Source organism: Lithobates pipiens, unplaced genomic scaffold (assembly GCF_037356315.1).
Source record: "Lithobates pipiens isolate NorthernLeopardFrog02 unplaced genomic scaffold, aLitPip1_a1.2 Scaffold_19, whole genome shotgun sequence".
In the NCBI taxonomy this organism is placed as follows: domain Eukaryota; kingdom Metazoa; phylum Chordata; class Amphibia; order Anura; family Ranidae; genus Lithobates; species Lithobates pipiens.
This window is the reverse complement of record NW_027507764.1, coordinates 361,764,658-362,004,993: the sequence shown is the minus strand read 5'-3', so window position 1 is coordinate 362,004,993 and position 240,336 is coordinate 361,764,658. Positions and strand designations below refer to the sequence as shown.

General features: G+C 43.3%; 2 protein-coding genes across 4 annotated transcripts; one reads left to right on the top strand and one right to left on the bottom strand.

The window, feature by feature from the left end:
* Nucleotides 1-21,768: 21,768 nt before the first annotated feature.
* NUP153 (nucleoporin 153) lies at nt 21,769-165,561 on the top strand. Of its 3 annotated transcripts, none has more exons than XM_077492242.1 (23): nt 21,769-22,178; nt 55,801-56,020; nt 68,063-68,287; nt 76,167-76,306; nt 82,570-82,671; nt 84,605-84,718; nt 92,957-92,998; nt 100,974-101,021; nt 104,665-104,811; nt 105,324-105,367; nt 105,892-105,997; nt 106,087-106,212; nt 108,050-108,082; nt 108,196-108,285; nt 115,849-115,927; nt 124,721-124,858; nt 129,805-130,389; nt 139,613-139,681; nt 141,447-142,169; nt 144,021-144,719; nt 145,719-145,988; nt 157,468-157,636; nt 164,502-165,561. In XM_077492242.1, exons 1-23 carry the CDS (start codon nt 22,059-22,061, stop codon nt 164,569-164,571), a joined length of 4,359 nt encoding a protein of 1,452 aa, XP_077348368.1. In that variant the 5' UTR covers nt 21,769-22,058; the 3' UTR covers nt 164,572-165,561. The 3 variants fall into 3 exon arrangements, with proteins under 3 accessions (XP_077348368.1, XP_077348369.1, XP_077348367.1); XM_077492241.1 differs by having other exon boundaries at nt 21,771-22,178; nt 144,015-144,719; XM_077492243.1 differs by lacking the exon at nt 68,063-68,287 and having other exon boundaries at nt 144,015-144,719.
* Nucleotides 165,562-192,985: 27,424 nt separating this feature from the next.
* On the bottom strand, nt 192,986-213,106 carry FAM8A1 (family with sequence similarity 8 member A1). Its single transcript, XM_077492240.1, has 5 exons — nt 212,761-213,106; nt 202,604-202,724; nt 199,297-199,420; nt 197,872-198,011; nt 192,986-197,149 (listed from the first exon to the last, which is right to left on the bottom strand). The coding sequence occupies exons 1-5, from the start codon at nt 213,059-213,061 to the stop codon at nt 197,008-197,010; spliced, it is 828 nt and encodes a 275-aa protein (XP_077348366.1). The 5' UTR covers nt 213,062-213,106; the 3' UTR covers nt 192,986-197,007.
* Between the last annotated feature and the right edge of the window lie 27,230 nt (nt 213,107-240,336).

Sequence of the window (240,336 nt, the reverse complement as noted above, 5' to 3'; positions counted from 1 at the left end):
TTATCTGCCGTGTGCTCTTCTGTTGTTCCGTTACCGACTTTGGCATGTCTTTGACTATCCCCGTTTGCCTGTGATCCTGACCTTTTGGCGTGTCCCTGACTATTTCTGTCTGCTTGTGGCCCTGACCTTTGCTTTGTCCCTCACCATCCCTATCCTCCTGTTGCCTACTGTGGGTGTGAGCTGGGGGACCCTGGGGGTCGCAACCTGGAGCCAGTTGCAGCCAAGTCCATCCTCACCACTCGAGGCTCTGGTGAACACCTGCTGGCTCTTAGACTCCGCGCCCCAGGGAATCTTACGATCTAACCCTGGTGGGACCTGTCTCCTGTCCGCAGCAGTCAGCCATAGGGTCCACAACCTTGCGGTGCACTCCTGATCCCTACGGTGTGCATCTGTCACCTCGCCTCAAGGTGACCTGACATCAGGGAGCTGCCCTGCCTGTGGCAGATTAACAACCCCTTTTATAATGACTGAAGAAAGAGGAAGGCAGCACTGGAGAAACTTCTTGCTTTGGTGCAGATCATGGTCCCCACGGCAGACATGACCTATAAGATGGCCAAAATTGGTGCCACGAAGAGTACATATCTCAGGGAGCGAAAGAAGCACCAGAATTCCCTGAGATCAGGAGATCCAGATGTCATTTATTACCCCAGGATGGTGTACTACGAGAGGCTGTATTTTCTGGTAGACCAGAGGGAACCCAGGCCACCACTCGACCGTCTTCCTTTAAGGCTTCCTTCACCCCCAGCTGAGGCTTCCGATGTCCAACATGTGGAGGGGTCCAGCTTGAGACAGGTATAGCATTGTTGAACATATTTCTTGTCGTACATTTAATGATGTTAAATAGATGTTATTATTGATCAGTAAGTTGTGATTTAACAAAGTGGTTTACATCTCAATAGACAGTAGTGACCAAAAATGATTGGGACAAGAATGAAAAATGGTGGGCTCAGAATGATAGTCTGTTCTATTTGGTAACATTCAATTTGCAACAGTCATGAGCACAAAGGGTGATTGATGAGCAAAAAACTAAAACTATGTCCCATTTTCATACACAGGAAGACCTCAGCCGGGGGGAGGCTGTGGCAAGTGGCAGCCAGGAGGTCGACCATCGCCCTCCTTCTCCTCCTCCTGCCACAACTACAGGAGCCGAGCCACAGCCTGGAAGGAAGCCTGGAGGGAAGTGCCCAAGGAAGACCAGAGAGTGATGGCCTGGGTTCAGTCTGGTCTGATGCAGCCTCTTGTAGAACCACAGCCTGGGGACATAGATGGCATCTGCTCTTCCTGATCTCTAGGACTTCTGGACCAGACTTCTCTCTCTGAGATATGTATTCCTCAGGCCACCAATTTTGCACTTTCAAATTAGTTCATGTCTGCCCTGGGGGCCAAAGGCTGCGCCAAATTGACCAGTTTCTCCAGCGCTGCCTCCCTCTTTATTTTTTTTGCCACCTAAATAAAGGTTTTTTTTGGTTGAAGAAATACTTGCGTATGTGTTTTACTTCAAAAAGGACAGTTTATTTGTGAGCAGACAGGTACATTTCAAAAATACAAAGTGAAATTAATAACAAGGGGCACCAACACCAAACAACCTCCCGTAGATTAAAAAAAATAAAAACTAAATTAAAAAGATAATAATGGTGTTGTGGTAAGTTGACACACAAAACACACCCAAAAAATGCAAAGATGAGCAAACTGTCAAAAAAGGAGATGTTGATTAAAAAAAAAGAAAAAAAAAAAAAAATAAGAAAAAGATTGGGTAGATGTGACAATTTAAAATATTGTATTGCTGAAATGAGTAAAAAGAATAAAGAAATAAGTTCGGGAGAAGTGTGTGTGAATATGAGCATCAAAACAAGTTCATTCTTGCAGCATTGTAAAGAACAAGAGAATGCGCTGCATGAAAGAATTTTTAACATTGCAGCGTGACGAATGTGCTATATCGCTTACGAGCGGTAGTTTTACCTGAGCGAGTGCTTCCGTGTCTGAATTTGATTGTGAGCATGCGTGGCGCCTTGTCCGTCGGACTAGGCTACACATGATTGGACTATGTCCGATTGGAGCATGTTGTCGGAAAATGTTATGGCCAAGTTGGAAAACTTGCGAAAGAGGGAAGGGGGCTCTCAATGGATCAATACTAGTCTGGGACAAAGACACACAAACCAATGACAGGCATTTGTATGTAATGGTCCCAATACATCTATCTTTGATTTAATACCTCAGAATTATCAACTTGCCACCCAACTTTTTGCTCTTCACCCCTGAGGAAAGTTTTCAGCAACAAGAAACACGTCGGGTGTGGGGTCATCAGCTTAGAGTATGATTAATATTTATTGGTTGTTTTTTTTTATGTAATTATGTATTTATAACATTTTGCTACATCATTGGGACACTGTTTGCCTAGTAGTCCCTCTGGTTTTAATGTATTTATGTGTATCTTTTGTTCTGTATTTGTTAATAAAATATTCATGTTTTTGATTTGTGTGTGGTGTTGGTGGTCACTTATAATCCCATTTATATAGGGGAATTTTTGTTTAAAAAAGTTGGAAAACTTGGTCCGTCGGATACTCCGACGGAAACAGTCCGATGGAGCCCACACACTGTCGGATTATCCGACAACACAGTCCTATCGGACATTGTCCATCGGAATGTCTGACCGTGTGTACAAGGGCTAAGGGGTATAGGGGGGCGCACGCTCCTGCCGCGGTACTAGGGAGCTGATGCACAAGTCTGGCAGCTGCAATGTCCGCCGGGCACATGGGTTCACTCCTGACAGAGCCAGAACAAGGATCTGTGTATGTAAACACAAATCCCCTTTCTGACAGGGGAGAGGAGACAGATCATGTGTTCCTAGTATATAGGAACACTAATCAGTCTCCTCCCCCAGGCAGTCCCATCCCCCCCACAATTAGAACACTGAGGGAACACATTTAACCCCTTGATCGCCTCCTAGTGTTACCTCCCTGCCAGTCACATTTATACAGTAATCAGTGGCTATTTTTATCTCTGATCGCTGTATAAATACCAGTGGTCCCAAAAAAGTGTCAAAAATGTCCAATCTGTCCACCGCAATGTCACAGTGACAATAAAAATTGCAGATCGCCGCCATTACTAGTAAAAAAAAAAAATAATAATAAAAATGTCATAAATCTATCCCCTATTTTGTAGATGCTATAACTTTTGCGCAAATCAATCAATATACACTTATTGTAATTTTTTTTTTTTTTTACCAAAAACATGTAGAAGGTTAAATATCGGCCTAAACTGAGGAAAATGTTTATTTTTTTAAATTTGGGGATATATTGTGTTTTTTTTTTTCAAAATTGTTGCTCTTTATTGTTTATAGCACAAAAAAATAAAGAATGCAGAAGTGATCAAATACCACCACAAGAAAGTTTTATTTGTGGGGAAAAAAGGACGTCAATTTTGTTTGGGTACAGAATCACACGACCACGCAATTGTCAGTTAAAGTGACACAGTGCTGTATCGCAAAAAATGGAACGGTCGGGAAGGGGGTAAATCCTTCTGGGGCTGAAGTGGTTAAACAGTAATATCATCACACATGCACAGACACATACACATCCCACAATGTAGAGCTGTACAATTAATCTTTAAAAAATCGTGATCTTGATTCACCCCCACTGACGATCTCTCCTGCAGAGGTTGCCGATTCTTTCATATAAACAAGTGGAGAGACTATCTGCTCACTCAGCTGTCAAAAGAAAACATCCCGGCAGTCTGCCAAGTTTTTTTAACTTGCAACATTGTAACTAAGCTTCCTTCTTAGATCAAAGGGATAGAATTTTTGTGTAAATAAATAATCGGGTAGACTGACAAGTTTTCAACAACCTGTAAATGCTTTTTTGCTAGAAAATTACTTGGAACCCCCAACATTATATAGATTTTAGCAGAGATCCTAGGGAATAAAATGGCAATTGCTGCAATATTTTATGTCACACTGTATTTGCCCAGCGGTCTTTCAAATGCATTTTTTTGGGGAAAAAAATTCACTTCAATGAATAAAAAAAGAACTAAACAGTAAAGTTAACCCAATTTTTTTTGTTTTAATATGAAAGATGATGTTACGCCGCGAGAAATGTGAGAGAATCGTGATCTAACTTTTAAGCAAAAAAATTGTGATTCTCATTTTAGCCAGAATTGTGCAGCTCTACCACAATGGTTCCATAACGAGGTAAAATGGACACACTACTAATCACATCTCCAAGAGGATTAGCAGATAGAAACAATAGATGACTCAATTAAGAATGGGAATTCACACTTAGGAGGCATACAATGAGGGAATTGTACAATGAAAGAAAGACACCTTAAAGTGGTTTTAAAGGCAGAAGGTTTTTTCATCTTAAAGTATCTATTCATTAAGATAAAAAAAAACATTCTGTGTGCAGTAGCCCCCCTCATACTTACCTGAGCCCCATCTTGATCCAGCGATGTTGCACAAGAGACTCGGCTGTTTGGGACTCTCCCTCACGATTGGCTGAGGCACACATCAGGTGCCATTGGCTCCCACTTCTATCAGTCAGTGAGCCAATGAGGAGATAGAGGGGATGGGACTGAGACACGACTCCACGTCTGAATGGACACACAAAGCAGCAGCTTGGCTTGGGTGCCCCCATAGCAAGCTGCTTGCTGTGGGGGCATTCGGCAGGAGGGAGGGTCCAAGAGCTCCTGCAAGGGACCTGAGAAGAGGAGAATCTGGTCTGCTTTGTGCAAAACCACTGCACAGAGTAGGTAAGTATAACATGTTTGTTATTTTAAAAGACAAGACTTTAATATCACAAAGCAGCAGGAGACACCAACATCAGGTTGTTTGAACTGATTATAATCTTCTGCTGTGAGACTCCTAGTCTATAAGCGGGGTGAAGCAGTCAAGACTGGCTTGGACTGCTGATTCCATACCCCAAAAAAACACAGGGGCCCCAAATCTGTATCCAGGTCCTAGGTTGTCAGAGTCTGTGTGTTTCGGGGGACCCGAATCTGAAGCAAAACCACTCCATGGGTCCTCTAGGGATACATCTCCCAAAGAATAGAGCCCCCTCAAAAGCCAGGGCCCATAGTCAGTAAGCAAGAGGCCACCCTGCAGTGCCCTCCAAAAGCCCCTGTCCCGGTTGGGTCTGCCACACACTCCTGTTACTCAAAATAGAAGTATGACCAAAAAATCTTTGGCCTTATTTCTTTTTTAATTTCAGTACCTGTTCTGATTTTGATCTTTGAAGACTGCTCTTTGTGAAGTACTGGCTGACAGAATTGTAGATATGTGCTACTTGGATAATCCACCTACACACGGTGAGAATCTGCAGGATTTGTGTTGGTAGTGGAGACAACAGGCTTTTTGTTTTCTCAGATTTGCACAAGTTTGGGTCCTTAAAGTGGTTGTAAAGCCACTTTTTTTCTTGCTGTAATCCCTGTGTTAGATTACATTATGTGCCCCAGTGTGTTATTTATAAAACATTTGTAGCTGTATACCTTATTTCAGAACGCCTCTCAGCGCTCATGTGCTTGCCCACCGCTGTCTTCCTGGATCCAACAACTACTGAGAGTCGCCCGCTGATGTCAGCTGGGAGGAGGGAAGAACGGCGGGCGGTCACGTGAACGGCAAGCGCCGCTCTGAAACTATGTATACAGCTACATATTTTTTTATAAAGAATATAAATTGGGGCACATAATGTAATGTAACACAGCGGATTATAGTAACAAATCACAATCATTTTAGCAGCAGGAGGAGAGGGACGGGCGCTGACAGGGAGGAAGGGGGAAGAGAGGACAGAGGTGAAACAGCAGATGACAGAGGCACATAAACTGATCACAGTATCAGGAGCTCAGCGGCCATGATAAATGTGGTCAGTTTACAGAGGGGAGGGAAGCACCAGGCAGGATCAGCCGGGTATTTTATATGATAAGTGAGGTTACTAAACTCATTTCTAACACCCACCTAACCACCTGTCCCCTGTACCCAGTTCCCACATCTTCAATCTCTCCATTTCTTCTGACATGCACTAGTCAACCCCATACTTAAAAAGACTTCCTTGGACCCCACCAATCCTAACCTACACCCCATCTCATTGCTTCCCTTTTCCTACAAACAAAGTGACCACCTCATTAAGAATAACCCTCTTGTTCCCCTTCAGTCTGGATTTTGCCCTCAACACTCCACAGAAATTGTTCTCCTAAAACTCACAAATGACTTACAACAAAAACAAATGGACACGATTCTGTACTATTACTTCTGGACCTTTTGGCTGCCTTTGATATGGATGACCACCCACTCCTCCTCAAAAAAACATTACTCATTTGGTCTCCATGACTGTGCTCTGTGTTGACTCTCATTCTACCTATCCCACCGCACCTTCAGTGTCACTTATAATTCTACTTCTTCCTCTCTTCTTCCTTTCTCAGTCGGAGTCTACCAAGGTTCTGCTCGTGGACCTCTCCTATTCAATACCTCCTCCCTGGGTCTGCTGATAGCCACCCATGGCTTTCAATATCATTTATACACGGACAACTCACTCCATTAGTCTCCACACGCATCACTGATTTACTAACAGACACACCGTATCAGGCTGCATGTCACACCACTTCCTCAAACTCAACCTGTCCAAAACCAAGTGTAGCACCCTCCTAGGTAGGTGCTAGAAGAGAGTATAGTTTGTGGTCTTTTTGCTTACCAGAAAGATGGTCAGGTAAAACTCAGTAATCTTTGCCTACCAGGGAGCAAGATCTATTGGTTAGGTCTGTTCGTTGTGCTCAGGTGCAGCTTAGCTTGTCTGACTGTTCTACACTGGTCCAATAGGGAGGCAGATTGGACAGTGGGAGGGGACCTGACAGGTGAGTGCACGGGTTTTGTTACAGTAGGCAATTGGCAGAGGAAAAGTGCTGCATTGCATGTTGGGATACTGTGCCAAACCCCAGGGCACATGTGCTCAGGGTAAGTTGAGTCAGGGAGCAAAGTCCAGGAGGGAGGGGGAGGCTGCTCTCTCCTTCATTGAGGCTGTCGTGCGGCCCTGGGTGGTCAACCCAAGGGCCTAAAGAGTCAGAGTGGCCTAAGAAGTCAACACTCAGTAAGCCCTATGGGGACAGTGCTACGCAAGCTCATAATATTTCCTCCCCCACGTGCCTCTTCTAACTTCTTTGTCAAGATCAATAGCACAACCATCAACCCATCCCCACATGCCAGGGTGCTGGGTGTAGTCCTAGACTCTGAACTCTCCTTTCAGCCCCACATTTAATCACTTTCCAAAGCTTGCCTCCTTAACCCCGGCAACATCTCCAAAACACTCCCCTTACTAACCAATAGGCATGAGCCGAACACCCCCCGGTTCGGTTCGCACCAGAACTTGCGAACGACCCCCGCGTTCGGTACGAACGTTAGAACCCCATTGAAGTCTATGGGACTCGAACGTTCGAATTGGAAAGTGCTAATTTTAACGGCTAATATGCAAGATAGTGTGCTAAAAAGGGTTTGGCGACCTGCCTCCTGCCTCAGGGGACATGGGTCACTGCAAAAAAAAGTTTTAAAAACTACCGTTTTGGCGGGAGCAGTGATTTTAATGACGATTAAAGTGAAAAAAAAAAGTGAAATATTCCTTTAAATATGGTGCCTGGGGGGTGTCTATAGTATGCCTGTGAAGTGCCACGTGTTTCCCGTGTTTAGAACAGTCCCTGCACAAAATGACATTAAACGGAAATAACACCATTTAAAACTGCTTGCGGTTTTAATGTTATATCTGGTTCCTGCAATATGGTTGAAAATCATTCAGAAAAATGGCATGGGTAGCCCTCCCTGCCCATTACCAGCCTATTTGGGTCTTGTACGCATATTAAGGGGAACCCCGTACCCATATTAAAAAAAGGAAATGCGTGTGGCCCCCAGGCCCTATATACTCAGAACAGCAGTATACAGGCGGTGCAAACAAGACAGGGACTGTGTAGATTTGTTGTGTTAAGTTGAATCTGTTTGTCATTTTAAACCGGTACATTTTTAAAGTGTAGCTCCAGTCAAAAAAAATATCTTTAAGCTTTTTGGAAAACATAGGGAAGGGTTATCACCCCTGTATAATTTGTTTTGTCGTCCATCTTTTTTCATCTCACTTGCTGCTGTCTCCTTGCGTTTGCAAGTAGGAGATGTTTGTAAGTTGGATGTTTGAAAGTAGGGGCCTGCCCTATATTATAGCGGTATGTACTGGGTACAGAGCACGCAGACAGCACGCACTATCTCCTAACACTACTGACTGCAAGCTCTATTATTAACCACTTGTTAGCCCAATGTTTGCATAAAGTGAAAGATGAAGTTATGCTGAGTAAATAGATATCAAACATGTCACTCTTCAAAATTGCACATGCCCGTGGAATGGCGCCAAACGTCGCTACTTAAAAAATCCCCATAGGCGACGCTTTAAATATTTTTTTACTGGTTACATGTTTTGAGTTGCAGAGGAGGTCTAGGACTAGAATTATTGCTCTCGCTCTAACATTCTCGGCGATACCTCACATGTGTGGCACATGCGAGCACATGGGGACATGGGCGCTTTAATTTTTATTTTATTTTTTTATTGTTCATTTTACTTTATTTTAGTTTGACATTTTTTTTCCCAAAAATATATTTTTGATCACTTTTATTCCTATTACAAGAAATGTAAACATCCCTTGTAATAGGAATATGGGATGACAGGTCCTCTTTACAGTGAAATCTGGGGGGTCAATATGACCCCACATCTCACCTCTAGGCTGGGAAGTCTGAAATAAAAAATTAAAAAAAAGATTCTGGCTTTGATCGTACTGGCGAGTTGGTAGAAGCACCAGAGGGCGGTGAGGGGTGGGGGGCGTCTATGGCTGGGTACTTCAGGGTATCACCGAGTATGGCTGGGTATCTCTGAGTATGGCTGGGTATGGCAATTTATGGCAGGGTATTACAGAGTATTGGCGGGGTACTACAGAGTAATAGCAGGGTACTGCAGAGTATTGGGGGTACTGCAGAGTAATGGGGGTTACTGCAGAGTAATGGGGGGTACTGCAGAGTAATGGCGGGGTACTGCAGAGTAATGGCAGGGTACTGCAGAGTATTGGGGGGTACTGCAGAGTAATGGGGGTTACTGCAGAGTAATGGGGGGTACTGAAGAGTAATGGCAGGGTACTGCAGAGTAATGGCAGGGTACTGCACTGCAGAGTAATGGCAGGGTACTGCACTGCAGAGTAATGGCGGGGTACTGCACTGCAGAGTAATGGCGGGGTACTGCACTGCAGAGTAATGGCGGGGTACTGCACTGCAGAGTAATGGCGGGGTACTGCACTGCAGAGTAATGGCAGGGTACTGCACTGCAGAGTAATGGCGGGGTACTGCAGAGTAATGGCGGGGTACTGCAGAGTAATGTCAGGGTACTGCACTGCAGAGTAATGGCAGGGTACTGCACTGCAGAGTAATGGCGGGGTACTGCACTGCAGAGTAATGGCGGGGTACTGCACTGCAGAGTAATGGCGGGGTACTGCACTGCAGAGTAATGGCGGGGTACTGCACTGCAGAGTAATGGCGGGGTACTGCACTGCAGAGTAATGGCGGGGTACTGCAGAGTATGCACTGGTATTGCAGAGTATTGGCAGGGAATTGAGGGGTTAAATTCGGTGAGCAGCGATGTGGGCACTGCAGATGCAGCCCACATCGCTGCTGACACCGATCTCTTTCCCCTCCGCTGTACCGATCGGTACAGAAAGGGGAGGGAGGAACAGGCGTCATAACATGACGCCGGTTTGTTTCCAAGTGATCACTCCGTCATTTGACGGAGCAATCACGTGGTAAACGGCCGCTATGAGCGGCCGTTTACCGTGATGCGCCGGGTCCTATGGACCCGGCGGTCACGGATGCTCTCGAGTGCGCACACCTCGGGGCACGCGAGAGCAGAATTCTGGGAGGCCGTTAATTAACGGCCTCTCTGAGTTAAACAACCGCCCTGAAGCCGTTAATCGGCAATGGGCAGTTGTTAAGTGGTTAAAGCTAGATCACTAGCTATATAGGTGAGGTGAATATAGTGGTGTATACTGCAGTCAGGGCACAGACAACAACCACTACACAGCAGCAAGATAGGAAATCAGCCAAAAACGATTGGTGTGTACTGTGTTGAAGGTACACAGAACACCCACTGCTTCAGATGCAAAGTAACACACTACAGGAGGCCGCCTTAAAGGCGGCCTTATATAGTGTGGGGCGTGCACTACACAGTCTGAGCTATGATTGGCCACAGGCAGGATGCCTGTGGCCAATCATGGCTCTCCTCGCTGCCGGCGCTGCGATTGGCCAAGCATGCGGGGTCACAGTGCATGCTTGGCCAATCATCGGACAGCAATGCACTGCGCCAACGCAGTGCATTGTGGTCCGCGCGCGCGTCACTCGAATTTTGACGCGAACGGCCAAAACGTTCGGAATTCGCCGAACGCACGAACAGCCAATGTTCGAGTCGAACGTACGTTCGACTCGAACACGAAGCTCATCCCTACTAACCAACGTGAAGAAAATGTAATCAGCACACCAGGGATTCCTCAAAAGGGTCTAACGCTTTATTCCCTGGTCACATAATAAATATACAGCAACGTTTCGGAGCCACACAGCTTCCCTTCATCGGGCAAGTGTTCACTTTGATCATCATTTCCATCATATGGTCATTACAGCACCACTGAACAGCCAGTTTCTTGAATCTGTACATGGGGAACATTGGCTTCCTAACAAATAACACCACAAAACTACTAATTCACTCCCTGGGTGTTTCTTGCCTCGACTACTCCAACTCCTTCTTAATTGGATTACCTTTACATATGTTATCCCTTCTTTAGTTCATCATAAATGCTGCTGTCAGACTCATCCATAGTGATGGACGAACTTCCAACGGGACGTTTCGCGAACGCGGACCGCGAACGCGGCCGATAGTTCGCGAACCGGAACGTTCGCGGCGGGCCCCATTGACTTCAATGGGAGGCGAACTTTACAAACCTACAGGTCAAATTTGCAGCCACAAAATAATTAATAGCTGTGCAAACATAGTCCCACCACATGGCCAATGACATAACACATGTATGAGGTGAATCTGGGATCGACAACTACAAGCATTCTTTTTTTATATGGGAAATTGTTGTGACAATTCAGGACTGTGGAGCGCATGAAGGCAATGGAGGAGAGGGAAGGTCAGGGTAGGCAAAGAAGAGGGTGCAGGAGATGATCACCAGCAGCGTGACATACAGCAATGACACCTGCACCGTGATGGAGTAATCTGACACCAGAACCGTGATAGAGAGCACTGACATCAGCAGCGTGACATACAGCAATGACACCTGCACCGTGATAGAGTGATCTGACACCAGCACCATGATAGAGAGCACTGACATCAGCAGCGTGACATAAAGCACTAACACCAGCACCGTGATATACAGCACTGTGATAGAGAGCACTGACATCAGCAGCGTGACATACAGCAATGACACCTGCACCGTGATAGAGTGATCTGACAACAGCACCGTGATAGAGAGCACTGACATCAGCAGCGTGACATACAGCAATGACACCCGCACCGTGATAGAGTGATCTGACAACAGCACCGTGATAGAGAGCACTGACATCAGCAGCGTGACATACAGCAATGACACCTGCACCGTGATAGAGTGATCTGACACCAGCACCATGATAGAGAGCACTGACATCAGCAGCGTGACATAAAGCACTAACACCGTGATATACAGCACTGACAGCAGCACCGTGATAGAGAGTACTGACACCAGCACCGTGATATACAGCACTGACACCTGCACCGTAAGCAGCCCCAGGAGGAAGTCAGCATAGCACAGGGATGGTGGGAGCCCCTCATAATGAGCATAGCACAGGGATGGTGGGAGTCCCTCATAATGAGCATAGCACAGGGATGGTGGGAGCCCCTCATAATGAGCATAGCACAGGGATGGTGGGAGCCCCTCATAATAAGAAGCCCCAGGAGGATGTCAGCATAGCACAGGGATGGTGGGAGCCCCTCATAATAAGCAGCCCCAGGAGGATGTCAGCATAACACAGGGATGGTGGGAGCCCCTCATAATAAGCAGCCCCAGGAGGAAGTCAGCACAGCACAGGGATGGTGGGAGCCCCTCATAATAAGCAGCCCCAGGAGGAAGTCAGCACAGCACAGGGATGGTGGGAGCCCCTCATAATTAGCATAGCACAAGGATGGTGGGAGCCCCTCATAATATGCACAGCAGAGGTACAGCCCCAGGAGGAAGTCAGCACAGCACAGGGATGCTGGGAGCCCCTCATAATAAGCAGCCCCAGGAGGAAGTCAGCACAGCACAGGGATGGTGGGAGCCCCTCATAATAAGCAGCCCCAGTAGAAATATGACACCGCTCAACCTCTTCAAACAGGAGGGTACGGGCATATAGAACGGTGTGCTTTTTTGGGACAAGGAAGTGAGCCAAATGAAGAAAGAAGGTCTGTGTGCTCGATTTTAAAAATTGTTTATAGACATATACATGGTCTACTGGTCACGTGTTGAATTCCTACGAGATCCATGCCTCATTCATTTTTAGAAATGTGAGGTAGTTAACACTGTCGTGAGCTAGGCGAGTACGCTTATCGGTCACGATCCCCCCTGCTGCGCTGAACGTCCTTTCGGACAGGACACTGGACGAGGGGCAAGCCAACAGTTCGATTGCAAATTGGGCAAGCTCTGGCCAGAGGTCAAGCCTGCCCACCCAGTAGTCCAGGGGTTCATCACTCCTCAGAGCGTCCACATCGGCCGTTAACCCGATGTAGTCGGACACCTGACGGTCTAGGCGTTCCCTGATGCTGGATCCGGATGACACCTGTCGATGTGTCGGCTGAAAGAATGACCTCATATCCGAAGTCACCAACACATCTTCAAACCGGCCTCTTCTTGCAGGCGCTGTTGGATTGGTACCCGCAACTCCTTCTCTGGGAGTGGGAATTGCTCCTCTGCCAGGGCACGCAAAAGCAGAATGCAGCATTTCTCGAAGCAAGGCCTGGAAGTGCTGTATTCTGACAGCCCTCTGTGACGGCGGTAGCATTTGCGCCATTTTGTGTTTGTACCGGGGGTCTAAGTATGTTGCCACCCAGTACTGGTCCTTGACCCTTATGCTTTTTATACGGGGTCCCTATTAAAACACTGGAGCATGAAGGCCCCCATTTGCACTAAACTGGAAGCGGTGTGGTGGCCTGGCTCCTGCTCATCATCCAGGATAATGTCGTCCTCTTCATTCTCCTCTCCCCATCCACGCACAACAGGGGTCCCAGAAAGGTTTAAAGCATGCTCTTCTTGCTCCTCCTCATCCGCCCCGGCACCATCCTCCTGACTCCTCTTCAGACTCCTGTTGTTGACTTATCTCAGATAGAGTAGCCCCCCCTGGGAATTCATCCAACATTGCGACTTCCTCATCTTCCCGCTCCTGCTCCTCCACAGCTTGATCAATGACACGCCGCAATGCACGCTCCATAAAGAAGGCATAAGGTACCATGTCACTGATGGCGCCATGGCTGCGACTGACCAGTTTGGTGATCTCCTCAAATGGCCGCAGAAGTCTGCATGCGTCGCGCATGAGCAGCCACTGGCACGGTGAAAAAAAAACCAGCTCCCCAGAACCTGTTCTGCCGCAGAGTTCATACAGGTAGACGTTAACTGCACGTTTCTGCTGGAGCAGCCTATCAAGCATATAGAAGGTTGAGTTCCATCGCGTCGGGCAATCACAAATAAGACGTCTGACCGGCAGATGGTGTCGCTGCTGAATGTCAGCAAGGCGAGCCATGGCCGTGTAAGATCTTCTGAAATGGGCCGAGATTTTCCTTGCCTGCCGCAAGATGTCCTGGACCCCAGGGTATTGGACAACGAATCACTGCACGACCAAGTTTAAGACGTGTGCCATGCATGGCACGTGCGTGATTTTGCCCTGTTTCAATGCGCTAAGCAGATTGGCACCGTTGTCACACACCACTTTACCAACTGTCAAATTGAGCGGTGTTAGCCACTGATCTGCCTGTGAACGCAAAGCTGAAAGGAGTGCCGGGCCATTGTGGCTCTTGGCTTCCAGGCACAACAGACGCAGCACGGCATGGCAACGTCTCACCTGGCATGTCGGATAGGTTCTGGGGAGCTTGGGCGGCGCAGCGGAAGAGACGCTAGCAGCGGAAAAGGGGGAGTCAGCCGAGGAGGAGAGGGAGGAGGATGGAGTAGGAGGAGGAGAAGAAGAGCCAGGCCTGCATGCAATCCGTGGCGGTAAAACCAAATCTACACGGGTGCCACAGGTTGCATGCTTGACGGCCGTCAGAAGGTTCACCCAGTGGGCAGTAAAAGTGATATACCTTCCCTGCCCGTGTTTGCTAGACCACGTGTCTGTGGTCAGATGTATCTTGGCACCGACACTGTGTGCCAGAGATACATTCACTTGCCGCTGAACATGGCCATATAGCTCTGGAATGCCCTTCTGTGAGAAATACTTCCTTCCTGGGACCTTCCATTGTGGTGTTCCAATGGCCACAAATTTTCAAAAGGCCTCTGAGTCCACCAGTTTATATGGCAGTAGTTGGCGGGCTATCAGTTCTGACAAGCCAGCCGTCAACCGTTGGGCAAGAGGGTTATCCGGCGTCATCATTTTTTTACGCTCGAACATTAGGCCCACGGAAGCCTGCCTTTTTGCAGAAAAACGTGAGCTTGGCATGATGGAAGGTGGAGTGGAGGACAATTGTGAGGATAGAGGAGAAGGAGAAGACGAGGCTGAACGGTGAGAGCCTGGAGTGTGGCTTTGTGTGTTCCGTTGCTCCCACTGGGCTCGGTGATGGCTGCTCATGTGCCTTCTTAAGGCAGTCGTCCCTAGGTGAGTGTTGGGCTTACCGCGACTAATGCGTTGACTGCAAAGATTGCAGATGGCAACGCTATTGTCAGCAGCGGACACGTTAAAAAAAGCCCACACTGCGGAGCCATGTGCCGGTGTCCTGGGAGTGCCAGATGTGACCGTACATGGTCGATGACTCGCTCCTGATACATTTGCAGTCTGCTTTGTCCCTCCTGTGCAATGTAAGTTATTCCTGCTTCTCCTCCCTATCTGCTGGTCCATATCTCCCTCTGAACTCCCCTCCTCTTCCTCTCTTGTGGGCACCCACGTGACATCACTAGACACGTCATCATCGACGTCACCTTCCCCACCGCTATAAGTAGAGATCTCGGAGTAGGCAGCAACACCGGGGACCAACCTCCTCCTTGGGCTGATCTGGGTACTGTCGTCAGACTGCTGAGTAGCGGTTGTTGCTACCTCCTCTTCCTGATCCAATACCAAGAGTGGCTGCGCATCAGAAATGTCTTGATATGGATCGGAAAATAATTCCTGTGACTCAAGTGGAAGGTATGTGGTGGTGGTGGTGTTGCAGGTGGTAGTGTCTTTGGGGGTGCACATAGCAGAGAGTGAAGAAGAGGGTGCAGATCGAGAGGATGAGGAGGGTGCAGAAGAGTAAGGCTGAGTGAGCCACTCAACCAAGTCTGGTGCATCCTTTAAATGAATTGAACGCACCTTCTGCAACTTCCCACTTTGGCTCAAGCCTGTTGCTCCTGCCCTACCCCTACGGAAGGGCCTGCCTCTTCCTCTGCCTGTAATTTTTTAAATGACCCTGTGACAAAACTCTTGATGAGTTTTAGAGAGCACTCTTGATCTCCCTATACTGATGAAGGACTGCTGCAGTATAGGGCAACGGTCAGCAGTAGTGCACCTCAACCCTATGTATTGTGGACCTATACCAGTCCTTACAGAATAGCAGACTGTACCTCACTTAACCCTATGTACTGTAGCACCTTACACCAGGTTACCAGTCCTTATAAGGACCTTTGTGGAACTAGTAGGTTGTGTGTGACTGATTAGCAGACTGTACGTCAGTCCCTATACTGATGAAGGACTGCTGCAGTATAGGGCAGCGGTCAGCAGTAGTGCACCTCAACCCTATGTATTGTGGACCTATACCAGTCCTTACAGAATAGCAGACTGTACCTCACTCAACCCTATGTACTGTAGCACCCTACACCAGGTTACCAGTCCTTATAAGGACCTTTGTGGAACTAGTAGGTTGTGTGTGACTGATTAGCAGACTGTACGTCAGCCCCTATACTGATGAAGGACTGCTGCAGTATAGGGCAGTGGTCAGCAGTAGTGCACCTCAACCCTATGTATTGTGGACCTATACCAGTCCTTACAGAATAGCAGACTGTACCTCACTCAACCCTATGTACTGTAGCACCCTACACCAGTCCTTATAAGGACCTTTGTGGAACTAGTAGGTTGTGTGTGACTGATTAGCAGACTGTACGTCAGCCCCTATACTGATGAAGGACTGCTGCAGTATAGGGCAGCGGTCAGCAGTAGTGCACCTCAACCCTATGTATTGTGGACCTATACCAGTCCTTATAGAATAGCAGACTGTACCTCACTCAACCCTATGTACTGTAGCACCCTACACCAGGTTACCAGTCCTTATAAGGACCTTTGTGGAACAAGTAGGTTGTGTGTGACCGATTAGCAGACTGTACGTCAGTCCCTATACTGATGATGAAGGACTGCTGCAGTATAGGGCAGCGGTCAGCAGTAGTGCACCTCAACCCTATGTATTGTGGACCTATACCAGTCCTTATAGAATAGCAGACTGTACCTCACTCAACCCTATGTACTGTAGCACCCTACACCAGGTTACCAGTCCTTATAAGGACCTTTGTGGAACAAGTAGGTTGTGTGTGACCGATTAGCAGACTGTACGTCAGTCCCTATACTGATGAAGGACTGCTGCAGTATAGGGCAGCGGTCAGCAGTAGTGCACCTCAACCCTATGTATTGCATTTTAAAGACCGCTGCGCAAATACAGTGTGACATAAAATATTGCAACAACCACCATTTTATTCTCTAGGGCAGTGAAGGCGAACCTTGGCACCCCTGATGTTTTGGAACTACATTACCCATGATGCTCAAGCACTCTGCAGTGTAGTTGAGCATCATGGTAAATGTAGTTTCAAAACATCTGGGGTGCCAAGGTTCGCCATTACTGCTCTAGGGTGTCTACAAAAAAAAAAAAAAATATATATATATATATATATATATATATATATATATATATATATAATGTTTGGGGGTTATAAGTAATTTTCTAGCCAAAAAAAAAAAAAAAGATTTTATCTTGAAACCAACAAATGTCAAAAAAAGGTTTAGTGTTTAAGTGGTTAAACTTTTTTCATTTACACACAAAGTCTATTCCATTGACACATTGTTACAATGTTTATACTTAAAGAGGAAGTAAACCCTGCTGGGTTTACTTCCTCTTTCATTCCCTGCAAAGGCAAAGCATAATGGACTACTATGCATCGCATAGTAGCCCATTATGTGTCACTTACCTGACACAGGAGCCAGCGAAGTCGCCGCTGTCCCCTGTAGTCCGCCGCATCCATCTTGTTGGTGGGGTCTCGCAGCTCCGCCGCTGTCATTCAGCGAAGCCGCGATGTCGTCATTCACGCGCATGGGAGTCGACACGCGCGGCAGTTCCATTCTTGGAAATGCTGCGCTCAGTGCGCCTGTGCGCCGCTGTCTACGGCACATGCACCGTAGACAGAGGTGCCCGTTTTTGGGCAAATATCTCCTAAACCATATAGGTTTAGGAGATATTGCTTGGACCTACAGGTAAGCCTTAATCTAGGCTTACCTGTAGGTCAAAGTGGTTTGTAAGGGTTTACAACCACTTTAAGTTCAGCTAATAAAGAATGTTTTAATTCTTGGCAGACTGCCCAGTTTTTCTCTTCCTTTCTTTTGAGGCTGTAGCTTCAGAAGAGCAGAAATAATTCTTTGCATAGAAAGAATTGTGAAACACTTTAGTCAAGATCGCAATAACGATTCTTGACGCTTAATCGTGCAGCTCTACTAGAAGGTGACCTAGGGTATGAATATAGTGTACCTTTGTGTATATGACATTATTCATTGTTCAACCATTGTTGTTTGGGAGGAGTCTGTTTGCTGTTTGGCGCTGTCATCACAGCTCAGCGGATTTACTCCTTTCTTCGTACAATAACTTTTCCTATTTGATTCAAGTAAAATATTTCAGTGCCTTATACTATTAAGTTGCTTGATCCTTTCTTTATAGTATTAACAGGATGTCTGAACCCAGAGTGTTAGATGGGTTGGAAGGTTCACTTGGTCATGGCCGTACAGATGAGCAGGTAATTATTAGCAGTCCTCATAGGGGCAGTGCTACATACTCTATCCACTTTTAGGCAATCCCTGAAAACCCTCCCTTTTAGATTGTAAGCTCTAACGAGCAGGGCCCTCTGATTCCTCCTGTATTGAATTATATTCTAACTGTACTGTTGCAGTAAACTGTTGGTGCTATATAAATCCTGTATAATAATAATAATAATATCCATGGTCCTGCTACCTCCTGGGATACTTATGTCATGTCTCCCAGGAGGTCACGGGGAACTGGCTGTCTGAACCTGAAAGGGACAGTCAGCTGAACTGGACCAAAATGGCAGTACAGGACCCGAACAGCAGATTGCAGAGAGGCAACACTGGATTTGCTGTACGAGTATAGAAGTTGCAGATCAAACGGAAACAGCTTTTTTGGTTGTAAAGAATAGGAAGGTATAATTATGCTTTAAGACAATCAGCAGATCAGCATCTACAAATTTGTCAGTGCCTAAAAATAGAGAGCAAATTAGTATGTGCAGAGCAGGGTGAGACAGTGTATTACTGGATTTTAATTATTTTTTTAATGTGAATGTTTTACATAGCTATATCTGCAAAAGAGGCAAGCCTGAAGTGATCTAACAGGACTTAAAGGGGTTGTAAAGACAATTTTTTTTGTTTTTCTTTTTAAATAACAAACATGTTATACTTGCCTCCACTGTGCAGCTAGTTTTGCACAGCGTGGCCCCAAACTTGGTCTTCTGGGGTCCCTCGGCAGCTGTCTCAGCTCCTCCCTGCAAGAACTCACCACCTTCATGCGAGCTCTCTCGCATGGTGGTTAGTTATTGTGGGCACGCTTCTGTGATACGGCCGGCAGCTATAGCCGCTCACTGTATCACTCGGCCCTGCCCCCCCCCCCCCCCCCACGTCATTGGATGTGATTAACAGCAGCACGAGCTAATGGCTGCACTGCTTTCAATCCATCCACTCTAACCAATCAACGTCAGGCTGAGTGGTGAAGAGGACATCAGGGTGAGCGCAGCAGGTGAACGGGCTCAGGTAAGTAAAACGGGGGGCTGGTATTGTCGGATGTTTTTTCACCTTAATGCATAAGATGCATTAAGGTGAAAAAACGCGAACCTTTACAACCCCTTTCGTTTTCTGACTAAAGTTCCACTTTAACCACTTGTCAACCATGCTATAGCTGTATGATGGCTACAGCATGGTCATCTAGTTTTGGGACCCTGTCATATGGCGGCGTCTCTGCAGGGCGTGGGCGGCACGCTCTGTAATTACAGTGTCCTCCAGACACTGCTGATCTAAGATTGAGGTATAGAGCCAATCAGTTGCTTGTTACTTTGTAATCAGCCGAGTCCAATCACATTTGATCACGGAGGTAAACAGATGCCGGTCATCAGCACTACTATCCTTAAGCCTCATACACACGATCGGACTTTGTACAAACTTTCCCGTGGACTTTTGTACAAAGGGCATTGGCTGTAAGTTTGTATTGCATACACACAATAGGACTTTTTAGGCAACAAACACCAACGAAGTGACGTTTCAACATACTGAGGACACTTCAAAAGAGGACGTTCAATTACTTACGCGCCACCCTTTGGTCAACTTCTGTATTGTTGTCTGATCTTTTGCACTGGTTCTGAGCATGCGTGTTTGTACAAAAGTCCAATGGTTTTGTGTACACATGATCGGACTTTGCTCCATCGGACTTATGTTGTCAAAAAGTTTGCTCGCACAGCCAACAAAAGTCAGATGAAAACCAAAAAAGTTTGTCTAATGGAGCGTACACACGGTTGGATGTTGCCTTAAAACAGCTAATTTGCATGTTTGTTGTCAAAAAGTCAGATCGTGTGTACGGGCCTTTTTGCTGTCAGCATGAGGATCGTATAAGAGAGACGATAACCGACATCTCTCAAAGGGACATGTACACTGATGATCAGGGCACTGATGATCAGTGAAGTCCCACCAGTGCTGCTAATCTGTGCCCAAAAGTACCTCTTCATCAGTGCAGCCTTATCAGCACAAATCAGAGCAGCCCATCAGTGTCCATCAATGACGCCACATCAGTGCCACCTATCTGTGCCCATCAGTGCAGCCTCGTCAGTACAAATCAGAGCAGTCCATCAGTGCCCATCAATGACGCCTCATCAGTGCCACATATCTGTGCCCATCAGTGCAGCCTCATCAGCGCAAATCAGTGAAAGAGAAAAATTAGCTGTTTGCAAAATTTTAGAACAAACTATGAAAAAGGTTTTTTGTTTTTTTTTTTCAAAATTGTCTGTCTTTTTTTGTTTATTGTGCAAAAATTAAAAAAACCCAGTGATGATTACCGCTTCCTGACTGCCTCATGCAGATATACTTTGGTAGAAGTGCACGTACAGGTATTTTAACGTACCTGTACATGGCCCTTTAAGAGGCAGCTTAGGGGCACGGCCCGTCGGGAGTTCCGTGATCGCGACTCGGTGTCTGTGGAGACACCCGCGAGCGTCTCACGGTGAGGAAGAATGGGGAAGTGCTGATGTAAACAAGCATTTCTGCCTAATGACACTGATCCCGATTACAGGGAGCTGTGATCAGTGATGTGCAACACACAGCCCCCCCCCCCCCACAGTTAGAATCACTCCCTAGGACACACTTAACCCCTACAGCGCCACCTAGTGGTTAACCCATTCCCTGCCAGTCACATTTACACATTAATCGATGCATTTTTAATTGCACTGATCGCTGTATAAATGTGAATGGTCCCAAAATCGCGCCAAAATTGTCCGTGTCCACCATAATGTCGCAGTCATGATAAAAATCGCTGACATTACTGGTAAAAAAAAAAAATGCCATAAAAATGTCCCCTGTTTTGTAGATGCTATAACTTTTGCGCAAACCAATCAATAAACGCTTATTGCGATTTTTTTAAACAAAAATATGTAGAAGAATACGTATCGGCCTAAATTTTTTATATATATTTTTGGGGGATATTTATTATAGCAAATAATGCATTTTTTTCAAAATTGTCGGTCTTTTTTTGTTTAAAGCGCAAAAATAAAAACCGCAGAGATTATTAAATACCACCAAAAGAAAGCTCTATTTGCGGGGAAAAAAGAACGTCAATTTGGTTTGTGAGCCAAGCGCGCAATTGTCAGTTAAAGCGACGCAGTGCCGAATCACAAAAAGTGCTCTGGTCTTTGGCCAGCAAAATGGTCTGGGGCTGAAGTGGCTAATAATCACATTGACTTGTGCCTATCTCTCCACGTAACATCTGCTCTTCCATACTCTCATTGGAATTGTCCAGGTTTATAGTAGTTCCGCTCTTCTGGACTGCACTCTACAGACTTCACCATTGCTCTTAGCAGAGCACACTGCCAATAAACTCCCTCCTGGAAAATAATCGTAAAACAGGAATTGCACAATACCCTCAAAGCCCATGCCCATTTTCTCAGGCCCCGCCCGCACGATCCACCAATCACTGGCCCGGCGCGGAAGACGCACGCGGCCGATTACGCAACCTCACGTCACGATTTCGCTGTGGAACGCCTCGCAATTACTTCTTTCCTTTCTCCATTCGAACGAGGGGACTACGCTTCCCGTCAGCCAGCGCGGCGCCGGGACGTCATTGCGTCACACAGGAATTGCACGAGCGCAGTTCCAGGCAGGCGGTAAACCGAGAGGAGTGGAGGGCCCGTGTTCGTGGGTAGACCGAGCAGTGAGTTCGGCGGGTGCCAGACTTAAAGGCCAAACTGTCCCGCTTCTCCAGACTCGGGGAAGAGCGCCTCTGCTGACTACCTTGTCTACGGACCTGTACAGAGCGACGGAAGAGCCTCGGGCCGGAGTGACCCGAGGAGGAGTCGGCCGGATGGCGGCAGCCGGAGGTGGAGGAGGAGGGTTAGGCACGGGAGGCAAAATCCGGAGCCGGCGGTACCACCTGAGTTCTGGAAGGACCCCGTACACCAAGAGCCGTCAGCAGAACCAGCAGGTGTGTGTGCGCGCCTAATGTACATGTGTGTGTGTCCTGCCGGACATGTGACTTGTGCCGGCCCCCCCGGGCCTACTCAGAATGGACACTTCCGCTCCAACTTCTCATAAAGCATGTATTACATTTCAGGTACCCAGCATAAGCAACGGCTGACTTTCTCCAGTTCAGGTCTTAGTTTTCAGGACTGGCCCCCCATCTTTGAAAAACTGTTTCTGATACTAACATGTAGGAGAAAAAGACATGCTTACCTTACTGCTGTCTTTTTCATTGCAGGGCGCCATGTCACTACCCTTCCGGCGAGATTCCTGCTCCCCCAAATCCCAGAAGCCAGTATAAGAGCACGTTCTTACCAAATTCAGGCTGCTCTGCCATCTGCGGGATCTCGCCAGAACGAGCGTGACAAAACTAGGTGCAAAACAGGTAAGGTACAAGTATATACTCCGCAATTCATAAAGACTGGCACAGATTTTGCAAAAGTGTCTCGCGTGCATTCTAAAAGTGGCGTGTGCAAGTTCATGTACCGCTCTAGAACTTGGCTTTGGTGCAGGCTGCGTCATCACTTTTAGCACTCACTTTAGCGAAATCTGTCTCTGTAAGCCGAAAGAGTCGATCTTGGCTCTATTTTTATAAGAATTGGTATTTTATTTTGGTGTTTGGCGCAGGTATTGCGCCAAAATGTAAATGTGGAGTACTTTTGGCGCATGAGCTGCTGTCAGAACCAGAACGGTCACAGGTGTTTTTTGAATTGGGGTGCAACACATTCACTAGAGCAGTTAAAGGGGTGCTCCAGTCTGGGCAATAAAAAAAGTAACTCAGCAGCTACAAAATACTGTAGCTGTTGACTTTTAATGTATAGACACCTGTCGAAGGATCCAGCAATGTTGGCACCCCAAGCTGATTCGTCAATCAGTTTCAGGTGCAGGCACTGGCATTTTCACTAAGGGAAACCGGGAGTGAAGCATTCAGACTTCACAGTCAGTTTCCTACTGCACAAATCGTGCTGTGCTTTCTGAATGGTCCCTTCCATTTTCTGTGACCTGTGGGTAGCCCAGAAGACAGCAGGGGGAAGGAGGCGGGGGGGGGGGGGGGGGGGCAGAAATACAGATTGCTGCAGCAATCTTACCTGGGAGCGGGTACCTGTCAAAACCAGGAACCTCCACACACACACGCAAATATGGCAGAGAGTGCGAACAAGCAGAGTTTGCAGAGTTTACCCCTTTTGGGTGGAGCTCTGCTTTAAAGTGTTACTAAACCCACAACAGTAAAATCAGTTTGTATATGCAGTAAAGCATGCTTGTTATACTTACTGTGAAACCCTAGGGGTTAATCATGTGCATTGTGTAAAAAGGTGCTTTGATCCTGTCTTCTCTGATCCTTCCATTCATCCACAATCCATCTGCTGGTAGTACAGAGCCTTGGATGCACTCTGCATATGCTTAGTTTGGTGTGTATTGCTAGAGTGTGTGTGTGTGTATATATATTTATTTTTTTGGAAGGGGGCATGTGATCAGCACAGTCTAAACAGGGGGTCAGGGGTCATGCAGCCTCATAGGATAGTCAGATTGATAACTTCCACAAGCTTTTAACACCACTTTAAAGTTCAGCTTGTTTGCTTCATACTCACCCCCCCCCCCCCCATTCCTTTTGGGGGGAGCAGGTACCTGTTTTTGAGAGGGAGACCTCGCCGTGGTGAGATTCCTCCAAGTTCTGCCTCTGCACTTTGCACATGCACAGTAGGGAGACGGTTGTGAAGCGAAAGGCTTCACTGCCAGTTTCTTTTACCACGGGTGACAGCACTCAAGAGCAGATGGGAAAATCGGCTGGGGTGCCCACATCATGGGATCCCTGGACAGGCAAGTGTCCTATATTAAAAGTCAGCCGCTACAGTATTTGTAGCGGCTGACTTTTAATTTTTGGGGGGTGGGGCGGGACTCCTTTTTAACATCAGAAAAGTGGAGCATCAATTTTTATTTTATTTTTTTATTCCCTATATCTGTTTTTTCCGAAGAGAATTATGGCTGTCAAAAAAACAAAATGTGTTCTCACCTAGGTAGATGGAACATCCTTTAACCACTTGCCTACTGGGCACTTAAACACCCCTCCTGCCCAGACCAATTTTCAGATTTTGGTGCTCTCACACTTTGACAATTACTCAGTCATGCAACACTGTACCCAAATGAATTTTTTGTCCTCCTTTTTTTTTTCCCCCACAAATAGAGCTTTCTTTTGGTGGTATTTGATCAACTCTGGGGTTTTTATTTTTTGCGCTATAAATGAAAAACCAAAAGACCAAAGATTTTGAAAAAAAAACACACATTTCTTTGTTTCTGTGACAAAATTATGCAAATTATTAATTTTTCGTCATAAATTTTGGCCACTATTTATACTGCTACATATCTTTGGAAAAAATAACCCAAATTTGTGGATATTATTTGGTCTTTGAGAAAGTTAGAGAGTCTACAAGCTGTGGTGCGAATTGCACAAAATTGATCACACCTGATGTACTGGTGGCCTATCTCATTTCTTGCGACCCGAACAAGTCGGGAAAGTACAAATACCCCCCAAATGACCCCTTTTTGGAAAGTAGACATTCCAAGGTATTTAGTAAGAGGCATGGTGAGCTTTTTGATGTCATTTTTTCCCCACTATTCTTTGCAAAATTGATTTTTTTTTTTTTTTTTTCCCACAAAATTGTCATTGTAATAGGTTGGCATGTGTATACCACAAATGACACCCCCAAAAAAATTCTGCTACTCCTGAGTATTACGATGCCACATGTGTGGGACTTTTTCACAGCCTGGCCACATAGAGAGGCCCAACATGCAGGGAGCGCCGTTCTAGGAGCATAAATTACACATCTAACTTGTTGACTACCTATTACACTTTTGAAGGCCCTGAAGCACCAGGACAATGACACATGGCACTAATACAAGGCACTGATGACAAATGGCATGATACATGGCACTATGTGGCACTGATGGCACTGGGGACAAATGGCACTGACAGGTGGCACTGGGGACAAATGGCACTAACAGGTGGCACTGGGGACAGATAGCACTAACAGGTGGCACTGGGGGCGAGGATGGCACTTTTTTTTTTTTTTTTTTTTCCTTGCAGCCGCTGATCTCTCCCTTCTCACACGCTGTCTGTGTGAGGAGGGAGAGCGGCGCTGAGAGATGATCTCATATGTTTACATATGAGATCATCTCACATTGGACACGCCGATCGCGCTGTAAACGGCCGCTGTGATTGGCCGTTTACAGCGATCTGTGTCTGAGGGACACGGCCAGCACAGAACTTCCCCGATGCACGCTCGCAGGAGTGCGCATTGCGGAAGTAAACAGGAGGCCGTTCAGGAACGACCTCCCGGCAGTGTCCGCTCTGCAGCCGTATTTCGGCTATAGGGCGGGCGCGAAACGGTTAAACACAGCTGATCTCTCTGTTCTCTCTTCTGCTCTGAGCAGAGAGCTGTGACCATCAGTCAGCAGCTTACTGGGCTTTGGAGGGATTGGCTCAGGCTCTTGGCGGATCGCTAAGTGGCTGAGCCAAGTGTCGATCCAGGCTTCTGGGTGGATTCCAACCATATGGTCGGGAACTGTCCCATGACTAGACTGGCTCGGTGATGCCCGATGTCGCCTGAAAATGGATCACAGGCGTACAGAACCAACTGCACTCTGGTGACCCACAGGAGAAGTATAACCAAAAAAAGCTCTGGCTGTCCTTTAGCAGCTACACTTTTTATGTACTATAAAGCTAGCTATAGATGGATCGAAATTTGTCCGGTCCCTGCTAAACCGGCTGAATTTTGATCCATCTATGGTTGTTCTCGCAGAGAAGTTGCTCTTGTGATCAGCTTCATTTGAATGGGGATGCTGGAAAATTTCCACTTGATCAGCACATGCAGTCACTTGGCTGCAGCGCTGATAAGTGTATTTTGACAACAAAGGAGTCCCTTCTGTCAGAATTCAATAGCAGAGGGAGAGGCTTTTCATCCACATTAAATTGCACCTTAGCTGGTAATTACGGTATCTCACAAAAATGAGTACACCCCTCAAGTTTTTGTAAATATTCTATTTTATCTTTTCATGTGACAACATTGAAGAAATTACACTTTGCTACCATGTAAAGTAGTGAATGTTCAGCTTGTATAACAGTGTAAATTTGCTGTCCCTGCAAAATTGCTCACTTTTGTTGCCAGCAGTTTAGATGTTATTTGCTGTGTGAGTTATTTTGAGGGGACAGCAAATTTACTGTTCTACAAGCTGTACGCTCACTACTTTACATTGTAGCAAAGTGTAATTTCTTCAGTGTTACGTGTAAAGATATAATACATTTACAAAAATATAAAGGATGTACACACTTTTGTTAGATACTGTATCTATGGCCAGCTTTACTCAACAGACATAGGGCTCGTTCACACTAGTGAAAGTTCTTGCTGTCCCTCTGAAAAATGATCTGTGGTGGATAACTTCCCAGAGGGTAGTTAACTATCAAACACATGGGGGGTAAAAATGTTAACGTTAAGCAAAGCATTATTGCCACATGTGTACATGCATGTGTACAACCCCCTCTGGCTGTTATTTTTGGTTGGGGGGGGGGGGGGGGGGTAAACCACAGCCCAACTTCCTATTTCCATATAGCTGTGGTGCGATGCAGAGAAATGTGGACCTACTGCATGTTTCCGCACAGAAATGCACTGCACCTGCCATCTGAATTCTAGTATGAACAAGGCCCTTGGAAACAATTGTTTGCGTCGACCTGTGTTCTATTGCAGATGGTGAACCTTATAGGGGCAGGGAATCCAAACCTTATAGGCGGAGCTCTCATTTTACTGCACTGCATGTTGTTTTAAATGACCTAGGAAAATTGCAGCCCCTGGGCCACCCTACCTGCCCTGTGATGCCTCTCTCGGCATACTTCCCTGCCCCTGTCAGCTTCCTCACTGAACTCATTGGGCGCTGCTCATCAAACACTCCCCCAAAATCTACCTTGTATCTTAGTGCAGACTTCTCGGAAAATCAGTAAGCCAATCACAGTAAGAAAATTGCCTTTCTGGAGGGGCATTCCATACACCATCTGTGTACAGAATGCTTCCAGGTAGCCATATTGCATTGCATTTTACAGAAAATTATGGTGCTGCAGATTGAAAAGGAAAGACAATGTTTAATAACATTCAATTACAATATGACTTGTGTAACAATTGTATACGCTACACCCCCCCGGTGTCACACTTGGCACCCTTCGGGGGGGGGGGGGGGAGCAGCTCCTGCCTAATACAGGTATTTTGCTCCCACTTCCGGGCTTAGATAGCCGAGCCACCTGCGAGTATCTGCGCCCCTTCTGACGCCCTCTCCGTCCCCCCTGCTGTCTTCTGGGAGACACGCAGGGACCAGTAGGATTGCGCAGCATGACACGTGCCTGTGCGGTAGGGAACCAGGAAGTGAAGCCGCAATCACTGTTACCCTTTCACGGTCAGAGCAGTTTTTGGCACCCATTTAAAAAAATAATTTTAGGTCTGAAGATTACATAAAACCCCTAAACAGGATATATTTTCTGATAGTAGGTACCCTAGAGTATAAATAGTGGTCGTTTCAAAGGCCAAAGTTGCACTGAGTAAATAGATACCAAAGATGTCAAACCTTAAAGGAGTTGTAAAGGCAGCAGGTGTTTCTCTTGTTTTTTGTTTTTTTTGTTTTTTTTTATCATAATGCATTAAGAACAAAACCTTTTGTGTAGCACCCCCCCCCCCCTACTTTTTACCTACCTGAGCCCCTTCTCTCTCTCTCTAGTGATGCCCACATTCCCCTCAGCAATCCAGGACACTGCTCCTGATTGGCTGAGACAGCAGCGGAGCCATTGGCTTCCGCGGCTGTCAGTCAGTTGGCCAATCAGGGGAGAAGGGGGTGGGTCCAGGTCGGTGCTCCGTGTCTGAATGAACACAGAGCTCTCACTACGCTTGGGTACCCCCTGTAGCAAGCTGCTGGCTGAGGGGCACTCAAAAGAGGGAGGGACCCGAGAGGAGGAGGAGGATCCGGGCTGCTCTGTGCAAAACCAACTGCACAGAAGTATAACATGTTTGTTATTTAAAAATAAGAGAGCCTTATAATCGCTTTAAAGTGGTTCTGAAGGCAGAAGGTTTATCTTAACCACTACAATACAGGGCACTTTCGCCCCCTTCCTTCCCAGCCCAATTTTCAGCTTTCATCGCTCTAGCGCTTTCAGTGACAATTGCGCGGTCATGCTACGCTGTACCCAAATTAAATTTTTATCATTTTGTTCGCACAAATAGAGATTTATTTTGGTGGTATTTATTCACGACTCCGTTTTTTATTTTTGCGATATAAGCGCAAAAAAAGCGGAAATTTGGAATAAAAACAATATTTTCTTTTTTCTATTTGAAAAGAAATCCAATAAAATCAAATTTTGTCATAAATTTAAGCCAAAATGTATTCTGCTACATGTTTTTGGTAAAAAAAAATTCCGTTAAGTGTATAATAATTGGTTTGTGTGATCACGGACATATGTACGCAAATGATCATGTACATATGTGTGCAGGTGATCACGTACATATGTGTGCACATAATCATTGGGACATGTGATTTTAGTGGGACATATGTGGGGGACATGTTTTTATTTTTTGGGGACATGTGTGTTATGGGGACATATGTGGGGACTGTTTACACTGTGTGGTGTGTTGTGTGTTTACACTAGACTGAAGATCAGTGAGTAAAAAGCTGTAAAAAACAGCTCATACTCACTGATCATCAGCCGGCTGCAGCAATCTGCTCTCCTCTCCTCAGCAATGACTTCTGTGTGAGGAGAGGAGGAGCCGATTGCCTAGCAACCGGCTGTTTGTTTACATCACATGACGGCCGTGATTGGACACGGCCGTCATGTGATCAGGAGGGCCAATCACAGAGCCCTCCTGCCGATCTGAGATGCGCCGTGTCCCGGTGACACGGGCGCATCGGGATCGCGCCGCTGCGCGGGCACGATCCCGCTCCTCCTGATGGACGTTCCTGAACGTCCTATCAGGAGTAGACGGCTCCCACCCGGCCGTATATGTGCATTGGCCGGGTGGGAAGTGGTTAATGCATTCTATGCATTAAGATAAAAAAAACCTGTGTGCAGAAACCCCTTTTATACTTATCTGTGCCCTTCTCGATCCAGCGATGTTGAACGAGAATCTCTGCTGCCTGGGACTTTCCCTCCTCATTGGCTGGGACGGCAGGGGGCGCTATTGGCTCCTGCTGCTGTTAGTCAGTGAGCCAATGAGGAGAGAGTGGGTGGGGCCGAACCACGGCTCCATTTCTGACGGGACACAGAGCATCGCATACCACAGGCTGTTGAAGTGATTCAATGCATTTACCGCTCAAATCACACTTACAGGAAAGCCAATAGCCCACATAGAAAAAAGTATACATACACCCGGAGTCAATTTTACATGCAAGTACTGCTATCCTTTATGGTGATGGCCACAAAGGGGTTAAAGGAAATGAAAGCGGATCTGTGCCAACATCGCTGGACTCCAGGACAGGTAAGTGTCCTATTAAAAGTCAGCAGCTGCAGTATGTGCAACTGCTGGCTATTTTTGCAGCCTTCGCTTTAAGTTAGAAAATGCAGATTGTGCAGTGAACACAGATATAAATTACAGGAAGCAAGTAAACTGATCAGTAGTGCTAAATACTTATCTTCTCTTGCTTTAATGTGGAGTAGATTATGTAAATAGTTTAAATTTATTCATACTTTCTTTATAAAACAGAGAAATGTAGCAGTGCTAAATAAGGGAATAAGTGAATACCCCAAGTGCTAAAAAAAACTGGATTATTCCAAAGGTGTAATAACACAAAATTATAAATAATGAAGTAATCAACTGGTGAATATATCAATAAATCAATCCATAGCTAAATTAAATAAATGAATTGAAAAGGTCCATATAAATCATGCAAAAAAGTCCATGGATGAAAGGGTATAAATTCCACCATCCTTGACAACCAATATGTGAAACAAATAATCAATTGGATTAAAGTGAGGTGAAAAGTGTCCCAAAAAATAAAGTAGTATTCCGTGACAAATCCACCACCGTATCCAGGATGTGACACCAGATATAATGCAAGCTTACAGACTAGCAAGCTCCGGAGGATCCACACTCCAACAGATAATGACAGCTAAGCAGAATCGTCAGGACTGAGAGGCTCCTAAAGGAAGTGATATGAAACCCAGAAAAACAAGGGGACTCACCATAGCATAATACCATTGCACACAGCCGACCGGTGGGTGCAACAAGATTTTCGCTTGTTACACCCACTGGTCGGCTGTGTGCGACGGTATTATGCTATGGTGAGTCCCCTTATTTTTCCGGGTTTCGTATCACTTCCTTTTGGAGTATCTCGGTCCTGACAAGTCCGCTTAGCTGTCATCTGGTGGAGTGTGGATCCTCCGGAGCCATTTGCCTTGTCTCCAGCATATGAGCTCGGGACTGGAGATTTTTGGTTCCCCTCTGACTTGACCGGGTTGCAGGTCACAAGCTTTTTCAGCTTGCTAGTCAGTAAGCTTGCATTTTATCTGGTATCACATCCTGGATACGGTGGTGGATTTATCACGGAATACTACTTTATTTTTTGGGACACTTTTTTTTCACTTTACTTTAATCCAATTGATTCACATATTGGTTGGTGTCAAGGAGGGTGGAATTAATTTATACCCTTTCATTCATGGACTTTTTTGCATAATTTATATGGACCATTTCAAATTTCATTTAATCTTATTTAGCTAGTGATTGATTTGATTATATTCACCAGTTGATTATTTCATTTATATTTTTGTTTTATTGCACCTTTTGGAATAGGTCTAGTTTTTTTTTAGCACTTGGGGTATTCACTTATTCCCTTATTTAGCATGGCTACATTTCTTTCTGTTCATTGTGTGTATCTCACTTTTAGCAGCTGTTTTTAATTTAGTTTAGGAAATATCATTTTATTTTGGTACAGCGCAGTATTTTACATTTTCCATTTATACTTTATAAGCTGCCCACTTCTGAATTCAAGTTTTCTGGATTTATTGAACATACACACAAAATTGTACATTTTGTATTAATTTCCTTTTTCTTTTGTTCAAAAATTGTGTGTGGTGCTGCAACTATATTCTTCCCACTCATTTGTGTTGTGCAGTAAAATTGTAAGGACTTGGTGGGTGTGTGCTCTCAGCAGACACGTGCAGTAGAATTGTAAGGACTTGGTGGGGGTGTGTTCCAGCAGACACGTGCTTATTTCCTCTACATGTGCACATTTGTCTCATACTATACCAGACGGCACACATGCAAGGCCAAATGACAGTAATGTTTAGTTTTTCTAAATGACAATATTTAGATTTAATATTTTTTTGTGAGGAATCTTCTGTTAGAGCTGCATGATTCTAGCCAAAATGAGAATCATGATTTTTTTTTATTTTTTTTGCTTAGAATAAAAAGATGATTCTCTCACGATTCTGGCAACCTAAAATCTTTCATTTTATTAAAAAAAGGTGCTAACGTTAGTGGTGCGTTTTTTTTTTTTTTTTTCATTAAAGTAATAAAAAAAAAAAAAAAAAAAATTGCATTTGAAAGACTGCTGCACAAATACAGTGTGACATAAAATATTGCAACAACCACCATTTTTTTTCTCTAGGGTGTCTACCAAAAAAATATATTTATATTTTGGTAGACGCCCTAGAGAATAAAATGGTGGTGGTTCCAATAATTTGTCACACTGTATTTGCACAGCTATCTTTTGAATGCAATGTAAAAATAAAAAATAAATTGCTTTAATGCAGGGCTTGACAAACCCTGGGTGCCAGGTCGCATTTGCGACTAGAATTTGTGTCCTGGTGCCTGGGGCGACACAGCTGGGGTATCCTGTCTGTGTGGACCCCGACCAGGCCATGCGAGTAATTGAGGCTGCGGCTTTGCGGCCTTCTGAAGTCCTTCTGTTATCTGGCACCATCTTGTAGTGGATGTTGATATTACAACACATCCAATGCTAATGGAGCTTCAAAGCCCTGCCTGTTTTCACTGCCTGCCCATCTCCTTCCCAAAGTAGAGAAGAGAAGTGATTGCGGGCATCATCTGGCGCATTTTGCCTAACGGTGACTGTGGTGGCTGGCTTAAATAGCTTCATATAGCTTTTTTTTTAAGTAAAAAAACTGTTCATTTTAATTAAGTGGGGATATTGGCTGTAAATAAGCAGGAATATGGCAGAAATAAAAGCAGTCACATTCTTTAGTTAACCAGCATTAAACACTTGGTGTCACATCAGAATATATAAATTACCTACACAAGTTAAATGCCTATATATAATGTTTGGTTCTAGTTGTCTTTCTGTGTTAAATTAAAGATTGGTTAATTTTTATATTGAAAATAAAGCTTTGTCGGTCGTTTAAAAAAAAAACTGTCTCCTAACTTTATCTGGCTCCTAGATTTCAAACAAATTTGTCAACCCCTGCTTTAATGAATAAATAAAAAAAAAAAAACGGGGTTCTAAGTAATTTTCTAGCAAAAAAGTTAGTGTTACACACACACACACACACACACACACACACACACACACACACACACACACACACACACACACACACACACACACACACACACACTTCCATTGACAAATTGTTACAATGTTTACACTTAAGTTCAACTGATAAAGAATGTTTTGATTCTTGGCAGACTGCCCAGTTTTTCTCTTCCTTTCTTTTGAGGGCTGTGGCTTCAGAAGAGCAGAGAGAATTCTTTGCATATAAAGAATTGTGAAACAATTTAGTCAAGATCGCAATAACGATTCTTGACTATTAATCTGTTATTTGTAGCATATATGTAGAATTGAATTAATAACTACAATGGCGATTGTTGAATTCTGTTTAACTCTGGGCGAAACAAGTCTGTTTTTGAAAGCCATCTCGTGACTTACCTAAAACTTTTTCTCTTCTCTATCAGCACTGTATAGCGCTCCATCTTTCTCTTTCAATGAAGAATCTATGGCAAACTATCTTAAAGCGGAGTTCCACCCAAAAACTGAACTTCTGCTCATTTGACTCCTCCCCCCGGTGCCACAATTGGCACCTTTCATGGGGGGCAGGCGCAGGAGAATTCCTGTTATCTTGTTCCCGCTTCCGGAAGCCACAGCTGTGGATGTTGACGGCTCAGCTCCCTCCTCTACCCCTGTCGCTGGGCCAATAGGAGAGAAGAGCTGAGCACATGCGCAGTTGGGTTCCCGGCGTGAAGCCGTAAGGCTACACTGCTAGGTTCCCTTAACTGCAATGGTGGCGGCAGCACCAGACAGCTGATGGGAAATATCAGCTGCAGTTCTGACATCACTGGACTCCAGGACAGGTAAGTGTCCTATTGTTAAAAGCCAGTAGCAGACTTCTGCCTTAAACTCTTTGGCTCAGACCTGTACACCACTTATGGACCAGAGCAGTGTTTACATTTCTGATATACAAAGAAGGGGCCTTCGCGCTACTACGTGGAAGATATAAATAGGGTATATAAATACCTCTTCAATTAATCAATATATAATAAAAAGTAATAAATAATCACAAGGTGCACGTGCGAAAAAAAAAGGTGCAAAAAATGCAGCAAGACAAGATGGTGAACACAAACTACCATATAAAGTAATAAACGAAAAAAAGTCCTGTGCAAAATATGCCAAAATTGTATAGTCCTGAAATTGCTAAGTGCAAGAAACCGTGTAAATTAAGTCAATATAGGTGTAAATAAAAAGTCCATATAATCGTAAACACCAACGATGAAAGATAAATTGATGAACAGACGGTGATAAAAAATCCCAGAAGTAAGGGCTCTCAGAACTCTCACCTTAAAGACCAGGCTCATCACAAAATCAGGAGGTATCCCTGGTTTGTAAGCGTTTACAACCACTTTAATATTGCTAGAAAATTACTCACACATTTATCATCTGTGATCTTTCTCCCATGTTGTTCAGGTAGATCTCCACAATTTTAAGGTTGCCTACCCCTGATTTGGTGTCAATTTAAAGTGATATTAACCACTTCAGCCCTGAAAGTCTTTAGGGGTCTTCCCCCGGAGACAGGCAAACACAGATCGCTGTAAACGGCCAATCACAGCGGCCGTTTACAGCGCGATCGGCCTATCCAATGAGAGATGATCTTGTATGTAAACATAGATCATCTCTCAGCGCTGCTCTCCCTCCTCACACAGACAGCGTGTGAGAAGGGAGAGATGAACGGCTGTAAGTGGGGAAAAAAAAAAAAAGTATCATCCTCCCCCAGTGCCATCTGTTAGTGCTATCAGTGCCATTTGTCGTCGGTGTCACGTGTCATTGTCCTGGTGCTCCAGAGCCTTCAAAAGTGTAATAGGTAGTCAACAAGTTAGATGTGTACCGTATATACTCGAGTATAAGCCGAGATTTTCAGCCTCTTTTTTGAGGCTGAAAGTGCCCCCCTCGGCTTATACTCGAGTCATCGCTGTCTGCCCGCTCGATCAGCGTGTCGAGCAGACAGACAGCGGCCATTCTATTCAAAAGCCGCGCCTCCGGCTCCGCCTTCGCCTGTGATAGGCGGAACACTGAATTTCCCAGCAGCCTGTGTTCCGCCTATCACGGACATCGTATCATCCTCGTACTACGGACGAGGATGATACGACGTCTGTGATAGGCGGAACACAGGCTGCTGGGAAATTCAGTGTTCCGCCTATCACAGGCGAAGGCGGCGGCGCAGCTTTTGAATTTTACAATGGCCGCCGACGAAGAGGGCACGGGACGGAGGCAAGGCACGGCACGGGACGGGACGGGGGCAAGGCAAGGCACGACACGGGACGGATGCAAGGCACGGCACGGGAAGGAGGCAAGGCACGGGACGGAGGCTCGGGACAAAGGTAGGCTGGACACACACACACACACACACACACACACACACACACACACACACACACACACACACACACACACACACACACACACACACGGATGGAGACACACACACACAGGGATGGATGGATGGAGACACACACACACAGGGATGGATGGATGGATGGATGGAGACACACACACACAGGGATGGATGGATGGATGGACACACACACACACAGGGATGGATGGATGGATGGACACACACACACACAGGGATGGATGGACGGACACACACACACAGGGATGGACAGGCATGTCTCACCCTCGGCTTATACACGAGTCAATAAGTTTGCCAGTTTTTTTGGGGGTAAATTGGGGGCCTCGGCTTATATTCGGGTCGGCCTATACTCGAGTATATACGGTAATTTATGCTCCTAGAACATGTGATAGCGCTCTCTGCATGTTGGGCCTCTCTAAGTGGCCAGGCTGTGAAAGTCCCACACATGTGGTATTGTAATACTCAGTAGGAGTAGCATAATTTTTTTGGGGGTGTCATTTGTGGTATACACATGCCATGTGAGAAAAATAACCTATTACAATGACAATTTTGTGGGGAAAAAAAAAAAAAAAAAAAATCTTAATTTTGCAAAGAATTGTGGGGAAAAAAAATGACAACATCAAAAAGCTCACCATTCCTCTTACTAAATACCTTGGAATGTCTACTTTCCAAAAAGGGGTCATTTGGGGGGTATTTGTACTTTTCTGACTTGTTCGGGTCGCAAGAAGTGAGATAGGCCACCAGTACATCAGATGTGATCAATTTTGTGAGCTTGTAGACTCTCTAACTTTCACAAAGACCAAATAATATCCACTAATTTGGGTTTTTACCAAAGATATGCAGCAGTATAAATTGTGGCCAAAATGTATGAAGAAAAATAATTTGCATAATTTTGTCACAGAAACCAAGAAATATGCGTTTTTTTTTTCAAAATTTTCGGTCTTTTTTAATTTATAGCGCAAAAAAATAAAAACCCCAGAGTTGATCAAATGCCACCAAAAGAAAGCTCTATTTGTGGGGAAAAAAAGACAAAAAAATCATTTGAGTACAGTGTTGCATGACTGAGTAATTGTCAAAGTGTGAGAGCACCGAAAGCTGAAAATTGGTCTGGGCAGGAAGGGTGTTTAAGTGCCCAGTAAGCAAGTGGTTAAAAAAAAAAAAAATTGTATTACTTTATCTAAACCTGATTTTGTTTGGTAATATTGTATCGCAAACCTTTTTATATTTTGATTTAATCAATAGACAAAATAGTAACAACAAGTAAAAAACAAAAGTAGTGAATTTTATTTATTTTTCTTTTGCCAGTGTTTAAAAAAAAAAAAAAAAAGCACTGTAGATAAAGAATAAAATGTGTATTTTTTTTATTTGTCATTGGTAATGTAGATTAAGAATATACATTTTATTTTGTCCTAATAAAATGACATGCGTGACATTTGAGCTGGGCACATATATCTGCAGTGTCTTATCTCTCTTCAAAGCCCTATGTCCTATGGCTTTCTCCTGCTCAATTCTTCTGTTATCAGCCTGACAACTTCTGACAAGTTCTTGGTCAACTGTGGAAAAAAAAAACAGGCTGAGTTTTTTGTCTGCGTGGGTGCTATAAATTAGCGCAAAGCTGGTTTATTCACAGCACAGCTCTGCATTTTCTTCCATTGTGGAGGGGGGTTTGCCTTTCCTCCAATCATCTATCTCAGTGTATAGCAAGAATCCACACCCACAGGTGAATCGGGAAGAGAAAATTCTAACTGTACGTGTACTTTCTAAACCGTACATAAAGCTGAGGACAGCAGATATATATGTAAGATGTATGTATGTGGATTTTTCATCTGTGTATCATCTGAGACTGTTCACTTCACTGGGTATATGTGAGGGTTTACATCCACTTTAAGTTATGATTCTGGTTGAAAGCGTTGCATGAATATTTACAAATTAAACTCTTGCTGACCAGCTGACGCAGTTGTACTGCGGCAGGTTGGCTTGGCTGTGCGAATCACTGCCATTGTACATCTGGCGCATCCATGGCGGTCTTTGTGCAAGCTGCTTGCTGTGGGGGCACTCAAAAGGGAGGGGGCCAGAAGCACCGAACAGGGACCCAAGTAGAGGGACATCCAGGCTGCTCTGTGCAAATACACGGCACAGAGCAGGTAAGTATAACAAGTTTGTAAAGTCTTTTTTTAGCGAAATCACTTCAAAGCGAATGGCTTAAAAAATATAAATCTATTCAAGTGTGTATTCATAACTCGGTGTGTATTATGTATGTTCTCTGTACTGTATTTAAGAACATGGCAACAGTCCCATGCTTCCGAAATGGGCAACTTGCATAGAACACTGCACATGACCAAAACTAACATGCATTGCCTGTTCCAAACTGAAGTGAGTGAAAGAAGAGGATCTGGAGCTCACAAAAGCTGTAAAAAGAGGCAAACCACTGTAAGAACCAATTTCATGATGTATTACAGGGCCATAAAGTAGGTGCATGTAGATGACTTGCGAGGACTAAGTATATCATTTAGTGCGGGGAGTATGCAACCTGTAGCTCACAATCTACCAGTAGATTGTGGACAGGTGAATGGTAGCTCTCCAGTCTGGGCTTGCTGACCCACCATCCAAAAGCCTCAGAGTGCAATGCAGAGGGACTCCAGAGTGGTGCCAGCAGCAGGAAAGAGCTCTTCAGATTGCGACATGGTAGTAGGGCAATTAGAGGTTTAAATCGGGTGTGAGGAGGCAACATTGTGCTCTGTGATCTTTCTCCCATGTTCAGGTAGATCTCCACATTTTTAAGGTTGCCTACCCCTGATTTGGTGTCAATTTAAAGTGATATTAACCACTTCAGCCCTGAAAGTCTTTACCTCCTATCTGACCAGTGCGTTTTTTGCGATTCGACACCCCGTTGCTTTAACTGACAATTATACAGTTGTGCGACGGCTCCCAAACAAAATTGACGTGCTTTTTTTTTTTTTTTTCTCCACAAATGGCTTTCTTTTGGTGGTATTCGATCACCTGCGGTTTTTATTTTTTGCACCATAAACAAAAAGCAACAATTTTGAAAAAAACCCGCATTTTTTGCTATTATATCCCCCCAAAAATATATATAAAAATTTTTTTTTCCTCAGTTTAGGCCGATATGTATTCTTCTACATATTTTTGGTAAAAGAAAATTGCAATAAGCGTATGGTTTGCGCAAAAGTTATAGCGTCTACAAAATGGGGGATAGTTTTGTGGCATTTTTATTTATTTTTTGCTAGTAATGGCGGCGATCAGCAATTTTATTTTTTTATCGTGACTGCGACATTATGGCAGACGCATTGGACAATTTTGACACATTTTTGGTACCATTGGCATTAATACAGCGATCAATGCTATAAAATTGCATTGATTACTGTAAAAATGTCACTGGCAGTGAAGGGGTTAACCACTAGGGACAGAGAAGGGTTAAGTGTATCCTGGGGGAGTGGCTGTATGTGACACCACACGGATCACTGCTCCCGATGATGGAGCAGACTATCAGTGTACTTTCATTAGGCAGAACGGGGAGATGCGGCATCTCCCCGTTCTTGAGCGATTGCAGGTATCCCCAGAGCGATCGAGTCTGAAGGACTCGCGGGCACGGAGCTCGGCGCGGGTACGGCGGGAAATTCAAAGTAACGTATGGGTACGTTACTTTGCCCAGCCATGCCATTCTGCCATGGCATGGCAATGGTATTTATTTTTTGTTTAAAAGTAACAAACATCTTGTTTACCAGCTTTGGCTAATGGTTTTGCACAGAGCAGCCCAGATTCCTCTTCTCGGGTCCCTTGCTGGCACTCCTAGCCCCTCCCTCCTGTCCCATTGAAAGCAGTGTGCTATGGGGCACCCGAGCCAGGTGGCTGCTGTGTCCATTCAGACCTGGAGCCATGGTTCAGTTTCGCCCCCCTCTCCTCATTGGTTTGCTGACTTTAACAGCAGCGGGAGCCAATGTCGCCATTCTGCTGTCTCGGGCCAATGAGGGAGAGTCCAAGACAGCCGAGGCTCTCGTGCAACATCACTGGCTTGAGATGGGGCTCGGGTAAGTATTAGTGGTGCTGCAGCACACGTTTTTTTTTTTTATTTATTTTTTATCTTCATGCATAGAATGTAGAGTTGTTATATCAAAGGGTTGAACCTCTGTCTGTAGATGAGGGAAGTTTAACCACTTAAAGATTAAATCTTTTTCTGACACTTGCTGCTTACAAGTTGAAATTAAAGAGGAAGTAAACCCTGATGGGTTTACTTCCTCTTTCATTCCCTGCAAAGGTAAAGCATAATGGACTACTATGCATCGCATAGTAGTCCATTATGTGTCGCTTACCTGACACAGGAGCCAGCGAAGTCACCGCTGTCCCCTGTAGTCCGGAGCATCCATCTTCTCGGTGGGTCTCGCTGCTCCGCCGCTGTCATTCAGTGAAACCGCGATGACTTCACTCCCGCACATGTGTACGGGAGCCGCCACTCGCGGCATATCGCCGTTGACAGGGGCGCGCTCAGTGCGCCTGCGCGCCGCTATCTACGGCGCATGCGCCATAGACAGCGGTGCCTGTCTTTCAGCAAATATCTCCTAAATCGTGTAGGTTTAGGAGATATTTCTTGGACCTACAGGTAAGTCTTAATCTAGCCTTAATCTAGGCTTACCTGTAGGTCAAAGTGGTTTGTAAGGGTTTACAACCACTTTAATATTGCTAGAAAATTACTCACACGTTTATTTAATTTTTAGCAGAGACCGTAGAGCAGGGATATGCAATTAGCGGACCTCCAGCTGTTGCAGAACTAAAAGTCCCATCATGCCTCTGGGTGCTGTGCTTGTGGCTGTCAGTCTTGCTATGCCTCATGGGACTTGTAGTTCTGCAACAGCTGGAGGTCCGCTAATTGCATATCTCTGCCCTAGAGAATAAAATGGTGGTTGTTGAAATATTTTGTCACACTGTATTTGTGTAGCGGTCTTTCAAGTGCAATTTTTTTTTTTTGTGAAATAAAAAAAAGTATAGTTGGCCTAATATTTTTTTTCTTATAATGTGAAAGATGCGTTGTGAGAATCGTGATTCTCATTTTAGCCAAAATTGTGCAGCTATAATAGAATGCGTTAAGATAAAAAAATATGTAGTGTGGGATCTAAGGCACTGTGCCTCTGGATGCTAGTCTTGAGCCGACCATAGTCAGAGCGATTTTCTGTCCTACAACCACAGGCCAGTTTTGATGGGGGATTGTAAAGACTTTACATTTGCTGATCTATAGGGGGTTGAATGGACCATCCAATCGGGTTCCCCTGAAGAACTGTCAGGCAGACACTTCGGACCCTTTGTGTGAAAGGGGCCTTAGTTTGAACTTTTAACACTTGGTGCTCAAATTCAACCATTTAGTGCTTGGTCTCAAGTGGATGACTAGGTGCTACATCACACCATAGATTGCACACTTTACCACCACTTCCGCTTAAAGCCCCTTATATGGTACTCGGGCGCTTCCTTCCACCATTTTGCCATGAGCACTTTGCTTCAGGATGGCTTGCACCTAAGTTGCTGGTTACTCTAACTCAGCCACACTTTTCCACACCCTACTCTGTAGGTATCCCACAGGGAAGTATCCCCACCTGTTGCAATGGTGGAAACCAGGCTAAAGGGAGCCATCGCAAAATCTCAGGCAAACATTCACTCTGCCAAAGGCCTGAACACAACTCAATTTTGTAATGACGAAGCTTCTAATTTTAGTACCGGTCTCCGCATCCAATTCCAGTTCTGTCTCGGGCATGCGCCAAGCAGCCTACCTTACTAATGCTGGCCATATACTATACGAAAAATCCTCTGAACCCATTTTTGAAAAACAAACATTTGGCCGTGAGCACAAATCGTTCAGTGGACATAAATTAATGCACTAAGGCAGGGGTTGACAAATTTGCTTGGAATCTAGGAGCCAGCTTAAAAAGTTAGGAGCCAGGTCCGTGACGACGATCCGGACCTGTCCCTGGCCTGACATGGAGACGAGTGAGGGGAAGATAGCAGCGCCGTCGCCGCCCCCCCCGTCTCCAAGTCATTGCCCATAGCTCTTAGAGGGACATTTTATTTTTTTTCAAATGACAATTTTTTTTTCAATTGCATTTTAGTGTAAATATGAGATGTGAGGTCTCTCTGACCCCAGATCTCATATTTAAGAGGACCTGTCATGCTTTTTCTATTACAAGGGATTTTTACATTCCTTGTAATAAGAATAAAAGTGACACAACATTTTTTTTAAAAGAACAGTGGAAAAAAAAAAAGTTAAAATAAAGCAGAAAAAATAATTTTTAAACGCGCCCTGTCCTGCCCGCATATAAAAATCGGTGTTCGAACCACACATAGGAGGTAGCGCCGTGATCGGTAGAGCGAGAGCAATAATTCTACCCCAGACCTCCTCTGTAACTCAAAACGTGCAACCTGTAGAATTTTTTTAAACGTCGCCTATGGAGATTTTAAAGGGTAAAAGTTTGTCGCCATTCCATGAGCGGGTGCAATTTTGAAGCGTGACATGTTGGGTATCAATTTACTCGGCGTAACATTATCTTTCACAATATAAAAAATAATTGGGCTAACTTTACTGTTGTCTTATTTTTTTATTAACTAAATTATTTTTCCCAATAAAAGTGCGCTTGTAAGTCCGCTGCACAAATACGGTGTGACAGACAGTATTGCAACAACCACCATTTTATTCTCTAGGGTGTTAGAATAAAAAATATATATAATGTTTAGGGGGTTCTAAATAAAGGGAAGAAGAGGCAGGTAATATAATACAGGCAGAGGAATCTTCATTAACATTGCTGGTTTGTCATACCAACGGCGACCACAAGAGGGCGCCAGATTCCATAAGGAATCATAGGACCGCAGAAGGCCTCAAAGCCGCGGCCTAAATTTTCGGCCGCCGGCGGAACGGCCCGACGCGATCACGCTGGGGGGGTCCACAGACACAGGATACCCCCAGCTGTGCTGCCCCAGGCGCGAGGTCGCTATTTCTAGTCGCCAATGCGACCTGGCGCCCGGGTTTTGTCGAGCCCTGCACTAAGGGGAATGAACATTGAACTAGATGTGAATTGCTTCATTACGACTACTAATTAAAGTGGTTGTAAACCCTTACAAACCACTTTGACCTACAGGTAAGCCTAGATTAAGGCTTACCTGTAGGTCCAAGCAATATCTCCTAAACCTATATGGTTTAGGAGATATTTGCCCGAAAACGGGCACCGCTGTCTACGGCGCATGCGCCGTAGACAGCGGCGCGCAGGCGCACTGAACGCGGCAGTTCCAAGAATGGAGCTGCCGCATTTGTCGACTCCCGTGCGCATGCGCGGGAGTGACGTCATCGCGGCTTCGCCGAATGACAGCGGCGGAGCTGCGAGACGCCACCAGCAAGATGGATGCGGCGGACTACAGGGGACAGCGCGACTTCGCTGGCTCCTGTGTCAGGTAAGTGACACATAATGGGCTACTATGCGATGCATAGTAGTCCATTATGCTTTACCTTTGCAGGGAAAAAAAGAGGAAGTAAACTCATCAGGGTTTACTTCCTCTTTAAGTGTAGTGATTAACAGTATGAAGTATTTGTATGAGTGACTGTTTACGAGAGACGGACCTTATTTTTAATTTTCATATTCAGATTTTATTTGGGTTTTTTTTTTTTTTTTTCTCTATCTCAGCCAGAGGGCTCATGGGAAAGGGTGAGCAAATATTGCTATCCTTTGTCCTCTTAAGCATTTTAATGTGTACACATCGGATACTGGGGCATGGGTTGGTTTTTGTTTTCACATTTGAGCCCATTGTAATAGTGTGTCATGGTTGCTATCTGGACGCTGTGAGCCGAATGGGCGTTACCTAGGCGACTCCACCTTCCATGCTTTCATTGGTTGATAGGAGTGGAATTGTTTATAATATCAGCTCGTCGCGTCGTAAGGCCACACCCTTGGATGTCAGTATGACGAAATGTGTCAGTGTTGGACCTAGCGACTACTAGTAAAGTGATGTCATCACGCCGATCAAAGTAGGAAGTAGGAAACAGGAACCCACAAGTGTCGAGTATAGTGAGGTGTAGTAGACGCGGACTGGTAACCCCTCCCGTTCGGACGTGTATGGATGTTAAATTGCCTATATTGTGCTCACACCGTGAGTGCATTTCTTAAAAGGGGGGCTCGTTTTTGGATTAAAGCATTTTACAACGGTATCGTGCTTTGGATTTTATTTCTTTTACTTGAGAGCAACAGTGTGATATCCAGCCCCCATGTACGAGAGTGTCGGTGAGGACATTGTCTACAAAATATCAGTGGTCGCTGTTTGAAACGTGTTATCCAGTGTAATCTGGTAAGTGCATTTATTATAGGGGAGGCTCACCCCCCCTCCCCCCCCCTTGCGTTTCTCACGAGTGGAGTTGGTGGTGAACTGCTGCGGATAACGGCTAGAGAAATATCTGTAACTAGATGCAACCCATTCATTTTATATTTGACTGTGGGACTAATCGCTTGTTTTTCAAATACCCATTGCTGATTGCACTGCATTAACACTGTGTTCCATTGTTTTAGCGCTGCCTTGGTTGTGTATTGATGTAATGCTTTTTTTTTTTTTTTTTTTTTCCCTTTCATATACCTAGTGCAGACAGTTCAGACGGGAAACACATTAACCTTTCAGTTTATCGTTCGGCAGAAAGTCCCAAACTTTTTCTTGGTGTTCATTTTTTGGGCCAAAAAAAAAAAGTCTAAATGACTGAAATTTCAGGTGATTTTTTTTATCGCATATGGCTAGCATTAGGCAAACTTTCTGCAACTATGTCACAATTCTTTGGACAGCTAATGAAAGGCAGTTATTCCAGGGAATGAAAAGGAACCAGATTAGAAGAGGTTGTGGATAATTTCTCACCCCAGACTCCTATGTGTGTGTATATATATATATATATATCTATATATAGCAGGCCTTGTCAAACCCCAGGCGCCAGGTCGCCAATGCGACCAGAAATCGCAACCTGGCGCCTAAGCTGCCACCAGCCCACTCACTATTGATGCCCCAGACATGCAGCAGCATTAACACTGACTGCCGTCGTCCTCCCTCCTCCACACTCTGTGTGTGAAACTGACAAGCAAGGGAGAGAGGGGAGAGAGGAGGATCTGTCAGATTTCAGCTTGATGTCGGGTTGGGCGGGACCCAGCAGCTATCAAACACCAGCCAATGGGATCTGGGCGGGCTGCTATGTGTATGTGGCCCGCCCCTTTTCTTAAACAGCCCAATCGTTGGCTGGTGTTTGATAGCTGCTGAGTCCCGCCCACTCAGCCGGGCCCCGCCCACTCCAACATTAAGCTCAATTCTGACAGCTCCTTTTACATTTAAGTAAGAGTGCTCCGTGTGCAACCTGCCAGCACCAACCGGTGCCACCGCCAATCGGTGCCAACCAGTGCCACCGCCAATCAATACAACCTGCAACCACTGCCCCCGCCAATCAGTGCCACGTTCCCCCGCCAATCAGTGCCACGTGCCCCCGCCAGTTCCAAACCAGTGTCACCTGCCAGTGCCAGCCAGTTCCATCTGTTGTCAGCCCATAACCCTGATGTAACAGCGTTTCATTGGAGTTATTGACTGGGTGCTCCATTGTGAGTTAGGGATAGGGTGAAAATGAGTGGCCTTACCCCGGGAGCTGACAATCCATACCACTCCAAAAAAAAAAAAAAAAACTGTCTCCTAACTTTTTTAACTGGCTCCTAAATTCAAAGCAAATTTGTGTATGTGTATGTGTATGTATGTATGTATGTATGTATGTATGTATGTATGTATGTATGTATGTATGTATGTATGTATGTATGTATGTATGTATGTATGTATGTATGTATGTATGTATGTATGTATGTATGTATGTATGTATGTATGTATGTATGTATGTATGTATGTATGTATGTATGTATGTATGTATGTGTGTATGTGTGTGTGTATGTATGTGTGTATGTATGTGTGTATGTATGTGTATATATATATATATATATATATATATATATATATATATATATATAAATATAATATTTCTGCATTCAGTATGCTTGCCAACATAGATATGCTCATTTCTGCTGTGCATAAAAAGCCTCTACAGTGTCGCACTTTAATCATCTCCATCTCGTAATGTACAAAGACCATCAAAACTGAATTTGTTCTGATTTATGAACAAATAGGATAATTTATGATTGAATCAATTCAGAAAAGTATTTCCCTCTATCCAGCATTAAAAAGTGGTCTGCTCCTATAGAACACCATGCTGCCTATCTTTTACAAACATTTCACTGCTCCAATTAAAGGTGTTCCTTCATTAAAAGATTCTGAAAGTGGGAAGTTTGAAAAGCTCTCTTTACACTTGCAGGCCCAGCTCTGTAATCGGCTATCGCTGCACATACTATCTACCAAGCTGCAGCTAAGTGGACTAGCACAATAAACAACCAACATGAGCCCGTAGTCCTGGATAGCAGTTTAGCTCTGCTCAGTGGCGTAACTATCTGAGTGGCATAGGTCACACTTGCGATTTGGTGCTGTTATTCAACCACTGTCAGGAAGGCCCCAGCAGGGTTGCTGGCTGCAGGGCTCTGAGCTGAAAGCATCTCTCTCCTACAGCCCAGAGCCTGCACTGACAGTTCACCCTCCCTTGTACAGAGAGGAGAAAGCTGACTGATCTGCTCCTTCTCCTCTCACCCCTCTCCTCCTGTGTGCACTGCGGGAAATGTTAACCTAAGCAGCTGAATTTAATTACTGATGGGTGCCACTGATAATCCGGGCACTCAGCTCACTCTTTGTTGTGCTTCATGGAGCTCGCGCGGATGCCCCATTGCAAGGCGTTTACTTTGAGTGCACTTGGGACCCCAGAAGAGGATGATTGGTCACTGTTGTGTGCAGAAGCATTGCAAAGAAAAGGGGGATTGACATGTTTTAAAATGAAAAAAGTCTGAAGTCGCTTTTAATGGTCCAGTAGTTTTTTACAGGTGCTTGCTTTGTCCTTTTACTTCCTGGCTACTTATTAGACATGTGCGATTCGTTTCGTACGAATCTCAAATTCGTACGAATTTCCCAAAATTCGTATGTCCGGGAGGATCCGAAATACGAATTGCCATGTGTCCGAATTTTGTACGCAATACGAACTTTTGTTTACGGATTTCGGATCAGTTGTCGTCACATCGACGACTCAGTCATTATGCTTATTATGAGGGGCTCCCACCATCCCTGTGCTATGCTGACTTCCTCCTGGGGCTGTACCTCTGCTGTGCATATTATGAGGGGCTCCCACCATCCCTGTGCTGTGCTGACTTCCTCCTGGGGCTGTACCTCTGCTGTGCATATGAGGGGCTCCCACCATCCCTGTGCTATGCTGACTTCCTCCTGGGGCTGTACCTCTGCTGTGCTCATTGAGGGGTTTCCACCATTCCTGTGCTGTACTGACATACTGAGCACAGCAGGGGTACAGCCCCAGGAGGAAGTCAGCATAGCACAGGGATGGTGGGAGCCCCTCATAATATGCACAACAGAGGTACAGCCCCAGGAGGAAGTCAGCACAGGGATGGTGGGAGCCCCTCATAATATGGACAGCAGAGGTACAGCCCCAGGAGGAAGTCAGCATAGCACAGGGATGGTGGGAGCCCCTCATAATAAGCAGCCCCAGGAGGAAGTCAGCACAGCACAGGGATGGTGGGAGCCCCTCATAATCAGCCCCAGGAGGAAGTCAGCACAGCACAGGGATGGTGGGAGCCCCTCATAATATGCACAGCAGAGGTACAGCCCCAGGAGGAAGTCAGCACAGGGATGGTGGGAGCCCCTCATAATAAGCAGCCCCAGGAGGAAGTCGGTACAGCACAGGGATGGTGGGAGCCCCTCATAATAAGCAGCCCCAGGAGGAAGTCAGCACAGGGATGGTAGGAGCCCCTCATAATATGCACAGCAGAGCTACAGCCCCAGGAGGAAGTCTGCATAGCACAGGGATGGTGGGAGCCCCTCATAATAAGCAGCCCCAGGAGGAGCAGGCGAAAACTGGACCAGCGGTGCATGGCAGACAATCCGCTTCTCTTTCTCATCTGAAAATTCGTATTTCGGATAGTAAATTCTTCAACGGAATTTCGTATTTTGGATAAAAACCAAACTTCCATCAGCATCAACTGTCATATTGAGGTATATTTTTGCCTTTTAAATTCATCGTAACGAACGTTCGTACAAGTTAACGAACCTAACGACAATTCGTATTTCAAACTAAACGGAATTTCGGACAAGAAGTACGAATTAATTTTAATACGAACCGTAACGGAACAGAACGAAATGAATTTATTGACAGCGCCCATGTCTAGAACCTCTTCCCATTTTTGCAGGAGATTTACTCAGCTGCACTGGTGAGTAGGGTTTTGTTTAGTCCTGGTTCAAATTAATGAAATTAATGATTGTAATAGTTACATATTTGCTCTAATTTGTATACATCTTCTTGAAATGGGAATTTTAGATATTCAACTCTTATTTTTCTGCCTGTCTTTATGTATACTGCTTTCCTCTGAAAAGCTTCTTTGCTCTGCTGGTCACAGCGGAGCTTTGAAAACAAGTAGTATTTATTTGTTGCATGATGTTTGCAGCTGTTCAATGCTAAAAAAGTATCCCATTTGTGCATTCTCTGGTCTATGGTTCTATTGAGGGTCCTTTTTGAAAGTGTTACTTTTAAAGAGGAAGTAAACCCTGATGGGTTTACTTCCTTTGTCTCCCTGCAAAAGTAAAGCATAATGGGCTACTATGCATCGCATAGTAGCCCATTATGTGTCAAAATGAACCAAAATTAGCGCTGTCCCCACTTGTCCATATAAATATAAGGTGATCTGAGTACTTGTACATTCATTCCGCTCTGGGTGTTGCAGCTCTCATATAAGTCCACTGGGTGGCAGACTTGTATCTATAAAGTATAAAGCTAGAGAGAGCGCACGTCAGCCCTGGTGTATTAACATTTTATTAAAAAGATTCAATTGATAAAAAAGCAACAGTTGCACTCACGGATTACTGGTGTATAAACAGAATAACTCATTCCACATATGGCCTCCTCTCCTGGTCTGTATGATCTTGAACGGACTTGCAGGAAGGTAAACAAAAAGGAAGCTGCAGGCATAAACCACCTGCTTTCCACTACTGCACACTGCTCTCTATCTAGCACGGACCAGCCGGCTATCCCAGGGGGAAAGGAAGAGTATACTGTGATCACGCTCACTGCTCAAATTACTAAAAACCATTACTATGACATGTTTCGGAGGTGTGGCCTCCTTCAGGTCCTGAAGGAGGCCATGCCTCCGAAACATGTTGTAGTAATGGTTTTTAGTCATTTGAGCAGTGAGCGCAATCCGTGTACTTACTTCTTCCCCCTGTACACATAAGGCCTGTACACAACCGATCGTCTGCAAATCTTACCATTAGTACGGTGCTTTCAACAGATGATTTCACTTTCGTAAGACAAAAGCCGGATGTGCAGGCTATAATCTTTTTTCTTTTTTTTTTTTTTTTTTTTTTTTTTTTTTTTGGCCGTGAACTGTGTCTGATTTTTCTTTTCGTTAGTATGGGTTTTCGTATGAAAACCAATCGTAAGAGCAAGACTACTCATGCTCAATGGAAAGAATACATACAAAACTATTCAACACGTTACGACACTTCTGATGTTGTATTCTGTCATTCTGCCAGGTTCAACAACAAGCTACAGCAGTTTGTGTGCTCTGATAGTTCCATGGAGCCAGTACTCCCTGGTTTATGCTTTCCCTCTGATCCTTCTCCTTCCACGTTTGTTGCGTGGGATTCGGAGAGAGGAGATTCCAGTCATTCTGGTGGCACCAGCCTGGCCCAGAAGGTTCCCAGAGATTGTAAAACAGACAATAGACAGGCCATGGATGCTTCCACCTCGCCCCGATCTCTGTCGCAAGGTCCTATATTCCATCCCAATTTACAGTCTCTAAATTTGACGCCATGGCTATTGAAGCCATTGTGTTAAAGGACCGTGGCATCTTGGAACCTGTGGTGTCAACTCTAGTGAATGCTAGAAAAGCTGTCACTAGGAAGATTTATCATAAGGTCTGGAAGACGCTTTGTTGCTTGCTGTGAAGCCAGAAAATGGCATCCTCGGAAATATGCGATTGGAAGAATTCTCTTTTCTACAGTCAGCTGTGGAAATCAAATTTTGGCTTTTGAGTACAATAAGGGCCAAAAAAACTTTACCTCTATCAGCATTCTTCCAAAGTCCTTTTAGTCTCTCATTCACTGATCCAAACCTTTTATGCGAGGGGCAACTCGCTTTCTCCCCCCATTAGGTCATCTGTGTCCTTGGGACTTCAACTTAGTGCTGTCTGTGTTACAGAAACAACCATTTTAAACCTAATAAGGAAATTCCATTAGACTTGCTGTCATGCAAGCTAGCCTTCCTGATGGCTATGACCTTGGCTAGAAGGGTGTCAGAGTTGGCGGTCCTTTCATGCAGGGAACTCTACTTGATCCTTCACCATGACAGTTATGTTACGACCTGTTCCATCCTTTTTGCCAAAAGTGGTGTCGGCATTTGATTTAAGTCAGGATATTATTTTGCCTTCTATATTGTTCTCTCAGCCTCGTTCAGCGGAAGAGACGACTGCATTCTTTGGACGTTGTCTGGGGGGGTGTTTTTGTTTTCCAACTGTGTGTGTTTTGGGTAAAAAAAAAAAAAACCAAACCATAAAAACCACAGAGGTGATCAAAGATGCAAATTTAGTTTGGGCACAGCATTGCATGACTGCGCCGTTGTCAGTTAAAGCGGCGCATTGCCAAATTGTAAAGTGCTCTGGTCAGGAAGGGGGTAAAATCTTCTGGGGCTGAAGTGGTTAAAGTACATTGTGTGGAGTTGGGCAGCCCATTGAAAATGATTGCGTTCTAATGCATTTCAATACAGAACAATGTCAGTTCTGCTGTAATTTTATACTTTTTACATACAATGAATTGAGACCGCCAGTAAGAGAAGCCATATTGTTGGTATCCATAAAAGTAATTACAAGTAGTGGTTGCAATAATTACTCCCAGCACTGCTGTCCCTGGACTCAAATCATGACAGCACTGAGCGTCTGTGTTGGAGACACAGTAATAAACAATTGCACACACATCAGTGTGTGTAGTATCAGAAGGGAAAACATGCTGTCAGACAGTTCTGTAAAATGTAAAAAAAATATATATATTTTTTTGTCGGCCAACAGAAACAGGCTTTGTCTTCAAATTCAGGTCAAACAAAACAAAACGGTTGCAGCTTCCCATCTATGCATTGCACAGTCCTCTTACATAAGTTCTAGTGTGCTTAGCTTCAGCACACACAGTATTCAAAGTCCCTCTGACAGTCTAGTCTTTCCAGGCTTGCATGCAGGTCTGTAGACCCCAGACCAGCTGAATAATAAGCAGATCTGAAGGGTAAGTTCCTGGCCTTTGCAAGTAACCCCTCTTGACCCTGCCCCAGACTGACTCTCTACAGTGTATATGTGTAATATTATGTTTACCTTGCTAGTTTTAAAGTGTACTGTGGTTTGCCCACTTGCAACAAAGCACAGGATTACCCAAGCCATGATGCATGCCAAGATCAAAGCCACCCTATAAGATGAGATTCCAAAATACATTAAAATATGGCAACCTTGACTTGACCACTTCTGTCCACCCAGTTTGGATGCATTTCTAGTTGTACCTTGAGTTCACCTAGAGCAACGAACCCTTTATGAAACCCTATCCACCCTATTTTCCTATTTCCTCTATTGGTACCCCCTATCGGGAGTTTATTTTTTTATTTTTTTTGTTATGGTGCCGCACTAGTGAGATTCACCCTGTCTAGACTTATTACTGAGGGTAAAATGCTAAATATTCTAGAAGGTGACTCTTCTAGTGACAACTATCAGAAGACATTTTCCTCAAATTTTAGAGATTGAACGTAGGAAGAGAAGTCTTAATAGAATACATACCCCCACCCCACTGCTACTGCCATAACACACAGTGGTGGCAGTAAGAGGGTTAAAGTGACACTATATGCTATTCCTATTCTTTAAGAATCATCCATACAAATTCATTACACAATGGCCCTTTAATCCCTTTTTCATGATGTTTGTTTTTACTGGTTTCTGCCACCTTGTAACGTCCTCCATGAACTAATTTCAGGGGCTAGTAAGAGGGGGTGGCTATGTTCCTACTTAGTGGAGCCATAGAGAACGAATGTAGGCACCCTCTAACAGCCTGATTACAGCAGTATAGAATATTTGCTTGAACAATTTTTTTCTTTTACAAAAGGTTTATTGAAAAAAATTCACATCAGTGAGAAAATACAGGAATGGCATGGATCTGCCAAAAACACATCAAAAACCTGTGAAGAGTTACATATAGACATAACAATGTTGGACTTGTGTCCGGCCCATAATAATCATGTAGGACAGGGGTTGACAAATTTGCTTTGAATTTAGGAGCCAGTTGTTTTTTTTCAGCTCCCGGGGTAAGGCCACTCATTTTCACCCCCTATCCCTAACTCACAATGGAGCAACCAGTCAATAACTCCATTGAAACGCTGTTACATCAGGGGTATGGGCTGACCAGAGAGTAAGGCTGGCAACATGGAACTGGCTGGCACTGGCAGGTGGCACTGGTTGCCACTGGAAGGCACGTGGAACTGCCAGATGGCATTGGCAGGTGACACTGGTTGGCACTGGCAGGTGGCCCTGGTTGGCAGGTGGCCCTGGTTTGGCACTGGCAGGTGGCCCTGGTTTGGCACTGGCAGGTGGCCCTGGTTTGGCACTGGCAGGTGGCCCTGGTTTGGCACGTGGCCCTGGTTGGCACTGGGTGGCAGGTGGCACTGGGTGGTGGTGGCACTGGTTGGTGCCAATGATAGGCGGTGGCACTGGCTGGTGGCACTGGTTGGTGGTGGCAGGTGGTATTGATTGGCGGTGGCACTGGTTGGCACTAGCAGGTGGCACTGATTGGCGGTGGCACTGGTTGGCGGTGGCAGGTGGTATTGATTGGAGTTGGCACTAGCAGGTGGCACTGGTTGGCACTGGCAGGTTTCACACGGAGCACTCTGTTACTGAAATGTAACAGAGGAGCTGTCAGAATTGAGCTTAGTCGGAATGGGCAGGGCCCGGCCGGGGTGGGCGGGACTCAGTAGCTATCAAACACCAGCCAACGATTGGGCTGCTTAAGAAAAGGGGCGGGCCACATACACGTAGCGGCCCGCCCAGATCCCATTGGCTGGTGTTTGATAGCTGCCGGGTCCCGCCCCCACCCCGGCCGGGTCCCGCCCCCACAGACATCAAGCTGACAGATCCTCCTCTCTCCATTTGCTTGTCAGTTTCACACACTCAGCGCGGCGCTGCTGAGTGTGGAGGAGGGAGGAGGACGGCAGTCAGTGTTAATGCTGCTGCATGTCTGGGGCATCGATAGTGAGTGGGCTGGTGGCAGCTTAGGCACCAGGTCGTGACTTCTGGTCGCATTGGCGACCTGGTGCCTGGGGTTTGTCGAGCCCTGATGTAGGAGTATCCAAGGCTGGCCGCAACTCGCAGCTGCACGCCATAGAGCAGAACTAACGGGCCGTAGGGGCGGACAGAGTTCATTTGTTCGATGGGGTACCAATGTCAGATAACCACACAGCAGATAGAAAGTCAAGCTTGAACAATTTTTTTAACCACTTCAGCCCCAGAAGGTTTCACCCCCTTAATGAATGACCAAGCCATTTTTTGCTCTATGCACTGCGTTACTTTGACAATTGCAGTCATGTGAAACTACACACACACACACACACACACACGTATGTTGGTGGTATTTGATCACCTCTTTCTTGCGGTGAAAACAAAAAAAAACTACAATTTTGAAGAGAAATATTTTTTAAAGACCATCTGTCTTGCAGCGGCTCCTCCTTTGACCTGCTGTTGATTTGCCGACAGTCCCATTCACTTTAATAGAATGGCTGGTGATGTATCAGTGACACAACAAGTGAGGCGAGGGATGTGGCGGCAGCAGGTGAGTGGATGCCCCAAAAACAGGCACTGCCATGATGGATCTGAAATGATGGGTGTTCTTTAAATGTAAGGACTTGTTCTTGCTGGTAGTTATAATCTTTAATATTTCCAAAGGTTTCCTATTTAGAATAAGTTGTCAGGTTAGTAAAACGGTGATATCAGAACCAATTCACTCATACAGTTTGTAGTATACATAGCTTTGCAAAACTATAGGAAAGAGGAATAATCCTGAACTTTTTTATCTCATGGTTACAGTGAAATTGTGATTGCATTAATGCAGTGCGTGTTATCGTAGCTTGCAGAGTTTGGATTCATTGAATGAGTTTACCATGTTACCACCAGTTTAAAGCGGTAGTAAACCCGCAATGTTTTTTTTTTTTAACCTGCAAAGCAAAAGGCATAATGAGCTAGTATGCACCGCATACTAGCTCATTATGAAATACTTACCTTAGAACGAGGCCCCGACATCTGGCCCGATCCACGCCGAGGGAGCCGACATGCTCCCTCGGCGTCTCTTCCGGTTATCGCGGCTCCGGCGCTGTGAGTGGCCGGAGCCGCGATATCGTCACTCCCGCGCATGCGCGCGGGAGATTTCAGTCCGGCCGCACGAGCGCTGCCGGATTTTCACGGAGAGAACCCCCTTGTGCGCATGCGCCGCTGCAGTCAGCGGCGCATACCGAGGGGAATATCTCCTAAACCGTACAGGTTTAGGAGATATTTTTTTTACCTACAGGTAAGCCTTATTATAGGCTTTCCTGTAGGTAAAAGTTAAAAAAATGACCATACTACCACTTTAAATGTAAATATTGCAGAAAATATGCACTATACCAGGGGTTGACAAATTTGCTTGGAATCTAGGAGCCAGCTTAAAAAGTTAGGAGCCAGGTCCGTGACGGCGATCCGGACCTGTCCCTGGCCTGACATGGAGACGAGTGAGGGGAAGATGGCAGCGCCGTCGCCGCGCCCCCCCCCCCGTCTCCAAGTCATTGCCCATAGCTCTTAGAGGGACATTTTATTTATTTATTTTTTTCAAATGACAATTTTTTTTTCAATTGCATTTTAGTGTAAATATGAGATGTGAGGTCTCTCTGACCCCAGATCTCATATTTAAGAGGACCTGTCATGCTTTTTCTATTACAAGGGATTTTTACATTCCTTGTAATAAGAATAAAAGTGACACATTTTTTTTAAAAGAACAGTGGAAAAAAAAAAAGTTAAAATAAGCAGAAAAAATAATAATTTTTAAACGCGCCCTGTCCTGCTCGCATATAAAATCGGTGTTCGAACCACACATAGGAGGTAGCGGCGCGATCGGTAGAGCGAGAGCAATAATTCTAGCCCCAGACCTCCTCTGTAACTCAAAACGTGCAACCTGTAGAATTTTTTTAAACGTCGCCTATGGGGATTTTAAAGGGTAAAAGTTTGTTGCCATTCCATGAGCGGGTGCAATTTTGAAGCGTGACATGTTGGGTATCAATTTACTCGGCGTAACATTATCTTTCACAATATAAAAAATAATTGGGCTAACTTTACTGTTGTCTTATTTTTTTATTAACTAAATTATTTTTCCCAACAAAAGTACGCTTGTAAGTCCGCTGCACAAATACGGTGTGACAGACAGTATTGCAACAACCACCATTTTATTCTCTAGGGTGTTAGAATAAAAAATATATATAATGTTTAGGGGGTTCTAAATAAAGGGAAGAAGAGGCAGGTAATATAAAACAGGCAGAGGAAACTTTGCAGAGGAAATTAGCATTGCTGGTTTGTCATACCAACAGCGACCACAAGAGGGCGCCACATTCCATAAGGAATCATAGGACCGCAGAAGGCCTCAAAGCCGCGGCCTAAATTTTCGGCCGCCGGCGGAACGGCCCGACGCGATCACGCTGGGGGGGTCCACAGAGACAGGATACCCCCAGCTGTGCTGCCCCAGGCGCGAGGTCGCTATTTCTAGTCGCCAATGCGACCTGGCGCCCGGGTTTTGTCGAGCCCTGCACTATACACACTAAGCTCCGTTTCATGCTGAATAAATGAATTTTTTTACTCCAAAAGCGTTTTTTTTTTTTTTTTTTTTTTTATCCACTCTGGGTATAGACATGACTGACAGCCCCCCCCCCCCCCCCCTCTTTTTTTATCATCACATTTTGTTGCCTTTCAGCCTGAAATCAAGACAGGTTTTTGCTTTAGCCAGCTGTAACTTATAACGCCCATACATACACACACACACACCCGTCTTTCAGTGGGGTGACATTTCCTGCATTTTTCCTTACCTGCGACAAGTTGGGAAGTGAGAATCTCTCCAAACAGGAAATATCCTATTCCTAGAATATGTTTTCCTGTTAGTTTCTCCTCCATATTTTTTTTAGTTGGCATTGGACAAATGCTGTGAGACCAAAATAATTTTTTATTTTTGGTTGAAGGAACTCTTCATGAGACAGATGTTTAAAAATATCCAGATCGTTATTTGGTGATCAATGGAATTTTATCAGTTTCTGGATTTAGTACTAATAAGTTCTGCTTTATATTAGTGGAATGGCTTGCAGAAATGATCTAGTGGAACTTTTTGTTCATAGTAACTGTATGTTTTGTTTTCTAATGCGTGTCTGCAATTATATTATATGAACATAACCTGTATTTGGTAAAGGATATAAACTGAAGATTTAATTTTCTTTCTTTTTTTTTTTTTTTCCTCTCCCAATCTACAGGGTATCATTAGCCGAGTTAAAGACACAGTAAAGAGCATAGTTCCAAGTTGGTTACAAAAATATTTTAACAGCGTGGAAGAGTCGCAAGAGGTTACTCGGCAAACAATTGAACAAGAGGAGCATGTGGAAACACAGAATGATGTTGAAAATGACCATTTTGAAGATGAGAATCTCCCTATTTTTGGCAGTTCTGCCCCAGAACCTGTCAGGATCCAGTGTGGTGAGTCTGCAAGACATATACAATGTTTCTATATTCTCCAAGGGGTGCTGTCACTAGGGCTTTTACAATCGCCTGAAATAACTGTGATAAGGAGTTACCACAACTGGCTTTCTGGCAACTCGACCATGGAGCTGATTTTGTTTTCATGTATTGTTGTGTTGTGTTCTCCTTTTAAAAACCATCTTTGTCCAGAGCAGCCTGTATTTCTGAGGTTACCTGTTAGTTTTTCTTTGTATTTCGAACAATTTTTCTGGGAGTTGTGGCCTCAATCTTTCTTGGTCTCAGACCATGGCTTGGTATCGGAAGATCCCACAAATTTTCCTCTTAATAAACGAACAGTATTGACTGGCATATTAAAGGTTTTGGATATCATCTTTTTATATCTTTTCCATTAGAGGCTCTTTACCTAGATCGGATTTGTGGTGTGTCAGTGACCTACCACACCACTGATTGTTGCATGCCCCCGGCTTATCCTGCATATGGCGTCCAGTCAGGATAATGCAAACCACTGCTCGGTCATCATTCTGCTATAGGCCGGGCGGGAAGTGGTTGACCTGTGCATATCACCATGTGTGTATGTACCAAGGCCAAACATTCCAGGGGATGGAAAGTTTTGCTCAGGGCCATTTGGTTGCTTTCTGTTGCTATATTTTAAAAAGGAGTCCAACGGCTATGTTATATCTAGGAATGCGCTCGGGCGTTTTCAGAATTCCACCTGCCCGATCCCACCAGGAAGCAGACCTTCCTAATCACATTTCACGGTCCACGGCTGCACCGATTGGGAAATGTCTCACTGCCTCTGATTAGCCGTGTGTAGTAGAGGTTGCCTGATGTGGGTTTTTCTCTGGCCGATATTTAGAAATTGCAGCAGCCGATATCAGATTTATGATTAATTTTTTTGTTGGGCCGATTTTTTTTATTTATTTATTTTTTCCTTTCTTTCTTTTTCTTCTCCCCATCATCTCATAAAATCTAAGTAATACAGAAAATGTCTTAAATTAAACGTTAAACACAACAGGCCTCCAATCAGTGCACTTGTATGTGTAATTTAGATTACCTGTTTTTGTGTAAAAATTTTTGATTTAAAAAAAAAAAACTTTTGGATGAAAAAAATGGGCTAACTTTACTGTTTTTTTTCTTATTTATTTTTATTAAAGTGTATTTTTTCCCAAAAAATTGCATTTGAAAGACTGCGGTGCTAATACCGTGTGACTTTTTTTTGGCATGATCAGTCATAATTTCAGTATTTAATGCTAAAATGTCATGATTTCTGTCAGGGTATGCAAACCTCCCTCTGTTTTGTACCTAATATCGCCTAAACTTGTAGTTTAGGAGATATTTACTGTGCACTGCGCGGATTATATCGGCGCATGTGTTCTGAAGGAACGGCTGCAGGTGCAGTTTCTTCAAAATCCTGTGCTGTGACTGGTGTCGCCCGCGTGCATGCGAGGGAGTGGCATCATGCGGCTCTGGCCAGTCACACAGTCGAAGACCGTGGACCTGTAAGAAACACGGGCGAAGATGGCTGCGGCCTCCAGCAGGGCCCACGAAGACTTCATTTGCAGGCAAGTGTCACATAATGTGCTAATAATTGCAGCGGAGTTCCACCAACTTTTAGAACCATTTGTTAAAATCATTATTGCAGCAGATCAAGCGATGGAATTTTTATTTTTTTCCGGCTGTGCTGTCTCCTGGGAGCAATGTGTCTTATTTGCCAGCAGTCAGTGTGGATGGCCGCCACATGGGTTGCCATCACGATGGGGCGGGCACTTACGGTGCCGCTCGCTGTGAAGTTTCCAGCGTTGCAATCATTTCCTGCAGTGCATGCTGGTCATTCAGCTGCACCGTATCCCGAAAGACAATGCTTGTGGGCTTCACATGCCAACAAGCAAAAACTTACAACAGTGCAATAAAATTTATTTTCTCTATCGTTCATTGACGGACACAGCATCTTCATCTTGACGTTAGTTATATCGCCCCTTTAGGAGAAGACTATGCAGAAAGTTAAAAACAGCAACACTTGCACAGTACCGCCCAGGGGGCGATCCTACTGGCTATAACCCCTCACACTGCATCCAGCAGCTCAGTTTTTTTCTGCCTAGTGTAGAATGACCTGTCTCCCAGTGGGACCATTGGTCCTCGGAATGTTTTTTATTTTTTCTGCATTTTTGATTCCTGTAATCTACAATCAACAGCCGGGCTGGGTGACAGCAGGTCATGCATGGGCGGCCGGTGAGCTATATGCTCCAGGGCACACACATGACTGGGCTACTGCTGTCTGTGTCACAGTGGGCCGTGGCCGACAGCCATCCCGTACTGCTTGGGTGATGGGTCTCTCTCTCTCTCTCTCTCTCTCTCTCTCTCTCTCTCTCTCTCTCTCTCTCTCTCTCTCTCTCTCTCTCTCTCGTCCCTCCTCCCGTCCCTCCTCCCCATGCTGGGGGTGCGGTGCACATACCTGGCTGGGGGTTTGCTCATCCTCTTCAGCAGCCGTTTTCTCTCTGCCATCAAACGTTTTTGCTGAGACGGCCGGTGGCCATTTTCTATTAGCCTCAGGTAGTTTTGCCTCTAGTGCTGGGTGCTTGTTTCCTTCTAGAACAGCATGCTTTCCACAGTCACCTCATGGATGACACGGGAGAGCGGACAGCAGCACAGCGCAGTACCTACGTCTGGGTGGTGAGTCCTGCGGGGGGGTTCCTCAGTCTGTGGCAGCTAGGAGGGTGGACATTTTGTGTGACTTGCCTTAGGCGACAGGTGACATGCGAGTGTGGGTCAGCAGGGTGTCGGAAGCTGGCACTTTTTCCCCAGACATCCCTGTTATTGCAACTGGTTTCCCTGCACCTGTGGTGCCCATGGATGCTCTGGAGGTCTTTGTTGCCAGGGTGAAAGCAGGGGTGGGAGGGCTAATAAAAAAAACGCCCCCTCCCCCCACAGTCTTCTGAGGAAAGAGACTTCTGAGACTCGGGCCTCGCTGTGACACGTTGCTCCTTTGCCTAAGGTGGGGCACGCCATATGTGGATCTCCTGGCTTTCCGACTCAATCGGAAGGTACAGAGGTTTGTGGCCAGGTCAAAGTATCCCTGGGTGGACGAGTTGGTGGCTCCATGGCAGCATTATCAGCTGATTTATGCTAACCCCCCCCCCCATCAAACTTCTACCACGTCTGCTTCGCAGAGGGGATTCCAGTGATTTTGATTGCCCCAGATTAGCCTCGGCGTCCGTTGTACGCCGACATAGTACGAATGGTGGCGCATGTTCCTAGGTGACTGCCGATGCGAGAGGTCCTTCTGTCACAAGGTCCAATAATTCATCCTGCTTTACTGTCACTGGCTTTAACGGCATGGCTGTTTTGAAAGCGAGGTGCTAAGGGACCGAGGTCTGTCAGATTCGGTAATATCCCCAATGCTGAGGGCACAAAAGCCATCTTCTCTGAAGATTTATCATCCTACGTGGAAGGCCTCCATGTGTGAGGAGATGGGGTGGCGTCCACTAGAGATCGGCCGATATTTGCAGTTTTTTAATTCATCGGCTGATTGTGCTGATAAAAAGGCAGATTTAGAACTACAGCGCGACTTGCAAATTCTGTAATAGTCAGTGCAAGTTGCCTGAGTCTTCATAGAAGCGACTTGTTTCCTCTTTGGGCAGTCTGCCAAGAAAAGAGCAAAGAGAAACAATGTTTATGCTTGAATGAATGAACTCAACTCAATGTGTAGAGTTCTCAGTTTAACCATTTAACCACTTCAGCCCCGGACCAATTGTCACCTAAGGACCAGAGGTCTTTTTACAATTTTGCACTGCTTTAACTGGCAATTGCGCGGTCATGCAATGTTGTACCCAAACTAAATTTGCGTCCTTTTCTTCCCACAAATAGAGCTTTCTTTTGATGGTATTTGATTGCCTCTGCGATTTTTTATTTTTTGCGATATAAATGAAAAAAGACCGAAAATTTTGAGGAAAAAAATATATTTTCTACTTTTTGTTATAAGAAAAATCAAATAAACTCAATTTTAGTCATACATTTAGGGCAAAGTGTATTCAGCCACATGTCTTTAGTAAAAAAAAGTCAATAAGCGTATATTTATTGGTTTGCACAAAAGTTATAGCGTCTACAAACTAGAGTACATTTTCTGGAATTTACACAGCTTTTAATTTGACTGCCTCATTTCTTGAGGCGCTAAAATGGCAGGGCAGTGCAACCCCCCCCCCCCCCCCCAATGACCCCATTTTGGAAAGTGGACACCCCAAGGAAATTGATGAGGGGTATGTTGAGCCCATTGAATATTTTTTTTTGTCCCAAATGATTGAATAATGACACCAAAAAAAAAAGTTTACCAAAAGTTGTCACTAAATGATATATTGCTCACACATGCCATAGTTATATGTGGAATTGCACCCCAAAATATATTCCGCTGCTTCTCCTGAGTACGGGGATACCACATATGTGGGACTTTTTGGGAGTCGGCCACATACGGCACCCCGAAAACCAATCACTACCTTCAGGATTTCTAAGGGTGCAAATTTTTGATTTCACTCCTCACTACCTATCAGTTTGGAAGGCCATAAAATGCCAAAATATCACAACCCCCCCCCCCCCCAAATGACCCCATTTTGGAAAGTAGACACCCCAAGCTATTTACTGAGAGGCATGTTGAGTCCATGAAATATTTTATATTTTGCCACAAGTTGCAGGAATATTAAAAAAAATTTTTTTTTTTTTTTTTGCACAAAGTTGTCACTAAATGATATATTGCTCACACATGCTATGGGCATAAGTAAAAATAAAACCCCAAAATAAATTCTGCTGCTTCAGCCAGAGTACGGTGAATACCACATGTGGGGGACTTTTTGGGAGCCTAGCCATGTACGGGACCCCGAAAACCAAGCACTGCCTCCTGGATTTCAATATAAAATGCTACCAAAAAAAACTGTTAGCGATCGCAGGGATCAGGCCTGACTCTGCGAACGCTGCAGTTATGTGTTTAGTGTTTTGTAAGTGACAGTGATCGATACTGCACTTGGGTGGGCTGGGCGGAGGGGCAAAACGCAGGTGCCAGCAGGTATCTGGGCTGATCCCGCTAACAATGCGTTTTTTTTGGAACCCTAAACTGCTGGGGACACTAGTATAGATCTGATCAGATCAGATATTGATCTGTTCATATTCTATACCACTACGGGAGGTTTATGCTTTGCGCGTGGGTGTTAGCGGTACTGCACTAACCTAGCGCTGCCTGGGGCGACGCAGACCCTGACCCTAAAACCTAATTGATATCACCCGCCGGGTGATCAGGGGGGTTATAAATGGTGGGTCCCCTGATGCTATAAAAAGCAAACTAACCAGAGTCACCCGTAACACTTATATGGTGATCACTGGTGAAAGGGTTAACTAGGGGCAATCAGGGGGTTAAAATCTTAGGTAGTATATGGGGGTCCCTGGCGCTATATAAAAACCTGACAGGGAACCTAAATAACTGGCTAACCAGCGTCACCAGTGGCACTTATACGGTGATTGGTGAAAGGTTTAACTAGGGGCAATTGGGGTTAAAACTAGGGATGCACCGAAATTTCGGCCGCCGAAACATATCGGCAGAAAATGGCCCTTTCGGCAAAAAGCCGAAAGAGAATTTCCGCCGATACTGGTGCCGAAAATGGGGCGGGGCTTGGCCCCGCCCCCGGTGCCGCCCATCACGGGGGGGTGTCCTCCTATCTTTAGCTCTCCTGCTCCCCTCCCTCCTCACCTATGCTGCAGTCAGCCTGTGGGGTCTCGCTCTAAAGTCCCCCTCTCCACAGCGGTGGCTGCATATGTCTCCTCAGCCGATGTGTAAATCGCCTGTGCAGGAGCTGGGCACGATGTTCACTGTGAAAGTGAAACCAAAGCAGAGGCGTCTAGCAGTGTGTGCTGTGCTCTCTGCCTCCCCCTAGAGTGCAGTACCCAGCATGGAGATTAATGAAGAGCTGCAGCTGCCAATTTAAAAAAAAGACTGTCTATATATGTTTGTATGTGTGTGTGTGTGTGTATATGTATATGTATATATATATATATATATGTATATATATATATATATATATATGTATGTGCATGTTTATATGTATGCATGTATGTTAAGTGTGTATGTGCGCATGTATGTGTTATATGTGTGTTGTATGTTTTTATATATGTGTGTGTGTGCGCACGCGTTTTTATATGTGTATGTTTATATGCACTGGTGAGGCACAGGCAGGCTACATGGCGGGCACTGGTAGGCTGCTGGCACAGTGAGGCTGCATTGATCTCCTGTAGCATGTCCGCAACCTCTGACCAGCTCCTGTAGCATGCCTGCAGTCTCTGACCAGCTCCTGTAGCATGCCTGCAGTCTCTGACCAGCTCCTGTAGCATGCCTGCAGTCTCTGACCAGCTCCTGTACCATGCCTGCAGTCTCTGACCAGCTCCTGTACCATGCCTGCAGTCTCTGACCAGCTCCTGTACCATGCCTGCAGTCTCTGACCAGCTCCTGTACCATGCCTGCAGTCTCTGACCAGCTCCTGTACCATGCCTGCAGTCTCTGACCAGCTCCTGTACCATGCCTGCAGTCTCTGACCAGCTCCTGTACCATGCCTGCAGTCTCTGACCAGCTCCTGTACCATGCCTGCAGTCTCTGACCAGCTCCTGTACCATGCCTGCAGTCTCTGACCAGCTCCTGTACCATGCCTGCAGTCTCTGACCAGCTCCTGTACCATGCCTGCAGTCTCTGACCAGCTCCTGTACCATGTCTGCAGTCTCTGACCAGCTCCTGTACCATGTCTGCAGTCTCTGACCAGCTCCTGTACCATGTCTGCAGTCTCTGACCAGCTCCTGTACCATGTCTGCAGTCTCTGACCAGCTCCTGTACCATGTCTGCAGTCTCTGACCAGCTCCTGTACCATGTCTGCAGTCTCTGACCAGCTCCTGTACCATGTCTGCAGTCTCTGACCAGCTCCTGTACCATGTCTGCAGTCTCTGACCAGCTCCTGTACCATGTCTGCAGTCTCTGACCAGCTCCTGTACCATGTCTGCAGTCTCTGACCAGCTCCTGTACCATGTCTGCAGTCTCTGACCAGCTCCTGTACCATGTCTGCAGTCTCTGACCAGCTCCTGTACCATGTCTGCAGTCTCTGACCAGCTCCTGTACCATGTCTGCAGTCTCTGACCAGCTCCTGTACCATGTCTGCAGTCTCTGACCAGCTCCTGTACCATGTCTGCAGTCTCTGACCAGCTCCTGTACCATGTCTGCAGTCTCTGACCAGCTCCTGTACCATGCCTGCAGTCTCTGACCAGCTCCTGTACCATGCCTGCAGTCTCTGACCAGCTCCTGTACCATGCCTGCAGTCTCTGACCAGCTCCTGTACCATGCCTGCAGTCTCTGACCAGCTCCTGTACCATGCCTGCAGTCTCTGACCAGCTCCTGTACCATGCCTGCAGTCTCTGACCAGCTCCTGTACCATGCCTGCAGTCTCTGACCAGCTCCTGTACCATGCCTGCAGTCTCTGACCAGCTCCTGTACCATGCCTGCAGTCTCTGACCAGCTCCTGTACCATGCCTGCAGTCTCTGACCAGCTCCTGTACCATGCCTGCAGTCTCTGACCAGCTCCTGTACCATGCCTGCAGTCTGACCAGCTCCTGTACCATGCCTGCAGTCTCTGACCAGCTCCTGTACCATGCCTGCAGTCTCTGGCCAGCTCCTGTACCATGCCTGCAGTCTCTGGCCAGCTCCTGTACCATGCCTGCAGTCTCTGGCCAGCTCCTGTACCATGCCTGCAGTCTCTGGCCAGCTCCTGTACCATGCCTGCAGTCTCTGGCCAGCTCCTGTACCATGCCTGCAGTCTCTGGCCAGCTCCTGTACCATGCCTGCAGTCTCTGACCAGCTCCTGTACCATGCCTGCAGTCTCTGACCAGCTCCTGTACCATGCCTGCAGTCTCTGACCAGCTCCTGTACCATGCCTGCAGTCTCTGACCAGCTCCTGTACCATGCCTGCAGTCTCTGACCAGCTCCTGTACCATGCCTGCAGTCTCTGACCAGCTCCTGTACCATGCCTGCAGTCTCTGACCAGCTCCTGTACCATGCCTGCAGTCTCTGACCAGCTCCTGTACCATGCCTGCAGTCTCTGACCAGCTCCTGTACCATGCCTGCAGTCTCTGACCAGCTCCTGTACCATGCCTGCAGTCTCTGACCAGCTCCTGTACCATGCCTGCAGTCTCTGACCAGCTCCTGTACCATGCCTGCAGTCTCTGACCAGCTCCTGTACCATGCCTGCAGTCTCTGACCAGCTCCTGTACCATGCCTGCAGTCTCTGACCAGCTCCTGTACCATGCCTGCAGTCTCTGACCAGCTCCTGTACCATGCCTGCAGTCTCTGACCAGCTCCTGTACCATGCCTGCAGTCTCTGACCAGCTCCTGTACCATGCCTGCAGTCTCTGACCATCTGATGTATGAAAATATTTTTTAAAAACAGTCATTTTCGGTATCGGTGCTGTTTCGGTATCGGTTTCGGTTTTCGGCCTAGTGTATTTTTCATTTTCGGTATCGGTTTCGCCACCAAAAAACCCATTCGGTGCATCCCTAGTTAAAACCATTATTGGGTAGTATATTGGGGTACCTAGCGCTCAAAAACCTGGCGGTGAACCTAAAAAAATAACTAGCTACTTAGCGGCACCAGTGACACTAATGCAGCGATCAGAAAAACGATCGCTTAGTGACACTGGCAAAAGGGGGTGAAAGGGTTAACTCTAGGGGCAATCAGGGGGTTAAACCTTTATGGGGGGGTAGGGGGCTACCCTGGACCTACCTGCCCTGACACTTTTTACTGTCACAACTGACACTAAATGCAGTGATCAGTAAAATAAATGATCACTGCAATCAGTGACACTTTGACTGGGGGGGGATTTGTGTGCCTATGTGCACCTACATGTCGGTGTAGTGTTGGTGCACACTTACTTTCTCTGTTCTCCTCACAGTCCGGTCAAAAAGACTGCCCCGAGGAGAATGACATCACTTCCTCCCTGCCTGTGCTTACTATACACAGCGGGGGAAGCTTCTCATTCGCCAGGAGCGATCGAGAGGGGTTGGCCAGAAACCAACAGCCATCCCCTCATCCCGGATCGCTCCTGAAGCGAAACGGATCGCCGCAGCCAGCGGGAGGGGGTCCGATCGGACCCCCCCCCACCCGCTGGAAGGCAAGCATGTACATGTACGAGCTTGTGCCTGTCAGTGCCATTGCGCCGACGTACATTGCCATGCAGCGGTCCTTAAGTGGTTAAAGACTAAATCTTTTCTGACACTTGTTGCTTACAAGTAAAAATCCTGTATTTTCTGCCCCCCCCCCCCCCCAAATTATATATATAATATAACATATTAGAACATATTTTAGCAGAGATCCTAGGGATTAAAATAGCGGTTGTTGCAATATTTTATGTCGCACAGCATTTGCGCAGAGGTCTTTCAAATGCATTTTTTTTAGGAACAAAAAATACACAAATGCCAGCGCATTGCCTCAGTGTGACAGCACTCTGTCTTTCACACAGACTGCAGGGGAGCCGTTATGCAGGCGATATTTTTAGCCCAAAAGCGCCTGAAAAATGCCCCAGTGGGAAAGGTGTCTGTTAGATTTTATGAGATGAAGGGGGATAAAAGGAAAAAATTATTTAAAAAAAAAAAATCGGCATCATATATTGGCCGCCATGATTTCTAAATATCTGCATGGTCATCGACCAGAGAAAAACCCATATCGGTTGACCTCTAGCGTACATGTTCAGTTTCCAGGATCCTGCTGGTTTTTGCAGCGAGGAGTGGATCAGAAACTTGCCTTAAGCACCATCAAGGGGCAGATATCAGATTTTTTGGGCGACTCACTCATTGGTGAGTACGTTTTGTTTAGGGGGTTCAACATGTGGCCCCTCCTGTTCGATCACCGCTACCTCCTGTGGGATTTGAATCAAGGCTTGCGTTCTGGCCTGTATAACACGAAAGCGAGGGAGCAGCCTTCTGGCTGCTTTCAGGCCTGGGCTTTATTACAGGGGTGCGAACCTGGAACCCTGGGTATTTAGGTAGCTTTTATGCTCCACCGTACCCTCAGCATCAAGTATCCAAGGATACAAATTGACTAAACATCAGCAACACTAGCTTTGTTTAGTTAAATGAGGGACTCGTTTACCTATTTTGGGGTGTTTGGTTTGAACTGTTGCTCTTTTTTTTTTTTTTTTTTTTTTTTTTTTTTTCTGTTGAGCTCTTAAAAGTTTAGAGTTGCATCTTGTGGTCCTGGTTTTTGGCATGGATGCCCCTGTCCTCCCAGCACCAGGTTGCATTGCTTCTGCTAGGGGTAACGATCAAAGCAGAATGACTGCCGTTTCACACTGAAGTCGTACAGGATTGCAGTCTGCATTCCTGTGATTGTGCGATGCCGTTTTCAGCCCTTTTTGTTTGAATAGTGCAGGGATATGCAATTAGTGGACCTCCAGCTGTTGCAAAACTACAAGTCCCATCATGCCTCTGGGTGTCATGCTTGTTGCTGTCAGTCTTGCTATGCCTCATGGGACTTGTAGTTCTGCAACAGCTGGAGGTCCGCTAATTGCATATCCCTGGAATGGGGTGACATCACACTACACTGCACCAAGAGTAATACCTGCACTACTTTTAAAAATGCAATAACTAGATTGTATGATACTGTGGTACCATGCAATCCAGGCAAAAACACTGTTTGCAATCTGCACTTGGGCTGTCGTTAGGATTTCACTGACCTCTGCAGCAGATTGCACACCCAGTGCGTTTTGAATGTGGTGTGGAAAACGCACACAAAATGTGTGTTTTTCACACCGTATTCTGATGTGAATGGACCCTTATTGCCAACTTGTGTGTGTTTGTTTTATTTTTTTATTTTTTCCACCTACTTTTGTGCTGCCTGCTTCCACTCCCTCCCTCCCTCTCATTTCAATAAGGACTGTGGAAACCGTGGAATTAGAATGTTGATTCTTTCAGTGAGCATAATTAAAAAAGGGGAAATAGGACAAGGACTTCAATGTTTTCACTTTCTTTAGCTTGTGTAGACAACCTTTTGTAGCTAGAGTTAACATGCTGCAAAACAAAAGCATCGGGGGTGCAGCTTATGTGTGCAGTCATGTCTGTAATGTTAGAATTCCAGTGAGTTGCCTGGGGCGGTAAAACCATAGCTCAGCTGCTTGTTTTTACTGTCCACCTGTGTAGAAAGCACCCTTCAGGTCTTTTTTTTTTTTTTTTTCTCTCCTGTCCACAATATGCTCACAGAATCCTGTAAAATAGTTTTTCGACTAAGTGTTCCAGAGTAAATGGGAGTCTCCAAGCTTGGCAAAGGGCAGTTTTACTGTCCTTCAGGCTTTAGGGAACTGGACTGTGGCTAGTGGGTGTAGAAAATGCCCCAGGATCAGTCTCCCATCATTTGTTTTAAAAGTAAAAATGATGCCCCATTGAGAGTGTCAATGGAGGGGAATGGTGCCCCATCATTGGTGTTGGTGGAATATTGCCCCAAGGGCCAGATAAAGGCAAGCGAACGGCCAGTTTGGAGACCACTGTTGTACATGGTGTATTTAGATGCATTTTTTGCTTCAGTATATCAAGCCCCTGTGCCTGAATTATTCATAGATTCAGTAGTGATTTTAGACTTTAAACCAGTTGAACAAGTTCTTGAATCATTTTGATGCACGAATGGCTGAGATTGTAAGAGATCCAGTGTAAGAACTGGAGCAGCGAAGGTTCTCAGTACGTTCAACTAAATATGGAATCTTTTTGTCTGTGAACAATATCTCAAGTAAGCAGGATTTTTTTTTTTTTTTTGCCCAGTTATTTTTGGCCATTTTTATATAGATCTGGTTTACTAATATTGGTTAAATAAAGTCCGCAATAAAACCAGTTTAAATCAATCAAAATAGTTTTTTTATTATATTTGAAGCATTTCATAGTATAGAATCGCTTTTTTTGCATAAAATGGGATAATGCCAAAGAAAATTCTACAGTATATAGAAAAGGAGTTTGATATTAATGGTGTTTTTTTTTCTTTCTTCCAGACCCACCCCCAAATCCTTTGTTAAATACTCCTGATGTACTAACAAGACCTTCATTGCATCGGCCGCCCAATCTAAACATTCCTATTTTTGACTCTCCGGCACTTAATTGCCAGCCTTCTACTTCTGGCTTTTCACTAGTTAAAGAAATCAAGGACTCTGCCTCTTTACATGATGACGACAACATTTCCACAACCAGTGGTTTTTCTTCTCGGGCATCTGATAAAGGTAAGTTGTTGCACTATTTCAGAAATGTCTAGAATTATAAGTTCTCCAATAGCTATCAGCTGGTGAAGGATTCATTTTTCTCAGCTCAAGGGTCTTTTTATAAGTGAAGCTTTAGAAAATACTAAGCATATACTAGTGCAGGGGTTCTTAACCTTTTGAAGAGCGAAGGCCACTTAAGTGATTTTAGTCACAGCCACTATGAAATGAAATCAGAATCTCGGTTTTATTTGAATAGCGTAATGAAGATTTTAAATAATCAGGATCATCTATTTTCTGTGGAATCAAGAAAAAATTTGTCCACCGTTTTAATCACAAAGAGTGGATGACACTAGTGTGAACCCTGACATTACATTTTACAAGGACTCTGTTCCAACAGTTGCAGGAGGAAAATGGAGAGAATTTGTTTCCTGTATATGCTGCCCCTCTTGTCTAAAGGGGAAAAAAGGAATGTGACAGGGAGGCCGCATGGGCCCACTGAAGCATGCTACACACCAGTGGTTGGGAGGGGGGGGGTGTGTCTCAACTATATGGGGTTTTACTGCTGCGTGACCTGGAACACGCATTCTCCTTCTCCCTACCTACCCATGCTCTAGCCAAGCAAGGAATTCCCTAGTTTGGATTTCCAGCACAGACTTAACAATGAAAATCTTCCCTTCATTATCACCTAAAAGTTATAAGAGATGCCAGTCATTTGGGCTGGGGAGTGTTCCATTCCCTCACAGTCCAAGGAGCATGGTCATCAGTGGAAGCCAAGTTCCACATCCTGGAGCTTGGAGCATTATCAATGGCTCTGCAGCTTTGTACCCCCTTGCTTATTCTGCAAAAGTGCAGTTAGTGCCACAGTGGGCCTACTTCAACCACAAAAGGGGGTGACGAGTCATGCAGCTTTTGACAGAAGTAAACCTGATCCTCTCATGAATGGAGACCTGTTCAGCGATCTCTCCAGTTGTCCACTACTGGGATGTGGACAGCCAAGGGGATTACCTAGGGTCCCACTGCCTGGATCAAGGGGAATGGGCCTCTCAGCCCTTCATTTTCCACTTGATATGTCAGAAATGCCTGGTCCCTAGAGTCGACGACAAGCTACATCTGTTTGTGGCCAGGATCAAGGATCCTCAAGCCCTTTCATCAAATTCCCTGATAATCCTCTGGTCTCCTAGCTTGATTTCTACTTTGCACCATCATTGGGTCAAGAAAAGAAGCTGATTATTCTCATTGCTCCAAACCGGCCCAGGAGAACCTGGTACACTCAAAATTCCAGACTACTAGATGACCTCTGGCTTCCCTAACAGGTCAGACCAACTGGTTTAAGACACTCTATTCCATCCTTCTTGGTCAATAGCTTTACAGTTATGGCTGTTTAAGCCCAGGTCTTAAGAGACTGAGGGGTCTCTAAGCAAGAAAATACACTTTTCTGGAGGATCTATTCTCCTCTTGCCTGGTGTGAACACAAGCACTTCAATCCCAGATATTTTTCTGTCCTTACTACAATCAGGACTTGAGCAGAACATGGCCTTAAGTACTCTGAAAGGACAGGTTTGGGTTTTACAACACCCTGTACTTCCTTGGGACCTCAAATAGGTTTTTCCTTCTCTTGTATTTTCTGTTTCCCAGGGGATGGAGTCTTTCTCTTAAGTGTTCTGGAAACGGTTATGACCTTTTTCAGTAGGTTAGTGTGCATGAACTACTGTTGAAAATCTTCAGCTGGATCCTGATAAATCCCTTACTAATGCAAGGTAAAGCAATAAGTTGAACAGGTAGAACTCCAGCCTATGGGATGATTCTATTTTAAAGTTGTATTTTTGTTTTACTGAACTGAAGAAAAAATCCAAATGGAAGATCTATTGGTGGATTTGGGCGCACAGTTCGCCCATTAACTAATGTAAGAATTGTCTTTTGGTGGAATTTGATCACCTCTGGGGTGTGTTTTTTTATTTTTTTGTTTTGCACTATAAACAAAAAAAACACAATTTTGTAGTTTTTGCTATACGGTAATAAATATCCCACATTAACAAAAACGTGTTTTTTTTTAAATATATATTTAAACACTAGCCACCTCAGTTCTACTGCAGCAGGTTTGCTTGGCAAATCACCTCGGCTGTACGTCACTCCTTTAAGATGTGACAGCAGTCATCTGGTGCGGGTCCCCGGCAGGCCCGATGACCTCCGGGCACCCACAATCGCTTGTGACAGAGGGAGAACGGGGATCTGTGTGCAAACACAGATCCTGGTTCTCAGGGGAGAGGCGAAAGATCATGTGCTCATACCAAGTATGAACAAGGATCTCTCTCCTCTCCTGGTTAGTCCCATCCCCCTACAGTTAGAACACACCCATGGAACACGGTTAGCCCCTTGATCGCCCCCTATTGTTAACCCCTTCCCATGTAATTTATACAGTAATCAATGGCTCCGATCACTGTATAAATATCAATTGTCCCAAAATAGTGTCAAATGCATCTGATCTGACCTTTGCAATATCACAGTCCCGATAAAAATCGCAGATCGCCATTACTAGTGAAATAAAATAAAAATGACAAATCTGTCCCCTATTTTCTAGACGCTTTAACTTTTGGGCAAACCAATCAATATACGCTTATAGCGATGTGTTTTTTTTTTGTTTTTTTTTTTAACCAAAAATATGTAGAATACGTATCGGTCTAAACTGATTGAGGAAAAAAAAATTCTAGTTTCAGTTTTGCTGTAGCAGATTCTATACAATGTACAGATGTGCCACTTTACAGGCGGACTAAGGGGACCCCCAGGCACTATATTTAAAGGAATTTTTCCTTTTTGTTTCACTTTAGGCATCCTTATACAAAATCACTGCTCCTGTAAAAACGATTTTGCATTGACGCATGTCCCCCAGGGCAGTACCTGGACCGCCATACCCTTTTTCATGGGCAATAACTAGCATATAAGCCTTCAAAATGGGGGCATTTGATTTTTAAAGTTCGGGTACCACAGAATTGAATAGGGTTCACGTCATAACGTTTTACATATTTGGGAATTCTGGGAGGGAAGGCTGTTCGACACAGCTCTATTGGGTGCTAACGTACTTATTTAGAGTTGTTCAATGCAATTGGATCACTTACTCAGAATTGCTCAAATAGAACAAGATTGGAATAGCCTATTAGGATCCAGTCTACCCATTATTATGTAATATGATGTAGTTTAATCGACAGACCTTTTTAATGCTATCATTCATAATGTTAAATGTGCAACAATGCTTTGTGTGTGTGTGTGCAGGTTTGTTTTTTTAGATTAGGCAATATGCATTTTTCACTACCATTATTGTATTTTATTTAAGTTTTTTTTATTTTTATTTTATTTTTATTTTTTTTATACAAAAGATTTCTTTATACAAATATTTTATGGTTTTCACAACGTGAGTATGTTGTGTACAAATTTTAAATAAAATACTGCTAAAGTTTGTTGAATTACGGCCTGTTTTAACATTACTTCCTAATTTTGTCTTTCATACATAATTGCACCCCATTTGTCAGAATAGTGTGAATAGATTTAGATTGTTCGATACACTAAAAGACCATATCACACTATCCACTTTCCCTACAATCAGATTTTCCATTCAGACCAATCAGAATAATTTTAATGCAATCTATGTTGCTTGAAATCAATAGTTCTTAGATTTAAATATATGAAGCGTGGGTTGTGCTAACTTAGCTTTTTTGTTCAACAAAAGTGCCGTGCTTAAATGAAAACATCTTTAACAACGGAAAAGGACTATCGCAATAGTGAATATTACAAAAGTGCTATATAGTAATGGAAATAAAAATAAAAAAGTCAAAATTATTAAATGTTAATACCTCTGCAGAGCTAACCACCTAGCCAGTTACCCGGGCTGGTCACCCCTGCAGTGGTATCAAATTAAAATACCTTACAGTGCCTATAAAATATGAAGCCAATTTCAATATACTATGAATGTCCCAAGTGAGTGATCACCTGGGACATCCCTGCAGTAATAGCAAATAATTAAAGTGCCTTAAACCACAAACTATTAAACCAATTGCAATATGCTATGAATGTCCCAAGTGAGTGATCACTCCTGTTAAAACATTTTTTTTTTTTTTTTTTTAAAGTGCATGTATGAATGAACAAACACTCAAGTGCTGACTGATTCTTCTTATTTCAAAAGTGCTTCTTTTCAGATATAAAGTGCTTCTTATAATCACCAGCCAAGTGACTTCACCACCACCAAATGAAATGGCCACTCACCAGATCTAATCTGTATATGCGCCTTTAGTTTATTTAGGATAACCACTACTTTTAGGGATCTCATCAACAGCCTCTCCAAACAGGAAATATAAACCTCTTGTGCTATTTGATATATATATAGAGATATAGAGGTTATCTATTCTCTCCATATATCATATATCTATTCTCTCCATATATCGTATAGCTATATCTATTCTCTCCATATATCGTATAGCTATATCTATTCTCTCCATATATCGTATAGCTATATCTATTCTCTCCATATATCGTATAGCTATATCTATTCTCTCCATATATCGTATAGCTATATCTATTCTCTCCATATATCGTATAGCTATATCTATTCTCTCCATATATCGTATAGCTATATCTATTCTCTCCATATATCGTATAGCTATATCTATTCTCTCCATATATCGTATAGCTATATCTATTCTCTCCATATATCGTATAGCTATATCTATTCTCTCCATATATCGTATCGCTATATCTATTCTCTCCATATATCGTATCGCTATATCTATTCTCTCCATATATCGTATCGCTATATCTATTCTCTCCATATATCGTATCGCTATATCTATTCTCTCCATATATCGTATCGCTATATCTATTCTCTCCATATATCGTATCGCTATATCTATTCTCTCCATATATCGTATCGCTATATCTATTCTCTCCATATATCGTATCGCTATATCTATTCTCTCCATATATCGTATCGCTATATCTATTCTCTCCATATATCGTATAGCTATATCTATTCTCTCCATATATCGTATAGCTATATCTATTCTCTCCATATATCGTATCGCTATATCTATTCTCTCCATATATCGTATCGCTATATCTATTCTCTCCATATATCGTATCGCTATATCTATTCTCTCCATATATCGTATCGCTATATCTATTCTCTCCATATATCGTATCGCTATATCTATTCTCTCCATATATCGTATCGCTATATCTATTCTCTCCATATATCGTATCGCTATATCTATTCTCTCCATATATCGTATCGCTATATCTATTCTCTCCATATATCGTATCGCTATATCTATTCTCTCCATATATCGTATCGCTATATCTATTCTCTCCATATATCGTATCGCTATATCTATTCTCTCCATATATCGTATCGCTATATCTATTCTCTCCATATATCGTATCGCTATATCTATTCTCTCCATATATCGTATCGCTATATCTATTCTCTCCATATATCGTATCGCTATATCTATTCTCTCCATATATCGTATCGCTATATCTATTCTCTCCATATATCGTATCGCTATATCTATTCTCTCCATATCCCATATCTCTATATCTATTCTCTCCATATCCATCATAGTGCAGTATACCAAAACAAATTTAAGTTTTAAAACAAAGTTCACTCTCACCTATGCCTGAGCTGGCACCAAGCATGTCCAGCCATGTACGTGGGAGTATGGATTTAATCTGCCTCTCTGTGCTCAAAGCCCTCGGCAGCGGTCCGCAATTTTTTTTTAAATACGTTCCAAGCCTCTTCCTCATACACCGAACCTAACCAACGGAGGTCCCGACAGCCACTACGCGCTTTGCAAAGATGATTATTGCGTCAGAGGTTTTCATTTAAGCACGTTAGCGCAACCCATGCTTCATATATATATATATATTTTAATTAGATTGCCTCACAGAGTGACACTAGGTTGCAGCAAACAAAAATACAGATTGGTAGCTCATTTTGCGCCGGTAGTCCATTTTTTTTTATTTTTTTTCAGTTCTTAGATTCAATCACATTATCTGTTTCAGTGAAAAAAAATGTATTTGTGTGTGTGGCCACCATTTAGTCTGATTTTGCTGAATGCTGTGAATTTCTTGCAGTGGGAATTAGAAGCTGCAGCATGTCAGAACTCCTCTCCTCTCCTTTTCTGGATGGAAGTCTATTGTTTAGCCATTTCTTCCCCAGTCTGCCCCTGGCTTTGCCAGTTTTTACCTTCATTGGATTTCAGCTGAGTCCGAGAGGCTCCACGTTTTTGTAGGTGTTACCTAGGGAGGTCTACATAGGAGCGTTCACTCCTCCAGACTATTACCCACCCATGAAGGCACTATATTTACATAACTCCTTGCAAGATCCAGCCTGTTGCTTGCGGCAGGAAAAAAAAAAAACCTATAGAGGAGTGCCAAGTCAGTTTAAAGCATTAATTTATTAAACAGATAAGTCTCGCTTGCATGAAAAAAATTGAAAGCTGTGTGAGTATACCGTCTGAAAAAGACATTTAAAACGGTGAAATTAATAAGACATTTAAAACGACATTAAAATGTATTTTTATATTTGAATCAATTGTCTCGCCGCCATTAGGAATTCTGAACGATGCATACAATGGGTTAAACGCATTGCGTGCTTAGTCTTTTTTTATTTAAATGCCGTTCACAATACTTCCCTGCACACCCACACTTGACAAAGGAGCGAGCAGGTCTGTTTGTGACTTGGCGCATGCTCAGAAACGCGTTGTGTCCTCGGTGTTTCCCTCTGACGTCACTCGCTGCTGCGTCCCCACACGCCATCCCCACTTGCTGGATTGTGTCTCTACGGATTGTGAAACACAGCTGATTTTGTTTACCAGCGCCTCGCCGCTGATATCGCTGACATTTCCATCCACAGCCCTGCCTGACAATGGGATTAAAATCGGACAGTATACTCGCACAGCTTTCAATTTTTTTTTATGTAAGTGAGACTTTTATCTGTTTATTAAATAAATGCTTTAAACTGACTTGGCGCTCCTCTGTTTCTTTCTGCACATGAGCTGCTTCACTCCAAGAGCTGCCGCCAGTAATATTGCAGAGACTATGGGTTTTCTATCTGCCACAACCAACAAGTGATTCCCTCTGGATTTACCATACCATTTAAAGTACTTTTATATTTCTTATATCTTTGCATGAACTCTTTATCAGACTGGTCTAATTGGGCATCTATGGTCTTAAAGCACCAGCACCTTGCTTTGTTGCTTGCTGCAGGGCTGAGGACTCTTGAGAGGCAGTAATGAGACAGGGTGCTATGATTTCAGGAAGCTGTTAGCACTTGAATGCCCTCTACCAACTATGATCTGCCTACATTTAACATATAGACCCAGTGATGTCATACATTCTAAAATAAGGTATATAATTACTGTTTTAATATTTCGTTTGCCTATCCTTTGGACTGAAACTTGACCTTGTCATTTTATGGTTGCACTGTTAAGTTAATGGTGATCATGTCTTGGTGTCTGACATTTGGTTTTATGAAAGTATTTTCTTTATCATCCATTGTAGGAAATTGGGCATCTGGTTCTGAAAACTGGATTAGAAGCTGCTACCTACAGGAGATTTGAACAATGGCAAAAAAAATAAAAAATTTAAAGCCTACTCCCGTATAACTCCACCACTAACCACCATGTTTTATCCCCCCCCCCCCCGCATGATGACCGAAGGTGGGGTTATGCAGAGGCTAACCTTTTTTGTAAATTTTTTTTATTTTTTTCAGTGTCTACATCTCCTCCTGTAGGCAGCCACATGTAACCAGAAATCCTGAATTTGTGTCCTGTAATAGACTTCCAAGAAAAATTTCATGGAAAGTACAAAAAGCATATATATATATATATTTTTTTTTTTTCCCCTCCTACAGATGTTGCAGTTACAAAAACTGGGACTGTTCCATTACTGTGGTCTCCTGAAGCAGATCGAACACACAATGTTTCACAAAACTCATCATTAAATTCTAAGAAACCTGCATTTAATCCATCTGCTTTTTCCTCATTTTTACCCGTAAGTACTTTACTACTTTTTAAGTGTAAAGAAACATTCTTGTGGGGTTGGTGTATTTTACTTTGACCCAATAATTGCTGTAATACATTTCACCTTCTCAGTCCTCAGATGTGGTGGCTTAATTTGTCTTTTTCTTCCCCTTCTGCTCTTCATGCTCAACTGGTGAAACCCACCATACTTACTGGAGTGACAACGCTCATTTATCACACCATCATTGTAGTAGCAGCAGTGTTGTCAACCTTGGAAAAGCTGGGGAGATCTGTAGTTCAGAGAACAATGTTGGAGTTTTAAAGTGTGTATATATATATATATATATATATATATATATATATATATATATATATATATATATATATATACACACACACACACACACACACACACACACACACACACACACACACACACACACACACACACACACACACACACACACACACACACACACTTACACTTACACTTACACTTTTTTCCCCAGCGGGTGAGGTGCACAGCAGTGCAAGCAATCTGTCCTTCCCAAGGGCCAAGATATAAAAAATGTGATTGCTGCACAAAAATGTTTTTAAAAATTACATCAAACAGCATGGTATACATGGTGACGTTTCGGGCTAACACCTATAACTCCCTTCTTCATGACCACATACATGGAACTGCACCCCCTACAGTGCTCCTAATACACGCAGCAGAATGGGTGCACCACCCTTTGCTCATTCTCAGCCTTCTTTTGCACCGGCTGTCCATGGTTGCTCTAGAGTGTTCACTAAACGTTTGACCAATTGCTTTCTCTCTAGCAAATATAAGGTAGTTGCATATGCCAAGTGTGTTTTCTGTGTCAGGTGGAGCACATGTCCCATCAGTAGCTGTCAGCAGTAGATATGAATCTGTGTCCCGCTGGTTTCTACCCTACTAATCTGAGGATTGCATGTGATAAAGGCACCCTCCCTGCCACTATGTTCTGGGCAGCTGCCCCTCCTGCCCACCCCTGTCTCAGCCTTGCCCTTTTTGATTGGTAAAACTTGAAAGACGAGGTTGAACTGTGTAGGTACCAAACATGTCAAGCCTTAAAATTGTGCACGGCAGTGAACCAATGACAAACGGTGTTACCCAAATTTGTCAATAGGTGATGCTTTTAAAGCCCTTACAGGTCATCCGTTCCCAACCTGGCCTACGAGTAACCCCAGGGGGGTACATGGCAATGCATTTAAAGGTACTTTAAACATTTTTTTTTTTTTTTGTCCGAAAAACTGTGGTATTGGGGAGCCGAGGACTGAAAAGTAATTCCACAGCTGTGTTTTCCAATTGTGTGTGGTTTTTTTCTTTTTCTTTTTCTTTTTTTTTTTTTTTTGTATCTGGCACAATCAGTCCCCAGTGGAGTGATATGACCTCTCCGTCTTGAGATTACTGCCTTTTGCAGTGGGGCATAAAAAGGATGAAGTGATCCTAAGTGAAGCTGCAAACACTTTTTTAATCGGATATGCATTTAAAAAAAAAAAAGTTCTCTTATTTTGGGACAAAGGATAAATGCTGACCTTGGTAGCATTGTAAATGGTTTGTCTCAGCCCTCTAACTTCCACTTTTGCTGCACAATTTGGCCTGTTAAAGGAAGTTGAAATCCGCAGGAAAAGCAAGTAAAAAAACTAGGTCAGTAAAACTACTTTGTTAATAACGACAGACTGCATCATACATGTCATATTTTTGTTTTTAGCCTGTAAGACAAGCTTGTGTGTTTTTTTTTTTTCTTCCCATAAGTGATGGTAACAAAAAAGGGGGGCGCCCAGAACATAGTGGTAGGGAGGGTATCTCTAATCTGAGGATTGCATGTAATAGGGTAGCGACTATCGGGACACAGATTCATATCTACTACTGACGGCTACTGATGTGACATGTGCTCCACCTGAAAATAGAGGAGGAGATTAATGAGGAGACAAAACATCAGATGAGAGCCTAACTTGGCTCAAATATAGATTGGCTACTTGTGTGTAGTATTGGATGTAGTGCGACAAAATCACACCCCCCCCCCAAATGGAACGATTTGTATATTTCTGCCACATATCCTAGTCAGCATGATTAGGGTTCAAGGAATACCTGTAGACTTTGGTATTTAACACTATTAGGACAATTGTCCGTAAATGGAAGATCCATTCCTTTTCCTTCTGCAGAAGGACTGTATCATAAGCTCCTCTGCGACTTGGCAAAGAACAAAAAAGCCCTTATCTTTAATCCATTAACAGAGGAATTGTGGAACTTTTGAAAATGTTGTGCAATGGGGCCCCATTTCGGTTATCCTTATCCTTGCTTTTTTGAATTTCCCTGATACTACACAGGTGTTCACCGATGCGTAACTGTTGTTTCATCTTACCAACGTGTATTTTTTGGCATTGACATTGTAGAATATACAATACCTTTTCAGTACTACAGTTAATAAATTGTTGGATCGTATAGACTTTTATTATCCTTCGCATCAGTGAAACTTATCTGTGCGTTCATCGTGTTGACAAATGTGGCAGCGGCTGCATGGACATGTACCCTTAGAATGAGGCATGTTCATCGCTGTTGGATGTATTACAAGAGAATTCTGAATGTACAAGGTTATCTTTGAGGTTCTCGGCTCTCCTAGAGACTAGCAATGGTTGTGGGCCCACAATACTGCTAAGGTCAGGAGATCTTGTCAAGATTGACCAATGCTTGTCCAAAATTGACCTAACCTTCTCCCATTGGGCACCATAGCGGGTAATGATTCTCACTGGGCAGGATTGGGGCATGACAGATTTGGCATGCAAATTGGGAACAAGAAGGTCCCCTCATTTGGTTGCCCCTTGTACGCCTGCTGATCGTGACCCATTCAAGTGAATGTGGTTGCTTGTGCGAGTTAAAGCGGGTGATGAGGCGGTGATACAATGCATCCTTACTGCCTGTCAAATGCTCTCTGATGAGCAATCCAAACATGGATGGCTGTTCAGAGAGCATTGCACATGTGAAGTCATTATGGTGACACAATGATGTTTTGTGCTGTACAGGAACACTAACTGATGTGGCATTTATCAGGGATAGTGTAACTGGTATGGCAGAGATCAGGCACAACATGATTGTGCGATGGTGGTCAGGGACACTGATAATAGTATATGTAAAAAAAATAAAAATAATAATAATAAAAAAAAATGCACACAGCAATTTGTGTGTCACCAACATAAGGGAAATACAAAAGGGTCAACTTCCCTAAACTTTGAACCTTGCTAGAAGATGTAAATTGGGATAAAATCTTAGGAACAAAGGAGGAGAGATGGGTTCGCTTTAAAGCATATTAAATAAGGGCTTTAGCCAGTGCATCCCATTGGGTACTAAATTTAAGAGCGACCAAAAGTCCTGGATGGCTTAACGCCAATGTAAAAATGCATATACAGCAAATGCAAAAGAGAAGGCCTTCAAAAAATACAAGGTTATGGGATCATCCGCATTCAAACTTTATAAAGAATGCAACGAGAAATGTAAGGGTGCAATTAGGGCGGCTAAGATAAAACACGAAATACACATAGCGGAGGAGAGCCAAAAAAAAATCCCAAGAAATTCTTTAACCACTTTCAGACCAGACCATTTTGCTGGCTTAAGACCAGACCACCTTTTGCAATTAGGCACTGCGTCGCTTTAACTGACAATTGAGCGGTTGTGCGACGTGGCTCCCAAACAAAATTGACGTCCTTCCCCCCCCCCCCCCCCCCCCCCCACAAATAGAGCTTTCTTTTGGTGGTATTTGATCACCCCTGCGGTTTTTATTTTTTGCGCTATAAAGAAAAATAAAGCGACAATTTTGAAGAAAAACGCAAATTTTTTTTTGCTATAATAATTAAAAACGTTTCCCTCAGTTTAGCCCGATATGTATTCTACATATTTTTGGTAAAAAAAAAAATCGCAATAAGCGATTGGTTTGCGCAAAATTTATAGTGTTTACAAAATAGGGGATAGTTTTATGGCATTTTTATCAATTTTTGTGACTGTGACATTATGGCGGACTGATTCCCGTGTAAATGACACTAGCAGTGAAGGTGTTTACCAGGGGGTAGCAGTGTAGGGGGTAAAGTGTGTCCTAGGGGCGTGTTCCTGCCTGTGCCATTCTGCTGACGTACATTGTCGTGCGCCGGTCGGGAAGTAAACAGTAAAAAAGGAAGACGGACCATATTGGCCCCATAAAGAATGAAGGACATCTAGTTACAAAGGATAGGGAGATGGCAAAGGTATTGAATTTATTCTTCTCTTCAGTCTTCACAAGGAAATGGAGGGGGCTTCAGTATCCAAAACTGCAGTGTTTATCCTTGTTACACATTACAGGAAGCACCCTCATGGCTAACAGAGGACAGAGTTAGACTTGGGAAACTTAGTAGTAGTCCTAGTAGGCTCAGCAATGGCATTCAATGCCAAGCTGCTGCTAACAAATCAAACAGAATATTGGCATCTCCCACTCTACAAGACTCTGGTCTGGCTGCACCTGGAGTATGCTGTCCAGTTCTAGGCACCAGTCCTCAGGAAGGATGTACTGGAAATGGAGCAAGTAAAAAAAGAAAAGGCAACAAAGCTAATAAAGCGTCTGGAGGATCTTGGTTATGAGGAAGGTTGTGAGCACTGAACTTATTCTCTCTGGAGAAGACTCTTGAGAGGGGATATGATTTCAATTTACAAATGCCATACTGGTGACCCCACAATAGGGATAAAACTTTTTTGTGGGGAATTTAACAAGACGCGTGGCCACTCATTAAAATTAGAACTACATAGAGGGTTCTTTATTGTAAGAGCAACAAGGATGTGGACTTCTCTTCCACAGGCGGTGGTCTCAGCGGGGAGCATCGATGGTTTCAAAAAACTACTAGATAAGCACCTGAACGACCGCAACATACAGGAATATACAATGTATTACTGACATCACAAACATAGGTTGGACCTGTGTCCTTTTTTTTTTTTTCCCCCCAACCTCGCCTACTAGAACTATGTAGGACTGGTGGATGAATGAAAGGTCTGCCTCCTCCATTCATAGACCACTATCCGTTGCAAGAAGTGATAGTACAGCTTTTTTTTTTTTTCAATGGAGCAGAGGAGTGGCAAGTGTTTGTATGTTGACATATCCACTTTGCTCTGCTTTCTGGCTAATTTTATATTGTTTTACAAATAAACATTGAGTACTGCATTTTGCAAAAGTTTCCCAGCATTATGAGGTAGTCAAACAGGCATCCCATCATAATGCATGAATAACAAAAATAAAGTATGTTTGATAGTGGCTAAGACTTCTATCCTTTTTGCTACTTACGATTTATAAAATCTTCTTCTGACCGTTGCCATGATTGTGGGCATGTGAAGCCCAATCGCATCCTCTTCTTGGATTAGTGATGGAGAGGTTCATGCTGGGTAACCAGCATAAACCTCTCAAACTCGTGCATGTGCGCGATGCGCCAGCTGGGCTGTTGGGCCCATTGTTTACCAAGTTGCCATAATGGCTGGGACGGAGGATGGTCCCGCCCTGTTATGGCAATCTAGATAGATCCGTCTTAAATCGCGTCATTTCCAGTCAGGGAATAATGCAATTTTTTTATACACACTCCTGCCCACTGACTCCTGGGAAATGAAACTGACTCCCATTTCCCAGAAGCACAGGTGAAGGAGGAAGTGATTCTGAGCTCCCTGAACCCGGAAGTGGCAGATTAGTAGCCACCACATAGCAACAGGGCATTTCTGGTGAGGTGTAAAAAATTTTTTCAATCCAAATGTTTTTTATTACTAGTAAAGGACTGTGAAAATTTAAAAAAAAAAAGTTTTTCGAGGGGCATCTCCGCTTTAAAGACGTGTTGTGTGTGTTTTTTTTTTTTTCCCTACAGGAGTTTGCAGGATCAAAAATTCAGTAAAAAGCCACGTTTTTGCATGCGTATTAATGCGTGTTCCTTCTTCAGCAGTTAATACTTTGTATTGAACATAATTCTGGCCATTGGAATGTATTACTTCCTGACTACATAATGTTCATGTGCAATAAATCCACTTTACCTGACTAAATTATTTTTTTAAGTTGGTGCATAGTAAAGAAAATATCTACAAAGCCTAATCCTAGGTTTCCTTTATAAAGGAAAAAAACATGAGATCTACAGTTTTAAACGGTTATACTAGACATTTGGGAAGGTGTCTGAAACACTAGCTTTCATTGTTCTTTATGTAGTATTGTTATTTTGAGTTTCATATTTGAACTATTGTTTATTTAATTTATCTTTTACTTCAAATTTCTTGACAAGAATTCAAGTCGACTTGGAGATTCTCCCTTTTATCCGGGCAAGACAACTTATGGAGGTGCAGCTGCAGCTTGTCAATCCAGGGCCCGCAGCACTCCATATCGGGTAATTGTGGATTTTATGTTTTGCTATTATTGTTGGAGTTGACTTTATATACTTAATGGTGTGTTTATTAAAAAAAAAATTGCAGAGCTATCCATTTATTGAAGCTCTGAATTTGTGCGAATGCGGCACAGTTGAATGTTCTCAAGTTATACTCTGCTTTTTCAATCTGTAAATGCAGAAAAAAAAATCTCATTATGGCCACAAGATGGCGATATAGAAAATCTGCTCCATCTAGTGGCCATAGTGTGTTTTTATTTTTTTTCAAAATTCTGCATTCAACCAGTCAGTGTTCAGGGCCATGTGTTCACAGGAGCAATTACATGTAAATGGGTGCAAATAGCTGGGGGCGGTGTCAGGATTAAATTGCTTTGTTCGACATCCCACTTAAAGCTAATCGCTGGGAACCTGTGGATAATTACAAACTGCACCATTCGCAAGTGTGACTGGAGACTTAAGTCTACAGGTTTAATTGCTTGCATCTTGTTCCTTAGCAGGTGCATTTCCACTGATGCGTTGGTGCGAACGGGGAGATGCTTGTAAAATGATCAGCATCTCTTGTGTGGCCGTTTTAAATTCTGTACTAAGGGCTTGTTTAGCATAGTGGTTGGGTGGTGGTTAAACCACACAGTAGAACTTCCCAACAGCTCCCCCTTTTTGGTGCAAAGGCTGCAGGTGGAGCTGTACACATTCCATGGCTGAATGTGACCAATTTTAGTGTGCTAGCGTGGGCTTCAAGGGGTTACAGCAGGCGATGAGAAGGCAATCTAATACCACCTCACTGCCTGTCAAATGCTCACTGAAGTATGGGTGGTCTGAATGAGGATCGCTCCATCAGAAAGCAATGCTGGCATAAATGAGCCCTAAGGGCCAGTTCACACTTGTGCGATGCGAGAATCCAGCAAATCCACTGCAGGTTCCCGCATCTCACCCGACGTGTATGGCAGTTCACACTGCCATATGCGAACTGCTGGGCAGTGTCATATGTTAACGACACCCCCATTTCAGCTAGCGTATCACACTGCCAACTGAGAGTTTGGACATTTATCGGATTGCATATGTATGAACATATGCGATCTGATTCTGGTCTAAACAGAAAAAAGGGTCTTGTGCGTGTTTGGACCAAATGCGGTGTGAAATCAGCCATACTATATCTGTATGGCTGATATCGCACCGCACAGACATTGCATGTAATCTGAACAGCAGTGCGCTGCGAATTACATGCTGTGTCTGTCATTGAACAAGACATCATCGTTTTCTTAATGATTTAGTGTGACATATCGGGTATTCACCTGTTGTCTGTGTTGGCATGGTGTGTTTTGTGAACATAATTTTACACAACAGCTGAAATTTGCACTAGAACTTGTATGTCTGCAATATTTCAGAATAAGTATGTCTGTCTAATCAAACTCTCATGGACTGCGTTCAGTCTAGCTGATTCACACAGCACAGTAGTTTACAAATTGGTTTATAATGAGTAAAACTTAATAAAAGATTAAATTATACCTGCTTCTAAGCTTGCATTTTTTTGGCTCAGGTCCCATTTTAAAAGCGGAGTTTCTCCCAGAAATGGAACTTCCGCTGATCCGGTCCACACCACCCCCTCCAGTGTCGCATTTGGCACCTTTCAGGGGGGAAACGGATACCTTTCTAATCCAGGTATTTTCTCCCACTTTGGGCAAAAGATTGCCGCAGAACCTGCGATGAACTACAACTACGCCATGTCCACATTTTTATTGTGGTTTACAGTTTTAAGTTGGATGCTTTGCGTTTTGGCGCAGGTATTTTTTTCATTTAAGTTAAAATGCTTGCTTGCCCAGTAAAATCTGCATGTCTATGCACAGATTTTCTTTTGCCTGTAGCTAGTTTTGGAATAACAAAATAAAGTGTATTCAAAAGAGCCTTTTCTATAATTTTTTCATTTTTTTTTATGTAGGTGCCAGTGAAAAAACAAGTTGTGGCAAAACCTGCCCATGTTACATATGGTGTAACAAGTCTAGCTGCCCGCCGCATACTACAATCCTTAGAGAAAATGTCAAGCCCATTGGCGGTGAGTATCCTAATTATTTTTAACTACTTTTTTTTTTTTCTTGGGGAGACTAGAATGTGGTCTTCCCAACAGTTCGATTTTTAATAAATTTGCCCCACAAGGGTCAAGTGGGAATACAGGAAGAAAAGAGCAAGGTAAAATATATAATGGAGGGAGGGAGTAGGATAGAAGTGTCGGGTAATAATGTGGAGTAGACCTAAGGGGAAGGCAAAACCCATAGTTGGTACAGTGCAAGATACAGGCTGAGTATTCATAGACCCTGTGATTTTAGGTTGGTACCTTCAGGTGATTGGACACTGGCACGCTTTTGTGGAAATCGTAACTGCAATTCCCTTTTGCCTTGTGTGAACACCGGCACTTCAATCAGATTCATTCTGTTCTTCCTACAATCAGGACTTATTTTATTTCAGGTACTTGTATATTGATGTCAATTTATGCAGCGCTTTACATTTACTTTGTACAGTCACATCAGTCCCTACCCTCAAAGAGCTTACAATCTTGGATCCCCCAACTCGCATCCATACATACTAGGCCAATTTAGACTGGATCCAAATAACCTACCACCATGTCTTTGGAGTGTGGGAGGAAACTAAGTACCCAGAGTAAATCCACATAGGCACAGGGAGAACATGCAAACGCCAGGCATATAGTTTTAGGCTTTAAACTAGCGACGCTTTTGCTGCTTGGCGGAAGTGCGAACCAAAACACCACTGTGCCGCCCACTGACTTGATCAGAATTTGGCCTTAAAGCGGAACTTGAGTCCCCGTTCCCCCCCAACATTCCATCTATTAAGTCTTCTACCCTTGTTTTAACTTTGGATAGTAAAACATTTTTTTCTGCCTGTAAATGCCTTTAACGTCAATTTGTCAGGGCAATGGTTGGTGTTAACTCTTCAATCATCCCAGCACCATGGTTGATATGGTGTCAGGGTGGTTGAAGTGCATTATTTCTATTACATTGTAAATTGAAATGGTTCAACTCGCCATAATGCTGAATCGGTGGGAGCCCTGAGCGTGGCACTTGCAGCATTGCCTGCCACCAGATACGGATTGTCACTTACCACGTCACCTACAAGTGCCACCAGATGTGGATAATCCTTGCACCAGTGGCAGCACTGGTCCATTTGGCACAGAGGCAGGCCTCAAGTGAGGGCAGGAGAGTGGTAGGGCGGGCGGTGAGAGATGTCATCTCTCTCCATTCCCCGATGCACCTCTGACATTGAGAAGCCTGCGCTGTGAGGGCGGAAGAGCGCTGATGCGGGCGGAGTGTTGTCATCTTTGCATGCCAACCCACCCGTGTCTCTCGCCGTCCGTCTGGCGCTCTCATGCCGCCCATCCATCTGTCTCTCTCATGCTGCCAGCCTGCTGCACCTGCGGTCCAATGGTTGGGGACCCCTGTTCTATAGGGGCAAAACTTCATTTTTACGTGCCCACGCCACCAGGTCAGTGGGTGTTTTTGGCAGTTTGCTTACCTAGTTGCCCTTTTTTCACATGCATTGCTTGGGAACTACCCAAGTCTATAAATACAAAGCCTGTGTGCTGTACTGTCTAAGATGAGAGGAAATGTGACTTGCCTGTAAATTTTATATCTTGGAGTATTGTACAGGACACATTGCTACAGAACTAAGGATTTGAAGAGTGGAGTAGGGGACTATAAGCGAGCTGCTCAGGAAGCATGTCCTCAACAGCTTTGCCAGTCTCCTGTCCACCAGAGGGTTCAAACTTATAACACAGGGTCTATAAATACCCAGCTTGTGTGCTGTAATATACAGCAGTCAAATTTTTTATTTGTTTGAAGGAGACAGGAATTTATGGTGGATTATATGGTTATACTGCCCCTACAGGAGGTTAGTGTACTCCCTATAGGAGTTTAGGATGCTGGAAAGCAAAAAGTTATAAGCTACACCCTTTTGCCTAGTGTACTTTCTCTCTTTTTTTTTAGTGTTCTAGGGGGTCTAATATTTTTACTAGTCTTCTATCCTTTGTGACGTTAATGCTCTGTTCTCCAATGCTGGCATTTTTATACCTCCCATGTCTTTAAGATTCTTTGCTGAGATTCTTGTCTCTACGTAGCAGCTATTTGGTTAGGCGGCTTCTCAGCAATAGCTTTGGAAGCCATACTTGGGCACTATGGGACAAGACATGTGAGGCTAGCCAGGAATGTTCTCCAAGCACTGGATTCTGCATTGTGATGCTTTCCAGACCTGAGTGGATGTATACAGTGCCTTGAAAAAGTATTCATACCCCTTGACATTTTCTACATTTTGTCATCTTACAACCAAAAACGTAAATGTATTGGGATTTTATGTGATCGACTAACACAAAGAGGCACATAATTGTGAAGTGGAAGGAAAATTAGGAAATGTTTTTTATAATTTACAAATATGTGAAGTGTGGCGTCCATTTGTGTTCAACCCCCTTTACTCTGATACCCTTATTTAAATTCTAGGGCGGCAACTAACGGTTATTTTCATAATCGATTAGTTGGCCAATTATTGTTTAGATTAATCGGTTAATAACCTTTAAAAAAAACAAAAGGGAATTTGGCTGCGATTTGCATTTTTTAGATATTTTTTTGGGCAGATTAAAAGACACAAATTGTGTTATTGCATGCTTTTATGCAGCTTCTCCATTGAAGTATATTGAACCAAAAAAACAAAATAGCACCATTTTGCGTAAAAAAAAAAAAAAAAAAGTCTTTTTTCCAAATATGCAGCAGCTGAAAAAATCATGGATGTGAACGTGTCCCATAGGAAACCATGTAAATGAACTGTAGTGTGTTTCTGCAAAAAGCACCAAAAAACAGAGGTGTGACCCAGGCTTGAGATGAAAGAACAAATAATCGCTACTGTAAGGGGTTCATTTTTTACCATGGGACAGTGAAAGTAATATTTACAGTAGTGATTTGCTCTTTTTGTACTATAAAGGGCTAATTTTAGTTGTTGTTTTTTAACCCCATTATGTTAGTGGCCGATTAATCGATTACTAATTTCATAATCTGTCGATTAATCGATTAGTTGTTTCGGCCCTACTAAATTCTAGTGGAACCAATTGCCTTCAGAAGTCACCTAATTAGTAAATGGAGTCCACCAGTATAAACACAGCTGTTCTTTGAAGCCCTCAGAAGTATGTTGGAGAACCTTAGTGAACAAACAGCATCATGAAGGCCAGAGAACACACCAGTCAGGTCAGGGATAAAGTTGTGGTGAAGTTTAAAGCAGGGTTAGGTTATAAAAAAAATTCCCAAGCTTTGAACGTTTCACTGAGCACTGTTCAATCCGTTATCCAAAAATGGAAAGAGTATGGCACAACTACAAACCTACCAAGACCTGGCCGCATACCTAAACTGACAGGCCTGGCAAGGAGAGCATTGGAAGCATCCAAGAGGCCCATGGTAACTCAATGCAATGAGATCCACAGCTCAGGTGGGAGAATCAATCCACAGGACAACTATTAGTTGTGCACTCCACAAATCAGGCCTTTATGGAAGAGTGGCAAGAAGAAAGCTATTGTTGAAAGAAAGCCATAAGAAGTCTTGTTTGCGAGAAGCCATGTGGGGGACACAGCAAACATGTAGAAGAGGGTGCTTTGGTCAGATGAAGTGAATTAGATTTTTGCTTTTAGGCCAAAAAGTTCATCTGTGATGGAAAACTAACACTGCACATCACCCTGAACACACCATCCCCACCATGAAACATGGTGGTGGCAGCATCATGTTGTGGATGCTTTTCTTCAGCAGGGCCAGGGAAGCTGGACAGAGTTGATGGGAAGATGCATAGAGCCAAATACAGGGCAATCTTAGAAACATGCCTTTTAGTTTGCAAAAGACTTGAGACTGGGGCAATGGTTCACCTTCCAATGACCCTAAACACAGCCAGCGCTACAATGGATTAGTTTAGATCAAAGCATATCCATATGTTAGCATGGCCCTGTGAAAGTCCAGACCTAAATCCAATTGACAGTCTGTGGCAAGACTTAAATTGCTATTCAGACGCACTCCATCCCATTTGAAAGAGCTTGAGCTATTTTGCACAAATGTCACTCTGGATGTGCAAAGCTGGTAGAGACATTCCACTTCACAATGCCCTTTTGTTGGTCTATCATCTAAAATCCCAATAAAATGTAAGTTTTGGTTGTAACGTGACAAGGGGTATGAAGAAATTTTCAGGGCACTTTGTAACTAAAGTTCTTTCAAGGTCCAGAGCCAAGGCATCGCTCCAGGTTTGACCCTGTTTCTGAAGACTGTAAGGCAGGGGCAGTAATAACCACCACCATGTTGGGTGTCCTTTTTAAAATTTTTGGCCACCACTGGATTCACACTATGGGTTAAAGTGGATTGTTATCAAACCATTAACCATAAAATGTATTATAAACTAATGGCACGGTATTGGTGCGCACACACACACACACACACACACACACACACACACACACACACACACACACACACACACACACACACACACACACACACACACACACACACTGCAAAACTCTAGAATCGGTGGATCTCTTGGCTGGAGATCGGTGGGTGGAGTCATGTCAGACTCTCTGCCCACCTCTACACTCCTACTCTTTCTGCTGGCTCTGGGAGCTGACTGCACCATGAATATCCTTTAGTCACACTGATCTGATCTCAGATCACTCTTCACGGTGAGTAACATCCAGTCAAAACTCGGGATAGGAACCACATTACTTCAGCATGCCCAATCATGCTGAGGTGTGAAGCAGCCAATCCTTGGGAGAGCTGTAGAAGAGCTATGTGAAGCTGGAATGATAAAACTCTCTGCTCTCTTGCTAGGTAATGAGAAAAATTGGATGTCAGTCACAGCATAGGGGGATGTGGCACACTTATCTGTTTTTTATCTTACTAAGAGGATTGCTCAGCTGGATTAACTTTGTGGCAAGACTGGGCACATAAGACTTGACAGCCTCTACTGTACCAGGTAGAAGTTGTCTTCATTAAAAAAAATAAAAATTCGGGTTTACATCCACTTTAAGGCTTTGATTCAAACCTTGATCTCTTGGCTTAAATTCCTGCCATGCTGTGGTCTTTTCCTGTCTTTCATTCTGGAGGAAGCATCAGCCTGCTGCTGCTCCTGCTCTTAAAGCACTACATAGATCTTTTTCCATGGTCAATTTCCAGTGCCTGCCAACAGTGACTTTAACTTTGTCCACTTGAAACCCTCAACACTTGCTGTTTGTGAGTATTAAGGGCTTGCTTCACTTTGGGCCCAGAGTCATTACTAATTTTAGAATGAAACATATATATTTTTTTTTTTGCTAAGACCTCAGTGCACAGTCTGCTACCAGGGGGCACCTCATCCCATACTCTCCCAGTGACCCTGGGGGAGCTCCTCAAATGAAATGGACACCTGCAATCTAGAACCTGAGATCTCTATCATTAAGTAGAACATCACTCTGTCAATTTTTAATCCTAATGTTGCTAGCATTCGTAATTGGATATAGATTATGCTTATTTCTGTTAATTTTTTTTTTTTTTTGTTCACTCATTTCCTGGTTTCTAGGCCTAGGCAAATGTCGTCATGCATCCCAGATGTCTCCAGGAGATGTTTTCTTGGCTAAGCACACCCTCCTGCCTGCGTACCTGAGCTAAGGGCAGACTGATTCCAGGGAGTAAATGCTACATGAATTATCTGCCCTTACTCAAGATGGCCATGGCCAGAAATGCTAAGTGGCGTTTTTCAAAGCAAAATAAAGCATGGAAACGTGGATGGATACACGAGTTTGCGTTGAATTTTTAAAAATGAATTAAATAGTGTTTTGTGATGCTCAGGTGCAGTGTAGTTCTGTTTTTAAGTCCTTTCCCTCAGGGTCTCCTGCATTTTTAGGCAGGATCAAGGCTGTCCCCTTGTCAATAGGGCACTCCCAGGTTCACTTTGAACTTCCTGTTTGTGTCCAGTTACTAGAACAATCTGCCTGCGTTTGCTCTAAGTGCACCCTGTACTATCTTCGGCAAAGTCTGCCTCTGATCGTCCTGAGCCCACACATCAAGGCAAGCTTGAGGGCCTAGTTTCAACTGTCTATTGAGTCTGATCCCCAACAGTCCTCCTCTGAAGGGGCTGATAATGAGCCACCTTCTGATCACTCAGATTTAAGAGAATTTATGGTAAACCAGACTGATGCAGTGTGCACTGCTCTTGTGGAGGCTCATCTTGCTGTTCTAGGCCTATAATCTTTTTGAGGTTCTGCAGCTGCTAAGACCTTCCTACTTTTACCCTCTAAAGTTTTCTGCTACGGTCTTAAAACATCCTGAAGGGTTCTGGGCCCATCCATGAAATGGTGTCGGTGCTCTTCACTTTTGAGAGGGAGCTTGTAAATTGGTCGGCTCTTCCCACTATAGATGTACCTATTATTATCCTGAATTAATAGGTACACCGCGCCGATTTTAGAGGATGATTTCACCTTTCTGGAATTGTCTGACCGCTAAATTTCCTCACCAGGGAATTTCTTGCAGTGGCTCTCCAACCTATTTTGGCAATGACCTTAATTGCCAAACCATGTCTATATGGATAGACTCCCTAAAAGGGGGACCCATTCATTGCTTATGGCAAGCTCTTGGGTTTTTGCAATTGAAACAAATGTCCGGAGCATTGTGCTTCAGTTATGGCTTGTTGCAAACATCAAAATTAGTCTTGCATGAGACTTAGTGGTTGTAAAGTCATTTTTTATTTGTATCTTAATGTATTCTATGCATATAAGATAAAAAGCCTTCTGTATGCAGCAGCCACTCCTAATACTTACCTGAGGTCCATCTAGATCCAGCGATGTTGCATGAGAGACTCGACTGTCCGGGACTCCCCTCCTCATTGGCTCCCACTGCTGTCAAAGTCAGTAAGCCAACGAGGAGAGAAAGGGGACGGCTCTTTTAATGGACATAGGGAGCTGCTGCTTGGTTCGGGTGCCCACGTTGCAAGCTGCTTACTGTGGGGACACTCAACAGGAGGGAGGGGCCTGGAGCACCGAAGGGGGACTGAAGGAGGAGGATCTGGGCTGTTGTGTGCAAAACCACTAGGCGGAGCAGGTAAGTATGACATGTTTGTTATTTTTAACAAAAAAGAGACTTTAGTATTTAAGTCTATATAGATATTTGGGGCTATTTGGCTGCATGCTTTAGGCACAGATGATTTCTCAAAGAACATTGGACTCTGTTCCCCTTCAAGTGACAACGTTTCCTCTGACCTTCTTTTGACATTCTTATAACCAACATCACTGGTAGCCGGGGGCACACTTTTGTCCCGATGCAGCAGGTTTGTGGAAAGGTTGGAGGAACCTTGCCATTCTCCATATTCTGCTACAGCACATGCTTCTCACTTAGCCTGCAGGGCTTGCATCTAGACATCTTCAAGGTAATCTTTCATCATGAAGGTGAACCTCCATTTCATTTGGGAGGGGCATGTTTGTTAATCCATCTGAGTGCCACTGCTGTATGCCTCTCCAGTGGTTTGGATGCTCAGGTCACCCTTTGTAGCAATCAAACTAAACAACTGAGAATTAACTCTTTTCATCTGTTCCTAATTGGTCTTCTGATGGGACTATTTCCAAGGGAGTATCCAGGGTTTGAATCCCCAGCACTCTTGATTATTTTGGTTCTTTCCTTGACAGGAATTTACCTTCAAGAGGGGTGCCCCATTGTACATGCACTTTTTTTTTTCTTTTTAAGGAGTATATTTGCATACTGTTGATTCCATTGCGGTATTGGCTCCCTATCAGTCATCCTATCTCACTTTTTCAAGGGATCTCCTGACTCACAAGTTTGAAAAGAATTGGCTATAGATTCTTCTTGATTGGGCCTTTACACCTGGAGGCCTTGCTTGGTTATGGCTTCTCCTGGTGGATTTGCTTTACCAGTGGGTGAAGGGGTTCAACTTGGGGCTCTCCTAAAGATGTCTCCTTCCAGTGGACTTTTGACCTTCCTTAACGAACATGTAAATATTTCCTCCTTTTTAGAGTTGTCCTAGGAAACTCCTCCCAGGGTGTCTGGCCTCTAAAAGTTGCATCTAGATGAGCTCTTTAAGTGGGGAAAGGTCCTGAATGTTATATGGTTTAAAGTAGATTGTTTGCCAGTGTCCCAGCCTCCTGTAGGTGGGCGTATACCTGAACTGTAATAGAATGCTTGTATCTCGCCATGAACTGTAATAATTACAGAAAGTATTACAATCTTATTTTGGGAACAACATCTGCTTAACAATTTTTTTTTTCAATTTCTCATTTAAGGATGCGAAGAGAATACCGTCTGTGTCTTCTGTTTCACCATTGGTAAGTAATTTGAGGGTGTTTTTTATTTTTTATTTTTTCCTTGCTATCATAACTGTATTGATATTCGTAACTACTATTGGCATTTTTGTTAAATATGTGGCATACTTCAGCTTGCCACATATTTAAGTGTGGTTGAACTGGATGGACTTATGTCTTTTTTTTTTTTTTTTTTTTTTTTCAACCTAACTATGTAGCTTACTGTGATCACATTAATTCCATAGAGATATAGCAGTTGGGATGTTGAGTTTTCTTTTGCTTAGTTTATGCTTAAGTACAGGTAGTAATTTGTATTTATTTTTTATTTTTTTTTATATATATATATATATATATATATAAACAACTTTGGGATTGTTTTGAAGGCAAAAACTCTATGCACGCAGGATTTTGCTCGTTCCTAGTGATTCACGAGCTAACGTTTAAAGTCTTTACTTTGGTTACCTGCAACTTTACACAATTCATATGGCTTACTTGGATAAAGCAGTTTTCTCTAGTTTTAGTAATGCTTTCAATATTGCAGCTGAATGACAATATCTTTGCTTATGGCTCACTAGTTAAGGAATGTTAGTCTTCTTAAAGCGGTTGTATACTCTTTCCCTGACACTTGTAGGTTTTAAGTTAAAAAAAAATTTCGCTAGAAAAGTACTTGGAACCCCCAAAATTTTTTTTTTTTGTAGAGGCCCTAAAGAATAAAATGGTGGTTGCTGCAATATTTTGTCACTCTATTTGCGCAGAGGTCTTTCAAGTGCAATTTAGAAAAAAACAAAAAAACACTAATGAATTTAAAAATAAAAAACGGATGGGACGTGGCTTGGACATGGCGGAGTAAAGACGTGCATTGCATCGCCACCTGGCACCTCGAACAGCCAGGGGATTCCCACCCACCCCTCAAGGGACGAGGATTACATCAGGACACTACTGAGGGCTCTCCCTACCAAATCGGACTTGGAAGCCATGGTGTTGCGGGTGGACAAGCCACACCACCGAGGCTTCCAACGAGTGAGCGGAGGTCAACGGTCTCAATGTTAGACTAACCAGCGGTGAGGCGGACCTGAGTGCCCTAGAGACTCGTATCACCCAACTGGAGCGGGCACAGTTGCAAAGCAAAGACCAGCTGGTGGCGGTGCAGCTCCACGAGGAAGACCTGGAGAACCGGAGCCGCAGGAATAACCTGGCGTTTCCACACATGGGTTGAGCTCCTCCTTACTGTATATCAATAGTCTGCCAGATTGCACAAGAGGGATCTGCCCCTAATCAGAAGGTTAACTACTTCTGGCAGGGGGCGGGGTTCTGGGGATTAGCGGTGCATAAGCTGGATAACACTAAATTCAAGCACCATACTGTCACTCCGTACAAAAAACTTAGCATGGTGGGACAATTATGTACGGGATCACTAGCTTTTTGAATCCTGCAAAACAATCTTGACCTATTGCAATGATGGCATGATAGTAGGGGGGAAATGCATACTGTATTATGTGTGTGGGGGGGGTACGCCTTGTACTCTCTCCTGGGCGGGCTGGTGCAACGCTCAGTGGTGGTCGTCCAGAGTGAGGGCGGTGGGACACTCGGGTCGCTGTATTGCCTGTCTCGGGGGAGGAGGGTTTGATGTGTCCATGAGCTGCTGGCCCTCCCCCTTTCCCCCCCTCTTGGAATGGGGGGGCAGCGCAGGGGGCGGGTGGGGGATATAGATCTTCCTAGGGATTTCTTGCAGGAGGGTAATACCCCCCACTTTATCAGTATATCCCTCTTCCTAAGGTTTGCGGAGAAGGGATTTCTGAGTGTTTTCTCAGGTTTTATGGAATCAGTGTTGCGGCTTTCAGCGATGCAAGTTTGAGCATCCAGACAGGGCCGCGTTCTGCACAGGCAGTTAATATGGGTCGCAGTGACGACGTGGCCGGGCATGTCAGCCATTTAGAAGTATTTTGAACCTTGTTTCATGTTTACTTTTAATATGCTTGGGTTTAAAAAAAAAACTGTTACTTTTGGTCAGGACAGGGAGCTCCGGGTCCCTGCCAGATACATCCACATCCCCCACATAGGGCTGCACCCATCAGTGGCTCATATTGGGGACTACTGGGGTGCCTTGAGATTTAATCTCCTCACACCTCTGGTGTGCTGAAACTTTCAGTGCTTTCCTTCTCTCCACCTCCTTTCCTCTTTACTTTCCTCCCCTTTCTTACTACCCCCCCCCCCCCCTTTTATTTTATTTTTTAATAGCACCCTGCCCCCACCCCCAGCAGCTTCTGCAATGGCCACAGGTAAACCAGAGCCTCTTTGCTTCGTCTATCAATGTGAAAGGGCTAAATACCCCAGAAAAACGATCAATGGGGCTTTCAAACTTGAAACATATGAAAGCTCATGTGTGCTTCCTGCAGGAGACTCGTTTCTGTGCCGATGGCCCACCAAGACTCTGGGACCGCTTCTTCCCGATTGCCTACCATGGTTGCTCCCCTAACTCAAAGTCAAAGGGGGTGAGTGTACTGATCCACAGCTAAACCCGTGGCTGCTGCGAGATCAGTGGAGGGAGCGGCTCTATTTGTGAAGGGCACCTTGGGCAATTTGTCGGTTACCTTGCTAAACCTGTACCTCCCAATGAATCAGATCGCTTACCTGGAGCCTATCCTGACAAAGCTAGGAGACTTTGCTGAAGGAGCAGTGATCCTGGGAGGAGATATGAACTTTGTCATGGACCTGACCATAGACTCTTCCAGGAGAGGCTCCCAAATCTCTTATGCGGCGCTGAAGCTCCTCAAGAAAAGTTTATACTTTCCATCTAGTAGATGTCTGGAGGGTGTTAAACTCGAACCACAGAGATTATACATTCTACTCACATCCACACGACTCCTACACCAGAACTGATCTTTTCATGATGCCCCGGGTGGTCTCGGCATCGATCAAATCCATCACCTTCTCAGACCATGCTCCGGTTTTCATGGAGATAGATCTGTTACCACCCATTCCCAGGCAGTGGATGTGGAAGCTAAACGAGTCCCTGATCCAGACCCCAGAGGTCATAGAAGAAATGACCAGAGAGACGAGAAACAACTTCTCAGTAAACGTAACCACAGACAGTGCCCCTTTTTATTGTCTGGGAGGCTCGCAAGAGCTACATTAGGGGAGTCTTGATTTAAAATAAGCTCCCGGCTTAAGAAAAAAGTCTGCAAACTATTGATCATCTGGACAAGATCAGATCCCTAGAGGCAACTCATAAAAGATCACTTGCTGTCCAGGCACTAACAGAACTTGCAAAATTGAGGAGCCAGATGCGCTCTCTGGCCTTGGTGCGAGCTAAAGCCATGATTGCTAAATGCAAAACGCACTTTCTAGGAGCACAGCAATAAATGTGGCAAATTTCTAGCGAGGGCCTTGAGAGCCCAGCGGGCTCAAGCATTTATTCCTGAACTCTTTAGTGATAACAATGCAAAGGTCCATGCTACGGAAGAAATTGCGGTACAGTTCCGCAAATACTACATTTCTCTTTACAATCTCCCACACCCAACCTCCTGATAGGGACAAATCCGTAGAACGAAAAGCCATACGAGAATACCTACAAAAATCCAAGTGGCCTCGGTTGACTGAGGAGGTCTTGGCAGCCCTGGAGACCCCTCTCCAGTGAGGAGGTGGCCCTGGCTCGGATGCAACCCGGACCCAGATGGATACTCCCTCCTCTATTACAAGATCTTTGGAGAGCTTCTGATCCTACACTTTAAGGCCTACAACTAGTCCATTCAGATGAAGCGGGGTTCATCCCCACGAGACAACACTACCAAGGCAATGAATGAGATACACACAGGATGCTGAAGATTCCCATGTTGCTACTTTCGACTGACACCGGAAAGGCATTTGACAGGGTGAATTGGCCCTTCCCGTTGGAGGCTCCACCACGTGGGGCTTGGTCAAAGGATGTTGAATTGGGTTCAAACCATTTACTCCCGCCCCTCAGCCCAAGTTAAGGTAATGGCCACCTGTCCAAGCCCTTTAAAATAGCCAAGGGGACAAGACGGGGATTCCCTCTGTCCCCTTTAATTTATATCCTAACCCTGGAACCTTTCCTACCTTCAGTTGGGGACAATCCCGACATAAAAGGCCTCCGCATTGACAACACCCTTTCCCCGAAAATCGCAGTGTTCGCAGATGACCTGCTATTCTTTATAACTAACACCCTGGTATCTGTCCCTAATTTGCTCCGAGAACTGAAGACTTATGGGGCATTATCCTGTTTCAAAATCAATCTCCAGAAATCGGAGGCGCTGAATGTGTCCATGCCAACCCCACTGGCCACCCTACTGCATTCAGACTTCCCACTTAAATGGGCAACGTCACATTAAATATCTGGCCATCTTTCTGCCCAGTAAGACATTCTCCCTTAACTTTCCTCCTTGGCTGTCAGCGATTATAGAGACCTTAATTCTTGGCAGCAGGGACTCTTCATGGTTTGGATGCTGTGGGATTGTTAAAATGAATATTATGCCCTGGATATTGTTCCACCTACAAGCTCTTCCTATCCAGATTCTAGAGTCTTTTCTCAGAGCAGTGAACCGTACTATAACTTCCTATGGGGGCCAGAAAGCTCAGATTGGCCCTGTCTATTCTGCCACTGCCAAAATTAATGGGAGGCATGGCTGCACCGGACGCCAACCTTTATCTTATGGCGTGCCACTTGAAAATTCTGGACTGGTGTCGCCACAGCTCCCTGAAACAGTGGGTACAGCTGGAGGGACTCCTCGCTGGAACCCATCTGGATGCCTTGCGCCCCACAGTGGGAGAAACGTGGCGGATAGCTCAAAAAGCCTTTCGAGACTATTCCCGGGAGCACCCACCCCCCTCGCGAATTAACCACATTGTGGGGAACTTTGCCTTCAGTCCGGGACTAAGCGACCCTAGATTTCGGGAACTAAAGGAGGACGTATCAGTTATTGATAACACCAACCCCGAATTTCAGACCTCTCTATATACTTAAGTTACTTAGGTATATACTTAGGTGGTAACAAGACTTGGGAATCCAGTTCACGGACAGACAGGTATGCCTCTTCATGGGTAAAACATCTGCGTGTGCTTCCTGACCAGGAAGCCGGTTACAAGATACTGGACGAGGTGGTGGCATAAGCCCACAGAGGATCCACAGGATGTTCCCTCAAAGCTCAGAACTATGCTGGAAATGCGGGGAGGAATCGGGATCTCCCCTACACATTTTCTGGTCCTGCCACCTCCTGTGTCCTTTCTGAACTGAGGTTTACCATATAGTCCAGAAATTTTCAGACCGCAAACTACCTTCGACTCCTACGTTCTTCCTCCTGCATCACAATGAGATCCCAAGCAAGATATATAGGAAATCCATTCTGCCTCTTCTGCTCACAGCGGCGAAGAGTTGCATATCGCTGTGCTGAAAGCAGACAGCCGTCATGGCAACATGGCTGAAATCTATGCAATGGAGGATCTGGTGGCCGAGGAAAGGAGCCTCAAGGAGACAGGTTCCCCCGGTATGCGGATTGCAGGACTGGCCGATGGTGATCATGAGGCCTTAAAGACTCTTAAAGATAAATTGTGGGTTGTTCTTTTGTGGAAGGGTACCAACAAATATGTCCAACACTTTTTTTTTTTTTTTTTTTTTAGGAAGCTGCGAGATTCCATTCTCTCCTAATTACTACTTGTCAGTTCCTCCCACCAACAGCACTATTATAAGGGGTTACTCCTGACCCCTCTACTGTGGGTGGGTGGTCATTAGCACAGGCCCCCTGCAGTAAAACAAGAAGTTGCCTCGAGTACATTGCAAAAGGGTCTAACCCTCTCACTCACTGCAGGAGTAGTGACGTCACACGGTCAGCAGAGGTGGTTATCCCCACCTCTGCTGACCGTGCCCCTGCATCCTGGTAATCTGGCTGACACACCCTGTCTCCCTGCATGCCTAGTTATGGCACTTGTCTCTGGCAAGCCCTTCTGGAAAGACTAGCGCTGTCAGTCCAAATTTATTAGCTTTTTGTCTCCTTGAAAGCAGTGTGGTTCAACAGTGGTTGGAGAAGGAGGTGCATGCTGTCCCCACACTAACAGCAGTCATACCACATGGGACAAAGTGGTATATGCACTTTGTATCCCGTGGGACCGGAAGAACTAAAGACAAGTTTTTAAAGCGGTAATAAACCCGCTGAAATTTGTTTCATACCTGCAAGGGAAAAGGCATAATGAGCTAGTATGCACCGCATACTAGCTCATTATGAAATACTTACCTTAGCATGAGGCCCCGAAATCTCGCCCGATACACACCGAGGGAGCTGACATGTTCCCTTGGCCTGTGTTCCGGATATCGTGGCTCCGGTGCTGAGTGGGCGCAGCGGCGATATCGTCACTCCCGCGTATGCCGATTTCTTTCCGGCAGGGTCCGGCGTCTGCCGGGCTTCCAGCCGAGAAACCCCTGTGCGCATGCGCCACTGCAATCAGTGGCTCATTGCTAGGAGAACATCTCCAAAACCATACAGGTTTAGGAGATTTTTTTTTTTTTTTTTTTTTTAACCTACAGGTAAGCCTTATTATAGGCTTGCCTGTAAGTAAAAGTGAAAAAAAAAAAAAGGTTTAGTCTTTTTAAGTGGTTAAATTTCCCTCATTTACAGACTGATTTTTAGTCCTTTGATCTAAAGAACAAAACGGTACAATGTTTATGTTTAGCTCAGGGCTGAGGAATGTTGTGATACTTGGCAGACTGCCTGTTGGCTTCAGCAGAGAATCAGGTAAATGCTTTAAGATCACGAGGGGGGAAAATTGCGATCTCGATTCTTCATGATTAATTGTGCAGCTCTAATGCACACATGACATTTTTCCTGCTGCTTCTAGCGGCGCGTGGTTGTGTATTTTTTTTTCTGCCAAATGCTGCTGCCAGGAGAAAAGGCTTCTAGGAGAGTTTGCAAAACAACCTGTATGCATGAGGTATAACGTGACAAAAGTAACTGGGATCCATCATTCTATATTTAATAACCATTACTTTTTTTTATTCTAATCAGTGGAACATATTAAAGGGGCAGGGTTTCCCTCTCCGCTACAGCGACTGCCACATTTGAATGTAGCTTGTTCATTTGTGGAGATCTGTGAATGAATACACTTCGAGTCCCTTCTGCCACTGCGGCAGATGGGCTTGTAGTTTCATTGGACTGTGAGTGTGCTCGTCGTCCATTCACAAGTCCTTTAACTTTCAAACAGAAAATAGCCCTGCTTTACAGGGATAAGAAATGGAGAGATTGTTCCCTCTGTACAGAGCTCTGTGTTGACCCATCAGAGCTCATTTCATCAGGGCTGTTGGTGTCTCCCCCGCTTTTTTTAGTCTCAAGCTTTTGTATCTCAGATTTTCAAGGCTGCCACCTGGTCCTCCGTTTATATATTGTCCTAAGTCCTATCAGGTGGATATTGAGGTCTCTTCTGGTACTAACATTAGCTGCAAGGTGAGTCAAGCGGTTATCTTGGTCCTTTTCAGGTTCTCTATCGCATGTGTTTTTGTGGGCAATTTTGTTTACTGTTGCCTACCCCTCAGTTTTTCTTGTCACATGTCCTTTGAATTGAAGTTATTGTGTATTGTATGATTTAAGATGCTAGGAATTTTCACTTAACTGTAAATTCTTTATCCTGTAGTACTATATAGGATACAGGCTGCTCCCACCACGGAGTGGGCATAGTTTTATTTGCTAGTGTCTAATCACCTGAAGGTCTTATGAATATAATCCTTGGTCTGTGAAAATCATATATTGTACTCCAAAATAAGGAATTTACATTCAAATAAAAAATTATTTTACTTATGTCTGTGTTGCTGTTGCAAAGTTTACATCACTTCATCTGGTTTAAAGGTTGCCACTGCGATAGTAAGGAAAATCTCTAATGAAGCACCAGACAGCAGGAAAACCTGACCCGTTTTTTCAATGCTTCGCTCTATACAAAAATGAATAAAAATTGGTTAATTTTTGTATAGCTAATTTTATTTTTGGTATTGTTTTAACAGGCAGCAGAGAGAAGTTTCTCGGGAGAAAGTTTGTCAAAAAGAAAGAAGGTATGAGTGCTTTATTGCTTTTTAAGCCCATGGGATGTTGGCCAAATGTTCACACAAATTCAATGCACGGAGAGTTGTCCCTGCCAGGAGAACACAATGATTGCTAGCTTTTCTTTCCATTTTAGCTAATGATGCCAAACACTATTAACATTATTAAAAAAAAAAAAAAAAAAAACACAGCTCTTTTTACTACATTGGTTCCAGTTTTGCTAAGATTTTCAATTTATAGCAGAGGTCCAACCTTAAAAAAAAAAAAAAAAAAAAAAAACGCTCCTTAATACCTTTAAAAAACATTTTTTACTTGCCAGAAATGGCTGTTGCGACTTCCTACTCTGTGGTTCTTGTCCTCCCTTGCGGTGTCTCCTGGGAGATGGGGCACAATGTCTTCTGGGACGCGTGTGTCCGAGTAGACAGGCGTCCCTTCACAAAGCGCCGTAAGGCTTCACTGCCTGTTTCCCTTTGTTGGGATGGCGGTGCCGACACCCGATCCGGTGAACGGATCGGCCTCTGGGGACTGACATTGCGGGCTCGCTGGACAGGTAAGTGCCCTTATTAAAAGTCAGCAGCTACAGTGTTCGTAGTTGCTGACTTAAAAAAAAACTGTCTGCTCAATTCATGCTTAAAACCAGTCTGAAAAGTAGGTTAAAGCGAAGGTCCGGCCTTTTATTTTTTTTTAAACGGCCGGAACTCCACTTTAACCTACTTTTCAGACTGGTTTTAAGTATGACTTGAGCAGATAGTTGGGGGTTTTTTTTTTTTCTTCTCTACTGTGAAACAAACGATTTGTTTGCCACAACTTAAGTTTTTCTTGTACAGTGGGGAAATATTTGATCCCCCTACAGATTTTGTAAATTTTGCCCACTTACAAAGAAATGAAGGGTCTCATTTTTATCATGGGTGTATTTTAAATGATGGAGACAGAATATCAACCAAAAATCCTGCAAAAACACATGATATAAATGTTATAAATTGAGTTTGGTGAGCAAAATAAGTATTTGATTCCCCAAGCAAAACATGACTTAGTACTTGGTGGAGGTAAGGCCTTTCTTGTAGTTGTTTACCAGGTTTGCACACATCTCAGGAGGGATTTTGGTCCACTCTTTAGAGATCTTCTCTAAATCATTACTGTATTTGGGCTGTTGCTTAGCAACTCAGTTGCAGCTCCCTCCCATCAATTTTTTTTATAGGATTAAGGTCTGGAGACTGGCTAGGCCACTCCATGACTTTAATGTGCTGCTTCTTGAGCCTCTCCTTTGTTGCCTTGCTATGTTTTGTGTCCTTGTCATGCTGGAAGACCATCCATGACCCATCTTTAGTGTTCTGGCTGAGGGAAGAAGGTTCTCATCCAGGATTTTACAATACATTGCCCTATCCATTGCCCCATCCATTGGCCCCTCAATGCGGCAAAATCGGTCTATACCTTTAGCAAAGCAACAGTCCCAAAACATCATGTTTCCACCTCCGTTCTTAATCACTTCAGCCCCGGAAAGGATTTACCCCCTTCCTGACCATGCCATTTCCCCCTTGGCAAACATGGCAAGTCCCCCTTCTCAGGAAGGCACATATACAGTCATGCCAATGAGCATCTAAATGATTCAGAGAGAGATTGGGAGAAATTGCTGTTAGCTGAAACCATCCTTCTGAATCCCTGCAGCCAAGCATGGAGGTGGAAACATGATGCTTTTCCAGCATACTGACCAAAAACATACCACCTAGCCAACAAAGTGGCTCAAGAAGGAGCACATTAACCAATTCCCACCCAGTCTATAGCAGATTGATGGCCTGGAAGTGTTTGTGTGGCTTCTTACCACTTGATCAGCTGTGACCAATCACAACTGGTCTTTATGTGAACCAGGAAGTGCCGGTAAATGGCATTCCTCGGTTCCTGCTGACAGAGAGCCGATCGGCGGTTCGCACTGTCCGAGGGGAATCTGTGCTGATAAGCCGCACATTGATTATCGGCACAGCCCCATCAGATGTGTCACCACAGCTGCTAAATAGGTGCCAATCAGCTGCCAGTCTGTGCCCCCACAGGTTCGCCTGTCAGTGCCCAATAAAATGCCTACAGTAACACCTGTCAGAACCTCATCATCCATGAATATCAGTACCACCTATTGGTGCTCATCAGTGCTGCATATCAGCACCCATCAATTCTAAATATCAGTGCTTATGACTGCCACTTTCAGTGCCCGTCATTGAAGGAGAAAACAACATTTTATAACCGAAATGAAGACACTTTTTTTTTTTTTTTTTTAAGCAAAAATAACCCTAGTGGTAATCAAATACTATCAAAAGAGAGCTCCATTTGTGGGGAAAAAAATTTAGTGTTGCATGACCGCGCAATTTTTTTTCAAAGTGTAACACCACTGAAAATTGTCCTGGGCAAGAAGGGCCGAAAGTGCCTGGTATTTAAGTGGTTAGGTCATGGAGTGGCCAATCAGTCCCCAGATATGAATCCTATAGAAAATTTATGGTGATGGCTGTCTCTTGACAATTCGAAGTTTCAGCTAAGAAACCTTAACCACTTGCTGATTGCCCGCTGTTTGGTGGCGGCAGTGTGGCACTCCTGCGTGCATCTCCGTAGCTGTACGGTGGCGCCTTAAGGAATATAGGGCGTGCTGCGTCACTTAGGAGCCAATGCGCTCCTGAGAGAGACAACTGAGATCTGCCAATGTAAACACAGATCTTCGTTCTCTCAGGGGAGTGGAGACCGATCGTCTGCTCATAGTACTTGGCAGCAGCGATAGGTCTCCTCCCCCAGTCAGTCCCATCCCCCCACAGTTAGAAACACACCGAGGGAACACACTTAACCCCTTGATTGCCCCCTAGTGTTAACGGCTTTCCTGCCAGTGACATTTATACAGTAATCGGTGGCTATTTATAGCTTTGATCGCTGTATAAATGTCAATGGTCCCAAAATGGTGTCAAACGTGTCCAATCTGTTCGCACAAAGTTGCAGTCCTGATAAAAATCGCAGATTGCCACCATTACTAGTGAAAAAAAATTATTAATAAAAATGCCACAAATCTATCCCCTATTTTGTAGACACTTCAACTTTTGCGCAAACCAATATACGTTTATTGCGAGATATATATTTGATTTTTATTTTTTTTAGCGCAAAAAATAAAAACTGCTAAAAGCTCTTTGTAGGAAAAATGTTTGGGTACAATTTTGCACAACCGTGCAATTGTCCGTTAAAGCGACACAGTGCCGTATCACAAAAAATGGCCTGGTCAAGAAGTGGGTAAATCTTTCCGGGGCTGCAGTGGTTAAGGATTTAGAGAAGATCTGTAAAGAGCGGACCAAAATCCCTCCTGAGATGTGTGCAAACCTAGTCAACAACTACAAGAAACGTTTTACCCCTGTGCTAACAAGGGTTTCTCCACCAAGTACTAAGTGATGTTTTGCTTGGGGATCAAATACTTCTTTTACTCACTGAACTGCATCCTAATTTATAACATTTGTAGCTTGTTTTTTTTTCTGCATTTTGTCTCCATTTAAAATACACCCATGATAAAAAAAAAATATAGATCCTTCGATTCCTTGTAAGTGGGCAAACTTCCAAAATCTGAAGGGGATCAAATAATTTCCCTACTGTAGCAGCAAATGTCATTGTGTAAAATCATTCTTTCATATACCCTAGGTGGAGTCGTCCTTTCCCCCAGTACAGAAGCTAGTTACACCGCAATCCATTTCTGTATCCTCCAGTCTGAGGAAAATCAGACCTTCCCTTGCATCCATGCAGAGCAATGCAAACAGTTGCAGAACACAAAATTCTGACAAGCACAAGGTGAGTTTTAAAGAAGGGTTTTTTTAAAAACATCAGGAAGTTGGATGTCTAATTTTGGAGTGCCATTTTATAATGTTGCAGTACTCTGCATGAGAAAACACAGGTCTACTCTAAAAATGTTTAGGAAAAAAGACGTTTGTTGCCAATATTTCTAGTCATTTAGTGTCCCCTGGCCTCCATACTTGGTGTCACTGCCAAGAGTGAAGCAGTGAAGTCAGATCCCGATCAGCATACTTGTTCTGGGTCATTGACTTAAAGTATGAAGCCCAAACAATCAGCATTGCTGTCAGTTAACGAACATTTTCAGAAAGATGTTGGCAGTGATGGCCTAGGTGCCAGTCTGGGATATTTGCAGGGGTTCCAGAAGTGCTTCTTGAGCAATCTGCTTTGCAAAGGCGATAGAGGCTTATTATTGTGCTTGCCAAATAGTATGTTTTTAATATTTGTATATATGTTTGAGTCTATGCTCTTTTTATTTTTATTTTTTATTTATTTTTTGTTCTCTTTATTAGGAAAAAGGAAATCATGAACCTGATGTAATACCACAGCAAACAAGGTTGGTACCCTGTTGGGCTCATACTGGTTTCTGGTCTTGTTAGAGTGGCATTTTTTGTTTGATAAACAAAACGTAATTTATTGGTTGCCCCTAGTCTGTAGATAAACTCTTCTGGACTTTTGTGATTGTAAATATCTGCAGTACTTTTTCACTAAGAGCCCTTTAACACTGCCATTGCTTGGCCATTGGTGGTAAAACTAGCATCGCTTTTGACTCCCGCTAGCGGTGAATAAAAGGTTCAAAACGCTGCTGCTGAGGCCACTTCGGCAGTGCTAATTGATTTTAATGGGCAGGGGCACTTTAGAAGCAGCTTTTACACTGGGATTGTAGATGAGGCTCTTTTCAGGTGGTGTTTTTAGCGCTCACGTGCTTGAAACGCCTTCAGTGTGAAAGGGGTCTTAGTATCTCAGCATTCTTTGAGTACTCTGTCATTAATCTGACAAATCTTTCTGCTAATACACATGGATGTATATAAATGTGTGCGATCATTACTGATCGTTTAAGTTTGTAATTCTTTCAAACAGTTTTTCATACCCCACCTTCAGTACCCCAGCATCAAATGGCTTTGGTTCAACAAAAGGTGGAGGCAAAATGATGAGGGAACGAGGGTCAACAAAGCCATCGGAAGAGGTAATACTTTATCCAAGTCAATTTGTGCTTTTAGGTAATTTACAGTTTTACAGTGCTGCAATACTTTGACAATGCTGTCCACTTTGTAGGAGGTAGAGGTTCCCTGTCTACCTGAAATACCACTGCCAATAAGCAAGACTGCACTTCCTAAATTTAGTTTGAACTTTGAACAGAGGACTACACCACTTCCTGTTAGACAGCCAGTTTCTACTAAGGTAAGTGACCTCTTTTTACACTCGTGGATTTGTTAGGGATTTTCAGGTGTGTTTACCTTTTTGTGCCTGGAGGTCATAAGATAAGAATGCTGTGGTTCTCGTGCACATCGCTAGATCGAGATCAGGCTCAGGTAAGTATTGCAGGGTGCATTGCATACTGAAGGTTTTTTACCTTCATGCAGAGAAAGCATTAAAGTTGAAAAATACTCACCTGGAATAGATCGATGCGCCAGCCGCTGACCCCTTCTTGCTTCCCAGGTCTCATGCATCTCCCGCTGCCATTGACCGGCTGAAGATGTCACTTCCGCGCATGCGCAGGAGTTACGGCAGGTTTGGCGCTGCAGAATTTGTGCAGTGAGCTGCGTTTGCGCCACTTACTGTACTGGGCCAGGTAAGAAGCTTTTAATACAGAAGAGACAAAGCATGTCTCTTGCATTAAAAGGCCTGCCTGCCACCCATTTTCTAGATAAATGTTTTTACAATATCAGGAAAAAATAGTGAGTTTGCCACATCCCACATAGAGATAGAGATGTCTGTCTATATCCCCAATTGGGATTTAAAATTGGCCACAATACTGATTGTAATAAAATTACTTTTTATATATTCAAATATTGGCTAAAAAATCATAACACGCTTGATAAAACAAACATCAGACACAAACATAGATAATATAATATCTTGCAATAGAATACAAAGAATACGTTTATAAAGTAGTCTCTAGTAGCCAAAATGCGTTCTGGTACCCAACGTGTTTCAGCTATAAAGTCCTTTCATCAGGGGTATTTATATAGGAAAATTTAAATTCGAGAAATGGTGACTGGCACCGCAATCTGAGTATTCAGGCAAGACTTAAGTTGGCAATGTCAGCGGATGGCATATGTGGAGGATGCAAAGTACCTTTTTTTTTTTAATTTATTTATTTATTTTTTTTATTGGTCTTGGCTACATTAGCCTACAGATGGTAGACCTAAATTGGAGCCCTCTTTTAAGCCCCATTTACACTTGTGAATGCAGCCACTTGCACTTAGGGAATTTAAATGACTCAGTTCGCAACTGTCAATGTGGCCTTGCAGCCAATAATCCATTGTGTCGTCAACAAAATTTTAGGCGACTAGGAAATTAAAGTCCTCCCTTCTACATTTTACTTTACAGAAAGATGCGTTTTGGGTCACCCCACAGTCTACTTGGTATGGGCAATGATCAGGCAGAAAATCTAAGTTTGAAAAGTTTACTTTCAGAGGAGTGGTCTCTTTGCACAGAGATCTGGGCCCAGTGGGGGACATTATGTCAAGGACAATTTTAATATAAGGGAGCTCTCATCCTAGCTGCAGCTTTAGTTTTTTTGTGCATCTAGCACTTCTGTAGATAGATGGCACTATTACCCACTCATATGGTTGATCTTCAGTCAACCGCTAAACGCGAAAAAGGGAATTTTACACCAAGGACTCCAGATTAAGAATTCTGAGGCTGAAAAAAAACTGTAGATTTGTTTTTTTAACCACTTTGTGCCTGTTCTGTAGTCAAGACTGCTACAGCGTGGGCTTAAAATGCTGGGAGGGTGGACATGGACATCGTTTAGCAAAAAAAAAAAAAACAGTGGTGATTAAATACCACTATAAGAGAGCTCTAGTTGTGAAAAAAATTATAAAAATGTCATATGGTTAGTGTTGCATGACCGCGCAATTGTCATTGAAAGTGTGACCGCGCTGAAAGCTGAAAATTTGCCTGGGCAGGTAGGGGGTATAAGTGCCCAGTAAGCAAGTGGTTAAATAACTGTCGTTCTACCTTTAGCTTTGTAAACTAAGCCTGTTTTTTTTTTTTTTTTTTTTTTTTCAAGGAAAGCGATGAGGTGAATATTGGTGGAAAGCTAGTGAGTAATTTAAAATTTTGTTGCAAGTGTGTGTATGTGTATAGAGAGATATGGATATAGATTTTGTTTTTGATGCTGCACTCCTAATTTTAATGTTTTCCCACTTTCTCTAGTGTACCATTTCTGCTGATGCTCCAGACTTTAACTTCTCACAGCCAGTTGTGAAATCTATCAGTTCCAGTGAAGAGTCGGCTGCATCTCCCGTAAGCAATAAGCACCTTGAAAGCAGGACATAAAGCAAATTTATTTATCTATGCGTCGAGCAACTCTTATCTAGCAGGGCTGATGTGGACGGGCCTTAAAAGATTAATGCCCCTTTCACCTTGGCAAGAGTCTGCCACCAGATCTGCCTGCTCACTAGGGGATCTCTCATCCCCACTGAGCAGGTGGATGACAGGCCTGTGCCCATTCCGCTGGGCTGTCATATGACAGTGGGACTGCCTATCTGTTTAGGATCCCCACCCATCTGTTTTTAGCAGACAAGATCGGATTAGGTGTCAGTGGACAGATGTCCACTGACATCCGCTGCTTCATAGAGCGCAATAGATGGTCCAATCAGGTCTGCCTGAAAAACTGACGGTTCTAATCAGTTTCAGTGTGAAAGGGGTCTAAGGCCGGGTTCACAATGGTACGACATACTCTCCGACCATAGAAAAGTCAGCAGCTACAAAAAGTGTAGCTGCTGACTTTTATTAACCACTAGGTGTCCACACTATAGCTGAAAGACGGCTACAGCGCGGACTCCAATTGCCAGGAGGGCATCACTGGACGTTGTCCTGTTTACTTCCACGATGCCCGTGGGCACGCATCAGGGAAGTTCTTTGTTGGCCGTGTCCCTTGGACACATCCAATCACAGATTGTGCTAAAGGGCCAATCACAGCATCCATTTAGCACTCGATCTGAGTGTCCAATGAGAGATGATCTCATGTAAACCTGAGATCATCTCTCATTGCCGGCTCTCCCTCCTCACACAGACATCGTGGTGGAGGGACGGCCACCTGTCTGTGCCATCCGTTATCACTGTCATGTGTCATTAGTGCCACATATCAGTGCCATCTGTCGGTGTCACAAGTGCCACGTATTGGTGCCATCTGTCGGTGTCACCAGGGCCGGATTAACATAGGGGCTATTGGAGCTGCAGCTCCAGGCCCCTTTCTCAAGATAGGCCCATTTGCCCCAAAAAAAAAAATCAACTTGGAGGATTGTAGCTTGGCGATCAGGAGTCAGAGACCCCACATTTGGGGGGTAGGCAGCTAAAGACCCACTCCAGCACTGGTTAAAATATGGGGCTGCTATCATCTGTGGTTCCGGAGATGCAGGGCTGCTTGCACAGCCTGTCAGAAGCTACATACAGAGCGGGCAGTTACAAGCTGGAACACTGCAACAGACTGAGAGGATGAACTCACAGTGCTTATAATAATTATTTATATATTACTTATGATAATTAACCCCTTGCCACCCAGGCCCATCCTGAGACTTCTCTCCTACATGTAAAAGTCATCATTTTTTTTATGCTGGAAAATTACTCAGAACCCTCAAGCATTATATATATTGTTTTAGCAGACACCCTATGGAATAAAATGGTGGTCTTTGCAACTTTTTATGTTGCATGATATTTGCGCACCAATTTTTCAAACTTTTTTTTGGAAAGAAACTGTTTCATTCATTAAAAAAAAACACTAAAGTTAGCACAATTTTTTGTTGTGTACAAAGCGATGCTTTACATTTTTTTACAGGTTACATGTTTAGAGTTACAGAGGAGGTCTAGTGCTAGAATTATTGCTCTCGCTCTAACGATCGTGGCGTATGTAACCTGTGTGTATCTGGCTCTGATACTAACCAGTGCCTACCCAGGGACTGACTAGTATCTCTCCCCAGCCTGTCCCCACACACCCTCTCACCTGCTAACCTGTGAATGAGGCAATCCCTCCCGCAGTGTTATTGTGTTCTGCCAGTGAATACAATGATCAGTGTTGCTAACTATAGCTGGCAGCACTGATTGTTTTGGGGAAAACCTGACAGGCTGGTTGTACTCAAGTCGGTTAATAGGTTGACTTGTGTAAAACCAACTAGCCCATACATAGATCGACTATGGCTGGTCTCTGCTTAATTGGTGTAATTTTAATCCATGTCTGACCCGCTTAACCACTACACAGTCCCTAAACATCCTTCCACAAACCTTTAAATTTTTCCTTCCCAGATTACTTCATCCTCCTCTCCCATACATAGTACCCACTGTCATACTCTCCACACTTCTCTCCTGTACATACTACTCACTGTCATTCCCTCCATACTCCTCTCCTATACATAGTGCCCAGCGTCATACCCTCCCTCCACACTCCTCTCCTGTAATTACTGCTTACTGTCCTACTCTCCACACTTCTCTCCTATACATAGTGCCCACTGTCATACCCTCCACACTCTTCTCTTATACATAGTGCCCAATGTCATACCCTCTACACTCCGCTGCTGTGCATACTGCCCACTGTCATACCCTTCACACTCCTCTCCTGTACATAGTGCCTTCTGCCATACTCCTCTCATGTATATAGTGCCCACTGTTAGACCCTCCACATTCCTCTCCCTCACCTGCACATACTTCCCACTTTTATACCATCCATACTCCTCCCCTATGCCTCTTACCCACAAAAACTGTTCTTTAAAATTATACTGAATATCCCCAATGTTACCAGCTCTAAAATGGGCCCACTTTTGTCAGTTCAACTAAAGGAAATCTCACAGTCCTCATATTTTTTCTGCCCCATTATTAGTACTTATTTAATTTTGTAATTACTATTGTGATGTATAGAGGAACACGGGGGATGTCAGCTACTCTAAACATAGCACTTGTAAAAAAAGCGTTCCTGAAAATATTTTTGAAATGTTGACAACTATTCACTTAGGCACTGCCCAAGAGCCACAGGGTCAGTAGGCGGCCCCATGAGAGGCTCGTGATATTAAAGCAGTAGTAAACTTTTCTAACATTACTACTTTTTAGAGGCCCTGGGGTAGGTTATGCCATAATGTACAAGTATGCCCAGCATATTAGCACATTAGGGTACACTTAAATTGTCAGACTGAGCCCTCCAGTGCTGTGCTGTGATCAATCCGGCGGGGCCCGGGCACTTCCATCTTCACCCGGTCTTCCTTCTGGGTTCTGTGCCTTCGGTCACTTGCCTTGGCCAGACTGCGTTGATGCCATTCCCACACATGCTCATGTGCATCCTCTTTCTCTCATCCCCCCCCCCCTTTCTCTCTCTCCTCCTCCCTCCCTTACCCCTCACACCTCTTTCATCCCCTTTCTATCTCTCTCATCCTCCCTCTCTCTCTTAAATTTAATTTGTTATAACAAAAAATATTTAGCATTTTTATTTATTTATTTATAAAAGGCCCCACCAAAATCCTCAGCACCAGGCCCATTATGTTCTTAATCTGGCCCTGGGTGTCACGTGTCATTGTCCTGGTGCTCCAGGGCCTTCAAAAGTGTAATAAGTAGTCAACAAGTTAGTTGTGTAATTTATGCTCCTAGAACACATGATGGTACTTCCTGCATGTTGGGCCTCTCTGTGGCCAGGCTGTGAAAGCCCCACACTGATATCTAGGGCTGCAACTAACAATTATTTCCATATGTATTCTACATATTTTTAGTAAAAAAAAAATTACATTAGGGCGGATACATCGGACACTTTTTGACACCATTTTGGGACCATTGTCATTTATACAGCGATCAGTGCTATAAAAATGCACTGATTACTGTGTAAATGACAAGGAGGGGATAAGGGACTATATGCAAGATTTTAGTAATGAGAATGGTACCATTAGCAGTGATTGGTGTGGATTCATGAAGAATCGTTCTTACCAAACCAATCTCTTAACCTTCTATGAGGAGGTGAGTTGCCATCTAGATAAAGGTAGGCCCGTAGACGTGGTGTATCTGGATTTTGCAAAAGCATTTGACAGTTCCCCATAAATGTTTACTGTACAAAATAAGGTCCGTTGGCATGGACCATAGGGTGAGTACATGGATTGAAAACTGGCTACAAGGGCGAGTTCAGAGGGTGGTGATAAATGGGGAGTACTCGGAATGGTTACAGGTGGGTAGTGGGGTCCCCCAGGGTTCTGTGCTGGGACCAATCCTATTTAATTTGTTCATAAACTACCTGAAGGATGGGGTAAACAGTTTAGTCTCTATTTGTGGACGATACTAAGCTAAGCAGGGCTATAACTTCTCCTCAGGATGTGGAAACCTTACAAAAAAGATCTTGAGGGTGGCTAGTAACTGAAGAGCGCACAACTGTGCGGGGTGGAACTTTTCCAAAAGTTCAGGGGGAGCAGACGATACGCCTGAGGTGTGTAAGGATCAATATGATGATGATTGGGGGGGGGGGGGGTTAGTAGTAAGAAACGTTTCGGGCAATTGGGGACTTGCCAGGATGAATCTGTGTGAGCAAACGGGGATATTATCGGGCAAGGCCCAACTCGCAGTTCTCAGAGAATTGCCCGATCTGGTGCTAAAGCAGAAGAGTCACGGTCACAAGGGGGAGGGAGGATAATCACTGGGGGGTTGGGTGTGTGCAGGTCCAGCCGCTTCTGTGTTCCAGCCATGACAAAATCTCTGCAAGATCCTGGGCCTTGCCATCACAGACTACACGGAGCCTCGCTGGGAACAACATTGCATATGTCAGGTGGTGAATGCGTAGTCTTTTGGCCTCAGCGAACTGTGCTATTTCCTTTTGTACTTCAGTGGAGAAATTCAGGAACACAGCAATGTGGACGTTGTCAAAGGGGATGTTTCCTCTTTCTCGGGTTAGCTGCAGAATAGTGTCCTGATTACGGTGGTTGATGATTTTGCCAATAAAGGTGTGCAGGGGAGCACCGCTCAGAGGGTGTGCAGCCAGGCGATGAGCGTGCTCCACCACAAATGTGGATGAGAAGGCCTCCGCGCTGAAGGTTTTGGTGAGCAAGTTCTCAAATGGGGGGGGGTGGTCTGTCCCTTCAGTCCCCTCAGACAGACCCACGAAGCGAAGACTGCAACGGTGTAGTCTGTTCTCCATGTCATCTTGCTTGCTGAGAACTGAATTGAGCTGGTGCTGCAGCCTTTCAGTTGTCATCTGCAGCACTGGAATGTCATCCTCTAGGTGTGCCCCTCTCCTTGTGGATGTCTTGCCTGATGAGAGATGTCAACCTTCACCACCTATTTTTGAAGTAAGGGTAGACTGGCACAAGGAGATGGCCTCCAGCACTCTGGCAGTGTCCCCCGTGGGTAGTTCTTCCCTCTGCCGTGTCTTGCTCCTCATGGCAGTACTTATCTAGCTTTGTCAGGGCTCCGGAGGTCGGTTTCGGTGGTGAAATGTAGGCGAGTGTAGGTAGGAACACCGTATAGGTAGCTTGGTGTGATATTAGTAGAAGGAATCAAACCCACCCCCACCCAGGATCGGTAAGAAAGATTAATCTCAGACTGAGCTCTTAGCCTGAAGCATAGGAAGTGCAGGCTATGTCCCAATAAATACGTCTTTTGTTCATTGACGGACACAGCACTTTAATCTTGACCTTAGGGTTATATCGCCACCTTTTGGAGAGGACTAGGCAGAACACACAAACACGGCAATGCCCAAGGGCAGTCCTACCGGCTATAACCCCTCACTGCTTCCAGCAGCTCATTTTTTTTCTGCCTAGTCTAGGAGGACCTGGCTCCCTGTGGGGACCAATGGTCCTTGGAATTTTTCCTTTTTCTGATGGTTTTTGATTCCTGTGATCTACAATCACAATATAGTTCCTGGCAGTCTCCCCAGCCTGGCCATAGAGCATGTGCAGACATTAGCTATGCACTTGGTTGGCTAGGGCATGCCCCTTTCTGGTCCAGGGGCGGCAGGTGAGCTATATGCTCTGGGGCACACGTATGACCGGACTACTGCTGTCTGAGTCAGTGTGCTGTGGCTGAGAGCCACCCCGTACTGCTCGGATGATGCAGGAGGGGCAAGTATGGTTTCACCTGTTTAGGCAGGATGGAGCAGCTGGGCATTCCCTGGGAGGTCGATTTTAGGGGGTCTCTTCCTCTCCCTTTCTTCTCTCCCTGTCTCTATCCCTCCTTCCCATTCTAAGGGACAGCTGTGTGACTGGGCATAGGAGGTGTGGAGCACGTACCTGTCCGGGGGTCCTCCTGGGTCCTGGCAAGGGGCTGCGTTGGGCAGTTGGTTGGTCCGCTGGGAATCGCAGCAATTTTCTTTTATCCGCGGCCACTTTCCCGGCGTTTTCAGACACTTTTTGCTGAGGCGGCCATTTTCTGGTAGTCTCAGGTCTGTTTTGCTCTAGCGCTGGCTGGTTTAGACTGGCACAGTGCGAAAAACCGACACAGAACACCGCGTGGCAGGCAGAGGGGAGAGAGGACGGCGGCAGCACTTAGGTCAGGGTGATGAGTCCTGCAGGGGGCCCCCTCAGTCTGTGGCAGCTAGGAGGGTGGACTTTTGTTGTTGTTTGCCTTAGGTTCCTAAGGGTGACGGGAGCATGCGTCAGCATGGCGCCAGAAGCTGGCATTTCTTCTCCAAATACCTCTGTTTTAGCAACTGATTCCTCTGCACCTGTGGTGCCTATGGACGCTCTGTCCGACTACGGCTCTTTCCGGAGATCGGACTCTCTGTATCGGTGGCTGGTCCGAAGAAGGGCCCTCCTTTCCTGTCAATGCACATCCTACCAGGACAATTGGTGCCTCTTGTGCTTTCTGACATCAAGCTTCCGTTTCCCAGTTGTGTGACGACCTGGTCGTCCATTCACACTTTCACCAAGTTTTACAAGGTTGATGTGGGCGCATCTTCGGATGCGTGCTTTGGCCGCAAGGGTTTGCAGGCGACCGTTTGATGTTGCGACTCCTCTGAGGAGGTGTTCTCTTTGTTATGGGTGGAGTTTATTTTCTTTCTGTTCCCACCCCTTGTTTTGACACTGCTTGGGGACATACCTAAGGTCAAGATTAAAGTGCTGTGTCCGTCAATGAACGAAAGAGAAAATAGGATTTTTGTACTCGCCGTAAAATCCTTTTCTCTGATGTTCATTGATGGACACAGCACCCACCCCTCCGATTTATGTTTGTACTGCTTTTTGACGACCTGAGCTGCTGGAAGCAGTGAGGGGTTATAGCCAGTAGGACTGCCCCTGGGGGGTGCTGTGGTGTTTGTGTTCACTGGGTGTATATAAAGGTTTACAACCACTTTAATGAACAACTGAGAATTTATTATCTCATTGATATGAAAGGTTTATGTTCTAGTGAATATCATACTTCAGCCACAGTAAGTGTTTATGCACTCAATGCCAGCTTTTGTTAGCATTATTTGCATTGGAAGATTCACTTAAAATAGACTTTTGATGACCACATAGGGCAATGGCCTTCACTTTAAGGGGGTCTATGTCCCGTAGACTACATTTATGCTATGTGGCTTGAACTTTGCCATATTGCCACTTTAATTTGCTACCATTGATTGCATTTGTGGACTTTATTACAAGTGACTTCTGTTGGCTACATAACTATAAGACATGACCTATACTTCAGGGGGGCCTATATTGTGTTCCGTGGATTGAACCATGTGTTGTAGATTGAATTTTTTCATATTGATACTCCCTTGCTTTATGTGAATGTTACACCGAAAACCCTGCTTTTTGGGGTTTCAGAGTAGTTTTTGGCTACCCGAAGAATATCCACTCTGTTATAAGTATACATCTTGTGGGTGTCATGTTGTATGATTTATTCTTAAACTTTTTTTTTTTCTCCTCATAGGTGGGTTTCACCTTTAGAGCACCAGCTTTAAAGACCTCTTCACCTCATGAAAATACTAAATTCATGCTGAGCAGTCCTGGTAAGTACTTTTGATTTTAAATATATATCTGTTTTCTTTTTATACTGTCCGTATATTACCTGCTTGTGGTTCTCAATGGACTACAAGTGTGCTAATCTAGCTCATAGTATAATTGATGATATGACCAGAAATGTATTTTTTTTGTTTTTTTAGGCTTAGAAAATTTTCATGAAATGCAGATATCTGTTTACTTTGCCTTAAATGCTGTGTGTTTGCATGTTTGACCTTCTACCCCACAAAAAAAGTCTAAGCCCACTGCTACTACCCATTTTCATTGAAAGGGATAATTTTGCTTCCTGGCACCCTTGTAAGTCAAAAGCTGGCCCATCCTTTATTCACAAGCCTTGAACCCTAAACCCTTCCAAGCCAACCATGACGCCCTCTTCAGCCTTCTCTGGTGTGTGGGGAGGAGTCTGTTGGCTTTAGTACCAGTCTAGATCAGAGAGATCCTGAACATTTGGGTCCAACCTGTTTCCAGGGGCTTCAAAATAGAATTTCTGTCCCTGTTCCCTCCTAGATTCATACCCTCCAAACTGCCAGCTTCACCTCAGACAGGCAAACTTGTGGGCTTCCCTGGATCAACCTGAGGTTCAAGGAATGGTAATTCAGTTCCTAAAAATGAAAAGTCCAAAGGGTTTTTTCATGCAAAGCTGTTCAGTGTTCCAAAACGGAACTAATGCATTCACCCTATTTTGGATTTGGCTATCTGTTCAGGGATTTTGTGTCCCCAAATTTCTCATGTAGTCTGCACAATCTTTCTTTGCTTCTTTCAGATCAGAGATGCCATTTCTTCCTTCTAATCTTTACCACATACCATTGCTTTATATACTTTGCTGTGGGGGACAGCAATTTGTTGCTGTCCAGTCTTGGGCCATCTTTCATACAAAGAGCCTTCACAAAGCTGCTAGTTTAGCTTGTGGCCCAATTAACCACTTTAGCCCTGGAAGGATTTACCCCCTTAATGACCAGGCCATTTGTGCGATACGGTACTGCCTCACTTTAACTGACAATTGCATGGTTGTAAGACGACGTACCCAATCAAAATTGATGTCCTTTTTTCCCCACAAATAGCTTTCTTTCAGTGGTATTTGATCACCTCTGTTTTTTTTTTTGTTTTTTTTTTTTTTTTTCGCTTTTTTTTTGTTTTTTCCTTTTTTTCTGCACTCTAAGCAAAAGAGCGACAATTTTGAAGAGAGAATTTTTTTTTTTACTTTCTGCTATAATACATATCCAAAAAATATATATATAAAAAAAAACGTATTCATCAGTTTAGGCCAATATGTATTCTGCTTCATATTTTTGGTAAATTGCGCTAAGCGTATATTGATTGGTTTGGTATGGGCTTTTTATTTTTTTTTGTCTTTTTACTGGTAATGGCGGCAGTCTATTTTTTAGTGGGACTGTGACATTGCGGTGGACAAACCTGACCCCAAGTGACATTTTTGCAATAAAAAAATGCACTGATTGGGGCGCCCACAGTATCTGTTGCACAAAATGACGTGCAGGTACTTGGTTTTATTGCAATAGAGCCAACCTGCTGCAGTATATGTACTATGGTTAAGATCTCAGAGTATCCACGCCAGCTGGATGACCTACTGCAAAGACTCAGCCATCGTTTGTCTAACATTCAAAGAATGGTTCAGCCCTCCAGCTGCCTAGAAAGACATACCCAGGAAAGATTCTCTGGCATCCAGCTGTCAGATCAACTGGTCATTCCTTCAATCACTTCTGCATGAGAGTCCTGGGCCTCAAGGTGACCTCCTTTTTGAGGTGGTTCCCTTCTCTGTTCTACTCCAGACCCTTACAACTCCTATATCTCAAGATATGGGGCAAACCGATCCCTTCTGCGGTCCATCTACTACTTCTGTCTAAGCCAGGCGAAAATCTGTCCGTGCCATTCTGCCGACGTACATCAGCGTGTGTCGGTCGGGAAGTGGTTAATAAATCTGCAAAAAATGTCAACAATTCTGTGTTTTTCTATCAATATGGGGTGCTGTGTGTACATTAAGGAAAAAAATTAACCTAAATGATTTTAGCAAATGGCTGCACTATAACAAAGGGTGAAAAATTTAAGGGGGTCTGAATACTTTCCTTCCCCACTGTAAATGGTCTCCAGTGGTCCTTATTGCCCAAAATTGGTCTGTGCGAACCTTTTACACAGACCTCCGATTCCTGGCTCACCTGCTTTGGCCTATTCCAAAAAAAGACCTGACCTGTCACAAGGCTCCCTCTACCACTCTGTTTCTCAGTTGCTGGCTTTACTGCCGTGGCTACTGAAACTCGGGTTTTAAATGATAGTGGCATTTCTGATTCAGTCATCCCAACGTGCTCAAAAGGAGAAAATCTACTTCATCATAAGATCTGCTATCGTGTTTGCAAGGCCTATTTTTGCTGTGAAAGCAAGCATCTTATCAATTGATTTTATTCTATTCCATGTTTCCTGGCCGTCCTCCAGTCTGGTGTAGAACAGCCTATGGCTTTTGGGTACTCTTAAGAGAACATACAATCTGTTCTAATAAAGTTTGGCATCTCGCATTCTTGTTAATTCCCCGCTTCAATCTCTGGCGTCTCCCTGGAAATCATCCAAATCTGGTACTTTCCATTCTTAAGATCCCCCTTTTTTTAATGGATTCAGAATATCCCTTTTTATTATCTCACCAAAGTGGCCTTTTTGTTGGCCAATCCCTCCGTCAGGGGGGTGTTTTTATTATTATTATTTTTTTTTTGCAAGCACCTTTTCTTGCATGGTGATAAGGTGGTCCTGATAGCCAGACCATCCTTCCTAATGTAGTCACTTTATTTTACCCTTTGTTGAGGAAATTCCCAGCAAAGTTTTTGCCATTGTCCACCTGAAAGTAGCTGCATATAATGCATGGTTTATGACTACACATCCTGTACTGTGCTCCAAAAGATGAGATTTACAGGCAAGTCAAAATTACTATTTCTGCCCAGGGCAGGATAGTGGAGCAGTGATAAAACCTGCACTATTTTTACTGCTGCCCATGGCTGTCTTGGAAATGTTTTTCCTCGATTCTGTTCTTAGTGACAGCTATTTCCACCCTGACAGGTTGTCTCTTGGGAGAGAAATTGTGAGGCAGGCTGTAATGGGGATACACTATAAAATTGGTAGCCAGAAAAAATGTTGAAATGAAAAAGTGAATATATGGTCAAAATGTTTAAATCCTCTTATTTCCACATTGCATTCCAAGCCTATTCCTTTTAATTTGAATAATTTTGAAGCTTGTGAAATTACTTTGTGAAGAATCCCATACTATTTACTACTTGAATTCTGTGAATTCAGATCCTGCTTTCTGAACTAAATAGGCACTGACTGGAGGCGTTTCAGGAGGCACAATCAGTACAGGAATCGCTGCTTTTCATGCCTTCAAGATACCATGCGATATGTAGTGCTTAGAAATTAGAATTAAACAGCAGAGAAGAAGCTACCCATCATGCAATGCAAGGAGATGGCCAGCAGCCAGGCAGCAATCACAATTTAAAGGGAGACTTCAAGTAAGCTTACATTGGTTTGACCAGTAGCTCAAGGGTAGGGACTGATGTGAATGTACCATGCTAATATTCTAAAGGGAAACACAGAACTCCATAGAAATTACAATGGAACTTCATTGAAATTTTTTGGATACATATTGACTACAATGTTGGCATAGTATAACTAGCATGAGGGTTGCAAATTGTGCCTTCATATACTGTATGTGTTTATATATTTATATCTAATCGTGCAGAACACAGGCTGAATATTCATAGACCCTTGGTTGCTGCATACTCCAACTCGGACATGCTTGCCCGTTTTTCACACCCTTCCTTATGAGCACCCTACAGGAGAATACCCTACCCATAACATGGAGGAAACCAGGTGAAATAGGAACCAGGCCAAAAGCTCAGGCAAACATATAATGCTGCCAAAACCCCGCACAACGCTAAATCTCATAGTGACGAGGCTTCCTTTGCACTGGTGCCAGGAAGCGATTTTAACACAGATCTTTGCCTACGATTCTAGCTCTCAGGCATGCATCAAGTCCGCCTTCTTGACTAAAGCTGACTATATGCTATATGATCACTTTTTTAAGAGAGCCCAAAGTTGGCAACCACAAGATTGTTTACATTTTGTAGAGCCACTACAGCCAAAAATGTGTTTACATTCCATCCTGGCAAAACCGGTTTTCTTTTCTTGCATCAGGGGAAACAGAGCCATGGTACTTATGTGGGTTATAGGGCCATTGATAGGTGATGGACACTAGCACGCCCTAAGGCAAGAAGTGTACTCCCTATATAACCCCTCCCACTACTGGGAGTCCTGTTTTTTCGCCAGTGTCTAAGGTGTTGGTCACGAGTAAAGATGTGCTGTGCTGATTTCCATTAGAAGCTTTTACTGCTTTTCAGCTATACATTAGTTTCTCTTACTCATTGGTACAGGGAAAATGGCTTCACCTGACAGGAAGAGGGGGTAGATCTAGAATAGAGACAAACGCACAAAAGTAAATATCTTAATCGTACAGTAGAGGACACAGGCAAATTGTTCATAGACCCAGAGTTACAAGCTCATACCTTTTTTTTGAAGTGACTGGACACCAGCAAGCTTTCAAGGACACCCCCCTACTGGATGCATCCTCGATACAGTAACTGAAGAACCACTCGGAGCTTGGTTCAAGGCAGATGATCAGGTGTTAACTCACAACACAGGTTGCACATTTTATTGCCAGTTCCACCTTTATGGTACTCTGGCCCTTTCTCTGCGCTTTCACCATGAGAATTTGCTACAAGGTTGCTCCATTCTTCTTCTGGGCACACCTTAACCTATAATCCACACCCAGTACTCTCACAATACATCTTCAGCAAATATATTCAAACCTGTTCAGGTACCAAAGCCCAGTGGGGGTACTTGTTCTATGCTAGACTTAAATTCCTTCAGCAAATACTTTTAAATTTAAAAATGTTACATGGAATCTGCTATGTTGGTGATTGTCTAAGACCGAGGAATACATGGTATCCGTAGGCAACCATGATGCCTATTGTCACGTCCTCACTTGTCCACTTCTTCAGCGCTTTCTCTACTTCACTAAAGCAGACCATTCCTTCCAGTTTGTCACACTGATCTTTAGTCTATCCTCTGCTCCCAGGGTATTCACAAAGTTCCCAGTGCCACCTCCTGCCTTTCTCAGAAGACGAGGCATTCAGGTCAAAAGCTGTCCAGGCGAGCACTTCCTGAAAGGACTCTTCTTCCTTACAGCAGTTGATAGGATAATTCAGACACTTCAGGCTTTTGGTTGGGTGATCAAAAAAAATCAGCTGTCAACCTGCTCTCCACCAGGAATGCTTGAATCAGGTCCTGCACATATCCCAAACAAAGCGTTTCCTTGAAAAAACAAAACAAAACAAAAAGTTCTCTCAGGGCCCATGAGTTTGAGTTCCTAACCACATCCCACAATGAGATTTTTCATGAGTTCTAGGCCTCATGGTAGCCACCTTCAGAGCTTTTTCCATTTTTGCCAAATTTCATTCAAGAACTCGCCAATACATCATGTCACCTATAACAAGCATGCTACTTTTACCTACTCAAACAAGGTATTCGCTGTCTTGGTAGATTTCATGCCCAGTCCTAACAAAGATGTCTTTCTATCCGTATCACTGTAATGTGATCACAAATGCCAGTCTTTAGGCTATGGACTAGCATTTCAGTCCTCTACAGTTCAAGAAACCATCGCCTATGGAAAACTAGCTCCCCATCAACATCCTGGAGCTCAGCTGTTCGGATGTGTCTGTGATGCTTGATATCCCTTCAATCGGGGTGGAGTCAGATAATGCTACTGAGGCTTACATCAACCACCAAGCGGGTACCAGGAGTCTTGCAGCCTTAAAGGAAGCAAACCAGATATACACTCATGGACAAACTCTGTCCAGCAATCTCTGTGGTCCAAATCCAAGGAGTGGACAACTGGAAAGCAGACTACCTCAGTCTCCACTGCCTGGATCAGGGCTAAGTCATCCTTTACCCAGATATCTTCAATCTGATTTTTCATAAATGGGGGAGATTGGATGTAGACCTCCTAGTCTTCAGAATCTACTGCAGACTACTTCTGCCCATTGGACCAGATTTGTGGAAGTTTCATGGTCATTTTGGCACCAGGCCTCTGTAACCCAGCTCTGTAGGGCTACCATCGGGTCCTCTGTTCATACTTTTTTCAAAGTTCTGTTATTTGGATGTGCAATCTTGCAGATTCAGCTTTTGGCTGCAGGGTTCTTGCAAAGGTACACTTAAATTGGGTCTTTCTGACCCCTGTTGGCCCTATTAGCACAGTTCTATTCCTAGCTGTTGCCAACTTTTCTCCTTCATTAAAAAATTTGGGAAAACAGCGCTGTCCAGAAAATACTAAAAAATCCTATATCAGTGAAGCAGGAAATAAAATTATAAATTCTTGCTGCAACTTAATGTGGGATACACACAATAATTCAAAAAGGAAGCTGCGCTAGGAATCATATAGTGCAAAATATCATTACCGTCATAACATAATTTATCCTGTGTGCCAAAAAATTGCTATAACCACAAGTAATACAAATAAAAACATAAACTAATTGAAAACGTGAACAGTCCAAAAAAAGGGGGGGAGAGACGAGAAGATGAGGCTTCAGTCCATTTAGGTGACTGTACAAAACACCCTCCAAGTATGTATGAAAGTGCACCCAGAGAAAGGAATTCCTCCACCACTAGATTCAGTGAGGCTTACCAGCTGACAAGATCTCTTTTTAGGGAGATCATACGTGCTCGCAAACAAAACCATCAATCCGGTCCCTTTAAAAGACACTGCTGATATCTCCAACTCGTGTATCCCCTCCTCAGAGCGTCTCCCGTTTCACCACAATCATTAAATTGGATAAAACGGAAAGGCTCCCATGACGTAACTCCATATAAAACTTTTATTCAAACACAATAAAACAAATTGCAAACTCACAATTTCAGCCGCATACAAGCGTGTATATAGTAATGAGCCGGCCGGCTCTCTCGCGCTTGCACTGCCCGTCCTTCCTAGACCAACGGGGAATGGCGGCGGCGTCAGCACGCCGCTCAACACTACGTCGTTTCGTACCCCAGGAAGAAGTCGGCTTTGGCGAAACGACGTAGGGTTGAGCGGCGTGCTGTCGCCGCCATTCCCTGTTGGTCTAGGAAGGACGGGCAGTGTAAGCGCGAGAGAGCCGGCCAGCTCGTTACTATATACACGCTTGTATGCGGCTGAAATTGTGAGTTTGCAATTTTTGTTTTATTGTGTTTGAATAAAAGTTTTATATGGAGTTACGCTATGGGAGGCTTTCTGTTTTATCTCATTAAATGATTGGTGAAATGGGAGATGCTCTGAGGGGATACACGAGTTGGAGATATCAACAGTGTCTTTTAAAGGGACCGGATTGATGGTTTTGTTTGCGAGCACGTATTATCTCCCTAAAAAGAGATCTTGTCAGCTGGTAAACCTCACTGAATCTAGTGGTGGAGGAATTCCTTTCTCTGGGTGCACTTGCTACATACTTGGAGGGTGTTTTGTACAGAGTCACCTAAATGGACTGAAGCCTCATCTTCTTGTCTCTCTCCCCTTTTTTTTTGGACTGTTCATGTTTTCAATTAGTTTGTTTTTATTTGTATTACTTGTGGTTATAGCAATTTTTTTGCACACAGGATAAATTATGACGGTAATGATATCATTTTGCACTATATGATTTCTAGTGCAGCTTTCTTTTTGAATTTTCTCCTTCATTGTTTGGGGATGTCCCAGAGTCTATGAATTTTCAGCATGTATTTTAAATTGTAAGTGTAAAGTGAGTTCTAAAGGCACAATTTTTATGATTTTAAAATATCAAACATGCCATATTTACCTGCTCTGTGCAATGGTTTTGCAGAGCAGCCCCCGTCCTCCTTTCTCCTGTCCCCCGCCCGTGTTTCTGGTCCCACCTGCTGAGTGTTTGTGCATGCTCGCTCCCAAGCCAGCTCTGTGTGAACATTAACACCGTGGCTTGGACCCACCCTCCTCCCACTTCACTGACTGTAATTTCCATTAGTACCTGCTAATGCCTCTTTTGTCCAATGAGGGGAAAGAGCTTCTGATCTTGTGCACATTGCTGGATCAAGATCAGGCTTTGGTAAGTATTTGGGGGCAAGCGAAGGTGTGTGTTTGGGTTATATTTTTTCCTTAATGCAGAGAATTCCTTGAGGTAAAACTTTCTGCCTTTTAGAACCACTTTAATATAAAAGGAATTTTGACTTGTAAATTACATATCTTGGAGTACAGTACAGAATTCAGGCCACCCTGAGGCTTCATGTACACCCAGCCTACTTTGACTGCAGGCCATGGGAAAATGCACAATGCAGCAAAATTGGGCCATGGTCTGCATTTTCCGGTGGCCGCCAGTCAAAATGCTCCTATCTTAAACGCAATTCTTCTGCATTCAGTAGAGGGAGGTTGAAGCTCCCATATCCACAGCAGCGCCTAAACTCTGGTAAAAGACTGTGTGTACATTGACACATTAGCTTTTATGGAGCTTAGTTTAGGAGCTTTGGCAATAAAAATGCAAAAAGCTCCTAAACTTAAGTTTAGGCACTGTAGTGTACATATGAAGCCTTCGCATTTGATTACTTTGCCTTGCTTTATACAAAACTGAGGGATCGCAAAGTGTGCTGGCTTATATGGGGGAGAGGAGGTCTATGATCTAAGATGTGGCATTTACAGGTAACTCAGAATTCCTTTTATTTTACATATGTGCCATATTAACTTCATTTATTTTATTTAGAAATCCCATTGAAAGTGAAAGCATCTATTATAAATAGTAGCAGCACAAAGAAGACTGAGGAAGAACAAGTGACGAGTTTTTGTAAACCTGCACAATCCTTAAAGGAAGGAAGTGTGCTAGATATTCTGCGAAGCCCAGGTAAAGTCCATCAAAATGTTCAGCTTTGCTTATTGCTAAAAAAAAGTCTGTTTCTAGAATTTTTATAAGTGTTCACAGGTATCTAGAGCTTGAAAAGATATCTAATATTTGTGGTTTTATTCTGCTTTCACACTGAGGCTCTTTACAGGCGCTATAGCGCTAAAAATGGCACCTGTAAAGAGCCTTTCCTTTCACTCCAGCCCAAGTGCTTTCACCCTGGAGCGGTGCGCTTGCAGGACTGTAAAAAAAAAAAGTCCTGCAGGCCACATCTTTGTGTATACACCGCTCCTAAAGCACCCCTGCCCATTGAAATCAATGGGCAGATCGGCACTTTGCGGGCGGTTTTAACCCTTTTTCAGCCACTAGCGGGGGTTAAATGGTGGCGCTTTACAGGAGACTCCCCCCAACGCCTCAGTGTGAAAGCACTTGGTGTTACTGCATTAGGTTATTGCAGATACACAGCTTTGGGGCTATAGGCACACTTGCATACCAGGAAACGTGGTATTTTTCATGACAAATGTACTTAGCAGTTATGACTTGTAAACAAAAGATGTCTAATTCACTTTGAAATTCAAGTAACCCTTCAACTCACAAATGAAGTACTGGTGTTTTTATAGTTTGCTACAAATTCATAAAAATATGGATAGAAAAAAAAAAAATCAGCATTGGGGTCTTATTTACTTAAAGCAGCAATTGTTACAGAGGAGGGGAAGTGGTTACCTGGTTTAGACAGGTACCCGCTCACACTTGTGATCAGAATGCTGCAGCGATCTGTGCGGATGTTCCCTCCCAATTTATGTGATTTCAGTGTTGGTTGTCACAAATCAAATGTGTAACCTGTCAAATGATGTAACAGCAGAGTGGTTTTCCACTTAACCACTTGAGCTCCAGAAGGTACTTCATGACCAGGCCTTTTTAGCTATTCCGCACTGTGCTACTTTACCTGGCAATTGTGCGGTCATGCAACACTGTACCCAAATGAAATGTATAATTTCTTTTCACACAGTTTTCTATTGGTGGTATTTGATCACCACTGGGTTTTTGTTTTTTGCTATATAAATGGGGAAAAACATTTTTTGGAAAACATTTTTTGGAAAACATTTTTTACTTGGTTATAAAACAAATCCATTAAAATCGAATTTCTTCATAATCCCATTAAAGTGGTTGTATAGGTTTTTTTTTTTTTTTATATATAAATAACCTGTCATATTTCCCTCCACTGTGCAGTTCGTTTTGCACAGAGTGGCCCTGATCCTGCTGTTCTGGGGTCCCACGGAGGCTCTCGCCTCCTCCCCACAATATATAACCCCCTCGGGAAGCTCTCTCCAGAGGGGGTTACCTTGTGGGTGCGCTCCCGTCTCGTACACTCTGCATCCATAAACAGAGTTTATGTATCGGTCCCAGCGGCCACGTCATTTGCTGGACTGAGTTTGTCCATGAGTGTATATCTGGTTTGCTTCCTTTAAGGCTGCAAGACTCCTGGTACCCACTTGGTGATTGACAGCAGCGCGAGCCAATAGCTGCGCTGCTATCAATCTATCCAATGAAGAGCTGAGAAGCCAGCACGTTCTAAATGCAGGACTTTCGAGGGCTCAGGTAAGTAAACCGGGGGGCTGGGGGGCCTGTAACCATCAGTTTTTTTTTTTTCACCTTAATGCTTAGGATGCATTAAGGTGAAAAAAAGGAAGGTTTACAACCCCTTTAATTGATCAGGGAGTGTGTGTGTGTGTGTTGAATTTTTTTTTTTTTACCTCGTCTCTGCTTATATAAGAATGATCAATGTATAAGCAATGGCTTTAGCTGTCATCAGTGGGCTTCCCATTCAAGAACTGCTTGCTTTTGATTGTGATCTGTTGGGCTAAACTAATCACATGGTAATGGTAGAATGGAAAAGTGATAATTTATCACTTCTTAATAAACGGACATCTCAGTGTTTCGGTGAATTTCTGGTATTGTATTGTAATCTAGTTATGTCTCAATAGATTCCAGTAGGGATGCACCCAAATTTCGGCTGCCGAATCATATCGGCCGAAAATACCCTTTTCGGCAATTTGCCGGAAGGAAAAACGGCCGATAATTGAGCCAATGGGGCGGGTCCCCTGTTGCCGCCCATGATGGGGGGTGTATGGCTCAGGAGAACCTTCTCTGCCGTCTGGTTGAATAGAGGGCCGGGAACATTACAGCTTTAATTTCAATAGCTGTGTGTTCCCCGTTGCGTGCCTTCACATACAGCCCCTCCCCCTTGTCCAGGAAACTTTGATAGATTGGACGGGTGATCTGTCTATCAAAGTGCCTGGACAAGGGGGAGGGGCTGTATGTGACCGAGCGCGACAAGGGAACACACCGCTATTGAAATTTAAAGCTGTAATGTTCCCGGGCGCTCTATTCAACCAGACGGCGGAGGCGGCTCTCCTCTCTCTTCGCATTGCTGGGGGCACTTATCTCTTTTATCATGTCCGCGGTCTTTGACCACCTCCTGTGCCATGTCCGCGGTCTCTGACCACCTCCTACATAAAAATATTTTTTAAAAACTGTCATTTTCAGTTTTCGGCCTAGTGTATTTTTCGGTATCGGTTTCAGCACCAAAAAAAACCCATTCGGTGCACCCCTAGATTCCAGTATTGGGGGCATTCCCCAATATTTGAAACATTTTGTAGATTGCTTCTCCTTTGGAGGAGTGAAGTAATCTACACAGCTTCATAAAATTGGCCCTCAGAGGAGAACGATCTCCTCTGTGAATTCTGTCTATGAAGCAGTGAAAAATATTCACTGCTCTATTCTCCAAACACCTAAGTTTTAATCTACTGTGAATATTCACGTGTGATGTCTTCTCAGTTTATGGGACTTATTTTCTGTGATGGACTACAACATGTTTATTCATGAACTTTGAGCAGCACTATTTTTTATCATTTATTCTACATTCACAATATTGTCCATTTGGATTCTTCATTTGAGTTTCATAGACCTTGGGAGAACTGCGTTTATACATTTAAATGTTTTCACCTTTTTATTAGCATTTTTGGTTCACATGGTACAGGTATCATGCGATTGCTTTGAACTCATCACAACAGTAAGCTGTTCATTAATAGCCATTCATGACAGGTTATTTACATTGCAAACACATAATACCTGGTTATTGGTTATCTTCAGCAGACTCAAGTGTGTGTGTGTGTGTATATATATGTATGTGTGTATATACATACATACATACATACATACATACATACATACATACATACACACGTGACTGAGCCTGCACGTACAACCACGTCGCAATAAATTTACTGTGGTGGGGCAGCAAGTGGGTTAATCCTCATCAAATCTTAGCATTTCTTTGACTTGGATAAATATTATCTAAGGGTAGGCACACAATTTGGCTTGCCTTCAGCTCTCATTGTTGACTCAAAAGAATGTCTAGTTTCATGCACATTTGCTTGCCCATGAGTCATTTTATAACATCATTCCCTTGATTTAGAAGATAACACAAGTGTATGAAGTTAGTTAAACTTTTGCAGTAAAGCTTAGCTTTTGGCAGAGATGAACCATATAATCTAGTTATTAAAGGTAGCCTGTTCACGTTTTTTTTTTTTTTTTTAATTTAACCAGTTCCCGACCAGCTCGCGCAGATATACTGCGGAATCCCGTGTATATATGTGTATATATATATATATATATATATATATATATATATATATATATATATATATATATATACACACACGGCCTTGCCCAGGAGAGCCAACAGAGGACGTGCGTGTGTCCACTGCACAGCGGGGTCCCATCCCCACAGTTAGAACACACTGAGGGACACAGTTAACCCTAGTGTTAACCCCTTCCCTGCCAGTGACTTTCATACAGTAATCGGTGGATATTTATAGCACTGATCGCTCTATAAATGTCACTGGTAAAAAAAGTGTCAAGTGTCCGATTTGTCTGCTGCAATCTCACAATACCGCAAAAAAATCGCAAATCGCCGCCATTACTAGTAAAAAAAAAAAAAAAAAAACTCCATAAAAATGGCATACATTTTCCCCTTAGTTTGTAGATGCTATAACTTTTGAGCAAACCAATCTTATCCAATATACGCTTATTGCGAATCCCTCCCGCAGAGCTATTGTATTCTCACAGCGGGAGTGATCATATGAAAAAGACAGATTTGGTTGTACTAAAGTTGATTGACTTCACTACAGCCAGCATGCCCATAGATGGATCGAAATTCATCCAGTTCTTGCTGAAACCAGGCGAATTTCAATTAGTCTATGGCTTGGGCTATGCCACAGTGTGTGTTCTACACCCCTTTCTTGGTGGCTATCTGGAGTCAGCTAATCTAACCTGCTACGTCTTATTGCGCTTAGTCTGGTAGCATACTGTCCAACAACAAAAAGTACAGTATGGCTTGGATAACTTACTTTCCATCAGTACAGAGGATAAGGACCTCTCAACCTGACAAAGTTCTTTCTAGGTTCACTCGCAAAATCGTACCCTGGCTTCAACTCAGTATGGTTTATTCTCAATCATTACTATAGATGAAAAAAGATTGAAAGTGGAAGCGCCCCAGTGGTGCATGTCCTCAAAAGTTTGCCATTGTTGAGTCTCCTGAAGGAGCAGGCCTATCACCCAGGGTCCATGAATACTTTGATGTGTCCTGTACTGTACTCTACGATATGTAATTTCACTGGCGATTCAATTTCTTATTATTTTTTAGTGTAGGATGCTTACCATTGTCAGTCTGTCAAGTTAAGTGAAATTTCTCTAATGGTGTCCTGGATAGCAGTAAAAGCCTAGCAGGAATTCCAATTCTTCTCTGTAGCAAAGAAAAGTTTTTAATTTAGCATTTAATGTGTTTTTATATATATATATATACATATATATGGACTATGCTGATTTTCTTTTTTATATATAATATTTATATTTTTTTCATAAAATTTCATTTATACTTCCAATAGGTTTCCAGTCTACAAGTTCTCTGCAAACTGGCACTCCTGCTAAAAGTTCAGTTTCCAGTCCAAAGCCTTTGACATTTGGGCAGAGCAGCAAACAGGCCTTGGGAATATGGTATTGCGATTGCTGCTTGGTTGAGAACAAGGCTTCAGACAGTAAATGCGTAGCTTGCAGTACCGTGAAAGAGCAAGCCAAGGAAGTCACAAAGTCTTCTACTTTGGCAACTACCACACCTTCTAAAAATACATCTCCTTTGAAATGTACGTTAGGATTTGGGGACAAGTTTAAAGTGGCTCCTGGAACATGGGATTGTGATACATGTTTAGTACAGAATAAACAGGAGTCGTCAAAATGTGTGGCTTGTGGATCTCCAAAACCTGGAACTGGGGCAAAAGATCCCTTACTTGTTCTTCCTACAACAAAGCCAGATAAACCTGTTGTACCCCCTGACAGTGGCCTTACATTATCGCCAAGTCTTAAATTTGCGGAACTAGCAAGAAAGCCCATAGGATCATGGGAGTGTACAGTGTGTTGTGTGGAGAATAAAGCTGAGGCTAACGAGTGTGTGGCCTGCACTTCTCCTAAGCCAGGTAAGTCTAATGTCTAAATGCTGATAAATTTGAAACATTGCATCCAACAAAATGCATTGTGCCCCACGGTTTAAATTGATATGTGCTTTTTTTTTTTTTTTTTTTTTTTTTTTTTTTTTAAAGCCGAAACCCTGAAGTACTTTTCTCAGGCAGTTCACCTCACCCTGTGACTTGAAAGGGGAGTGTCAGGGTAAGGTGAGCCCATGCATAGTGACTCACTTTATTTGCTCCTTGCTTGCCAATCATGTTCCATGCTTGGATTGGTTGGAGGTGTGCCTGACGGGTCTATTTCAATCAACTGGCTGTGGTTGGTGTGATGTCTGAGTTATAAGGAACCATTCCTCTGGGGGGAAAGCCAAGCTTCCCAAGGATCTATAGCAGGAGTCTCAAACTGGCGGCCCTCCAGCTGTTTCAAAACTACAAGTTCCATGAGGCATTGCAAGGCTGACTGTTAAGAGCATGACTCCCAAAGGCAGAGGCATGAAGGGACTTGTAGTTTCGCAACAGCTGGAGGGCCACCAGTTTGAGACCCCTGATCTATAGAGTGGAAGAGTACTACTGGGTCGTTGGAAAGAAATGTTGTTCTATATTGCCTAGTTGGCCCTTTATTGGGGCCTATATGATGGAGAGCGTGTATTTCAGTGTTACAGTGCACATTTTCTGTTATGTGGTGGAGCACTGAGAAGATTTAAAGAGCTACACGTATTGTAGTTGAGGATGCACTATTGTTTGAAGATCAGATTGTGTGGACTACGTTTGGGACTTTTTTTTTTTAATTTTTTTCATTTTATACTTCTCTTTTTTTTTTTTTTTTCCCCTCTCACTTGGGTAGCTTTATGCTTTGTCTAGATGGTACATTTGAAGATTGCTTGTTCAATGTGACATTTTCTATTTTTATTTTTTTTTGTCACATAATTTACGAAGAATTTAGCGGTGCTATCTCATCACTATTGCCTCTTATGTGGGAGCACCTAGTGATGGCAGCAGCCATTCGCTATAGTAGGGATTAGGTGGCAGCGCACAACACCTACTCTATCAAGTTTTTGTTTATTACTCTTATTATTTTATACTCTTTTGTTACTACTTTTTATAGCACCAAAAAAACTGGCCACTGCCCACACCTATAACCGGCCTTCACAGTGAAGCCCATGGAGGGCATATACATAAAAAAAAACCTGCCAAAAATGCTGATAACCTGTGTGCATGGGGACACATGAGAATAACATGCTGGGGAGTTTTTTGGCTGCAGAAAAAAAACACCTGAAGCCAAAAACAGCAGTTGTAAAAAAATAACTTCCAGTGTGCATCTGGCCTAAGGAATAAGGACCTAGTTCCCTGCTGGAACCTGTGGTTTCTACCCCCCCCCTCCCCAAATCAATGGGGCGATTGGGCCTTTTCCCTGGTTTTTATGTAGTTTGTACATGGGGTGTTTGGGGACCCCCTTACATGTTTCCTTGTTCCCTCCCACAGGTATGCACACCATGTGGTGGGGCTGTCTGCCAATTTAGGCGGCAACAGCTTACAGGCTACTGTGGCTGGCATCATTTGCACCCGCCATTTTAGCTTTGAGCCTTTGCTCTTATCTGCTGTTGGATAGATAGCAGTCTGTGGAGGGCACAGTGTGCTGCCGTCACGCCCAGCAACTAACCCCCCCCCCCCTTTTTTTTTTCTGGTTGGTGTTCCCTGAGCCCCCTGCCATGGATACGCGCACCACGCAGTCAGATTGTCCACTAATTTAGGCTACAGCTTTTGGCCTACTGGGACTTGCTTTGGAGCGCTCCTTTTTCCACTGAAGGGCACTTGTCTTTCCCTATGGTGTCTTCTACCATAACTTGGTGTGGGGCTTGGGGCAAATGTGCTGGTGTTCAGCACCTATGAGACGGTCAGGCGCTCGTTTTTACATTGTGTGACCTACACCTGGAAATGTGAGTTTTCGATCATTTAATTAAATAAAATGTACTTTATTGAAAATATACTACACCATGGTAGGCTCTTTATCCCCTCTTTATACCCCGATACACTGAACACGTGAGCGATCAGACACCCAGTCAGTGGAAAGAAAAAAAAAAGGCTCCCCTCGGGCTTTGCTGCATACCTAGTAGGTACGTGCAGGAATACTACAATCTGAAGGGATTTAACGCCCCCCTCCTCCTCTACATGCTGTTTACCTTACAGCAGTAAGGTAATAATTTAGCACAGCCACGAGTGTCCGTGACACTGAAGACATTTGCTGCACTCAGAAGTCACACTGTCACTGGATATTATTGCATTATCACTCGGTGTTCCTGTAAAACACTGCTACACTTGCACTATTTTGCACAGTGGACCCTGCAGAGCTCCATATCTCACTCGGGACTTTATTTATGCCCTTCTTGTGGCATTTCACTCTGCATATTTGCACATTTCTTCTATTGATTTGCACTGATTAGTATTTATATATTTTGCTTAATTGCACATATTTACGTCTATTTTTGATTTATTTATAGTTTTGCACATTGCGGATTAGATCTATTTTAAGTTTGCACAATAGCACTTTTTAATGCAAGAGACATTATACATTTTATTTGTATTTATTGCCACTCGGATATATGATAATTATGTTATGAACCTAAAATAATATTTATTTATTGTCACTTGGATATATCACTGTTATGAACCTCAAACAATAATTTTAGGAGTGCAATCCCACTTACCTCTCTAACTTTTCATAAATTTGGGTAGCAGTTTGGCTCTTACGTGGATGCAGCATCTATAGAAAATACTTTCATTCCCTTTTAGCGCAGGAGTACCTACTTCGTATTCCCAGATAGTGAGGATGATTCCTCTGTCACATAGGGAAAGTAGCTAGTGGCCAAACTTTTTTCTTTTTCCCCATGGTGTATGAAACATTACTGTTTGAGGATACTTCTGGGCTCCCGGGGAAGTGGCTGTCCCAGTTTTGTGCTCATAAGCAATTCATCTTGCTAAGGTTTTTTTCCTTATGTGATGCATTTGTTTACATGGATTGGGAACATCTGAGGTGCCCCTCTGTGGTTCCAAAGCATTTCTTTGGCAAGCTACCCTGTTGAGTCCTTTCTGAATGGACCTCCCTCCTGTTGTGGACTCTCTGATCCCTAGATGAACCAGGCGATCCATGATACTAGCAGGGGGAGTCCTCTTCCTTCAAGGATCCTGTGGACCGGAAGGTGGAATCGGTCATCCGCAACATGGTCAGGATGAACATCTGCCTGTCTGGTTAGGGGAGGGGAGTTCTGGGTTTGAGGTTGGATGCTGGGGGAGTCTTGGCTATTGAACAGTGTCCTGGAGTGGTGGGCAGATCTTCTTCAGGGGCTTCCATTTGGGATCCATTTGGACAATGCCACCACAGTAGCCTGTGTTCGCCAACTTGACAGCGGTGCTGGAGGTCTGATGCTTCAGTGGGAGGAACTGCACATGCTGGTTCTCTCTGCCTTGTACATTCAAGGTGTAGAAAATTGGCAGGCGGATAAACCTGTCACCTGACACTAGATCAGGGAGAGTTTCTCTGCACCTGCATATGTTTTCTTCAGATCTATGGGGCATCCCTAGATCTTTGGCGTCCCATCTTAACAGAGCGGTGGATGTGACAGACCACCTGGTGGCGCTATGAAACAATTATTGCCTCATTTATGCCCTTTCAAGCTTCTCTTGTCTGCTGCACATTATAGATACTGAAGAGATTCAGGTCATTCGTGTAGCTTTGGACCGGCCTCATTAACCCTGGTATGTGGACACACCCTGGCCTATGGCCTATTAACCAGTTGCCGACCGCCGCACGACGATGTACGTCGACAGAATGGCACGGGCAGGCATATGGCCCCCCCCCCCGGTGCCAGCAGCGGTCGGAATCTGTTAAGGAGCGATCTGGGATGAGGGGGCGGCCATTCGTTCATGGCCACCCCCTCGCGATCGCTCCTGACGAATGGAAGTGCAGCGTGAGATCACTTCCTCTCCTTTAATGTAAACACAGGCAGAGGAATTGATGTAATCTCTCCTCCGTGTCGGTATTTTTCGTTCCGGCACCGAGGAGAAAGGATCGGTAAGTTGCACCAACACTACACAATACAGTAGAATATGCCAGGCACACTCTCACCCTCCCAATCACCCCTGCACCCTCCCAATCACCCCTGCACCCCCAGTCACAGTGACACCAATTGCATTTTTTTTTTTTTTTGCATTGGTGTCATTGTGACTGTAATAACTGTTAGGGCAGTTAGGGTTAGCCCCCTTTAGTTCTAGGGTACCCCCCTAACCCCCCCAATAAAGGTTTAACCCCGTGATCACCCCCCCCCCCCCGTCGCCAGTGTCACTAAGGCTGGGTTCACATTGCAGCGGTTTATGAGAACGGATGTGATTCGCACCGCACTGCAGTGCAAATCACATCCGATCTCTGTGCGATTCGAGTTCTGAGAGATAGTATGGCTGAATTTGCGCCACACCCGCCGCAAACTCGCACGGGACCCTTTTTTTGGTCCGCAGCAGAATCGGATCGCATGGGTGTTCACACCATGCGATCTGATTCCTGTCGGAGTTTGCAGATCGCACTGCGATATGCGAACTGATCTGGGGGTGTCATTAACATTTCACTGACACTCCCAGCAGTTCGCATAGGGCAGTGTGATGCGGGAACCCGCCGCGGATTCGTGGCGTTCCCGCATCGCTCCAGTGTGAACCCAGCCTAATAAGCGATCGTTTTTCTGATCGCTGTATTAGTGTCACAGGTGACGCTAGTTAGGCAGGTAGGTATTTAGGTTCGCCGCAGCTTTTTATAGCACCAGGGACCCCCATATACTACCGCATAAAGCCCCCTGATTGCCCCCTAGTTAACCCTTTCACCAGTGATCACCATATAACTGTTACAGGTGACGCTGGTTGGTTAGTTATTTTTTTTATAGTTTCAGGGCACCCGCCATTTATTACCTAATAAAGGTTTAACCCCCTGATCACCCGGCGGGTGATATAAGTTTGAGAGTCAGATAAGGTCTGCGTCGCCCCAGGCAGCGTCAGGTTAGTGCCAGTACTGCTAACGCCCACGCACAAAGCATACACCTCCCTTAGTAATAAAGTATCTGATCAGATCTATATTAGCGTCGCCAGCAGTTTAGGTTTCCTAAAACGCATTGTTAGCGGGATCAGCCCAGATACCTGCTAGCACCTGCGTTTTAGCACCTCCGCCAAGCCCAGCCCAGCCCACCCAAGTGCAGTATCGATCGATCACTGTCACTTACAAAACACAACACACATAACTGCAGCGTTCGCAGAGTCAGGCCTGATCCCTGCGATCGCTAACAGATTTTTTTTTTTGTAGCGTTTTGATACAGTCGCTGAAAGCCTAGGTGCTTTTTTTTACCTGTGAGTCTCACTAGTGTACCCCTAAATTTAGGGGTGTCTACTTTCCAAAATGGGGTCATTTGGGGGGGGGGGTTGTGCCATCTTGGCATTTTATGGCCTTCAAAACTGCGATAGGTAGTGAGGAGTAAAATCAAAAATTTACACCCTTAGAAATCCTGAAGGCAGTGCTGTGTTTTCGGGGCCCCGTACGCGGCTAGGCTCCCAAAAAATCCCACACATGTATCCCCGTACTCAGGAGAAGTAGCAGAATTTATTTTGGGGTGTCATTTCACATATGCCCATGGCATGTGTGAGCAATATATCATTTAGTGACAACTTTGTGAGAAAAAAAAAAAAGTTTGTAATATTCCCGCAACTTGTGGCAAAATATAAAATATTCCATGGACTCAACATGCCTCTCAGCAAATAGCTTGGGGTGTCTACTTTCTAAAATGGGGTCATTTGTGGGTGTTTTGTGCCATCTTGGCATTTTATGGCTTTCAAAACTGTGATAGGTAGTGAGGAGTGAAATTACAAATGTATGCCCTTAGAAATCCTGAAGGCGGTGCTTGGTTTTCGGGGCCCCGTATGCGGCTAGGCTTCCAAAAAGTCGACCACATGTGGTATCCTCGTACTCAGGAGAAGCAGCAGAATGTATTTTGGGGTACAATTCCACATATAACCATGGCATGTGTGAGCAATATATCATTTAGTGACAACTTTGTGTAAAAAAAAAAAAAAAAAAAAATTTTTGTCATTCAATCGCTTGAGACAAAAAAATAAAATATTCAATGGGCTCAACATGCCTCTTATCAATTTCCTTAGGGTGTCTACTTTCCAAAATGGGGTCATTTGGGGGGGTTTTGTACTGCCCTGCCATTTTAGCGCCTCAAGAAATGAGATAGTCAGTCATAAACTAAAAGCTGCGCAAACCAATAAATATACAGTTATTTACTTTTTTTTACCAAAGACATGTGGCTGAATACATTTTGGCCTAAATGTATGACTAAAATTGAGTTTATTGGATTTTTCTAATAACAAAAAGTAGAAAATATAATTTTTTTTTTTCAAAATTTGCGGTCTTTTTACGTTTATATCGCAAAAAATAAAAATCGCAGAGTCAGTCAAATACCTTTTAAAAGAGAGCTCTATTTGTGGGGAAAAAAGGACGCAAATTTTGTTTGGGTACAACATTGCATGACCGCGCAATTACCAGTTAAAGCAGCGCAGTGCCAAATTGTAAAAAGACCTCTGGTCATTGACCAGCAAAATGGTCCGGTCTGAAAGTGGTTAAGGAAGATAGTCTGTTCGAGGGCCAATCTTCCACCCTGTTTTACGGTCATTGAATTGATGGCTTGGCTATTGAAAGCCATGTTCTGGGAGACCGTGTTGTCAGGTTCAGTGATTTCGTCCATGTTAAAGGTGTGAAAATCTTGCTCAGTACTTTAATCTTCGCACTAGGAAGGCTTAAATCTCATGGTACGAGGCTGTGGAATTGCAACCCTATTTCTTCAACAGGACGTTGATCAAAGCTAACCTTACGTACCATTAGGGGCCAGTTCTGTGCCCTTGCCTTTTTTTCTTCAACATCCTTTGGCCATGTACTCTTTCATTTGCTGCTTTTATCCCAGGGGTTTGGCCCGTTGCTCCTCTGGTATATTCTCCTGTCACAGCAGAGAAATCTGCTTGCTGCTGTCCCGCAGATCTTTCTTTAAGTGGTTATTACTCCTGTATCAACAGAACATTTTTAAGATTTCTTTTCAAACCCGTTCCCAAGCTAAATGGGGGTGCCTGTCCCTGTCTCGATCTGAAGACGCAACTTGTTCCTGCGGGTTCAAAAGTTTTGCATGGAAGCTGCCAGGACAGTCAATTTTTCCCTGCTTCACTGGGATTTTCTGGCATCTATATATACATTTGGGATACTTGCACATTCCTGTCAATCCTTCTCTTTTAACAATATCTGTGCTTTGCTGTGCACTATCAGCGTTCCCCGAGCAATAATCGACCAATCCTCCCTGTCGTGGCTAGTCCACATCTAAGACAGTGCAGGCTCCACAAAGCTTCATTTTGATCTTCAATCTGAGAGTCATTGTGAAAGCATAATTTTGGGGACTACAGACATGGGTCATGTGGGGATCGTGTGCCTGAAGAAAGGTCCCTGCGTGGTCCCAAAACGCGTCTTGTGTATGATCATACAAAAATGCCTTTGCACTGAAGCAAGCTTGTCTGTTGATCTATTTCATTGTTCTTTGTGACTAGTCGGGAGCATCCTTTTAACCCCATGATCATTTCCAGTATGATGTGCAAGAATATACCACATGTCGCTAATATTCCCTCTGTCCCACTCAAAAATGCACCAGGGAAATTTTCCGTGCACTGCTCAGATACTGTCACCACTCTCGTAGTCTGCAGTTAAGATACGGATTCTATTTGCAAATCGGAGTCCCTTTTTGTCCTCCTTACAGGCTCTTGGAGGACTTGCTGCTTCTCGCTTCATCATAGGGAAATGGATCATACAACTTTCTTCCAGGGTCTACTCTTAGGGGCACGGTTCTCCATTCGATGTCAGAGCCAAAAGCATCAGATCTGTAACTGCTTTTCCAGTTTCGGGCATCCCAGATTTGCAGTGCTGCCAACTACTCCTCTTTTCACATGTTCTGTAGGGTTTTCTAGGTGGATGTTCAGTCCTCAGCTAATTCAAGCTTTGGTTGCAGTGTGCTAAGATATTTAGCAAAGTTTTTTTTTTTTTTTTTTCCCCAGTATCCAGTGACCTTTGTCTTGTGCTCTACTCCCAAAAAATTAAGTGGTAGTAGTCTTTGTATTAACCTAAAAAATGGGCCCCACTGCAGGTTTGTCATAATATACTAATATGCACTGCATACTATTACATTATGACATGCCCAACTACAAACGGAGCCCTCCAGTGCTGTGCTGTCATGGCTTCATAGTTCTTCATCTTCACCAAGTCTTCCTTCCTGATTCCAAATCTTCGGCTGCTTGAATAGGCAGCAGTGGTGAACTCCCACCTGCGCATGTGTTTATGGTTTTGCTACAAAATTGAGATTTGCTGGTAATGAGGGGTTATCCTAAGCCTGCTTGTTTTTTTTTATTTATTTTTTCTGTTTTGCTGGTGTCCAATCATCCTGTAGATAGCAATGTAATCCAGAGGTTAAAGCTGAACTCTGGTCAAAACAATATTAGGGTCTTGGCTACTTACCAATAACTTAACTCTGTCTGTTAATCTTGTGGCTGTTGCTTATTCCCTGAAGACTGTTAAATATGCGCCCCATTAGGATGTAAGCGCTGAACACTTTGAAATTGAGTCTGGGCTGGAGCACAGAGATCACTGTGCAGCTCCATTCATAAAATGGCTTTTCAAAGCATAAAAAAGGTGTTCTGTGACTGGCCAGTGGAGTTTGTGACATTCAAGCACCCCTTTTCGAGTGACAGAACGCCTTATATTCTTTGAACATATTACTAGACCCTTAAGGAATGGAGAAGCTGCAGAGTAAGCAACTTGCTGTGATCGCTTTTCTCCAGCCCATACTGACAGTTTTGACAACGGAAGTTCAGAGCCTACATCACAGTCACTGGGTGCTTCCATTTAACAGTTTTCAGGAATAAGACAGCAGCTACAAGTGGAACACACCAAGAGGCAGGTTATTGGTACCTAGCGAATTCCCCAATATGGTTTCAGCCTGAAGTTCAACTTTATATACTTCCCTCAATGAACTTAAAAAAAAAAATAATAAATTACGGCAAGTACAATTTATTTTTTTTGTCCCAAGGAATGTGTTTTTGTAATGTGGTTGTCCTTGTACAATATTTGCTCGCCTCTGTAATTGGTTTTCTCCCCCATTTTTGTTTTTCCAAGGTGTGTCAACTGCATTAGCAACTACATCCTTCCCAGCATCTCTTCCCACTACCCAAGGGGAACTGCAAGGTAGCTACCATATTTCATACAATAGGATATGTCGGATATGATTTATTGTCATTGCAAAACAAATTCATAATTTAATTTCTAAAAACGCCTCCCGACATTATACACAAAAATTTAAAACCATACGTCAGGCGTACAGTCATCGTGCATAAATAAAAATATCAAACTTCAAAAACATTCCTCTCTAAAAAAATAAACGGTAACTGAAGTCTGCTTGGCTAATTAAAGCGGAGTTCTACCAAAAAAATAAAACTTCAGATTTAAGCACTGGTGACCCCCTGGCATGCAATTTTTTTTGGGGGGGGGGGGGGGGGAAGAGCGGGTACCCAGTTTGACACACCCAGCTCCTACTTCCTCCCCTGGTGCCACAGCACCGAAAGGAAGCCCAACCCCCGCCCCCCTTCTCTAATCTTCTGGGACATGGCACAGATCACAGAAGATTGCCTGGCCATTCACAATGCGCAGTGAACTCCGCTTTAATTAAATTTAATTTCAATGTTTTATAGCCTTAAAGTGGTTGTAAAGGCAGAAGGTTTTTTATAGATGCATTAAGATAAAAACAACCTTCATCCAGCAGTGCTGTCGTCCCCCCCTTACCTGAGCCCCATCTAGATCCAACTATGTTGCAGCAGTGTCTCAGCTGCCCGGGACTCTCATTGGCCGATACAGCAGCCATTTTCTCCTGCTGCTTTCAAGCAGTCAGCTGAAGAGCGAATGGAGCCACAGCCCGGCTCCATATCTGAATGGACACACAGGGCTGTGAATCGGCACAGGTGCCCCCATAGTAAGTTACTTGCAATGGGGGCACTTAACAGGAATGAGGGGCCAGGAGCACCAAAGAGGATCCAGGCTGTTCTGTGCAAAGCCATTTCACAGAGCAGGCAAGTATGACATGTTGTTTTTAAATTAAAGGAAAAAAATAACTTTACAATCACTTTAATAGCCCTTGGCAAAAAAGCTTTCGCTGATTTATTTTTTTTATTTTTTCTCACTTTTTTATATTTCTAAAATGTCTGCCAGCAGTAATTCTAAAAAATGGTGTCCACTTACTGTTTTCTCTGCTCTACATAGACAGCGAGACTGATACTTTGTCACGCTTACAGCCCAAAGTGTTCTGCGTGGGCCACGCTTATTTTCTGGAGTGATTTTATCTGCCAGCGTACAGTTGGGATACCAGATTAAAATGCTACATAGTACACTCCATAGATGAACGTTAGACTGTCTACAATATCTCCTCTAAACCACTCTTCCTAAGTAATCTCAGGAAGTATAAATGTTGCTTTCTGAAAACGTCACTGCCTTAAAGCGGTAGTAAACTACAGTTGGTGGGGGAAAAAGAAAAAACATAACCTGCAAGGCAATGTCATAAAGTGCTAGTATGCTATGCATACTGGCACATTATGAGAAACTTGCCTTAAAACGAAGCACTCCAGCACCGTGCTTTCATCTTCCACCGCTCTTCTTTCTGGGTTTACATGGTACGTGAGTGCCCAGGGGTGCGATGACATCACTCCTGTGCACTATCGTTACTAACATAACTGTATGCCAAGCCTTAAGAGCGCATGAGCCGGTGATGTCACTGGCTGCATTCACTCTGAAATAGCTTTTAAACAGTACAAGTTTGAGATATTCTCAGTACCTACAGGTAAGCCTTATAGACTTTCCTGTAGGTATAAGTGGTGTAACAGTATACTACCACTTTTAAGGAGCAACACTTTCATTTTCTTAATGTCAGTTGAGAAATTAACTTTTTTTTTTTTTTTATCAGGTTTTGGAAAGTCCTCCTTTTCTTCAGAATCTACATTTCCACCTGTTAAGTTTGGACTGCCTGCAACTGATACTGGAGAACAGAAATCAAGTTCCTCCACAGACTCATCAAGTACGAATACAAATAAAGTTAGCTTTTCTTTCACATTTGGTCAAAGTTCTAAGACCTTAGATGAGAAAAAAGACAAGGATTTCTCATTTATAACAACCACTGGCACTAGCAGCACTGTTTCCGCACCTTTTAAGTTTGGCTTTGCTAGTTCTGCTCCTGCAGAGAAGGATAGTGGTGGTAAATTGACAACTGACTTTCAATTTGGAACTGTTCCTTCCAAAACTGAGAGCTCTAGTAATGCTAATTTAGTTGGTCTATCTGCTAAGGAAAAATCTGTCATCACACCATTTGTTTTAAAGGAGCCAGAAGAGAAAAAAACAGAGACTCCCGTAGTAGGTGGTTTCACATTTGGTAAACTAGACCAGAAGGAATCCTCTTCATCTTTTGTTTTTGGGAAAAATGAAGAAAAAACCGAATCAACCCCAGCTGCAACCTCATTTGGTTCCAAAAGTGATGGAGAACAGTCGAAGACATTTTTGTTTGGTAAACCAGAGGCAGGCAAGGCTGATACTTCAACGCTTGGGTCATTTGCATTTGGTGCGCCAAACCCCATGGAAAAGAAGGAAGCAGATCAGCCAGCAAAACCAGCCTTTACATTTGGTCCTGCCACAGGTAGGAGATCATTTTTGGTCATACTGTTCACCTGGGTTCTAAGCATTGATGCAGATCATATCAGTATACTTTTTTTTTTTTTTTTTTTTTTTTTATATTGTGCATCAGATTCCCCCACATGATTATAACCAACTACTAACTCAGAAGTAGGAAGTTAAAGGCTGTTTAATGAATTTTTGAGAAGGTATTTATACTTACCAGGTCTAGCATGCGAAAATACTAGTCCATAGCAATTTACATATTACTAATTGCCCTAAGGAAAATGATCAAGCCACAATAGGCCCCATGTTACCATTGTGATAGTCACGCAAACACTAGCATAGGAATGTAGGCATGTGTGTTACTAGCATGATGCAGTAATGTCAGAAATGGCATCCAGGGCCAGTCGAAGCCTCTCAAATTGATCCTCTATCGTAGAAACCTAAGAACTGTGAAGCTTTCTCAGGTCCAGTTCCCCTTAGTGATTAAAAAAAAAAAAAGTTGCCAGTCCATCATAGAAACCTTTTCATTGAGGAAAATTAGGGGCAATGTTTAACCCTGGGTGATTTCTCCTTTGACAAAGTAGCACAGTGTAATACAATACTGGTCCCAACCATCTTTGGAGAATCATTTGTCAGGCATTTTCTGCAACTCTGTACAGAATCTAAAGATCTGGAAAACTAGAAGAAAACTTTATACCCCCCCCCCAGGAAAATGCAGGAAGGTTGTACAAACTGTTTTCTGGTGATTGAAACCAGGACTGCAGCTGTGCCAGGCAAAGAACATTAATCGCTGTTACAGCAATCATTTGAGTGGTGTCAGTTATTCATATGTGTATTTTAAATTGGGTGGGGTTTCTCTTTGGATATCTGTAGAAAAATTTTGGGCATCTACAGTTTTTTGACATTAACATCTTTCTGTGACCCACAAATGCACATTCATGCAGGCAAATGTATTACTTCAGCCTTAGCCAGGGTGACCTGTACAATGCTGTTTGTAATACAAATAGAGACAGTGCTTTAGATTATTGGAGCACTCTGCAAAAGAGGAAGACCTCATACAAGTGAGGTCACTTCCTTCAAGGATTTGCATTTGAAAAAATTGTGCTTCTTGTATTCCCCTGAAGACCCAATATGCACGGTTTTGTAAAATTAGGAAGTGATTTTTAGCAGCATTTGTCTTGTGTAATGCCCGCACGTAGTGGGAATAGTTGACTGGCACCCATCTGTTGTGCCCACAACTGAGGACAGTACCCTGGATTTGGGAGGAACAAGGCTTCTGTTGACCTTTAGCGTACGTACGCTGTACAAATTTCAGGCAGTTCCTGATGAACCAGACAATTTTCCTAGTGGGTGGCCCTGTAAGCACCCTTCATTCTGACAGCCTTCGACTTGAAAAATCAGATAAGGCTGGTGAAATAGGTGAACAGTGGCTGCATCTAGCGCCAGCTGTCAGAATATAATGCAAACCATCAATAATATAAAGCTGGCCATATACTGTACTATTAACCCCCCCCCCCCCCCCATTATATATAATAGTACAGTATATGCCCAGCTTTCTATTAAAGGTTTGTATAGATTGCCATAATTATGTTTTTCTAGTAATGGGATCTCTCATTTTGAGATTTGTAAGTGAATAGATTATTTTTATTTTTTTCTGTCCAACATGTTAAAATTCGTCACGGACCTGATTTATATTATAAGTGAGGTCATAAGGCAACACAACCTACAATAAGCTTATGAATAGCCATGATATGTTTGGATCTTAAAAAATAATGCTACAAAAATTGCTTTTTTATTTTTATTTCTTTGTGATGCGTTTTCATTTTTTTGATATTACAGCTTTATTTCTTTTTTTCCCACAAAGAAACAGGTTCTTCAAAGCCAGTGTTTGGCTTTCAAGGGAGTGGATCCTCGAGTGCCCCTCAATCTAGTAGTATTGGAAGTTCCAGCAGTGTATTTGGCAGTGTTCCTCAGACAAGTTCTAGTAATGTATTTGGCAGTGCTGTACAGTCCAACACTGCTGCTCCAGCTGGTACTACCCCTGCACCTTCTAGTACTGTATTGAGCAGTGCAACTTCATTGACCGCACCTGCTGGTTCTAACAATGTGTTTGGTGGGGCCCTGTCTTCGAACACTCCTGCAGGTTCTAGCAGTATATTTGGAAGTGCTCCAGCTTCAGGGACTCCAACCAGTTCCAGTATTGTCTTTGGCAATGTGGCCTCTGTGAATACATCAAGTTCTAGCAATGTGTTTGGAAGTGCAGCTCCCACAAACACTTCGGCAAGTTCCAACGCTTTATTTGGCAATTCGAGTACATCTACCAACCAACCCAGTGTACCCTTTGTTTTTGGGCAGCCTACTACTACTACTACAGCAGGTGGCTCTGTGTTCGGCAGTGGCAATGAATCCAAATCAACGTTTGCTTTCGCTGGCCAAGAGAGTAAACCAGCAGAAACGTCTACAAGTACAGCTCCAGCTGCTGTTACCCCTTTTGTGTTTGGTGCAAGTGCTTCAGCACCAGCTGCTACTGGCTTTACCTTTGGCGGGACAAATACCTCCAATTCAACAGGTAAACTGCCTGTTCAGGTTTATTTTTTGTTTTGCAGTGATTGTAAGGCCAGGAGATTATTATTATTATTATTATTATTTTTATCTTAAAGTGGAAGTCTAAAATCCCTCCATCTATAGCCAGCAGCATTCTAACACTAACCTCTCTAGCACTGTAAAGAAAATATATATATATATATATATATATATATATATTTTTTTTTTTGGAAGCCTCTGACATAATCCAACCAGATCCTATGCTGAGCTGTCAGCCGCGGCTTTGCTGTGGAGGCGGGTGCAGAGGACACAGATGACAATGGAAGCCCCATAGTAAGTCTGTGGGTGACGTCACTTACGATTCATTTCACAGCTGTTGGCCATGTCCTGTGCAGAGCTTCTAATTTTTTTTCTTTACAGGGCTAGATAGGTTAGTGTTTAATGCATTAGGATAAAAAACTCTTCTCTGTGCAGCAATTGCTATTTTGAAATAAAATTAGTTTTTTATATACTTTTGCGTCTATCACTTAAACATACTCCTCATTTTTTCATTCAACCTATTGGTTGAAGGACAAATAAATTGTGAATGGCCAGCTTTTAGCCACTGCTTCATTTAGTAAGATCGATTTAATTTCTGTAATTCTGGGTGGACCCTGTAAGACCCTGTAAGGGTCCACCGCTACACATTACTACTTTCTCTAGTTGGCCCAGGCAGGCAATTGCCTATGCTTATGGTATCAAAGAGCAAGTTCATCCCCTGCCTGTCAAGAATCTCTACTGGATCTGAGTGCCTCCTGGGCTTTTTAATATCAAACAACCGTTTCCCAAATTTGGTAAACTGCCATGTTCTTGTGTTCAATTCTACCAAGTGGATGTTTGAGCCTTACCTTAAATGCACTTTTTAGATAAAGGTTTATGAAAATGTCACCTTGCTACTCAGTATTGTAATAATTTTTAAATCTTTAGTCATTGTATACTGTGATATTGTCAAATCCTGAATCCATTTCTGTACTTCCCTTTTCAGGTACCAGCTCAACTCCATTTGTCTTTGGAGCAGGTCAGTCAGCCCCACCTGCATCTGGCCTTGCTGCTACCAGTTCTGTACCATCATTTGGGAAAACTGTTCCCCAGACTAATGCCCCAGCTTTTGGTGCACCTGTGTCAGGTTCATTGTTTCCCTCTGGTTCTCAGACTGTCCCAAGTTTTGGATCGTTGACCAGCAATGTACAGTCCCCAGCTTTTGGACAGCAAAGCACTCAGCCTAATTTTGGATCCTCTGCAGCTCCCCCTTCTGGTATGTATTAAAGTAAATTTAACTGCAGGTTTTACTCTGAGCTTTCTTTTTCAGTATTGTAGATGTTTAACAAAAGAAATCCTGTAGCACTTTAAGCCCTTAAAACAGAATATATTTTTTAATTAAAAGAGCACAAGAATGAAACAATTTGAAACAAATGAAACAATTTTGAATTTGAAAGAATATTTAAAGTGATTGTGAAGTCGGAAGGTTTTTATCTTGATAGCAAGAGGGGAGAGAAGCACCAGGCATGTTCCAAGTACAGCAATAAAAATGTATTTAAGATTAAATTCTTTAAATGACACTCGCATAGTGCTCAGTGGATGCGGGCTTGCCAAGTCCAGTGAGAGAACAGAAAACCGCCGGGTGACCCTTGGATGATGTGCTGCAAGCGCCATGAACAGCAGGTAGCAGGAGCCACAGATGGATGCTGGCACGGTGACTCTGCGTGTAGGTAATCTGTGACTTTAGACCTGAGAGCCACCACTTTAATCGTCCAGTCGCAGGACAATTGCACAGTTCCTGGATTCCCAGCCCTTACTTGATGCAGCCTCACCAACTGCAGCAGCATAATAGAGACTAATTTAAGGGGTTCATCCCCCAAAACTTCACTTTAAAACACGGTCTTTGTTTCTCAAACGTCCATTTTTTTTTTTTTAAAACCAATATAAGGTTTATGAGCAATTTGTGTACTATGATTGCAGCTATCAGGTTCCTTTTTAGTGCTGAATTTCACACACAAGCTTGTGTGTGTGTTTTTTTTTTTTTTTTTCTTTTATCTTAATGCATTCTATCATTCCTCAGCACTCCTAATACTTGCCTGAGTCCCAGCCATGTCCACAAGTGTCTCGGAGACTCTGCCTCCTGATTGGCTGAGACACAGCAGCGGCGCCATTGGCTCCCGCAGCTGTCACTCGATGTCAGTCAATCAGAGGAGAGAGGAGCGGGATAGGGTTTCTATGTCTGAATGGACACGGGGAGCTGTGACTTGGGTGCCCCCATAGCAAGCTGCTTGCTATGGGGGCACTCAACAGGAAGGAGGGGGCAGGACCACCGAAGAGGGACCAGAGAAGCAGAGGATCAGGGCTGCTTTGTGCAAATCCACTGCAACAGAGCAGGTAATTATAACTTTGTAAAGTCTTTCTTTTTTTTTTTTTTTTTTTTTTATGTAAAAAAAAAATCACTTTATGATCCACTTTCACACAAGAAAAAATGGAAACGGCTCTCTATTAAAAAAATGTTGGAAGTACACTCAAAGCATAATTCACCTGTCCTACAGCATTTCCTTCCATCCAGCGCTTACTTATACAGTATGCTCTACTTTCTACAAATAAGTTCTGGATGGATTGAAACACATTAGATATGTGGGACAGGTCAATAGATTTGTGCTTTGAGTAGTTCAATAAACATTTGCAAGGTTTTCAATGGAGAGCAGTTTTTTTTTTTTTTTTCTTTTTTTTTTTTCTCTTGGAAGTGGACTTTATGTAGCAGACAGTGATGGCTGGAAGCCTGTTTCCATTAGAGGAGTGCAGGGGTTGATGCCTGTAGTGTGGGGCTGAATGCTTTGCTACATCTAAATATTTAACTAAGCTTTCGTTTTCTTCTTCTTACTTTTTTTAAATTTATTTTTATTTTTGTGAAAATTGTAGGCTGATTTACATACTGTTGTTCAAATCCCTACTGTGTTATAAATGTATTTTTCAATGTATAAGGGAAGCTTAGGGCAACATAATCCAAAAGTGCTGTCCTGAAGGTATTGTCCCAATGTAAGGATTGAAAAGCAGCATAGAGGAGCAGAATTTTAAATATAATGCTCAGGAGACCAACCATCACTTGTAAATGTACACAAATATAAAATCATTCACATTTTTTATTGCCACAGCATTTAAAGGTAGAGGTAAGAGACACTTCAAATGTATATACATACATATACAGTAAAACCTTGGTTTGAGAGCTTTTTGCAAGACCAGGAAAGTTTTTTTTTTATTTTTTTTATTTTTTATTTTTTATTTTTTTTTTTGTTACATTTTGACTTGATATACAAGTTGCGTCACACCAAAATATGAGAGAAGAGAGGCGCCTCGAAGTGTAGCAATACAGTTTAAAGAAGGTACACCATTTAGAAACTCACATGGTTGATTAAAACAGGCATCCGAGGTAAAGATGTTCACACAGACCACCATCCGTCCCTTCCACTCTGCACTCAACGCTTAGCTTTCAGATCGCTCTACTGCGGGGTAGTCTTCCCCGTCACGATTGCAGACAGCTTTACCCCTGATGCCTGCATACTTGGATATGCCTCTTTTAATTAACCATGTGAGTTGCTAAATGTTGTACCTTCATTAAATGTAACCAGATTGCTCTTCTACACTGTAGCTCCTGCTGGATTTTGCTTCTAATCCCACTGTGGAGGCTTCCATTGATGGATATTTAATGGTTACACAACCTATCACATTGCTATAATCTCTTTATATGGGTTAAACTGAAGGACTTATGAATAAATGGTTGTGGAACTAATCATTTTGAGTTTCCATTATTTCTTATGGGAAAATTCTCTTTTAATATAAAAGTGCTTTGGATTACAAGCATGCTTTCAGAGCGAATTATGCTCGCAATCCAAGGTTTTACTGTACATATGAAGATGACCAAGCTTGATCTATTCAGCTGTCAACACAGTGTGCGGGAGCTGCTTCCTCAGGACAGAGGTGCCAATCTTAAAATTGTTATACTACAACTCTAGAAACACTATTGAAAAGAACATCAATACAGGGGTCCTGGGTTACAAACAAGATAGGGACTGTCGGTTTGTTCTTAAAGTGGAAGTAAACTCCCCTATAGTTTTCAGCCAAGGAAGCTGCCACCTTTGCCTCTGTTTAATCTTCAACTGCTATGGTGCTGCACATGTGATTCGTTATGGCACCAACCATTGAATGGTTTGATTGGCTGTTGGCTGAGAGCACAGCCAATGTGCAGTTAGCATTCCCGGCATGCCTTTTTTTTTTTTTTTTTTTTTTAACGGTTTAAATTGATGGGTTTACTTCCACTTTAAGTTGAATCTGTTTGTAAGTCGGAACAGGTAAATTTTTTAAGTATAGATCCAGCCAAAAAATCTATTTTTAAGCTTGTTGAATAACATAGAGAAGGGTTATCACCCCTGGAACATTTGTTTAGCTGTCTGTGCCCCTGTACAGAAGATTTCACCTCACTTTCTGTCCCAATGATAATTGGATTTTGAAAATTTTGGGCTATTAAGGAAACCAAGGATTGGTGATACAGCATCAGTGGAGACACCTTTTTCCCATATTAACTCTTACAGGAGAGAATTTCCCTTCCTAGAGGTAGATTTCATCTGCCTGTTATCTCCCTCCATTTGTAAGTAAGAGTCATTTGTAAGTTGGATGTTTGTAAGTAGGGGACCCCCTGTATATAAAATGAGCTATTGCTATGCTACCAAGGTATGGCTCAAATAAATGATTTGAAAAAGTAAAACATCCATATATTTAGTTATGTAACAAAATACTATTTCAAGAAAGAGAAAAGCTGTCCACACTGCTCAGAACCCCCCCCCCCCCCCCACACACACACACATGGCATAAACAAAACACACCTACCTGTCCAAAAGAAAGTTAGACTAGCACACAATTCATGAGGCGGGTCCCATGCCGTACTCTTGGCTCCTTTTATTTTCAGTGTGCTACCATAGGCAGCTGCTTCCTATGGTGGTACACCTGTGGGCTTGATCTAGAAATGAGCTGTGTGCACCTAGTGACACACAGCGCTGCTCAGCTCCACCCACACCCCCTGCTCTCTGCCCAGAGGATTTGATTGACAGCAGGAGCCAATACCTACCACTGCTGCCTCTGTGAGAGTAAGAGGTACTTCAAACTGGCACAGCGCTGGATGAAAATTGGACTCTGGTAAGAATAAAGGATTGTGAGAGGCTGATACAAATACTGGAACATTTTTTACCTTAATGCAGGGAATGCATTATTGTAAAAAATGTCTAGGCTTTAGAACCAACACTTTTCTTTTACATTTTTACAAATCGTTCAACTTTTGAAACCCATTACATGAAAGAGTTTTAAAAGAGAAATTATGACTTTACAATCAACAAACCTACTGTACTTGCCCTGTAGAATGGTATTGCAGAGAGAAACCTTGATCCTCCTTTTCACTGTGTGCCACCATAGAAAGTCACTTCTATGGTGGCACACCTGCTGGCTCGCTCCTGAACTGCCTGCGTCCTATAGACAGTGAAGCTTGGACCCACCCCGCCACAGATTTGACTGACGGCAGCGGGTGGAAAAGCTGCTGCAGAAGGGCACAGCGCTCGATCGTGATTGGACTCTGCAAGCTGCGGTGAAGTTATTGGTGAACGCAGGTTGTCGTCGCTGCATTTCTGCTTGCAGGTCCTGGGTCTCCACTTTCGAGGTGGTACCATACGCTCAATTTTACACTCAAGTCTCGTAAAAAAAAAAAAAAAAAAAATCAAAATGGGACAAATCTCAGTTTATCCCTGGATTGTCAAATTCGGATGAGCCAGTAAGTCAGGGATCCCCTGCTCTGGTGGCTGAGGTCTCCGGGCCTTCGGTCCTTCCTCTTTGTTAGACTGTGATCACAATGGACGCCAGCCTGACTGGCTGGGGGGGGGTTGGGCTGCTGGACGTTGGAAGAATCCCACCTGCCGATCAATGTGCTCAAGCTTCGGGCGATCAGGTGGTGCCTCTCCACATGGTCAAAGAGGCTGCAGGGGCATCCGGTCAGGATCCAGTCGGACAACGCCACAGCGGTAGCGTATGTCAACCATCAAGCGGGAACAAGGAGCTCGGCTGCAGCACGGGAGGTTGCTCACATCATACAGTGGGCAGAGTGGCACGTGCTGGCTGCGTACATTCCGGAGCATAGAAAACTGGCAGGGGGACTACCCAGTCATCAGATGCTGGACCAAGGGGTATGGTTGTTGCATCCGGATGTATTCCGGCTCATTTGCCTAAAGTGGGGCACACCAGATGTGCATCTCTTGGCCTCTCGGCTCAATCGGAGGGTGCAGAGGTTTGTGTCCAGGACGAGACCCCTGGGCGGCCGCATCAGACGTGTTTGGCTCCATGGGGGCATTATCGGCTGATTTATGCCTCTTCGTCCCCCCCCCCCCCCCCCCCCCTCCCACCCACTAAAGCTCCTGCCATGTCTGCAGAGAGGCCGAGGGAATTCTGGTGATTCCGATTGCCCCAGATTGGCCTCGGCGTCCTTGGTACGCCGACCTAGTACGACTGGTGGCGGATATTCCTTGGCAGCTGCCTATGCGACAGGACCTTCTATCACAAGGTCCAATGCTTCATCCTGCTTTACCATCACTGGTTTTAACGACATGGCTGTTGAAAGCCAGGTGCTAATGGACCGAGGTCTGTCACTCTGTAATTTCCAGTATGCTGAGGGCACGGAAGTCCTCTTCTTGGCAGGCTTACATCTCCATGTGTGAGTTGGGGTGGTGTCCACGCACGTACTTGATTTCCAGGATCCAGCTGTTTTTGCACTGAGTGGATCAGCAACTTGTCTTAAGCACCATCAAGAGGCAGATATCAGCCTTGGCTGTGTTTCTCCCCCCCCCCCCCCCCCCCCCCCACGTCCCTTGATGGCTTGCTCATTGGTGAGTGCGTTTGTGCAAGGGGTTTGACACAGCCCCTCTGGTTTGTCCACTGCTGCCTCTGTGGGATCAGAATCTGGTGCTGTCAGTGCTCCAGAAACCGCCGTTTGAAAATGTTAGGGAGATTCCCCTGTTGACTTTCTCAGTTGTTTTTCTAGTGGCAATTATATCTGCCAGGAGGGTTTCTGAGCTGGCGGCATTGTCATGCAAGACTCCTACTTTTGGTCCTCCACAAGGATAAGACGGTGCTGCGTCCATAGCCTTAGTTTCTTCCAAAGGTGGTTTTGGCCTTTCACCTAAATGAGAACATCGTGTTACCATCCCTATGCTCTAAGCCGACACATCCAAAAGTTGCTTTACATTCCCTGGATGTGGTCCAGGCTCTATGGGTGTATCTGTCTGCTACAGCTCCTTTCCGGGGGTCAGACTGTTTCTCTTGCTGGCTGGTCCGAAAAAAAGGTCTGGCTGTCTCGTCGACCACCATCTCTTGGATCAGACAGATCATGGTTCAGGCTTATGCTTTAAACGGGCGCGTGTCCCCCTTTCCTGTCACGGCTCATTCCACCAGGGCAATTGGAACTTCCTGGGCTTTCCGACATCAAGTGTCTGTTTCCCAGGTGTGTAAGGCGGCGACTTGGTCGTCCGTTCACACTTTCACAAAATTTTACAAAGTTGACGTGAGCGCATCTTCGGCTACTTGCTTTAGCCGCAAGGTTTTGCAGGCGGCTGTTTAAGGTTGCAATTCACACTTTCATTAAGTTACGGATTTGTGAACACATCTTTAGATACATACGTTGGCCGCAGGTTTTGTTGGCGGCCGTTTTTAAGGTGACAACTCCTCTGAGGCATTCCTCTTGTGCGTGAAGTTGTTTTGCTGTTTCCACCCCTCATTTTTTGACACTAGGGACGACCCTAAGGTCAAGATTTCAAGGAGCTGTGTCCGTCAATGAAGGAGAAAATAGAATTTTTGTACTCGCCATAGAATCCTTTTCTCTGAAGTTCATTGACGGACACAGCACCCACCCTCATTTGTTTGTACTGCTTTCTGATGAACTGAGCTGCAGGAAGCAGAGTGAGGGGTTATAGCCAGTGGGACCACCCCCTGGGCACTGCTGTGCAGTTTTGCAGTTTTTTAAATGTTCTGCCTAGTGAAGGTGATTAAATAACATCTAAAAAAAAAAAAAGCTCTATTTGTGGAGAAAGGACTTGCATATTTTTGGGACACGTTGCAGGACCGCGTAATAGTTGGTTAAATTAACCCAGTGCCGTATGTCAAAAAATGGCCTGTCATGAGAGGGGCATAAATCTTCCTGAGGTCAAGTGGTTAAAAATCCACCAATGTTTGTTTCCACGCACATACATAAGGGCCCCCTATCTTTATGTATTTGAAGGCATTTTAAAAGTGGGGCTTCCTGTACCGTGCAGTGAAGAGGGCACTTGGCATCGTATCTTGCCCAAAGCCCCATATTGCAGCTCTCACCTGCTTTCATTATCTTTCACAGTGTACATCTATCCAAATGACTTAATGCAAATTTTAGCAAAACGTTCATCTTCATTTCAAAGATACTTAATTTTTATGCTCATTGAGCCAACTGACACGGGTCACAATTATTACATGACCTGCGCTCGTGACCACACTTGACGAGCAGGGACCCTGTTGCTATATGCCCCAGCGCACTTCTGCATTAGACAACCTTGCACCACCACACACCCAGTACTCACATCTGTTCTACAGTCTCCCACTTTTCCACTCAAACAAATGCACAGTTTTCCGCTCCTCAACAATGCAGCTTCATTCATGTCAATATTTGCCAGTACCACACATTTCTGCACTAGCCAACACAGCTGTGTTGACACCCTTTTCTTCACTCACCGGCACTGCAATGATGTGAACTTCTGCCCTTGCCGATGCCCCATCAAGTCACATCTTCACACGCCTACATTACTGTGCACTTCTCTACTAACTGACATGGCCCAGGAACTTGCCAACACTATACCAACATCCTCTGTTTTGCACTTTCTGACACTGCTTCAAGGAGCGCTTTTGCGCTCCAGTACTGTAGTAAACGTGCATTTTTTATTTTTTTTTGTATATGAGCACAGAAAACACTGCTCACATGCACATTTGCATTTACAGATACTGCTGCGGTACATACTTCTACAGTCACAATTCAAACTTTTGCACTTAAATTACTTCATAGACGTGCTTTCTAATACTGCAACAATGCACACTTTTGACACTAAAACAGCACATGCTTTTACGCTTGCTAGAACGACAAGGTGCACTAATTGACTTACCAACACTGCAACAACGTGCGCTTCTGCATTCAGCAAAACTTTTCTGCACTTACCAGCAATGAAATTGCTGACACAGCATCACCACACTCTTATGTAGTCGTCAATACTTTGTGCACTTCATCCTGTTCAACAAATGGGCACGTTTTGCTACTGTATATATTGAGTTGTTTCAGGTAATCTCCTATGTGATCCCTTAGCGTTTTTTTGACATGGTTACCCAAAACCCACAGGTACAATTTTTAGTAACTCCTCCATGTTAAATGTTTTAGACCCCTTTCACACTGGGGCGTTTTTCATGCGCTTTAGCGTTAAAAAATACGCCTGAAAGAAGCCGCAACTGCAATCCCAATGTAAAAGCCCGAGTGCTTTCACACCGAGATCCCTTTCATACTGGGGCGTTTTTCAGGCGCTTTAGCGTTAAAAAATACGCCTGAAAGAAGCTGCAACTGCAATCCCAATGTAAACGCCCGAGTGCTTTCACACCAAGACGCTGCGCTGGCAGGGCGTCAAAAAAAGTCCTGCAAGCAGCTTCTTTGCAGCGCTTTTGGAGTGGTGAATAAAGCGCCCCTTCCCATTGAAATCAATGGGAAGCGCCTGTAAAACGCCAGAAAAACTCCTGAAAACGCTATTGGCAGCAGCGTTTTGTGGGCGCTCTTAACCCTTTATTTGGCCACTAGCAGGGGTTAAAAGCTCCCCAATAACGCTCAAAAAGCGCTGGTAAAGCGCTGCTAGTTTAAGCGGCGCTTTACGAGCGTTTTTCGGGCGCTGACATTGTGAAAGGGTTCTTAAAGCACTTGGGCTTTCACATTGGGACTGCAGATGAGGCTTCTTTCAAGCGCTTTACAGGCGCTTTTTTAACGCTAAAGCGCCTGAAAAATGCCCCAGTGTGAAAGGCGTCTTAATGTGTGTATTCAGGTAGTTAAAATAATTGCCATCCCCTCTGTTTTATTAACCACTACAATACAGGGCACTTTCGCCCCCTTCCTTCCCAGCCCAATTTTCAGATTTCAGAGCTCTCGCAATTTCAATGACAATTGCGCGGTCATGTTACGCTGTACCCAAATGAAATTTGTATCATTTTGTTTGCACAAATAGAGCTTTATTTTGGTGGTATTTATTCACGACTCCGTTTTTTATTTTTTGCGATATAAGCGGAAAAGAGCGGAAATTTGGAAAACAATATTTTCTTCTTTCTATTTTAAAAGAAATCCAATAAAATCGAATTTTGTCATAAATTTAAGCCAAAATGTATTCTGCTACATGTCTTTGGTAAAAAAAATTTGGTCAAGTGTATAATAGATTTGTGTGATCACGAACATATGTACGCAAATGATCATGTACATGTGTGCAGGTGATCACAGACATGTGCAGAAAATCATTGGAACATGTGATTTTAGTGGGACATATGTGGGGGACATGTGTTTTTTATTATTTGGGGACATGTGTGTTTTGGGGACATTGTGTTTACACTGTGTGGTGACGTGTGTTTTCACTAGACTGGTGATCAGTGAGTAAAAAGCTGTAAAAAACAGCTCATACTCACTGATCACCAGCTGACTGCAGCGATCCGTTCTCCTCTCCTCAGCGACGACTTCCGTGTGAGGAGAGCCGATTGCCTAGCAACCGGCTGTTTACATCGCATGACGGCCGTGATTGGACATGGCCGTCATGTGATCAGGAGGGCCAATCGCAGAGCCCTCCTGTCGATCCGAGATGTGCCGTGACGGGGGGCGAATCCTCCTACTTCTGAAGGACGTTCAGGAACGTCCACTCAGAAGTAGAGCGCTCCCACCTGGCCGTATATGTACATTGGCCGTATGGGAAGTAGTTAAGATCTAAAGTACGGTGTGTCCGTCTTGTTAAAATTCTAATCCTAAATACTTTATTTCACACCACCTCTGTGCTGTCACATTTGCTCCTCCGCTCTCCTTTCCCGATCTAAGGAATACAGACCGAGTGGCTAAGCTACTCCCCTGCTGTCAGCCGGCCAGCATGGGAAGGTCACGTGACTGCATATCGGTGCTGTGAGAGGAGCTATTTTTAGGATTCAAATGGGTTTTTTGTTTTGTTTTTAAACGGTACCGTATATACTCGAGTATAAGCCGAGATTTTCAGCCTCTTTTTTGAGGCTGAAAGTGCCCCCCTCGGCTTATACTCGAGTCATCGCTGTCTGCCCGCTCGATCAGCGTGTCGAGCAGACAGACAGCGGCCATTCTATTCAAAAGCCGCGCCTCCGGCTCCGCCTTCGCCTGTGATAGGCGGAACACTGAATTTCCCAGCAGCCTGTGTTCCGCCTATCACGGACATCGTATCATCCTCGTACTACGGACGAGGATGATACGACGTCCGTGATAGGCGGAACACAGGCTGCTGGGAAATTCAGTGTTCCGCCTATCACAGGCGAAGGAGGAGGCGCGGCTTTTGAATTTTACAATGGCCGCCGACGAAGAGGGCACGGGACGGAGGCAAGGCAAGGGACGGGACGGGACGAAGGCAAGGCACGACACGGGACGGAGGCTCGGGACAAAGGCTCGGGACACAGGTAGGCTGGACACACACACACACACACACACACACACACACACACAGGGATGGATGGAGACACACACACACACGGATGGATGGAGACACACACACACACAGGGATGGATGGAGACACACACACACACAGGGATGGATGGAGACACACACACACACAGGGATGGATGGAGACACACACACACACAGGGATGGATGGATACACACAGGGATGGATGGATGGAGACACACACACACACAGGGATGGATGGATACACACAGGGATGGATGGATGGAGACACACACACACAGGGATGGATGGATGGATGGACACACACACACACACACACAGGGATGGATGGATGGATGGACACACACACACACACACACAGGGATGGATGGATGGATGGACACACACACACACAGGGATGGATGGACGGACACACAGGGATGGACGGACACACAGGGATGGACGGACACACACACAGGGATGGACAGGCATGTCTCACCCTCGGCTTATACACGAGTCAATAAGTTTGCCAGTTTTTTTGGGGGTAAATTGGGGGCCTCGGCTTATATTCGGGTCGGCCTATACTCGAGTATATACGGTACTTTAGATCTGAAAATACGGAGAGGATGGCAGTTATCAATGGTATTTTCAAGCTGCAGGAGGGAAGAGGGTGGGGAGATCGACTCCCACACACAGGCATCAGAACTTGCAGAAAGGGAGAGACTTAAAGCAGGATTGTGGAAGCATGTAAACTGACTGTAGGTATTATGGATCAGCAGCCATGATTATCGTGGTCAGCAGACACAAGCAGGCAGGATCAACCAGGCACCCCCCTCCCCTTTATCGTTACAACCACTTTAAGTCCCATTTTTTTTCAGTACTTATCTGAAACATGGGACACTATTTCGATTTGGTAACCTTTCTGCTCCTAGTCACTGTATGGACTGTATAATTTTAAACATCATTTTGAAACGCTTGCTGTCTTATGCTAACAAACCTTTTTGTTTCAGGTGGTTCTTTTCCATTTGGAGGTTCAAACTTCAACTTTGGTGGTGCAAGCTCAACAGGAGTATTTACTTTTGGTTCAAATCCTGGTGCTAACCCAGCACAGCCTGCAAATACTGGATTTCCATTTAATCAGACTCCATCATTTAATCAGACTCCATCATTTAATTTGGGGTAAGCATAATTTTCTCAAACAGTATATTCCCTGTTTTCAATTCACATACCTAAGGAGGATATGGCCCCAAAAAAACAAAACAAATGCAGGCTCCCTCCCAATACCAGCATGCCTGTTTTTTGCTAGTGTCCTAGAAGGGTGGCTGCTCCTCCCCCCCCCCCCTTTTCTTTCTGCAATGCTGCACTTACTCTAGTCATACAGGATACATGCACTTTAGTCATTATGACTGGGTTATTTGCAGCTACCTTCAGGTGTGTGCACACCTATATATAACCCTTCCCACTCCCCAGCTAGTCTTTAAATTAAAAAAAAAAGATTTTTTTTTTTTTTTTTGTGGTGTCCTTGGATGATGGACCTTCTCTCTGAGAGAAACCTCTAATAAAGAGGGTAAGTTGTTATCTCGGTCTTTGTTGTGATGATGATCCAGGATGATTTCCTTCATTCGGCTGCTGCATAGCCACTGTGGCACTTCATGCAATTTCGAGATTGACTTCTTGGCTTGGCCATGGGACCATACCCGGACTCTGAAAATGCAGGACCAGATTGTAATGTTGCTTCCTACACTGGGTCCTACTGAGGGCTCTCCTCTTGGATTGTAGTTCAACATATGGAGTTAGCTGCAGTATTCTTTACAGGTCCAAGGCTATGGTCTGCCTGGTGCAGAGTACTGTCCTTGAAGACCTTTGTGGTTTTATATGCCTATCTTAAAGTGTGAAGCCAGGATGGGTAATCCCCTTGCTAATCCTGTCTCAGAAATTTTTGAGTACAGGGCATTGTGACTCAAAATCGGACAATATCCGCAGTAGTTGTCTTATGCTGGCAAGGCTGCAGGTATATGACCAATACAGGGGATGCTTGTGTCCTCTGTGATCCGTCAGTAGTTTGGGCCATAAAGTCTTGCCTAACTCTAGTAAAAACCTCTGCCAAAACGGCAGAGTAGCTGGCCACACCTGATGGAGCTAGGAAAAACTCCAAATATTGGAGAGATCCTGGGATCAGAGGGCAGCATCATTTCAAGTTGCAGACATCTGCCACATTATAGGACACTGTGATAGCAGCACTTGTGCCATTAGAGTGTGAGCTGAGGGCACCCATTTCAGCAAGACGTTCTGCCCCATGTCAATTATCAGATGTGTGACCACATGGTGGTTAGGCTTATGATGCAAGGCATCGGTTACACACAAAACCCAAACAGCTATAGCAGGTGAGGGTTGGCTGGTTGGAGGTGACCACAGTCACTGTAGGCAGGCAGCAATAACGGGCTGAAGATCAAACACCATAACTTTATTGTAGGGTGGGAGAAGACTGCTTTTTATTGCTGACACCATAAGTGATGTCCCTCACTCACTAACTTTGCACAGTGTTTATCTAGAGTAGGGTTGCACCGATACCAATACTGGTATCAGTGCCGGTACTATGCATTTGCAGGAATATCTATACTAAATCTTCAACACGTTTTAGTCAACTAACTCATTTTTAGTCTAAAATTGAATTGGTGTAGTTAAAGCGGAGGTCCACCCTAAAGTGGACCTTCCGCTCATTGGAATCCCCCCCCCCCCCCTCCCGCGCCACAATTGGCACCTTTTAGGGGGGAGGGGGGTGCAGGTACCTGTACAGTACAGGTATCTGCACCCACTTCCGGCGTAGATTCTGCAGAAGGTACGCCCCTTTCCGCAGAATCTACGCCCCTTTCCGAAGGTTGCCTGCTGGGAAACGCACGGATCCCAGAGGCAGCGGGGACCATCCTTATTGCGCAACGCCACTTGCGCATGCGCAGTAGGGAACCGGGAAATGAAGCCAAAAGGCTCCACTTCCTGATTCCCATACCCAAGATGGCGGCGGCAGCACCCGAGAGACGATCGAGAGATCGGCTTCGGGTGCCAACATCGCGGGCGCGATGGGCGGGTAAGTGTCATTATTTTAAAAGTCAGCAGCTGCAGTATTTGTAGCTGCTGGCTTTTAAAAAAAAACAAAAAACGGCGGAACTCCCGGCGGACTCCCGCTTTAAATTGTAATGCATTACTTAACCACTTCCAGGTTGCCCACCGTGGATATAAGGCACTACTTTGCCTTTTTAAATGCCGGGGTTAGGGCAGCAGATAGCTGCCATAACCCCAGTATTTTTTTAAACGGCAAACGGTCTGCTTTAGCATGAAAGTGGTTTCAGTGGCGGATTCGGTGCGAGGGTGCCCCACCCTACTGCCGCCTGTCTGAGCCGTGGGTAGCAACGGAAACGATCCGATCCCTGTGAGGGATTGGCAGGAAGTCTACTGAGGGCAAGATGGCCCCCACCCGACTCTATGCCCTTGGAGGGACATCAAACGTTACTTCCTGCCTTCGAGGGACAATTTTATTTATATTTTATTGCTTTTAAAAGTAAATTTGAGATCTTTTTTCACCTCCGATCTCACAATAGAGGCCCTTTTTTTTTTTTTATTTTTTTTTTTTTTATCACTTTTATAAGACAGTGTAAAAGTAAAAAAAATAAAGTAAAATAAGTATGTGGGTTTTTTTTGTTTTTTTTTTTAAAGCGCCTAATGCCTCTCAGTTTGCGCTCTTAAGCGAACGCATACGCAAGTCGCGCCCCCTATATGTAAACGGTGTTCAAACCACACTTTAGGTTTCGTCGCCATAATTGGAGCGAGTGCAATAATTCTAGCCTAAGACCTCCTCTGTAACTCTAGACTGGTAACCTGTACAAAGTTCCACGAGCGTGCGCAATTTTGAAGCCGGACATGTTGGATGTCAATTTACTCAGCATAACATTATCTTTCATTTTATAGAAAAAAAATTAGTTTTTCTTTTTTTAATTTAAAAAAAGTCTCTTCCAACCCCAAAAAATAGTATTGGAGTCTGTGCTAAGTTTCTGGGTTTCTAAGTAATTTTCTAGCAAAAAATACAGATTTTGACAAATGTCAAACACAGGCTTGGTCCAGAAGTGGTTAAGCATTTCTCTGCGATTTCCAAACTCCTTATATACTGCTGAAGTAAAAAATCAAATGTTATTGTATTGCGTTATGAACATTCACTCCAGACCATGTTCATTTTTTACATCAAACTTTAATTTAGTTTGTCTTGACTATGCCATTTTAGTTTTAGTCCCATTTTAGTTTTTTGTCTAAAATGCCATTTTAGTTTGACGTATTTTAGCCCTCTCAATAGTTTGTCATATTTTAGTAGTTCGTTTTAATTTAGTCTACGGAAATGTTTTGGTCAGTGAAATTAACACTGCCTGAAACCAATACTTTAAGACCCCTTTCACACTGAGGCGCTACATCGCTAAAAATGGCGCCTGTAAAGTGCCTCTCCTGTCACTCCAGTGTGATAATCTGAGGGCTTTCATACTGGAGCGGTGCGCTTGCGGGACATAAAAAAAAAACTCCTGCAAGCAGCATCTTTGGAGCGGTGTATACACCCCTCCTAAACTGCTCCTGCCCATTGATCTGAATGGGCACCGCTGCTGTAGCGGTGCTTTGCGGGTAGTTTTAACCCCTTTTCAGCCGCTAGCGGGGTTTAAAACTGCCCCACTAGGAGCCAAAAACGATGGTAAAGGGCTGCTAAAAATAGCGGCACTTTACCGTCGAGGTCCCATTGTGCAAGGGGTCTTAGGCTTAGTAGTTTCATCTGTCAGCGGGATTCCCCCACTGACGGCTAAAATGTAACCTTAAAAAAAGCCAGCTGTTAAGGAGCGGGGCCGCATGTCCTTACATTTTTTTGCCATTCTGAAGCTTCCCTCCAACCACTTTGCATATCTTATATATTCTGTACTTGCCAAATATGCTGCAGAAATCTCCCTCCATTGAGTCTGGCTGCATCCATTTTAACTGTGGGCAGCTTCAGCTGCTGGCTGTTCTCTTCTGGGATTGACACAGAGGCACACCTGCCTCTTTGGTCCTCTTTTGACTCATCCCCCTCCCTTCCTGGCAAACTCCCACAAGAGAGAGCTGTGAATGATGTCGTAAGCCTAGGCTTTTTACTAGACAAGAAACAGGAAGTGGGCTTTATAAGGTTTTTACCAGCAGAAAAGTATTTTGCTATCCAAAGTTAACCACTTCAGCCCCGGAAGGATTTACCCCCTTCCTTTTCCTCAGTTTAGGCCGATATGTATTCTTCATATAGTTTTGGTTCAAAATCGAAATACGCGTATATTGATTGGTTTGCGCAAATGTTGTAGCATCTACAAAATAGGGATAGATTTATGGCATTTTTATTTATTTTTTACTGGTAATGACGAACATTATGGTGGACACTTTTGACACTATTTTGGGACCATTGTCGTTTATACATCGATCAGTGCTATAAATAGCCACTGATTACTGTATACATGGCAGGAAGGGGTTAAACACTAGGGGGTGATCAAGGGGTTAAGTGTGTCCACGGTGCAGGTGCACTAAGCGTAACGTTGGTGAAGGCGGTCATGCCGTCACTGACGCCTTCCACACGCATGCGCTGGAGTGATGTCATCGCTGCTCTGGCCAGTCACCGCACCGTTACAGTGTTACATGGAAGTCCGGGTATCATGGTGGTGACAACGGAGGTGAACGAGGATCGCTTCGGGGGGCTTCGATCTCAGTTAAGTAAGGCTCGGTTCACACAGGGGTGACTTGTCCAGGCGACTTCGCGGCCTGACAAGTCGCGCTCCGTTCTGTACTATGGAACCATTCTAATAGGAGCGACTCAAGTCGCTCCGACTTAGAAAAAAGGTTCCTGTACTACTTTTGCGGCGACTTCAGGCGACTTGCATTGACTTCTATACAGAAGTCGTTTTGCAAGTCGCAGCTGATCGTGTGCAGGTCGCGTCTGTGAGTCGCGCTGCAAGTCGTGCCCCCCACTGTGTGAACCGAGCCTAATTCATTATGCCTTTGTCCTGCAGGGTGTTGGTTGTTTTTTTTGTTTTTTTTGTAGAGAGGGTTTACTTCCTCTTTAACTCAGTTTAACCACTTGACCATTGGGTATTTAAACCCCCTTCCTAAACAGACCAATTTTCAGCTTTCGGTGCTCTCACAATTTGAATGACCATTACTTTAGTCATACAACACTGTTCCTATATGAATTTTTTGTCCCTTTTTCCACACAAATAGAGCTTTCTTTTGGTGGTATTTAATCACCGCTGGGTTTTTTATATATTTTTTTGCTCTATAAAAGAAAAAAAGACCAAAAATTCTGTAAATAAATGCATTTTTCTTTGTTTCTGTTATAAAATTTTTCTTCATATATTTTGGCCAAAATTTATACCGCTACATATCTTTGGTAAAATAAACCAAATTGGTGTATGTTATTTGGTCTTTGTGAAAGTTCACAAGTTATGGTGCCAATCTCTGAAAATGTATCACACCTGAAGTACTGATGGCCTATCATTTCTTGAGACCCTAACCAGCCAGGAAAGTACAAATACCCCCCAAATTACCCCTTTTTGTAAAGTAGACATTCCAAGGTATTTAGTAAGAGGCATGGTGAGTTTTTTGAAGTTGTAATTTTTTCCCACAATTCTTTGCAAAATTATTAGTGGGTTATTTCTCACACACACACTGCTAGCATATGCATAGCACAAATGACACCCCAAAACAAATTCTTCTACTACTCCTCCGGAGTATGGCGATACCACATTTTAGACTTTTACACACCGTGGCCACATAGAGAGGCCCAACATGCAGGGCGCATCGTCAGGTATTCTAGGAGCATAAATTATACATATAATTTCTTGACTACCTTAAACTTTTGAAGGCCCTGGAGAACCAGGACAATGGAAATGCCCCAAAAATTACCCAATTTTTTAAAGAAAACAACCCAATGTATAACCTGAAGCATATCAAGTCTTTTGAACATTTTTTTTTTTTTTTTTTTTTTTTTTTTTTTTTTCCCCTACGAGTTTTTGGAAAATTCACTTTTTTTTTTTTTTTTTTTTTTTTTACACAAGGTTGTCTATGCAAAATAGATTCTCCTACTCCCCCTGAGTATGTGGTCACATACAGAGGACCAACATGCAGGGAGCACTGTCAGGTGTTCTAGGGGCATAAGTTTCAAATCTAGTATGACTACCTATTACACTTTTGTGAGGCACTGTAATGGCATAGATGAGCCGTGGATGGGGATGGCTGAGCATGAATGAGTACGGCTGGGTGGGGGCTGAGCATGGATGGCTGGCTGCAATGGGCACATAGCGCTGTGGGCACTGCACTGCTGCCACTGGTCTCTCCCCTCACACTGTACAGAGGGGAGAGAAGAACCAGAAATGATGCCGGTTTGTTTACTAGTGATCGCTCTGTCATTTGACTGAGCGATCACATGGTAAATGCCCGCCATCATCGGCCGTTTACCGTGATGCGCTGCGTCCAGTCACGGATGTTCTCAAGGAGAACGTCCTAGTATGCCCTCCCAGAGTTATCAGACCGCACCGCAGCCATCATTCGGCTATAGCACGGTCGGCAAGTGGTTAAAGCAACCTGTCATGTAAAAAACATTTTTTATTAAATTGTTCCTGTTTAACCCCTTATTATCCCTTTAATCTACGCTACAACCAGCCTTATCAACTCCTTATTCTCCTACATTTCAGTTTCCTGCTTTTTTTTTTTCGTTGACTTCTGTTTTATAAACTATTAAGAATTAACTTTTTTTGTTTGCTTTGTTCATTAATATTTTTACACTTTAACATCTTTTTACACGTTTCGCATTGAAAGAGCACTAATATATATAAAAAAAAGTATTTCATTTTTAATGCTTTGTACCATTGCTGACTGAGGTATAAATAAAAAAAAGTTGCGGCAGATATCGGCGAGTACTAAAAAAAAAAGTATTTGTACTCGTTGGTATCAGCGCATTCCTAATGTTGAGGTATGTCACCTTATATTATTTTTCTCTTCACAGGAGTAATGGAAAGACAACACCCCAAATCGCTAATCGGAAAATTAGGACTGCTAGACGAAGAAAAAATTGATGCATCCGAGTCATCAGTTGCTTCTGAGAAATGGTGTCCTGCTTTGTGCAAATACTGGAGTGTACCTCATGCTGTGTTTAGTTGAAGTCAGATCTGTCCAAGGACATCATGAGCTGAAAGTCCCACCCGCCCCTTTCTCTTCTCCCAATTCAAAAAAACACATTTGGTGATGGGGAAATTATTACACAAAATATCCAAATCTGTCATCTTTAAAGTACCTGACTTGGCATGATCTGGCTATACAAGCAAATATAGAGCGCACAGCGAATGGCTTTTGTATAATAAGTACCTTTTTTCATCTGCACCACTATTTTACTGACGCTTTGAAATTGTAATTATATGGGAGGAATTGCGGTATGTATAGTGTAGAGGATGATGAAGATGAGCGATTTCTATGCCTCGTTGTGCTGGTGTATGTGTGATTTTGAGTGTGTTGTGCACCAAAACCTTTCTGATAGCGAAAGATTGAGTCAAGAATGGTCCTTTGCTCTAGACTTGTTAGATATGTAGTTCTTCTAAGATATGCATTTCTCTTTTTCTATTCTACTTCATGTTCGCCTTTTTCCTTTATGATATTCATGTAAATATAATTTTTGTTTCGGCATACTTTTCAACATAACCTAAATCTGTGAACTTGAACTTTTAATTTTGTGTTGCAGCAATTTTTTTTTTTTTTGTTTAGATATGTCTCAAATTTTATTGTATGTAAATCTCATTATTCAAAGTTGCCTAATTCCATTCAAATAGTCTTTAAAGAAAATTGGAAGTTCTTTAAGGTATTAGGTTATTGGCTTTTCTGATCCATTTTTGTTTGGACCAAAAACCAGTATTGTACAAAATATTAAGTATATATTTTTATATTTACACAAATGGACTGTGGTGACTTTGGATAATTAGTAAGTTTAATATTAAAGCCATGTTTATTACAGTATAACAGTTTAACATGTAAAACCATTGGATAAATGCCATCAATAAAATGATAAAATACAACTTGTTTTAACTCTACCAATGTTTATGTTGTGCACATCCTTATTTTGAATTTAAACATGTAACATAAAGCAATTTCTCATACATTCATGGAAAGACACAGCCCAGCAATCTTGATTGTAGGATTATAGGAACACCTTCAGGAGTAGCACACCAGACCAGTTAACTAAGCGCTGCCTCTGGGCAGCCCTTTCTAGTGGTCTAGCCCACCATCATAAGCAGTTCAGTTTTGTGTCGAGGCATAAGGACCTAGCTATCTCTTGCTGGGTGACCCTTTGTTGCTCTTTTTACCAGGGTTAGTTGGGCGACAGGCTGGATAATATACAGTGCCTTGCGAAAGTATTTGGCCCCCTTGAACTTTTCAACCTTTTGCCACATTTCAGGCTTCAAACATAAAGATATAACATTTTTATTTTTTGTGAAGATTCACCAACAAGAGGGACACAATTGTTAAAGAGGAAGTAAACCCTGATGGGTTTACTTCCTCTTTTTTTCCCTGCAAAGGTAAAGCATAATGGACTACTATGCATCGCATAGTAGCTCATTATGTGTCACTTACCTGACACAGGAGCCAGCGAAGTCGCCGCTGTCCCCTGTAGTCCGCCGCATCCATGTTGCTGGTGGCGTCTCGCAGCTCCGACGAATCACAGCGGCGCAGCCTCGATGACGTCACTCCCGCGCATGCGCCGTAGACAGCGGTGCCCATTTTCGGGCAAATATCTCCTAAACCATATAGGTTTAGGAGATATTGCTTGGACCTACAGGTAAGCCTTAATCTAGGCTTACCTATAGGTCCAAGTTGTTTGGAAGGGTTTACTTCCTCTTTAAGTGAAACTAAATCTATTGGATAATTTAAACTTTTTTTAGCAAATAAAAAACTGAAAAGTGGTGCGTGCAAAATTATTCGGCCCCTTTACTTTCAGTGCAGCAAACTCACTCCTGAAGTTCAGCGAGGATCTCTGAATGATCCAATGTTGTCCTAAATGACTGATGGTGATAAATAGAATCCACCGGTGTGTAATCAAGTCTCTGTATAAATGTACCTGCTCTGTGATAGTCTCAGGGTTCTGTTGAAAGCGCAGAGAGCATCATGAAGACCAAGGAACACACCAGGCAGGTCCGTAATACTGTTGTGGAGAAGTTTAAAGCCGGATTTGGATATAAAAAGATTTCACAAGCTTTAAACATCCCAAGGAGCACTGTGCAAGCGATCATTTTGAAACGGAAGGAGTATCAGACCACTGCAAATCTACCAAGACCTGGCCGTCCCTCTAAACTTTCAGCTCAGACAAGGAGAAGACTGATCAGAGATGCAGCCAAGAGGCCCATGATCACTCCGGATGAACTGCAGAGAACTACAGCTGAGGTGGGAGAGTCTGTCCATAGGACAACAATCAGTCGTACACTGCACAAATCTGGCTTTTATGGAAGAGTGGCAAGAAAAAAGCCATTTCTCAAAGATATCCATAAAAAGTCTCGTCTAAAGTTTGCCACAAGCCACCTGGGGGAGACACCAAACATGTGGAAGAAGGTGCTCTGGTCAGATGAAACCAAAATCAAACTTTTTGCCCACAATGCAAAACGATATGTTTGGCGTAAAAGCAACACAGCTCATCACCCTCAACACACCATCCCCACTGTCAAACATGGTGGTGGCAGCATCATGTTTTGGGCCTGCTTTTCTTCAGCAGGGACAGGGAAGATGGTTAAAATTGAGGGGAAGATGGATGCAGCCAAATACAGGACCATTCTGGATGAAAACCTGTTGGAGTCTGCAAAACACCTGAAACTGGGACGGAGATTTATCTTCCAACAAGATAATGATCCCAAACATACAGCAAAATCTACAAAGGAATGGTTCACAAATAAACGTATCCAGGTGTTAGAATGGCCAAGTCAAAGTCCAGACCTGAATCCAATCGAGAATCTGTGGAAAGAGCTGAAAACTGCTGTTCACAAATGCTCTCCATCCAACCTCACTGAGCTCGAGCTGTTTTGCAAGGAAGAATGGGCAAGAATTTGTCTCTCGATGTGAAAAACTGATGGTGACATACCCCAAGCGACTTGCAGCTGTAATCGCAGCAAAAGGTGGCTCTACAAAGTATTAACGCAAGGGGGCTGAATTTTGCACGCCCCACTTTTAATTTTTTTATTAAAGTTTCAAAAATCCAATAGATTTCGTTCCACTTCACAATTTTGTCCCACTTGTTGGTGATTCTTCACAAAAAATGAAAATGTTATATCTTTATGTTTGAAGCCTGAAATGTGGCAAAAGGTTGAAAAGTTCAAGGGGGCCAAATACTTTCGCAAGGCACTGTAGATCTTCGTCACCCCAGCTCATCCAGTGAGCTCATGCAGGCCCCTCGATACATATGGGGTTCGCCCTGTCCAGGAGTGAGGCACCCTGTGAGTGTTCTCAGACACATTTGACTAGATCTCGGTGGGCTGCGGACTGTCAAGGTACCCGTTCGCTCTGAGCAGTGTGCTAAGTATTAAAGTGGAGGTTCACACAATTTAACCTCCACTTTTCGAAACCCTCCCCCCCCTCCGGTGTCACATTCGGCACCTTTCAGGGAGGAGGGAGGTGCAGATACCTGTCTAAGACGAGTATCTGCACCCACTTCTGTCTTACTACCTCTTCCTGTCCTGCCACGCTGTCTGCTGGGACACGCACTGGTCCCACAGACAGCGCAGACCATTCTCATTGCGCTGTGCGACTCACGCATGCACAGTAGGGAACTAGGAAGTGAAACCGCCAAGGCTTCATTTCCTTATTCCCATACTGAAGATGGTGGCGGCAGCATTCGAGGATCGAGGGATGGTTTGGCCTTTGGTGCCGTCGCTGGACCCCGGGACAGGTTTGTCCTCATTTTAAAAGCAGCTGCAGTGTGTGTGTGTATGTATATATATATGTATATGTATATATATATATGTATATGTATATATATATGTGTATGTATGTATGTATATATATATATATATATATATATATATATATATATATATTATAAAATTTGAGGGACTCCCTTTTTAAGACACGTTTCTGAAGAGGCTTTTCTTGAAAAGTTGACTTCTCCAGGCTAAACAAGGCTACTATGATTCTAGTGGACAAATCTCCATTTTAAAGGCATTGTAAAGTGAATTTTTTTTTTAAATAACATGTTATAGTTACCTCCACTGTGCAGCTCGTTTTGCACAGAGTGGCCCCGAACCTGCTCTTCTGGGGTCCCTCGGCGGCTGTCTTGGCTTCCTCCTGCAGGTGCTTCTCACGTTCATGCGAGCTCCCTATCTAATTTACATGCCTAAATCACTCTGACCTTTGTGAGTAGCCATTTGGCCGTATGTTTTTTATTTTTATAAATACTTTATCGTTTATACTGCACTTAGTCTGGCGCACCTTCTCCCTGTTTTTTGTGTATGCGAGCTCCCTCGCATGGTGAGAAGCATCTGCGGGCGCACTCCCGTGATACAGCGAGCGGCTTTAGCCGCTGGCTGTATCACGTGGCCCCGCCCCCCGGCGTTCCGTCTCAGTGGATGTGATTGACAGCAGCTCGAGCCAATGGCTGCGCTGCTTTCCATCCAGCCAATCAGCAGTCAGGCTGAACGGGGGAACATATGTCGGGACGAGCGCGGGACTTTCGAGGGGTGAGGTAAGTAAAACGGGGGGGGCAGGGGGTGCAGGCACTGTCAGATGTTTTTTCACCTTAATGCATAGAATGCATTAAGGTGAAAAAACATTTACCTTTACAACCCCTTTAAGGGCTCGGCAAAGGAGGGCTGAAGCGGTTGATTGGTCCATTTTTACCATTGCTGGTTTAGCCCTGAGCCCCCATTCTGGCTACACCTGATGTCCCATACTCTTACAGAATGGGCCAGACTTTTGCATCCGGGTTTCTGTAAAGAACAGGTATTCCTGATCTACATCACGCTAGCGGATCAGCAGGTCCAGGGCACTCAAGCACACGTGTAATTTGTTGAATTGCTCTCCAAACTCTCTTCTTGGGTTACCAGTTTTCTCAGAATGCCCTTTCAGGGTGACAGTCTCTTTGGTGCTACTGAGGACAATATTATCCAGAATCTCACAGGTGGAAAGAACACTTTTCTTCCACAATCTCAGAAGGACAGCTGCAGTGCAAGGACCTTCTTTCTCTATGCACAAGCGACTTTTTCATTCTTCAGACACCTTGGACAATCTAAGCGATTCTATATATATTCTATAGCCAATCTGTGGGCCGAAAGGCTCCTAGCAACACAAGCCTTCCATGTCATGAGGGTTTGCCCCCACCTGTTCACACCAAGGTGAAGAAGGGGGTCATCTTTGCTGGTTTGTACAACTTTGGGTGCCTCGCCTCTGACATGGGTTTGTGAATGAATTATATTGGGCTGGGATAGTTTCTTTACTACCCACCAAACATTCTTTCTTTTCATACATTAGGGGGGCACAGAGCCATAGTACTTACTATGTGGGTTATAGGGCCACTGATAGGTGATGGATACTGGCATGCCCTAAGGCAAGAAGTGTACTCCCTATATAACCCCTCCCACTACTGGGAGTCCTCAGTTTTTGTTGCCAGTGTCTAAGGTGTTGGTCACAAGTAAAGATGTGCTGTGCTCCACTCGTGTCCGAAGAAACAAGGTTTTGCTTGCAAATGCTTCTCTTTAGAGAGCTGGGCCCTGGGATCTAGTACTCTTTAGTAGTAAGGCCATAAAGTTTTTACTGGCAGGGTGCTGTCGCAGGTCCAGGATCAATTCCTGAAGGTTTCCTAAAAGGTCTCAGAACCCACCGTGAAGGGTGAAGATTGGGTCTTTATTTCTGATAAACCCTGCTCGAGGAAAAGGTAAGGGAGATTTTCTCAGGAATTTCTCCTTTTTATGTATAATGCTGTCTTGCCTATGTGTCACCACTGGGGGCTGTATTGAGCACTCACAGACCTGACGCTGGAAACAGCCCAGAAGCCTGTAATTTTCTCCTCCGGCCACAACAGATCCTCCGGTAAGATGGGTGGTCTGGTTCTCCTCCTGCGCCCCCAATAGATATTTTTCCCCTTTGGGGGATTGATATAAATAGTTTCTCTTTTGTAAACAAACAAATAAAAAGGGACCGAAAACGCAGCCGCTCAGTGGAGGATTTACCCCCCTGCCGCCATGTCTGCTGTTTTTTTCAGGACGCCTGAGACGCTGCTCGCATGGGAAAACCATGTTTTTTTGAAAGGAGGGGGGGCGTGGCTAACGGCGTCAGACGCCGGCCACAAGTGCTGTGTATGTGTAGCTGGCTGTGGAGGGACAGAGCAGGAGGATGGCTTATTCAGGTTAGTGACACAGGCATTTCCCTTTGACACATTATACTTTACCAGGCTAGGATTAATAGCAGCTAATGGCAATGGACTATAGTTCCTTTGTGGAACAGGGCACAGGTTTTGATTCAAACCTTTTACGGTTCCAGAACCAACCGAAGAGGTAAGACTCATTCTAGATCTGAATCGGCACTTATACATCCGATCTTTTCGCATGGAGTCAATCCAGTCAGTTGTGTCCATCCTGCAAGGAGGGGAGTTTTTTGGCTCCATCGATATGAAAGATGCATATCTCCACGTGCCAATATTTCCCGCTCACCAGATATTTCTGCGCTTTGAAATATTAAATCGTTTTCAGTTGTGGCCCTGCCATTCGGTTTAGCCACAGCACCACGGGTGTTCTGAAAAATTCTGGCACCTCCTTTAGCCAGATTAAGGGCTCAAGGCCTAACGGTCCTAGCCTATTTAGACGATCTACCTTTAACCACTTCCCGACCAGCGCATGACAGGCACGTCCAATATTCAATGCCGCCCTGCCATCGGGAGCGCGCCGGCGGCGGCACGCTGGTCCCGACCCCCGTGAGTCCGGTCGCGGGACCCGCGGGCATCCCCGCGATCGTCTCGCGGAGCGGCCGAATGGAGGAAATGCTGTATAAACATTTCTCCATTCTGCCTATCAACTAGTGACGCTGATCTCTGCTCCATGTGATTGGAGCAGAGATCAGTGTTCACTAAATGAAAGCCCAACCCCCCCACAGTTAGTAACACACCCCTAGGAACACTTAACCCCTACACTGCCACCCACTGGTTAACCCTTTCACTGCCAGTGTCATTTACACAGGAATCACTGCATTTATATAGCAGTGATTACTGTATAAATGACAATGGTCCCAAAAATGTCCGATGGGTCCCCCACAATGTCGCAATCACAATAAAAATCGCTGATCGTTGCCATTACTAGTAAAAAAAATAATAAAAAAATATTAATAAAAATGCTATAAAACTATCCCTATTTTGTAAACGCTATAACTTTTGCGCAAACCAATCAATAATCGCTTATTGCAATTTATTTTTACCAAAAATATGTAGAAGAATACGTATCGGCCTAAACTGAGGGAAAAAAATGTTTTTTATATATTTTTGGGGGATATTTATTATAACAAAGTAAAAAATAATGCGTTTTTTTCAAAATTGTCTCTCTATTTTTGGTTATAGCGCAAAAAATAAAAACCGCAGGGGTGATCAAATACCACCAAAAGAAAGCTCTATTTGTGGGGAAAAAAAGGACGTCAATTTTGTTTGGGAGCCACGTCGCACGACCACGCAATTGTCAGTTAAAGCGACGCAGTGCCGAATCGCAAAAAGTGGTCTGGTCTTTGACCAGCAAAATGGTCCGGTCTGCAAGTGGTTAATAGATCATTCAGTCTCGGGTCTTAAGCAGAGTCTGATTACAGCTGTAACTACCTGTTATCTTTTGGTTGGATACTCAACCTAGGAAAATCCTCCTTAAAACCATCAAGGAGATTACAGTACTTGGGGCTGGTTATAGATACTGTACAGAATAAGGTATTCTTACCCCAGACAGGAATCGGTTCCATTGTAGGACTAATTCAACTTGATAAAACAAGGAAAAATCCTTCCATTCGACTGTGCATGAGATTGTTAGGGGAAATGGTGGCCTCCTTCGAGGCCATCCCTCATGCAGTTTTCACTCAGGACTGCTTCAAAACACCATCCTATCGGTCTCGAATAAAAAGATTCAGGCCTTGGTTTTTTTCCAATACACTTGGCTCCCGACGCAAGTCAGAGCCTAAATTGGTGGTTGTTATCCAGCAAAATGGAAAATCTTTTCAGCCTGTATCCTGGGAAGTATTAACAGATGCCAGCCTTCTAGGCTGGGGAGCAGCCCTGGAAGAAGATTCTGTCCAGGGGACATGGGCCAGGTTAGAGGACCTTGCCTATCGACATTTGGAAGATTCGGGCAGTACATCTGGCCCTAGAATCTTGGACGATCATACTACAGGACTGTCCTGTCAGGATTCAGTCTGACAAGGCCACCACTGTGGCTACATCAATCATCAAGGGGGCATGAGAAGTCATGCAGCCCAAAAAGAGGTGAATAATGATCTAGCTTGGGCAGAACACAACATTCCTTGCCTATCCGCAATTTTCATTTCGGGAATAGAGAATTGGCAGGCGGGCTACTTGAGTCACCAACAATTATCCCAGGAGAATGGTCTCTGCCTAACATCTTCCTAGCGATATGTCAAAGATGGGGTATTGCGGACATGGACCTATTCGTGTCCAAATTCAACAACAAAGTCGACAACTTTGTCAAGAACAAGGGATCAGCTAGCAGGTGGACCAGACACCTTAGTCTTCCCATGGGATCAGTTTTTCACTGATCTATGTGTTTCCTCCAGTTCTGCTACTTCAGCGCCTCCTCCGCAGGATCAAGCATGAACAAAATGAGGTGATTCTGGTGGCCCCAGTGGGTCCCAGAAGATCATGATTTACCGAGATCATAAAGATGGCAGTAGGAGTGCTTTGGACTGGCTGGCTTCCAGAATCATTTACTATAGGGTCTGGAAGGCATATGTTTCTTGGTGTGGATTCAGGGGTTGGCAGGATCCCTGATTCCTGCAAATGGGATCTGAAATAAAGCTGGTTTTGACTTCTATCAAGGGCCAGATCCTGGCCTTGTCAGTGTTTTTTTTTCAATGGCCTCTTGATTCCCAATCTTGGTGCATAGCTTATTCAGGAGGTAACACGGATTATTCCCCCTATCAAGGCATCTTTAAATCTGTGGGATTTAAATTTGGTCTTATCGACTTTGCTGAATCAGCCGTTTGAACCTTTACGAGAAATTTCCTTGGTTCTTTTGACAAGAAAGATAATCTTTCTGGTTGCCATTTCTTCTGTTAGAGTATTGGAACTAGCGGCTTGTCTTGAAGAGACCATATTTGATCGTGCATAAGGATGAGGTGGTTTTATGTCCTCATCCTGAATTCCTACCAAAAGTGGTAGCAGGTTTTTTTCATTTAAACCAAGATATTATTCTTGCTGCTTTCTCCCCAGAGCCTCAATCTAGGGAAGAGAAAGCACTACATTCCCTTTGTGTAGTAAGAGCGATCAGAGACTATTTAAAGGTGACAGCTCAGATTTGCAAAACACATGTTTTGTTTGTACTGCCAAAAGGTCCAAAATGTGGACCGGCAGTGTCAAAATCTATTTTCCAAATGGATTTGTCAAGTGATTGTTCAAACTTCGACTTCTTCCTTATGTTAGAGTACACTCATCCAGAGAGATTAGTGCCTCTTGGGTGGTGCATCATCAGGCCTCCTATGGCTCAGATCTCTAAGGCCACAACTTGGTCTTCAGTTTATATGGTTACCAGATTTTATCAAATCGGTGTTAAAGGTCATGAGGATATTGCATTCGAGCGCAATGTACTGCAGGCTGTAGTATGAGTCCTCTGGCCTCCTTTTTTGTCTTTCTCCCTTCAGTTGCCATTGCTATGGGACATGCCACATAGTAATTACTATGGCTCTGTGTCCCCTGATGTAAGAAAATAAAACAGGATTTTTAAAACGGCTTACCTGTAAAATCCTTTTCTTTGTACATTAGGGGACACAGAGGTCGCTCCCTTCTTGGTATACACTTGTATTGCTTGGCTACAAAACTGAGGACTCCCAGTAGTGGGAGGGGTTATATAGGGAGTACACTTCTTGCCTTAGGGCGTGCCAGTGTCCATCACCTATCAGTCGCCTTATAACCTACATAGAAATGACTATGGCTCTGTGTCCCCTGATGTACATCAAAGAAAAGGATTTTTACAGGTAAGCTGTTTTAAAAATCCTGTTTTTTGTTTTACCAAAAGGACCCAAGAAGCGGCAGGCAGCATCCAAAGCTTCCATTGTCAATTGGGTCAGTCAATTGGTCATTCAGGCCTATGGTCTGAAACCTAAAGCTACTCCCTTGAGAGTTCTTTCTACCAGGGGTGTAGGAACCACCTGGGCTTTTTGCCATCAGATATCGGTGGCTCAGATTTGTAAGGCTGCTACCTGGTCTTCAGTGCATACGTTAACAATGTTATCAAGTGGATGTTCGAGCAGCCAAGGATTTGGCTTTTGGGCCGCAGTGTACTGTAAGCTGCCGTATAAGGTCTGATGACTATTGTTTGGCAGGGTGACTCACTCCCCTCGAGGCTATTGCTCTGGGATGATTTTGTGTGTACAGTATACGTGGACTGCTCTAACCTTACAAGAAAATTATAATATATACTTCACCACTAATGTAATATCTACCTTAAAGCCCAATCTAGATCAAACCAGCCAGTTTGCACTGATTGAAATAAACCTTTAAACCATATCCATTGTGCCAAATATATGATCAAAACCAAAAAATGTTATATTCAAAACCAAAATATATATAATGTGTGTGTTCAAAAAACTGTACTTTTGTGTGCTAAATCCCAACAATAAAATTGCAGACACAAATACAAAAATTTGTGAACCTAAAAATAAGTCCCTCTTTGTGAGAGAGGCAATTTTTATAAACGGAAGACTAAGCAAATAAATGAAGTCCGTGACCAAATAATATCAATCCAACACGAAAGTAAATTCCATAAAGGTATAGTCCCAAGTGAATAGCCTCAGTGAGTGATCACCAACTCCTGTTTCATCATGTAGTAATCATGCAACAAAACTTCACCCTTTTGTACCACCACCACCACCTTGTAGATTGGTCAGTCACCAGATACAGGTGAATGCTCGCCTTTGGTTTATTAAACGGATAACTACTCCTCACAAAGGGGCATTCTGTACGCTCTTCAGGCAATATGCTTTTGGGTATAGTGCTTAAAGTGGTTGTATACTTTTTCCTGTAGGTAAAAAAAAAAAAAAGCCTATAATAAGGCTTACCTGTAGGTAAAAAAAAAAAATCTCCTAAACCTGTACGGTTTAGGAGATATTCCCCTCGGTATGCGCCACTGACTGCAGCGGCGCACAAGGGGATTCTCGGCTGAAAATCCGGCAGTGGCCGACCGGCCGGGATGAAATCTCCCGCGCATGTGCGGGAGTGACGATATCGCGGCTCCGGCCACTCACAGCGCCGGAGCCGTGATACCCGGAAGAAACGCTGAGGGAGCATGTCGGCTCCCTCGACGTGGATCGGGCCAGATCTCGGGGCCTCGTTCTAAGGTAAGTATTTCATAATGAGCTAGTATTGCGGGTTTACTACCGCTTTAACTAATCCCCATAGAAAATAAATAGCCATCATGGTGTAGTAATTCCCAATTCATTTATTTAAAAAAAAAAAAAAAAAAGCTAAAAGATTATTGCACTCCAAGCTTTTCCAGCCATGTGACTGTGGTCTGATATACCGGTGTGCGTTCCTCTATGATTTCCTATACCACGTGCGCTCCAAGCCTCACTCCCGTGCAGAATGTGTTCATGTCACAAAGTCCCAGCAGCCTCTATGCATTTCGCAAAGTTTGATTGCATCATCAGGAAGCCTATTGCTCTGGGATGTCCCAGCAGGTAATGAATATTAGCCTAACTCCTATGTCCCATGATGTATGAAAAAGAAAATAGGATTTTTTTTTCATCATACTTACCTGTAAAATCCTTTTCTTTGAGTACATCATGGGACACAGAGATCCCTCCCCTCTTTTTGAGGATTCAGTGCTTGCCACAAAACTGAAGTACTTCCTGTATGGGAGGAGTTATATAGGGGATCACTTCCTGTCTAAAGATCTTTGGTTTACTAGTGTCCATTCCCCTGGAGATGACATATAACTCAGCAGGTAATGAATAGTAGCCTAACTGTGTTCCCGGGATGTACTCAAAGACAATCCTATTTTTGTACGGCTTCATCATTTGGTCATTGAAGTCAATGCCTCCCATATAAAGATTCGATTTGTGGACACAGGCTTTTCAACAACCCCAGCTGCTGTGCAAATTTGGACTGTTGTGTCTGTGTGAATGGCAGAGAGGACTAAAGCATCCCATTTGTCCTTTTACTTCACTGAAAATAGTCCATCAGTGTGCAAGCAGGTTTTCTTCCCTTTTCTAAGTCAGGTGTTAATGAACCATTGGGGGAACCCCTGGTGAGTAGCTCGCACAGTATCGCAGCAGCCAATTCGAGATTTTGAGAGACCCTAAAATCAAAGGCTGAAATCATTGTTATGAAAAGCTACAAAAAAAAAAGTTAAGCAAAAAAAATAAGTTTTATTGAGTAGTTATATTGTTACTGTTTTATTGTCAGTCGTTGTTTGTGTTAACCAGCTGAAGCACTGATCTGTTTATTCTGACAGCAGCAGGGTGCTGCTTTCAGAATAACTAGGTCAGTGCCTGCAGTGCTGTAGGAGATTTCTAATTCGCAGCTTACAAAAAAAGTGTATGCCCAAGCATGAGGGGGGTTAGGGGTGGTCTGTGGGCAGAATTTTTTTTCACTTTTTTCCGACAGGCTCAAGTTAAAAATAAAAAAAAACTTTACATGTATGCCGAACATTAGAAGAGTGGGTGGATGTGTGGCAGAATCTTCTAATAATGGGCATAAAATGCCAGGATAGTTCAAACATCCCCCAAATCACCCCTTTTGGGAAAGTAGACACCCCTTATTTTTTCCCAAATTTTTTAAAAAAAATCCGGCCCCCAATCATCTCTGTTGTTACCACCAGATCAGAGCCTGGGCTGTAAGGGTAGGGCAGAAGAGCCCGGGAAACAACAAAAGCACACATTGAAGCAGGTATCTAAAGAAGAGATTTTGGATTCTTTCCCCACTCTTATGAAGGCAGTTGGGTATATTGCTGATGCTTCTGTAAAGATTATTTGCATGTCTGCTAGATCTTCAGCCTTGACCAACTAGGCTCACAGCGATTCAGCTTCTAAGGTCAAGTTGTGCATTTTGTTTTCAGGGGATCTTTTTCAGACTAGAACTGGAAGCAATTCTAGACTGCACAACAGATAAAAAGGCTTTTCAAGTGAAGAAAAAGAAAACTCCTAACGGTCACCCCCCCCCCCCTTTTTCTTTCTTTACCCAACCCCCACTGACCTCCCAAATCACAACTGCAGGGTAGCAAAGAGAAAAAGCAGGAGTTCTGGTTCTTCCAAAACCCAAGGATTGCATTTCCATAATGCTGAGCAGGCCTTGATGTTCCAATCACTAAACAAATTCTTTGTCATTGCAATGCAAATTACAATGACATTCTATAAAAGCTCCACCCACATGTAAACATGTAACAACCTCAACATACACATGTAAACAATTACCACCCTACCACAGCAATGAAGCCAAGTCACTTACACCTATATAATATTCCAAATTAAAAATTTAGGGCCTTGAGAGCTCTTGAAAGAAAACTTTCCTTTAATTGGTTGGTCCTCACCATTATATTTCTACACCTTCTGCCAGATGGCAGTAGTTTAAAAACAAAATAAAAAGAAAAACAGTTTCCAAGGTGGGACAAGTCACTCACTATTTTGCCTGCTCTGACATAACATGACTTGTAACTTTAGAGAAACTAATCGGCAGCTCACAACCTTCTGCGCAGCGCTTATTATTTTCTGAAGGGAAGCCTTTTCTGCCAGTGTGCAGTTGGAATATCAGCCTAAAATGCAGTATGTCAGCACACTTAATGTAGGAACGATAGAAGGACTCTCAAGCTGGTTTTCCCTAAGCCATTCTTGAGGATTTAATCCGTAAGCAGTCTCAGGAAATATACACTCAACGGCCACATTTTTATGTACACCTTGTTGGTATGGAGTTGGACCCCCTTTTGCCTTCAGAACTGCCTTAAAGTGGATGTAAACCCTAACATATACTCAGTGAAGTGAACAGCTTTAGATGATACACAGGGATGAGCCAAATGTCCCTACATAAGTTTTACATATATATCTGCTGTCTTTAGCTTTATATATCCTTTAGAAAATGCACATTGTGTTAGAGATTTTCTCCTCTTGTTCAGGAGAACACTCTTGGGAATGGATTATTGGCATACAGCCAAGACAGCTGATTGGAGGAAAGGCACACCCTCCACATTGGCAGAGGAAGTAATGTGCAGAGCTCAGCTGTGAGAAGGCAAGCACTCTGCTAATCTATTTATAGCAACCTCCCACGACACACACTTCAGGCTGCTTTTATCTCCCATCTCTGAGAAGTTATTAGGCTGATAGAGCTAAGCAACAGAAAGAAGAAACACATGGGCTCAGTGATTTGGAAAGAGATAAGAGAACAGTACAGATATATGTGCCCAGCTCAAATTTTATTAATCGAGTTTACATCCACTTTAATTCATCATGGCATACATTCAACAAGGTGTTGGAAACATTCCTCAGAGATTTTGGTCCATATTGACATGATAGCATCACGCAGTTCCTGCACATCCATGATGCAAATCTTCCGTTCCACCAAATCCCAAAGGTGCTCTATTTATTGAGATCTGGTGACTGTAGAGTACAGTGACCTCATTGTCATGTTTAAGAAACCAGTGGTGAGATGATTTGAGCTGTGTGACATGGTGCATTATCCTGATGGAAGTAGCTATCAGAAGATGGGTACACTGTAGTCATAAAGGGATGGACATGGTCAGCAACAATAATCAGGTAGTCTATGGAGTTTAAACAATGCTCAATTAAGGGGCACATGCGTGACTTCCATGGGATTGGCTGCATGTCTGAGTAACTCAGCTCTACTTCCTCTGCTTAGCCTGCCTCCTGGGGCCAGAACATGGTGATTTTTACTCCAGACACCCCATTACCCCAAGGATCAAGCTGTGCATGTCTTCAAAGAAAAGAAAGAGCAAGGGGACCACGCAGAAGTCTCTCCCACTACTTACTGCGGGCACAGGAGAGATATAGCATGGCACAAGAAGGTGCCAGCAGCCCTTCCTCCCCCACATTGCAGCTCTCACAGGACTCCTCCGTTCCTGCACAGGACAGTGAGTACACCTCTCCTCTCACTAAAGAGGACCTAGACAAGAGCCTAGAATCTATATACAGCAAGAAAGCTGCTAAATTTCAATCAGAGCTACATAAGAGCACAAATACCATGACACAGGAGATAGCTGCTCTAGGGGCCTGTACTGACCGCTTAGAGACAAAACATGATGATCTCGCCAGGGAACATGAATCCCTTACAGCAACAGTCACTCAATTACAATCTTAGGTTGAGGATCTCGACAATTGAAGAAACAATCTCAGTATCTGGGGAGTTCCTGAATCTATTACTGATCTGTTCCCTGCCATGCCTAAATTATTCCAGTCTCTCCTACCAGGTCAAGGGGCTAACAATTTCACTTGTGACTGCATACATCAGGCTTTACCCCCCCCCCCTCCCGATAAGCCCCCACGATTGTGCTCTGCCGGAAGGACTTTCTGATAAAAGAGATCCTAAGAGCAGCTCGCAATTCTCCTACCATCTCCCTGGATGGCATACCCTTAAAAAACTTTCCGGATATTTCTCCAGCAACTCTGGGCAGAAGGCGTAAAATGAAGGTCACTACTGTATTAGCATCTGCACATATCCGTTACAGATGGTGTTTTCCCTTCAAACTTACCATTCCCCACAGTGGTACAACATAGATAGAAGGTGAGGTTGAAAAAAGGCACAAGTCCATCAAGTCCAACATATGTGTGTGATTATATGTCAGTATTATATTGTATATCCCTGTATGTTGTTGTTCAGGTGCTTATCTAATAGTTTTTTGAAACTATCGATGCTCCCTGCTGATACCACTGCCTGTGGAAGGGAATTCCACATCCTTGCCGCTCTTACAGTAAAGAACCCTCTACGTAGTTTAAGGCTAAACCTCTTTTCTTCTAATTTTAATGAGTGGCCACGTGTCTTGTTAAACCTGCAAAAAAAGTTTTATCCCTATCGTGGGATCACTAGTAAGGTGTTTGTATATTGAAATCATATCCCCTCTCAAGTGTCTCTTCTCCAGAGAGAATAAGTTTAGCGCTCGCAACCTTTCCTCATAAATAATATCCTCCAGACCCTTTATTAGCTTTGTTGCCCTTCTTTGTACTCGCTGCATTTCCAGTACATCCTTCCTGAGGACTGGTGTCCAGAACTGGACTGCATACTCTAGGTGTGGCCGGACCAGAGTCTTGTAGAGCGGGAGAATTATCATTTTACCTCTGGAGTTGATACCCTTTTTAATGCATGCCAATATTCTGTTTGCTTTGTTAGCAGCAGCTTGGCATTGCATGCCCTTGCTGAACCTATCATCTACTAGGATCCCCAGGTCCTTTTTCATCCTAGATTCCCCCAGGGGTTCTCCCCCCAGTGTATAAATTGCATTCATGTTTTTGACACCCAAATGCATTATTTTACATTTTTGTACATTAAACCATGTAGTTGCACATCCTGTGGAGAAGTTATTGCCCTGCTTAGCTTAGTATTGTCCGCAAATACAGAGATTGAACTGTTTACCCCATCCTCCAGGTCATTTATGAACAAATTAAATAGGATTGATCCCAGCACAGAACCCTGGGGGACCCCACTACACACCCCTGACCATTACGAGTACTCCCCATTATTTACCACCCTCTGAACTCGCCCTTGTAGACAGTTTTAAATCCATGTACACACCCTATGGTCCATGCCACCTTATTTTGTACAGTAAACATTTATGGGGAACTGTGTCAAATGCTTTTGCAAAATCCAGATACACCACGTCTACGGGCCTTCCTTTATCTAGATGGCAACTCACCTTCTCATAGAAAAGTTAATAGATTTCTTTGGCAAGAACGATTCTTCATGAATCCATGCTGATTACTGTTAATGATACAGTTCTCATTTCTAAAATTTTGTATATAGTCCCTTATCATTCCCTCCAAGAGCTTGCATACTATTGATGTTAGGCTAACTGGTCTGTAATTCCTAGGATGTATTTTGGGCCCTTTTTAAATATTGGTGCTACATTGGCTTTTCTCCAATCAGCTGGTACCATGCCAGTAAAAATTAGGAACAATCGTCTGTCAATTACTTGACTGAGTTCCCTAAGTACCCTTGAGTACAAGCCATCTGGTCCTGGTGATTTATTGATGTTAAGTTTCCCCAAGTCTAATTTTAGGAGTACTTGTTCAAATGCTCCCGATGCCTAGTCCGATACCTAAACACAGAGGGATGATTGGTGCAGTGGTGGGGGAAGTTATAATCACCAATCTCCCTGTGTGGCTTTCATTAAAGCAGCTGACAGCCGCTTCTCCTCTCCACAGCTTTCAGCTGGTTTAATGAAAGCCACACAGGGAGAGCGGTGATTTATAACTGCCACCCGCAGCCACACCGATCATCCTTGAGTGTCCCCTGTATCCTCCTCCGGCTCCCCTCTGTATCGCCCTCTGTGCTCCTCTGGTCCCCCCCCATCCTCCTCCTTTCCTCCTCTGCGGGCTCCTCCGGTTCCACCTCCGTTCCCCCTCCATTGGCCCCCCCCCCCCCAGTCCTCTGTGCCTCCCCCCAGATCTTTCAGGATGGAGAGCGGAGGAAGGAGCCGGTAAATATGTAATTTACCGTCTCCTTCTTTTTCTGAATGCACAGAGTCAGTGATCAATTGGAAACCCGACACTAACTAAATACCTTGTTATCAGCCAAAGTAGACAAAATTCCTTTGATGGTCAAAGCCAAATTTCTCTTGCACAGTAACTCGGCATCGTCCATGTTTGCTTGTAAACTTAAACATACCTTGCATTCTCCCCACCTATATAAACTCCAAAACGCCACAAGTAACATAGTATTACTTTCTAATATATTTTTGAAAACCTTTATTTGACTTTATTTGCCAGTCCCCACTCCCCCCCAAACAAGAATAATCTACTTGGCTAATCTCCCTTCCTCTTCTTATCCTATCATCTTCTCAATTAGACACCCTTAATGCACCCTTTACAGTGGAAGAAATTCCCTGAGTAATTAAATCTTTAAAGCGTTCGGCTACTGCAGGCCCAGATGGGTTTACTGCTAGTTATTATACACACTATGCTCCTGTTTTATCCCTGTGATTAACTACTATGTTTAATGGCATTCTTAGCGGTGACCATTTCCCAAATTAAATGATCTTGGCCATATGTCGCTGTTCCCAAAAACCTCTTAACCGCTTGCCAACCAGCGCACGCCGATGTACATCGGCAGAATGGTGCTGGTGGGTAAAATTGAGTACAAGTAATTCCCCTTTAAGAAGTGGCAGTGCCGCGGTCTCTGTGACCACGGGTCCCGTGGACTTGATGTCTGCCTGGTGCCCGCGATCGTGTCACAGAGAGGAAGAACGGGGAGATGCTTTTGTAAACAAAGTATTTCCCCGTTCTGCCTAGTGACAGGACAGTGATCACAGCTCATCGAGAGCTGTGATCACTGTCCTGTGTGTTGAAGACACACTTAACCCCTTCTCTGCGAGTGTAATTTACACAGTAATCAATGCATTTTTATAGCATTGATCGCTGTATAAATGACAATGGTCCCAAAATAGTGTAAAAAATGTCCGATGTGTCCGCCCTAATGTCGCAGATCACCGCCATTACTAATAAAAAAGTAAATAAATAAAAAGGCCATAAAACTATCCTCCATTTTCTAGACACTATACATTTTGTGCAAACCAATCAATATACGCTTATTGCGATTTTTTTTAACCAAAAATATGTACAAGAATACATATCGGCCTAAACTGAGGAAAAAAACATTTTTTATATATTTTTGGGGGATATTTATTATAGCAAAAAGTAAAAAATATAGAATTTTTTTCTAAATTTACGCTTTTTTTTGTTTATAGCGCAAAAAATAAAAACCGCAGAGGCGATTTAATACCACAAAAAGAAAGCTCTATTTGTGGTACAACATCGCACAACTGCGCAATTGAAGTGACGCAGTGTCAAATTGCAAAAAGTGCTCTGGTCAGGAAGTGGGTAAAATCCTCCGGGGCTAAAGTGGTTACTCCTACAAAACAATATCAGTCATCAACAATGACCTCAAAATTTTTTAGTCAAGCTTTGGATGATAGACTAGCTACTATTATAGAAACTTTGACCACTTCTGATCAATCAGGATTTATTCCTAATAGATTCATCACTGATAATATTCATCTGACTATGAATATTTTCCAAGATGCTAATCTACATACAAAACAGGACCTATTATTAAGTCTTCACTAAAGCCTTTGATAGCGTACTCTGGCCCTACTAATTTTCGGTGCTACAATGTATTGGGTTCAAAGATGAATTTCTAACTGGTGCACGGCCTCTCTGCCACTTTCCCAAAACCAGAATTAAATTACCAGGCTGCAACTCTGACTTCTTCACACTGGGCAGAGATTCCCGTCATGGATAACCCCTATCCCCTTTATTATTCGCCTTGGCTCTGGAACCCCTGGCGATAGCTATTAAAAAAAACACCCAAATATAATTGGATAACTCATTGAATCATCTCACTTTAAACTCTGCATGTATGCAGATGATGTTAAGCTTTTTCTGACTCATCCTCAAATTTCCCTGCCCAATTTATTCTCTATACTGTTAAAATTTGCCTCTATTTATAGATTTTCGGTCAATATTACAAAATCTATGGCTCTACCAATTAATATACCAACTGCCCAGTGTGAAGCACTCCAAGGCTCTTTTCCTTTCCAATGGTCGGTTGACAAAATACCATATCTCGGAATATATATCACACCACAGTTATCCTCTATTTTCGTTGCGAACCATCCTCCATGTGTATCCCGACTCTGGAATTTACTTAACCACTTACAGACGGGAAGATCTGGCTGCTTAATGACCAGGCCATTTTTTGCAATACGGCGCTGCGTCACTTTAACTGACAATTTCGTGGTCGTGCAACGCTGTACCCAAACAAAAATTGTCTTCCTTTTTTCCCCACAAATAGAGCTTTCTTTTGGTGGTGTTTGATGACCTCTGCGTTTCTTTTTTTTTTGCGCTATAAACAAAAAAAGAGCGACAATTTTGAAAAAATATTTTTTTTTTTAACTTTTTGCTATAATAAATATCCCAAAAAATATTTTTAAAAAACAAATTTCTTCCTCAGTTTAGGCCAATATATATTCTTCTACATATTTTTGGTAAAACAAAATCGCAATAAGCGTGTATTGGTTTGCACAAAAGTTATAGCGTCTACAAACTATGGGAAAGATTTATGGCATTTTTATTATTTTGTTCCTTTACTAGTAATGGTAGTGAGATTTTTAGCGGTATTGCGACAGATCAGACACTTTTTACACATTTTTGGCACCATCAGCAGTTATACAGCAATCAATGCTATAAAAATGCACTGTTTACTGTGTAAATGTCACTGGCAGGGAAGGGGGTTAACATTAAGGGGCGATCAAGGGTCTCTGCTCGGGGTTATTCCAATAAAATTCTAAAAATGGCGTATAAAAAAGCCAAAGTGAAAAATCGGCACAATCTTTTTTTTCAAAAACGTACCACAACACATCCGCCTCCCCGAATTATTGTCTCATACTGTCAGCAGCATCAGCAGATTAAAAACATAGTATCAAGATATTGGCATATTTTAACTGCTGATCACAATCTTGCACCTTTTGTTCCAGCCCAGCCATTATTCACATTCAGACAAGCTTGTTCGTAGTGAATACTCTCATACTTCCTCTACTACTATTAAATTACGAGGTACCTACCCTTGTGGTAACTGTAGATATTGCAAATACATTAATACTATTCACAATATTGTGTTACCCAATCAACAACTCTTTAATCCCCATCACTACGTTAACTGTCGCACAGAAGGAGTCGTCTACCTTCTACTCTGTGAATGTGGCTGTTTTTATGTCGGCAAGACTAAATTACCATTTTGGAAACGTATTTACCGCCACATTATTACTATTAACACTAAAGATCCTGACCTTCCATTTGGTCGACATTGTGCTACGGTCCACCCTGATCATACACCACATGTACGTTTTCTGGCTCTAGACCATATTCCTTCCAGTGTCCGGGGAGGGGATCACAACAAACTTTTACTCCAAAGCGAACTGAGGTGGATCTTTCATCCTAATGCCACCTCACCCCCCGGCCTCAATGAAGCCTTCAATTTTAGACCCTTTTTGGAGGGCTTCCAATCAGGGGTATGTGAGCTTGACCTTTAAGACTTCAATACATTTTTCCATCATATTTTCTCTCACTTCCTCTAGGCCTATGTTACAGTTTTTTGTTGTGTGTGCTTATCTGCTGATGCTGTTGACATATACTCTAGACCAGTGTTGGCGAACCTTGGCACCCCAGATGTTTTAGAACTACATTTCCCATGATGCTCTTGCACGCTGAAGTGTAGTGGAGCATCATGGGAAATGTAGTTTCAAAACATCTGGAGTGCCAAGGTTCGCCATCACTGCTCTAGACACTAAGATGTATCAATTTATGTACATAACTCTTGGTCTTTTGGGAGTAACAATTATCACATCAATTCTCCTTTCATAATATACCCATGTTAAGTATTTTTGATTTTACCTTTTGTATTTCTCTTTCTAATTTATTGTGCATTACCATTGTTATACATCTATATGTGTGTTGTATACAGCATAGATTTAATCTCCACTATCTGACTTGTATACAATGTTGTTTCCCGCCAATACCATTATCCAATTCCACCAGGGGGTGTTTGTTACATATTAGACTGTCATCAAATATATCTCCACTTTGGTAGCTACTATGTGCTTCCCCTTTTTTCTAATACTATTGCCATATTCCACTAGGGGGCGCTTCTACATCTGTTAATTATGTAACCACATCACTTCTCATATTAAATACTATTTATATAATTTTTACTTTCCCCCTTAATACGCCATCCATTATTGCTGCTCTGGTACCCGGCACGCGGGAGACCTGCACGCCCCCATTTCCATTGGGATGCGTGCAGCTCTTTAGTCCAGCTGGCAGGGTGGTTCCACTTTGCCATGGTGCGCTTGCGCTCCAGCCTGCAGCGCTGCAACCAGGGCTACCCGCGTGCTGGTGACGTCATGATGCGGGACGCGGCCCCGCGCCGTCCCGTCAGAGATCTCAACGTGGCCGGTTAGGTAGATGCGATTGGCACTCCCACCGGCCCCACTAGCATCAGCTCTGGAGGTGGCTTAGTGCCACCTACTCACAGCTGATCAGTATCACTCTTATGGGTGTTATAAGGCATTCACAGGCGGCGTTCAGTACGCTGCCTGGTGCATGCCGCTTTGGATCTACATACTCTGAACTACTTGGTGAGCCACTACTGTACTCTATTTATATTTACCTACGCTTTTTGTGGACAATTTGTCTCAGAATACTCATTACTTCCATACTCTCCTTGTTGTTTAGACAATATTCCAACGCTGTCTCACACTATGCCGGTGCTGTACTGGGTTAGGTTATCTCTATACCTTCCCAGTTGAGAGATCATGTTACCACAGCAGCTTTGGACACCACTGGCCCAATATTAGTACTACCAGAGCAAAGAGGCTCATCTGACACCAGGTACAGCTCTATACATTGTAGTAATTATCAACAGTATTAAATCCGCACCCCCTGCTGGTTCCTATTGGTATTAATGCTTGGCTGGTATGTATTATACATTTATGTATCATTATGTACATCCCTTTTGAAAGCTTTTTGCACGTTTGGATATATATTTTGCTGTACTAATTTAATTACATTTATACTTATAGACTATGTGCACATGAGATAAAATATATGCCTATGAAAAAGGATGGTCGGTCCGAAACATGTCGGCATTTTTCTCCAAAGCTACTTAAGTCGCAAGTTCATTGTTTATACCATTAATAACTGGCTTAGCAACCTGTTATGTATTGCCACTATATGTTTTTTACATGTATGTAATATACTTTTCTGATGAATAAACTTACTGTACTATACTCTTTTATGGCTTGGTATATCTAAACATCCCTAGGGGTACTGGCTGTGCCATGTGCACAAGGTCAATTCTTTAGCATTGCTTTATTGGGATGATACTTACCAGCCTAGTGTTGATCGCCAGCCTGCACGAACTACATTGATTTTAACACCGCAGTATGGATGACACCGCCTATGACCGCTTTTTTAAATTAAGACCTCTTCTGTCCCACTTGAATGAAAAATTTTGTGCAATATACACACCGGGGCATAACTTTGTAGTGGATGAGTACCTTATTCCTTTTTATGGAAGGATATACCTTAAACAATACATCCCTACCAAGAAAGCCAGGTCTGGGGTTAAATTGTGCGAGTGTGGGACTGGCCACACATATGCCTTTCGCATATATGAAGGAAAAGACCACCAGCTACATCAGGGTGGATGCCCACTATACATGACTACCACTGGACCCGATAAATCCATTGCTGAATAAAGGGTACCATTCATATGTTATGACTATTTGTATATGAGTGTGCCACTATGTAAATTTTTGTATACAGATGATACTGTTGCCTGTGGTCCCATAAGGTCAAATCGCAAGGGATTTCCACAACAGGTTCAAAATAGAAAATTGAATAGAAGGGAGTTATGCAGCTTCAGAAGAAACAAACATCTGGCATTAAATACAAAGACAAAAAAGGATGTATTGCTTCTAAGTACAATCTACACAGAAGCCAATGTGTCCATAAGGAATCATTGGGCACAAGTGGTAGAAAGACCTGTGGCCATTGCTCAGTACACAAAATATATTTGGGGTGTTGATTTTTTCAGATCAAATGCTTGCCCCTTACCTGGTTGTACGAAAAACAAAAGCTTGGTACAAAAAAGTGGCAACATACCTTTTGCAAATGGCCTTGTATAATTCTTAATTTACAAAACAGCAGGCAACAGGCACCCTTTCCTAAAATACCAGGAGGAGGTGACTACATTCATTCATTTACACTCATATATGAGTCCAGCCATACCCGCTGTAGCACAGATCTCCTCCAGAGGGAGGAAAATGAAAGGATGCATGGCAGACACAACAGGCACTATCCTGCAGTGCTCCCACCTACTCCCAAAAAAAAAGGCCTCAGAGAAAATGCAGTGTGTGTGCAAAACAAAAAATTAGAACAGAGACAAGGTATCACTGCCCTCAGTGTCCCTCCAAACCAGGCCTGTGCCTTGTTTCGAAGTTTACCATTGCAAGTACAATTATTAGCGATAGTGGACTGTTCTAATGGGTGTCCATTGTAGGTCATTTTTTAACTTCAACCACTTCAGAGGCTGTGTGACAACTGTGAACCTAGATTTAAATGTTGAAAATGGTGCTTCAAAATGCAAAATGTTCAGGGTTCAAATATCCCCCCATTCTAGAGAACAGGGAGTCCCCACCCCACTAACAATAGGACTCCCCAGGGGTTTGAAGGGGTTCTCTTGGACAATTGATAGATCACAGGGACCCTCTGTGCATCTGGTATCAAATACCTAGCCTCCCCTTTGTTCAATATTCGCTCCTTCTGTGCCCTCTTGACTAATCATTTAAGCTTGGCCTCATTTATTTGTTGGATTTCCTTTTAACTCTTCATAAGTTTCTTCATCACCTACCAATCTATTTAATTCAGCCAAATAATCAGATTATGAATTACCCCCCCCCCCCCACCTCCCCCCCTTATCTGCTCCTCTAATAACAATTTGTTTCTTTTTTTTCTAATGCCTCCAAGCCCTTTTCAATATCTCTGTTGTATCTAATAGGATTTATTTTACATTTTTCAAGGACATGTTCGACCAAGGCCTTGAAAACTTCAGTGAACTGATTGTTGGGATTAAAAACTGAATTGTTTCTCAAATTGGTTTGTTGGTAATTGAAAATTCCCTTGGGTCCCCCTGTAGACAGCTGTCTGTACATGGCAATAACCACAGACTTACTTCCATTTTGCACAATGCTTCAATACCCTGTACAAGCATGATAGCTAACCTGCCATTTACAGAGTTATTGCATCAGCCGTACAGTAAATTGGATAAAAAGCTGAAGCAATTTTAATATTGCAGGCTTTTGTTTTACTATTTCAGGCCAAATAAAACCAAACCTTCCATGAACCTGTGTAGAACTGCACACTTTTAGCAATGATACCTGATAACAGGACGACTTTTAGACCCCTTTCACACTGCACCGCCCATAGCGTTGGCGGTAAAACGCCACAATTTTTAGATTTGCGGCGCATTTCGGCTGCTAGCGGGATGCTTTTAACCCCCGCTAGTGGCCAAGAAAGGGTTAAAACCTCACACAATGCGCCACAATAGCAGCGTTTTGATGGCGGTATAGCCGTGCTGCCCCATTGATTTCAATGCGGATCAGCTGTGGAGGAGTGGTAAACACACCGCTCCAAAAGAAGCTGCTGGCAGGACTTTTCCCCCTTGAGCTTTCACACTGGAGAAATGGTGCAGCTGTTTAAGGGCGGATTGCAGGCACTATTTTTAGCGCTATAGCGCCTGCAAAATGCCCTCGGTGTGAAAGGGGTCTTATGAGTGATATATTATGTATGGAAATGCAAGGAGAGCAGAATCTGAGCCTATATAACACCATAGAAAGGCTGAAAACTTCACAGAAATACTAGATGTGCAACTATCACTTAAAGAAATGATCACAAGGCGCCAGATTAACACCAATAACTATTGGTGTTAAATTAGCACAAGGTGCCAGATTCCTTAATTATCAGCAAACCCAATTTAACTGGCAGCCTAACTTACGTTTTCACTGACTTTGCAAGATGGTGAGCCGTTCTAAAGTGACTAAAACTCTCCGGCAGCAGGTTGTCCAGATGAAGGCCAAAGGCATGACCCTTTCAGCCATAGCAAGAGAAGTTTTTCGTTCCAATCCTGTGATTTATAGAATATTGCATCTTTACAACGCCACAAACTCATTCAAGTCCCCCAAGAAGGCTGTTCATACATGAAAAACGCTAGAAAGGACAGGATAATGTGGAGAATGTCAATGGGCAATCGGTTCAACACTGCAGCTGCAATTGCTCGCCAGTTCAGTACTTAACAGAGTAAGATCTTTTTCGTCATACAGTGTCTAGCCTTTTAAGAAAATTTGGACTGAAAGCCCATTCTATAGTGACCAAACCTCTCATTAGCAGAAAGAATCAAAAGGCTAGACTAAACATTGCTGAGGAGCATGTGTGGACAGAGGAGAACTGGTCCAACATTTAGTTTAGTGATGAAAGCAAGTTTAATTTAGGTGGGTCCGATGGGAAATATTATGTTCATTGTCAAACTAGGAAAAGACTGAACCCAAAGTGTGTAAAGAAGTCAGTGAAAGCGTCACAGTTTGGGGGGGGGGGGGGGGGGTGTTCTCTGCAGCAGAAGTTGGGCCTCTTATACAGCTACATGGCAAAGTGAATGCAAAGTTTTATCAAAACCTACTTGGACAACATTGGGTGATGAACGCAGGGAAGAAACCATATCAGCCAACAATTTTCATGCACAACAATGACCCGTCACACAGCAAAACTGGTAAAGCAGTATCTTGAAGCTGAAAACATTGACATAATGAAATGGCTAGCCCATAGTCTTGATTTAAACTCAATAGAAAACCTCTGAAAAATCCTTGGGGACAAAGTTATGGCCAAGAAACCCACTACAGTCACCAAACTGTGGAAGAGACTGGAAGAAGAGTGGAACAAAATCATACCAGAGCAGTGTGAAAGACTAGTGATGTCTTGTGGCCGTAGATGTGCTGAAGTCATTCAAAGCAAGGGCCTGTACACTTCCTACTAATTGCTGTAACCTTCAGAACTTTTAGTTGTGATATATCTGTGTGCTACAGTCTTTGCTGTTCTCTTGTTTTGGTCATTGTATTTTCTACAAAATTTTTATTTTTAAAACACTGCTCTATTAGCATGGCATATAGCCACAAAAATTTCCATCAAATGTTGAGCAATAAAGATTACGATATTCCTGATTCAATGCATTTTTAACCACTTCCGGATCACCGCACGCTGACGTACATCCCTACTTTGGGGACAGATATCGTTGTTATGGCAGCAGCTAGCTGCCATAACCCCGGTATTCCCGTGTTCGGCCGGCGATCACTTATCGGTGTCGGGAGAAGGGGCCCCCCACCACGATCCGGAGCCCTTCGCCGCTTACTGGAGCCATCGGCAGCGGAGGCAATGGCGTCTGTCCCCTGGGCTGAAATGGAGATGCGTGAGGGGAAGATGGCCCCCATCCATCTCCACGACACTGCAGGGTGGAAGCGGCGTTAAAATGTCACTTCTGCCCATATCTCTTAAAGCGCCATTTTTTTTAAATGGTAATTGTTTTGTTTGTTTTTTTATTGCATTTTAGTGTAAATATGAGATCAGAGGTCTTTTTGACCCCAGATTTCATATTTAAGAGGTCCTGTCATGCTTTTTTTCTATTACAAGGGATGTTTACATTCCTTGTAATAGGAATAAAAGTGAGACATTTTATTTTATTTTTTTAAACAGTGTAAAAATAAAAAGTAACAGGTAAAATAAATGTTTAAACGCGCCCCGTCCCGCCGAGCTTGCATGCAGAAGCGAACGCATGCGTGAGTAGCGCCCGCATATGAAAACAGTCTTCAAACCACACATGTGAGGTATCGCCACGATCGGTAGAGCGAGAGCAATAATTAGAGCTCTAGACCTCCTCTGTAAAGCAAAATATGCAACCGGTATAATTTTTTAAATGTCGCCTATAGAGATTTTTTTTTTTTAAGGGTAAAAGTTTGTCGCCATTCTACGAGCAGGCGCAGTTTTGAAGCGTGACATGTTGGGTATCAATTTACTCGGTGTAACATTATCTTTCACAATATAAAACAATTGGGCTAACTTTACCGTTGTCTTATTTATTTTTTTAATTAAAAAAAGTGTATTTTTTCAACAACAAAACAAAAAAGTGTGCTTGTAAGACCACTGCGCAAATATGGTGTGACAGAAAGTATTGCAAGGACTGTCATTTTATTCTCTAGGATGTTAGAAAAACATTTTTATAATGTTTGGGGGTTCCAAGTAAATTTCTAGCAAAAAAAAACAGTTTTAAACACCACATCTAAAAAAAAAGAGGATTGGTCTTAAAGTGGTTAAAAATACTCATATAGTTTCTGTACATTTATCTCAAGACACGTTAAAAAGCATCAAATACCCTTCTGTAACATTATATAACAAATAGAATTTTGTCGCTCCACTTGAAATAGTTCAAAAGCAAAGTCAAATTAGTCCTCGCGCTGTTACAAGCGGTTTTAATTAAAGCATATCCACCAGGGATAGGATTACAGAAAGTGGCAGTAAAAGATTTCAGGCAGTTACATAATCTGTGTGACATAGTCTGATGCAATGAATGTCATAGCTGCAGAAATCCTAGCTGCTCTGTTCTGTTCTAAACAACGGTTTGTCACCTGTGGTTATAAATGACTAAAAATTTTACCTCCTGCAGATGCAGACATTTTAGACACTTAACTGTGCCAGAATGTTCAGCTTTTTACTAACAATTCAAAAAGGTAAAACTTGAACTATCTACAGGAAATCCCTGCTGTAATAATAATAAAAGAACAAGAAATGAATTTAATAGCTGTAAAAGACTTTGTACATCTTTGACATGTAGTTTAAAATATTCATGCAGGTGTAAGAGCAGTTGCATACCAAAACCTTTTAATTAGAAAGGCCAACAAGAGATGTGCTGTGTATGTGTATGTATAGATATAGATAGATAGATAGATAGATAGATAGATAGATAGATAAATACACACACACACAGAGCACATCTCTGAAATATATGCACATTTCTTCCTGTTTTGTCTCTCTACAAATGCTGCAAGAGTAAAAAAACAAAAAAAACAAACACTCTTATCTGCCAAAGATCCTGTAATCTTGTAGAGGAGAACTCGGGCAGGGCCGACAACACTGCATGAAATTTCAGAACAGCAGTGTTGTCACCTTAAAGTGGTTGTAAACCCACTTTGGAAAAAAAAAAAACTAACACCTGCAAGACAAAGGCATAATAAGCTAGTATGCATAGCATACTAGCTCATTATGCAATACTCACCTGAGATCAAAGTCCTCACTGCGGTGCCCGTAAACAGCACCCGCCGGCGACATCACTCTCGGGAGTTACTTCCAGTTATCACGGCTCCGGCGCTGCGATTGGCCAGAGCCACGATGTCACTCACGCGCATGTGCGTGGGAGCCGCCAGTAACGGCACACTCACTGAAGCAATGGCACATACGTGCCGTTGCTTCAATGTGTCTGTGACGATGATGTCGGCACATGCAAACACAGAGGATATCTCCTAAACCGTGCAGGTTTAGGAGATATCCTGGGTAGCTACAGGTAAGCCTTATTATTATAGGTTTACCTGTAGCAAAAAGTGGTCTGTAATGCCCCACACACACGATCAGAAATTCTGCCAGCAAAAGTTGGATGTGAGCTTTTGGTCAGAAATTCCGACCATGTGTATGCTTCATCGTGCATTTGCTGGCAGAATTCTAGCAAGAAAAAGATTGAGAGCAGGTTTTCTATTTTTCGGTCGGAAAAAGTTCCTATCCCAAATTGCATTCGTTTGTATGCAATTCGGAAATGCAAAAAATCATGCATGCTTGGAAACATTTTGATGCATGCTCAGAAGCATTGAACTTCTTTTTCTTGGCTCGTCGTAGTGTTGTACTTCACCGCGTTCTTGACGGTTGAAAGTTCAGAGAACTTTTGTGTGACCGTGTGTATGCAAGCCAAGCTTTAGTGGAATTCCGTCAGAAAAACCATCCAAAAACCACGGAATTTCTGATCTTGTGTATGGGGCATAAGGGTTTACAACCAGATAATAACTTATTGGATTTCTGGCACAGCGACAGGTTTTTTATATTCATTTTTATTTTTTTTGCGTTTGTAAGTCAGCAAACATTGAAAAATGTGCTAGGTTGCCATCTCAGAACCACATAGTAGTTCCTGACGACAGTTTTTTTCCACAAAGCGTATGCAGTTTAAGAATAGAGATATTTGAAAATGTCCATCTCAAACACTATCAAATATATTACATATACAGTATATTGCCAAAAGTATTGGTACACCTGCCTTTACACGCACACAAACTTTAATGGCATCCTAGTCTTAGTCCGTAGGGTTCAATATTTAGTTGGCCCACCTTTTGCAGCTATAACAGCTTCAAATCATCTGAGAAGGCCGTCCACAAGGTTTAGGAGTAAGGTCCAAGGACTAAGACTGGGATGCCATTAAAGCTCATGTGCATGTAAAGGCAGGCATCCCAATACTTTTGGCAATATAGTGTATGTATTGTCACCTATATCGGTGCAAAGAGAAACACTGAAATGTTAAGCACAAAACCCCATAGTAACCAGCCAGATTTATTTTTACTGACTTTAGATCACTGAAAGATAATTCAGGTTGCTATGGGTTATTGGATGTTGCTAAACTGAATACATTTGTCTGGGGAATTCTAAAAGGGTGTTGTTGAAGGGGCACTCTTTAGAATTCCATCAGAACGCAGCACTGAAAGTGCCAATGCTTGTGCCCGGCTTGTTCACCTGTCAATGCCGGTACTTAGGTTGGAGGTGTCCATACTCCTTGCTCCAGCCACTGTGCCCATCACACTGACAGGTGCATGCCCAAGGAGTTTTTTTTACCAGGGTGAATGGAGCCTGATGGGGAACTGAGAGACCAGTTTCCCATCAGGTGGTACTTTACTTTTTGTTTATGTTAGCTCACATAAGTGGGTGGATCCATAGTCACCATTCAGGCAAATAGCGGCTTTTGAATCCAAACTGCTGTGTGCTTCAATCACAGGCAAGGCCGACTAGTCTCCCCTTTAGAGTCCGTCCACCCAACAGGCACGGTGGCCGTGAATTTGAGTTGCGAGGTGGGTGAAGCTTGATGGGGAACCCCCTCAGGTCCCTCTGTATGCAAACTTTGAGTTGGTCTCCGTTACCTCTAGTTCACTTATCACCAAGCTGACGGCAATCTGTCGCAGCCATAGTGACAGATTCTATGTGTAGTAAGAATCTGAATTTGGTGCATATTTTGGTAGTGGTACCAAGGCTTTCATGAATTAAACAAGCCATACAACCAGAAAAGTGATGTTACTGCTTTACTGAAAGCCCCAGTGTATTTCTTCTATTTTGCTGACTTATTTCTGGCTTCAACCCACACCTGGGCTGGCCAGTTGAGATACATATGAATGCAGTAAGATAGGTTAAAGTGTGACAAGTAAATAGTTTTTATTGAAATGTTTACGTAGAGACTGTGCATCTTTGCAAAATGAATACCTTTAAAAAAAAAAAAAAAATTAAAAAAACGTACTCACCTCCTCTCTGGTGCTGACACCCACCCCACCATCCCAAAGACTCACTGGTCTATGGTCCAGCACTGGGTTCAATGATGCGAGTGCAGGATGGTATAGGTGCCTTGCACTTACAATACAATGATCAAGTGAATGGCACTGATAAAATTACATCAGTGACCCTTCTCTGCATTACTGGGGACTGCCCAGCACTGTAGAAGAGGACCCAGCTTGTCATGGAACGGCCCTGAAGAAGTCTTAAAAGAAACAGCATGCATGGGGGCAAAGGTGCTGGAATTGTGTTTTAATAGCCATATCAATGGTTTATATCCAATTTGCATAAAGCACAGTTACCGACATGTAGTTCAGCAGAAACTACATTTAATGGCATTTAATTTGTTAACTGGGTGGGGAAACCTTCATTCTGTACTCTGCACTGTGTAGCATGTGCTTTTGCTTCTGACCTCATTTATGATTACCCTTTATCAGGTAAAGAAAACTAAAAATAAAACATGAACAGATAACCAGCAAGCTGAATAATATTTGTTCAAACCATCACTGGTTAACTGAGACATGGAAACTCATAGGTTGCTATAGGCAACGTTTCAATTTTTCATAAGTCAGCCTGAGAATATGCAGAGCTTAATAATATACTGCATACAGACATACAAACCTATGTACAGTCCACATTTTTTAAAAGCACTTTATATATATATAAATCTCTTGAAATCCATAGATTTTTTTTCTTCCAAATGACAATACTGATAATCTGAATCAACAATGAAGATGGTCTTTGAGAGGTTCTATGAAGATTATCCTGCATTCAGTCAATCAATAACACCCTTTACAGTTAAAACTGATTTTTACAAATAGCTCTTAATAAATAGGCTTCCAAAAGGAACTCTGTGCTATACAAGCCATCCAGCAATGTTCTAATGGCAAAAGAAAGTATATACATCATCTTGTGTTCCTCTTTACAACGATGGTACCTGCGACAATATCATAGGCTGTTCTGTTATGCTGGAAGAATAGCAATGTAATAAATGCAGGGAAGAAGAAAGCAATGGAGAAATTCTTGATCACAGCTCGGACTGTCGACCTATAAAAGAGAAGCACACAAAAACAAATTACACAATTCAATTAGCACTAAAATAGCCTACATTAAAGTGAAAATCCCTTTAACAAAGATACAACTTGCTTACGGGTATAGAGAGTAGGCAGTTTTAGGTACCTGCAGATACCTACCCACCCTGCCAGAACACTGGACCATTCTGATCAGGCACACCTTTGACAATGCCTCACACTTTTCAAGCTTGCCTGCTCCCTCCACCTGTATACGCTCTTAGCTCTTACTGGCTCAATACTACAATAGGCTGCCTAAATGGCCAAGGGAGTAGGGGACACCAAATTATTAACACTACCAGGAAAATCTAGAACTTTGCTCAAAGAGGACATCACATGACAACCATATTAAGTTTCACATTGAAAAAGCAGGGCAAAAAAAGGGTGATATATATATATATATATATAGGACACAACATTGGTTGTGTACAATGCCAGTGATCAAACTGTTCAAATAAGTGGATCATCAGTGTGCTCATTTACCAATCTTTTTCCCATCTGTAAATCTTAAACAAACTTGTTCCTTCAGGGAATTTTGAGAAATATCTACTAATGACTTTGACTATCAGCTAAAATAATGCAGTTTCAAATATTTTGTTTGAAGCTACGGCATTTGCCATCTTCAAAATGCTAACAGAACGTTCTTATATTAAAAACCAACTCTGGTTTAAATAGTCTTTAAAACCGTATGGTACTTACGCAGTCATATTAACATTTGTGGAAGGGATCACTAATACTCTGTTTGGAGCAACCAGCACAGAGTTATCGCATGTCACAACCCGAAGGCCAAGCAGGAACTTTCCTGGAGTTGCACCACCCGCTCCCCAGATGCAGATAATCTTTAAAATAAAAACAAACGTTTTAGTAAAAAAAACAAAAACAAAAAAAAACGCAGATATATCTATATATATTCAGTTGGAATTCTTCTTACATGCATGGTGAGTGAGAGGGCCCAATGCGTGTCTGGTTCAAAAGCAGAGCAACCTTGATCTACTTGTAAGTAACTACAAAGAGGATGCCTGTTTATATACAGGTGTTATGTTTCAGTGCACATTTACTGGTTTCAGCTGTAAAGAGTGTTAGATTATACTGTCCTGCTGTACCTAGATAGACACTGAAGGAAGAGAAAAATAAATAGTGAGCAGAGATGAGGAGGGTTGTTTGCCAACTACCTCCATCATGACCCTATTCCTGGGATACACTGATATAATGATCTCACGCCAAACCCCAAAGATGCATACCTGTAACCTTCCTCTGCCTGCCTTTGTATAGCCACTTTTCTGGCACTTTGCTTACATGTAAAAATCTGTTTTTTTTTCTTTTTTTTTTAGAAAATTGCTTAGAACCTCCAAACATTAAATATCATTTTAGCAGAGGCCCTATAGAATAAAATGGTGGGTTTTGCAATTTTTTATGTCACACGGTATTTGCGCAGTGGTTTTTCAAACACAAGTTTTTGGGAAAAATTAATACATTTCAATGTAAAACACACAATAATACCCAATGTTTTGTTAAAATATAAAAAAGTGACAGGTACTTTTTAATGGGAGAGATCGGGGGCTTATACCCCAGATGTCTCCTCTGCCCTTAAAAGCATCCGATTACACAAGATTGGTATGATCAGATGCTTTCCTATTTTAAAAATGGCGCTGTTTACATCTAGGGAAGACAGAAGTGGAAAGAAAAACACACACACACACACACACACACACACACACACACACACACACACACACACACACACTACAGGTTGCTTCCAGTTTCCTATACCAGTTGATCATTCCTGTCCTTGAAAAGCTCAATAGTAAGCTGGCTTCAGTTCCGGATTCTCCAATGGAACAGAGAACCCGAAAAGGTGCACCAGCGGGAAGGGTCGCCCCCTTCCACCAATTGTAAAAAGCAAACCAGTGGCTCAATAGCCTGCTAGAATGGCTTTTACAAAAAAGCAGAGCGGCCACAGGAAAAAAACACCTAAATGATGCCTGTAGCAGCAGACATGATCCCAGTATACCACTTGAAAGCCACAACATAAATTTACGTATTGCAGTCTTCAAGTAGATATACATGGTGTCGAACACAAAACTTTGCCATGAACAATTTTACATCAAAGGAAATTCATCACACCTCATAAAAACAAACCAAGAGCCTGTAAATAAGTGCCACCACCATCATTTTCTGTAAGTCTTCCATTGATGTATCTTCATCTACTTCTTCAATTATGTAGTGCATTGCAAATTTGGAAATATCTCTGTAAAAATATATCAAAGAAAAAAAAAATATCAACCTAGAAATACATAAAGTAGCATTCTATTTAACCACTAGAAGGTTTTGGAAACAACATTTTTAGGCCAACTCCAGGATCCGGCTCTAATAAAATGCAGACAAATTGTAATAATGCCTCACTTTTCTTGTAATTCTCAATTTTCACGCCTCCTCTACAGAATATGAACTCCCATGTGCAAGGATGACTTTGTCTTCTCACACGTCACACTTGTGCAGCGAAACAGCACTACATTTCCCATAAGGAAATGGGAATAACAGGAAACGCAAGCTCAAATTTAGGCTGAGATAAGGGTAAAACTAGGCTTAAGACAAGGGCAGTTGTTGGAGCTGATGATGCATGGGCTGTATATACCCAGATTCCCAGACTAAATCGGGTCCACCCGCTCATTGTGACAGAACTACAGAGGGAAATTTACCAGACTGGAAGGAAGAAAAATAGAGGGCACAGCAGCCACTGGTCTAAAAAAAATAAAAAAAAAATAAAAAAACAGGTGTGCAGGTAAATCAGGCCTGCAAAGCCGGAAAATAAAAATAGACATCTTATGTTCAATATACCTTTTAATGCACACAACCCCGCATTTGTTTAAGGTAAGAAAGCATTATAGATATTCAAAAATGTTTCTGCCAGGAATTCAGCATTAAAGCTGAAGCTTACTCTACTTATATATTTTTTATACCAATATAATGCTGCGCTATCCAAATAAAATCATATGGTAATCAATCCTAATATTACTAACTGAAGTTATATAGTGGTGGCGAGATATTCTATTCCTATGTAAAAAGTCTAGTGAAAATAATAATGCAATCTTATGCGATTACAATTTGCGATCATAGACAATTAAAAATTGCAATTCTATGCGATCCTCCCAATGACAACCTGTGTAGCATACACACCTCTATATACACATGTAGCATTCATATGCAATAGAGAAATATGCAACCCTGTGCGATAAATTCGTTAATTGCAGTGAAAACCTTTAATTTTATGTAAATCGATATAAGTGCATCAATATACAATAATTAATATAGAAATAAAGTGAACCGTGTTTAAAGTGCTCTTGTGCAAAACTAATTTGTGCATTAATCTGTGTCCACAGAATCGCAACATAAAGTCCATTCGTAACTACTCCATTCTTCTGATACTCATTGCAGCTGATAAAACAGTAAAGTGCTCGTGTCCCTGCTGTGTATATAGAAGTAAATACTGATGATAATCCCATGATAATGCCTGTAATGGTTTCCAAGTGGCACTGGCGGTCCTGGTCACGGTGGTCTCTGACAAGTGGCACTGGCAGCCCCTGACGAGCAGCACTAGTTTGCATTTATATTAAATGCATTAATTGAAATGTTTTCAATGCATTTATAAGGCTGTAACCTATCATGCTGTGTTATGTATGGCTTTCTGGCTGCATGAAGGGTGTGATTCTGGCTGAAGGTCCAACAGACACTGGCGGACCTTGCTGGGAAGAAGACTCCCGTGTGCATGCAAGGGAGTGACGTAATCGCGGCTCCGACCACTCACCGCGCTGGAGCTGTAAACCCAGAAGAAAAACACAGAGGGCAAAATGTCAGCTCCCTTGGCACGGACCGGGATCAGAAGCCAGCGCTTCATTCTAAGTTAAATATACTAGTTCAGTATGCCAGTTTTTTGTTTGTTTGTTTTCTGTATGGGTATACAACCACTTTAACTAAGTTGCAAAAAAAAATAAAAAAAATAAAAAAAGGACACTCCACAAATATCTTGTCACCCCCTTTGAACACATCAATAACATATATTTTGTGTATCTTGTGACTTATTCATCATTCTGCATAATAAAGCATTTGAATTCTTCATTGGATGGATGCAATTTAATGCGTATATAAAACAATATAATTGGAGGCTGTACAGAAGTCAATTGCATAGCAAAGTCCTACTCCCAGTGCCAGTGACCTTAGCTCAGCTAAGCACATACATTTAATAAATGGAGTAGAGGCAGTAGGAGCCACACACACATCTCAGGGAAATGGGATAGACAAGGACAGCGAAAACATCTTTTAAAACCTACCCAATCAACTGCTCACCCAAGAGTGCTCAGCTAAGTGGATCAGGCAACTCTCTCATGTACATTCCTGACAACTATCATTGTATGTATAATGTTTAGATAATACAAAGCCACAGCCAAACATTTTGAAGGATGACAATTAGAACATTCGATTTCAGTGGCTAACTGTTAATGCTGAGTCTAGGCTGGCACTGTGGTGTCTGCTGAGGACATTTAAAGCAGAACTAAACCCATCTGTTCTTTACAGCCAAGGAAGCTGCTATCTAAAGCAGGCCATAGACAGGTAGCTTTTCCTCCCATGCAAGCTAGGTCCCGCTGAGACACTATATTCTGGCAGCAGATCCTGCTGTAGTCAGAATACAATGATCAGCAGCTGCAGCCCCTGATCAAAATCTGTCTGGCCCCTGCTGAACCAGGCAATCTGTCATTGGCCAGCTTTAGCCTCTATTCAACCTGCCGTTGCCGTGTTGCTGCACATGATCAGCTATGGCATTTGCTGGTCTAACAGTTCGGTTGAGCTGACATAAGCACAATAGTAACTGTAATGCCCTGTACACATGACCGTTTTTCTCGTTGGAATAAACTCTGAAGGTTGTACCGCCGAAACTCCGCTGAAACTGTCTTGCATACAAGCGATCACAGCAAAGTCCAACCGCCAAGAACATGGTGACGTACAACACATACAACGGGACTAGAAAAAGGAAATTCAATAGCCAGTAGCTTCTGTCTCGTACAGCATACAGATGAGCGGTTTTCCCAATAGGAATTGGTTCCGCCAGAAATATTTAGAACATGTTCTCTTTCTAGGTCTGTCAGAATTTTCAGGAAAAAAAAAAAAAAAAAGTCTGATGAGGCATACACACAATCAGAATATATGATGAAAAAATTCTGTCGGACGTTCCGCTCGTGTGTACGCGGCATTACAGTTATCATTCAAGCCTGAAGTGTAACCGTTTTGGGTGAAATCAGCGGCTTTAATTCCACTTTAAAAGGTCGAGTGAAACAAACCGTCCCCCAATTTAATTCAAAAGTCCTTTTATTCAGAACTCATAAAACGAATGACAGTCTTTGGCAAAGAATCATCATTGTTAACACAATAAACTTACTTTATTCCGCTAAAATGCACTATGCTTAAAATAACAGCTGCTTTTATGAAAAAGAGAATGAAGAAGTCCACCATCTCTGCTCTGAACCTTTGTGCCAAAGTAGGAATAATGAACTCACGACCTAAACGGGAAACAAAACAGAATGTAATAAAGTACAGGTTTCCATTGATAGGCAGATCCAAAAAGGAGAAGGAATATTGGCAACTGCATTTAAAATGAAAGTACTGGCACCATGTACACACTGGGATTGTTTACCATAAAAAGTCTTGTATAAACTACTGCCATTATACAAAACTATTTTTCTGTCCTGACACAAGACATAAATACAAAAGAACCCATTAAGGACATAGAACTTGGCAGTAAAAAAGGTACATGAACCTTTAACAAGTAATGAATGAAAAATCAAGCGGTAGAAAGCTGAAAAGAGGAAAGCCCAGAAGAGGATGAAATGTGTTCATAAGGACGGAGCTGCAATAATTCAATTGTTATGAAACATTAGAAAGTGAAAAAAAGGTCACACTGCAATATATAGTATGTATCTCTCTATACAGGGGCGTACCTACAGGGGTCACAATTGCAACCATGCTGCAGGGGGCCCATGCTGCCCCCCGTACACCTGGATAGGAGGAGCAGTGGGGTAGGCAGTATATACAGGAACCGATCTCTATTTTCCTTCTGCAGCCCCTGAATGCGGCTTCTCCTGCTCTCCCTCCTGCAGGCATTCAGAGGCTGCAGAAGAAAAATGAAGAGATCGGTCGGTTCCTCTATATTCCACCCTTGCCACTCCTCCTATCCAGATTTTTTTCTGCTGCCCCCCGCCCCCCCCACAGCTACTGCTGGGGATGTGTCAGGATGGAGAGCGGGGAAGGGGCCGGTAAATATGTAATTTACTGCCCCCTTCCTTGTCTAAATAGAATCAGTGATCTGTACTGATCATTCATAACTGAAACAGAGTAAACTGTGTTTATTATGCTTCAGTTTATGAATGAACAGGAAGGTCTGTACAGAGCTATTCCTGTCCATGCTGTGCTGTTGGGGCTGCAGAGAAGGGGATTGAGGGCTGTGTCCTCAATCTCTTTCTCAGTCTCAAAGTTAAAAAAAAATGAAGGAGGCTTGTTTAACCCTTTCATGACTAAGCCTGTTTTTGGAATTTGGTGTTTACAAGTTAAAATCCATATTTTCTACTAGAAAATTACTTGGAACCCCCAAACATTATATATATTTTTTTAACAGAGACTCTAGAGAATAAAACGGCGATTGTTGCAATATTTTATGTCACACGGTATTTGCGCAGCGGTGTTTTAAATGCAACTTTTTGGGAAAGGGTACACTTTCATTAATTAAAAAAAAAAAAACAGTAAAATTATCCCATTTTTTTGCATAATGTGAAAGATAATGTTACGCCGAGTAAATAGATACCAAACATGTCACACTTTATAATTGCACGCACTTGTGGATTGACGACAAAGTACGGTACCTAAAAATCTCAATAGGCGACGCTTTAAACATTTTTTACGGTTACCAGGTTAGCGTTACAGAAGAGGTCTAGTGCTAGAATTATTGCTCTCGCTCTGACGATTGCGGCGATACCTCACATGTGTGATTTGAACACCGTTTACATACGCGGGCGCGACTTCCGTATGCGTTTTCTTTGCTTTGCGAGCTCGCGGGGACGGCGGGCGCTTTAAAAAAAATTTTTTAATTTTTTTATTTATTTTATTTATTTTAAAATTACTAAATTGTTTAAAAAAATAAAATAAAAAAATTTGATCACTTTTATTGCTGTCACAAGGAATGTAAACATCCCTTGTGACAGGAATAGGTGGTGACAGGTACTCTTTATGGAGGGATCGGGGGTCTAAAAGACCCCCCACCCCTCCTTTACACTTCAGTGTATTCAGATCGCCGAAAACGGCGATTCTGAATACCGGATATTTTTTTAAAACCGGCGCCATTGGCAGCCGAGTAAACGGGAAGTGACGTTATGACGTCGCTTCCGTGTTTACTATGAGGAGACTGGCTGGTGTTTACTATGAGGAGAATCGGCTTCGTTCCAGTTCCTCCCCAGCGGCCGGAGCCATCGGACACGCAATCGGTGCTCCCGATCGAGCGGGAGCACCGGTAACAGCGGCGGGAGGCGGCGGGAGGGGGGGACGTCCCCTCCCGCTCCTCCGGCATAACAGCCGAGCGGCTTTTAGCCGCATCGGTTGTTATGGCTGGATAGCCAATCGCCCGCTGTAAAAGACGGTACCGGGATGATGCCTGCAGGTGCGGGCATCATCCCGGTATACCCCCCGGAAGCCGAGTACGCATATCTGCGTACGCTCGGCGGGAAGGGGTTAAACCCCTGATATCTCACCAAAGGTTCCTAAAAAAATGGAAACAAATTATAAAAAATAATATTGTAAAATGGAAAAAAAAAAAAAAAATAATGTATAAAATAACAAACTACTGACACCGATGGCAGAACTATCATGGATCACAAAAGTCTTGCAAACTTGCAACCGGGTCCTGGCGTTCTGCCACTGGGCTTGAAGAGAATGGGTCGGGGGGGGGGGGGGGGGGGGGGGGCTTCATGGTGTCTTTCACTGTGGCCCTGAAGGTTCTAGTTACGCTTCTGTATCTATAAACACCCCTTTGTTTTTAAGATTGTTTTTAAGATTACACACACACTCAAATGCCAACCCACTCTCTGCTTCACTGACAAAATTAAAGTGGAACTCTATGCAAAATCAAACATGATACATGATACAGTCCATCTGCCAATAACATTACGGTTATTGTTTTTACGAGTCCCTCAGTATCAAAATGTGATCACCTGTTGATCCTACCAGCAGACACGTTGTTTTTTGGGGAAATTTTGATAATAGTTTCACTTTAAAGGAGTTGTAAAAGCAGACTTTTTTTTATCTTAAAGAGGAAGTAAACTCTCCCTCTCTGATGCTTCTTTTCATTTAGTCCATTATAATAAGTCATTATCAGACTATAGCCACTGTAATCCAGTCCAAATTGCATATTACTTACTGTTTAAAGAAACTTTAAAAAACTTGTTTCCAGGGGTTAGGCAGCACCATCTTAAGTATTGTTTTCTTAGTCCACAGTAGAGTGTATTTCCGCCCTTACATTGAGCACTTCCTGTGCTGTTAACCAAGCCTCCTTCTCAATCCAACGTTTCTATGGCAACCCTGCTTCCCTGTTCATAACTGACTTGTTTTATTTCATAGTATTTACTTGTGCCGATGTCTAATGTTTGCCTTTGTCAGACTTATCAGCTTCAGCTGATAAGACTGCAGTAATGGCCAAGTCTACACTGCATGTGATGTCACATGGTGTGTAGGAGGAAGCTCTGAGTGATTATGCAGCCTCCTGGGATATCAGTGCAGTGCCAGCTCTGGTCCTGGTGAGAAAAAAAAAAAAAAAATCTAAAAATCGATTTGACCTCTCAACTCGATTCAAATCGATTTTTCCCCCAGCCCTACCTCCACATGTTATTAGGAGTGGTTGCAGCTTCCAGCAGACAAAGGGCTTCTTGTACACAGCACTGCTGGCCAATCATTATTATACAATGATCTTATTCAAATTCCTTTACCTTTACCTTCAACTATGTAGTACAAGGGTCTGACTGATTGCATACAAATTGTTTAGGTTTGACCTCATATTATATGGTTTTGGAAAATCTAACAGGAAATTGTGGAAGAAAATTGTATAAAAGTATTGCCAGTCTTACTTTGGCCTTTGCATTTGAACACACATACCAAACATCACACCAAAAAAAGTCTCCACTTCCCATGCTTTGCCTTCAATGCGAACGCACCTCAATATAACACGCTGAAGAATTGCACCACAAAGCGAAACAAGTCAAACTAAGCCTCAGATATGTAATCTATTCTGCACCATGGAGACAAAGGGGAAATTGTTGACATGCACTTTAAATGCACTTTAACCACTTCCCAACCAGCCTATTGTCAAATGACGGCTGGGCAGGATCTTTGTCATTCTGGGTGGACGTCATACGACATCCTCCTGGAACATGCAATCTGTCGCCAGCTGTGTCCATCAGACACAGGCGATGACTGATCAATGTTACCGGCCCACTGCCAGTACCAAGTGATCACTGTGACTAATCACAGCAGATCATATATCTATTGTAAACAATGAATGGCTTTGATTCATCCCAATTATTGTGTACGATTGTGTTGCTAGGTGTGATTGATCACATGGTACAGATAGGGCTCTCCCATGTGATTAGCTGTTGCCAATCACAGCTAACCACATAGTACATAGGGCTGGGGGAAAAAAAATTGATTTGAATCTTGAAGCGAGTTGAGAGGTTAAATCGATTTTTTATTTCACCAGGACCAGCGTGACACCACGCCGGAAGCCGTGCACTAGGCCGAAGCCATGGTCTTGCCTAAAAACTCCTGCCTGCAGCTCCTCAGTACCGGCGCAGTGTTCATCAGAAAAAAAACAACAAAAAAAAATAAAAAATAAATCTTGATTCGATTTGTGAATTAAGTTTTTAATAAAAAAAAAAAAAAAAAAGATTTTTTTTGGGGGAGAAAATCGCTCAGCTCTAATACTGAATACATCAATTTAATTCAGTAAAAATGCAGTGGAAGTTCACTGGCATAAGTAGTGATTATGTGTAGGAAAAAAAAAAAAATACTGATAACTTCCACAGAGTAGTACAGTTTTACTATGGTAACACCGTATTGCTCTGCTCACAGAGTGTTAACAAAACAAAAAATAATAATATATATATATATATATATATATATATATATATATATATATATATATACACACACACACACACACTATCTATCTAGATATCTATCATCAGCAGTCAGTATCCCTGATCACAGCTAGACCAGTCATATGACAACGTTATACTGCATGGATGACAGTATGTAAAAAAAAAAATAATAAAAAAATGTGAAACTTTTTTTTTTTTTTTTTTTTTTTTTTTATTTCTTAATTTTCCCAAAAATTACAACTTCAAAAAATTTGTCATGCCTCTTACTAAATACTTCAGAATGCCTATTAGGGTGGATAAAAATCAATGATGTTTTAAAATCTGATTTTTTCTGATTATCAAATTTATATTCTGTAGTAAAAATCTATCCAAAGATGGTTTCTATTTAAGATTTTTAGTCTATTCAGCATGAAATGGAGCTTAGTTATGTAGCATGAGGCTGTATATTCTTTAATATTTACATTTTTGGTAAACTCATTCAATGAATCCAAGCTCTGCGAACTGAGATAACATGCATTGCATTCACACAATTCCACAGTAACCATGAGATAAAAACAAGTTCAGAAATATTTCTTTATCCCATTGTTTTGCAAATCTATGTACACTACAAACCGTATGATTGTTTTAAGAGAAATGCATGTGTCCCAGGCTCGAAGTGTGAGGAGGAAGGGCAAGCAGTAAAAATTAAAGTGAAACCTTCTAAGCAGCTTATAAACCTTGTGATCTTTCTGCACACAGCTTAAAGTGCTTTATTCCTCCCTTGATGAGCAAAATGGCAGCAGGCTGTAAGGTGCCTGGTGGCCCGAATGAAACAACATCATGAGAAGACATCCTGTCATGAAAGGACCGTGTTGGAAGAAGTTTTTTGTTATGTGGACCCAGGTGATTATATTCAGTTTAACCACTTCAGGTTTACCCCCTTGATGACCAGGCCATTTTTTGCGATACGGCATTGCAGTACTTTAACTGAAAATTGCGTGGTCGTGCGACGCTGTATCCAAATTCAATTGATGCCCTTTTTCCCACAAATAGAGATTTCTTTTGGTGGTATATGATCAACTCTGCGGTTTTTACTTTTGCACTCTAAACAAAAAAAGAACCACAATTTTGAAGAAAAAAAAAAATAATTTTTACTTTCTGCTATAAAACATATCCAATAAAACAAAAATCTATTTCTTCAACAATTTAGCCCAATATGTATTCTTGTAAAAAAAAAAAAAAAAAAATTCTCACTAAAAAGGTATATTGATTGGTTTACGTAAAAGTTATAGCATCTACAAAATAGGTGGGCTCACTGCAAGGACACTGATCCATGTTCCTGATCAGCAGAAACACTAGATCAGAGTGTCCATGCCTGACAGCACAGCGGTCTGCCTTGTTTACATCGGCAGACCGCCGTTATGTCTCTGTGGGGAGAGATCGCTGGTGGCCCGTCCAGCTCAGGCTGGACTTCTTTAATTCTTTGTGGCATAGATTCAACAAGGTGTTGGAAACATTCCACAGAGATTTATGTTAAAGTATAACTAAAAGGCAAAACATTTTTGGATAGAGTGGAGAGGGATTAGAACCCCTGTCAAGTTTTTATTTCTGTCTGTGCCCCTATTAACCACTTCCCGACCGGCGCACACACATATACGTCGGCAGAATGGCACGGACAGGCAAATGGGTGTACAGGTACGTTCCTTTAAAATTTGCTGTTGTGCCATCGCGTGCACACCGCCGGCGGCACGCGCTGGTTGGGACCCTTCGTGAATCTGGACGCGGGTCCCCCAGATTTGATCACCGTGGGGATACCCACGATCGTCTCACGGGGAGATGCTAACATAAACAAGCATCTCCCCTTTCTGCCTAGCAACAGTGACACCGATCTCTGCTCCCTGTGATTGGAGCAGAGATCAATGACATGTCACACATAGCCATGCCCCCCCACAGTTAGAATCACTCCCCAGGACATAGTTAACCCATACACTGCCCCTAGTGGTGAACCCCTTCCCTGCCAGCGTCATTTACACAGGAATCAGTGCATTTGTATAGCACCGATTGCTGAATAAATGACAATGGTCCCAAAAATGTGTCAAAAATGTCCGATGTGTCTGCCATAATGTTGCAGTCACAAAAAAAAAAAAAAAATAATCGCTGATTGCTGCCATTACTACTAAAAAAAAAAAAAAAAAAAAATTATATATATGCCATAAAACTATCCCCTATTTTGTACATGCTATGACTTGTGCGCAAACCAATTGTTTATTGCTAATTTTTTTTATATATTTTCGGGGGTATTTATTATAGCAAAGAGTAAAAAAAAATTAGTTTTTTTTCAAAATTGTTGCTTTTTTTTGTTTATAGCGCAAAAAATAAAAACCGCAGGGGTGATCAAATACCACCAAAAGAAAGCTCTATTTGTGGTGGAAAAAAAAAGAATGTCAATTTTGTTTGGGAGCCATTTCGCACGACCATGCAATTGTCAGTTAAATCGATGCAGTGCCGAATCGCAAAAAGTGCTCTGGTCTTAAAGCGGGAGTCCGCCATTTGTTTTTGTTTTTTTAAAGCCAGCAGCTACAAATACTGCAGCTGCTGACTTTTAAAATAATGACACTTACCCGCCCAGCGCGCCCGCGATGTCGGCACCCGAAGCCAATCTCTCGATCGTCTCTCGGGTGCTGCCGCCGCCATCTTGGGTATGGGAATCAGGAAGTGGAGCCTTGCGGCTTCATTTCCCGGTTCCCTACTGCACATGCGCGAGTCGCGCTGCGCAATAAGGATGGTCCCCGCTGTCTCTGGGCTCCGTGTGTTTCCCAGCAGGCAGCGGGAGACCTTCGGAAAGAGGCGTAGATTCTAAGGAAAGGGGCGTACCTTGTGCAGAATCTATGCCGGAAGTGGGTGCAGATACCTGTACTGTACAGGTACCTGCACCCCCCTCCCCCTTGAAAGGTGCCAATTGTGGCGCCGGAGGGGGGGAGGGTTCCAATGAGCGGAAGCTCCACTTTAGGGTGGACCTCCGCTTTAAGCCAGCAAAATGGTCCGGTCTGAAAGTGGTTAAGAAGATTCACTCTCTCTATTTGTCCGGTTTACCATTATCATTGAAAGTAAAAGTAAAGAAAAATTCCGAAATGTTTTGGTTGTCCCCAGAAAAGTAATAGAGGGAAAAATCTTCCAATGGGGACACAAGTTCTGGTGACCTGGGAGTCCCCAAGGAATTCACTTAACCACTTACAGGCCGGCTTAAGCTGATAGACGGCGGCTATTTGAAGAGGAATACCATTGTTCTGGCAGCAGATAGTTGCCATAATCCCCTTATCTTCTACAGCCAGAGGTCCGCTTTCAGATAAAAGTGGTCTCAGCGGTGGATTCGCTGCAAGATCACTTATCAGGGGCAGTAGAGGCCCCACCTGCCACGCTCCGATGGTCTCCACCTCTTACTGGAGCCGCCGGTAGCGGCAGAGACAATTTGGTCCTCTCTCCTGCTTGGCTGGCTGCTGAGTGAGGGGAAGATGACCCCCACTCAGCTCCATAGCAATGACTGGCAGAAGCAAAGCCAAATGTCACTTCCACCTAATGCTGTTAAAATGAGAATTTTTTTTTTTATTGAATTTTTTGCATTTTAATGTAAATATGAGATCGGAGGCATTCTTGACCCCAGATCTCATATTTAAGAGGACCTGTCATGCTTTTTTTCTATTACAAGGGATGTTTACATTAAATGTAATAGAAATAAAAGTGACCCAAAAATATTTTTTTTAAGAGGACAGGGTCAAAATAAAAATAAGAAAAATAATAAGAAAAAATAAATACATTTAAAGTGCCTCCTCCTGCTGAGCTCGCAGGCAGAAACGAACACATATGTGAGTAAAGAGTAGTGCCCGCATATGAAAATGGTGTTCAAACCACAGATGTGAGGTATCGCCGCGATCGTTAGAGCGAGAGCAATAATTCTAGCCCTAGACCTCCTCTGTAACTCAAAACTAGTAACCTGCAAAAATTTGTAAATGACGCCTATGGAGATTTTTAAAGGGTAAAAGTTTGTTGCCATTCCACAAGCGGGTGCAATTTTGAAGCATGACATGTTGGGTATCAATTTACTAGGCATAACATTATCTTTCACAATATTAAAATAAGAAAATTGGGTTAACTTTACTGTTGTCTTATTTTTTAATTTAAAAAAAAAGTATTTTCCCCCCCAAAAAAATGTAATTATAGATATATATATATATATATATATATATATATATATATATATATATATATATATATATATATATATATATATATATATATATATATATATATATATATATATAAAAAATATGTTTGGGGGTTCCAATAGTTTTCTAGCAAGAACAAACAGATTTTAAACTTGTAAACAGAGTCTGAAAAATAGGCCTGGTCTTTAAGCGGTTAATTTGCAGGGATATCCTCTCACTTCCTGTTTGGCTATGGGAAAGGGAGTGAAGGGAAGTCTCTGCAATGGGACACAGGTGGCAAAAAAATTTATAAAAAGGGATTACACTGTCCAAAATAAAAAAAAAATTGCCAATAGTTCTACTTTAATGCCCAAAGGTGGAACACTCCAAACAGACCTTGTGTCCCATTCAGAAGACAAGAGCTCTGGGTGCTGCTTTGCACCATGCCTTACATCACAACAGAAGCAATGACAAGTGTCAGAATATCTGCTGCTCCTAGTTCACAGCTGGTACCCCTAAACACAGCTAAACAACACCCACATCATCCCCTCCATCAGAGAAGAGCAGAAGGGAAGGGTGACATTACAGAGAAAGCTACACACTTCCAGGGACAAAGGAAATCCACAATCAGAGAATGTCCCTGGAATGCAGCAAGATCACATAGAAACCATGGGGACTGGGGAGTGCACAAGGCTGGTGTAAATCCAGGTGACATCTCCAGTCTGCTTATAGGGACAAGGTGTGGGGTGACATGTGACAAGGTGGGAGGTGACAAGTGATTTAGTGGGGGTGACATGTTGTGGGGTGACAAGGTGTGCGGTGACAGGTGACAATGTGTGGGGTGACAACTGACAAGGTGTGGGGGTGACAATGTGTGGGGTGACAACTGACAAGGTGTGGGGGTGACAATGTTTCGGGGTGTGAGGTAACAAGGTGACATGGTGGGGATGATAAGGTGTGGGGGTGACTGGTGACAAGGTGTGGGGTGACATGGTGGGGGGATGACTGGTGACGGGTGACATGGTGGGGGATGACAGGTGACAAGGTGTGGGGTGACAGGTGACATATTGGGGGTGACAAGGTGTGACGTGACATGGTGGGGGGTGACAGGTGACAAGGTGTGGGGTGACAGGTGACATATTGGGGGTGACAAGGTGTGACGTGACATGGTGGGGGGTGACAAGGTGTGGGGTGAAAAGTGACAAGGGGTGACAGCTCACCTGCTGCCGGAGGAGGCGCTGTGCTGACCGCACTGTTGGCGGTAGGTGCTCGGTGGGTAGTCGCCCTGGACGGGTCCCCCACACTCCCCGGGGCCGTGTTGATCATGAGCAGAGCGGCAGCGGTCGCACAGTTGTTCTGCCAGCACACAGAGCCGCAATAGGATTGCCAGAGCCATTCCTGCAGCCGCCGGGAGTACTCTGCCGCCGTCATCCTCTCTTCCGACCTGGGGGGCCCCCCGCCACCCGGAGCCTGCTCCCCACTACACGGCTTCCTCTCCCGGAGCTCCCCACACTCCGCCATCACTGGAATACACTCAACCCATCAACTCCGCGGTCATCAGAGCTACAACCAATCAGCGCCGACCGTGACGTCACGTCACTAGGGGAATCATAATACTTCAACTTGTCTTTAGTCCAGTAAAAGCTACGACCATATTTCCGGAGACCAATACTTCTTGATGAATGGTTTCCTACGGGACACGTTCGCTTCTATGCTTTTTGTTCAGAAAAGGAAAAATGAAAGGGTCAGGGCAAGTTCACACCACATGTAGATTGAACAGTTGGATGGCTCGACTCCAGTACTTTCAGTCCAGTGCATTTTTTTCCTGCATCAAAAACACATTAGAAAGTAGGTTATATACGATGCGGGAACCGGTGAGATTCCTGTGCGGGTTCCCACGTCGCATTTCGAACCACAACAAGGAGGAGTCAATAGAAAGTTAACGACACCCCCAGGTTAGTTCGCAGATCGCAGTGCAAACTGTCAAATGGTACAAGAATCGGATTGCTTGGGTGTGAACACCCATGCGATTTGCTTTCAATGCGACCAAAAAAAAGGGTCTTGCACCATTCCAATTTCAGCCATACATTCAGTTTGTATGGCTGAATTCACATCGCACAGATATCGCATGCAGAGCAATGTGGTCCAAATCACTTGCAATGTCTGTGTTCGCCCAAGTGTGAACCACGCATTAATGGTTCCCAATAGCATAGTTCACACCAGTGCAGTCAATTCCAGGGCATTCCAGAACCAGAAAAAAAAGTAGAACATGCTGCATTTTTCCTGCACTGGACTGTACTGGAACATGGTAAAACGCATCAAAAACACACCGGATCCCAGTACAGTGAAAAAAACAGGAGAAAGGAATAAAAAAAAAAAAACACATGGAATGCGTCTGGAAACACATTAAAAGATCTGGAGTATGTGTTTGTGGTGTGAACCAGCCCTCAGGGACCTTTTTTTAAAGCAAAACAGTGCATTTTTGGTTCAATAAACTTTAATAGAAAAGCAATTTTGCAGCGATTAGCTTTTTGCGTTTTTGAATCCATCCAACAACAAATTTTTTGGGCTTTTTGCATTTTGCAGATTTGCACTACAGTACATGTTCCATAGGAAACCATGATAAGGCTGGATTCACACCTATGCATTTTTTGTGCTTTTTGTATTTTACAGATTTTTACTACAGAACGTGTTCCATAGGAAACTATGTTAAATGGACTGTAGCGCAAATCTGCAAAAAAATGCAAAAAGCAATAAAACTACATTGGTGTGAATCCAGCCTAAATGGGCTGTAGTGCAAACCTACAAATTGCAAAAAGCACTAAAACTGCATAGGTGTGAATCCAGCCTTATGGATCAAAAACGTGTGTAAAAATGCACTGCAGAAACGGATCAAAAGCAAACTGCATAGGTGTGAACCAGGCCTTAGGCTCTATGCATTTTTTGGTGCTTTTTGCAGAAGTTTATTTAACATGGTTTCCTATGGGACACATTCACATCTATGCTTTTTTTCAGCCTGTGCGTTTTTGGAAAGGGTGAGGGACTTTTTTAAAATCAAAAATGCGTGTCCAAAAACGCGACAAGCACCGCAAAAAGCACTGCAAACATGCTCAAAAGAAACATGCATAGATGTGAATCGAGCCTTAAATACGGCTTTGAAATCGTGCGAGTTCAGATGATTTCAAAGCCATGTTCAGTGTGAACGAGGCCTTAGGCTCAGTTCACACATGCGTTTTTTGATGCTTTTTGCAGAAATGCACTTTGGTTCATGTAACATGTAACATGGTTTTTCAGCCGCTGTGTTTTTGGAAAGGATCACAGACTTTTATAAAAAGCAAAATGGTGCTTTTTTTGCTTTTTTGGTTAAATAGACTTCAATGGAGAACCTGCAGAAAAGCATGTTGTGCATTTTTGCCGCAATTTTGCAGTGATTTTTCCACGATTTACAGCGATTTTGCAGCGATTTGTGTTTTTTAATCTGCCCAACAACAAATTGACCAAAAAAAAAAAAAAAGATAAAAAATGCAAAATGCAAATCACGGCAAAATCAAGTGTGCAAAAATGCAAAATTCACAGCAAAAAGCACCACAGAAACGGATTGCAAGAGCTAACTGCATAGATGTGAACCGAGCCTGGCATTCAGTGATATAGCTGCTCCTACTTTCAGGGACTTTCCCTTTAGGCTCAATTCACATCTATGCATGTTGCTTTTGAGCATTTCTGCAGTGCTTTTTGCAGTGGTTGCTGCGTTTTTGGACATGTGTTTTACCGCGATTTTGCCACGATTTGTGTTTTGTGTTTTTTTTTTACACTGCATATAGCTGCTTAGTAAGCAGGAGGCCGGGAAGCCGGCCTCCGCGTCCTTAACAACCAATGAGTCATCGGGGAAGCCCACTGACAGCTGAATGTAAAAAAAAAATAGTGGAAAAAAACAGTGTGGGGTCCCCCCAGGTCCATACCAGGCCCTTGGGTCTAGTATGGATTCGGAGGGGACCCCCCCAAGCCAAAATGTTGCGTGGGGCCCCCTAAAATCCATACCAGACCCTTATATGAACAAGTAGCCCGGCAGGTCAGGAAAGGGAGGGGACGAGTAAGCGCCTCCCCCCGAACCATACCAGACCACATGCCATCAATATGGGGGGGTGGGTGCTTTGGAGCAGGGGGGGCTCTGTGCCCCCCCACGCAAAGCACCTTACCCCCATGTTGATGGGGACAAGGGCCTCTTTCCGACAACTCTTGAGCGGTGGTTGTCGGGGCCTGCGGGCGGGGGGCTTATAAGAATCTGGAAGCCTCCTTTAACGGCAGCTTTCCACCCTCTTTACTTCTTCTTCATTCCTTTCTAACTATCCTTCCTGGGCTACTTATAGCCACCACATAAAACTGTATGTATTCTGTTTTCCCAACATGCTTTTTCAACCACTCATGAGACTTGAAAATACATTGTCTCCGTGTTTCTGAAAATCCCCACTGCTTAGACAAATTACAATGTTCGGATGCTGGACACAGCAGGATCCCATTGGGGCATCCGGGCCGACAGAGCCTGTGTTTACCCAAAAAATGAACACTAAGCTGGTGAATATACCTCTGGACGCAACCTCAAGTCACCAAGTTGTACCCAAAAGATTGCACTATAGTGACAATTTTATGTAATGCTCTGTATTAGACCAGTAGGCCTATTGTCAGGCACCTGGTCCTGTTTCTGTTATTTTATTTCTCTTCTTTGTTTTTCATCTATATACATGTTAAAACAAACAATACAATTTTATTGAACCTAAAGTTGTGAAGAGTCTGCGCTGGAATTTTGGGGTATGACGATCCAAGGAGCAATTGAGGAAACACTGGTCAGACCTCAAATTAAGGGAGCAGGATTAGTACAGAAGGATCAAGAAAGTTCTTCTAAAAAGTAAGTACTTGTCGTGTGTTTCTATTATTATTATTACTTGCATTCTGTGCCATGTGCTTTTCTTTACTGTTGTACAGTTTAAAATGGCTACTTTCATGTTCGTGGTAACCGTAGTAATCGTTCGTAGTAAACATTGTTCGTTTGCCAACTAAATACAATGTTTTTGCCAGATACAGGGTTAACTACATTTGCTCATGATAATTGGTATTTAAAAAAAGTTTAGGACATTGTTGTCTAGATGTGTTTAAAACTAGAAGGAATAGCAAACTTAATTTAGTGGAATTTAAGGAGAGGACACTCAGCAGCTGTTTACACATCTGGACTCAGGAGTACTAGTGAGGAACACCAGAGCACATTTTTTTATGGTGTCCCATACAGGTGTGTACATGTGTGAAACTTGTCCAAAAAAGGTAAGTATTACAGCTTGGTTAAGGGAATTAATCATGTCTTCAACTTGGAACTCTGCCCAAACAGACAATTGTACCCCACTTTCTAGCAATGTTTCATATTCCTATTTCTGGCCTCAAATATTTGTGTGCTAAGTATACCCTTTGTTTCATTCTCATAGGGGAGCAAAGACTCGTGATGTCTCAGCATACCAGGGACCCCCCTGCCCACCTCCTGAAGAAGGGGAACAGAGGTCACAACCAGAGGATGTGGAGGAAGGAGAGGTGGTCGAGATTGTCACCACAACAGGTTAATGTCTGACACCCCTGTTTCAGGTAATAGAGGGTATGCATACATATTTATAATAGTTGGTGTGTATTTTATTTTTTAGGTGATGTACAGGTTGTGGAAGAACATTCTCATCATTTCACCAGTGACAGTGCCTAAAGGCTAATACAAGAGATAATGTGTTGTAGTCATGAGTTAGACTGTATAAAGCAAAAAACAATTGAGATTGAACAAAAACTGAAGAACATGATTGATGTCCTAGGAAGAATCTAAATACCCAATTTTTTTTGTTTACCGCTAATTTTTTGAACATTTTAAAAGCCAAATTTTGAAGATGCACACAGTGTGTCAACATGTGCTATATGCCATCAGGGGATATCAATGTATGCGTTTTGTGGCTGCAACCCCTTCCTTGAAACTCAAGTAGGAGAGAGGAAGTGGTTGCACCACCAAAACACGTCCATTGATCCCCATGATGGGACATAGCACATGTTGACATTAGGCATGGGATCAGGAGGGAAATCCCCAGTTTGGCTCCCAAATTGTGTGCATCTTCAAAATTTGGCTTTTACAGGGGTGACTTCACCCCATCTGATGAAGGCAATATCAAGACATTTTGGACACTATAATGTCTTATATTGCCTTCAGTTTTTAAATGATGAACTTTGGAAGTTCCAGAGTTGTGTATGTTATGTTTTGAAACATGCCTGTTTATGTACCCTAAAATTGCACTACAAGTGCAATAGGAGAACCTAGGAGACAGCAAAAATAAACCCAAGCAGAGCACTTTGGGGGGGGGGAGCCAAGACGAGCCGCTTCCAGGTCCGTCAGTGTTTCATTACTAAGTCTCAGCCTCGGGCCCAACTGTTGCAACATAATTAGCATTGTTTCTATTTAAAAAGTTGTGCAGGATGCAGCAGCTCAATATTATATAGTTCAGTTTGTATTCCGCCATATTTATGGCCTTTGAAACAGGCTTAACCGGCTGGCTAGGATCCCAAACGTGTTCTCCATAACTCTTCTGGCTCTGGCTCTGGCCAGCCGGTAATTAAAAACCCTCTTCTCCAGGGTGAGGGCGCTCTGGGGGAATGGCCTCATCATGTGGTCACCCAGAATGCCTCATCTACGACAAACACAAATGGCAGTCCTTCAACGTTCTCCCCTGAAGGTGGCAATCCCAAGCCACCACTCTCGGGATGTCGGTAGAACTCGGTTCGGGCAAATACTCCTCCATCCGACATTCGGCCATTCCTCCCCATGTCCACGTACAGAAACTCGTATGTTGCCAACACCACCACCATCAACACAATACTATGAAATCCCTTATAGTTAAAATAGTATGATCCCGAATTGGGTGGTGGGATGATGTGGACATGCTTCCCATGGATTGCCCCCACATTTAGGAAAATCCCACCGCTGGGCAAATTGGGAAGCCACAGTCTGCTATTCCTGTGGCGTTGAAGGAAATTGTGGAGTCAAACAAGAATAATCAAATTAGTAATTTTACACATAAACATTTCAAGCAGATTAGACACAACCATTCTTGGCCAACACCAGTAAAACATTTTTTGGAAGGAGTATTTAAAGGCAAAAATATAAGGCCCACTTAACAGATTCCTCACCCCCTCTGATGGCCGCTTGGAAATATTTTAAGGGGGGGGGGGGGCGGGGTATGTTTTGGACAGGTAACCCTCTCCACTAAGTAATGGAGTAACAAAGTAATGTGTGTTATTTGGCCAGCCCCTCCTTAATTACACTATTGGCAGCCCACTGGACAGGTAAGAAGAGGCATAATACAAAAATAAAAAAAATTTGAAGCACATGTTTAGATTCTGCAATTACCTATAAAGATAATAAGAGAACAAAACTTTAAACAGTACCATTTGAAAGTATTCAGGCAGGCCGTTGCACTACATGCTTTGGTGAATTCATCCATAAATATGAACACAAAAGAGGTCGGTATAGTGTGTATGGGTAAGGCAAAGTTAGCAGATAGAGGATTGGTATCAGCTGACTTAGTGGTTGGGGGGGGGGGGGGTTCCAAATGACTTTGGGCCCCAAAAAAATGCCTCTGGCACTCTGCCTGAATGTAAGGACACAAATAACATTTGTACACATTTTAGGGGGTGTTTAGGGTAAATTACTACAATGGAGTTGACTAAATACATTGTTAAGTTACTAGGCTAGGTGTGTATGGGCCCAGGATAGCATGCTGGGAATATTAGTGAAGGCAAATATGCATGAAGGACAAAAAAGGAGCATTAAAAGCTTACAGCATGCATGAGGATAAAGGGGGCATTCACAGCATATTCCAATCATGGTAATTAGGGAATGATGAAAGAAATAAAATACATTAGCAAACATTAAATACATAGAATGTGATGTTAAAGGATAAAACTTACTCTAATATAGTCCTTCTGCAGGAACTGGATGATGGCAGAACGGGTCTTTGGAATAATGATCCCCAGAGCCCGGGGGGAGATACCTGTTGAGAAGTTGAGGTCCTGCAGGCTTCTCCCAGTTGCCAAGTACCACAATGTGGTGACTAGCCTCTGCTCCGGAGTGATGGCTTGCCGCATGCAGGTATCCTGCCTGCTGATATATGGGGTGAGCAAAGCCAACAGACGGTGAAAAATGGGGTCCGTCATCCTGAGATAATTCCTGAAATCATCAGGGTTATTCTCACGGATCTCACACAGCAAAGGCATGTGAGAGAATTGGTCACGCTGGAGTAACCAATTCTTGGTCTGTGAACTCCTCCTCATCCTGTTCATGGACTGGGCTTGTGTCAAAGTAAGAACCGCAACACCAATCCCCCGCACAGAACAAACTCTACGAAGCACGTACTCGCAACATGGCTTCAAAACGGTCGGCTGATCAGAACGAACTAAACAGAAAGCACTGAAAAACAGCAAGGTCTGAAAGAACGAGCTGAAAATCAGAAACGAGCGGACCAGAACGCAATGAGCATTAAATACGATAATACTATAAATAGCATGCACTGACAAACAAATGCGAACTGACTGCACGAATTGTCTCTCACCAAACTTCTACTAACATGAGATAAACACAAGATCAGTAGAAGGAGCCCAAAGGGTGGCGCACTGGCTATTGAACTTAATTCCGACGCAAAAAACCGTTGTGTGTACGTGGCATTAGTCTCTATTTGATCTGCAGTTGTTATGGTGCTGCACATGTGATCAGGTATGACTTCAGCCATTTGATGGTTTAGCAGTTGGGTTGAGAGGACAAGCAAATGTGACAGTTAGCATTCCCGGCATGCAACTGTTTTCTGAAACTGTTAAATTGATGTGTTTAGTTGTGCTTTAGGAAAAAGGAGTTGCAGGGATATACCCTACTATTTCTGGACTTTAATGACATTAGTTGAGACAAAGACCATGATATCTCATGATATATCATGGCCTTTGTCTCTAGTCATGCCATTAAAGTCTAGCAATAGTAGGGTATATCCCTGCAACTCTTTTTTCTTGCTTCTTGATTATTGGATGTGGCATGGGTAAATGTCTTCCTTTGCTAGTTCTACTTTAATTCAAGTTCTACTTTAATTATAGTTGGTTAGAGTAAACTAAGGGTTACTAAGGGGTTAAACAGAGGGACATTTTATTTTAAAAAAACCTACTTGTCATGTTGCTTTAACTGATTTCATTTGCAAATTTGATCTGCAGATGACTGAACAGAAAGATACAAATGTAGCAATATGTTACAATGTATCTTTCTCTAAGTAAGTGTTATTTATAAACAGTGTCAGACTAATTTGTTTGACAGCTGAAGCTGCTGACCTTCTCTGTGCACACAACCATGCTATCTTTTATTAATCAAAGACTTTTTTTTTTGGAGTGTGTAGGCACGCAAAATCTACAACTAGTTAAGGTAGGGTAACCAGATGTCACTGCTTCTGGGGACAAGCCAGGAGAAGGGAGGGGAGGAGAGTGTCTGAGGTTACTGATGTCATCACATTCCAATATCATGTGGTCTACCCAGGCTCTGCCTTCTTGTCTTGTGTGGACTTTCTCTTGGGAGGTAAGTGGATTGTTTGCTGTTATGCTCTTCTTTCTAGTGTTGACCGGAAGTGCACATCTGGGTCTTGGGCCAGTAAACAGGAGCAAGAACAAGGGGGTGAGCCGGGATCCAGGAGGAGCAGCTGCCCCACACACAATGGTTTAATGTAGGGCTGCCACGTGACTAAGTAAATCTGAACCAGTAGACACCAATGGCACTTTGTGATTTTACTATACTAAACTGGATTGTGACTGGACAGCCCTCTGCTGGCAGCCACATCCAAATGCAGCCTGGGTCATGACCTATCAGGCTAGATTCGCAATACTTGTGCAAATGAAAGCAGCTGGGAAATTGTGTCCAGCAGCAATCATCGCAGGTAAGTTGCAGCTACCTCCGACTTGTATTTTAGGTGTACAGGGCTCAGCGGCCACAGCTAACCACTCGTAGGTTTTAGAAACAGCTGCAAGAATCAGATGATTCTGGCTGCTCTCATTTGCAGCAGGGCTAGTCGCCCCTGTAAATGTAGCCTCAGGTTGGGTTCACACATATGCAAATTGGATGTGAGTTTCCCTGCATCCAATTCGCATGACAGGAGAGCGTGACTGGCTCTCAATGGAGCCAGTCCACATAGGTCCGGTGTGGCCGCGGTCCACATTTAAAAAGGGTCCTGTGCATCTTTGGTTCCGATTCAGGTGCAAAAACTCAGACCTAATTCACACTGGAATCGTTGAACAGGGACGCACCGCACCCCATGCTGTGAACCTCGTCCGTAGGTGGTGAACCCAGCCTTATATAAGTGTGTTGGTATATGCCTGTGCAGAGAGATTAGGAGGGTGCTGGAGAGGTGACATGCTCTATCTGATGCCACAAACTCCTTCCCATCCTGTAAGTATTTGACCACCTGCTGATTTTGTACGTTTGACCACTGACAAAGAAATGGTCAGTCAATAATTTTAATGTTAGGTTTATTTTAACAGTGAGAGACAGAATAACAACAACAAAAAAATTCCAGTAAAACGCATTTTCAAAAAGTTATAAATTGATTTGCATTCTAATGAGTGAAATAAGTATTTGACTCCTTCACAAAACATGACTTAGTACTTGGTGGCAAAACCCTTGTTGGCAATCACAGAGGTCAGATGTTTTGTGTAGTTGGTCACAGGGTTTTCACACATCTCAGATGTTCATTTGAAACTTCAGTGGGGCCTGCACATTTGCTTTCTTGAGCATGGGGACCTTTTTGGGTGCTGCAGAATTTCAGTCCTTCACGGCGTAGTTTGTTACCAATTTTTTTCTTGGTGACTATGGTCCCAGCTGCCAAGCTGCCATCATTGACAAGATTCTCCCGTGAAATTCTAGGCTGAATCCTCACTGTTCTCATGATCACTGAAACTCCATGAGGTGAGATCTTGCATGGAGCCCCAGACTGAGAGAGATTGACAGTTATTTTAGAACGGTTTTCTCATTGCTGGAAAGGCTTGGTGTCGGCCAATAGACACATTGAAATGTGAGTGCAATACGTTTTTTTATTGATTTTTCCATTAAAGTTAAAACGGTTTTACACTATATTGGTTCCATTTAATTTTATATGAATATATGGACGTTGAGGAATTGCTAACGGGAGGAATGCGTTGTGGATTGGTTATCCGTTGAATGAACCGAAGGCTTACTGATTGGGGACATCTGGTGAGTGGCCATTCTGCTTGGTGACGGTGGCACAGTTTTGGTTATTTTAGTTGACACAAGTGGACTTTTGATTAGAAGATGATCGGTGATTAAGACGGCACAGTTGGAGCAATTGAATTAAAATATCGCACAATAAGGACGCTATATTTTTTGTAATTTTAAATTAATGTCTTGTGTATGTATTTTGGATAATATGGGGGCAAAGTGATTATTTAGTGAATATAAGTATTATTAAGCATACCCTATTGAATAGGGGGTAGTATAAATAGTGGGTGGGAGGCGCAATCCCCTAAAGATATATAAATATATACAGTTATTTTGTGTTGCTTCCATTTGCAAATAATCGCACCAACTGTTGTCACCCTTTGACCAATCTGCTTGGCGATGATCTTATAGCCCATTCCAGCCTTGTGTAGGTCTACAATCTTGTCCCTGATATCCTTGGACAGCTCTTTGGTCTTGGCCATGGTGGAGAGATTGGAATCGATTGATTGATTGATTGATTGATTGAAGAGAGTGCTCCTAATCTCAGCTTGTTACCTGTATAGAAGACACCTGGGAGCCAGAAATCTTGCTGATTGATAGGGGATCAAATACATATTTCACTCATTAAATGACAAATCAATGTGTAGCTTTTTAAAATGCTTTTTTCTGGATATTTTTGTTGTTATTTTGTCTCTCACTGTTAAAATAAACCTACCATTAAAATTTTAGATTGATTATTTATTTGTCAGTGGGCAAACGTACAAAATCAGCAGAGGATCAAATACTTTTTTTCCCTCACTGTATATGGTGCCTTCTGCAGCTGTACAGATGTTTCTCTAGAGATGAGGGGAGGGAACTCACCAACAGATGGTGGAGTATAGGGACTCACGAGCAACGCCATGTCAAAGTTCAGTGAGTAAAATTCAAGGGGGAATTTGTGCTGGAGGTGGCTCTGGTATGGGGGGGGGGGGGGGGGGGGGGTATGGGTTTGTATTGGGAGGAGGAAGGAATCTTTGTTTGAGAGGTACTCTGTGCTTTACTTACTTTTGTTGTGTTAAGCACTCTTGACCCAGATCTAAGTATGCTTAGGTTTTATTAAACCATAGCCCTTTAAGCCATGCCCACTGCTAGCACAGTTTGGCATCACCCAACATTTGATCAAGTGTGCTTCCTGTGCTGCTATTATCCTCGCTCCATGCCCCCCCCCCCCCCCCACCCAAGTAAAAGTCGACATAGCCAGTAGAGCGTGTCTTGATTTAATTTGAGTATCTGGTCACCTTGGACTGCTTCCACGCTGCTCTGTTGAAAAAATGCATCAAAAACGGACATGCATCTTTAATGCATTTCTAGTATGTCTTCTGGTTTCCTGGCTCCTAGTATGTAAATTATGTGACAAAAAAACCCCCACCAAAAATGCAACCGCAGTGTATTTTTGATGCATTTTCTATTAATTTCAATGGGGAGCTTCCTTTTTGGTAAGGTTTTAAAAAGCACATCAAAAATGCAGCAAACATCTTATCCATTTTCCCTCTCTCTTTCCAATTTGTACTTACAGGAGCAGCAGGGAACGTGGGCACAGGTACACTCCTTTCTCTTTATATTGTTTTGTTGAATATTTTTTTGAGATAGCTCATTGAGCGAAATTATGTAAGAGGTGTGCTCATCGAAATATATTCATAGATTACGCCTTCAATATTTCTTGAAACTTGATATATTGTTATTATATGTTAGCATTCCTATGTGTATAAGTATTGGAAAAGTTTAATTCTTTTTGAATCTTCAATTAAAAAAATTGGAAAAGAAAAATGCAGCAAACAGGACTTTTAGGGAACTGACCAGTGTGAAAAGTTCCACAGGATTTAAAGGGATGCATTTTTCATGCTTTTTTTAAACGGAAAAAATGATCAAAAACTGATCAGTGTGAAAGTGCCTTAAGTTTAAGCCTGCCCCATTCCATTAAAACCCAAATCCAAATCTAAAGTAGGAAAAGATCAGGCTTAATGGGACATTACCTGCCTAAATAGATTTATACAGTTATCATAGGAAAGTAAATGATCAAGAGGGTATATAAAAATCCATACAAATTTTATTAAACAAATTATTAAAAAGAGCAACAGTAGTGGCTGATATACATTCAAGTCAACACAATAACAGAAAAGCCATAAAGAATACAGTTCTACATAGTCCCTGGACTATGGTGATGAATCCACCATGGCAGAATGAGCATGTGCTGTCCTTGCTTATTCTGCCATGGTGGTTTCATCACCATAGCCAGGGACTATGTAGAACTGTATTCTTTATGTTTTTTCTGTTATTGTGTTGACTTGAATGTATATCAGCCACTACTGTTGGTCTTTTTAACAATTTGTTTAATAAAATTCGTATGTATTTTTATATATCCTTTTGATCATTTACCTTCCTATGATAACTGTATAAATCTATTTGGGCCGGTAAAGTCCCATTAAGGAGGATCTTTTCCTACATTTGGGATGTGGGCCCAACTCACTAATCAACCATACCTCCATTTTTTTTTTATTTTAGAACCCAAATCCTGCCGAAATAATTTTATTGTTTTGTTTTAGTTAGAGCAGACACGGGTAAGAGCCATGTCAGGTTCTTATTCATGTCAATGTCCCATTTGGGGAGATTTCCCCTTGCTTCTTACCAGGACAAGAAGTCAAATGGAGACACATACAAATACACATTTAGGCCAGGTTGACATTTTTGTAGTGTGTTTGTTAAGTCGCACGTTAACACACTTTAGGGATAGGGCGGGCACTTAATTCTGAATGGACTACCAACAGTCTATTACTGTTCCTGCACATTTTCCCCACAGTGATATCTATGCATTGTGTATACTAAAACATAGGTCCATTGCGGTTCAATGGGGATTCGCCATTCATAAGGAGCAACATAACTATAACACAAATATAATAATCTGGCCTTAGGAGGCTGAGAAGGGGCTAGAACCTGTCACAATGATGTTTTTATTGCTAGCCAGTGGCGAAACTACCAGGGGCACAGGAGTCGCATTTGCGACTGGGCCCTGCAATTCTGCTACCCAAGTCTTCTTGTTGGGATGACAGCCATTTCCTCTACTTCTTCTATGAGACTCACAGGAACAGGAAATTAGGTCAAAGTCTCCACAAGAGTCACAGGCAATAACACATATCTTTCCTACTCTAAATCTAAATGTAAAAAAAATCAACTACAAAGGCATTTCAGGCTATTGCTGACTTTGCTTGGTGATATTTGTCGTTACTCCAAATCTTGGTGACCACACAGTGGTTCTCCCCAATTGTATATGTGTTGTCTGGAGTTCCATCTGAATAGGATAAATTGCCTCAGTTTAAAACTATGACAGGCATGGGAGGACTGCACATTATCATCTCTTTTTAAATGGTCATGGAACTTTTAAATGGGGTTCAAATAAATAACATTCAAAATAAAAACTTTGAGAACTAACCTGACAGGCCCAACCAAACCTTTAACCATAAAAATGTCCGCTCACTTAAGGGTGCTATTTCCTGATAAAGTATAAAACCGTGACTACAAAGGGCAAGGAAGGTGATAGCTGAGGAGATTCCATGCTTAGGAAAGCGTCCACAAAATATTGAGGGGCAGTTCACAGACTATTGGTGGCAACTTTTCCCACAGAAAACAAACTCAGCCAATCGCAGGTAAGAACAGAATCTTGCTTTAGCTTAGCACTAGCCAATCCGTGACAGCCTTCTGCACAGCCGCGGGGACTTTGTGACTTGAAATATAAAAGAGAGCAGCAGTATATCACTCAACGAAGACTCTGCCTATAACAAATTAATATCAGAGGGATATAATGAAATGATGAAGTAAAACTCAGGGGGAAGGTAGGCAGCCCCTTGGGGTTATGGCATAATTGCTGAGGCCCTAGCAAGATGATTAAAGCAGAGCTTAAAGAATAAGTTCACCTTTCAAAAAATAAAAAATAAATGCACACATTTTTGCCGGTGAAAAAAATGTGCATTTATTTTTTTTTATTTTTTTTATTTTTTACTGGAGCCTGCAGCTCAATGCACCCGTGATCAGCAGATTGTGGGTGTAATGTCAGACACCTGCACAGTCTTCCTTTAGCTTTGTACCCCTTTTCCCTGTACAGGCTTTCTGTTACAAAGCTAGAGGAACAATGAATAACCTACGAGCGTGCTCCCAGTCTATTCAAACTGCAAGTCCATCTGCTGCAGTGGCAGGTGGTACGTGGAGTTTTTTCATTCACAGATCCCTGTGAATGAATGATGCAGCTGTGTGGGGTGGGTATTTGTTTCCATATTATGCAAGCAGGCATAGCTGACAGCTCTAAGATCCCCACTGCCACTGCTAACATCTTCTCTGTCACTTCTTCCACATGCATTGTCATCCTTCTTCAACCTTTCAGCAGCCACTGATTTAAGTTACTTACTGATGTAAACTCTGCACAGTTGGTGGAGTTTATTATCCTGGCTCCATCTCTATTCCCTGCTAGGAGTGGACTGAGAGTGTACACCACACTGCCCATGCGCTGGATCTGTGTCTGGTTGTAACATAGGGGCCAGCGGGTGTAATCATTGAGTGCACCTGGGATTTGACATCCATAGAACTACATAGCTCCCAACTGTCCCTGATTTCGAGGGACTGTCCCTGATTTCGAGGGACTGTCCCTGATTTGGACCAAAGCCCCTCTGTCCCTCTTTCCTCCTCATTTGTCCCTCATTTTGGTCTGATCTATATAGTCAGGGCCACTGATAGAAATCATGGGGCCCCGTACAGCCTACCCAACGGGGTCCCTCCTTCAGCCCCACCCTGGCCCCACCCGTTGCCCCTCCCCAGACCCCGCCTTGAAACAAAGTGTAGGTTTGTCTATAAGTTATATTTGTTTTTCTCCAGCCAGTTATAGGTTTGATTATCCAAAAGAAATACTGTTTTCAGATGAGAACAGACCTCTTTAATATCTATATGTAATACATAATAAGTATTGGCAGGGTATTGGAGAGTATTGGCAGGGTATTGCAGATTATTGCTGGGTATTGCAGAGTATTGGCAGGGTAAGTATTGCAGAGTATTGGCAGGGTATGTATTGCAGAGTATTGACAGGGTAAGTATTGCAGAGTATTGGCAGGCTATAGATAGCAGAGTATGGGCAGGGTAAGTATTGCAGAGTATTGGCAGGGTATGTATTGCAGAGTATTGTCAGGGTATGTATTGCAGAATATTGGCAGGGTATTTATTGCAGAGTATTGGCAGGGTAAGTATTGCAGAGTATTGGCAGGGTAAGTATTGCAGAGTATTGGCAGTGTAAGTATTGCAGAGTATTGGCAGGGTATTTATTGCAGAGTATTGGCAGGGTATTTATTGCAGAGTATTGGCAGGGTAAGTATTGCAGAGTATTGGCAGGGTAAGTATTGCAGAGTATTGGCAGGGTATTTATTGCAGAGTATTGGCAGGGTAAGTATTGCAGAGTATTGGCAGGGTAAGTATTGCAGAGTATTGGCAGGGTAAGTATTGCAGAGTATTGGCAGGGTATTTATTGCAGAGTATTGGCAGGGTATGTATTGCAGAGTATTGGCAGGGTAACTGCAGTAGTAGTAGATGTTGAACTTCAAGCCCCCCCCCCCAAGCAAGCACACCTCACCTGTGTAATCGTTAGCTGCCTTGGCCCCAGCAGAGATCACTTCCTCCCTGTTCTTGAGTGTCCACAATATTTCGATTGCCCGACCCCTGCTCTCTCTGCTCGCCTCTCTCTCTGCTAATTCTTCTCACGCGGAGAGAGAGAGAGAGGAATATCACTCCGCGGAACTTGTGCAGCTGTGCCAGCATGAGAAGCGGGCGCAGAGGATGCATTCTTCCGTGTCTGAAATACAGAAAATAGTCCCTCGTCTGCAGCCGCATATTTAAACGTTAAAAACACCCGGGCCTGGGGGTATGCGAGGGATGGGATGATCGGTGGCTGGAGAATAATTTTTTTTTTTTACATGAAAATTTACTTTGCTGTTCAGGTTGCCCGGGCCCCCCTGCTGGTCAGGCCCGGTACAGCAGGGTCAGTTGTACTGGCCTATCAGCGGCCCTGTATATAGTTATATATAAAATGCATGTTTTATCTTTCAAAAAGTGTTTCCCAGTGCTAAACCTTTCATCCAATTTCTAAATATAAAGGAATAGTAGTGGTTAATAAAAAACAAAAAAAACACTAGTGGGTTTAAGGAAAACATATTTTTTTTAATTCTCCTTTAAGGGGGCTTGTTAATAGGTGTCCCTCATTCCCATCTCAAAAAGTTGGGAGGTATGGAATTATCAGATTCTAAAGATTTACCTTGAATACAGCAGCAATCAGGGGTGGAGCAGAGGGAGCAGAGTGTATTTACTATCTTTTGTTGCAGAGGGAACTTTGATTACTTAAAGAGGAACTGCAGTATGCTCACATAATTTGTAATAAAAACATCTTTGCCATTTTGAAGCTTCCCTCCAACCACTTTGCATATTATTTTATATATAATGTGATTCTGTACTTCACAGATATACTGCAGAAAGCTCCCTCCACTGAGTTTGGTTGCATCCATTTTAACTGTGGGCAGCTGAAGCTGCCCACAGTTAAAACCTCCAGCTCTGCCGCTCTCATTGGCCCTCTTATGACTCACCCCCCCTCCCTTCCTGTCAAACTCTCAGGAGAGTGAGAGAGAGAGAGAGCTATGCATCATGTCATAAGTCTAGGCTTTTTAATAGACAAGAAACAGGAAGTGGGCTATATAAGGTATTTACTGGCAGAAAAAAAAAACGTTTTACTATCCAAAAGTTAAAACAAGGGCAGAAGATTTAATAGAAGGAAAAATGACTGAAGTTCTGCTTTAATTTAGCGACAGAGTCGCTTTAAAGCACATCTCCCATTTAAAAAGAAAAATTCACTTTTTGTTCTGATACTTGGGGACAACACATTTCCCCTGTCAGTGCTAAATGGTTTGTCTCCACCCTCTAACTGCTACATCTGCAAGACAGCTTGTTCTGTTTGAAAAACAACAGACTTACTGACTAGATCAACGGCTGAAAATAGAAGGAAGAAATTCTCACGTCGAAGAATTTCTAAGCTGCAATATATAAATGTTTGCTTTTTGGTTTAATACCTCTGTAAACACTCTACATAGAATTTTTCCTAGCCAATACAAAAGGTTACCTTAACTTTTGCTATTTTAACAGGTTACTATACAAAGAAACTGTCTAATTATAAAAAGAGTTCCCAATGATAGAGATCCATTCAGTCATATGGATCTTGCTATCAAAATTATAAATAGTAACATGCTCCACTGCAAAGACCTCTATCAGCCCCCCTGTAAAGATCTTTATTGATTAACAATTGTTTTTTTTAGTTACATCCTTTATATTTCCATCCTAAATATTTTTTACTTGATATTGTCTGTCTTTCAGGTAATGTTGAAACATTTATCATTGCTATTATGATATCATTTTTTTCTCTGACCTTTTAGTGGCTAAATACTGTATATTCAATATTTAACCTTCTGCTTTACTGCCATCTAGTGCATACATTGTGAATCTGTTTTAGCCAAACATTGTTCACTTTATTTATGATGGGGAAATCAATATTTAGAGACACAGAGCACAGTTATTTTACTGTATTTACTGTATGATCTAAGTAAATAAAAGAGCCTAAGTGCCCGTTCACACAGGGGCGACGCGACTTGCAGCACGACTCACAGACGCGACCTGCACACGACTTCAGCGGCGACTTGCAAAATGACTTCTGTATAGAAGTCAATGCAAGTCGCCTGAAGTCGCCCCAAAAATAGTACAGGAACCTTTTTCTAAGTCGGAGCGACTTGAGTCGCTCCTATTAGAACGGTTCCATAGTACAGAACGGAGCGCGACTTGTCAGGCGGCTAAGTCGCCTGACAAGTTGCGGTAGTGTGAACGGTCACTAAAACCTCATCTCTTAGGACTTATTTACAATTGTGGTGCCCTCTGTAGAGAGATTTGTGGTGGATTGCTATTCAGAGGGCTTTGCTAGGTGGCAAGGAGGCATTATGTCACCTCTTCATCTCCTGTTCTAACACCTAAAAACATGCACCACCAACATGCAATCACATGCAGGTTGCAGTGAGGATTCATTAAGGTGTGCGAGCGTAATGGAGGGGAAACTTTTTGCCGCAGTATGTGTACAGGGTACATACATTACAACTTCCAGGGCAACATTGAAAATACATAAATCCTTTTATTAACATGCTTGGGGGTTGCCCTGAAAGCTGCCTGTGGTGAGTTATTAAGAGTACAGTTTTCACAGACAGTCTCAGTGACAACATTGGCTGGGCCATGGAATTAATGTTTTCCTTTACCTGTCTTACATACAGCAGGAACACTCTAATCTGATTCATTTCCGTTTGAAGAAAAGTAATAAAGAAAATTACACACCAGTGTTATTGGCCAGCAACAGAACAATTTTATGAACAAAATTATACTGGAGACAAAGAACACAGCCTTGGGCTATCCTGCATAAATAAAGTGATATTGAATGCAATAATTAAAGACAAAAAACAAACGTTATACATACCTGCTCTGTGCAGTGGTTTTCCACAGAGCAGCCCCAATCCTCCTCTTCTTGGGTCCCCGGGCCGGCTCTCCTGGCTCCTCCCTCCTGCCGAGTGCCTCCAGAGTAAGCAGAAAAAGGAGATGTACATAAGAGGGGGTCTCCTATAGGAAGGATACCACAGGCTCAACACCCAAATCTCATATTCAGACTCTGGATAGTACAGGTAACCGGTCAACTTGAGGTCTAAGTGGACCACACCTTATCAAACTTCCAGGGACAGCACCGGTTGATATAGCTTGTACATAGGAAGGGCTGCCTCCACCATAGCCTCCAAGAGGGCACTCCAGGATGGGTTGAGGTCGGACGAGTATTTCATCAAAATTGTTTTTTTTAGCATAGTAAATTAGATAAGATATTAACAACTTAGTATGATGAGAATGTTGTTCATCATCCTAAGTGCTCAGTAGTGCTAAGGATAGAGAGAGCGGGAGGGTCAGTTGCAGCTTGAGATTTATCTCCTGAAAGACCTCAGCCCAGAATTTTGCAATGTAAGAGCATTCCCAAAACATGTGTACATATGACCCAGTCTACAACAAGGACAAATAGGATCTCGATTTGGGAATATTCTATGTAAACCCTATGCAGGAACTTAACTTGTATCAGCTTTTCTTTGGATGGGATTACCAGTTTAGGACCCTGTTCTAAACAGTCTACCCAGTACTCCTTTTCCAAAGATGAAATATCATCCTTGCAATACTCCCACAACTTTTCAATTTTAGGTGAGTCAAGAGATAGGAGAGCACCATAAACGGCCAAGAGAGGCTTGTCTAAATCACCAGGAATAATCAGGTCCTCAATGGGATCAGTCTGGAGGCTAGGCAACTGTTGGAATCGGGATCTGACAGCATGACATAGCAGAACATCATCCAGCCCGGCAGACAAACCCTCTAAGACAATTGAGAGAAAGATAGCAGAGTACTCAAGGGCATAATGTCCTTCAATGTCCTAACCCCATAACGTGCCCAAACCCATGGGTCTGGGAGAGTTTGGAAATGAGACAGAGCAGGGTTACCCCAGAAGGGCTGAGCAGGTGACAATTGGTTGGGCCATGTACATTGACGTGTGGCAACCTTCCACACCCGCATATGTCAGCCCCGGAAAAACGGCGTATGCCCGTGGTCCCCGATATACTAAGTTCCTCAAGTCTGACAAAGACTCCAAAAAAACAGCTTCCAAACATGTGGCCCAAAAATACACTTGGAAATTGGGTAATGCCAGCCCTCCCAACTGTCGTGGAAGAAAAAGAGCAGACTTCACCAAACTGGGAGAGCACCATTTCAAATGTCATTAAAAAAAGAGATAGGAACTCAAATTGGATAATTTCTGAATATGATATATAATTACATTTACTGATGTTGGATAAGAAGACCTGGCTCGCAGTCTCCACTTTAATTCATCCAAAAGGTGTTCTATAGGGTTAGGGTCAGGACTCATGGACCTTGCTTTGTGCACTGGTATGCATTCATGTTGAAACAGGAAGGGGCTATCCCCAAACTTTTCCCACAAAGTTGGGAGCATGAAATTATCCAAAATGTCTTGGTATGCTGACACCTTAGTTCCCTTCACTGGAACTAAGGGGCGAAGCCCAACCCCAACCCTTGAAAAACAACCCCACACCATAATCTCCCCTCCACAAAATAATTTGGACCAGTGCACAAAGCAAGGTGCATAAAGACATGGATGAGCAAGTTTGGGGTGGAGGAACTTGACTGGCCGGACTCAATCATTCCCATAGACACACTCCTAAACCTTGTGGACAGCCTTCCCAGAAGATTTGAAGCTGTTAAAGCTGAAAAGGGTGGGCAAACTCAATATTGAACTAAGACGGACTAAGACTGAGATGCTATTAAAGTTAATGTGCGCATAATGGCAGGTGTCCCAATACCTTTGGTAATATAGTGTATGTATTTCTCCCTTTGTGTCCTAGCACAGAGACTGGGGTCTCACCAAGAGTGGCAGGCCCTGTAGTAATTATGCGAACCTGGATCTCCCGATTCCAGGTGACCTGATTGCTGTGCTAGCCTCTGATTGGCTACCACAGTGATCCATCATTGTAAGGTCCGCCCCTGTGTTTTTTTATTTCTGTGAATGAAGAAGAAGGATGCAATGGGGTAGCTTTACTAAGGCTGGTGCACTCAAAATCTGGTGCAGCTGTGCATGACAGCCAATCAGCTTCTAACCTCAGTTTGTTCAATTAAACTTTGTCAATAAAAACTGGAAGCTGATTGGTTTCTATGCAGAAGTAAACCAGATTTTGCACATATGTGGTATTGTTGCGATCATCAGGAGCAGCAGAATTTATTTGGGATTTTCTTTGGTGGTAGGTTATAATAGTAACAGGAAATATACAGCTAAATAAAAAAAAAAAAAGTTTTTCTTTGGGCCGGTTTTCCTTTGATAATAAAAAAAGTCTGGTTATATCCACAACTATTTACTACCGAATGAAAGCCCAATTTGTCCTGAAAAAAACAAGGTATAATCCACCAGGATGCATAAAGTAGTTGTGATGATATATACAGTTTTACTAACACATGTCCAAATTGTGTTTAGCCATTTAGATTTGTTTTATCCTTAGGTGTGAAGGGTTTAACATAAAATAAAAATAACAAAAAAACAACAGAAGTAATAAGAACCCCAAAATACCACATTTTTTTTTAGAAAATTATTTTTATTGGAAATTTTCACTGTGAAGGTACAAAACAGGGCCATTGACAGTGGCGTAACTAGAACCTTCAGGGCCCCGATGCAAGAAACCATGGAGGGCCCCCCCCCCACGACCTCCGGACAGGGCTCTTTTCTCCGAGCCCGATGGTGGAACACCAGGGCTCGGTCCCAAGTGGGTGGCTGCCCTATAAAGGAACCGATTTCTCCATTTCCCCCTGCTTCTCCTCCTCTCAAATTCACATATGCACACAAATATAAACCAGTGGCAGCTGGTGCTCAAAATTTTTAGGGGAGGGGGCAAGCAAACTGAAAAATTCAGAAAAAAACATAAATTACAGCCACTGTGCCCATCAATTGCAGCCACTGTACCATCAAAGGCCACCGCTGTGCCATCAAATGTCATCACTGTGCCCATCAAACTCTGCCGCTGTGCCATCAAATGCTGCCAGTATGCCCATCAAATGCTGCCAGTGTGCCCATCAAATGCTGCCACTGTGCCCATCAAGCTCTGCCACTGTGCCCATCAAGCTCTGCCACTGTGCACATCAAATGCTGTTGGTGTGTCCATCAAATGCTGCCACTGTGAATCCCCACCGCCCGCTCGCTGTCTGCCTGCCACTTACCCTGTCTTGGTGGGGCAGCGGGTAACAGCCATGAGCGGGGTCCTCCATGCATCTCCTGCCATCCTCATCTTCCGTCCTCTCCTCCTGATTGGCTGAAATGATAGGCACAGCTATTGGACGCCTATCAGGTGATGGGTAACAGACCCGCACACCTGATTGGTGGAGAGGCGGTTCAGTTTTAGGAAAGTGAATATTAATTCACTTTTCTAACACACCTGGGTGGACTGTGAGCGTCAAGCATGGTGCTCGCAGTTCACCTATTTTGAAGCCTATTAGAGCCCATGGCTCTAATCAGGTGCTGCAAAAACACCCCCCCCGCTGCTGTAATTCAGGCGCCCGGCACCCCAAAAGGGACCAGACACCTAAATATGGGGGTGGCAGCGGTGGCCATGGATAGATTCATGCTATGCTATGCATGAATCTATCCTTTGGTCATAGAGGGGGTGGCTGGAGAGAGGGGGCGGTACCTGTGCGCCCTTTTGGATGCACCGCCACTGATAAACACATTCACATACATACATATGCATACATGCACACTCATATACATGCACACACACATGCATACACACACACAAGCATGCTCACACACACACATACAAGCATACACACACACACACAAGCATGCGCACACACACACATACAAGCATGCACACACACACACAAGCATGCGCACACACACACATACAAGCATGCGCGCACACACACACACATACAAGCATGCTCACACACACATACAAGCATGCTCACACACACACATACAAGCATGCTCACACACACACACACACACACACACACACACATACAAGCATGCACACACACACACACACACACACACACATACAAGCATGTGCACACACACATACAAGCATGCTCACACACACACATACAAGCATGCTCACACACACACACACACGTATGCTCACACACACACATACAAGCATGCTCACACACACACATGCATGCTCACACGAACACACACACACATACATGCATGCTCACACGCACACAAACAAGCATGCTTACACACACACACACACACACACACACACACACACACACACACACACACACACACATATGCTCACACACATACAAGCATGCTCACACACACACATACAAGCATGCTCACACACACACACACACACACACACATACATGCATGCTCACACGCACACACACACACACACATACATGCATGCTCACACGCACACACACATGCATGCTCACACGCACACATACAAGCATGCTCACACACGCATGCTCACACACACACACATACATGCATGCTCACACGCACACACACACATGCATGCTCACACGCACACACATACAAGCATGCTCACACGCACACACATACATGCATGCTCACACGCACATACATGCATGCTCACACTCACACACACACACATACAAGCATGCTCACACACACATGCATGCTCACACACATACACATAAAGACAAATACAGTAGATAGTCTTATAAAAAAAAAAAACGGCAGACATTTACCTTTGCCTTTCCTGCCGGGTACTGCACTCTAGGGGGAGACAAAGAGCACACACTGTGCTTTTACTTAGGCTAATGTGAGGAGCTCCCCGCACAGTGCCGATTTCAGTTCGGCTGATGATCGGGGAGCTCTTCTCAGCCTCCCCTCCTATCGAAGAGTACAGGGGTCCCTCAAGGACCCCCTGCAGCAAGGGGCCCGGTCACCATGGCGATCTCGGCGACCCCTATAATTCCGCCACTGGCCATTGAGGCATACCCCGGCCAATTGGTGCACATAGCCACGTGCATAACAGCATACAACTCACCGTGTATCTCTAAACTAAAACAGATATACAGTAAAACCTTGGTTTGAGAGTAACTTGGTTTGAGAGCATTTTGCAAGACAAGCAAAATTTTGACTTGATATACAAGCGATGTCTTGATATACAAGTAGCGTCACATCACAACTGAGTATAAAAGACAAGAGAGGCGCCTCTAAGTGTAGCAATATGGTTACATTTAATGAAGGTACAACATTTAGCAACTCACATGATTAAAATAGGCACATTTAAGTATATAGGCATCCGGGGCAAAGCTGTCCACATAGACCATCCTCCTCACCGCCATCAATGTCACCCCTTCCACGCTGTGCCCCATGAGCGCTTCAAGCCTCGCTTTCAGATCGCTCTACTGCAGGGTAGTCTTCCTGGTCACAATTTCAGACTGACAGCGGTGAGAGCCGGCGGTGCAGGGATGGTCTATGTGGACAGCTTTACCCCAGGTGCCTGCATACTTAGATGTGTCTCTTTTAACCATGAACATGTGAGTTGCTAAATGTTGTACCCTCATTAAATGTAACCATATTGCTACATTTAGAGGTGCCTCTCTTCTCTGTTATACACTGTAGCTCCTGCTGGATTTTGCTTCTAATCCCCTATATGGAGGCTGCCATTTGTCAAAGGACATTTTATACAACCTTTCGCATTGATATAAACTGAAGGACTTATGAATAAATGGTTGTGGAACGAATATGAGTTTACATTATTTCTTATGGGGAAATTCACTTTGATTTACAAGTATTTTGGATTACAAGCATGTTTCTGGAACAAATTATGCTCGCAATCCAAGGTTTTACTGTAACTATAACTAAAGAACCAAAACAACCACAAATTCAGTAAATTCGGTACCTTGGTTTCATATGATAGTATGATGGTAGGAGATATCTTTACCCGTGGAACTACTCTTACCTTCCCATCTATCCGAGCTGGATGTTACGTGAACGTTTAGGATTAAGTGTGATCACTTGACCTATGGACTAACCCCACCACTCACTTGTCTGGGGCATGGACCTCAGCACTCACCAGGGCCAGGTAATTATGGAGTGTACCTAGCCACGGCAATCCCCCATTGGCTGATCATCCGTCGTAGACTCTGAGTCCGTCCACAAGTGCCAAACTTTTTCATATTTTTTGGGGCATCCTCGAGACAAATATGTTGCTTTGTAGAGAGGTATCATTGTATTGATTAATATTTTCCATGATGACAGGGTGGGGGGATTGGCTGACTTCCATTTTAGTACTATGGCTTTCCTCGTGCAAAATAATATGATACTTATTATAGTGCAGGTTGCTTTAGCTAACGTCAGGGCCGAGGAGGCAGACACTGATTGTCAGAGGAATAGGTATGGTAGTAAATGCATGGATAAATTGAGTTACCTCCCTCCAATACTCTTGAACCTGTGGGCAATCCCAGAATATATGCAGGAAGCCTGCAGGGCTGCCAGAGCATCTCCAGCAAGCAGCTGATGAGGTTGGGTAAATGCAGTGAAGGCATTGGGGCGTATAGTAAATTCTATATAGGATTTTGAATTGGACCAGCTTGTCCCTAGTTGCAACTAGTGGCTGAAGCGGGTAATCCCACATGTCTTACCAGTCCTCATTGTCCAGTTCCTGCACCTCCGCCCGCCACAGATCACGTAACCCATCCAATCCAGCCCAAATGGATGGCAGCAGTGCTCTGTATATTTGAGATAGTGGCTTTGAGAGTTCAGCATAGTTTAGTAGTGTTTCAGGATCGTCATGCTCCATCCAGTTATGAACCGATTTAAATTGTGAATCAAAGGCATGACGGAGCTGCAGGAATCTGAAGAAGAAAGAACTCGGAAGTTGGAATTTGTTTTTCAGTCTGTCAAAAGTGAACAACCCAGGAACCATTGCAGATATCCTTCAAGTATTGATGCCCCTGCTGGCCCATAATCCGAGATCCTGTATAGAGTGAAATTCCCTCAGCCTGGGATTACACCAGAGCAGAGTATTAGGGGACCACATGGCTTTAACCAGGTTAGGTTTTATTACCACTGTGTGCCAAGCCCTGATGACCGCTTTCATAACCCGTGTTAAGAGTATCAGAGAACTTCTTTTTTTTTTTTTTTTTTTTTTATTCTTTATTTAAATTTTTCATTTAAGTTGCGTACAAAACATAATCAAGTATTATAAAAGAAAACCATAGGACCAGAATACATTCATGCCCTTAAATTTTTCACATTATCCTGGTTTTCTTTCTTTACTTCTCGAGTTCTTCTAAAATATCTCCCTCCCACCCCTCTCCCCACCCCTACCGACCCATTACCTCGTTAAAAATCATAGATTGTCTAAAGATTTTCCAGTATTTCCATTTCACATGGAATCTCTTTCTTTCTCTTTCTTCCTCCATTCCCAGCCCTTCAATACTATACATTTCCTCAACTTTTCCTAGCCATTCCTTTACTTTGGGTGCTTCTATTTCTTTCCATTTTTTCGGAATCAGGCTTTTTGCCACGTTTATTAATGAGCTTGTGAGGGAATTCCTATACTCCTTAATTGGGGTATCTACTGCATGGAATAGGCATAACCATGGGTTCTCAGGTAACTGTATTTTAGCTATTACTTCTATATATCTTATTATTTCTCTCCAATATTCTTTAATCTTGGGACAATCCCACCATATATGGGCCAAACTTCCCGTTTGTCCACAATTCCTCCAACATTTCCCAGATTGTCCCTCCTGGTACTTTGCCATTATATCTGGGGTCCTATACCATCTTACTAAAATTTTATAATTTGTTTCTATCATCTTACTATTTTCCGTGGATCTGTGCACCATCTTCAATATTTTTTCTATATTTTGGTTTTCACCCCGTGCTCCTATCTCTTCTTCCCATTTTTGAATGAAAGTTGGTACCTCCGCTTCACATTCCCGTCTCAAGACCTTATAAAGCTGGGCAATACCTGCCCTTGGGGATTTCCCCTCACATATCCGCTCCAAGGCAGTCAAATTTTCTCCATCTCTAAGCGGTTGTGGTAGTCTTGAGACGAAATGTCTAAGCTGCAGGTATCGCCACTCATTCAAATCCATCCAATCATTTTCTTTCTGTAATATTGCTAGTGTTTTCAATTTCCCCTCTTTAATTATGTGTCGTAATTGCATATTATCTTGTTTTATCCATTTCCCTCCTATTGTACTTTTACCAGGTGCAAAAAAATCATTATCTTTTAAATAAATTAAAGGGGAATTATATTTCCACTTATTATGTTTGTGTATTCCCTCCCATACTCTAAACACATTTTTTGTGACCAAAGGTGTTGTCTTCCCTAGTGATCTATATTTTAAAGGAGTCCAGATTTCTCTACCTAAATTTGTGCCTGATAAACTGTGTTCTATTTTTCCCCATCTTTTTTTTACTTTCTAATTTTGCCCATTCCACCACCCGTGTTAACACTGCTGCTTCGTAATATTTTCTAAAGTCTGGGACATTCAGACCCCCCTCGTCTTTTCCCTTTTGCAAAGTCTTCAGTGGGATTCTAGGTTTCTTGTTGTTCCAGATAAATTTAGAAATTAAAGAATTTATCATTTTAAAATATAGGGGGGGGATATATATTGGTAATAGCTGAAATTTATAAAGGATTTTAGGTTGAATAATCATTTTTAAGGCATTAATTCTTCCTAACCATGACAGGGGCTTTGTTCTCATTCTCCTTATTTCTTCTCTCAATTCTTCTAGAAGGGGGATATAGTTTATTAGGTACATTTTTTCTATTGATGCAGTCAGTTTAATCCCTAAATATTTAATTTCCTTTTGCCATAGAAATGGGAATTCTCTCTTAATGTCAAGTTC

Excerpts from the sequence above, each read along its gene's own strand:
- NUP153 (XM_077492241.1), top strand. The coding sequence starts at position 22,059 with ATGGCGGCAGCCGGAGGTGGAGGAGGAGGGTTAGGCACGGGAGGCAAA. Across the intron at positions 105,998-106,086 it reads CAACAAAGCCATCGGAAGAG|GAGGTAGAGGTTCCCTGTCT; the intron begins GTAATACTTTAT and ends TCCACTTTGTAG. Across the intron at positions 124,859-129,804 it reads AGATATTCTGCGAAGCCCAG|GTTTCCAGTCTACAAGTTCT; the intron begins GTAAAGTCCATC and ends TACTTCCAATAG.
- FAM8A1 (XM_077492240.1), bottom strand. The coding sequence starts at position 213,061 with ATGGCGGAGTGTGGGGAGCTCCGGGAGAGGAAGCCGTGTAGTGGGGAG. Across the intron at positions 198,012-199,296 it reads TCTTGGTTTGTTTTTATGAG|ATTATCTGCATCTGGGGAGC; the intron begins GTGTGATGAATT and ends TTTATTTTAAAG. Across the intron at positions 197,150-197,871 it reads ACAAATGTTAATATGACTGC|GTCGACAGTCCGAGCTGTGA; the intron begins GTAAGTACCATA and ends TCTCTTTTATAG.